The 243,793-nt window shown below is 35.3% G+C and overlaps 33 protein-coding genes, 3 long non-coding RNA genes, 7 other non-coding genes and 1 pseudogene across 65 annotated transcripts in view; 17 read left to right on the forward strand and 27 right to left on the reverse strand.

Annotated features, from left to right (window-relative positions):
- Window positions 1-1,055, reverse strand: part of LOC131009341 (uncharacterized) — an 11,548-nt gene extending 10,493 nt beyond the window's left edge. For 2 of the 5 annotated variants that reach the window (XR_009096430.1, XR_009096432.1), the window contains exon 1: window positions 851-1,055. This is a non-coding gene — a long non-coding RNA (uncharacterized LOC131009341). The other 3 variants (XR_009096429.1, XR_009096428.1, XR_009096431.1) reach the window with 2 other exon arrangements.
- Window positions 1,056-1,963: 908 nt separating this feature from the next.
- Window positions 1,964-5,884, reverse strand: LOC131009218 (BTB/POZ domain-containing protein At3g22104-like). Its single transcript, XM_057936474.1, has 3 exons — window positions 5,238-5,884; window positions 3,115-4,203; window positions 1,964-2,714 (listed from the first exon to the last, which is right to left on the reverse strand). Exons 1-3 carry the CDS (start codon window positions 5,301-5,303, stop codon window positions 2,298-2,300), a joined length of 1,572 nt encoding a protein of 523 aa, XP_057792457.1. The 5' UTR covers window positions 5,304-5,884; the 3' UTR covers window positions 1,964-2,297.
- A 7,695-nt stretch (window positions 5,885-13,579) lies between these two features.
- LOC131009190 (histone-lysine N-methyltransferase ATXR3) lies at window positions 13,580-25,024 on the forward strand. Its single transcript, XM_057936440.1, has 20 exons — window positions 13,580-13,984; window positions 14,076-16,414; window positions 16,764-16,820; window positions 16,939-18,075; window positions 18,368-18,732; window positions 18,890-19,402; window positions 19,506-19,606; window positions 20,091-21,147; window positions 21,259-21,330; window positions 21,522-21,632; window positions 22,210-22,310; window positions 22,518-22,617; window positions 22,700-22,795; window positions 22,918-23,085; window positions 23,165-23,290; window positions 23,422-23,475; window positions 23,655-23,902; window positions 23,987-24,095; window positions 24,177-24,476; window positions 24,580-25,024. Exons 2-20 carry the CDS (start codon window positions 14,218-14,220, stop codon window positions 24,754-24,756), a joined length of 7,089 nt encoding a protein of 2,362 aa, XP_057792423.1. The 5' UTR covers window positions 13,580-13,984; window positions 14,076-14,217; the 3' UTR covers window positions 24,757-25,024.
- An 831-nt stretch (window positions 25,025-25,855) lies between these two features.
- LOC131009318 (protein VASCULATURE COMPLEXITY AND CONNECTIVITY) lies at window positions 25,856-28,377 on the forward strand. Its single transcript, XM_057936617.1, has 3 exons — window positions 25,856-26,229; window positions 26,327-26,529; window positions 27,934-28,377. The coding sequence occupies exons 1-3, from the start codon at window positions 26,131-26,133 to the stop codon at window positions 28,106-28,108; spliced, it is 477 nt and encodes a 158-aa protein (XP_057792600.1). The 5' UTR covers window positions 25,856-26,130; the 3' UTR covers window positions 28,109-28,377.
- A 771-nt stretch (window positions 28,378-29,148) lies between these two features.
- Window positions 29,149-32,914, reverse strand: LOC131009208 (beta-amylase). 2 transcript variants are annotated; one of them, XM_057936462.1, is made up of 8 exons: window positions 32,579-32,914; window positions 31,683-31,748; window positions 31,171-31,577; window positions 30,950-31,106; window positions 30,583-30,846; window positions 30,268-30,477; window positions 29,932-30,171; window positions 29,149-29,474 (listed from the first exon to the last, which is right to left on the reverse strand). In XM_057936462.1, exons 1-8 carry the CDS (start codon window positions 32,765-32,767, stop codon window positions 29,280-29,282), a joined length of 1,728 nt encoding a protein of 575 aa, XP_057792445.1. In that variant the 5' UTR covers window positions 32,768-32,914; the 3' UTR covers window positions 29,149-29,279. The 2 variants fall into 2 exon arrangements, with proteins under 2 accessions (XP_057792445.1, XP_057792444.1); XM_057936461.1 differs by having other exon boundaries at window positions 30,950-31,114; window positions 32,579-32,868.
- A 990-nt stretch (window positions 32,915-33,904) lies between these two features.
- LOC131009202 (pentatricopeptide repeat-containing protein At3g12770-like) lies at window positions 33,905-36,155 on the forward strand. Its single transcript, XM_057936456.1, has one exon. The coding sequence runs from the start codon at window positions 33,997-33,999 to the stop codon at window positions 35,893-35,895; it is 1,899 nt and encodes a 632-aa protein (XP_057792439.1). The 5' UTR covers window positions 33,905-33,996; the 3' UTR covers window positions 35,896-36,155.
- Window positions 36,156-36,986: 831 nt separating this feature from the next.
- On the forward strand, window positions 36,987-37,433 carry LOC131009991 (extensin-like). Its single transcript, XM_057937385.1, has one exon. The coding sequence runs from the start codon at window positions 36,987-36,989 to the stop codon at window positions 37,431-37,433; it is 447 nt and encodes a 148-aa protein (XP_057793368.1).
- Window positions 37,434-38,933: 1,500 nt separating this feature from the next.
- LOC131009305 (uclacyanin-3-like) lies at window positions 38,934-40,452 on the reverse strand. The gene is made up of 2 exons (XM_057936603.1): window positions 40,007-40,452; window positions 38,934-39,514 (listed from the first exon to the last, which is right to left on the reverse strand). Exons 1-2 carry the CDS (start codon window positions 40,179-40,181, stop codon window positions 39,033-39,035), a joined length of 657 nt encoding a protein of 218 aa, XP_057792586.1. The 5' UTR covers window positions 40,182-40,452; the 3' UTR covers window positions 38,934-39,032.
- A 2,673-nt stretch (window positions 40,453-43,125) lies between these two features.
- LOC131009222 (uncharacterized) lies at window positions 43,126-49,144 on the reverse strand. Of its 12 annotated transcripts, none has more exons than XM_057936486.1 (7): window positions 46,810-47,033; window positions 46,278-46,357; window positions 45,210-45,284; window positions 44,981-45,120; window positions 44,330-44,879; window positions 43,494-44,030; window positions 43,126-43,395 (listed from the first exon to the last, which is right to left on the reverse strand). In XM_057936486.1, the coding sequence occupies exons 5-7, from the start codon at window positions 44,840-44,842 to the stop codon at window positions 43,285-43,287; spliced, it is 1,161 nt and encodes a 386-aa protein (XP_057792469.1). In that variant the 5' UTR covers window positions 44,843-44,879; window positions 44,981-45,120; window positions 45,210-45,284; window positions 46,278-46,357; window positions 46,810-47,033; the 3' UTR covers window positions 43,126-43,284. The 12 variants fall into 12 exon arrangements, 5 of the variants coding, with proteins under 5 accessions (XP_057792469.1, XP_057792468.1, XP_057792466.1 ...); XR_009096413.1 differs by lacking the exons at window positions 43,126-43,395; window positions 43,494-44,030 and adding exons at window positions 47,109-47,642; window positions 48,308-49,143 and having other exon boundaries at window positions 46,905-47,028; XR_009096412.1 differs by lacking the exons at window positions 43,126-43,395; window positions 43,494-44,030 and adding exons at window positions 47,109-47,642; window positions 48,308-49,143 and having other exon boundaries at window positions 46,810-47,028.
- Window positions 49,145-49,786: 642 nt separating this feature from the next.
- Window positions 49,787-63,124, reverse strand: LOC131009205 (DEAD-box ATP-dependent RNA helicase 27-like). The gene is made up of 13 exons (XM_057936459.1): window positions 62,686-63,124; window positions 62,106-62,291; window positions 61,664-61,849; window positions 61,378-61,461; window positions 61,129-61,170; window positions 60,838-60,909; window positions 60,448-60,747; window positions 51,538-51,576; window positions 51,355-51,459; window positions 51,203-51,271; window positions 50,307-50,432; window positions 50,059-50,243; window positions 49,787-49,932 (listed from the first exon to the last, which is right to left on the reverse strand). Exons 1-12 carry the CDS (start codon window positions 63,046-63,048, stop codon window positions 50,064-50,066), a joined length of 1,752 nt encoding a protein of 583 aa, XP_057792442.1. The 5' UTR covers window positions 63,049-63,124; the 3' UTR covers window positions 49,787-49,932; window positions 50,059-50,063.
- Window positions 63,125-64,231: 1,107 nt separating this feature from the next.
- On the forward strand, window positions 64,232-68,353 carry LOC131009288 (peroxisome biogenesis protein 22). The gene is made up of 8 exons (XM_057936583.1): window positions 64,232-64,662; window positions 65,957-66,193; window positions 66,276-66,323; window positions 66,918-66,974; window positions 67,060-67,161; window positions 67,339-67,404; window positions 67,790-67,891; window positions 68,100-68,353. The coding sequence occupies exons 1-8, from the start codon at window positions 64,570-64,572 to the stop codon at window positions 68,196-68,198; spliced, it is 804 nt and encodes a 267-aa protein (XP_057792566.1). The 5' UTR covers window positions 64,232-64,569; the 3' UTR covers window positions 68,199-68,353.
- A 969-nt stretch (window positions 68,354-69,322) lies between these two features.
- Window positions 69,323-73,023, forward strand: LOC131009225 (histone-lysine N-methyltransferase ATXR2). Of its 2 annotated transcripts, XM_057936488.1 has the most exons (15): window positions 69,323-69,495; window positions 69,574-69,649; window positions 69,835-69,920; window positions 70,024-70,304; window positions 70,445-70,557; window positions 70,660-70,691; window positions 70,955-71,106; window positions 71,235-71,322; window positions 71,450-71,498; window positions 71,594-71,648; window positions 71,724-71,793; window positions 71,875-71,944; window positions 72,113-72,189; window positions 72,411-72,467; window positions 72,543-73,023. In XM_057936488.1, the coding sequence occupies exons 1-15, from the start codon at window positions 69,409-69,411 to the stop codon at window positions 72,651-72,653; spliced, it is 1,404 nt and encodes a 467-aa protein (XP_057792471.1). In that variant the 5' UTR covers window positions 69,323-69,408; the 3' UTR covers window positions 72,654-73,023. The 2 variants fall into 2 exon arrangements, with proteins under 2 accessions (XP_057792471.1, XP_057792472.1); XM_057936489.1 differs by lacking the exon at window positions 69,323-69,495 and having other exon boundaries at window positions 69,780-69,920.
- LOC131009237 (zinc finger CCCH domain-containing protein 13) lies at window positions 73,014-78,923 on the reverse strand. Of its 2 annotated transcripts, none has more exons than XM_057936502.1 (11): window positions 78,637-78,923; window positions 76,591-76,704; window positions 76,456-76,486; window positions 75,504-75,639; window positions 75,309-75,365; window positions 74,739-74,836; window positions 74,552-74,623; window positions 74,241-74,443; window positions 73,822-74,015; window positions 73,462-73,674; window positions 73,014-73,319 (listed from the first exon to the last, which is right to left on the reverse strand). In XM_057936502.1, exons 1-11 carry the CDS (start codon window positions 78,752-78,754, stop codon window positions 73,248-73,250), a joined length of 1,308 nt encoding a protein of 435 aa, XP_057792485.1. In that variant the 5' UTR covers window positions 78,755-78,923; the 3' UTR covers window positions 73,014-73,247. The 2 variants fall into 2 exon arrangements, with proteins under 2 accessions (XP_057792485.1, XP_057792484.1); XM_057936501.1 differs by lacking the exon at window positions 78,637-78,923 and adding an exon at window positions 76,810-77,420.
- Window positions 78,924-80,014: 1,091 nt separating this feature from the next.
- Window positions 80,015-81,588, reverse strand: LOC131009343 (uncharacterized). The gene is made up of 2 exons (XR_009096434.1): window positions 81,450-81,588; window positions 80,015-80,194 (listed from the first exon to the last, which is right to left on the reverse strand). It is a non-coding gene; the product is annotated as an uncharacterized LOC131009343 (long non-coding RNA).
- LOC131013779 (small nucleolar RNA snoR137) lies at window positions 80,265-80,400 on the reverse strand. The gene has a single exon (XR_009097861.1). It is a non-coding gene; the product is annotated as a small nucleolar RNA snoR137 (small nucleolar RNA).
- On the reverse strand, window positions 80,642-80,762 carry LOC131013763 (small nucleolar RNA snoR80). The gene has a single exon (XR_009097846.1). It is a non-coding gene; the product is annotated as a small nucleolar RNA snoR80 (small nucleolar RNA).
- On the reverse strand, window positions 80,842-80,939 carry LOC131013755 (small nucleolar RNA Z152/R70/R12). Its single transcript, XR_009097838.1, has one exon. It is a non-coding gene; the product is annotated as a small nucleolar RNA Z152/R70/R12 (small nucleolar RNA).
- On the reverse strand, window positions 80,983-81,078 carry LOC131013753 (small nucleolar RNA R11/Z151). Its single transcript, XR_009097837.1, has one exon. It is a non-coding gene; the product is annotated as a small nucleolar RNA R11/Z151 (small nucleolar RNA).
- Window positions 81,129-81,216, reverse strand: LOC131013752 (small nucleolar RNA Z157/R69/R10). The gene has a single exon (XR_009097836.1). It is a non-coding gene; the product is annotated as a small nucleolar RNA Z157/R69/R10 (small nucleolar RNA).
- On the reverse strand, window positions 81,286-81,373 carry LOC131013751 (small nucleolar RNA Z157/R69/R10). Its single transcript, XR_009097835.1, has one exon. It is a non-coding gene; the product is annotated as a small nucleolar RNA Z157/R69/R10 (small nucleolar RNA).
- Window positions 81,589-83,044: 1,456 nt separating the features above from the next.
- On the reverse strand, window positions 83,045-85,065 carry LOC131009263 (peroxidase 3). Its single transcript, XM_057936550.1, has 4 exons — window positions 84,691-85,065; window positions 84,398-84,595; window positions 84,147-84,309; window positions 83,045-83,657 (listed from the first exon to the last, which is right to left on the reverse strand). Exons 1-4 carry the CDS (start codon window positions 84,904-84,906, stop codon window positions 83,245-83,247), a joined length of 990 nt encoding a protein of 329 aa, XP_057792533.1. The 5' UTR covers window positions 84,907-85,065; the 3' UTR covers window positions 83,045-83,244.
- A 2,832-nt stretch (window positions 85,066-87,897) lies between these two features.
- LOC131009265 (peroxidase 27-like) lies at window positions 87,898-90,643 on the reverse strand. The gene is made up of 4 exons (XM_057936552.1): window positions 90,381-90,643; window positions 89,588-89,776; window positions 89,322-89,487; window positions 87,898-88,503 (listed from the first exon to the last, which is right to left on the reverse strand). The coding sequence occupies exons 1-4, from the start codon at window positions 90,585-90,587 to the stop codon at window positions 88,094-88,096; spliced, it is 972 nt and encodes a 323-aa protein (XP_057792535.1). The 5' UTR covers window positions 90,588-90,643; the 3' UTR covers window positions 87,898-88,093.
- TRNAM-CAU (transfer RNA methionine (anticodon CAU)) lies at window positions 88,781-88,852 on the forward strand. Its single transcript has one exon. It is a non-coding gene; the product is annotated as a tRNA-Met (tRNA).
- A 2,618-nt stretch (window positions 90,644-93,261) lies between the features above and the next one.
- On the reverse strand, window positions 93,262-96,093 carry LOC131009264 (peroxidase 27-like). The gene is made up of 4 exons (XM_057936551.1): window positions 95,768-96,093; window positions 94,875-95,063; window positions 94,610-94,778; window positions 93,262-93,905 (listed from the first exon to the last, which is right to left on the reverse strand). Exons 1-4 carry the CDS (start codon window positions 95,978-95,980, stop codon window positions 93,499-93,501), a joined length of 978 nt encoding a protein of 325 aa, XP_057792534.1. The 5' UTR covers window positions 95,981-96,093; the 3' UTR covers window positions 93,262-93,498.
- Window positions 96,094-104,547: 8,454 nt separating this feature from the next.
- LOC131009333 (MYB-like transcription factor ETC3) lies at window positions 104,548-106,027 on the forward strand. Its single transcript, XM_057936639.1, has 3 exons — window positions 104,548-104,863; window positions 105,260-105,380; window positions 105,674-106,027. Exons 1-3 carry the CDS (start codon window positions 104,800-104,802, stop codon window positions 105,768-105,770), a joined length of 282 nt encoding a protein of 93 aa, XP_057792622.1. The 5' UTR covers window positions 104,548-104,799; the 3' UTR covers window positions 105,771-106,027.
- A 9,136-nt stretch (window positions 106,028-115,163) lies between these two features.
- LOC131009210 (isocitrate lyase) lies at window positions 115,164-117,813 on the forward strand. The gene is made up of 5 exons (XM_057936465.1): window positions 115,164-115,393; window positions 115,473-115,712; window positions 115,840-116,720; window positions 116,813-117,294; window positions 117,394-117,813. Exons 1-5 carry the CDS (start codon window positions 115,364-115,366, stop codon window positions 117,489-117,491), a joined length of 1,731 nt encoding a protein of 576 aa, XP_057792448.1. The 5' UTR covers window positions 115,164-115,363; the 3' UTR covers window positions 117,492-117,813.
- Window positions 117,814-118,562: 749 nt separating this feature from the next.
- Window positions 118,563-127,092, forward strand: LOC131009198 (exocyst complex component SEC3A-like). 2 transcript variants are annotated; one of them, XM_057936449.1, is made up of 25 exons: window positions 118,563-118,847; window positions 119,312-119,382; window positions 119,501-119,581; window positions 119,701-119,768; window positions 120,174-120,273; window positions 120,536-120,690; window positions 120,968-121,085; window positions 121,175-121,279; window positions 121,377-121,478; window positions 121,592-121,729; window positions 122,035-122,163; window positions 122,254-122,334; window positions 122,435-122,509; window positions 122,775-122,945; window positions 123,033-123,132; window positions 123,208-123,272; window positions 123,363-123,533; window positions 123,641-123,720; window positions 124,166-124,247; window positions 124,324-124,421; window positions 124,485-124,593; window positions 124,967-125,035; window positions 125,123-125,188; window positions 125,257-125,349; window positions 125,837-127,092. In XM_057936449.1, the coding sequence occupies exons 1-25, from the start codon at window positions 118,670-118,672 to the stop codon at window positions 125,945-125,947; spliced, it is 2,616 nt and encodes an 871-aa protein (XP_057792432.1). In that variant the 5' UTR covers window positions 118,563-118,669; the 3' UTR covers window positions 125,948-127,092. The 2 variants fall into 2 exon arrangements, with proteins under 2 accessions (XP_057792432.1, XP_057792433.1); XM_057936450.1 differs by lacking the exon at window positions 118,563-118,847 and having other exon boundaries at window positions 119,324-119,382; window positions 119,685-119,768.
- On the reverse strand, window positions 126,897-130,421 carry LOC131009253 (glucose-6-phosphate/phosphate translocator 2, chloroplastic-like). 2 transcript variants are annotated; one of them, XM_057936530.1, is made up of 5 exons: window positions 129,486-130,421; window positions 129,126-129,351; window positions 128,796-129,018; window positions 128,084-128,297; window positions 126,897-127,268 (listed from the first exon to the last, which is right to left on the reverse strand). In XM_057936530.1, exons 1-5 carry the CDS (start codon window positions 129,972-129,974, stop codon window positions 127,257-127,259), a joined length of 1,164 nt encoding a protein of 387 aa, XP_057792513.1. In that variant the 5' UTR covers window positions 129,975-130,421; the 3' UTR covers window positions 126,897-127,256. The 2 variants fall into 2 exon arrangements, with proteins under 2 accessions (XP_057792513.1, XP_057792512.1); XM_057936529.1 differs by having other exon boundaries at window positions 126,897-128,297.
- Window positions 130,422-134,003: 3,582 nt separating this feature from the next.
- LOC131009316 (uncharacterized) lies at window positions 134,004-136,063 on the reverse strand. The gene is made up of 2 exons (XM_057936615.1): window positions 135,740-136,063; window positions 134,004-134,415 (listed from the first exon to the last, which is right to left on the reverse strand). The coding sequence occupies exons 1-2, from the start codon at window positions 136,061-136,063 to the stop codon at window positions 134,242-134,244; spliced, it is 498 nt and encodes a 165-aa protein (XP_057792598.1). The 3' UTR covers window positions 134,004-134,241.
- Window positions 136,064-136,453: 390 nt separating this feature from the next.
- Window positions 136,454-137,995, forward strand: LOC131009334 (uncharacterized). The gene is made up of 3 exons (XM_057936640.1): window positions 136,454-136,588; window positions 137,380-137,459; window positions 137,759-137,995. Exons 1-3 carry the CDS (start codon window positions 136,478-136,480, stop codon window positions 137,826-137,828), a joined length of 261 nt encoding a protein of 86 aa, XP_057792623.1. The 5' UTR covers window positions 136,454-136,477; the 3' UTR covers window positions 137,829-137,995.
- A 69-nt stretch (window positions 137,996-138,064) lies between these two features.
- On the reverse strand, window positions 138,065-142,080 carry LOC131009195 (glutamate receptor 3.4-like). The gene is made up of 6 exons (XM_057936447.1): window positions 141,490-142,080; window positions 139,806-141,133; window positions 139,435-139,712; window positions 139,321-139,352; window positions 138,798-139,207; window positions 138,065-138,684 (listed from the first exon to the last, which is right to left on the reverse strand). The coding sequence occupies exons 1-6, from the start codon at window positions 141,779-141,781 to the stop codon at window positions 138,229-138,231; spliced, it is 2,796 nt and encodes a 931-aa protein (XP_057792430.1). The 5' UTR covers window positions 141,782-142,080; the 3' UTR covers window positions 138,065-138,228.
- A 2,585-nt stretch (window positions 142,081-144,665) lies between these two features.
- LOC131009346 (aconitate hydratase, cytoplasmic) lies at window positions 144,666-151,100 on the reverse strand. Of its 2 annotated transcripts, XM_057936643.1 has the most exons (20): window positions 150,503-151,100; window positions 149,851-149,955; window positions 149,447-149,607; window positions 149,262-149,354; window positions 148,967-149,152; window positions 148,620-148,781; window positions 148,346-148,490; window positions 148,121-148,263; window positions 147,958-148,014; window positions 147,788-147,867; window positions 147,628-147,703; window positions 147,217-147,402; window positions 147,069-147,136; window positions 146,874-146,992; window positions 146,622-146,743; window positions 146,292-146,390; window positions 145,730-146,209; window positions 145,541-145,639; window positions 145,211-145,453; window positions 144,666-145,127 (listed from the first exon to the last, which is right to left on the reverse strand). In XM_057936643.1, the coding sequence occupies exons 1-20, from the start codon at window positions 150,795-150,797 to the stop codon at window positions 145,059-145,061; spliced, it is 2,988 nt and encodes a 995-aa protein (XP_057792626.1). In that variant the 5' UTR covers window positions 150,798-151,100; the 3' UTR covers window positions 144,666-145,058. The 2 variants fall into 2 exon arrangements, with proteins under 2 accessions (XP_057792626.1, XP_057792625.1); XM_057936642.1 differs by having other exon boundaries at window positions 144,666-145,453.
- A 3,252-nt stretch (window positions 151,101-154,352) lies between these two features.
- Window positions 154,353-157,382, reverse strand: LOC131009348 (uncharacterized). The gene is made up of 5 exons (XM_057936644.1): window positions 157,072-157,382; window positions 156,348-156,490; window positions 156,117-156,246; window positions 155,484-155,675; window positions 154,353-154,721 (listed from the first exon to the last, which is right to left on the reverse strand). Exons 1-5 carry the CDS (start codon window positions 157,243-157,245, stop codon window positions 154,512-154,514), a joined length of 849 nt encoding a protein of 282 aa, XP_057792627.1. The 5' UTR covers window positions 157,246-157,382; the 3' UTR covers window positions 154,353-154,511.
- Window positions 157,383-158,263: 881 nt separating this feature from the next.
- On the reverse strand, window positions 158,264-159,225 carry LOC131009349 (uncharacterized). Its single transcript, XR_009096437.1, has 3 exons — window positions 158,998-159,225; window positions 158,855-158,879; window positions 158,264-158,601 (listed from the first exon to the last, which is right to left on the reverse strand). It is a non-coding gene; the product is annotated as an uncharacterized LOC131009349 (long non-coding RNA).
- Window positions 159,226-160,251: 1,026 nt separating this feature from the next.
- Window positions 160,252-183,691, reverse strand: LOC131009351 (bicyclo-germacrene synthase-like). Of its 2 annotated transcripts, XM_057936646.1 has the most exons (8): window positions 183,520-183,691; window positions 182,760-183,027; window positions 182,114-182,489; window positions 181,809-182,024; window positions 181,102-181,243; window positions 180,794-181,011; window positions 167,881-167,917; window positions 166,732-167,141 (listed from the first exon to the last, which is right to left on the reverse strand). In XM_057936646.1, exons 1-8 carry the CDS (start codon window positions 183,619-183,621, stop codon window positions 166,863-166,865), a joined length of 1,638 nt encoding a protein of 545 aa, XP_057792629.1. In that variant the 5' UTR covers window positions 183,622-183,691; the 3' UTR covers window positions 166,732-166,862. The 2 variants fall into 2 exon arrangements, with proteins under 2 accessions (XP_057792631.1, XP_057792629.1); XM_057936648.1 differs by lacking the exons at window positions 166,732-167,141; window positions 167,881-167,917; window positions 180,794-181,011 and adding exons at window positions 160,252-160,675; window positions 161,592-161,846.
- LOC131009360 (salviol synthase-like) lies at window positions 164,020-167,137 on the forward strand. Its single transcript, XM_057936654.1, has 2 exons — window positions 164,020-164,889; window positions 166,111-167,137. The coding sequence occupies exons 1-2, from the start codon at window positions 164,041-164,043 to the stop codon at window positions 166,729-166,731; spliced, it is 1,470 nt and encodes a 489-aa protein (XP_057792637.1). The 5' UTR covers window positions 164,020-164,040; the 3' UTR covers window positions 166,732-167,137.
- Window positions 183,692-188,341: 4,650 nt separating the features above from the next.
- On the reverse strand, window positions 188,342-193,311 carry LOC131009357 (bicyclo-germacrene synthase-like; annotated as a pseudogene).
- A 2,478-nt stretch (window positions 193,312-195,789) lies between these two features.
- On the forward strand, window positions 195,790-198,067 carry LOC131009355 (salviol synthase-like). Its single transcript, XM_057936652.1, has 2 exons — window positions 195,790-196,676; window positions 197,195-198,067. Exons 1-2 carry the CDS (start codon window positions 195,828-195,830, stop codon window positions 197,816-197,818), a joined length of 1,473 nt encoding a protein of 490 aa, XP_057792635.1. The 5' UTR covers window positions 195,790-195,827; the 3' UTR covers window positions 197,819-198,067.
- A 4,197-nt stretch (window positions 198,068-202,264) lies between these two features.
- On the forward strand, window positions 202,265-205,014 carry LOC131009354 (salviol synthase-like). The gene is made up of 2 exons (XM_057936651.1): window positions 202,265-203,187; window positions 204,235-205,014. The coding sequence occupies exons 1-2, from the start codon at window positions 202,339-202,341 to the stop codon at window positions 204,856-204,858; spliced, it is 1,473 nt and encodes a 490-aa protein (XP_057792634.1). The 5' UTR covers window positions 202,265-202,338; the 3' UTR covers window positions 204,859-205,014.
- Window positions 205,015-207,099: 2,085 nt separating this feature from the next.
- Window positions 207,100-209,733, forward strand: LOC131009356 (salviol synthase-like). Its single transcript, XM_057936653.1, has 2 exons — window positions 207,100-207,960; window positions 209,039-209,733. Exons 1-2 carry the CDS (start codon window positions 207,112-207,114, stop codon window positions 209,660-209,662), a joined length of 1,473 nt encoding a protein of 490 aa, XP_057792636.1. The 5' UTR covers window positions 207,100-207,111; the 3' UTR covers window positions 209,663-209,733.
- A 3,693-nt stretch (window positions 209,734-213,426) lies between these two features.
- On the forward strand, window positions 213,427-215,405 carry LOC131009353 (salviol synthase-like). The gene is made up of 2 exons (XM_057936650.1): window positions 213,427-214,335; window positions 214,629-215,405. Exons 1-2 carry the CDS (start codon window positions 213,484-213,486, stop codon window positions 215,250-215,252), a joined length of 1,476 nt encoding a protein of 491 aa, XP_057792633.1. The 5' UTR covers window positions 213,427-213,483; the 3' UTR covers window positions 215,253-215,405.
- Window positions 215,406-216,804: 1,399 nt separating this feature from the next.
- On the reverse strand, window positions 216,805-221,719 carry LOC131009352 (bicyclo-germacrene synthase-like). The gene is made up of 7 exons (XM_057936649.1): window positions 221,540-221,719; window positions 220,015-220,282; window positions 219,068-219,443; window positions 218,777-218,992; window positions 217,844-217,985; window positions 217,351-217,599; window positions 216,805-217,245 (listed from the first exon to the last, which is right to left on the reverse strand). Exons 1-7 carry the CDS (start codon window positions 221,672-221,674, stop codon window positions 216,967-216,969), a joined length of 1,665 nt encoding a protein of 554 aa, XP_057792632.1. The 5' UTR covers window positions 221,675-221,719; the 3' UTR covers window positions 216,805-216,966.
- Window positions 221,720-227,388: 5,669 nt separating this feature from the next.
- Window positions 227,389-231,103, reverse strand: LOC131009350 (bicyclo-germacrene synthase-like). Its single transcript, XM_057936645.1, has 7 exons — window positions 230,929-231,103; window positions 230,588-230,855; window positions 229,799-230,174; window positions 229,504-229,719; window positions 229,008-229,155; window positions 228,640-228,891; window positions 227,389-227,855 (listed from the first exon to the last, which is right to left on the reverse strand). The coding sequence occupies exons 1-7, from the start codon at window positions 231,049-231,051 to the stop codon at window positions 227,577-227,579; spliced, it is 1,662 nt and encodes a 553-aa protein (XP_057792628.1). The 5' UTR covers window positions 231,052-231,103; the 3' UTR covers window positions 227,389-227,576.
- Window positions 231,104-237,465: 6,362 nt separating this feature from the next.
- LOC131009361 (transcription factor MYB101-like) lies at window positions 237,466-242,570 on the forward strand. Its single transcript, XM_057936655.1, has 3 exons — window positions 237,466-237,876; window positions 238,705-239,401; window positions 241,993-242,570. The coding sequence occupies exons 1-3, from the start codon at window positions 237,577-237,579 to the stop codon at window positions 242,259-242,261; spliced, it is 1,266 nt and encodes a 421-aa protein (XP_057792638.1). The 5' UTR covers window positions 237,466-237,576; the 3' UTR covers window positions 242,262-242,570.
- Window positions 242,571-243,793: the final 1,223 nt, after the last annotated feature.

A 243,793-nucleotide genomic window follows, 5' to 3' on the forward strand; every position in this document is an offset into this window, starting at 1 on the left:
TACAAAACTCCACTGGGAACCCCAAGGGTCAATTCGGAAACTAGGGAGAGATCATAACACTCTCCAGTTGGATTTACTCCAAGACAATTCATGGTTTAGAAGATATGACTGTCTAAAGTTCAGTGCACAAAAAGAGTTCAAGTTTGGCAGATTCAAAACATAAATCGGAAAAACCACTTTAGGCTTCACCAAAAATTCTAAAACTGAACAAGTAAGTTCCCAACATGTCAGTGAATATTCAGTAGAAAGATAGGCTTGAGAATCAAAGATTTAAGTCGGCCTTTGAGACCTCAAAGTCGTAGGTTTGTTAAACCTACTGGATGGCTCAAGGAATAAGAACTAGATTTCAAAAATTTATACCGGTTGTTTTCCTTACTCAAAAATGGTGAGGCCGATTCCAAAAGAAAGATACGGGAGTCTAGAGTGACATACTCAAGTTTCAAAGATGTTCACCGATTTAAACTTGACTTATGGCCTCCCAAAGATGGTTTACCAAAAATATATTCCAGATGGGCAGTGATGTTTAAAATTTCATAAATAAAACATGAGAGCTCTAAATATTCTTAAATTTTACCATAGTATAGAAAACATATTAATCACGATACACAATTAATTTGGGAATTTTTGGGAACCGTTTGGATGGCTGGCATCGCCTTGCAATACACTGCCGGAGCAGTGTGCTTATGGCAGATTCGCTGCCTTACCTCATGCACGGTTTTTCACCCAATAAACTCTACCAAAATAATCATCCAAAATCATAAAACATATCCTCACATAATATAGCACACATATGTGTAAAAATCCATGGTCTTAAAGCATTTTCTATTGAGAAAAACCAAAGAAAACTCACCCTCGAAGCACAATCTTCACTCTAACTTTACGCCATAGGTTTCCCACGCTCTCCCTTACTTTGATACTACTCTTGGAGCTTAAAGGCTTCTATGAATTCCAACTTTGGTTGTGCAGAGAGAAGTAAGGATATAAGGGCATGACTAAAAGCTATTTTTTTTTTTACAAAGTGTAGTGGTATGAAAACAAATTAGTGGTGGTAGGGAAAAAATATTAGTGGTAGGGAAAAGAAAATATTAGTGGTGGTAGGGAAAAAGATTAGTGGTAGGGAAAAGAAAATATTAGTGGTGGTAGGGAAAAAGATTAGTGTGGTGGAGAGGTAGGTGATTGAATAAAATAAAAAGTCTTCCGGGTTGTACTATGAAAACTGTAATAATCGTTCAGTGTTTGCTTAAATAAATAGCTCGTGTAGATGCTAAATGCTTAATATAAATAAATATGCAATGCATATAAATTTAATAACTAAATTTACAAATGTTTTTGTAAATCATTTTTGTTGGAATTAAAATAAATTCATTTTCTTTATATCCGGTGTGAATCATCCTGACTTCTAAGTTCAAAATTACTCTAAATTTAGCTAGGAAAAAGCGGGGTGTTACAAATTTAATTTTGATTTTTTATATAAGTATTTGATATGGAAAACAACGTCGTGCTTAAGGACTTGAGTTTCTGATTTTTTTTTTTATAAGAATTCACATTAAATTTTTAGACCACATCAAATATGCCACATACACGCTCTGGCGAGACACATCATCTTTTGGGCGTCAAAAATAATTTTGAAGTCACAAACGTAGTTTTTTTGAAATGTTACATGCTTTTTTTACAGTTATGCTTACGTTGAGACATTTTTGTTAATTCATGCAAACATTGGAACAATAATTGATATTTACCCAAAAAATATAGAGTTTAAAAATCATGAGTAACCAAAAAAGAAAATTGTAATAAAAAACAAGCATTGATGATTTGTTTTTACCAATATCATATTTGGTGAAAAAAAATGCACATCCCGAGTTCGATACATATCACACGATAGCGGTATGGAATTCAATTCACAAAGCATACTGAACGTAGAGGAAATAAAGAATCATTATTGATCACTTAAAAAAAAACGTACTTGAACAAAAACGTAACACGACACGATAGATATGTATAAACAATAGAATAATACAGAAAGGGACATGACATTTGTGCATTCTCTGCAAGAATAAGGACTTAACCTAAATTGGGGGAATGAACCCTCCAACAAATTGCAGAGAATAAACAGATATCTGCAACACAAAACACACCCTCTTTTTCTTACACTGCCAATATACAGCCAACCTTCATTCTCTGTGAATAAACACAGAGATAAAGACAACTACATTGTTCATGCTATGTACATAGATTTATGCAAATAATATTTTAGATGCAAAAAAACCCAAAAATAAAAATGAAATCTTGATTCATTTCTATGAACAAAGCCTAGGCACAGATTTGGCACTACTATGGCTTCCCATTCTTGATTTCATCACCTTTGTCATTTGCACTTGCATTTTCCTGCACACTTTCTCCAACTCCAGCACCCTCCATTGCATGCCTTGGAGATGTGCCTTGAGCTTCTCATTCTCGTCGGTGAGGTTGAACTTCTTCGCGTAGAGCACGACCTGCTTGGACCCCTCCTCGTCTCTCCGGCTCCCGAGAGGACTGCTCGTGTCTTGGAGCAAGCCCTTTAGCTTGTTTTGCTGAGAGGCGACGGCTTGGACCGTGGATTTCGGGGGGAACTTGGCGTTGCGCGTGAGGTGGTCGAGCGCTCGTGGGGAGAGCTTCTCGTAGGTTAATCCACGGCATACTTTCGTCTTCTGCTCCTCGGACAAGCCCGAGTGCACCTGCGACGCACGTGATCAAATCATCAATCAGAACAAATAGCGACTGCGGATTTCCCTCGTCATCATGATCATCATACAAACTAACCTATTTCAAGCAATTTCACTAAATCACTTCATATCAAAGCTCAAAGAAACCGCATTTTAAATCTAGTACTCCCTCCGTCTATGATAAAACTCCGTACTTTTCCTTTTTCGGGGCCTTTTCAAAAAAAATTCCTATTCTATTTTTGGATTATACCCCATCACTTATAATATCTCATGTACCGTTATTTTTCACTTTTTCACCAATCTCAATAATAATAACACATTTTTCACCACTTTCAATACACTAATTCACTCAATTATCATGGACGGAGGAAGTATGACTATATGAGCACGATTGTTATGTAAGAATGGATACCTCGAGATACAAGTTCACCGCGTAGTACACTCCATCGCACGAGTCTCTAGCTGAGTCGGGAAGCGATATGATCAACGCCAAGAACTTGGACGGCTTCAAGTGAGGGTCCGGAGCCACTTCGGCTAGGAACAGATCCATCAAGGCCGCGACTTTCCTCAGCCGGCTCAATGGCACGCAGCAAACTCCCTTACCAAGAAAGGCCTTCAAGAATCTAAGAACAAGGTTCACATCATAGAGGCAGCTCGTCCCAACCGGAGATGGGACGAGCAAATCATCCAAGGTCGCCTGATCTAACTGTGAGCCGATCATGCTCTCCAGCTTGTCCCGGCTGCACTGCTTCAAGCTCGCGTTCAAACCAACTCTCAGCAACCCGAACAAGCTCTTGTACGACACACACCTCGCATCCAACGACTCGAGCAGGTCAACAACAGTTTCGATGATCTTGATCTTCTCATCAGCTGAGGCAGAAGCACATCTTGATTTTTGGTAGTAGAAGAGAAATCTGCTAATTATCCCATTGTCCAAATTTTTGGCCACCATCGACTTCACCAGCGTTTGGATTAGATCGGTCCCTAATCCCACGAGATCTTCAAACCACCATGTGGCTCTGAACGCGCTGCTCTTCAAGCTCTCCGTGCTCCTCGTGTCACACGACAGCCTAAAGCCAGAGCTGTCCGAAGACGAGACAGACGGGGATGGACTCGTCTCACAAGATGATGCAACCCTTCCAATCAACGAGTCCAAGCACTTGTCGAGCAATGCCAGTGAGCCGGCTCGAGGGAGCAGCTCCTGGCACTGCTTCAACGCTGCTAGAAGCTCGTGCCAGCTCCAGTAGCTAATCTCTTGCAAGGATTTCTCCGTTAGGTCGCGTAGATCGTCCATTTCCATGAAATTTGCAGCACAACTGAGATTGAAAATGTTCAGAGGGGTTATGATCACTCCCCCCTTGTTGTAGCAGAATCTTGTGATGAGCTCGAAACTCGCTGCCCCTCCCGGGAAGTCATCGAAGATCACCTTCAGACGACGTGCCACGCCTTCTGATTTTCCAACCAGTTTACTAATCTTTCCTGAATAAGAAGATATAACTCTCTACAAGAATCATACCAAAAAGGGATTTAGGCAATGTAAAATCAAGAATTTGTAACAAAAGCTAATCCAAAGATCAAGAACTGCTTAACAAAAAGGGGAATTTGGGACCAAAGGAGTAAAATGAAGTGGTCCATAACATCATTAAATGGAACATGTAATGCTACTACAAGTCTACAACAACAAACTGCAAAATCTTACAATGTTTATCAGCACTACAAACCAAGACACACACCTAAATCATAAGTTAGGACAAAGTTTTTGATGTAGAAAGATGAAATGTCATTGTAAGGCAATAAATTCTGCCAAATAAATGAGGAGAAGAGGGCATCCCCTACAAAGAAGGGAAATAAACAGTTGCAATTTGAAATGGGGGAGTTGTTGTCTAACCCCCCTTGAAAGGTGTGAAAGAATCAAAAAGTAAAGGCATCAATCAGCATTAAATATGGCAAACTAGCTAACAATAAATGAGGTGAGGAACATGCTACACAGAAATGAGAAGAATGTGATAGCTAAATTAAGTGGTTAAAACAACAACTAACCCCACATTCCAGCAAAAAATTAGTTGCAAGGCAATTAATATGGTTTTGTACGACGAAAATAAAATAAAATAAAAAGTGATTGTAATAATTGTGTAATGATGCTTTGAGGGTGCAGACACATTAAAATAATGAACTCAAATAACAGAGAATGTTTATGTCACAGTTTACATCTTTATTTCTGGAAAAAATATAACATAATGGAGAAGAACATTCGAGTACAAGAATGTTGAAATGAAGCTAAATTACACCAGCAATTAAATTTTCCCAACATAAAACAAGAGAAATCATTAAGGCAAAAAGCTAAGAACTTTATACAAGAATGTTGAAAATGAAGCTAAATCACCAATTCAAAAAAAAAAAAACCCCATAAAACAAGAGAAATCATTAAGGCAAAAAGATAAGAACTTTAGACAAGAAACTCAAAAATGGAAGCAGCCGTTTTGCCATTAACAGAAACAGAAAAAAGGGCAGTTGAAAAATGCCAATAATCTTTACCTTATTCACCACAAAAACCTCTTCGCCATTGACATCCACTTCAAGATCAAGAAAGCAATCTTCCATAGCTCAATACAAATGAAAACAAACACACACACACACACAAATAAACCCTCAAATCAAGACACCCTTTTGGAATCTACCTCAAACAAAACCAACGAAGACACAAAAAAGGGATTGAGATTTGAGGGAGGAGCAAAAAATGGTGGAAATATGGAAAGAGGAATATAAATAGACCATATTCTAAGACTGCGAAAACAGACAAGCAGATAACACCCCGTTTTCTTGGTTTTGTAAAAGAATGCTTTTTTAGTCAATTTTTAAGCTCAATGTGGTTTGATCTCAACCGACTTAGAGACAGGAGTGTGTGCGAAGCAACTGGTTTTAGTGAGGTTTTTAGCATTGAAATCTGCATATTATATGGGAATAAAACGATGAGAGATGACAAATGGAGGGCAAGATTTTGACGGAAGCGAAGCACTGGGATATATTCTCTGACATTCTTCGCGAGAAAAAGAAAAATTTGCTGCGAATTTGTGAGAAGAGAACAAGGAGGATTATGGAAAATGCAGTGTGTTGGAGCTATTTGTGTTGTTTTTATGCGGAGTTGGTTTGCGGCAAAAGAGTTTCTCTAGTTTTCTAGCTTAGGCCCACCTCTTGTTTAGAGCATCAAACACTTATGATTCTTGTTTTTTCCTATTGATTTTTCATATATTTTAATTTTTTTATTTAAGGTTGTGTTTATTTTGGTTGTATGAAAAATAATGGATAAGAAAAGATGAAAAAATATTATCTTTTTTTTAATTATATGTTTATTAGGGATGAAAATATGAAAAAATGTTGAAAAATATTTTCACACCCTACCTTATGATAATATTATCCAACATTGAAGAGAAAGAGAATGAAAAGGGGTTGCCAATAAAATATTTCACTCTGTCCAGATTTTTTATTTATTTTTAATCAAAGTAAACATATGAAAATGATGAAAAATGGGTAAAATTATCATTTTTCTCTCGTTTTCCATGAAACTAAAAACAAACAAGTTGATATCTAATTGTAAAAAAAGTAGCGAGTAGAGATGTTTGACTTGTGTGCGTGTGTTGACTTAGCGGCGGGAGGTTAATGTCCAAGATGCGAGGTTCTGAGTTCGAGTTTTCGTCGCATGGTCTTTAAATTTTCTTTATTTATTTATGAAATTTATCAAAAAAAATATCCTTTGTTTTGCATACTTGATTAATATTTTTTATTTTTATTTTTAAATATTTATTCTATTCTTATTACTGACTTTCTCTATTTCTCCCAAATTATGAAAAAAATTTGGGGGTGTGGGGCTCCAACACTCCAATTATTTTGGCAGAGATTTTATATTTTAGCACTTTTTATTAGTATTTTTACTTTTCTAAAATTAACTTTCTGCCCCCGTTTTTTACATGTAACAGTTGACTGTGGTAAAAACAATTGATGATATGCACGATGTCAAGAAAGTAAAGAAGAACATAATGAATGCATTTTCATGATTATGTAAATGGAGTTTGCAATGATGAGAGATAAAAATATTGCATGGGTGCAATACTTCAATGATTAGGAGAATGCTCAAAACATGCAAATATGCACCACCCTTCTTATTTTTCTTATTTATTTATTTTAATGAGGGTGCAAATGCTCAACCCCCAACATTCAATAATCGCAGTACTCCCTCCGTCCCGGTCCAATAGTCCAATTTCATTTGGGCACGAAGATTAAGAAACTTACTTTTTGAGTGTAAAAGTGAGTAAATGTGTGTGAGACTATTGGAGTGGGACGTCCCGAAAAGAAAAATGGGACTATTGGAGTGGGACGAAGGGAGTATAATATTTTAGTACCGTTTGCTTGTAAAATAAGAATTTACATTTTGATTTTCAAAAAAAAAAAAAATACATTTCCCCTAAAAAAAATTACATTTTGATTAGCAACCAAATTTAAATTTTAGTAAAATATGAAATTATATATATTTTCTCACGTCTCAATTTCCAAATAAAAGGCACAATGTAAGGACATGATTAGGGATTATATTTAAAAGAAGTAGAGAAATAATAATAATAAGCTTATAATGCAAATGTTATTTTTTATGAAAAATGGGAATACTACATAGTCAGTATATAATGTTGCATAAATTACTTGTAATGTCTGAATAACATTATTCAATCAATTGATAAAATTTTCGCTCTCTCCAGGATTCGAACCCATGTAAATTTTCGTTTGGAGCAAATTTTTACCATAGTTCAAATCTTGGATGGAGCGAAAATTTTATCGATTAATTGAATTTCGTTATGCAGTCATTATAAGCAGCTTAGAGCATCTGCAACGGTTACACGATAGCAGCCTACACGTGTAAGGCTGCTATCGTGTAACCGATGCAGCAAACACTTACATGAGGGCTACACGTTCTATTGTGTAGCCCTCACAACCGTTGAAAATAGGCGCGTGTTTTACATGCGCCTTTAAAAAAAATGAATATTTGAATTTTGATTTTTTTTTTTTAGGGTTTCAAAATTAATGCAATTTAAAATTGAAGTAAATTGTGTAATTTAAATTTATGAAATTAAACTTAAATGAAAAATGGAAAAATCAAAACTAAAGCTATCATGTAACCCCAATGCAGTCTCTTTACACTATGTGGTCCCCCCTCATAAAGTAAACTATCATGTAACACCAATGCGGATGCTCTTATGCAACATTGTATCCCGACTTATGCAGTATTCTTATTTCTTATGAAAGAGTATCATTTTTAGTACTAACCGAAATATATTTAGTGTTGCATAAGCTGCTTAAAATTAATGCACTCAAAAAATAAAAAAAATTGCTCCCAACAAGATGATGCATCCACCGTAGATCTTAATGATCAAATGACTGAAAATGGTTCCCCGTTCTTCTTTTATTTAGTGGTTCTTGAACCCCTATCTCTCTCTATATATATATAAACTGATACTATTATATAACTAAAGATAACTAACATAATAGAATCACGTGAAATTAATATTTGAAGTGATGGTCCCCTCAAAAAGAAAAAAAATATTTGAAGTGATGGTTGGTATTGAGATATGACCCGTCCATACATAAATTTATGTATGTTCGGATATATGATACATGAATCAATTCACTTGGAATTCCGAATACACCAATTTATACCTATAATTTATTGATCTATATTTAGAGTTTTTTTTTTTTTTTTGAGCAAGTAGAATTAGAGTTTATTAATTATAAATTAATAATTAGAGGCACCCATATTCTACACTCTACTACAGTCTTAACTAAAAAGGCCCATATATCAACAAAAACCTTTGCAGGCCCAATAGATAGAAAAGCCCATTGATGTAAAGCTATTTATAGTTATTATTGGGCTATACTGATGAATTCAAATACCAATAATTCATAGAATCATAAGTTCTCGGCCCATTGGATGTAATAAAATTTACATTATATTAATCTCAATTATATTCGTCAATTAAATCTTAGTTTTTTTGCTAAAATAATAAAAATACTTGTTTATATAATTTTTTTTATACTTTTTCTATTTTGACGCATAAAAGTTAATTTACGATCTCATATGTCATATAAGCATCATCTCATCTCAACTCTGTAAGATTAGAAGATCATCAAGAACTCGAAAGACAATATTTGACTTTTGAACGCTAAACTTTTAAGCATTATTTCGTCTGGATCCTGAAACACTATATCTGACTTTTATGCGTCAATCGTTTGAACATCATCACTATCTGATGCTTTAAATATCATAACTCACTTCTTAAACATTATTTCATTAGGAGCTTGAAAGACCAGGACTGACTTGTGAGATTATACAATTTGAAGCTTATAAGATCATAACTAACTTTTACTCCCTCCGTCCGCCAAGATTATGTAAAAATTACTATATTTGGCGTCCGCCAAGATTATGTCACTTTCCTTTTATGGCAATGGTCCCACCTTCCTTTTTAATATTTTATCCTTACTAACACTCTTTATTTACAAAAAACCCACTCAAAATTCAATCTCAACCACACATCTCATAAAGTGGTGGGACCCTTTCTCCACTACATCAAAATCATCACCAATTTTATTAAATCTCGTGCCCAAGCAATTTTACATAATTTTGGCGGACGGAGGGAGTAAACATCATTTTGTATGGAGCTTGAAAAAACATAACAGACTTATGTGCATCATCTCATTTGATGCTTAAAATACCATAAGTTCATAACAACATTTCAAGTATCATTTCGTTTGAAGTTTGAAATAATAAAACTGGCCAGTAAGCATCATCTTGTTTAAAGTTTGAAAGACCATAACTAAGTTTTGAGAATCATCTCGTCGAAGGCTTTAAAAAATTGATATGAGATTCAAATTAATTCATGTCAATTTATATGCGAATATTTATTTATCATAACTATTTTATATCCTGCGTGGCACTCTCACAATTTATTATTTGCTTCACCCTCAATTTTATACTATATGACATTTTTACATTTGTTTTCATCAATCCAACATTGAGTTTATACAAAACTTCATCAATTCATAACCTAAATAAAAGGCTCAATCTCCATGAATACATTAGCTCATCTATCTTTCTCACATTGATATTCTTTTAAATTTAATCAAGGAAAAATCTAGATAAAAAAATACTTGTAATATGTATTTCAAATAAATAGTTTTTCATTTTTTTTTTATAATTGCAATAGTTTTTTACAGTAAATTTATATTAAACTTCATAATTAAAAGTCTAAAAAAAATTGTAATTAGATTTAAATATTTGCAAACCTCAATAAAAATATATATGTTTTTAAAATAAATAGGTTCGTCAATTGAATGTTCAATTTTTTGATAAAATAATAAAAATACCCTTTTATATAAATTTTGTACGATTTTTCTGTATTGACGGATAAAAGTTAATTTAAGATTCATATGTCATATAAGCATCATCTCATCTCAACTCTATAAAACCAGAGTAGGGGTGTGCAGCGGGTCGGACCTGGACCGACCCGTCGGGTTTGTTGGACCAAAAATTTTAAAAGGAAGGACCGACCCGGACCGAAAAATGTGTGCGGGCCGACCCGGACCCGGACCCGGACCGAACCCAAGCAACGGGTCCGATTCGGTCCGGGTCCAACCCGCCGAGGCCGAAATTAGTTTTTTTTTTTTCCTATTTTCGCACTTAATTTTCATACATAAAACATAATAAATACGATACAAACACATATCAATATCATAGTTTCACCATTCGCAATCCACAATCACAACAAAAAACATAAATCAAAATCATTCATCCTTTAAGTTTTAGAAATATTTGAAATTTAATATTATCATAAATATTAAATATATAAAATAAATAATTAATTTTTAATGATATGGGTTGGTCCGGGTTCGGCGGGTTCGACCGGGTCTCGACCCGGACCGACCCGAAAAAAAAATCGATCCTAAGAATTAGACCTGACCCGGACCATACATATACAATGGGTCGGTTCGGTCCGGACCGAACCCGTCGGTCCGGGCGGGTTCGGCAGGTCCGGTTCGGATTTGTTCACCCCTAAACCAGAGGATCATCAAGAACTCAAAAAATAATATTGGACTTTTGAACGCCAAACTTTTAAGCATTATCTTGTCTGGATCCTGAAACACTAAATTTGACTTTTATGCATCAAATAGTTTGAACATCGCTATCTGATACTTTAAATATCATAACTCACTTCTAAATATTATTTTCATTAGGAACTTGAAAGACCAGGATTGACTCGTGAGGTTATACAACCTGAAGCTTATAAGATTATAACTAACTTCTAAACATAATCTTGTTTGGAGCTTGAAAAAACATAATAGGCTTATGTGCATCATCTAAAATACCATAATTGAGTTTCAAGCATCATTTCCGTTTGGAATTTAAAAGAATATAACTGGCTAGTAAGTATCATCTTGTTTGAAGTTTGAAAGACCATAACTAAATTTCAATAATCATCCCGTCCAAGGCTTAAAAAATTAATACGAGATTCAAATTATATCATATAAATTTATTTAGTATCTCAATTGGTAAATTTTCATAAAAAATCAACGTGTAATCCAACTTTTACAAATAAAAAAATTGTGCAAAATATCTTATTTTATGACAAAATTTAAATGAAGAATTATTTATTTAATCACAAGTATTTATTTTTAAAAATAAAATTAAATACTTTTTTATTTAACCAAATAAAATTGATCAATCATTCCACCAATTAAATGTGAAAATTTGGTTTGAAGAGTAAGAACATCCTTTTATATAGGTTTAATTTTGGTGAAATCACATAAAAAATCAATATGGGATGAAAAGATTTAGATAAATAAGAATGAATAAATATTAAAATGCAAAAATATGATGATGCAAAATATAAATCAATAATTGGTTGATAATTAGGATAAACCAAATATTAAAATCTTTGGAAAATTAGGATAAATAAAAATGCAAAAATATGATGATGCAACATAGGAGTATTCCACATTTTTTTATTATATATGTGATGATATTAAAGATAATTTATTTGAAATTATTTTTCATGATCAAATTAAATTGAAGAATCTATTTATTTTACATGCATCTCATCAAAAGTATCCTTTTATTTATGGTTTTTTCATGGTGAAGTTCAATTTAAGATCAATGCAAGAATGATAAAATATCAATGTGGGAACGATGATAAGCTAATATATGCATGGAGATTAAGCCTTTTTTTTAGTGCAAAAATATATATGAAATAATTTAATTTGAAATAAATGTCATATATGAGAATGTGTTAGATCAACACATTCTTACAAAACTTCATCAATTCTACACTTATTATGACCATAATGATATATCTTAGTATCATTTTCTTTATTTTATATGACGAAATTAAATTGAATAACTTATTTATTTAAAATACATTTAAGTATTATTTTATTTTATATGATCAAATTCAATGAAGAACCTATTTATTTTTAAAACATCTATTATTTATTTAGGTTTGCAAATATTGAAATCTAATTACAATTTTTTTAGAGTTTGAATTATGATGTTTAATATAAATTTAATGTGAAAAACTATTGCAACTATAAGAAATGTGAAAAACTATTTATTTGAAATACATATTATAAGTATTTCTTTATCTAGATTTTCCCATGATTAAATTTAATAGAATATCAATGTGGGAAAGCTAAATGAGCAAATGTACTCATGGAGATTGAGCCTTTTATTTAGGTAATGAATTGATGAAGTTTGGTATAAATTCAATGTGGGATGAATGAAAATAAATGTAAAAATGTCATATTGTGTAGAATGAGAATGAAGTAAATACTACATTGTGAGAGTGCCACATAGGAGAGAGAGTGATGGAAAATGCTCCAATAGCATTTATTATTTTATTAACTGTCATTTCTGATTTAAAAAGATTAATAATTTTACAAAAAGGAAACTACGAAATAAAATACTACTATATGTTTATTATGATATCCGCAATACGTATTTTAATCTCATTGACTTTTTAAAAGAAAAAAAAAATTCTCATATTCTAAAATACTATGATATTCACGAAAGACTGGTTAATCATTGCATATGCTCGCATAATAATATTGGAAATTTTATAGGATGTATGATAAATAATTAAGTAGTCCTCTCTTCTTTTTCTTTTTTATTTGAAAAAAGTACGATGTGAGGGATGCATTTAGAACACCTTCACTGGGGCTCGACTGGCCGACGAGCTGCGGAACCCCCCTTTTGAGGAGGAGCTCGCAAAAGCGAGCCGAGCGCAGAATTTAAAATCGAAAGTGTGTGCGCTTACACTATCAATAAAAAAATTTAAATGAAAAATAAATTTAAAATTTCATCCTGGTGACTCTCTAAGTAAGGACCACTTAAGAGCTCCTTAAAGGGCTGGACCCTCTCATGTAAAAATCACATGTTCTTGAAGGAGAAATACACACACACACTATATATATATATATATATATATATATATATTATATTATTTTTTTAAGTATTTATTTATTTAATTGGTTAATTATTGAAAAAACGAAAAATGAAAAAATTGGTCTTTATTCTTCATCTTATTTTTCTATTTTTTTGGGTAGAGTTATTTTTAATCTAATAGTATAAATTTTACTCTAAATTAAAATGAACGTGGATTTTAACCAAACTTTACCACATTAACCAAAAACTTTTAATTGGAGAGGCACAATCTCTAATTTAATATTTTTAAAAATAGTTTCTATAATAAATAAAACAAATTAAAAAAAATACTAAAATTAACTTAAGAAAAACCTCGAATTTATTTATTTATTTATATTACATCGGCGCCGCGGGCCAATTGCCAAAGCCCAAGCGCTCAACTTGTTTTAACAAACAAAAAAAAAAGCGCTCAAATAAAAAGAAAATACAGAGCGAAAAAAAAACAATCGATTTACAGAGATTCGTCTTCAGCTATTCTTCCTCTCATCAATCGATCCGGTGTCTGCAATTCTCTCAAATCCTTCAATTTCCGAGTCCACTCAGTCGACTCGCCTACTTCTCCGATCCCACCTCGACTCTGCTCCCGCAATTCCAACTCGTAAGTCTTCAGATTCAAAACCCTAGCCACGAACCACGATTCTCCGCCCCCAATTCATTTTCGGGATTCCGGTCTTTCCAAAGCGATTTCCGTGTTGGTGTTCTGCTGTTGTTTCAATTTGCGGGATTGTTTTCCCGTTTAATTGAAAAACCCTTCTGCATTTCCTTGGTAATTTCTTCGTGCTTGTTTCTGGATTACGGTGCGGTGAATTTGTGTTTTGTGGATTGATTGTGGTGTTGTTTTTGTTCCTTTTTCGCAGGTGGGGTTCGAGGAAGGAGGATTAGCGCGGCTGTACTACGAGGGGATAGCAGTATGAGCATTGATAGCCCCGGAGAAGAAGAGGATTAGGGTTTGGATTTAAGCGTGTTTTCTCGAGCTGAAGATTGATTTTGGGGCATTCCATGGGCGATGGCGGTGTTGCATGCGTCCCTTCACAGCATATTATGGAGAAGTTCGCAATTTGCGGGGGCAAGACCAATGGCAACACCAAGCTCAATTCCGTTTCTAAGACTTCCGTCAAGTTGGCTAAAGTGAACCAGAAGATGAAGCCGAAAAAGTACAAGGGAACCGAGTTGGGCACGAACAATTTTGGCAGTTTGAATAACAGAGAAGTTGCTGAGAAGAATGGCAGTGATGATGTTTCTAACGACAACAACAAAGATGAAGTGGAGGAGGGTGAGTTGGGGACCCTTCCCTTTGAGAATGGGGAGTTTGTTCCTGAGAAACCGTTGAGAAGGTATGAAATTAAGAGTGAGGTTGAGAAGGGTGAGTTCATCCCTGGGAAGTATCGAAAGGGTGGTGGCGAATGGGAGAAAAACGATTGGAGTTCCTCGAAAGAGGATCTGGAGAAGGGGGAGTTTGTCCCCGATAGGTGGTGCAGAAGTGATGCTGCGAACAAGGCTGGCGATTTTGGCTACTCGAAGGCTCGGAGATTTGATGCTGCTAAGGAAAAAGGATGGAAGAACGAGCGCGATTGGACGTCCCCTTCTGCTAGGGAAAGGGGATGGAGAGCTGATCGTGAATCCGATTGGTCTCCTCCTCCTGCTAGAGAAAAGGGCTGGAAAGGTGACCGTGATTGGACGTCGCCTTCATCAGGTAAGTATTCCAGTGAGAAGGAACTCGGCAGAAGTGGTGGGAGTGTTCAGAATTTGAGGAAAATCTCTTCCAGATATGAAGCTGAGAAAACCCCCAAAATCAGCTCCAAAATAACTGGTGAAGAAGGCACTTTGAAGAATGACTTCACCAATAGTAAGAGCCATGGAAGAGACTATTCCTTCGGCAACCGCTTAAAGCGGCATGGTAGTGATTTCGATAGTAATGAGCGGAAGTATCGTGTTGACTACGACGAGTATTCTGGTTCGAAAAACAGAAAGCTATCGGACGAGGGCGGCCGGCCTGGTTTCCCGTCGGATCACTACTCCGGCAGGGCTACAGAGAGACCGTACAAGACTTCTTCTTCTTCTTCGTCTCGAAATATTCCATCTGAAAGGCATCCTTCGAGATATATGGAGTCATCTAGAGCAGCCGCAGCTCATGACAGGCACAATGACAGCCCTCATCATTCTGAGCGGTCCCCACATGACCGGGCCCGCAATCATGATAACCGGGATCGCAGCCCTGCGCTACGTGGTACGCCAACCTACGACCAGTATGATCGAAGTAAGTCACCTTATGATCGTAGCCGTCACTATGATAATAGGGGCCGAAGTCCTGCTCATGTGGAACCCTCCCCTCGCAACCATGGCCGCAATCGGGATGGTAGGGATCGATCTCCAACTTTGCTGGAGAGGTCACCACGTGATCGAGGTAGGTACACTGACCACCGGGAAACAAATCGCAAAACTGGAGGTGGGGAGAAGCGCCCTGGCCATTATGGTAGCAAAGGGCAAGAAGGAAAGCATAGTCAGGTGAAGGATTCTGGTGGAAGGGAGTCACAGTTTTTGGCTAAAAAATCACCAGATGGAGGAAATGTTGATAACAGAAGTGTCTCCGCAGATAAAATTTCTGGGCCCTCGTGGGACCATGAAGAGTTACCTCAGAGTCCTTTGCTTAAAAGTGTTGAATTGTCTCAAGAAAATGGAATTTCTGAAGAAGCAGCATCAATGGAAGAAGACATGGACATCTGTAACACTCCACCTCATGTCCCGCAAGTGGCAAATGCAGTCGCAGGGAAGTGGTATTACCTGGACCACTTTGGTGTCGAACACGGGCCTTCCAAGTTGTCTGATCTCAAAACACTTCTTGAAGAGGGCTATCTTGTATCAGATCATTTGATCAAACACTTGGAAAGTGACAGGTGGGTAACTGTTGAAAAAGCGGTTTCACCGTTGGTTACTGTGAACTTCCATTCTGTTGTTCCAGACACAGTTACTCAACTTGTCTGTCCTCCTGAGGCTCCTGGTAATCTATTGGCAGATAATGGAAACGAAATATCCAGTAATGAAGAATTACCCGTCTCTTCTTCAAATCAGATAATCTGCTCTGAGGACATATTGGTCATTTCCAAGTCTGTAGAAGATTTTCATATCAATGATAGAGTTGGAGCACTCCTAGAGGGTGTCACACTAATTCCCGGCAAGGAAGTCGAGATGCTTACTGGTATGAACATATCTTATGTAGCTTGTCTCAAAAAACTGGTTTCTCCCCACATTTTTTTAAAAAATAAAATAGCTCGTGAAATGTCAGTTGGTGTTGACATGAGTCAAAGGGCTGGATTTTAATTTTTACCTCTTTCCAATCTGTGCTGAAATGCACGATTTAAATATAACAACTTTTTTCTTATAAGAAAATTTAAATTTAAAAACCTTTATTACATGTGGTATTGTATAAGGTTTCGGTTCAGTCTGTAGTCTCTGTTTTGTCTACTTGAAAGTTGAAATTTAATTATCTATTTGGTAGTTATGTTTTTCATTTGATGAATGTTCTATCTTCTATGTGTTTCTTGCAGAACTGCTGCAAATTTCATCAGAGCATGAGGACTGGGAGAGATGGTGGAAATCACAAGGTACCTTTTTATTTTATTTTTTCAATGTATGCTAAGAGTTTTTTTGATGCAGCCTATGTGGTGATCCAGAATTGTCTTGTTTGCTTGTAACTCAAGGAGTTTTGTTTGGCATTGATAGGTTTTACATGGCACCAAAAGGATGTGGATGAGCATTTTGAAGATAGTGGTTCTGAACTTCATGCTGAAGAATCAAGACCTACTGTACTTTCCTCGTTGGAAAGGGATAATGCACTGGATTATAATGATACTGGTGAAAGTTTCTTCAGCCAATGGGTGTGCAGGGGGTGTGATTGGAAGAGAAGTGATGAAACTACTCTAGATAGATCTTGGAAGAGAAAGATTGTTCTCAATGATGGCTATCCCTTATGTCAGATGCCCAAGTCTGGTTGTGAAGACCCCAGGTGGGAGCAAAAGGATGACTTATACCACCCTTCTCAGGGTCGAAGACTTGACTTGCCACCATGGGCTTTCACCTCTCCTGATGAGTTGAATGATCTCAGTGCTACAAGCAGACCTTCCCAAAATAAACCTGTCCTTCCCAGGGGGGTCAGAGGACTGATGCTTCCAGTGATTAGGATAAATGCTTGTGTGGTAAAGGACCATGGTTCATTTGTATCCGAATCCCGTGTAAAAGTTAGAAAAGAAAGATTCTCTTCAAGGTCTTCGCGCCCATATTCCACAAGTAGTGACATAAAGCAATCATCTGAAGATGGTCCCTGTAAGAGTGCCCATGAACAAGACTCACACGATTCTAGTAAGGATAGTGCACTTGTCAGTATGCCAAAGGACCGTCTTTACAAGCTTGATGAATTGAGATTGCATTTGGGAGATTGGTACTTCTTTGATGGTGCTGGACATGAACGGGGACCTCTATCATTCTCAGAGCTTCAGATAATGGCAGATCAAGGTGTCATACGGAAGCACACCAGTGTCTTCAGAAAGCAAGATAAAATTTGGGTTCCAGTGACTGTCTCATCTGAGCCTTCTGGAACTATAAAGCATGAGGAGGCTGCAACTAGTTCAACTTTGCTTTCGGAAGCAAGTGGTGGTGTATTGGATAGAGACCAGATAACAGTCAATAGATTCCACGGCCTACATCCCCAATTTATTGGATATACTCGAGGAAGGCTTCATGAATTGGTAATGAAGTCATACAAGAGCCGGGAGTTTGCAGCTGCCATTAATGAAGTTCTTGATCCTTGGATCAGTGCCAGACAGCCAAAAAAAGAGATTGAGAAACATATTTACAGTTCTGGTATTGATCTCTCTATTTTATTTGCTTTTGCACAATGTTCTATTATTTCATTATTTGGTGTACTTTTGGTAATATAAAAAAGATACTAAAATGGTCCAAGAGAAAGACCAAAAAAGTTAACTATCAACTTTCATTACTTGTTTTTGTTCTTTCTATGGTTAGTTTTTTCCGTTCTGTAGCTCTGAAACTGCATTATGGGAAAGCCCCTGACTTATCTTACTGTCATTTGCATGTATATAGCTTATGTTTATGATAACACTTTGTGAAAATTTCCTCTGAACTAATGTTGCAGATCACTTCCGTGCAAGCAAAAGAGCTAGGATAGATGGGATCGAAGAGGAGTTTGAGACGGATGAGGATGTGCTAAGCCTTCAGAACAATAATTGTGAATTTGATGAGTTATGTGCTGATGTTTCGTTCAGAAAAGGAGATGAAGTGGATTCTGAGCTAGAGAGGGGAAGCTGGGATCTGCTTGATGGCAATATTCTGGCCCGGATATTTCATTTTCTTAGAGCTGATGTTAAGTCTCTTTTTTATGCTACCTTGACGTGCAAGCATTGGCGATCGGTGGTCAAATATTACAAAGATATTTCTAAACAGATTGACTTTTGTTCTATTGGACCCAACTGCTCCGACTCCACCATCTTGAAAATAATGGTAACTTATTCTTGAATTGTGCATTTGTGGACATATTTTACTTTTGTATTTCTTTTTTCTTTACATTGGATGGAAATTTAAATGATGAGATCTTGAAGGCTCGTTATAGCTTATTAGCTTGGTATGTTGCAAGTCTGACTTATATTTTATTCTGCAGAATGATTACAAGGAAGGAAAAATAACTTCCTTAATATTACGTGGTTGTACCGGCATTACTGCTGGCATACTTGAGGAACTTCTTCAGTCATTACCTTTTTTGTCATCTATAGATATTAGAGGTTGCACCCAGTTCGAAGATTTGGTTTCAAAATTTCCTAATATTAATTGGGTCAAGAGCCGAAATGCCCATTTGAAAATCCGGAGCCTTAATCACCTAACTGATAGGAACATATCAACTTCTAATCATATGGACGAATCGAGTGGACTGAAAGAGTATTTAGAAAGTTCAGATAAGAGGGACTCTGCAAACCAGTTATTCCGGCGAAGCTTATATAAACGGTCGAAGCTCTTTGATGCCCGGAAGTCTTCATCCATCCTCTCTAGGGATGCTCAATTGAGGCGTTTGGCTATTAAGAAGGCTGGAAACGGGTTTAGGAGAATGGAGGAATATGTTGCTACAAGTTTACGAGATATCATGAATGAGAATTCCATCGAGTTTTTTGAGCCCAAGGTATTGATTACATTTTTTCTCTGGTTATTTTTCTGATTATCTATGATTTCCTGCTGGTACTTGATATGTATAGCTTGATATATAATTTTGAGATTTTCTTCAGGTTGCTGATATTGAGGGAAGAATAAGAAATGGGTATTATACCAGACGTGGATTGAACGCTATCAAAGATGACATCAGTCGTATGTGCAAGGATGCAATTAAGTAAGTCATGTTAAACATTCATTTATATTCACCTTTGCTCTGCACGACTTTGGCTTCTGGCGCGAGTCAGAGAAAATTGTGCAACAGATGAGGCAGGTCATCATATTTATTGTGTTCGCGTATGTGTAGATTGGCATAAGTGGCTCTCTAAACCCTCTTTGTATTTTAGAAATGATGGCTGATGAGGTCTTTTTGGTTTGATGCCACAGCTTAGATATACTGTCTATTTTAAGAAATACTGATAAAAATATGTGTGGCTGAAACATAAGCTATCTGTTAATAACATTTATTGGCTAAGTCTTAGCCAATAAATGTTATTACTGGATTGGTTCATGAATAGTTTATATTTGCTATGAGATTTAGTTCATGTTGGTCTCTTATGAGAAATTTAAAGGAACACTGACTGCTGTCTAAATGTTCAAGCTAATCATAATGCTTCTACTGTCTAATTGAGTCTTATTTTGAATTTGACTTGTCATTCCAGAGCTAAAACTAGGGTTGATGCTAGAGACATGAATCGCATTGTAACGTTGTTTATTCAACTAGCTACAAGTTTGGATAAAGGTTCAAAGGTAGAATATACAAGAGATGAGGTTATGAGATCCTGGAAAGATGATTCGCCTCCTGGCTTTTCATTTGCTTCCTCAAAATATAAGAAGAACCTGAACAAAGGGTCTGAAAGGAAACATTCATACAGAAGCAATGGCAGCCTGTTCATGAATGGGCTTTTGGACTCTGGAGATTGTGCTTCTGATCGAGAAATCAGAAGGCGATTATCCAAACTATACAAAAAATCTTTGGATTCAGGAAGTGATACATCTGATGACATGGATAGATCTTCCAATGCAAGTATCACAGAAAGTGAGAGTACTGCATCTGATACAGAAAGTGATTTAGAATCACCATCAGGAGGTGCTAGCAAAGAGTCTAGAGGGGACTCATTTTTCACACTTGATGATGGGCTTGATTCCTATGCTGATGAGCGTGAATGGGGTGCTCGCATGACAAAGGCTAGTCTTGTACCCCCTGTCACAAGGAAGTATGAAGTTATTGATCACTATGTCATTGTAGCGGATGAGGAGGAAGTGAGAAGAAAAATGCAGGTTTCTTTACCTGAAGACTATGACGAGAAGCTTTCTGCACAGAGAAATGGCACTGAGGAGTCTGATATGGAAATTCCTGAGGTGAAGGATTACAAACCCAGGAAATCCCTGGGGGATGAGGTCTTAGAACAGGAAGTTTACGGTATCGATCCATACACTCATAATCTTCTGCTTGATTCAATGCCGGATGAATCAGATTGGTCGCTTGTTGATAAACATCTGTTCATTGAAGAAGTTCTCCTTCGTACTCTTAACAAGCAAGTCAGGAACTTTACTGGTACTGGGAACACTCCTATGGTGTATCCTTTGAAGCCTGTATTTGAAGAGATACTGGTCACTGCTGATGAAAATGGAGACAGAAGACTCATGCGTATCTGCCAGTTTATGCTGAAGGCCATCGATAGTCGCCCAGAGGACAACTATGTTGCTTATAGAAAGGTTAGGCACACCGACTTATTTTTGTACCATAGATTGTTAATTTCTTCTTGATTGCATGTACACAAGTTCACTCTCCTAGTCCATGCCCTCTGATGGTGCTTTTCTGACCAGGGTCTTGGAGTAGTGTGCAACAAGGAGGGTGGTTTCAGTGAAGATGACTTTGTCGTTGAATTTCTGGGAGAGGTAATGCTTCATTTTAATATCTCATCCTTCTAGTGATTACTTGCAATTGATATAAGTATGGTTTTTCCTTATAGCCATGAACTTGGGCAATGAATCTTCATTTTCTCTTTGTTATGCCACTAACCTATTGTACAAGCCTTTTATTTTGCTCTTGTTCATATTTTGACGAGTTTTTCTTCTTTTGCGCATAGGTTTATCCTACTTGGAAATGGTTTGAAAAACAAGATGGTATCCGTGCTCTGCAAAAGAACAATAACGATCCTGCCCCAGAGTTCTATAACATATATCTTGAGAGGCCGAAGGTATCCTACGTTTGATTGCAAATTTTGTTATCATTTTCTCATCATATTTTGATCATGCTTCTGTTATCTCCAAATCTGCACTGTTAAAATAAGTTATCTTCTTGCTGATTGGTAACAATAGGAAATGTTGTGAATGCCCATGCAGGCTATTGGTTTGTGATTCATGCTGCATATAGCGTAACTTGTGGCAATAAAAGTGCAATAGTCCTTGTCTAAAAGAGATACTGGGTTTTAATGTCTAATGTCTTATTATGTTCTCTGGGATATATGAGAGTTGTGGAATTGTGAGCAGAAAATTTAGTTCAGGGATGAGAAGACAGTTTATAGCCTATAGGGTCTTATTTGTGTTAAGTGTTCTTTAGCTTTGTGTCCCCTTTGATGTCATAGTGCCATTTTCGGAAAAATAAAGCCTAAATATGTGAGTGGCAATCACTTTTTCCCTGCAAAGTCCAAATTGAAAAACTCAATGGAGCACTTTTTTGTGGACCTTACTTTATGGCTTGCAACATTGCATTTCTTTATCTGTCAACCCCTTGATCCATTGAATCTTGGGTTTACACTAAATCTTTGAATGCAGGGTGATGCTGATGGGTATGATTTAGTAGTTGTCGACGCAATGCACAAGGCGAACTATGCAAGTCGGATTTGTCACTCCTGCAGGCCTAATTGTGAAGCAAAGTATGTACTCGGTTGTTATACATCGTTTGGGGCAGTTAATAAGTCTTATTTTGCGATGAAAATCGTTTGTTACTTGAATGAGAAAGGGAATATTACTGTTAATAAGGAAATAAATAACTTTGTTGGTATATGTACGCTAAAACCTGTATAGTGCATTAGGATTTTATTTTTAAGGGATTATTGATATATTACTAACTGTGACAACAGGGTCACTGCTGTTGATGGTCAGTACCAGATTGGTATCTATTCTGTAAGACCAATTGCTTATGGCGAAGAGATCACGTTTGACTATAATTCTGTTACTGAGGTCAGTGAATTGCAAAGCAATGGCTGTGTATGAGATTTTACTTTTCCTTCTTACTTTGGTGGGTAACAATTGAATTCTGCAGAGTAAGGAAGAGTACGAAGCTTCAGTTTGTTTATGTGGCAACCAGGTTTGCCGTGGGAGTTATCTGAATCTGACTGGTGAAGGGGCTTTCCAAAAGGTATAAGATTTGATTAATTTCATTAAGTTGATAGCTTTTATCAATTCCTTAGGTATTTTGTTTTATTAGTTTCTGGCTATGGCTCGGGTTTCTGCATTGAACCTGATTATTTTGGATTCTAGGTGCTGAAAGAGCATCATGGATTACTTGAACGGCACCGGTTGCTGCTAGAGGCTTGTGAACTGAATTCGGTGACTGAGGAAGATTATATTGAGCTGGGTAAAGCTGGACTTGGGAGTTGTTTGCTTGGTGGGTTGCCTGATTGGCTGATTGCCTACTCAGCCCGCTTGGTATGCTTCATTCTCTTTATATTCTTGCTAAAATGAAAGGTTCCAGGCCGTGTTTTGATAATTGGATCTCTTATCTTAGGTGAGATTCATCAATTTTGAAAGGACGAAACTCCCTAATGAGATTCTTAAGCATAATATAGAGGAAAAGAAGAGATTTTTTGCTGAAGTGAACATGGAGCTTGAAAAGACTGACGCTGAAATTCAGGTATATATCCGCCAACTCTCTTTAAATTTCTCACATTTTCTTGTTTCTGCTCTGTGGTTGTTTATCTTAGCAGCTATACAAGGATATGGATTTTGATATGTGGCTCATTAATTGACTTTTAATTGTTAAAGGCGGAGGGTGTGTACAATCAAAGGCTCCAGAATTTGGCTCTTACAATCGACAAGGTACAGCTGCTTCCTTTTTTGTTAGCATGTTCCTTCTTTCCTTCTTCATTCCATGGAAGAGCCTAGAAACTATTTGATTATTAGTTATAGGAGTTGGGTGGATGGGGCTGTGAGTTTATAATGTTTTATTGGATAGATGAATGCATGAGTTTAAGAAGTTTGATGCCAAATTCGTACAGGTGAGATATGTTATGAGATGTGTTTTTGGCGACCCAAAGAATGCCCCGCCTCCACTTGAAAGGCTTAGCCCTGAAGAAGCAGTTTCATACCTCTGGAGAGGAGAAGGGTCGTTAGTGGAGGAACTTATTCAGTGCATGGCTCCTCATACAGAAGATGTTACATTGAGAGATCTCAAGGTCAAGATTAATGCTCATGATCCTTCTGGTTCTGATAATCCAGAGACGAAGCTTCGGAAGTCTCTATTATGGTAAGCATTGTGAACTGAGGCTAAGCATCTCAAGGTCGGATCACTCCCTTTTGATATATAATACAATGTATTTACCCATTTCAGGTTGAGGGATGAGGTCCGGAATCTTCCTTGTACTTATAAGAGTCGGCATGATGCTGCTGCCGATTTGATACACGTATATGCTCATACAAAGTGCTTCTTTAGGATTAGAGTGAGTAACCTCAGCACAATGGACCATTCATTTAAGTGGAGTGTCCTTTTTCTTTCTTTTGATTTAGTTTGCCTCTTGCAGGAATACAAGAGAGTAACTTCGCCACCTGTTTACATTACTCCGCTCGACCTTGGTCCAAAGTATGCTGACAAGTTGGGTTCTGGCGTTCACGAATACTGCAAAACATACGGCGAGACATATTGTTTAGGACAGCTAATTTTTTGGCACAATCAAAACGCTGAACCAGATGCCGCCCTGGCCAAAGCAGGTCGAGGCTGCTTGTCTTTACCCGATGTTGGCTCTTTCTACGCGAAAATCCAAAAGCCATCACGCCAGCGCGTCTATGGTCCAAGGATGGTGAAGTTTATGCTCTCTATCATGGTGAGTCCTGCGCGTGCCCATCTCACACGAGACACAAACATTTACTTTTTTCCATTAGTAACAATATGGTTGAATGCAAAATCTCCTGTTTCTAACCTGGCAGGAGAAGCAGCCCCAGAGACCTTGGCCGAAGGACCGGATATGGTCGTTCAAGAGCTCGTTGAAATTCGTGGGGAGTCCAACGCTGGACGCTGCGTTGCACAAGGGCTCGATCGATCGAGAGATGGTGCAGTGGTTAAGGCACAGGCCTTCTATTTACCAGGCGACGTGGGATAGGTGAAATTTTTGCAGGCAATGCTTTTTGAGGATTCGTTGGTTAAAAATGGCTGTGTAGTGTATTAGATAGTCGTGTTTTTTAGGTGCTGCGATTCCTCTTGAGGCATCATTTTGTTTGCGCTTTTAATTCTTGTGTACAGCAGCAAAGCAACACACTCTCATTTTTAGGTCTTGTAATTTGCATTCATTCTTGGGTCATAGTGTTTGCTCTTTTTATTAATGGAAAATGGCAAAAGAAAAAAAAAAAAATATAAATTGCCATTGCTTTTCTCTGTCCTTTTTTTAGTGTTTTCTTCTTTTGTTACTTAGGAGCATTTTGAATGTGAATAATGTTAGTAGAAAATTGTTATTTATCTGTTTAGTCATTTTTTGTGAGTTAAATGAAATTAAGGCAATATCTTGAAAAGTTATAAACATTCTTGTCATCAAGACTTGCCTACCTTTTTATTGAGCTAAAATCTGTAATCATTGTTTATTCATACACCAATTTTGATTTTTAACATGAATTATAAAAGTGTTAAAAAATACACTAAATTTTTTATATAAAATTTTTAATACGAATTTTATTTTCGATCAAAATAAAGCTTATTTAGCATGTCAGAATGCTGAAGTGGACAAATCAGATTGTAGTAATTTTAATAGGAATTCAAATTGTCGGATTATATTAAATTGTAAGACATTTATTTTGATTCGTATAGAGTTGCATTTATAAAGTAAATAGATTTCATGTTAAAACTACTACAAACAGGTGTATTTTTTGACACGTTTTAAAATTCATATTAAAAATCAAAATTGATCCAAATTAGTGTATTTATGCTCCAATAACCCTTTATAATTCAGCCATAAATAAGTTTTATTGATGTCGTGTCTCAATATTACTCCATTAGATTAGATTTGGCCATGTCAATATTTTCATCAATCTTTAATGTCACAATATACTCATATCATGCTAGTTTTTAAAGATAATATACTATTAAAACACGAGAATAAATTAAAGGATTTTCCCCATCATTCGATCCAAACTCCATCTGGACAAACAATTTCAAAAAAATTACTCATAGAAAAAGTTACAAAAAAGTCAAAAGTAAAAAACCCCATGCATATGCAGAGAATAACTTTAGCAAAGAATAGATGCTCAAAACTAAACACACCTTTTCTTCTTCCCATTTGAAAAGAATCCCAAGGGCTCGAAGCAAAGAATATCAAAACCATTTAACTACAAAAAAGTACTATCAAGAAATAAAGTCACCACTATCACTATGTTGACAAAAGAGGCTTTTTCAAAACACATCCACACACACTAACATATCTACCTACATTCACTCCTTTAATCCCCTCTCCAAAGCTTCTTCACCATCACTCCAAAAACTGCATAAAAATGGGGAAATTCATCGGCATTTTCGCCTGCCTCTTGATCGTTGCACTCGACGTCGTTGGTGGGATTCTTGGGATCAAAGCAGAAGCAGCTCAAAACCAGGTTATCTTGCACAAATTGAAGCTTTCTTCTAAGTTGTAGAAAATCAAGAAAACTTTTTTTTTTTTTTAGTATAATAGTAATAATTTAATGTGTTTAGGAGAAGCATTTGAGGCTGTGGATATTTGAGTGCAAGGAGCCAAGCCATGATGCATATATATTAGGGTTAGCAGCAGCAAGTCTTCTTGGAATAGCTCATGTTTTGGCTAACTTGCTTGGAGGCTGCAGTGTTTGCACTCAAGAAGAGATTGAGAAAGCCTCTCCCACCAAGCAATTGTCCATTGCATGCCTTATTTTCACTTGGTAAGTACTACTCCCTCTGTTCTACTGTAGACTTGTTTTTTTTTTGGGACGTCCTATTAGAATAGGCGCTTTTTTCATTTTGAGTAAATTTTTTTTACTTAATTGATGTGGAACAGACCACTTTTTTCCTAAAAAGTAAGTTTTTTAATCTCCGTGCCGAAAAGAAGTGAGCCTATTATAGGGAGTAACGATTTTTTCTACTATTATATATATATTTTTAATTTTACATTATTTTTCCTTGTATGAATTTTCATATATTTATGATTTTATTTCTACTTATATATATAGGGTTGAAATCCGATAGAAACTGACATTATTCTGTTATATTGCTATGTTGGTTTTGGTTGAGGTTTTTAGGCCCTTGTAGTTATATTAGACAATTCTTGAAGCTTTAGTGCTTAGGCATAAGCATTGAGTAGGGAAGTCATGTTTCTGAAAGTAATTACTCTCTTTGTCCCATTAAAGATATCTATTTTCATAAAAGACAATATTTAACTCATAAAAAAATGGTCCTACTATTTTTATTCATTTACACATTCTCCTTAATCTTGGTCTAAAAAAAAGTGAGCTATCTTTAATAAAATGAAAGGTGTACTTGTTTTCAAATGAGAAGTTCGAAAGTCATGTTTTTTAGTTATATCCATCAAATCAAACATTCCCTCATTCAATTATCCAAGAGACAGTCTTGTATAAGATAGTTAGATAAATTAAATAAAACCATCACACAAATTATGATCCAAATCTGAATACTATATAAAAACACTAGTAAATTTACGAAAATACCACTACATACGAGCTTGATCATGTGACCCTGTCTCATATAGTTCTTGACTCGTCAGACGATCTCACACAAATTTTTATCTGATCTTCTGTGATCATATTTGAAAACAATCATCTTGGCTCCAAAAGTATCAAATAGACGACCTCGTTTAAAGTAGTAGCTCGAGTGATTATAACAGGTTTGCCCAAATTCGACTCAGCATTCGCGCGAGTAAAAAAATGAGTTACTCCCTCCGTCCACCAATTAAAGGCCTAGGGGAAAAACACGGGTTTTAAGAAAAAGTGTATTTTTATTAGTTGAGTGGAGAAAGGGTCCCACTTTTTAAGAAAAAATGTATTTTTATTAGTTGAGTGGATAAAGGGTCCCACTTTTTTGTAAAGAATCTTTGACTTTTTTTGATTAAATAATGAATAAAAACTTACCAAAAATAGGTAGGCCTTGTTTTTGTGGACGTCCCAAAAAGGCAAGTAGGCCTTGAATTGGTGGACGGAGGGAGTATTATATTTAAGTGGGATTTTTATAATTTTTTATCAATTTCTTATATATATCTTCATTTTTTAAATACAAAAATATAATTTCGTCCGTCCAATTTTTTAAAATCCTAACTCCGCCCCTGCATGCAGGATCATCCTGGCCGTGGGGCTGTCGATGCTCGTGATCGGAATAATATCGAACCACAAATCGAGGGCGTCGTGCGGCTTCACGCACCACCATTTCTTGTCGATCGGCGGCATACTATGCATGGTTCACGCCCTCTTCGCCGTCGCATACTATGTTACTGCAACTTCGAACACTTGATTAATTAACTATAAACCTCTTTAATTATTTTCTTTTTCTTTTTCACTTTTCAAAAATGTTTCATCTTTTTTTGTTGTTTTTTCTTTGTAGGTCCCAAGTAATGTCTATGTCTCACTCTTTTGTCTTTTCATCCTTTTTTTTTTTCTAACTTTACCTGCTAGTTTTGTTGCTCGATTTTCTTCTCGATGAAGGTTTTGGACTTCGTGCTTGACTTTGATTGGGAATTCGTTTCTTTTTAGTGGAAATCTGCAGAATTTTTGGGGTTTTCATTTTTTTATTATTTGCTTTTACCAATACTTTTCTTCCTAATTAAATACTTCATCTGTTCACTATAATTGTATAATTGTTGTGCGGAGAAGAGGACACGAATTTTAACAAAATATTAAAAATATGTATAAAGTGGAGAAATAATCACACCCAATTAATTAATTTGTTAGGTAATCAATAAATAGTTTATGAGATGAGTTTTTATAAATTTTGCGTGTAAACTGGGTAAAATATAAGGGTGTATGTCTTAAATTAGAAAAACTATATTTATTGTGGACGGACGAAAATGAAAAAAAAATCACACTTGTCGTCTACGGAGGAAGTATGGAGTTTGATATTGTGCTTTTTTTGTTGTCCTAGATAAAGGCAATATCTATAGTAGCCAATGACATATAATAATAAGAAATTATAGTCATGTGGATAAAATTATGAAAATAGTAATTTTTTTTTTTACTTAATACCATTACAAGAAAAATTCGATGATTACATAAGAAATTTCGTATAATTCGTGTAACAATGTCATTTACACTGTTATATGAATTTATAATTTCGTATAACAATGTAAGTTACACTGCTACATGAATAATAAGAATTTTTTGTGTGCGTAAAGGTATTAATGTAAGAAATGGCTACTATTTCTACATTATTTTTCACATGGAAGAATTTTTGTGGATACTTTCTCTACGCACAAATTCTTTATTTATTAATAACACATCAATATATCATATGTTAAGTAATTTATATAATGAATACGCAGGTATTGCATATTAAAATATTTTAAATAGGAGATGAATATTTATTTAGTATAATCAAACTCATTAAATCCCATCGGGGATTCGATTATTTACAAATTACAATACAACCGTAAATTTCTCATAATTAAACTTGCACGAGCTCATGCAACTTATTTTAGTATAGAAAGGAATTTGTCCAATATATTGTCCAAAAAATCAGCCAAAGCGCCTCCCACGCTCATGTCAGTTTCGCTGTCCCATGAAATCGACTCGATTGGTTCCGTAGCTTCTAGAAGTTTCTCAATTGGAATCTTCGCCTTCGATCTCTGCAACACGGGCACATCCGTCATTTCCCGTGAGTATTCCTGTAATAAGGAGCCAGATGTATAATTAGTTCGAAACAAGAAATATAACTATTAATACGATGTCCGTCCTATTTTAGTGGGTTATCTTGTTCTTTTTCAACAGGTCACTAATTAAAATGAAAATTCAATACATAATAAACACTATTTAATATAATTCACTATTTACATTAAGTAAAACTGGTCATTCTCTCTCATGCTTGTTTGACAAATATACTCTAAAAACAATAAGTTTTTTTAAAATATTTTATTATAATCTACTCATTTTTTAACATTCATATTTGAACATTAAAGTCTATTGAAATGAGACGAGGGAAATATGTCACCGCATACGAAGCATAATATATTGTTCGCTTTGAATGTTGTTTGACTATTGGGCTCTCGGCCCAAACCACAGACGGCCCAACATTTTTTTTTTAGGTATTCTAAATAATGAAAGAAATAAGGGAAATATTCTTACCATATCCGCGTGCATTTTCTTCACAAATTGTTTGAATATTTTAAATTTTTTTGACTCAAACAATTCATCGGTCAATCGAAGGTATGTGACTCCAGCCATCTTATACTTAGGTGGACCATTTTTGTTGACACCATTTGGCCTAACATTTAGTAGGATTTGATTATAGGCCTTCCGATCATATCTTTGAAGAGCATTTTCTCCGGCCACGTCCACGTTTTCGGCCCATCCACCGCTCAATACCTGCATATAATTGATAATATCAATCAAAGACCTGAAAGACGTCTTAAAAAAATATATAAAAGTTATACTAGCATGGATTTCTAGAAATGGTTGAACCTGCTGCACAAGTTGTTCGGGGGCGGATTTAGCATTCACCGGCTGCTCCGTGTTTTTCATCTCGAGACATGTGAAGTTCAATGTACCGTAGTGTCTGGATATCATCCTGGCCACGGGACGGTAGCCATCCCTGCCTTTGACATTATAGTACCCCGATGTCAACTCGCAGGCATGGCTATCGTCCGTGTACCACCAGTGGATTCCAGAGACCTGAGAAATTAATATCAAGCACATGGAATGTGTATTGAATATCGTATCGTTATATCAGATGGCATCATAAATATACACGTGACTGAATTGTAAAAAAAAAATTACCTTGATAGCAAGCCTGACTCTGCATCCCTGGAACACCTTATTGGCCTCATCGAGGATCTGATCGCCATGTTCAATTAACTTGTTCGAATACCATGTCAAGAAAAACTTCCCTTTCACAGATAGATAAGTCCCGTTCGCACGGAAAAAGCCCGTTCTCTCGGGCGTGTCGTTGTACATGCCCGCATCGTCCGGGAGATCCCATTCCGGGTGCCCTACTTTGGCCGCGGCGGCCGCAAAGTCTTGTTTCATGTACTTGTCATAACACTGCATTGCATATAACATGTACTCCGATGTTAGAAGGGGTCAGCATTTATTACTAACTCTAACAAACGAGATCCTCTATTCCAAAATAAAATATTCCTTCCACCTGAAATTCCCCAATTCCAGGGAAAAACCATCCCTGGTCTTGGGGATATGACGGGTACCTCATCTCCCCCGCGGGACCCAATCCGACCTCAATGTCTATAATCGTCCCGGACTCCAATAACTCCGCCATCGCCTCTTTAAAACTCTGCATGAAGTCCCTGTACATCTGAACGCCTCCAAGTCAGAATCCCCACCACCAGACAACAAAACAACTAGTCGTACCTCGATCGCCGTTCGTCCCCGAAAGATGGGGAGGCTATCAACACCAAGAGAGAGGTACTCAGGGTCCCTAATGCCGGCTCTGTTGGTGTAGAAGATGTCTTCATCTTCTTCTCCGACGGCGAGGACCCATTCCGGGATCGGAATGTGGACGGCGTCGCCGATGTTGCCGCCGCACTGATGGAACGACATGATGGCCTGGATTCTGAGGCCGGATTTTTGCACAAGATCGAACAATTTCTTGTAAGAATTCCAGTCATATTGTTTGGGGCCTTTGGCCTCAATGATACCCCACCAGACGTCGACCATGACACCATGACGCCGTCGACGCCGGCGTTTCGCAGCTCCCTCAGCCGCCGCTGCATCTTTTCTTGGTCGGGAAATTCGTTTTCTCTCGTGACTACTCCCAACTATATCGATGTATAACATGAAAATGTAACCATCATTAATCGTATTTTCTTTTTCTTCGATCCGATCCATAAATAATTGCAGATTTTTATGGTGTTTAAACTTACAGGGAGCATCACGAAGAGTGGAACGTAGTTTGCTAGAGGACTGTTGCTTACGCTTTGAGATGTTTTCTGTTATATTAAAAGCAAGAGGAAAATATCAAATTAAAAAAAAAAATGTAGTGCAATTACAATACTTTTTACTTTTATTTTTTTTGCAATTATCTCAAAACCCAATATATATATATATATATATATATATATATATATATATATATATACATAGGTTTGAACTTTGAGAAATTATTCAATTATAATCACGATCACATCAAAATTATGACAACATCTCTTTTTTTACAGAAATTATACATGAAATAATGACCTATTGTCATAAAGTCAGAGTCTAATGTATTTTACACTAAAGGAGAATTTCAACGATAGTTAGCCCATCATCATTGAACCACCAATGAAGTTGGAATCGCGTCGAGAAATTGGTATTATTGATGCATTAACTTTCAGGCGTGATTTCAACTACATCGATTGTTCGATGACAATGTGCTCTATATTCATAATAATTTATCATAGTTCAGGCTATACGAAAATTAAATTAAAATCGAGGCTACAAACTAGAATTTCGAGTTATAAACTATAAATAACCCTAAAAAATTTAAAAGTGAATCATAACTTTTAGTAATTTTTTAATTTCAAACGAAGATAATAAGGAGGGAAAATCCGCAGCCACCTGCTAATGCTATTGACTAATAGCCACATTTCACTTCATCCTAAAGTTTCAACGTGGATCACTCATTCTATTATCACTCCAATCTCGTATTTTATTTCATATTCTAATCTCGTATTTCATTTCATCACGTATTTTATTTCATATTCTAATCTCGTGTTTAATTTCACCACGACATATTCTCGTATATATATAAAAAAAATCGTCGAAAAAATAAAATTACCTCCGTAGGAGCATCGATCGTGACAGCCCGAGGGGTATAAACTCTCTTAGATTTGAGGTTTTCAATCACATTTATTTTCAGCGCGAAATTCTTCTGCAAATCGGAATCAGGCAACTCTTGCAGCTGGTTGAACGCCATTTTCTTCGGCAAAAATCTCACTATTTTTGAAGCAACAACACTGGTTGCCATAATATATTATTACAGCTTAAAACAGAATATTACAAAAAGTTTTAAGGATTTTTCGATTTTTTACGATGAGATGAAGTGGTCTGCAGCTTGCATGAATTTATAGTGCAGTTGATGAAGTTTTTTTTTTTTTTTTTTTTAAGAAAAATCTGCATGTGGGATTTTAAATTTGTGGTGGAATCTGATAAATTATTGATGGAGAAGAAAAATAAAAAAGAAATTTAATTTATCGCAGAATTTTCTCGACCGTCGAAATTAAATAAATAGGTTTGTCGTTTTATTGCAGTTTTGTTGTAATGCCATAAAAGCGAAAAATTGAACTAAAATAACTTTCTAATTTCGTATCATGTCGGTAGAGATGCGGAAAAAAAGCCCGGCCCAAAACAAAAGCCCATAATGAGATAGGAGTGACGAAAATATTTTAGTGGGCCCACACTCCTATAAATCGACGGACGAAAATTAATTGAAATGATAATTCGTCTACCAACAAAAACATGATAAAAACTCTAGTGCACTCATTGGCGCACCGTGACAGATCGAATCGAAGTGAATATCATTGTTTTTTACTCGTATTCTCAAATTATTCGATTTGATATACGGGCATCTTTGAAATACTCTCTTCGTTTCGCGAACTTGATCAATTTCTTTTCATCATTAATTTTAAGGAGTTAATATTTTGTCTGTTAAGTGTGGTGGATGAAAAATTGAAAAGGTGAATAAAGTAAAAAAAAGATTGTCATAGAAGAAAAATGCTCAAATTTCGCGGAACAACTTGAAAAAGAATATTACTCAAGTTTTGCGGGACAGATGGAACAATAAATTTGATTCAAATTGATATTTTGAATTGTATTGGATTTTTTTTTTTTTGGCGGTGGTAAATTTCAAACAATAGTATTCGAGTATTAAGTTTGAAATTAGTTTGTAATCGAATTATCCGATTCGAAATTGTATTGAGAAATGTGTAAAATAACATTTTAAATAATATATGAGATTATATTCAATACATTTAACATACATTATCTAATAATTTACAATATATAATACATATACTAATATTTAAATATTTATGAATATTGAACCATATATCATAATTTTACATTATTTGTATTTAAATATTCATGAAATCCAAAAAATATTTGGATCGAGCAAAATTATTTAATTATACCTATACTGATACATAATCTCATGCCTTCCAAGATTCAAAAACACTACCTGCGTTGCTGCATTTCTTGATGTCATTCACCATCAATTCCCAACAGAAATCCTTCAAATCTCTCCATCTCCCGCTCAAGAACTTCATCTTCAATCCCACATTTTCCCGCCTCCTCTCTAGCAGCACCAGCTGCAGCACTCGCAGTCGCAATTCAATCGCCGCCGAATCTTTCTTCACGTCCCTCATCGCAAAATCAACCCGAAAGATTCATCTCTCCCAAATCCAAAACCAGTTAACCCTCCACGGATTTCATAACAACAGTTTCCTAATAACGAAATTCATCGCCCGAAGCTTCGAGCTCAAAGAAATCGACCACGCTCGCCAACTGTTCGACGAAATTCCCGACCGAAATGTCTTCCTTTGGAACGCAGTCATCAAAGGTTATTCAATGCAAAAAATGTTCGACAAAGTTATTGAAATGTATTCAGCAATGCAGAGTGCTTCTGTGGCTCCGGACGCCTTCACGTTTCCTCACGTGCTCAAAGCTTGTGGAGAATTACCTGCATTGGGCTACGGCCGGGCTCTTCATTCGCAGATTCTCAGGCATGGATTCGGCAACGACGTTTTCTTGCAAAACGGGCTTCTCTCGCTCTACGTGAAGTGTGAGGAGAGCGCGAGTGCCCGCTTGATTCTTGATTTGTTGAAGTGCAAGGATGTGGTTTCATGGACTTTGATCATCTCAGCTTATGTCCAGAAAGGGCTGCCTACGGAGGCTTTGAGGATCTTCAAGAACATGAGAGAATCGAGCGTGCAGCCGGATTGGATCGCCTCGATTAGTGCCTTGAAGGCGTATTCTGATATTGGGGATTTGGATCAAGGGAGGTGTCTCCACAGTTTGGTGATTAGAATGGGGTATGATCTGGAGCCTGACCTTCGCGTCGCGCTCACCTCCTTATACGCGAAGTGTGGTGAGGCTACGGCTGCAAGATTGCTCCTTGATGAGGCGAAATCCGAGGATGTGATGCTTTGGAACTCCATCATCTCTGGTTTGGCCAAAAGTGGCCATGCTGCCGAGGCTTTGGAGCTTTTTAGTGAGATGCTATGTCGAGATATTCGACCGGATGCTGTGACGATACAGTCCTCTGTCGTGGCCTGTTCGCAGCTGGGGTCGCTCGAGAAGGCTAAGATGATGGAGAGCTACGTGAGCGACAGTAGATATAGCCACGACGTGGTGATCAGGACGGCTTTGATTGATATGTACGCCAAGTGCGGGAGCGTGGAGATGGCTCGGAGGGTGTTCGACACCACTGCAGAGAAGGATGTGGTGGTGTGGAGCGCGATGATCACGAGCTACGCCCTGCACGGGTGGGGGAGGCACGCGCTGGCCCTGTTCCACGAGATGGTGGAGGCAGGGGAATGCCCTAATGAGGTGACGTTCCTCGGCCTCATCACGGCCTGCAGCCGCTCGGGGCTCGTGGAGGAGGGGTGGGAGGTGTTCCGGAGCATGAGGGAGGGCTACGGGGTCGAGCCGGGGCAGAGGCACTACGCGGGCGTGGTGGATATGCTGGGGAGAGCAGGGGATTTGGGGAGGGCGTGGAGGTTCATCGAGGGCATGGATGTTGAGCCGGGCGCCTCGGTGTGGGGGGCTCTGCTGAGCGCGTGCGAGGTGCATCGCGATGTGGGGTTAGGGGAGCGTGCTGCGGAGAGGCTCCTGGCGCTGGACGCGCTGGACACGGGGCGCTGCGTGGTGCTGTCGAACCTCTACGCGTCTGCTGGCCGATGGGATGGGGTGGCGAGGGTGAGGGAGGTGATGAGGTCGAGGGGGGCGTGCAAGGATTCGGGGTGTAGCGTAGTCGAGGTCAATGGCGGCGGGCGAGGCTCGTCTGAGCTTGGAGGAGACGTGCGGGAGGGTCGACTGGCCGGAGGCAGGATCAATGGAGAAGAGAGGGAGATGGTTGCCCTTGTGCAACCATTGTGAGTGGAGAAGGAAGAATGTGTGATGGTTGATGGAGATGTTATGAACAAGGGTGTGTAGCATATTTGAAGTGGAAACCATTTATGTGAAGAAGACTTTAGAATGTTTGGCTGAGCTTATAAGTTCTATCAAATAATTTATAAGTTCATTTAAAGTGTTTAGCAAAATAAGTTTTTAAAGAGGTTATAAGTTGTAAAAATAAACTTTAACAGTTTATATAAGCTCTTCAAAAACACGTTTGTCTATCCCAATTATTTCTCTAATTATCTTATAATTAATACTCATTTTCCAAAAATAATTTAATTATAATTTTTTATTTTCATCATATATATCATTCTAATTTCATCTATTTTCGATTTTTATTCTCTAACTAAAAATTCTCTTTCTAGCTTATAACATCAATTATTCAAACAATTTAATAATTTATAAGCTCTTAAGAAACTACATCTTATAAGTTTTTGAAATATCCTGCGCCCATTTTCCGGCCCCAAATTCTATAGTAATATCCTACAAGTCACGTCAAGATTTTGGGGACCGAAAAATGAATATCTAACATTTTTAATAAAATGGGCACCATTTGGTTTAAAATGATATTTACCATTAATATTAATAATAATAATAATAATAATAATAATAATAATAATAATAATAATAATAATAATATATGGTGCGACCTATAAACTGTACTCCTTTCGTCCCAACGAGTGTGAGACGTTTCTTTTGAGCATTGGATTTAAGGAGCTAGTGTTTAATGAAAAAGTAAAATGAAAAGGAGTAAATGAAAAAATAGCTTTAATTTATTCTAAAAATAAAAACGACTCAATTTCGTTCGAATAATCCGAAAAAAAATACGACTCAACGAAACGGAGGGATTAATTACGTTGCAGAGGCAAACCGACGGCAAAACTGGAAATTCTTCACGTGCACATAACATCGTCTCTTCTTCCCAAAATAAATCCGTACGAGTAGCATAATACAGCAGTTAATCACTAAGTAATATTCTAATAAATCAATTAATCAGATGAACTCACTTCATTTATTACTTGCACAATCTAAGCCAAGGTGAAATAGTTAGAGAGTAATCTTTTGCAGAAATGTGTTGTTACGTGGGAAAAGCAACCAAGATCTTCATCTTCCTGCTCACACTCTTCGCCTTCTCCACCCTTATTTTCGGCTTCGCCTTCCTCACGCGCCACCAAAAATCCGACCACGCGCCGCCGCCGGTTTTCCCCGCTCCGGCCTCCACTTACCCTATTCCAACTGTTACTCAGCCGCCGGATAATAATCACGCCACTCCTGGCGCTCCTGATTCGTCATCATCGCCGCCGCCGCCTCCACCACCGGTGGCTCCGTTTCCACCGCCGCCGCCTCGCGTAGCTTCGACCACACCACGCTCGCAGGTGGCGCCGCTCCAGCATCCGCCGCCGGTAGCTTCGGCCCCGCCGCCTCCTCCGGTAGATTTGTTCCCTCCGCCTCCGCCTCAATCGCCGCCTAGGGTTAGCGCGGCGGCTCCTCCGCCGGCATTATGTCCTGAGAAATGATTCGTAGCTGACTAGCTGTCCAGTTTCTGTTTGCTTTCCACTTTTATAATTTTGAATTTTTTGTTTATGATTTTATAAACAAAAGTTTGGATTTTGGTCTTTATCTTTTTGTTGTGGATTTTGGAATTTTGAACAATATTTGGGGATTTTGGTATAGATACAAGCTATTTTATACTATGCATGCCTTTCCCTACACATTAATTACATGGAGTATCACATGTGCGATAAATAATTACATGATCATAAATATAAAAAATAGGGTTAAGGTGCAGATCCACTCCTAAAGTAGAGGCCCCTAGAGCGTTTATCCCCTCATTCTCGACCTTGGCGCAAATACCTCCCTATAGTCCAAGAAAATGGTGCAATTAAATCCAGACTTCTAACGCCGTTAAGTGCCGTTAAACGTCTGGGTTTAATTGCACCCTCTACTTCAGGGGTGGATCTGCACTTTAGCCTTTTTTTTTTTTCAATTTCGACAACCCACCTTCGGCATCAGCTTAGCTGCCTCAGTACTCATCGGCTCCAACTTGCACCTTGCCAAGTCGCACACGTCCAATTTCTTGGTCGTCGATTGCCCACTGCCGACATGAGCAACACCACCAGCTTCTTCATCGCCCCGCACAACAGCATCGACGACCAAGAGATTGGGTGCATGCGAGCTGACAAGGTGCAAGTCGGAGCTGATGAGTACGGAGGCGGCTAAGCTGATGTCGGAGGTGGGTTGCCGAAATTGAAAAAAAAAAAAAAAAAAGATTAAGGTGCAGATCCACCCCTGAAGTAGAGGGTGCAATTAAACCCAGACGTTTAACGGCGTTAGAGGTTTGGGTTTAATTGCACCCTTTTCTTGGACTATGGGGAGGTGTTTGCGCCAGAGTCGAGAATGGGGGGATAAACACTCTAGGGGCCTCTACTTCAAGGGTGGATCTGCACCTTAACCCTAAAAAATATGTTCAACGTTAATAAAATATATCCCCAACATTGTTCAACTTTGAAGTTTAGAGTTTATATTTTAAATTGAACTTATATTTTGTTTTGAGGTTATATTTTTAATTCGGGTGCAAAATTAAATTTAGAATAATTTATATATAAATATTAATACTATTATGTTTTTTGGGATGTAATTGTACCTCCATGCATCAAGGTGGATCCTCCATTGATGACATATTTAAAAATAAAAATAAAAACAAAAATATATAAAATACATTACGAGGTATGTTTAGTAAATATCTTCGTGAGCAGCGCTCTCGTTTAGTCTATGTTATTTTAATATCTTAAAAATTGGAATTGACGTAATTTATTTATTTTCACTATAACTTCAAATAAATTAATTAATAAAAGGTTTAAACGGCTTTGATTTTTTGATTTTTATTTAATTTTAATGATCCAATACTTAAGATATTAGAATCAAGATAAATTTATAAAATAAAAAATATAATGATGATGTGGACTAAATGAGAATGGTAGTTCACATGAAATACGTAATACTCCAATATTCCCCCATATTTAAACATGAAATATGTATTGATTAAATCGATATATGAAATCAAAAATCATTACATGAGATAAAATCCGAAACATTAAACTTCATCAAATTCAATTTCAAACAATAATCAACCAAACCATCATAATTAGACCGGTAAGACTACCCATCACATCAAACTTCGCGGCCGCCGACGGAGGAGGAGGCGGCGGCGGCAACGCGGAGCCACTCGGAGGAGGAGCCGGCGCCGGCACCGCCGGAGGAGGGGGCGTCACCTTGGAGGGCTTCGGCGGCGGCGAGGGAGCCGTAGTTTTGGATGGCGGCGGTGAGGGAACGGCTGGGGTGGTGGATGGCGGCGGCGCGGCGGCGGAGGCGGGAGGCGGTGGCGAGGAGGCGGCGGCGAGGGTGGTGATCGCGAGCTTCATGCCGCTGATGCAGTGCCCGCCGGTTCCGCAGATGAAGTATCTGCTGCCGGCGGAAGTGAGGGGTATGACGGCGGCGCCGCCGGTGTGAGGCGGCTGCAGAGGGCTGCTGGCGGTGCAGGAATCGAAATCCGGCTTCGAAACTTCAGTGACGTCATGGTTTGTGGTGTACCCGAAAACTACATGCAAAAATACCAACTTATAGTTTAGCAATCTAATATCAAAGATTTGAAATCTAACATTACATATTCATTCTCGATTTTCATCACATTCGTTCATTCTCATTTGATCTTCTTTTTTTACCCAGACCGATTTATTTATATACATCTATATACTCCATCTGTCCCAACTTTTAGTATTCATATTTCCTTTTTTTATCGTCTCACTTTAATTATTTTAACACTCAACCATATAATTAAAACTCGTGCAGCTCTCAAATGGATACTAAAAATTGAGACAGATAAAGTATATGCCAAGATGAAAACTATGTAAAATCATAAACTATGTATAAATCTTAATTATATATGGACCATTACATTTTTTATGATTTACATAATTTTCATCTTCATATAATTAAATAAACCATCATAAAATGAAACCATTGCAAGAAACTTGAAAAATAAAATAAAAAGTAGATTAAACTACTACAATTAACGATGGATTTAACTCACTCAAATTATCTCCTTCCTCAAACTTAATCGCAGAAGCCCATGTTTGAAGATCTGTGGATTGATCCCATCCACCATCTGGGCTTCCAACTGTGTAATTTGCAGCCGCCGCCATTTCCATCAACACCGCCGCCATCACACCCAACCTCAAAAATGTCTTCATTAATTTCGACGACATTAATGATGATGATCTGTGATTTGGTTTTTTTTCAGACAGTTAAGGTGTTTATATGTCTGCAAGTATAAGATAACCTCTCCTCTCTTAGAACTGTGGGTTAATTTGGTAGAGATGGATATTTATTCAATTTGGTTTGTTGAGTTTGCAAAAAAAAAAAATTCTGGCAAATTTATGATTGTGTGTGTATTATTAATTAATGAAATATGAAGAGTTTGACTTTGATTTGGTAATCGTTATTGAAGATTGATTATTAGGTGTGGTATAGCTGTTTGAGTTGGTCGACTCTTGTAAAAGGCATATCATATATTTGTTGGAAGAGAGGTTTGGTATATGTAACATGCTAAAACATGGAACACCACAACCTTTAAATATCACATATACATATGTTGGATCTTTTAAAAAACTATAAATAAAAGTTTAGAAACTTCGGGGAGTGTTCGGTTTGGCGGATTAGATAAAACTTAATCTTATGATATGTTGTTCGGCTGGATGGACTCAATCCAATATTTAATCTTGAAACAGTGCAACGTAGTTACGTAGGATTAATTGTTCGGGTTGATATATAGGATTAGTCTCATGATGTCATGTTCGGTTGGGTGAATACTGTCCAATACTCAAATCTCGAAATAGTGCCACCTAGGATTAGCCTTGTCTTTTGAGTCTTGGTCTCTCTCCAAATGATAAAATTAACATTGAGCTTATTCAATCACATATAATCTTAGACAACTTGATCTCAAATAATCTCGAGTAATTAATCGAACAACGCATATATCATTCAAACCAAATAAAAGTTTATACAGATTTGACATTAAACATTTTACTTTTTTGCTATGGTGTTTTTTTTTCTTTCGGTTGTAATAGACGAGTACTCTTTTTATTCTTGCAGAATTTTTTTCCATTGAATTTTTTGTGAAGAGGTTTTAATGAGACTCGACACTTGTATTATATGCGTCGTCTCGTCTTCAAGGATTATTAGGATTTTTTTTCTTTTATCAATAAAATCGTAATTTAATAATTAATATATGAGGGGGTTGTCCGCAGGAATACAACTACTCCGAATAAAATGATGGTTCCTCTTAAGTGGCAACCAAAATCCCATGTTACTGCTACACATAATTAAATGAATTGATGCCCTCAAAAAAAGAATTGAAATACCAAATTTAAACTAATCCCTTTTCTTAAACTCTTAACTAATCAATGAACGAAAGTGACATGATAAATTGTGTAATGAGACAAAATAAATTAATTAGTACTATACAGTTTGATCAAATAGTATAGCTCAGTGACCTTTTAAGATATTATTCTCAAACTAAACTATCTACAACAAGCTTTAAATTTATATTATATTAAATAAATTTAATCGGTAAATTCTGTATCACATGACAAGAGGTTATAAGTTAATGTTCTAAAATATTATATGAAAAATAATATACAATTCTACCATTTTCAAAAATCTAGAGGGTACCACCCAATTCTAATTAAATTAAATACTAATTAATCTAAATTATACTAATCCACATTAATTCCGTAATACAAGGAAATGCTTGCAAATTGGCATTAAACGCGTTCACTGGCATTTATTTAACACTATTATATGATATTATGATATTATGATTTGCCAGCCTGGGCATGCATAACGTGCCCACCATGATGTGGCAATTGTAATTATGGTAAGATAATTTTAATTAGAGTAAGATTTATTAATTCTCTTTCCTAATTAAAATTGCCACATCAATGGTGGGCACGTTATGCTTGCCCACGGTGGGTAGGTGATCGGTTCTGTAGTTACCAAATCACATTGTATCTATTTTTTGTCTAGTTCAATGTATTTTCTTTTTTTAATTAAGGTTATTTACATTATCTTGAATTTACATAACGATTCGTTATGTATATATGATGGTATGTTTTCCTTTATTTTTTCAAACTAATCTGCGTGAAAATGAAAATATTTGATATATATATACTTATTGAGAATTAATGGTGTTATTTGTAAAGATGAAAAGTAAATTAAGTGAACATATATGCATTCCCTATTGCTCACCTAAACTAAAGCAAAATGTGATTAATGGAAAGATTCAAAGGATTAGAGACAATATGTTTCACAACACGATTAGTAACGTATGATCGAGTTACCTAATGATCTAGTTGGTGGAGTGGACGATCTCGTAATTAAAAAGATTATGGATTCAAATTTAATCAATACCTTCTGAGTCAGAGCTACAAAGAACACTTCAACTTATTTATTAAACAAGTATAAAAATCGTTGTTTGTCGATAAAATCATCGAAAATTTATAATATTCAAAGCAAATGAATATATTGTGAAAAGATTATAATTATAAGGTACTTGCATTGCTTATTGGACTCTGAAGGCCCATGTTCTGATGAATCTATTGGGCTTTAAACATTAGGTTTTAAGCCCATGTACCTTAATTGGACCTACCGATACCGAGTTAGGCCTAAACGCTATTTTCTTTTGTAGATATAATATTACCTACATTGATTATAGATAGCACCTCTAAAAATAGACTTATTAAATAATATATTTATTGTAAATTGGAAAAGTAACATCATGTGGAATAGTTAAAGCCAAAAGGCATACTAGTAAAAGGAATTTTTTTGATGCGCATGTAATTACAAAAATGTCTATAATTTGGGAATATGGGACCTAATTAATTTTCATTAACAATCTTATTAATAACCTAATGTGTTATAGTATTATTTAATTATCCTTTGTAACTAAAAGGAGAAGGAATTAGTTCTTTTTAATAGACCATTTTAATTGATACGATTCATGTAGCTAGTATTTAGAAGTATCATTTAAAAAAAAAAACAAAAAATTGGGTGTATGTAAATCGTCTACATTCAACATGCCAATTTGGTCAACTTTTTTATATTTTTTTGAGAAGAAAATTTGGTCAACTTTGAGGATTAAATAAACTCACATTAAGTCCCCCAAGAACTTAGATTTTGATCATTGAAGAAATCCAAGAAAAGTATGATTCAAGAAAATGCTGGAGATCTTTAAAAAATACAAAAAAATATTATGAACTTTGATGAAGAAAAAATATGTACCAAAAGGGAAAGAAAATTCTTAAGCCAAAATCAATGCATATGTACCAACTCTTCAAGGCCACATTCTCTAATAGCAATCTCCATCACATTCTCAGCAGCAGAAGGCAGCACATCGCAGCATTGTCTCCGCGGCGCCAGAAGCTGCACGGTGCAACACCGTTACACGAAAACACGAGCATTATATCGTATATACTACAGTTGATTAAAGAGACAAGGCCGTGAAAGGGAAATTGAAGCACCTGTTGCTGATCAAGATCAAGCTTGTGTGACATAACGATGATCTGTTCAATCTTCCTCGGAGAGAACGCATCGAATGTGCAGTTCTCGGAGGTCATCCTTCTGTAGAAGCTCCTTATCCCATCCGCTGCAGACGACAAACTGTGCAAGAAAAACACAGTAGGCCTACGGCAGGGATCAGGGTGGAGGGCTAATGTGTCGACTTCGTACAGCTCATAGATGCCGCTGCCTCCTTTCTTCCATAGCTGGTAGGTTTTTAGGGTGCGCAGCGCGTCTGGCAGGAAGAGGTGGTGCGGGAAGATTTGGACAGCATAGCCCCAAGAAACAGAGATTGTCCAAGAAAACCAACGATCATAGCACACTGTCTGCTGCACGACCCTCTGAGAATCGATGTTCACGGCTTGAAACAAGTGTTTCATTGCCTCTTTTGGTTCCATTTTGGGGAAAATCGAATCCATGGCCTCCCAGTGATGGAGAGAAACAATAGGCCTAAGTGGATGAGAGGTCAAGAATCCTAGCATACTCCCACGAATATCCATCTGTTGTTAAATTTCATGTTTCAAACTAGTTTATCAGAAGCAGCAAGAAAAAGAACACAATGATATACGTGGATCGGCCAAAATTCGAGATAATTAACAGACAGAAATGTGATAGTGTTAGTTATGTGAGCAATTGAAAGCTGATAAGAAGGTATTTACTTTGTGTGATAGCTTAGATAGATAAGTTAATAACTTTGATGAGTTAAATAATTTTGGGCTTGTTTGATCATGTAATCTTTCAAATACTCAATCATAAATTCATATGTACTGTTTATCTTAATATATCACAATGTATATACCTGATGGAATCCTGGCTCATGAGTGAGACTGATGCCGAGCTCCGCAAGGCAGGCTTGAATCCTACTGTCGCTTCCGTAGAGGTGAGGGTATCGAACCAAACACGAATCGAGCACAGAAGCCAAAACCTTGGCCAGAGGATAGCTGATAGCAAAGCCAGCTCCTCCAAAGGCCATTTCATAGGAGAAGAGCTTGTTCTGAGCAAAACTCTCCGAGTTCGTCCCAATGTAATACCACAGGCCATCATCATACTTTGAAAGAGTCTTGACAAGATTCTCAGGGAAGAAAAGTGTGTCATCATCCCCAAACACAAACCACCTCACATTGGGGTGGTTAAGGGCAACGGTCTCCAACACCACACGTGCCACGCGTATGGCTGAACGGTGGCCGTGCCTGTATGTGTAACGGAACCTCGACGTGTCCTCTGATGCACATATAGGAGGAAGAGAACCGGCATCAGCCTGATCAAGTGTTCCGTTTGGTGGCATGCCTTCCAAGAATACACAACCCCTCATCTCCTGAGGCCTCCACCAGATTCTAACGTAATCCTTCCTGCTAGGCCAGGACTTCTCATTCGAGGCAATGCCAAAAACTATGTGTTCAAGGGTAGTTGGTGATGACCACCCTTGTAAGGAACTGGACAAATGTATTACCTTCGTGCTCGGGAGGATCAAGAATGATGCAAGCAGATACATCGTGCATAGAAGTAATGAAATGATCATCAAGGTTACGAGGCGATTTGATGCTTGAGGTTTGGACGGTACTTTAGTAATCTGCATCTTTGCTTTTTCCTCTGCAAGAAATGGACAATGGAAGAGTTAAAACTGGTGTAGAATAGAACAGTCATAACTTTGAGCACCTTTTGAAGTTTAGCAGCCTTACTTGTTGACCCGGTAACCTGGGTGGGAAGTAAACAGCTTAGCTTAGGACATATTTTTCCTCAAAAATTAGTTACATCTACACATAGGAAGAAAAATGAATTAATTTTTGTTTAAAATTAGTCAAAGAATTATCTTGTCAGCAACAAAACACGTTCCAATTTTTCATAAATCTTGAAACACCTTTTCTTCACAAGATCAACCTATGTACCTAGACCTACACATGCACAAACAAAAAATTAAATAAAAAAAATATTACCACCCATTTACCTAACAAATTATGAAAATTTAGAGTAAATTACTAGGGGATAAAAACAAATCAAAGATTACTTACACCTACGTGTGTGTGTGTGTGTATATATATATATTATATTGCTACATGCATTAAGATTCAAATGATATGTTGTCTCACAAATGCAAAGAACCCAAAAAGTCAACTCCTTCATCCTAGGATCTGATATTTGACATTTGACTCACATCAACTAAAGAATTATATATTACTAAACGTGTCATACGAAAAAGGTAGGGTTGGGATTTGACAGCTTAAGATAGATTGCATTCTACTCAGGTGCTGCCAAAGGACATTTTCCAGATGCTACTCAAAGTAAACACCAACAACTAAACTAAATAAATTTCCATGTTCTGGTGAGAAATTTATTCATTATGAGACCAATGATGATAGAAACAACATCAACTCATTGGCAAGAACAGGTGCAGATAGTATACATGAAGCAGCAATGCAAGACGAGGCATATCTAATTTACAAATCAAGTAGTATTGCTACAGAACACGAATATTAGGTGAGTTCTAAGAATATCATGCAAAGCATTCCATGTCGTGCACCATCAATCTTCAGGTTCTTGGATATCAGACTTGGCCATTAGAAAGACAGGAAGCTCTATTTTTCGTTAAGCTCCCAGCAAACACAAGTGTTTCCTGACTTCTTGTGCATAATTCAAGAGATAGGAAATGAACAGGATACCAAAACTATCAGAAATGTATGCACTTCTTGCCACAAGTTTCATCAACGATTATCCAATGATTTATTGTCTCCAGATATAAAGGCAGGTACCTTCACTAAAGAATTTGAACAACTCCTGCCGATATCTGCCCTTGAAGAACTGGGTTGACCACCAAGAGAAATGCACAGGCCTAGGTCAAACAAAAGAAGACAATCAGCTTAACTAAACGAATAAAAAGAACTAACTCACTCTTCTGAAATTGCATCAACCAAAATTGTTGAATGATGGGAGCACAGCAAGAGTATCATCTAACCCCTCCATAGGTATTGACTGCCACGCAGAGTTCAAATAACTCCATGCCACAATGAGCAACGAGTTATAAAATTTTACCTAGGGTGAATTGAAGTATGAAACACTGCGGTAAAATTTTTAAGATGTTCTTTTAGGTGAAAAGACTAGCTTGACCAGAAGACAACAATAAAGTAGGAAGGAAGGAACATATATGGAATCCAAGATCAACTTTGTGCAGTCCATTACTACCATGGGGAAAGTATAGAAGACAATGAACAATTTAAACCGAGAACAAAAGAGAACTAGAATTTAACAAAGCAAGACTGTCAGAATTGAACTCCATTCATATACTTGGCAATGCAGTGTGCTTGCTTCTATGATATGATCCACACTGCCATTCCATTCATCCCATTACAAGGTTCCACATCAAAGGCTAATGCACTCACTATGCAAGATTAGTTATCCCCGCATGGCAATCAATTCAAGAATTCCACATTTTCTTATTTGGACAGTCATTGTTTCATCAGAAAATGATGAAATATCACAGCAATGACGGCGTGGTGCTTCCATCTAACACAGAACAAACACAGCATTAGAGAAAACATAAAAAATGGCCCAATTAATTAGTTCTTGATTAAAAGAAAGATTACCTGGTCAGTATTAGTGTCTCGATTGTGAGAATAAAGACTAACTGCTTTCAGTCTCTCTAGTGCTTTGATTTTAGAACAATTTCCAGAATTGTGTCTAGTGTATTCAGTCCAGATACCAGTTGTATCAGCACTAACAGTATGCAGAAAGAAGGCAACAGGTCTTTTGCATGGATCACTAGCGTAATCTCTTGTGTTGAACATATAACGGCTTGAAGATACATCTTTTCCTCTCTTCCATGGCCTAAAAGTTCTCTGAAGTGAGAGTACTTCAGGAAGAAGTTGGTTCCCTTCATACACTTGAACAGCATAACCCCATGAGATTGAAACTGTAACTGAACTAGTGTGGTCGTAGCAAACAGTCTGCTGGAAAATCCTAGCAGGATCAACACGTGAAGCTTTGGAAAGATGCTCCAAAGCATTAAGCCGGGTCCTACCAGGAAAGATTGGTTCAATAGCATCTATGTGATGCAGTGATGCAACAAGTGATAATGGATGTGCAGAAAGCAACCCAAATAAATCTCCTCGAACATCAACCTACAGAAAAAGGAAAACAGAAAATATTATCACATGATAACATATACAATCCTTTTGCTGGAAAGCTTAGCATTCATCCACATTCAAGATTTCTGCTATCCAATAGTTTATGAAGACTCACATAGAAAAAAAGGACGGTCAAATATGATAAATATCTGAAAAATATAGGACCCTGAAGAATTCGAACTGCTTACATGAATTCCAACATATTTAGAACTATTGACAGAAATAAAAGGGTGAGATCCGAGACAGATAATTGAAATGAACGGCTTTGCCTATAATCCAACTACTTAAAAATCCGAAAAAATGAAGAATCATCGAAAACCTATATCCATATAAACAATGCAAACAAGCAGCCAGCAGCAAAAAGAGTTGCATAAACATAGGTGTTGGATGGCTTCACTATGATAATAAATGTAAATGCAATACAACTCCAAGCAATCAACAGCAAACGAAATGAAAACGTACAAGTTCATTGCAAAACTCCATATCTCTGATCATCAAAAATCAGGATAACTTCAACAAAGCAACCCAAAACTATTGGGATTTAAGAATTTCATAAACTCAGTAGCAGATAACAATATCAAATTAGAATAACTCAAATACCAAAGGACTTCAATATCTATATAGAAACTGCAATGAGGAAAACAAAACTAACAGCTCACCTGATGGAACCCTTTCTCGACAGTCAACGAGACACCTAGCTCAGCTAAGCAAGCGAAAATTCGAGCATCGCTTCCGTATAAATGGCGGTACCTACCGATACATGAATCGAGAACCCTAGCCAAAACCCGAGCCAATGGCGCACTGATCGCGAATCCACCACCCCCATACGCCATGTCAAAACTAAATTTCTCATTCTGCTCATAACTCTCGGAGCTAGAGCCAACATAATACCACTTATTGTGGTCGTATTTCGACAAAATCCTCACCAAATTCCCCGTGAAAAACAAGGTATCATCGTCGCCGAAAACGTACCAACAAACGCCGGGAGCGTCTAAGGCGACGGCGTCCTTGACAATGCGAGCGATGCGGTGGCCGGCGGCTAGAGAGGCGGCGCCGGGCGGGACGATGATGGGAGGGAGGGATGGCGGGAGGGGCTGGCGTGGGGGACGGTCGAGGAAGATGAATGTAGTGTTGAGGTGAGCGATCGGGCGGTGCCAGACGCGGAGGTAGGGAGCGCGGCGGTGGAGGGAGGAAGAGGAGGAGGCGATGGAGAAGAGGATGCCGTGGAGAGAGAGCGGCGGAGGGAGAGCGGCGCGAGATTGGACGGCGGAGTGAGAGACGACGTTGGGCGGGAGGTCGAGGTGGTGGAGGTAGAGGAGCAGAGAGATGGAGAGTAAGGCGGAGACGGCGAGGAGGAAGTCTCTGATGCCAGATCGCGTGGCGGCGAACGGAATCACGGGCATTTTCCGGCGGTTTTCACACATTTACACACAGTGTCTCTTTATCTGTGAGCGAATTTTGCGGATAAAAGTTAAGAAATCTTATTAATTTAAATTAGTTGCAAAATTTAATTGATTTTTCTTACTATGATTATATGATTAAGTGACATGTGCCTTCTCTCCCAAAAAAATGATATAAAAATATAGTGCAATTCTTTTTCATTATTTTTATTTCTATTTTTTATATAATTTAATTATTTTCTAAATGTTGTCAAATAAAAACGTTAAAATACTTTATTTTCTCTCTTCGTTAAAAGTTTACAATTTTTTATTTATGTTTGTGTAAAAAAAATATTTACTTATTTATTTATTATGATGTGTAATACTCTATAATAATAATGTATAATGTTAATTTACATTATCAAATAATTTAATTTTTTAATAATTATAATTATCATTACATTTTATTCAAAATTAAAAATTTATATTTTTAAATTCAAAATTTTATTGAGGAATGGGTGTTTAATTTCAATGTTCGCCGTGCACAGCACGTATGAACGTACTAGTTTATTGAACAATGAATTGAAGTTGAATTCAATCACGAATTAAATATAAATATATTAATTAATAAATAAAAAATATTACTCGACAAAATGTATGACACTTTTACCAAAAATAATAACTTTCCTTAACATGATTTCATATATTTTTCTTAATTTTTATCCTTACAAATATTCTTTATTTACAAAAAATAAAAATAAAAAAAAATAAAACTCAAATTCAATCTCAATCACTCATCTTATATAATGGTGAGATCCTTTTTTTTTTTCACTATATAAAAATCACCATCAATTTTATTAAAATCTTTGTCCATCAAAAGTGGCATACTTTAATGTTATCTGCCGTAAACTTAAGGGACATTTGCAAAAATGCCCACATCCTTATAAAAACTTGTAAAATTGCCCACTTTCATAAACAAAAGTGGGCAATTTTACAAGTTTTTATAAGGGGGCATTTTTCCCTATTAACACTAAACTTAATATCTAACAAACTGTCGCGTGTCGTCTCCACCTCTCCTTCCGTACGGGTTGCTCCGGCTGAATCCATGCCGGCTTCCATCAGTTTTACGCGATTTCCTCCTGAACTTGGAGGCATTGCTGTTGATGTTTAAGCTCACTCTCGGGGGCGAGCTGAAGCAGAACGAAGCAGCCACATCCTGCCAAGAACCAACGTCAGTAAAAATGGTGATGGATGCTTCGGTTAGGCGACAGTCAAGTACCTCTAGATTGAGGTTATGAACATTGAAGATGTCCTTCATCTTGTGTGAATTGTACGCCAGAATGTAGGATCTGTAGGCGTCTTTGGCTGACTTGTTTAAGTAAGGATTTTGGGAGATTAACTTTGCCTGTGTAACACAAACTATGGTCACCAAATTGTGTGGTTCTCTGACCTTGTGAAAAGGCTAATTGATATATAAATTCATTTTTTGTATTTAACATGAACTTTAAACTTATTCAATTTTTGATTCGTTTTCATTTTTTCCAAATTAAAGCTGACTTGGAATGCTTGAATCTTGATGTGGACAATTCAACGCTAAGATACGACGACGTTGTTTTTGGTTAGAGGAAAATAAGCTAAAACTTAAATATGAAAGTGAACGATAAGAATTTGTCTACAAATTTCACAAATTCAGAAAGCCAATTTCGTTTTTAAGATTTGAGGACTTCAGAAAGCCAATTTCGTCATTTAAAAAGTCAAATTCAGAATATAAAAACGGGGAAAAAATCGAACCGTGAAAGATTAATTTGTATAGCGAAAAATTGTCAACGTCAAGATTCAGGCATTCCAAGTCAGTTTTAATTTGGGGAAAAAATGAAAAACGAGTCAAAATTGAATAAGTTTCCAGTTCACGTATTGTTTTTTTTGATAAATTACGTAAATAAATAAATAAATTTAAAAGCCAAGCGAAGGACCTCAGTCAGGTCTTGGGCATTAACCTCCTATCACCAAGCCAACTATATTTTAAAGTTCATGTTAAATACCAAAAGTGAGTAAAGTTCATGTATTTATAACTAGTATTCAAAGTTCATGTTAAATACCAAAAAGTGATAATGGTTCATGTATTTATACGCTAATTACCCCGTAAGAAATGATGAAATCAAACAAGAAACATACCAACATAGATTGAGCATTCACCATCTTCTTCTCATCATATTCATACGGCTCGAGTGGCACTTTTGCAGCCTGCAATCACATTATCACATTATCTCAGTTAATAACAGAAACCAATCACATTCTCTCAGAGAATAAATGATGGAATCACATACCTTAAGGTATGCAAGAAACCGTAGCTCTTGCTCAGTCAAGAAAAGCAAGGCCTTCCCTTTCGCTCCTTCCCCACGGGCTGTTCGGCCAACTCTGTGAATGTATTCCTGAAAGCATCGACAAAAATTACAGATGAAGAACAGGATACGCAGCAAACAGTTCGACAGGAGGTGTTTTCTCGTCACCTTGGGGTTGTCGGGAGGGTCATACTGCACAATCCAGTCCTAGAGAAACAATGGTGAAAAGAGATTACCACAAAGCAATGTGATGAAAGAAACAGCTCGCCTTGAGTGAAAAAAGGTGAAGGGTTGTATACTGAAAGCAAGACTTTATGCTTGTATACATTGATTCCTTAGTTCACTGTGATTCTTCTATCTGAAATATTGTTATTGCATAATCCTATTATAGTCCAATTTATCTCATACTATAGATTATATGGTGTGTTGTAGATCACAGAAGATCATATAATTGGAAAACGTTGAGATATAAATTGAGTTCACAATCGAGGCAACTATGGACGAGTTGCTGGTTTAGATTGTAGCATAAATGGATAAATAGTTTGTCTTGGCTATTTATTTATGCTAGTACCTTCGTGTATTGAACAGGATCACAGTGAGATGAATTCTTATATTCTGACTAATTAAGAATCAAGATCTCGGTGACTTAAATAGTCTTAACCTTAGTTGGATTAGTCGGTGTGAATAATATATTGACTATTGCTTTGATTTATCATGGGTGAGAGTTCTCTTGAAGCTCAATATACTCGATACTTTGGGTGATAGCAATTATTATTTGACATGCGATTATATTGCAATAAGGATCCGTGTCCTGCTAATAACAGGATGATAATATCCTCTCGAGGAACTTAATAAGTTTATCGTATTAAACCCTGCAGGTGGAATTAGTTCCAATACGATAATAAGTTTAAGTGGTAGCACTCGAGATGTCGTTTATAATTAAACGACTAATTAATTAATTAATTGATCGTCAGAGGAATTAATTAATTAATGGATATTGGATATCTTAAACACGGGGATTAATTAAGTCTAATACTAGCCCCGACTCACCTAAAGAATAAAGAGGTAATTCAATATTAATTTTCTAGTGGAATAAATTAATATTTGTGTCTCGATTTTATTCTGGGCTGAATAGGAAAATCGAGCACTGGGAGGCCAAACTTTATTCAAGCTAGTAGATCCCCGCTTGGCCCAATAAAGGCTTAACTCCATATGGGGCGTCCGTCCATCTATTTCTCACTTAAGCCTTTGGGCTTTGTTTTAGTTTAATTAGATGATGGGCTTATTATTTAGGGTTTTAATACCCAGTATAAATAATAGGTACAGCCCTAATTCTAATTTACTTGTGACTTTACGTGAGGTAAAATAGAGAGAAATCTGTGAGAACACAGAAACTGAGGCGGCGCGTTTCCCTAGGAAAAAGAGAGGACTTGAAGATCGTTGCCACCCAACGTCAAGTCTTGCCGTGGGAACAAGTTGGAAGATCAACACTGGAGTCGATCATTGCCGGATTTGCAAGTAAGATTTCATCCTCTTGGTTTAGGCACATGGTTTTTGTATGTATTCGTTTGATATCCGAAATGGGTCACGGGCACGTGAATCATATATCAAAATGTGGTTCCTTCAATTGGTATCAGAGCCGTGGTTCCAGAATTTCGGCTCTATCGGATAAATGAATAGTAAAACCATTAAGTTTTTTTTGTTTTTCCTGCTGTTGTTCTTCGTGGCTTGTTGATTCGTGGGATACGTCGGTTTGACGTTGTAATTGTTTTTCCACCACGAGAAAATCCGTGGTTAGATTAGAATTTCAATTGTAATTGTTGTTGTTCGGATGTAATCTGTAATCTGGAAAAATGCAAAACGGATCGACGATGAAGAATGGGGCTGTTTGCATATGTTGACTGTCCTCCGGGCGACCAGCGGGAGCCCGGCACCGGCAACCGTCGGGCGCCGCCGCGCCTTCGGCGGGCTCTGCTGCAACTGGAGTACAGAGGCCTGGAACACACAGAGGGATATCGCATCTGGTGAGCACAGCCGACCGCTGCAACTCCACACATCAGCGTCGAGGGCGGCGGTCGCTCCGGCGACTACCGTCTGCTCAACGTCTGTGCGACGTGTGGAGGTGGTTGGCGTGGATTGTGGCGGATCTGGTCAGACGGAGAGATGGACGCCAGCCTGCGCTCGATGGCGTCGAGGGCTGGAGTTGCTCCGGCAACCTCTGCCTGCTCGACAGCCGTGTCTAGCGCAGCAGGGCTCTGGCGGCGTTTGACGGCCGGAAATCGCAGGCGGCTGAGAGCTGGAGGTTGCTGGTGGTCAGGAGCCGACTGCGCGCGGGCGGTGGAAGCTGTGCAGCGCCGCTCTGCGGCGCGAAACCCTAGCAGATGAACAGTGCTTGCGGATCTGGGCTGATGTGCGGGCCTGAGCGCCTGGGCCGCGGCTGGGCTTTGACCGCTGGTGAAGTGCTGTTGACCGTTTGGGCCTGCGGCAGATACTGGGCCGCGCTTCATTTTTTGTTTTGGGCCGTGCCAGATCTAGGCCTGGGCGTTTTTTTCAGCCTGTTTTGGTTCCTAATCCACGCCTCTATTCAGCTTGGGCGTCCTTTGCTCAGTCTTGGGCTCTTTATGTATTTTTTCTTTTCTATTATTCAGTGTAATAGATTAGAATGGGATTCCACGAATGGGCCGCGAAGATTTTTCTTTATTGTTCTTAGCATGTCGTGGGATTTTATCACCGTTAAGGTGTTTTGAGCATGATTTTATTTGCTTTATGTGAATGTAAATGCGCATAGAATATCATGCTAGGTTCTATCACGTTTTCACTAAGCACGTTTTAATTGCAAGCGAGCATGTTTTATTACATGTGTTCTAGAAATGCATGCTTAGGTTTTCCGTGTCAACGTGATTTAACCTGTAAACCTTTTGAAGTAAAAGACTAAGCGAAAAAAATTCAATTTTTTTTTAAAATTGATATAGACCTCCACAGTTGGTTTAAGACAAAGTAAATTAATAATTGGTGTAAACGTCCACACGAACGTGGCTTGCACTCGTTATTAATTTGCAGCTTTTGTCGGTTAAACTTCTAAATTTAAAATATTTTAATCTTGTGAATAAGTGGGAGTTTTGCATGTAAACGTTCACACTATCGTGACTTGCATGTATTAATTTCTGCGTGTTATTCTGGAAAGGATTAAAATTAATTATTTTAACCTTGAGAATAGTGGGAGCTTCTCGTGTAAACGTCCACACGAACGTGGCTTGCACGGGTTAGTTTTTCATGGATTATTCTAGGAGGGGTTAAAATAAAAGATAGTCATAAAGTTGACTAAACTGTGGTCATAGCTTAGGCGTTTATTTCAAGTACAACTCCCCAACGGAGTCCCTTCTTGAAATTGCGTGGTCTAGTCAAGGTCCGTTTATTGGTCCCATTTTGTCATAAGGATAAGTTGGCAATGGAATGAGACCAAAGACTGGGTGTCTGGTCAAACGAAGAGCATGTAAACGTCCACACGAACGTGGCTTGCGTGTAATTCGATTGGGCTAACGGAGGTTTCAATAATATTGTTTTATCAAAAGGTTACAATATTATTGCTACGAATCTTTATGCAATAACGTGTTTTCTAATGTGCGCTTGTTTGTTTATATTTCAGATATGACTGTTACCCCGCTTTTGAATGTTTTATCTGCTAAGCCGCTTACTGGTCCGAATTTTTCGGAATGGAAGCGCAATCTGGGATTTGTCCTAGACGCGGAGGAGTATAAGTTTGTGCTTACTACTCCTGCTCCCGCAAACCTTAATACTCGGTCTTCCGAAGAGCAAAGGGAGGCCCATAAGCGGTGGCATAGGGCGAATAATATGGCGAAAGCTTATATTATGACCACTATGTCTTCTGCGTTGCAGCTGCAACATCAGTCGTTGGAGACTGCGGCTGCAATTATGAGGAACCTCGAGGAGCTCTTTGGGGAATCGGACCGGTCAGTCCGTTTTGAACTCATGAGGAAACTCATGTCTTCAAAGATTACGGAAGGTTCGTCTGTGCGCGAGCACGTGCTTGGAATGATTAATCATTTCAATGAGCTGGACGTGCTCGGTGGAGGAATCGAGGATGCTACTAAGGTAGACATGGTTCTCCACACTCTGCCCAAATCCTACGAAAACTTCCGACTCAATGCCGTAATGGGCAAGAAAAAGTTCACTCTAAATGAACTGCTTAATGAGTTGGTTGCGGCCGAGGGGGTCATGGGAAAGAGTCCACAGGCTTTGGCCACTGCCACAGGACCCAGTTTTCCACCGAAAGGTAGGAAGAAGAAAGGGCCCAATGGCAAGAAAGGCCAAGCAAAAGGTGGGAGCAAGAAGAAGCTAGGCCCGACCGGAGGCGTTGGCAAGCCAAAGGGGAAAGGGAAATGCTTCAAGTGTCAACAAGTAGGACATTGGAAGTCTGACTGTCCCATGATGAAGAAAGCTCAAGGTAATTCTACTGCTCTTGTAACAGAAACATACTCAGTTTCGAGATCTTCCCATCAATGGGTTGTTGACTCGGGTGCAACTGATCATGTTTGTTACACCTTGCAGGGGTTCCTGCGGACAAGGGAGCTTAGTGGAGGCGAGCTAGCACTCTCCATGGGAAATGAAGCAAGCTTACCTGTTGTTTCAATTGGAGACGTGAATTTATTGATTGATGGACATGTTTTGGTTTTGAGAGATGTACTCTATGTTCCGGGTTTTCGGAAAAACTTGATTTCTACTATTCAATTACGAAAGTATGGATATTCTGTTCTTTTAGAAGACAGTGCAGTATTCATCAAAGACGGTCAAGTTTTATTTAGAAGTGCGGCTGATTCTCTTTATACTTTTTCATGTCCATTCGATTATTCTTCATCTGCTTATACTTTGACTACAAACCAAAAGAAGAGAAAGGCTTCTTCTCAAGACAACCAAACTCTTCTTTGGCACCTAAGATTGGGTCACATCAATCTAAGGAGGATCCAAAGACTGGTTTCCGATGGTATCTTGGAGTCTCTCCAAGTAGAACCAATCCCAGTCTGCGAATCCTGCATAGAGGGAAAGATGACGACTCGGCCTTTCAAGGCCAAGGGGTATAGGGCCAAAGAAGTGTTGGAACTGGTTCATTCTGACTTGTGTGGACCCATGTCCACTCAAGCTCGTGGAGGGTACGAGTATTTTGTCACTTTCATTGACGATTACTCAAGGTACGGATACATTTACTTGTTGCGCTACAAGTCTGAATGTTTTGACAAGTTTCAAACATTCAAGGCGGAAGTAGAGAAGCGACATGGTAAAAGTATCAAGTCATTGCGATCTGACCGCGGTGGCGAATACCTCAGTAACGAGTTTAGAGCATACTTGTTAGAATCTGGGATTACATCTCAGTTGACTACACCGGGTACACCCCAACAGAATGGTGTAGCAGAGAGAAGAAATAGGACTCTTCTAGAAATGGTTCGTTCGATGATGAGTTTCGCTACTTTACCTATTTCGTTCTGGGGATATGCCTTAGAAACAGCTGGTTACATTCTTAACTTAGTGCCTTCTAAGTCGGTTGCAAAGACCCCGTCCGAGCTGTGGTCAGGGCGCAAGCCTTCTCTTAACCACATCCGGGTTTGGGGCAGTCCAGCACACGTGCTGAACAAGGATGCCGATAAGTTGAGCCCTAGAACTGAAGTAAAGCTGTTCATAGGATATCCTAGAGGAACGAAAGGGGGTTATTTTTATTGTCCTAAGGATCAGAAAGTCGTTATTAGTACTAACGCAAGATTCTTGGAAGAGGACTATGTAAATAACCACAAAAGTAGGAGCGAAATCATCCTCGGTGAGGTCAAAGACATTGGCACGACAAGTCAACCAACTCAGCCAATTGTGCAAGATGTAGTACCACAGGTCTCATCAGAAAATGCACAAGCTGTCGATACTGAATCTGCAATAGTGCCACGTCGTAGTGAGAGGGCATCAAAGGGCAAACCGCCCAATCGATATGCGTTTGTCAATGAATCTACGGATTCAGTTGATGATGGGCTTGTCGAAGAAGATCCCTGGACTTACTCAGAAGCACTAGCAGATCCAGATGCTCTTGAATGGGAAGCATGTATGGTTTCTGAATATGAATCCATAACTGCCATGGATGTATACGAGAAATGTTTGCTACCTGTTGGTCGTGAGGCCATTGGTTGCAAATGGGTATACAAACGCAAGAGAGGACCGGACGGGAAGGTTACGGCCTTCAAAGCGAGACTAGTGGCGAAGGGTTATACTCAACGACCTGGTATCGATTATGAGGAAACTTTTTCGCCAGTAGCCATGCTTAAGTCTATTCGAGCTCTCTTGGCTATGGCTGCCCATATGAACCTAGAGGTGTGGCAAATGGATGTCAAGACCGCATTCTTGAATGGGTATCTTGAGGAAGATAGAGACATCTATATGCTACAACCAGAGGGGTTCATCAAGGAAGGTGAGGAGCATCTAGTGTGGAAGCTCAAGAAGTCCATTTATGGGCTTAAGCAAGCTTCACGATCCTGGAACAAACGTTTCGATGACGTGGTCAAAACTTATGGTTTTGAGCAGTGTGTCAACGATAGTTGCGTTTATAGGGTCTGTATCGATGGGAGTCTGGTATTCCTTATACTCTATGTGGACGACACACTTCTCATTAGCGATAATGTGAATGTATTGTCTGGCATTAAGGAGTGGTTATCCCAACAGTTTCAAATGAAGGATTTGGGAGAGGCAGCATATATTCTCGGAATAAAGATTGGTCGTGACCGATCTAAGAGAATGTTGAGTTTGTCTCAAACATCCTACATTGACACTGTTTTGGCGCGGTTCAGCATGCAGAATGCCAAGAAAGGTTTTCTACCTTTTAGACATGGTGTTCCGCTATCTAAGGCAATGTGTCCCACAACGCCTGAGGAGATAGCGAGCATGAAGATAATTCCCTATGCCTCGGCTGTGGGAAGTCTCATGTATGCGATGCAGTGTACCAGGCCTGATATCTGTTTTGCCGTTGGCATTGCAGCAAGATATCAGGCGAATCCAGGTCAAGCTCATTGGACTGCTGTAAAGCACATACTCAAGTACCTTAAACGGACTAAGGAGTATGCGCTAGTTTACCAGTCCGATGATCTGACACCGGTAGGGTATGTGGACGCCGATTATCAAGGTGATAAGGACAAGAGGCGGTCTACTACTGGCTATGTGTTTAAGTTTGGGGGTGGAGCCATTGTGTGGAGAAGTGTAAAGCAGAAATGCAATTCACTATCTACCATGGAAGCTGAGTATGTAGCTGCTTGTGAAGCTGCTAAAGAGGCTGTATGGCTCAGGAACTTCCTAACTGAGATTGATGTGATTCCTAGTTTGCCGAAGTGCATCACAATTTATTGTGATAACGAGGCTGCTATTGCGAATAGCAAGGATTCAAGATGTCATCAATCCATGAAACACATTGATGGCAAGTATCATTACATTCGGTCTGTGGTCAAGCATGGTGATGTAGCTTTGATGCATATTGCGGGAGTTGATAAACTGGCTGATCCCTTCACGAAGAGTCTTCCTGGTGCGGTGTTCAACAAGCATGTTGAAGGCCTTGGAGTTCGTGGCCTCCCTATACTAAATTAAACTTTAGTATAAGTGGGAGATTTTGTAATAGCTAGAGGATATTATCAGTTTTTCAGTCACATTGTATACTAAAAGTTTGCTTTAGTATAAGTGGGAGAATTGAAGGGTTGTATACTGAAAGCAAGACTTTATGCTTGTATACATTGATTCCTTAGTTCACTGTGATTCTTCTATCTTAAATATTGTTATTGCATAATCCTATTATAGTCCAATTTATCTCATACTATAGATTATATGGTGTGTTGTAGATCACAGAAGATCATATAATTGGAAAACGTTGAGATATAAATTGAGTTCACAATCGAGGCAACTATGGACGAGTTGCTGGTTTAGATTGTAGCATAAATGGATAAATAGTTTGTCTTGGCTATTTATTTATGCTAGTACCTTCGTGTATTGAACAGGATCACAGTGAGATGAATTCTTATATTCTGACTAATTAAGAATCAAGATCTCGGTGACTTAAATAGTCTTAACCTTAGTTGGATTAGTCGGTGTGAATAATATATTGACTATTGCTTTGATTTATCATGGGTGAGAGTTCTCTTGAAGCTCAATATACTCGATACTTTGGGTGATAGCAATTATTATTTGACATGCGATTATATTGCAATAAGGATCCGTGTCCTGCTAATAACAGGATGATAATATCCTCTCGAGGAACTTAATAAGTTTATCGTATTAAACCCTGCAGGTGGAATTAGTTCCAATACGATAATAAGTTTAAGTGGTAGCACTCGAGATGTCGTTTATAATTAAACGACTAATTAATTAATTAATTGATCGTCAGAGGAATTAATTAATTAATGGATATTGGATATCTTAAACACGGGGATTAATTAAGTCTAATACTAGCCCCGACTCACCTAAAGAATAAAGAGGTAATTCAATATTAATTTTCTAGTGGAATAAATTAATATTTGTGTCTCGATTTTATTCTGGGCTGAATAGGAAAATCGAGCACTGGGAGGCCAAACTTTATTCAAGCTAGTAGATCCCCGCTTGGCCCAATAAAGGCTTAACTCCATATGGGGCGTCCGTCCATCTATTTCTCACTTAAGCCTTTGGGCTTTGTTTTAGTTTAATTAGATGATGGGCTTATTATTTAGGGTTTTAATACCCAGTATAAATAATAGGTACAGCCCTAATTCTAATTTACTTGTGACTTTACGTGAGGTAAAATAGAGAGAAATCTGTGAGAACACAGAAACTGAGGCGGCGCGTTTCCCTAGGAAAAAGAGAGGACTTGAAGATCGTTGCCACCCAACGTCAAGTCTTGCCGTGGGAACAAGTTGGAAGATCAACACTGGAGTCGATCATTGCCGGATTTGCAAGTAAGATTTCATCCTCTTGGTTTAGGCACATGGTTTTTGTATGTATTCGTTTGATATCCGAAATGGGTCACGGGCACGTGAATCATATATCAAAATGTGGTTCCTTCAAAAGGCGTACCACTGCCGGAATGTCAAGGCCGCGTGCACCAACGTCCGTGCACAACAAGATGCCCTTCTCAGCTTTGCAGAAATTGAAAAAGGTAGATGTTCTTTTCTGCTGCTTCTGCTTACCATAGATATCTTGGCAATCGATCTGAATGTATCGAAGAAGTTCTGAATGGAACTTGACAGAATTGCAGGAGGAGAAGAAAACCATGACTTTCTTGGACAGATTCTTCTTCAAGAAGGCGTGGAGAAGATTAAATCTCTGGAAGCAAGGGACAACACAATAACCTTGCTGCAGTCCTTCATTTGTGACCTACACCGTTCAAGGGCAAGTTAGTTTAGGAGGCGAACCTTGATCTTGTACAACCAACAAGAAGAGAAAGAAAACAATTCGCGCACCCACCCTCTTCCTTCCATCATCCACGTCGATATAAACTGGCTTTGTCTGAAAGGATAACCTCGCAAGATCCTCAACCTGAAAATGAGTATATGCAGTTTGTTTTTAAGTTTGTCGATGAGCAAATAAGAACTAGGACTTCCCAATCCCATTAGCTGAAAACTACCCTTTTGAGGTCCAAAGTATTGAATCATTCATTTTTAGTGCTTGATTTCTATCAAATGATTCAAATTCTTATTTCTATACCCGAAAACAACAGTTATAGAGACCTTCTCCTGCAAACAAGGATAGACGTACCTTCTTTGTTTGGGTAGCCGAGAAAAGAACCGTTTGCCTCTCCTGCACATGGTAGCATATTAGTAAAGTCGGACATGAGTTACCTTAAAGTGTATAAACCATTTATCTGCACTTCTCACCAATGCAATATATATGAAGACCGTCAAATTTATATCCCAATGGTACTTAAACAGAGTATCATCCAAACTAAGTCGGCTAAGAGACAGTAACCTCAAATAATCAACTTTAGCCCAGGTGAATGATACATACCTTAGGCAAAATTTTAATAATTTCCTTCATATCATCTTCGAAATTTTGTTCCAATAACCTATCAGCTTCATCGATCACAAGACACTGCATGTTCCAAAAATGAACATAGACGTAAGGCAACCGAAATAGACTCAACATAGAAGGAGCATATGTTTGCAACTAAAGATGAGTGATTTGTGGCATAACTTTGTCATCTGCAATAAATAGGATGCAATGCAAGAAATGGCTCATCATGAGCATTCTTCATGTATTGCAGCAAGTAATCATATCCGTAAAAGAAACATACCTTGAGGTTTTTATATATAAAACCCTTTGTTCTTCGGAGATGGTCAAGCAGTCGACCAGGGGTCGCTACTAAAAGGTTTACTCCTTTGACAATACACTCTTTTTCTCTTCTTTGTGATGCACCCCCAATTACCAATCCCAGTGTCTGCGAGTGATACTTCAGAAGCTCCTCAGCTACATCACGCGTCTGAATAATTTCATGAAAGTCAAGTGTGAGCATTCAAACTAAAGGGTCTATCTGCAACCAAGTGATGTCAATTTCTATAGATACATGATGGTAAGTTGTAACCATCAACAGGTGGAATCAACTATATAGTTAGAATCATTGCTTATACTTGAGTAAAAACAGTTGTGAAAAGAAAAGCTTAATCATAACAATTGACTACATCATATTATTAAGGTTTATGAGTGGAGCAAAATGAAACAGAAAAATGTGTGTGTACCTGCATTGCCAACTCCCTTGTTGGACAAATGACAATGACACCAGTCCCATTCCGAGGCGTAAAACGCAGATTAAACAACAATTCAACAGCTGGAACCAAAAAGGCAAGTGTTTTCCCAGAACCTGTCCTTGCAGCACCAAGAACATCTTTCCCTTCTAAAAGTGGTGGAATTGATCTAGATTGGATCTTCAATTTCATCACCCAACAAAGAAACACAGGTTATCAGCTGTCTAATTTTGTATGAGCTCTATAGAAATCTCCAGTATAAACATGAATCAATTCAATGTGATTTTGATTCAGCTTATTTTTCACTTATTACCGTAGCAACATAAAATTCTTATTCAGAATTGATCTAGCCTGGATCTTCAATTTCATCACCCAACAAAACAACACAAGCAATCAGATGTCTAATTTGTATGATCTCTATAGCTACCTCCAACATAAGACATCTATCATGTAGAAATCGTGAAACATAAAATTGGTTCAATACAATATGGATTCAGTTTAATTATTCTCTTATCATTGAGTATCAACACAATATTCTTCTTCGGAATTACCTAATAAGAAGATCGTTGATTACCTGAGTCATAAAGCTAAATTTCATATCTCTGATGGCATCCATAGAGAGCTTCGACAACGGCAGCGCTTCAAACGCTTCGCTGCTCATAATCCCCGACGGCGGATTCACCTTGAAACCACTCTCCTCTTCCACCTTTCTCTCTTCTTCTACAGCTGTCTCGATTTCCTTCTTCCTTTTCTTCTCTTTCATCTTCTCCTCCACTGCCACTTCTTCTTCCTCAACCTCTTTCTCTACTTCGTCGTCTTCGGCTTCCATCTCATCATCTTTTCGGGGTTCCGGAGTTTTGCTTTTGCCTCTATTTCTCTTACGCTTCTTCTTCGTGGAGTCCATAACTCCTTCTCCTCCAGTTTCCACACCGGCCATTTTGACGGCGGCGACGGCGGCGACGGCGGAGAAGTTCGTGGCGGCAAATTCAAAAAAATAATCGCATAGAATAATAATATTTAAAGGATTTCTGTTAGATGCCTCTATTTATTCTAATGATAATGATTTAGGGTTTCAAGATATATTTACTTCTCTTTAAAAAATAAAAATAATGTATTTAGAGCATAAATTCAATTTTAGAAATTCGAAATATATCTAAAGGTCTTCGTACTTTTCTTATGTATTTTTATTATTATTTTATGTGATCCTTCTAATTATTTTACAATTCATATTATTAAATCTTCTTTTAAAAATTTGTTAATATATTTAACTTTTCATTAACTATATTTTAAATCATCAATTATTATTATAATAGAATTGGGGGAGAGTTGGATTAGGCCTAGAACCCATAATCACAAATTTGACCAATTTGATTACATATATAAATTTAATCTACGAACCTTTTTTTTTAGAATTTTAATCTACGAACTTGATATAGTTGATTTCGAACTCATCAATTTCGATTAAAATACATAAATCCTTTATATTTTCTTTAGTGTATATAATATTATTTATTGCACACATAAATGAATTATACCTATCAATTAAGGGTATTATTTACAAAACATGAATTTTAAGGTTTACAAATGCAATAGAAGATCCAAATTGCGATTATAGTATTCGAATGAACTCAAATCTATTTGTTAATTAACTCGAATCAATATTCCAACTAACTTTCCTAAACAATCAATGTACCTAACCTAACCGCAACAATATGTGACGATAGTTTTTTTTTTTTTTTTTTTTTGAATTAGAACGATAGTTTTTTTTTTTTTAATTACGAGAACTATCCGAATATAATAATTATGCAACTCGCATTCAGGCGGAACTTCACCACCACTTAAATGGTGGAAAAATATCATCGCATGCAGACGGAAAACGCCCTATGTGTGATGCCTCAACATCAAATAATACAGTACCGCATACAGAGGAAAATATAAAATCACTTAAAGTAAAAAAATAGCATCGCATGCAGACGGAATTGAATCGAATACCTTTCACAAAAGACGATAATTGATCACAAATATTCTCATATTATGATGTTGTAAATTAACCTTTCTATGTTATTAAAGATATTATTAAAACATGGTATATAAATTTGATAGACTAAGACCATATTGATTATTGAAGGTATATTAAAACCTTATGCATAAATTTGATTGAAAATATTATCGCGAATATCACCGCAGCGAAGAGAGAGAATAATTGGGTTGAATTGAAAACGGTGGAATAAAACTTTGTATAAAGCAAAAAATTTCAAAACCCCCTTCTTCCTATCGCTTTCTTGCTCTTCCTTCCTCATCGATGTATTAATTCTTCTTCTTGTTATTTTTTTTTCTCAGTCTAAGTGTGAGAAGCTTCTTGAGCTTCAGTTTCCCAATTTCACTTGCCCGAATAAAAAATATATACAGAAATAAAAATATCATCAATTCAATTCATTCATTGTTTCTGCAAATTCCGATGGCTGAAAATTCCAAGGAAGATTTTCTGCAGTTGATCAAGCGAGTCGGGGCTTTCCTGACCGTCAAGATTTCGAATTTACTCCGCCGCCTGGTTTGTCTTGAATTTTCTCCATTTTCTTTTCGGTATTTTTTGTTTTGGCTGTTTTTCTTTTTCTTGGGGTTGTCTTCAATTTCATGCATTTTCCCCACTGTTTAGCTACTTATGTGGTTTCGGCTATGATTAGAATTTGTTTTTAGTTGTTGAGAAATGGGCTCTAGAGTTAATATGAGCGCTTCCAAGTTTTTCTTTCTATTTTTTTCCCCCTATTTTATATATAAAAAGAATTGTTTGGGTTTTGTGGATTTGGGGTGTGCAATTGGTTTATTCAGTTGAAATATTGTAGTGTGATTGTATGAAATTGTGGATGTGACATGAAATGTAATTATAGTTATAGACTTTTTCAGTTGAAGTTAGTCTTCGAATTTCAAGCTCAAATCTCTTCATTATATGTTAGTTTATTAGAAAGTAGATTGTATGTTGAAGGGACTGGAAAATTGGTTATAGATTAAACACCCTCAAAAGAGAGAATAGTTAAAGAAAATTGGTTATAAACTATTAAACGCTCTAGATCGATAATGGACTTAACAGAGATGTCATGAATTTAGTAATGCGGAATGTAGACGTAGTATGTCAAAATTATGATTGTTTATTTGAACTATTTTTCTTGGAATATAGTTGGCTGGGTATTCAGTCATGAATTTAGCATACTTAAGGAAGCCAAGAACATGAAGAGTGGTTTGGCTTGTTATTTATGCAAGAATCGAGCAAATAAGGATTTATTTTTCCTTTTCAGAACTTGGAGAATGATTAACTGTATTATATAGTTGCCATAGGATAACTGTTCCATTTCTTCTCTGTAAGAAATGTGATGTATTCACAAAGTGAAAAAAGAAGTGAACATTGTTTTGAGGTTTTGCACAGCTCTGAAGATGTGTGTGTGAGACTGCTGCAAAACTTGTTCATGTGCAAAAACACATGTGCTTGCTTCAGAGAAGAAAGGCACAGATGGCGAGGCCTCAAATGTACACAACGACTATCGCTGTGCCATTGCTGAGCTAGGGTGCTGAGGCTTTGTAGCTCTTTTAATGGTATACCCAAGAGACCAGACGACCTTTTTATGACACTGCTTCCAACTAATTAGAATTTAGAAGTAGTTGCGACAGTGATTAGTTTCTGAGCATAAGGATGACTACAGAATATGCAAGTTATATCTATTCAATATTCTGATCTTCAAGCACCTTGCCTTCATGTATCTCGATGTTGTTTTCAATATTTGACTTGTCTTTTGTAGCAATTAATTAGCTATCAATGGAAAGGATTATGAGTTTTGTTGAATTGACTGCAGGATTCACGATCTTTTGGGGCTGTAGCAGGGCTAGCGTTAGCAATAATTTTTACTTGGAGACTATTAAGAACACCTAGAGGACCACAACGAAGGCAACCTAAAAGGCAGGCATCATCAGCTAGTAGTTCTGGTGTTAGTAGTCATGCAAGTGCAAATGCCGGGTCGTCTGAGGTTTTCACTCCTCCAGAAGATCCCACAACCCAAAATGTTATTGATGAGTTCTTTCAGCCTTTGAAGGTAGATAGTTATTCACTCTGATTTTCTTTATTTTGTATTGTGTATTCGAATCTTGATTTGAACTTTTTTTGTCGAAATACAGCCAACTCTCAGCCAAATAGTGAGGCAAAGGTTGAACGAAGGAAGAAAGGTAATGTAAGAGACACTTTGTGGTCTTATTTCATATGCAAGCCATCTTCTCTTAGTAAGAGGAACATACAACTACAAATCTGTTCACAGATATTTGTGGTTTGTGTATAAGTTATAACACATTTGTTGACGTGGGCTTCCATTGTTTTATTAATTGATCAATTAGCGTCAGCAAACTGTTAGAAATAATGCTGGTAGGTTGATCAAATGTGAAGATGTATATCGTTGTTCGAAAAATGTGCTTTTGCCAGTTTGTGAAGTTCGCGCTTTTATAGTTCTAGATTAGAGGATGTCGGATAGGTCAATTGAATGTAATAGGTAATTAGGTATTGCATATAAGTACCCGTTATTGGTATTTGGGATTCTGTTTTGGGTACAATACATTTGAGAGTCAATAGAACTCCATGGTGTTTCTGCTTCTTGAGAAATACAATAAGTTACAAATGGCCTAAAGCTGTATTTGGTTACTAAGTTTCACATTTTGCAGTGATATAATGAGGCAGGATTGATGTTTTTCGTCGATGCTTCATCTTATTTTAACTGAGGCGTGAATGTCACAACAACTAAATTCTTCCTTCATAACTTTACTGTTCAGGTAACATGTCGTTTGCTTGGTGTAATCCTTGAAGAAAGCAGTCCAGAAGAGCTTCAGGTTCTTGCATTTCTTTTATTTACTTGTTATAGATAAAATCGTCTTTGAATTTCGCTCATTCTTGTGGTTTGCTAATTTCTGCCAGAAGCAAGCAACCGTCAGATCATCAGTTCTGGAGGTGCTGCTTGAGATCACGAAATTTTGCGATCTTTATCTCATGGAAAGAGTGCTGGATGACGAAAGTGAAGTAAAGCACTGTCTATCTCAGTTCATCGAATTTCTATTCAGATTTAAAATGTTATAGCGTCTCTCCATGCTAGAATGAAGCTTTGTTGTGCTATATAATTTGTTACTCTTTTGTTCTAATGTACCATTAATTTCATCAAGATTGCTGATACACTGATTCAATTTATCATTTATGCAGAAGAACGTTCTTGTAGCTTTGGAAAATGCTGGGGTTTTTACATCAAGTGGCTTAGTCAAAGATAAGGTAACGCCTACTTCTTGTACAAATCGTCCCGCCCTTTTTAGCTATACATTTTGGAGATGCCTTTTTGAATTCGTTTGTTCTCTGTGGTATGGGAAACGTTGTTAACTCGGACCTTACGAATTCATGGATATTCTGTTTTCTTAATTCTTGCTTCCTCTACCCCATCCTACCCCCCTCCCCCCTAGAAAAATAAAAATAAAAATTGGAAAACACTCGTCCTGGCTGAAGTCTTTCTACGTTTCAATTGTCATTGTCATCATATTGTAGGAGAATACTACTACGCGTTCATGTGGCTGGTCATGATTTTGAATTATCGTTTTCACACTTTTTTCCAGCTGAAATTCATGTTAAAAGTTTTTGCATGATCTAATACTTGAACCTTCAGGTTCTTTTCTGTAGCACTGAGATTGGACGGACGTCGTTTGTGAGACAACTCGAACCAGATTGGCATATAGACTCGAATCCGGAAATCACTACCCAGTTAGCTGTACGTACCTCCTTCTTCTTCTTCTTTTTATCAATATCTAAAGTACTAGTATTACTTGCATCGATATTTTAGTTGCGTTCATGCATTCTATTCGTGCACATTTGTCTACGTATCAAGACTCCGTCCCTAGCTCTAGAAGTTCCGACTCTCCCACTTTCGTATGCTCAACTATAACTGTGAAATTGACTCCCTTTAAATCATTCTCCAGAGGTTCATCAAGTCCCAACTTCACGTATCCCCCGTGCAGCTCGAACGACCCGCTGCCAACGTATTCACGACCCCGTCGTTGGAACAATTCTTTGCTTGAGTGATGATGTGCACTAGTAAGGTAAAACATAGTTTCTTGCTCATTTTTACATTTGTTGTTAGCTTTGGCTTCACCTTCAACTTCAGATTGTACCTTTCGCTCCAACTCTAGTTCATCAATGTACTTTATAAATAATGCATGAGAATTGAGAAAAAGTTGTTTTTTTTTTCTTTTCTTTTTTCCTTTTTTCTGGTTTAGTAGAAGAATATTTCTGCGTTTTGTATTCTATTATTTCAAAGCTTTGTTGCATGTGTTACCATTGTGGTGATGCAAATGAAATATGAAAAGATTATAATTGCAATTGAAAGATGAGATTGCAAAAAAGTTCAATACAAACATACGAATATTCAAAGCATTATTTAGAAAATCGAACTAGTGAGTAGTGATTATATCGATTGGATTTGTTCACAAATATTTGTATTTTTTTTGTGAGGCGGACAAATATTTGTAAATTATTTACACATAACACAATATTAATAATTTAGTGAACTCTAAAATTAGACTATTAGTAGAATCTATGTCTATTATTTTCATTACCACAATAAATGGTTGATATTATGGTTATGTCATCAAATTTTAATTTTTGCAATTATAACGTTCTAAGATTTTGCGGCGAAATCTGTCTTGATCATTGCGTTGAATCAATCACAATATTTTATATAATTAATGAAGTTACACATAACCTATTATATAAATTTACATTGAAATAACACTAATTTTTGTATTTAAAATGAAGTGTAGTATATTGATTAAAAAAATACGATTTATTTTTTCTTACAGGAATATGATTATCAATAAAAAATCTATACATGTTAAAAAAATTGTAAGCTTGCGGGCCCAATGGATTAGCTCGAAAATGAGTGAGTTAGGCCTAAGGTCGAAATATTTTAATCCAAAAAATAAAAATATCGATTAGCCCGAATCAAAATTAATCCGAAACTGAATGGATTGATCCGAAATCAAATGGGTCGGGCCCAATTGACATTTCTGGAGATGAGCTTAGTCGATAGGCATCCGTTATAATCAAAATATTTAAATATCATGTTAAAATTGTATATATGAATAAATATTAGTACTATTTAATCAAGAAAAATGCATATTATAAACGTATTTATTTTATTTTTATTTTTATTTTTTTTAATGGAGGCGCAATATAAGCGGAGTTGCAGCGACGAGCAGAAGCAGACGGAAAAGCTGTGAGAGTGTTGAAATGGAGGCTTCAAGCTGCCCAATCGACGCCCAATTTTCCGAAAAAATCTCGATTCTTCTCAGCCCTCCGCCGCTCCCACAAGTTCAGGCAAGTAAAATAATCTATAAATGCACTATTTTCCAGTAAGTTGGGGATTATTGAGAGTGAATTAGTGCTTTCCCACAGGAATACTTTGAAGAGCTTGTTTCTGAAAGGAAATGTAATGGAATCAAAGTGAAATTAGATGGAGAGCATGGAAAAGGTATTTTCCTTTTCATTGTGTTATTATGGTGTAATGTTATTTAATTGCACACACACACAAATATGTGTATATAATGTTTCAATGTGAAGTTTGGTTTTTTGTGTTTGAGTTTCTATGGGAATTTTCCTAGATTTTGATGTATGTGATGGTGGAATGGTGTGATGCTGTGGTGAAAATAACTGTAGGGGTTTATAGCGAGGTAGATTTTCGAGAAGATGACCTAATTTTGAAGGATCAAATACTTGTTGGTGCCCAACATTCATCTAATAAGGTATTGGATTATGTGAATATATTACCTCATAATCTTCTTTACTGGTGAGTTTCTCTGTGGTGACTTGATTTAATTAAAAAAAAAAAATTGTTGCTTGGGGAAGGTCAATTGTATGGTGTGTAGTTTCTGCTTCCAATTCATTGGCTCGATAGAGCTTCAAATTGGGAGGAAGTTATATTTGGAAGAGTTAGGGATCTCTGCAGATGGAGAATGTGGGTCTTCTGGTGGAATGGAATGTAGTAGTTCGTCTGAGAAAACTCGTCTGTCGCATACTACTATCCAGTCATTGATGGATGGGTGCTTGCGGCTGCCATATTCAGAGAACTTCCCTCTGCCTCCAGTTTTTCCTTGCCTGGGAGGATGCAAAGAAGCTTATTATTGCAGGTAGTTTACATACTCAGTATAAAGGTTCTTGACAAAACCATCTGATTGGAGCAGTGTGATATATGTCTTCTATCTTAGTCTTCATTTTCTTAAGATGTATATTCATCTGAGCATCAGATAATATAATTCACTTTTTGTAGCAAATCTTGTGCGCAAGCTGACTGGGACTCGTTCCACTCTTTACTCTGCATTGGGCATGGATCATCATCTCCTAATAGAGAAGCGCTTTTGAAATTCATGAAGCATGCTGATGGTAAAGCTATAGATCATGTTGGTGAAATCATAATTGCCATCCTTCTATTTATGGTTGTTTTTCTGGGTTGATTAACATGCTCCCACCATCTGCTTTCTCCAGAGACAAATGATATCTTCATCCCTGCTGCCAAGGTAATTTGCCTAATATGCAAAAATATAATTCACATAATCTCAACAAAATAAGAGAGAATGAATAGATAAGTTGTCGGCTGCCAATGTTGTGATAAAGGTCACTACGGAAACATTGTTTTTTTGTTTTCTCATTATAATATCTTCTTCACATGAGCACACAACCAGATTGTATCTGATTTAATAAGCACAAAACCAGACACATGTGAAAGTGTCTCTTTTGTTTATTTGTAATTTTTTTTATATATATTTGGTTCTTGGTGCAGGTAATTTCCTCCACCATTTTGAGATACCGAAAGTTGAAAGCAGCTCGTGTTGAACAGCAGGGGAAGCACGTTACGTCAGATCCGCACGACAATTGCATATTCCCTTTGCTATTAGAGGCTTGGAAGCCAGTGTCGATGGGATTCAAGAGAAGGTAATTCAGATAAACTTACTATATAAAATAAGCCACCGGAATCTTGAATCTGGAAACTGGGGCCTTACTGTGAGATGCAGTTAAGATAAGCCTGCATAGTTTAAAAGTTGAGTTTTTCTGGTCTGTAGGTGGTGGGACTGCATTGCTCTGCCAGACGATGTTGATTCTTGTGATGAAGTCGACTTCAGAATGCAAATAAAGGACTTAGCATTTGAGGTAATCCGTGCTTATGTGCTTTAGCGGCAATATAGAATGCTTGTTTAACCAAAAATAGAAGGGGACTTTGCTTTTCTATTCACGTGGCTAGTTAATGTAAGTTAATCACTTGTTTTCAATTGTTTAGTCGTTGCAGCTGCTGAAGGAAGCCATCTACAACAGGGAATGTGCACCGTGTATCCTACCCATTGCTGAATGATCTGCAATTTATTATTGAACACTTGTACGCACTGTGCTTTATTTCCAACTTGAAGTCCTTAACCTTTCCAAGTATTTTCCCTCGACATCTATGGTCATATTATTGGCATGTTTGAGCTGAATAACCTGTAAGTCCATCGCTATTGTTCATTAAGTCAATGAGTCAAGTGTGTCACCTAACTCACAGATATCTTATATTCCAGTGATTTGGTTGTAGCATCCCCAGTCGAGGATTACTTTTTGTACATCGATGATCTTCCTCTCTCCCAAAAGGTTTGGATGCATTTCGTGTTTCATGGCAATTAAAGCTCTGGAATCATTTTAGGCTTATTATAAAACAAAACTTCATTGCAGGAAGAAGCTGAGAAGACTACAAAACCTTTCCTTGATGCTCTTGGCGAGGACTATTCTGTTTCATGCGAAGGTATTACATCTTTGTAAATTCTAAGGGCTTGAATCCATGAATCTTTGTGGATTACAAAGATTTGATAATTTGTCTCTAATATTGATGCGGACACCTCTACTTTTTCATCATATGTTTAAAGAGAATACTTATATCTTGTGACTGACTTTTGTTCATAAATCTGCATAGGTACTGCATTTTTCCCTTTGCAGAGTTGTATGAATCATTCATGTATCCCTAATGCCAAAGCATTTAAGCGCGAAGAGGTATGTATACCAATCCCTTTAATACATTTTCTGTCATCATATCACCTCGATCCTACATCCTTGACCTCTGGATTTGATCATCATATCTTCAAAACTTGAACCATAACCGTCATATTATGTTGCAATCAAGCTTCATAAGGCTACCGTTTCTTTTGCTCATTCTCGCCAAGGCTGTATTACGTTGAACCAGATGCTTACGGAGGGTTCTTTTGTTTGATCAGGATAGGGACGGTAGAGCTACTATACTTGCTCTTCGACCTATTTCAAAGGAGGAAGAGGTATTCCTGTTCTTCATAATCATGCTTTATGAGCTAAAGATAAATGCAGTGAGCTTCAAATTCTTGTCTCTCCAGATAACTATATCGTACATCGATGAAGATCTTCCCTACGAAGAAAGGCAACTACTACTCGCTGACTACGGCTTCACATGTAAATGCCCCAGATGTGTAGAGGAAGCACCGTAAGCCAAATTAACTGGCCCTATCTCATTGAGACCGCGTCTCGAGAAATTTCGGGTGTTGTACGATTTCCAGAGACTGCCGCAGAAGCAACGGGCTGATGCAGCTCGAAATCGGGTGCTATTTGCTCAGATTAGTTTTACCTAGATTCTTTACCTTTAGTTAAGATCTCAAAATTTTCCTTTTCTTCAAGTCGTTTTGATAGATTATCTAACTTTTTATGTAGTTTGTGACCATGAAAAGATGCAGCCACTATTTGAGCGTTTGATATAGTTAGTTTATGGATAGTGTTTTTGGATAGTGTTTTTTTTGATACAGCAGAAAAAATTGATGTAGAGAAATCTCAAATGCCAATAACACCTTGAGTTATGGATAACTGCCATTTCTATAATGTCTACATATAGAAACGAAGATTTAATGAGCTATTTATATAAGTTACAAAAAGTGAATACCAACAAGACATGATATTTTCAAAGATCTTTGAATTAGGTGAAATGGGAAATGATAAAAACAGCCACCCTAATTTCTGTACAAGAATTTGAAAATGTGACAGCTCCAGATCTTACAAAATTTGGTATAATGCATACAATGGATATAGAATCAAACGATATCCACTTCGACTGTCTCCTCATCTACTCCGTCGACATCGACAGTCTCATCATCGCCTTTGTACTGCAAACAAGTCGAGTTTATCGGGGAACAAATGATTAGAAATTCAGAACTAGAAAATCCTCAAAAAGTAAACGAGCACGACATGAAGATGCGTTTTTCAAGCAGGATGTTTACATATTGCATCATATTTAGATAAAAATACCTGCATATAAGCATTCTGAGGGATAGGAGGTGGGGGCGGCAGAAATGGTAAGCGGGAGGTCTTGAATGCATCTTCCGATCCATTAGATCCGTTCGAGTGACCAACAGCAACATGAAACCTCTCATCTGTTTCAGCAACCTCGACATCTTCATCACTTGCATTTGCAGCTATACCAGTTGAGGGCAGTATAATGCCCGTCTCCGTTGCCTTGTACTGCAGAATTTCATCAAAAGCAAGAAGTATTACAACACTACTTTCCCGAGATTATACACCAAACTAGAAAAAAGTCCAGTGTACATAATTATATGGCAAATGCATCATTAGATTGTATGCATTCTATTGGGAACGAACAGAGAGCACCTTGTCAGTAGAATCGGTATCAGCGGGCAGGTATGAGCCTCTCCTGGACTTCTCTTCATTTGCTGACAGCCCACGACTATTATACATATCATCATCTGCTTCTGGTTTCTTGCTATTGCTAAAATGCTCGTGATTCCTGGATGATCGAAGAGGCTTTTCAACCCTAATTTTTCCCACCTCAGTTCTTCCCCCAACTGGAGTGATTGAACAAATTAGAAATTTGTAAGCTTGGGCTGAGAGATGCATAATGGAACCATGAACGAAGCAGTTGCTTTACAGAGAAAAAGAAGAAGTAAAAGACACATGATTTAAATAGGCTAGGACACCAATGATAGTTTAAAGTGAGATGCATTTACATTTTAAAATGCTACACGAGTTAAATAACAAAAGGCCTGTGTATACACATATAGTTTAAATACCTTGATGTGATGCCTCCTGAGCTTCGAGGGAAACACGTGACCTCTTCCTGCGTGGGGAAGAATCCAGCTGTCCCTCATTCAATGGGCTCGTAAAACCACCATTTACGTCATCACTCAAGGCTTTGATTTTTGGATCATCGTCGTTCCCTTCTCCAACATCTGAGTCAAGCTGCTCGCCCAACTTCTGAAACTGAGCCTGTGATCTGTGAAACAAAAATGCCATGCAAGTCATTACAAACTTAATTCATAGACTGAGAAACTAAGGCAATAAAGTGGAAAAAGAAAATACTATTATCAAGCCAAATGCATACCTCTTCAGTTCGTCTTGTAACCGCAAGTGACGGTTATGTGCTTTAATGAACTTCTTTATCTTTGTAGTGAACCTAGAGAAAAAAGTTCAATCCAAGTGTAATGTAAAACTGCAATAAATTTCTCTAAGATTAATCAAACTATAAGACTACAATTGGTAAGAACTTAGAAGTCATTTAGTAGCGATACCTTTTCCCCTCTTCTTTCTCTTTAGAAAGTTGCATCTCAAGTTCATGAATTTTGAAAGTTAATGAATCGGCTTCCTTAACCTTATCCTCTAGGTAAATCTGTCCAGGAAGCACAAATATATAATTTAGAATCAAAGAAGAAAGCAAATGTACTTAAAATTTGATAATACGTCTTGAGGACAGATTTTTGTAATAACCTACAACTCCAGGTGGTCATGCCAAAATGTTATGAACGAACAAAAGTAACGATGAACTTTTGAGAGCGCTAAGAGGGGTACCAGGTTCTATACAAGTGAACAATTTAGGGCAAAGATGACAATGGAACAACTAATACGACTACGATCTAGCCTGTCCATTGAGTCAGCAGCATAAACCTCACATTGAATCCTACATCTTGTATGCATTTTCTTTCCTTACATAAACATAATTGGGTTTTAGACTTGAAATGTTATTATTTTTACTGTACATGAAAAACAAAATAAAATTATTTCTTGTGAAGCAAAGCTGAAAGAGGACTGCACCACAATACCATACAGGCTTCAGCTACAACAACACAAAAGATAAAACTAACCTCTAGCTGTTGCTTGTCATCCTCCAGCAGCTTAATTTCAGAGTGTATTTCTCTCAGCTGTAGAGAAAAAAAAGAAAAAGAAAAAAAAGATGAAGATGCCAATAATGGGACAGCTAGAAGATGAAAGAAGCCCTAAACGACACAAGAAGTTTCTCGGGCACTTCTATAAAATCAGAAGATCACTATCCATCTGACCTGCGCATCAATTTGCATTTTGGCTTCAGAGGATGCCAGTCTTCTATCTTTGATTTGATCTTCAGTCCCATCCGACATCCTGCCGGAGTAATCACTATGGCCATCCAAATGCCTTCTCTTTCTTGTATTTCTGTCACTGCAATGAAGAAATATAAAGGAGGCAAATTTTAGCTTAATCTCAGACCATTCATTATTATACAAATGAATTCTGATGGATATATAATACCATAAACATGCAGCATGAAGTATAGAAAACTGATCATGTGCTATTAGTTAAAGCAGCCAAGAGTTGCAACAGTTATAATTAAAGAAAAAGCACTGATTGACAAAAGTCCATCCAGACAGTCGGTCACATAAAACAATATAAAGTTCAAGAGAGAGAACTTTAACCTTTAAATTTCATTAGGCAAACCCTCAGGTATGTTGCATAAAAACAGTACCAACAGCCAAGTCAGATCTCTTCCACCATCTTAAAAAAAATGCTCAATATCTTGGACAAGAACTAGACCAGATTTTGATCTTAGACTTTTAATGTTAAAATAAATCTTTTTTTACAAGAACTAGACCAGATTTTGATCTCCGATCTTTTAATGTAAAAATAATGAAGTCAGGAGCTAAAATGCCACAAGAGTCAAACTCTATAGTCTATATATTTCGTTATGCATGATCAAGTGTGTGGTAATTATTTAAATTTGTCACTGTGAAAGGTAGTATCTAATCACATTCATTATCAACTTTAGCACACAACCCCAGACACACTCCAACAGATTACAATAAATGGTGCACTTAGAACGTCAACAAAAAAGACGAATAAAAAATAGTGGTAGCCATCTGCACACATCATATTATCCATCCTAACAAAATAAGAACGTTCCATGTCATCGAAGCAGCCAAGTTTCATGCGAGTACGAGTATATATAGGATAAAAGCAGAAAATTTTTACTGAACCTACATCCTTTTCCCAAGAGAGCGAGGACTATCTCCTGCAAAACAGAGGAACAAAAATAAAAAAACAAACCAATTTGAAGACCATGATATACTAAGGTAATGGCAAAACAGGATCCAAATGGAAAGATGTGTCTCTTACCATGAGAGGTGTGTCTTTCTTTGGCGTCTCGTCTATCTGGTGAGCTGCGCAATGGAGAACGGATCCTGTCGAGCCTTTCTCGCAAGTCACCACCGCCCCGAAACTCCTGCTTTCCTGCAATACGGAGAAACGTCATAAAACATATAATGATCAGTTGTAATCTCACAACAGACACAACCAGGGAGCCCAAGCCAGTAATTGATAATAAGTTAAGCTTACCATTACTAGAACAAATGAGTAACATAATAATGAAAAGTTTTAGTGCCTTCTTGCAGATTCCATATGAGCCATAGAAATAAAGGCTCTTTGTGTAAAGATAGATAAAGATATACCAAGAGCTTTTACAGAATGAAAATCCTTCAAGGATCATTGAAGCAACTCAAAATATAGAAATCCTCTGCCCAGCTGTGATAATAATATAAATCAATGGTGCAGATTCTTCACATGCCTGTACAATATTAATAACTATATCCTTCCATGTGCAATACATTGGCATCATCAGTATACAGTCACCAGCCAAGAAAGCCAATAGATCCCTTCCCAGTATCTTTCAATGAGAAACCATATGTAGAAAATACCACTCTCTCCAAGAACATACACAGTGCAGAATATAATGGGATATGCATCCGCAATTTGGATGGCCCTTGACATTCGTATAGAAGTCAGATCAAGAAAATACCACATCCTCTACAAACTGCAGCAATTCCAAAGACCTATATCTGATCCCTCTTATAAAACAGCAGATTCAAGATGGACAACGATTAACCAAGAGCAGCCGAGAAAACAACACCAAAAGTAGCATTAAGATAAACCAACCAGCATAATCCATTCTGATAAGAGGTACTAGGTTAGAATGATTCATAAAATCTGAACAAGCAGTATCTTGGACAAAGATTTTTAATTCCCACTGAGATGACACAAGATCCAGGCAAGCATCATCAGTAAGCATGAACATAATGCAGGGGCAACTAGAATGCAGAACCATTCATGAAACTAAGTTGCTAACCAGTAAAAAGGCGGTATGGGCGTAAGTTGCAGAAAAATGAGTGCAAGAAATCCCTCACCCCTATAACCTCATATTCAGAGTTAACCAGGTCCATATTATGTCACCAATAGCCATCTATTATATCTAATTTTTTACACTGAAAAGAGGAAAATCCATGACTCGTGAACACACAGAGGATCATAGTGCATGTTCTCCAAGTCGGGCAGTCAAAAGTTGTGTAATACTACCAAGTATCAAATCAGGAGTAATCATTTCCTCCAAAAGAAGACATGGGAAAGGAAGTGCAGAAGTCATCATAAGTAATATAATAATCAACCTCAACAAAGGCATGAATTAGCCTGTCCATTTGGAGTCCTCATGGACCATTCACCCTTCTGTTTGGTAACAAAAACTCTCTACAAAGATGTGTCAATAAGTATACATTCACAGACAGCTTCGATATCAGGACATGTGATTATCAAAAACTTACAGTCCACGTAAAAAATGTAAATTTTGGAGTCCTAACATAAAATCTGCCTAACATAAATAGTTAAAGCTTGACAGGGAAAAAACTAACATCACTGAAGGTATATTAAAAACACAAAGATTATAGACTACACACATGGTCTCAAAGACTCCATCCATTATCCCTTGCATCCAAACAAAACAAAGAAGGGGGAAAATTCTCTCTTCATTCTCCTAACAGAAATCATCATTTCACCACCATTCCTATTTTCCAATATTTCTCAAGGAATCAATATTCACACTTTTAAGAGGTGGAGGGATTCTAAAACCAATATCACACTCTCTATAGTTATTAACTGAGTAGAAAGCAGGGCAATGAAAAAAAAATTGAGGTCATGAAATTGAAAGGGGAAAAAAAAAACGCCAACACACACACACAACTAAACAAAAACAACAGAAAATAATGTACAGTTGTATATAAGCTGCTGAAATCCTCTAATAAATAATCAATAGCTTGAAACTGAAAGCTGAGGTAAAATAGAGCGATGAAAGATGAGTTTCACTCCGAACAAGGATTGCATACAAATGATATATACCATTAAAAGAGCGGCGGAGCTCGGCGTCGCCATGGGCGAAGTTGCAGAACTGGCGAGAGCAGCGGCCCCTTTGGTACAGCAGACATAGCTTAGTCTTGTACAGTTTCCTCTCTACCATATTTTTCTCCTTAAGCTCTTCTTGAATTGAATTCCCCCTTCCAATCCAATCTGATTACCAGCGATGTTAAAAGGCAGAAACCCTAATTTTGGAAATTGGGAGCTGAAGATGAGACGGCAATGGCGATTAACTGTCACCCCACGATCAATATAAAACGAAACTAGTGAAAAAATGCACTAAATTTTTTAATAGTAGTAGTTTTTATTTAAATACCACCATTTGTCTTCTTTTTTTTAAAGCAAATCTTTTTACAAAGTCACTTTAACTTGCACTAAATTTTTTCTGCTAAAAAAAATGCACTAAATTTTTTAATATATATATTATAATAAATTAACCTATTTATTATGTATAATTTTTTTTTGAGACGACCTATTTATTAAATTTGAAAATATAATTTGCACAATGTCATGTCCCATTATTTATGGCTTACTTACTAAATTGGATTATCTCATTTTCATAAAATACAAATAATTAACTTTTAAAAAAGTATATGTTCAAAAGTTTTGAGCCATAGAATTGATCGATTATGAAAAAGCTTAGAGAGAAAATAAATTTCATTGATTTTTCTTGTGACTTTAAAAGTTAGGACTAGGAGCATCACTAAATTATTAGCTATTGACTCAAAGCGCCAATTTGAAAAACTTTTTTTTATCATTTAGTGATTTCAATATTTCTTTATTTGCCGCCCGTTCTAATTTATTTTATCTATTTTCTTCCAATTTTTTATTTGATAAATTAATAATATTAAATAAAAAAAATTAAAGATCGTGCTATAGAAGACTCGAACTTCTTAAGGTCGATTTACAGATTCTCTTTTAGGAGCAAATGAAGATCTAAGTAGTTTTATATTATTCATCACTATTGCCTCTATTGTGTTGTAACGTGTGATTTAACATTATTCGCAAAAGATAGTCCTAAATAAAAAGACAAAATTATTTGTTAAAAGTCGAATTTATCTAGATTCTCATTGTAACTGTCTTGAATAGATGTTGTGTACATAAATATTTAAAATCACAATTTTTTAGTTAATATTTAAAATTACTTGTTATGTATATATAAATAGGATACCACACCTCAGTGTAAAGGATACGTTTTATGTCCATAAAAATAAATTGATAATTTTTCCATCATAATAACCACAAATTTTACTATAAATTTAGAATTACTACAATATTTTCTTATCAACAATCATAAAGTAACATGACAATTGCCAAAACGAAGCCTCAAGACAAATACATACAAGTATACAACAATAAAAAATTTAAAGGGGAAAAGTAAACCAATTTTCATTATCGAACTTCACAGCTAATTTACATATAGTATCCATATTTATATGTAAATATACAACATAAAGAAAGTTAAAAAGCCAACACTAAACCAACGCTACAACCAAACTATCAACACAGCTGCAGATAGACCATCGTCTCTGCCCAAACAATCCTGCAAAAAAACCCAGATAGGAAATAGCAATACAGCAATAAAAGATATTTCAAATCGAAAATATAAGAAAAAATGTAGGAGGAGACAGGTAGTACGATGCCATGGAAAATAACAACATCGAACTGTTTAATACTACATATTTATCTATGCTTCGGAAACTAGAACACCCCTCACTTCAATTGAGAGAGTTCACCATATGAAGCAACAATTAAAAAAAAAGTAGTCAAAAATCAAGAATTCGATACAAAATTTGTAGAAGCCAAGCCCCCAACAGCAAACTGAGATGAATTCAAAATATGCATCGTTTTCAGCAAAGAAATAGAGGTGGGCTTAAACTACAAATCAATCTACGCTTTCCGTGACACGTTGATTGGAATGCCAATCAACGCAACGCCTATAGAAAGCAATAACAAAGAATTTATTCAAAAATTGAGATAATTTGATTGGAAATTTACGAGGTGTTTCCGGGATCTAGTGATATTGAAATCTCACCGATCAGGATAGCCACAATTAGTTATTGCGTCCGTGCCATTACAACTAGAGGAACAGATTATCCCCAAGAATTGGTAATGGACGCCAAAGTTTGAATCATATGAAACAATTTCAAACAGAAAAATGAAGAACATGGAAAGATTTTGACAAATAGATTTGCTCAGTGGAAGGAGAAGTCGTTAATTAGTAGGCTCACGGATCGGAATCCACTGCCCCAAAACACATAATTGTGCCTTAGTCTCATCATTGCAGATCTCAAGTATTGAACTGAAAAAAAAAATGAATTGATTGAGGAAAGGCTTCAGTGTGTGTAACAATCAGATCATTGATTACGAAATAATCATAACCTCACTGAAATCCGCTAAGATAATTATTTTTTTCATCATAAGCCAAAGTAAAAAACTAAATTATTAAAATGAGGATTTTTCAGGAAAAAAATTGAGAGTGTGCTCAGACAGCCAAGGGTTGTTTCGTCAAATGCAAGATCAGAAACTCTAGTCCACGAAAAATTGCATCATCACCACACACGATTTGAGAGGAGAAAACAATTGAGAAAAACAAAATTGAAGACCTAATTTTGACATTGAGATTAAACTTGAAAGTATGCTCAGACAGCCAAGGGTTGTTTCGTCAACTGCAAGATCAGAAACTCTAGTCCACGAAAAATTGCTTCATCTCCGCATACAATTTGACCGGAAAAACAAATGTAAAATAACAAATTAAGCAAACAAAATTCCAAGCATTGAAAATCAAATTAGAAAACCTTCCGTCGGATTTGGCAGATGGCGGAGGAGAGAGGCGGAGCGCGGCGATGAGGAGAGCAGCTGGAGATATCTGAATTGAAGAGACATGGAGCTGTATTTATGCTTAGAATTTGAGCTGCTGAGCTCGCTAGGGTTTTGGATGCGGAAATTGCTAGGGTTTTAAGAGAGATTTGGTAACGGAATTATGGGCCTTTTACGGGCTGCTATTTCAAACTCTGTTGGGCTGAAGGCCCGATATTGCAATCCATTACAAATTCTGGAAAAACTATTTTGTAGCCCAAATAATAATTTATTCATTTTCTTTTTATAAGGTGGGCTAGTTGTATTTTTAATAAACAAACTATACTCAAATTTTGGTCTTTAACTAAGCACTCATTTTTCTTATTAATTAATACATAAACTTTGAACTTTTTAACTAATAATTAAAACAATGTTATTTTATTTATATTTTCTATATTACTTGCGAGCAATATGATTTTTTCAGGTTGGGCAAACGATTAGAGAGCTGAGATGAAAATAATGAAGGAAGGTTTCGCCGTGTAGTCAACTTTGTTTTCAACATCCGACTGTAATACTCGCCGCTCACCACCTAAAATTTCAGCGGCCGCGTATTTTATTAAATGTGGCCAAGCCGGTTAGGATTTTAATTTCGGCCATATTTTAAGAAGTTCAAAGTTCATGTATTAATTGTTTTAAAAATTAGTATTGGTTAAATCAAAATTTGTGCATACGTTGCGTATTTACAGACAATTAACTGTTATAGTAATCACCCTTAAAGTTAAATTACTTATATGAAATCTACTGATACTGATAATTATTCTTATATATAGAGCATCATTGAGAAACCTACGAACAAATTATTATTATGTGGAGAGATGTTGAAGAAAGCTTGTTATGGAATTAAATATAATGACATTTTGTTCATACACATATATATGTGTGTGAAACAATATCTAGATCTAATTGAGTAGCACTTAGAGTGAGTTGTAAGAAAACATCTCAACCTAAATCGTACTAATGAGCTAAAGTGACTACTTTTATCGAGGAGACAGATATATCGCACATTATTTGTGAGCACTGGTAATTTTTATTAGTATTTTCTCTTAATTATATAATTTTTTTTCTCTCTTTTATACTTCCGACTGAAACATGTCGATAATATATATTGGACTATTCTCGAATTACTGTGTTTGAAATTTTGAATAAATTATGCACTTTATTAGTATAAATAATATTTATCATATCTTTTACGCTTTTTTTATTGAATAAACAGAAGTTCCAAAGGTCGTGTCATGGTGAATTTGAAGCTGAAATATTTTATTTTAAAAATTAACCGCTCTAAATCTAGACTAACACATTACACATATTTTATGCTTTTTTGTTTGTGATGTTTTTTTTTGAGAGGATGGATATACCACTAGTATTAATCGACCTTTTTTCTATATATTCATCAAACCACAATATTTAAACTGAAGAAGCCCTTGATATTAAACAACATTATTCTTTCATAAAAGTAGATGCCAAAATGGGAAAAGAAAAAGGCCCATGTGCCACAACATTCATAATACATATTCTACCATAATTAAGTTTGCAATTAATCAACAACCAACTTTCTTAATTTAAAGAAATCAAGAATCTCACTTTACATGGCACGAAGCAACATAAAACCCTAGATTTTACACATCGAACATAAATCATGGAAAATAAAATTACAAACTAATTGATCACAAAAGCTGCCGAAATATCTGACGTACGAGATAATTTTGAAAAAAGCCTTCCTCAAACACAACAAAATCAAGAATTGACAACGGCACAATGAGTTCGAATCTCGCCAACACTTCCGGTCTTAACTCCGACTCTGCCCATTTTCTCCATGGACGAGGCGAATTCTTGATAGAAATTATTGAGAGATCCATCCAAAATTTGAGTGATAAACGATTTCGTTCGTGAATCCGTCAACAATGCCGCATCGGATTGGAACAAACCTCTCCGCTTGAGCACAAGCTTATAGTAACTAAGGTCAAACGTCCGGAAACTTCCCGGGTCCATCTCGACTATAACGGTCGAGTTGATGAACTTGCACTTGTTGGCTTTCAAATTTGCAGCGTACTCGCTATCTAGGGCCGGATCCTGATCCCCGACACCCGTGAAATTGTACAAGCGAGTGTCGAAGGAGGTGCAATGGGAAATGCCAATCGTATGAGCACCTATTGTGTATATAATTAAAAAAAAAATTGTTTTAACGACGAATTTAACGATAAAAGACCATTCTAAATTAGAAGCAAGGTAATGTTACTTTCTTTATTTTATTTTTTCTTTTTTTGTTGACATATAGGAGTTCGCACTGCTTTGACATGTTAATTACTATCTTTTATAAAATTCAAATATCATTATTCTTTACCCCTATATTATGTGAAGATTGCTTAAGGAAACGGGATGATATCAACTGCAATAAATGCTATGCTTTTACCCATTGTGTAATATAAAAAATTGTGTCACGCCTAATTATTATTTTAATGAAATTTGACTGATTGACTCTATTTTCCTACATTGTGGCTTTGAATTTAACATTTCTAGACTTATAAAACTTCTGAATAATTATAGCTGCTCCAAATCATACACTATAACATTACGTTCGTTAACACGATAATTAAAATACGAGACTGAAAAACGACAAAAATCACGAAACTTCGTACCCGACAACAAGACGAGGTCCTTGAGATCGAGGCCCTTGTTAGCAAAATCGGTTTGGAGAGTGGTAAAGTTGCTAGTTGGGGCTGGAATTTGTGCCAATGCTTCCGAAGCATTTGATATCACTCCATCTCTACGCCCTGTTGGAACATTCCAGAAGGGACCTCCCTGCAAGGCGGGACATAAATCAAACTTTTAATAAGCGATCCCGAAATTACTTCTAGAAGAAGTATTATTTTTCTAATTCTATGCTCACCGTGGCCACCACGGAGTCTCTTGCGACCAACGCGATGACATCAGCGCAAGAGACTACGCCGGGGCATTCGGCCTCGAGCAGGGCCTTCACCCCGTCGATGAAGCCGAATCCCCGGAGCGTCTGGTTCGGAATCGCAACTCTCTCCGTTTGGTTCCCCGTGCTCGCAGTCGTGTTAAGCAGCACTGACGCATCACATCCCTACCAAAAAGAAAATCAATTTTAATTTTACGATCGGCCAAAAAGAAGAAAAAAAAAAAGCCATAGATGCTACATCTGATGAAATGGACACGTACCCTCACGAAGCAATCGTGGAAATGCATTCTAATAAGGGCGGCCGCAAGAGAAGGGGCATTCGGGATGTGCTTGTAGACGTAATCTTGCACGATTTTCTCGGCCTTCGGGCACGATTTCGCGTAGAAATTCGCCTCCAGATCGGCATGAGTAGCGACCGCGAGTAGCTCTAGCAGCAACAACGTCGTTGCGATTGCGAAAATGCCGAATTTCGCCATGTTTTGATGAAGTATAATTGATCTTGAGATAAGCCACCTTCGAATTTGAGATGTTTATATACTGTTTTGATTTACCAAATCCTTATGCATGGACTGATTTTATAGGCCATTTGGATTGATTAGGAAGCTATAACTAATTAGATAGGGACATATAGGCATTATTCAAGAAAATGATTGTTGTATATATATTTTATTCGAGTATTCTAACTAACATGCATTGTCATAGTTTAACTTTATGGAGTGGTTTACAGAAAATGATTTACTTTGAGTTTTCTTGATGATTCGATGGATTTGTTCAATGTGATCACAAAAGAATCAAATAATGAAATCTATATATGGTCATAATGCAAACCTTCTCCACGAAGCTCATCAAAGATAATTATTTGTTTTGTTATATATATGATTAGAAAATGGTTATGCTACAAATTCCTTTTAAAATATAAACTATGAACTCATGATCAGTTCTATATACCGAGATGTATAAAATTCGAACCCAGAACCGTAAATTCATCCAACAATTTAAAATGGCGATTCCCATCGTAGATCTTTATAATCTAAGTACTGAAAACATATAGTTCATAATTTATATTTAAAATGAGTTTTTATATCAAATATCTAGATTTTTATCATGGTTGATTTAACAGTAAATAAACCAACTTTGGCATTTTGCTAGGTAAAGTCAAGCATGAAATAGATTTTAGATACCCATTTGATGCATGACTCATTTTTTCTTTTTCTTTTTTTTTTTTTTTAATTTTTTGCATGACTCATTGGGATTAGGTAACAACATTTTGGAGCGGATTAAAAAATTCGAAAGGATAAAAAATAGTTACATATGCATGTTATTATAAAAGAATATTCAAAGATAGTTAAAGCAACATTAGGTAATTTTTTGTGTGGCTGTTGAGGCAACTTTTGTTTCAATAATGAAACCTACTTCACTTTGTGAAACCCAGCTCATACATGCATTTGTTGCAAAGAAAGAAATGAATGAGAAAATGTTGCAACTAAAAACAACAAAAATATTCCATTCGTCCATAAAAATGTTACCACATTGTGGACTGCACGAGTTTTAATAAAACATGAGTGGAGTTAATTAGTGAAGTAAATGTCTCATTTTAAATGTGAGTGAAGTTGTGTGAATCCTACTACTAGTAGTAATTTTTTATATTGACGGACCGAAAAAAAAATTATGACAAATTTTCCGTGAACACAATAATTCCCACAAATGAATATTGTAGCTGGCATTATTGACAGAAAAAATTCCAAAGAATCGACTTTAATAGGTTCTAATTGATTGAACAAAAGTAGTAATATTGTGTACTACCTAGTTTCTTTATGTCATGGAATGTGATTCTTTGTTTTAATATACACTCTTATATGTCACACACACACATACATACACACACTAGATCATAGGCGAACTTATGTGTGAAATTTTCGAAATTAATAGTTTAAAGTAGAATTATAAAAAGTGCCAAGTATAAATATTAAGAATGTAAATTTAGATATTACATAAGCTAGTGTGTTTTTTGGAAGATCATTATTGTTAATAGACCTTAATGGGCCTCGTTAAAGATGCTGGACCTTTAAGGGTTACGACTTGGGCTTGAGCCCAATAGTTTTCTAATTTTAGGATTATTATAGTATAGCATTCTTTCAAATAATAATAATAATAATAATAATAATAATAATAATAATAATAGGCAACTTTAAAAACAGTAAATTTTTTCAGAAAAAAATGTGTTGCTTGGTTACAAATCGATCCACTCGTGCGAATCTATATTATATTGAAAAAGCTAAAGTCTAATTTGATATTATTTTTTTTCCTTATTTCATAATTTTTATTAATTTTTTTATAGAAGTCCAAACTAATAATTTTAAGGGATATTTTAATTAAATAATTTATTAAATAGATCAACTTTTTCCCCACCAAATTCATCTTCAACCAATAAAGAGCTTCATTCGTGGAAAATTTCAGTTTGTTGAATATTAATTGCCGGCCTTTATTTTATTCTTCACATGCATTTCAACTTCAAATCACAATATTGCATTTGCACGTTGTGAAACTTTGATTTGTCGAAAGCAAAGATCCATTTAAATCACAATTTGATCCAATTCTCAATTTCAAAATAAGGAGATATCTCTCGTGCAGACGTCCATATAATACAAATCACTCATATATATATATATATATATATATTTTAGTAAGATACTATAAATATCTTATTAAAGTATTACTGATGTTCTATTAGAGTATGTGAGTGACCAACACAGTGAAAACGTTCACATATGAGAATTTGTGTTGCAAAATTACTTATTGAAATTATACCTAAACCTAATTATTAGGCTCTTCATTTAACGGTAACCAAAGTTGCATGTCATATAAATATTTTCGTATGGAAAAATGATTTTATTAGTATGTTAATATTAACATAAAGACTTTTCAGAAGACTCAAATTAAACAATATCGTGCTATATAATGTAAAGTTTTTAATTATGCAATTGACTTTGGATTATCGACAATTGGTAGAATTAGAATGTTTGTTTTGAACTTTAATTAATTATTTCGCCGGAGTCGAGCTATATATTAGTTAGGAACACGTGTTTCAGTAATTATACATTATTAAAAATTTGGGGGCTTCGACTTTAAGTGATTTAATTTATAATAAGTGTAATAATATGAACTGTTCAAACGTGCAAGAGTCTACACTAATGAGCTGTAGAGGTTGACATTGAATTTTTGGGGGAAACAATTTTAATTAGTTGGATTCTTAACTTAAATGTTTTATAATTAGTCGAATTTTAAAAATTTAGAAATAAATAAAACAAAACAAAAACATATGTTATAATTACAAAAAAAAAAAAAAAAAAATTGGGGGTGTTAATTTGGCAACAATTAATCTTGTTATAATTACATAATGAACAAATGCTTGTGCTTTAATTATCATTTAATTCAAATTAATTTACTTCAACAATCAACTACACATGTTGAACTTGAACACCAACTTCATTAATCACAAGGTTTATTTGCATACAAATCTTGCAAAAGAATCAATCACACCACCAAATCAATTAAATCAAGAACTCTGAAAACAAATGACCCACAATCACTAAGTAAAGATGCAATTAAAAAAACAACAACAACTTAATTAACTAAAACGAAAACATCAATTAAACTCAATGGTCAATTAATAGCAGAGCAAATCCTCCTAATTTGCCCAGCATTGCCCGTTAGAACACCAATCTTCCCCATCTTCACCATTGAAGTAGCAAAATCCTTGAAGAAACTTGAACTCCCTGCAGTGGTGGAATGTTGTTGCACATATGCATTTGTCACATTGTTGTTGAGGAGAGCTGCATCAGTCTCGAAAAGCCCTCTTCGTTGCCGGACAATCGTGAAATAATCGACGTCGAATTCCTGAGAGCTCCCGGGGTCTATCTGGATGATCGATGTCGTGTCTCCAACGGGGCATCTCCTCTTCAGAGCGGCCACGTAGTTAGGGTCCATGCTGGGGTCCGCATCGTTCCTGCCCGTGAAGTTGTAGATGCGGCTGGCGATGCTGGGGCAGTGCGAGATGCCGATTGTGTGCCCTCCTAGAGAAGATTCGGCCACTATTAGGTTAACGATCGAGTCCGATAAATTTTAGAATAAATCTATACCTATTATAAACTAGTCTTGTTTTTGAGAATTTGGTCTCGTCACTATTATATTTCTATATGTTAATTATTGAAGAGCAATCGTGTTATATAATATGCCATATTTATCAATTATTACTAATTACTAATATAAAAGTAAATGTATACGGGCAAATTTTTATTATACCTATTATATATTGTTTAATATTATTTTCGAGTACGATTTATAACATCAATCAGAGTGGCGCAGCGGAAGCGTGGTGGGCCCATAACCCACAGGTCCCAGGATCGAAACCTGGCTCTGATAGTTTGATGAGAGCAAGCTTCTAATATTTCCACTCCAATTTTTTTTTACTATTTTGAAAAAAAGGCTAATTTCGTAATTTTAATATATGTACTTATGTTGATCTATTTTGACATACTAATATACAACCTTTTTCAATATTTTGATATAAAATAGGATTATTTACGTACCTAAAATTCTTTTTTGAACAAAATGATAATTTTGTAATTTAATAGTATATGTTCTTATGTTGATACTTTTTTGAAAAAAAAATGATAATTTTGTAATTTAATGTATGTACTTATGTTGATATATTTTGATATAATATACAACTTTTTTCAATATTTTCATATAATTGTGATATAAAATAAGAGTATTTATGTCTCTAAAATTCTTCTAAGAATAATTTTGTAGTACATATTATATTTTTTAGTAATTGAAATTCTATATGATAAGGATTTGAAGGAAATAAAATCATAATAAAAAATTTTACCTGACAAAACAACAAGATCCTTCACACTCAAACCCTTTGCAGCAAATGATGAAATCAATTGACTAATATTGAAATTTGGAGGTGGCAAATTAGCAAAAGCATCATTCAAAAGTGACACAGTTCCATCTCTTCGTCCCAAGGGAACTGACCAAAATGGTCCCTTAATCTGCAAAAAAAATTAAAAATTTAAGTTGCTATGATTATAATATAAATGACTTAGAAATAAAATTAGTATTAGTGTGATTTTATATATTAAAATTAATTACTTGTAAAACTGCATCTCTAGCAACTAGAGCCAGAATATCGGCACACGATACTACTCCAGGGCACTGTTTTTCTACTTCAATTTTTACGGCATCGATTATTTGGAACCCTCGAAGACTCTGGTTCGGGAATGCATCTTTTTCTGCTGTGTTATTCGCCGTTGAGTTTATTAGTATGGATCCATCACAACCCTGTCAACAACAAAAATTAATTAATGCATTGCTATATTTGTTATATATCCTTCCTTTAACGTAATGAAGTTTCATATTTGGTTTTAAAAAAATAAATCATCATATTTTGATCATAAGTAATATATGCCAAACAATGTTTGGTTTAACTCTATTAGGTTTGGATGGAATTAAGCAAAAATCCTAGTGATGCTTGTGATAATGTTGAGAGATGTCAATCATGTTACATTCAGGGGCGAATGCAGAAAAAATCCTTGATGAAAGGTATATTTTCTACATTTAAAGTTTGAGATGGAAAAGACATTTTTTTTACGCGTTAAATTTGTGATGGGGGATATTGCACAATGATTCACATAAAACATCAATATTTGACAATTATTCATTTATATCGACTGCAATCAGTGGTGGACACAAGGGTGGGGGCTAGCACCCCTACTCTTCTGTCCACCACTGGTTGCATTGCAATCGATATAAATGAATTGATGATGCATGCCACGCAAAATAAAGGCATATACAAAACTTGTAGTACTATCACATAATTATATTAATTAATGACTTAGCAAAAGTAGAAGTTCGAGAATAGAAAAGGGGTAAAACGACAATGTACCCTGACGAAACAGTCGTGAAAGTGCATTCTCAAGAGCGCCGGCGCAAGCGATGGTGCACGAGCAATCAACTTTGCAGTTGTCCGGTTAACAATGGCTCCTAAATTAGGACACGTCTTCGAGTAGAAATTGGCTTTGAGGTTTTGTGCATTAGCCTCCAAAGAAACAAAGACTAGAAAGCAAAGCAAAATAAGCTTTGAAATTGCCATATCTATTAGTATTTATGAATGTTGTTACGCTTAATTGGTGATTAATTTGGATAGAATGATGCTCCTTATATAGTGGTTTAGTATGTTGTATGAAAACATATTTAGGGCTTGACTTTAAGAAATTTAATTCATTTTTCTCGGTGCAATTATTGTTATGCTTGGTTGGATATTTGTAATATATTTATTACATTGATTCATAAATTTGATTTTGAATACTATAGCGTTACCAACCATGCAAAATACAGCGAGTTTGTTGAATTGTTTTGTGTTTTTGACTTTGCCACTTTGCGCCAAAAATATGTTGTCGTTTTTGTTGCTAATTTTGTGTTATTTTGACTTTGCTTCTTAAAAAATATATATATATATAAATAAATATAAATATAGCAAAAGGAAGGAAACCGTATAATAATTAGCTACCAAGTGTATAAGAAAACAGAAAAAAAAAAAAAAAAAAAGAAGAAGAAGAAGAAGAAGAAGCTTTTTTAGCCATTAATATATTAAAGGAAAATTTTCTTGATCTAAAAACCTTGAATTTGCGGTTTTAGTTAATTTTATTCTAAAAAACTTACCTTTTAAAGCCAATTTATATATTTATGCAAACTTAAATAACGCTTCATTTTAGCTCTATAAAAGGATGTGCCATGTGTGGCTAACTGCTATCAAATTAATTCATTTAATTTAAAAGTAGCTCATTATTATTTTTGACATAAAAAATAGCTAAATATTCAATAGATCTTGAACTTTGAATTTGCTCCAAAAAAAAAAAAACTCAATAATTAATTTTTACCTTTATTGCGAATGAAAATGCATGCATGCTAATTATTCTTGAACTTATAATAATATATATTCTTGGTGGTCAATTGACCCTAGAATTAGGGGTAAACCTTAACTATGTTAGTTGGAATCTTTTATACTTTTTTAATTAATTAATTTAGGAAATTGGAATTAAAATATATTTCTTTAGGAATGAGCTGTGATGTAGCTTAATACTATATAGTTAAGTTGGTAATTTTTATTTTACGCACGATGCACCCACGAAAACCCACTCGATAACTAAATTAAGAAGACAACCAATGATATATCTTTTTCATGCATTGTCTTTTATTACTATTTTAATTTAATTTAGTAGAAAACAACACATTCAATAAATTAGTATATACTTGTTATAACTCTAAAAAAAAAATAGTTTTCCATCATTAAACCGTCATTAAATTTAATGGGAAATAGAACAGTACGACCAAACATATCGCGACCCTTGTCATTCCGTCGTGGATTTTGAAAATTCTGTAGTTAATCTTTTTTTGCTACGGTTTAGCTACGGAATTTTCTGTAGTTAATTTCGATTTTTTTTATAGTGTTTATTCCTTTTTTCATTCATTGAGGATGGTGCATCATCATACATGTGCATATTTTATACTCCATATGAATATAAGAAAAATTTATCATATCAATTTTTTCTATGTAGAGGTAGTTTTTGCTAAATCAAAATTCTTGGACGGTTAAAATCACTAAATAGGTTAATTTTTATAGCAAATTAATTTATAATATTTCATAGTATTTGGGACTTGGACTCATTTGAACCACTAATCCCTATATGTACACGATGAAGTTTAGTTGTCACACTTTATTTAAATAACCTCACTTTCAAATCACAATAACTTGCTTTGGCATGTTCTATATATGGGTAATAAACTAATGAAGATGACGAATATTAGTCGTGACGCAATAGTCTAAAGATATATCATGTCATTAGTTAATATATATGTTGCTTCTCTCTTAACTTTTATGAAAATGATTGTGTCAAATTTAAGGGAATTAATTAACTAGAATATACGCATTGTGCTATTGAAAATGTTGTACATTTCGTGTTTATTGTTAACACAAGATGCTTTTACTTAGCTGTCGAAGAAATATTTCCTATGTATATGATTTCGAAAAAGGAAACGTATTCAATTCGATCTTTTGATGATGTCCCCAAATTAAATACGTACATGAGATCATATGTATATTCCATATTTTTGGAGTATCACTCTTCAATTTTAAAAATGCGCCCCCTCTAGATAAATATCAGTCATAGGATTTGAAAATCCAACGTTACAAATTTATACTCATTTCTCAGCACATTTGTCCATTCCCTATATATATATATATATATATATATATATATATATATATTGATAAATCAACAATACTAAATAAAAAAATTTAAAGGTGGTGCAGATATTTTTTATTTCCACATCATCCATGTCATTTGATTATTAGTGTTGATTAATGATTAATCCATTATTAGTCGTATTAATTTTCGGTAATACTAATTAGGGCTAATTTTTGATACAATGTACAAGAAAACTGTAAAACAGAGAATTCGAAAACCAAATAGTTGTTGTCTTTATAATATTGATACCGTCTTCACATTAAGTATTTTGTTATGAATTTTTTTCTTCTTCTAAATAAAGTGTTTTATTTTAAATTTCATGGTAAAACGATGCATAACTTTCCATTTTGCTTATAACAATGATTTTTTTTTGTTTTTTACATTTTCAATTTTTCGTACAATAATTATGGATAAAAAGAGGAAAATTATCCACTTTCTTGATATGCGTATTTTGACTGTATACGAAAACAAAGGATCCAAACCAAACAATTAATTAATCAATTAATCAACACTAAAAAATTTAGAAAATGTGCAAACCAAGATCTTTATTACATTAGTCAACGGTCACAAAATATATAGCACGATGCATGCTCTACAACCCAACATAATTATTCCCAAAAAACCATACAACATTTTGAATAATCAAGAATTGCACATGCACTCCGACAATGCAACTCATTCGTGCATACAAAACATAAAAAAAATTAAATTAAATCAATTAAAAAGCACATTTTTTTTGCACCAAATTAAATTAAATTAATTAACAAAAGCACATCTTCTCCTCACCTCCCCTTGGCTCCCCGTGATCACGCCGATCTTGCCCATTTTCACCATGGATTTGGCGAAATCGTTCAAGAAAGTGGAGCCCTTGGTTCTTGCTTGGCGGAGGACGTAAGCCCTAGTCTCGTCGTCGGCGAGGAGGGCCGAGTCGGAGGTGAAGAGGCCTCTCCTCTTGGCGACGAGGGTGTAGTAGTCCTCGTCGAACGTCTTGAAGCTGCCGGGATCCATCTCCACCAGCGTCGTCTGGTCGGTGGGGGAGCACCGGGTCCTCAGCCGGGCCGCGTAGTTCGGGTCCAACGAGGGGTCGCTGTCGCCTCTACCGGTGAAGTTGTAGAGGCGGTTGGTGAAGCTCGAGCAATGGGAGGTTCCGATGGTGTGGCTTCCTGTTGCATGTGCGTATATGTGTCAAAATCGTCACTAAAACATCTTAACAACAACTTTTGTGGTCGTCGGTAAGTTGCAGCTATATCAACCGTCGCTAAAATTTACAATGACGGCGACAAAATATGGTCACTGTAAATCAAATTATTGTAACAAACGATGTAGCTTTGAGATTGTACGATCGTTCAATTTATAGATAAGGACAGACTCAGAAAATTAATTTTGCGGGTAGATAAAGTCATATTTTTTTGAAAACGAGGCATGTTAAAATAAAGAAATAAAATAAAAGGTACAAAATATATAGATATAAGGTAAAATTTATATTAGGCGTACAAAAACTTTTGGTTATAGGTCGAGATCGTTACTTTTAGAAGGGTATTTTGGTCATTCTCATTTCTTGATGCATCATCGCTATTCCAATACTTTGTATCTAATTATTTTAATTTATTATCTTATCAATATTATTAACCCAAACGAACATATGTATTACCATTGAAGCTTAAAAAATTATATACCGTCATAACTAGGAATATATCCTAGTTAGTCAATAATATTCCATCATAATAATAGCTACCAACTAAAAGAATAAAACTTAACCTAACAAGATACAATCAACCCTAGCTAGTCAATATTTATAAAATTAACTACTAAAACATATGTAGAAATTCGACATTGAATAGAAAAACAGCAAGATCAATTTTATCACCTGACAAGACAACAAGATCCATTGAGGTCAAGTTCTTAGAGGCAAAAACAGCTTTCAATTGAGTGATGTTGAAGAAAGGGGGTGGAAGATTAACCAACGTCTCGTTGGCGAGCGACACTCTCCCATCCCTTCTTCCCAACGGCACGGGCCAGAAAGCCTTAGGGTTAAGCTGCATGCAGACATATATGAAATACGAGATTGAAATACTATTTTTGAAAAGAAAATGGATAAACGAGGATTAATTGTCATTTAAATTATCGCTTACAGCTAAAGTAGCATCACGGGCAACGAGAGCCAAAATATCCGCGCAAGAAACTACGCCGGGGAATTCCTTCTCCACTGCAGTCTTCACTCTATCAATGGATCCATAGCCTCTTAGAGAGAGATTGGGGAATCCATCTTTCTCAGCTTGATTGGTTGTTGTTGAGTTTATAAGCACGGAACCATCACAACCCTACACAAATTATTGCCACATCATCATTAGGCGGAGTTAGGGGCGGATGCGGAAAAAAAAAATCCCTGGTGCTAGAGATATGCTTTTTTTGCATTTTGCGTTTGAGATTTCGAAAAGATAATTTTTTGATTTAGTGGTGGGGTAGTTGTATAATGATTCACACAAAATAATGATAATTTGATTATTTTAAAAGAACAATAATGGAAAAAAAAAAAAAAACATTTGTTTGGTGAGGGCTTAAGCCCCCTTGGCTCTTTTTGGGTCCGCCCAAGGGCGAGGGACAAACGTGGAAAAATAATTAATTAACGAGGGGAGCTAAAATTAGGGTATGAAAAAAATTTATACATAAAAAATATGGGAGGTGTTTGACCCCCTAATTAATCCACTCGTGGCGAAATAAGATAATCATATAAAATATCGATAATTTGACAAAAAAAAAATTATATAAAAAAGTTAATATCTCTTGTTTGGTGGGGGCTTAAGCCCCCGGCTCCAAAAAGGTGCCAGTAGTTGGACGAAGGGCAAACACAAAAAAAAAAAAAAAAATAGTTAACAAAGAGTTTATCTATATAAAAGAATTGGTTGGGCCCCCCTAATTAATATATCCACATGTGGGTGAAGCTGAGTGACGATCTCGTGACTGAAAATAATTAACGACTGCATGTATATTCGAACAAAGAAAAAAGAATACGATTAACGCGTACCCTAACAAAGCAGTCGTGGAAATGCATCCTGAGGAGAGGAGCTGCAAGAGTTGGCGCAACGGCCATAATTTTATCAGTTTCTTTCTTGACGATGGATTCAACCTTTGGGCATGTCTTGCTGTAGTATTTGAGAGATAGGCTTTGAGCATTGCATAGTGTGATGATGCCTAGAAAGAGAAGAGTGAGAGAGAAAAGCTTAGTTGAAGAAGCCATTGATCTTCAACTCTCTCAAACTCAAATTGTTTTAATTGGTGGTTTTCTTTGTTTGATTGGCTTGTATAGTAGTGGTAGGTACATATATATACACATTTATATACATATATGATGATGGTGTAGGGCTTAATCAACATATATAAATTTGTTGTAAATTAGTTGTCACTTGAGCTAGTGATGCCAATTGTGGATTTAAATTTTATTGATGGGATATCTTAGTTAGGGTTGACTTTGATCTTAATTTAGCTATTAAATTGGGGTTAACATGGGGTGTGTAAAGTTACCTTTTCTTGGTGTCGGCTTAATACAAACATTAAGTTATAATTAGTTGGGATTTGGTATGATTGTAACAAATAATTTGAGTCTCATTCACCTTAAATATTGAATTATTTGATATTACTATTTTAGTAAAAACTTAAATAGTACTCTTCCGTAATTATTCCTCACATTTTTAAAGGGGATTTTTTTTTTGTTAACGAATGAAGAACAATATATTAATATTTTCTTTTTACAATTATTATCAATTTATCATATGATTAAAAAAATTGTCACTTGCAACGTATATATAGTCAACGACCACTTTTGTGTTAATATATAGTATTATATAATTCTTTGATAATATAATTTTTTTATTCTCTAATTTACAACCTTTTGACACAGTGATACAACACATATACTAATAATTGGATCAGATCGATGCACTTTACTAATTTAAAGCAATTATGATTTAATTCCATTTATAATTAGTAGTAGGTTTGTGAAATAATTTAACCTATCTTATATTACAAAATAATTTAAAAGCAGGTAGATCTAGCAATATTAATTAAAGTATGTATATATGCAAAGTAATTATAATCTAATTAATTAAAGACATGTTGTCACCCTTGAAATTTATACAGTCACCGTCGTGATCCGTTGAATTAATGGAATCTTTTTAATTTCATATATGAGTAGATTAGAAAGAAAAATAAATATTATTCTAAATGTGATATAATTTGGTTCTTTTAAGGGATGACTATTATAAAAATTTCTATCTCTGAAGAAATTATTAATTAACCATCTTTCTTTATGCATACATTAATGGCTTTTTATACATAAATTTTGTATTAGATTAAATCTATTTTTTGTATTATTTATAGATTATACAAAAATTAATAGTAAATACTTAATTTTTAGTTAATTAATAAAGGAGCTTATTTATTTAAACCTCGCTTGAAAGAAAGTTTCAAAATTGGGTTTACGACATTGTGGAATATGATTAAATCAAGATTAAATCAAAATAATACTAATAACTTTTATTATAAGCAATAATATTCCGACAAATTCAACGCCATATATTCTGTGAAATAATGGGCCATCAATCCCATGTTACGACTTACGAGGCGACACACAATAATTATCCAATTTCACTATATTATTTTGCACGATCCATTTTTAATAAATAGTAATTAATTAAGACATGATTAGCAGAACCAATTACTTGCTTAGCACTCCATAATTTCAAACAAATTAACTAACTAGGTCTACCGTGATTTTAGTAACTTGATAATTAGAAACAAGATAACAATTTTTAAATAGGGTTAAGTATATTTGGAGTATAAATTTAGAGTATGATATGTATAGGCTAACCTACGAAATAAAATTTATTACTGGAATCAGACTTACAAGAGGTATCTGAATATAATCAATTATGCAACTCGCACGCAGGTGGGACCTACACCACACGCAGGCGGGAGTGTATGATACTAGATGACATAATCTTTCATCTAATTGAATTCTCCAAAATCCTCACAATCACCAAATTAAACTGTAGGAAATTTTGTGCTCATCTCGGAATCTTGAATTTGAGATTTAAAAAAATGGAAATTTCACTAAAGAATTCATTCGTTGTTTGCGTGTTTTCTTGTAGTGTATGTAAAATGATATACTCCCTCCGTCCACGAAATGAGTACCCATTTGTGGACGGCACGGGTTTTAAGAAATGTATGGAGTGTAGTGTGAATAGTTTAAGGGTCCCACTTTTTGAGTGTATTAATTAAAGAGATGTGTGGGGTACACTTGCCAAAAAAGGAAATGGGTACTCATTTCGTGGACGGACGAAAAAGGAAATATGGGTACTCATTTCGTGGACGGAGGGAGTAGTAGTTAATAATTTATTTAATTTTCAAATTATACTCAAACGGACTAACGGTGGGATAATAGAAAACTAATAGTCTTATATTCTAATATGTGAAATCTCACTAGTTATAATTAACAGCTTAACAACCTGGATCTCTATCACTGATTAGTTGTCTCGTGCTCAATCATATTTTAATTAGCATAGTCAACTAGGATAATTTAAGATAGATTAATTACTTAATGATAGCTGTTGTGACCACGTCTGTTAATTAGTTCTTTAGGAATTTATTGTACATGTGTTAGGTAATTAAATATATAAGAGATAATAACGTCTAATACACTTTACATATTTCTTATTTTATAGTACATGAATATAAACTCTGCTTCAAAATATATGAATTTTCATTATATACATTTTGATTTTGCACGCGAAGAACATTTTTAACGTTCACAACTGATCAATCTCAATCGCCCTAATTGTGTTAACCTAAATCTCTTACCCCTAATCGATATGAATGGAAAATCCACAATCCTGAACCGTGAACTACGACCTTGAATTGTAAACTCATAGCTTCCCGAGCTTTAAATGCGAAAAATAATACTTTAAATGATGATCTATAATTTTAGGAATTATTTTAGAATGAAACGACAATGTTTTCATTACTAGTCCAACTACATCATTTAGGAAGTCGTCAGTTTAAGCTACGAAGACAATTTCAACTAGTCCAACTGCATCGTTTAGGAAGAAGTAATGGGCTTAAGTGGGCCTTGGTTGTAAGAAAGGAATGGACTGCTATCATGTTTAAATTGGGCCAATTTTACATTGCTTTACCCAATAATTAATGGGCCTGATGATGTGAACCTATCATATTTTAAAGGGAAAGTTGCACAAAAAGGTCATTAATTCAAAAAACAATGCTACTTATACCCCCTCATTTTATTCACTATAACTCCCGATTAAAAAATAAATAATTATAAATTTACTATTTTATTCTATTATTCATAGCCCCACTACCACCTCCCGCGAGATCCAGACCAACGTGAGGCTTGTGCTGCCGGCGGAGATGGCGAAGCACGATGCGTCAGAGGGGACTATGGAAATAATGAAATTTAGAATTTAATTTGACTTAAAAAAATCACTTTTAATTTGGAGCTACAAATTACAGGGAAAAAAGATAAATTTATATTTTTTTAAAATTGGGTTGACTAGGGTATCTAAATATAATCAAATACACCATACAAATGTGGAAAAATAACCACACGCAAGAGTTGGGAAAATTACACCGCATGTAGGCGAGATTGAACCCAAGAATACAAAGGCGCGAAAACAAAACTAACACCTCTTACAAATACTTCATTGGCAAGCTTTGGATATTTATTTAAGACAAAATAATATTTAGAGCTAGATATTCCATACTAAATACTGGAATTGATTGTTAACTCTTAAGTGACGTTTACTTTGCATAATTGATATAAAATTGATTATTTTTAATCTAAAGAGTAGAATTTCTCTAATCTTTCAATTGGATAAGAATCAAATAAAACTAGTTTAAATTATAAAAATAATTATCAGACTTGGAATATCTCAATGTTTCAATTCTTTAAAGTAAACAAACGATTAATTTTACTATTTTTATCTATCAAAGCTAATCTTTCAATGTAAACACGACTCAAATTACTACCATCATTCACCTGTATCAATTTGCATATGTTTGAAATTCAATAATCAAATAAAATGCATAAGAACATTTTTATTTTCTTACGAATTTCCACATACGTGAAGAAACTTTTTTCTTAGAGAACAAAAGTTATGCAGTTTGGACTCATCTCCATATTCTGCCAACCGTCTTTAATTCTAAAATTTTCAGCTCAAATAAAGAAAATAAAAAAGAAGAGGCAACCAAAAAAAAAACAAGGAAATTTTTCAATTGGAAGCCACAAATCCATTCGATGCATCTGCATCTCGCAAATCCTAATCTCAATCAATTTCGTTGAAGAGACTTCCTTGTCGAATCGAGCTTCTCGGCGATCTCGGCGTCCGTATACCCCTCACCGATCAGCCTCTCCTCCAACACAAGCAGCTTCAGCTCAATCTGACGCTTCCGGTCATGCTCCGACATCTCCTTCTCAGGTTTCCAGATCTCGCCGGCTATTTCTCGTTCTCGACGCCATTCGTGGCCCTTGCTCGAATCGCCGGCGATGTTGTGGGTATGTTGCTTCGCGAGGAACTTGTTGAATTGGACGTGGCCGTTCGTTCCCGATCCGCGAGGGGTCTGCAACCCTACTCTGTTGAACATGATTGAATGCGGCACAAATTTTGAACAATCGCGAGCCCTAATTTAATCAGCGCAGAGAAAATTTCCCAAATTCAATTTCTACGGAATAAGTGAAGTAGTTGAAAACTTGCAGATTGGTAGTGTATTTATAAGGAGAATTGATGGTTGAAAAGGCGGGAAACGTTTTTGGGCTGGGCTGCATTGGCTATGTTAGGCCCAATAACATGTTTTTTTTTTTTTTTTTAATGAACTTGTATTTAGCTACAACTTACAATGCACATAAAATATTTTAATATTTTTTATAGGTTAATTGCCTGTAAATTGATGCAATTTCATTTTTTTCAGAAGTTTCCCACAATTTTTAAATTTTGCATAGTAATTCACCACCTGTAAATTTCTTCTCATTTTTTCGGTAAAAGGTAATGCAATGAACTCTAATCTATTAATTCATGATTGAGGATTCTTTTTGACTGATATTTGTAATCTTGCATGGTCTTGAAAAATAAGAAATTTGGCCGGAATTATCGTGGGAACATTAAGAAGAAATTTTTAGGTGGTGAAATCTATCAAAATTAGAAAGTCATGGGAAACATCCGAAAGAAATGAAACTTCGTGAATTTACAGGCAATTAACCATTTTTTATATGTGTAAAATTTATATTAAATCAGTTAGTTATCATATTTATAAAACATAATAAAAAATTGTAATTTTAATTGAATACATCTGAGATGGAAAAAAATTGATCAAAAATGAAAATAAAAAAATATTAAAAATAGATTTATTCAAGAAAAAAATATGAGATACGAGAGAGAATTTTGTTAAGTTTTAATCTTTAAATAAATATAACTTTTATATTTTAAATTCAATAATTACATAAAATATATTCCCTTCGTTCTACATAAGTTGACCGATTTCTTTTCGGCACGAGATTTAAGGAGCCAGTGTTTAGTGCTTTAAGTTTATTTGGTAATAAAGTGAATAATGTGAAAAAGTGACAAATTTTTTTCTGTACAACAAAACTAATCAACTTAAATGTGACAGTTCAAAAAAAATACTCCCTCCGTCCGCCAAGATTATGGCAATTTGCTTGGGCACGAGATTTAATAAAATTGGTGATGATTTTGATGTAGTGGAGAAAGGGTCCCACCACTTTATGAGATGAGTGGTTGGGATTGAATTTTGAGTGGTTTTTTTGTAAATAAAGAGTGTTAGTAAGGATAAAATATTAAAGAGGATGGTGGGACCATTACCATAAAAGGAAAGTGACATAATCTTGGCGAACGCCCAATATAGTAATTGTGACATAATCTTGGCGGACGGAGGGAGTACTATTGATCAAGTTAGTTGGGACGAGGAGAGTATTAAATTAAAGATCACTATAAAAGCTTTAAAGCTCTTGTAGTGATATTTAATTTGATATGCATAAATCAATTTCCCTTATAAAGATGTTTCATGTACATATATAGGAAGTGTTTTTAAGAAAACATGCCACGTCATTATGAAAGAATTATAATTAAGATGAGGCCTTGGTACTTTTGCTAGTATTAATTCAGCTAGTTTGTGTATTTTATTGTAATTATTACTAATGGTTGGAACATTTTTGTTGAATAGTCAATATTAGTTTATGATATAAATAATAATATTCTCACTTGAATACTTGATGACTAAATAAAGTAATGAAAAGTAAAGCATGTGCTAAAATAACGAATACTAGTATGATAGGGAAAGCAATTGATGATCAATTTATCACGGATCTCCCATGCCTAAAATAGCAGATGTGCTTCTGCAAGGGAGGTATCCATGTCTTTACATAACATAACATAACGAAAAGACAATTAATACAAACTAATTTAATTATCTAATTTGCTTTTTTAATTTAACCTAATAAATCACATAAAACATTCTCTCTCACACACACACACATAGCATATTAATTTACTTAATTAAATGAATTATATGAGCTACAGAGAAATATTTATTCTGGAAATATATTTTAATTTAATTTAGAGTTATTTATCGTAAAACACACAAAATTTCAGCGAATTCTGATTTTTCCTATGACTCAATTTTGAAATAAAATATATCAGTTTCACGATTTATTTGATTTTTCCCATGAATGTCAAAATTTTCCGAATCAATGCTGAGATGGGCGCTTGAAATGCCAAAAATGAGTGTTAGAAACTCTCTAAAATTGGATTAATTTTGCCATGCTCAATTTCCCATTGGCAATTTCTGACATTTCAGGCGTCCATCTTATGATTGATTTATGAGAATTTGACATCCATGGAAAAAAATATGACAAATTGTGAAAATTATGTATTTTATTGTAAATTTGAAAAGTCATGGCAAAGATCACATTTCAATGAAAGTTCATGTATTTTACGCCAAATAACTCTTTTATTGTTATAAATATGTCGCTCGACAATAAGCAAAAAATATATCCCCTCCCCTCCGTCCCATTATAAATGTCTCATTGCTTTTGGGGACTGAGATTAAAAATGTATAATTAGTCTTTTAATTAATTATTTGTCTAGAAAAGAAATGAGATATTTGTAATGGAACATTCTATTATGAAAAGTGAGACATTTGTAATGAAACAGAATGAACTATAATACTATCACAATTCACAAACTAACTATTTTAAATAGAAGCCTTCTAATTTTTGTGCTGCAAATAGTCATGTGTGGAGATCCACACCCTTCAAAGTGTCAATTATCATTAACAAAGTAGTTATCATGATAAAAATGACATTTACTTTTCAATTAATGTCAAGTTATTCATGATATGAAATGTATGTTTCTAATTAATGTCAAGTTTGGTTGCACTATATATATAACTACTTGACATTGATTAGAAACATACATGTCATATCATGAATAACTTGACATTAATTGAAAAGTAAATGATATATATATATATATATATATATATATATATATATATATATATATATATTCACATGAGTTGACCTTTTTGTTCATGAAATTGCTTTAAGTTATATATAGGGAGTGATTCAAGTGAGTCCATATATTTATCATGTAAAATATGAGTAATTATATCATGAAGATTTACGATGGATTCATGACTTTGCTGAATAGCTTTATGATTCGGGTACGAATCTCATAGGTGGTGAATTTTTTTTTTTTTGAAATTATAATTTTGCACAACGAATTTATAATGTTTTTATAGCAAATTCCAGAGTCGACTCATTTTATACGATAAATATAGTTTATATATATATCTTGTTATGTTATAGTGAGATTGTTATTTTTTCTGAGAAGTGAGAATATGAATAAGTCAGTATATAATATTGAATAAAGAAATATATATTGTCCAATAAAGATATTCAAAAAATTAATAAATTTTTCGTTCCCTTCATGATTCGAACCTAGGTAAAAAAATTCTCTCTCCAAGTACTATCAGTCATAGGATACATTAAATCAATATGTACAAATCAATATAAGATCTCACCATATATATATATATATATATATATATATATATATATATATATATATATAAGAGATCTCATTGGAACCATTCCGTAAATGTTAAAAAAATATTCATATTTTAATAGATCTATGCTTAGTTATACAATTAGTACAGCTGACTTTCGATATAAATATATACAAAGTCATATGCAGTAATATTTATAATAAAATCCTTCAGCTCTGCACGAAACAAGACACAAGAATTAGAATTTTTTTTTTAATTGCATTTACAATATTATTTTACTAATATTTGACTCACAAAGTAGTGAAGTACCATTTCTAATCATCCGATCCATAATATTCTGTTTGTTCTATTAATTAAGTATATGTTGTCTCTTCTTATAAAATAGTATATGTTTGCTTATGAGATTGATCAATTATTACGAAAAGATGTGATTCTCACTTGAACTTAAAAAGAATTTTGTATTTAGTGAAGGCCCCCTACAATTTTGTATGAAGCCATTAATTAATGGTAATATATATGTAAATATAAAGAATTTTAAGAGCGATAATTAGTGGAACTATATTAAAAAAAATAATAGAAATATATTTTACGAACGAACGAAAAAGTAAAATTGAAAAGATATTTTCTGGACAGAGAGAGTAAATATTTTTTTTAATGTATCTCAAAGAAGAAAGTAGTATTTTTCTAATGTTCAACTACCTATCAAACCTCAACCCCATTCCCATTTTAATCAACTACCCTTCTCCCTTATCCCTTGCCTTTTCTGTTCTTCTATTCAACTACCCTTTAAATTCTCCCAAAAAGCAGATCAGACATTCTGTTTTTATCCTAGATGTTTTGCAAGAATTTTGCACAACACATCCACAGACACTAATATTCACACACACTCACACACTACACACACGATATTTTCCATAAATATCCAAAAATATTGTCATCGTCTTCGAAATATCTCCAGAAACCCTAATTATGGCTGATGATCCGATGCAGAAGGCCGAAGCCTCCGACGATGCCGCGTCGATAAGCTCCAGAGGTGATCTCTATATACTAAACTTTCTTACTATCCTTTTTCTTTTAGGGCGCGTTTTCTTTGACGGAAAAGGGTGGAAAATATATATTTCGCCCTTTTTCCACTCTTTGTATATATTTTCTATGTTGGATAATTTTCTTCGGGCAATATGAAAAAAAAAGAAAAGAAAAACGAGCAGCGCCTTTCACTTCAATTTATGACAATATTTTTTATGAAAATTTCCACATCTTTTCATCAATCTTTTTTCTCGTGATGAATTTATAAGTAAAGAGATCACACCATATTAATGTTTTGTATGTATATATAAATGGATATATATGGCGTTGAATGGAAAAAAAAAAACGAATGAAATTAGGTTATTTTCGAATTATACGTGATATATTATCTATTTTTTTGTAGGGGAAGTATTAGATTTGGTAGCAGCTGATGAAAATCACAGCAGTGAAGAAGCCAAGAAGCTTGAGTTTTCTGAAGATGAGGAAACCCTAATAATTAGGATGTACAATTTGGTTGGAGACAGGTATTATTATTTTCCTTAATCATATATAATACTCCGTCCCACTCCAATTGGCTCACTTCTTTTGGGCACGGAGATTAAAAAAACTTACTTTTTAGTAGAAAAGTGGCGTGGTCCACACCAATTAAGTACATTGTTTTTTACTTAAAATGGAAAATGAGCTTATTGAAGTGGGGCGTCCCAAAAAAGAAAACGAGCCTATTGGAGTGGGACGTCGGAGGAAGTATATGATATTAAAATAGATTTATTTAAAGAATTGTTTAGAATTCTTTGATTAATATATAGCAATATTTTAGGTGGTCTCTGATAGCCGGAAGAATTCCTGGAAGAAGTGCTGAGGAAATTGAGAAGTACTGGAATTCCAGACATTCTACTGATCAAACAACTGATTAAATATTTGGTATATATCTTGAATTTTAATTATATCAAGTGACCAAATTATAGTCTAGGATTTTTATCACATTAATTAGTGGACTGTGATCTTTAATTATGTTAGTGGACTATAATATTTGAGTTGTCTTTTTATAGTCTACATATATGCGACCAAAACATGTTTAGGTCGTTTGATGCATGTGAAGTTACTCATTTATCTCATATGTATTAACTTTTTCTATGAATGAGACATGGCTTGTTGCATGTCGTTTGATCTATATATATTATGTTTATTAATTATAGGGATGATGATAACATGCAACAAAAGATAATAATTCTCATGATAACCAATTAATAATAATAATAATAATAATAATAATAATAATAATAATAATAATAATAATAATAATGTGTTTTGCAAATTAGTGTTGTATTATGGGTTTGATATTAGAATGTTCAAAATGTTTGGTCTGGTGGATGAGATAAATAAAATCGATATAATTGATGGATAATTAAATAATCAATCCAATTTAGACATGACAAATAATTATTGAATTGCATGATTAGAGTGCAGGCTGAGTTATCAATCATGGGCCAAATCATACAAATAAAACATTTGATTAAATTGGAATTCTATTTTATCAATCATATATGTTTTATAACTTAAACCAAACACATATTATTAGGGCTCTTAGATATGCAATATGTGATAAAGTGTGATATATTTGACTAATTAAGATGTCTTTTATTATATATCATATGTGTAAAATATAACATGTTGTTTGATATGATATATTAAGATTATACAAAGTTAATAATGATTATAAGTATGATTCATATAATGTATACCACCTACCCCTAGGTGGTATAAAATCACCTGGCCCAAATTTGTATATATAACACATTTTCACGCTTTTGATGGTTCGTTAATTGGTTTGAATAATAATTAACTACTTCAATTTATAATCATAGTCAATACATAGATAGATTTATAGATGGAATATGATAAATAAATTCATAGAGAAAATACTTAGATAAAGAATTATAAATTGCATGGAAAATAATTAGATCAAAATTGCCAATGAGGCCTAGCCCAACTCTCTTTTATAAGAAATCTTGAGTTCAATCCCACCTACGTGCGGTGTAGTTTTCCCACTTCTGTGTGGTGTAGAGCTTGCGTGCAGATTTGCTTATTTGATTATATTTAGATATCTCTTGTAATCAACTTCGTTTATTAATAAAAAAATCTTATGAATATAATTGGTCAATAATTTATGAAAATAATTAATCACTCATTATATCGTTGAAATTTTTTATCCAACACCAGGGGCGGATCTATGTAGGGACTGCACTGGGCTCCCCAAAATTTTGTCATATATATATATATATATATTAAATATATTTAGCCTAATATCTACATAGTTCAATTTTAGCCTAGTCCAACTTTCAGGAGGAAAAAAAAAATCTTTGAACATAAAAATAAAAATTAATTTTTTCTTGTAGAAGATAGATTTTTTTTAAAAAAAATATGTTGACGTAGTTTTTTATAATTATTTATTATAGTCGATGATTGAATTTTAATTCTAAATCCATTAAATTTTCTATTTACACATATAATGAATTGTACAAACTGCTCAAAAATTTTGGTTCAGGGGTTCGAGTTTAGTCCCTCTATCGACAAATCTTGGATCCGCCCCTGTCCAGCACATTATATTTGAAAGTCAAACCCTACGGATCTAGCATTTGAATTTTATTGTATTGAAATAAATTTTATAAGTATGTTTTTGGTTGTTAGTTTGCTGGTTAAAAAGTCAGGAGACAGGTGTTGGTTATAGACGTTAGTTGGTGGCGAATAAAATCCTATAACTATTAATCTAATCAAATCAAATTAATTCGATCAATCTACCACTTCCACTAGTAAAGTTATAATTAACAGTTGACCAAATTCTACCATTGACCAATATATATAAAGAAATTCCCCAAAAATCAAATCAAATTAATTCGATCAATCTACCACTTCCACTAGTAAAAAGTTATAATTAACAGTTGACCAAATTCTACCATTGACCAATATATATAAAGAAATTCCCCAAAAGAGTTACGAGTATTTGATGTCATAATTTTAAAGACACCACATGAGTTTAATAAAGCTAGCGCAATGTTAGATTACATTTGTGTGCAATCATACAAAGTGAATAAATTATATTTGAAAAATTAAATACGACGGACTATTATATGTAGTGAGATTCAAATATGCTATCTTCGTCTATTAAGAGTATATAATAATCATTTAATTTAACGTTCACAAAAGAATATACTCCCTCCGTCCCACTATAAATGATTTGTATTTTATTTTGGGACGTCCCACTGTAAGTGATCTGTTTCTATAAATGAAAATTTTTAATCCTTAAAAAAAGTATAGGCTCTACCACTTTTAACTAATTTACATCTTCTTCTTAATTCTCGTGTCGAAAAGTTTTGAGTTACTTATTATCGAACGAAGGGAGTACTAATTTTTTTTTTAACATGACTCTATTTTCTCATTTTAACCACAATCATTCATTTTTATCCACCGAAAACACATCTAGTAAGATAGTGTACTTTAATTTGGTGGATAGTATGACTTTTATACCAATCAATCTCTAGACATAGTTCGCCTAAAAATAAAATAAAATAAAATCTAGTAGACATAGTTCGAGGTTGGTATTTCAAAAATAGCCACATTTAATTTGATGAATCATGTTGTCTAAATTAATTAAATTACACAACAATCGTTTTTCTTGGAAAATAATAATTTAAAAATTAAGTAACGATTGACTCAAAATTGTAACTTTTAAATTTAGATATTAATCACTCTATTAGTATGTCAACACACATACATAATAACTTGTACTCACTTCGTTCACAAAAGAAATAATTTAATTTGTCATTTTGATCTATTCATAAAAAAATATTGTAACTTATTTTTAGTAATTATTTGTAGTTTTCTTTTTCTATGAATTATTTTTAGTAATTATGTGTACTCACTTGTGAATTCCTTTCTCTGAGTAGTTTTTTTTTTTTTTTTTTTTTCACTTTTCTTAAGTTTTGGGTAGGGATGGCAATCTACCCGCGGGTAGTGGATATCCGCGAAAACCCGAACCCATTAGGATGGGTTTGGATACCATTTGATATCCACGAATAGTTTCGTGGGTACAATTCACTATCCATTTAGTTCGTGGGTATGGGTTTGGATACTCACTATCCATACCCGCGAAACCCGTTTACCCGCGAAAAATACTCGCCAATTACCCGTCAAATATCCAAAAAAAATTCTATAAAATATGGGCTTTAAATACATATTTTGAGATTATGGGCTAGTATTTTATATTTTAAAATAGGCCCAAAGTCTAATATTGAGCACCGCAGTCGTCTCAAACCAAAGCTATTAGAAGCATTAATGTGTACTCAAAATTGGCTACGAAATCAACTCGAAGGTATGTAAATTTATAATTATAATTAATCTTTTATTTCATATATCTAATGTAAATAATTGCTTATTTCATAGGTCAAGGAAAGAATGGAAGCTTTTGGACTTGTCTTGAAGATGAAGAAGAAGAGTTTAATGAAGAGGGTTCTATTTCTACTGTCGAGCAATTATAGACATTGTTCTTTGTTGGATTTTATATTTTAGTTGATGAATTTAAACATTGTTCTTTGTGAATTTGAATTTAAACATTGTTATTTGTGGATTTGAACTATGCTATTTGTGTTGATTTTTTTTTTTCTATTAAATTTGTTGTAAATTTATATTTAAATTCTATTTCGTGGGTATCCAGCGGATAGTGGGTATCCGGCGAATAGCAGGTATCCGTCGGATAGTGGGTGACGGATACCCGTTGGATAGTGGGTTTCGCGGATACCCGACGGGTAGCGGGTATCCGCGGGTAGCGGGTTTGGATACCATTTGATATCCATGGATAGTTTCGTGGGTAGCAACCACTATCCATTTAGTTCGTGGGTATGGGTATGGATAGTCACTATCCATACCCGTCGTACTCGATTGCCATCCCTAGTTTTGGGTCTTTTTATGCTCACTAAATAAAGGACATAAATTTTCTTATTAGAACTCATATGTCACCATCTCTTAGATATCTTCTTCGCGCACCATACGTGGGTATAGGGGTGGGAAGATATGGTTTGAGTATAGGGTACCCGATTACCCGATTCGAAAAAATCGGATATCGGGTACCCTATACCCGAAAAATTTAGGGTTGAGTTCGGGATCGGGGTAGTTTAGGGTGCAAAAAATCGGGTATCGGGTATACCCGAATATCCAAAATTTTAATATATATATATATATATATATATATATATATTTTAAAATTATTTAATTAATTTAATTAAAAATAAAAGCTGAAATTAAGTTTGAATCACATCTTTCAATTTTTCAAACCCTACTCCAGTAATCCTACCCAAAATTTTAATATATATATTTTAAAATTATTTTTGATTTTTTTTATAAAAAAATAGGGTATTTTCGGGTATTAGGGTACCCCATTACTCGATTAAGCCCAAATCGGGTAATTCGGGTACCCTAATACCCGAAAATACGATTTTCACAGTTTGGTTTGAAAGATGCAATTTTGACCGAGTAATTTAGGGTACTCTATACCCGAAAAATAACAATTATTGTGAATAAATGTTTCAAAATTATTACATCTGTTTATGATAATTGTTACTTTTATTCATTAGAAATTGTACTTTTAATTATTTGGTTAACTAATTATTATAGTAAGAAAAAGTAATTATTGATATGAATAAAAGTAGTGCTTATTTTTACTCATTCGAACTTATATTTTAGTTATTTAATCAAGTAAAAATTGTCATAATAAAAAGTAACCACTGATATGGTGAAAGATAATGCTTTAAAAATACTACATTTCTTCACAATAAGGTTTATTTTTATTCATAAGAACTTTTACTTTCAGTTATTTGCTCAAGTAATTATTTTTGTACGTAAAAGTAATAACTTATGTGAAGAAAAATAATGCTTATTTTTACTCGTTAACATTTGTATTTTTAGTTATTTAGTCAAGTAAACATTGTCGTAATAAAAAGTAATAATTAATATGATGAAATGTAATGTTTCAAAAATATAACATTTTCTTTACAATAATGTCTATTTTTATTTATAATAATATTTACTTTTAGTTATTTGTTCAAGCAATTATCTTTAAAAGAAAAAGTAATTATTAATATAAAGAAAAGTAAAGTTATTTTTATTGGTTAGAATTTTTATTCTTAGCTATTTGATTAAGTAATTATTGTCGTAATAAAAAATAATTATTGTTACAATGAAATGTAGTGTTTCTAAATTATTACATTTGTTCATAATAATTTTTACTTTATTTATGAGAATCTGTACTTTTAGTTATTTGCTAACATAATTATTATTGTAAAAAAAATTATTTATATGAAAAAGATAATGTTATTTTTATTCGTGCGAAATTGTATTTTTAATAGAAAAAAAATGGAAAAAGAAAAGAAAAATAAGAAGAAGCTAAAAAGTTAAAAGCATAAAAAACGCATAAATGGCATAAGAAAAAGAAAACAAAAAGCTAAAAAGTAAAATAAAAACGCAGAAAAAGAAAACAAAAAGAAAATGTAAAATAAAATGTGAGAAGTGGGTTTTGAACACTACCATCCCGTGGATAAAAGTGACGAAGTCTTAACCATTGCACCAACATCTAATTTCAACAATTTTATAGTAAGTTATTATATTTATCTGCTTCTCGCGCCCAGCCCGCATATCCACGTCCTGACCCGTCTCATAGTATGAGGTCAATCTCATCCAAGACCAATCCATATATATATATATATATATCATTCAATCGCGTAGATAATTTAATTTGTATGATAATAATTATTTTAAACTAAGTATATATTTATTGGGAATGGAAGATTTAAAAAAATATAAAGGCATCCGGCAATAATTCACAGAGATGATCACAATCCGCAAATACTCAAACACGCAACTATTTAATATTTATATTATAATTCGGTTTAAATCATTATGCATGTGGAGACAGAATATATTATCCATAATTATTTATGTTTGTTAATTGTTTATACTCGGGTACTTAAAGGGCTATTTATAGGCGGAAGTTACGCTGCTGCGGATAACTGGAATAAATAAATATATTTACAATTATTAATGTAAAACAAGACAAAAACAAATAGAAAATGTTTTTTCCTCGAAGTGCTGAAAAGGGCATTATAATCCTCATGCTTTGATTCACGAGCCAAGCCAATAAAAAAAGAAGAGATAATAGTTTGTAAATACTATATATTGAATTTTGTTCATAATTGTTGGAACTTGTTTCCCTATATATGTTTTATTTTTCAAATTTAAAAAGTTAAAAAACCCAGTTTAAGATAAAAAGTTACACCAATTTGAAAATTTGAAATATATTTTGCACTCCCACTAAATATAACACAAAAATTAGAACTAAATAAAAAAAATGGCCTTTTTTTTTTCTTTTTCTTAAAATATAAATTTGTCTAGACACGTCTCATCCAAATCTATCCCATACCTCAGTCCAAGTGTCCAAAGACTCATGATAAGAGTTGTTTGTATGTATTAATGTATATACAAAATATATAATATTTGTATACATTTTTAATGAGTATTCACCATTTATAAAATGAACTAATACAGTAATACCTAATTAAATAGTTAACGGTTGCACATGTTTTAATGCTTGATTTCTCACCCGATTAGACTGAGATTAGATAACGAGACACTAAAAACAATATTTAAAAAATATTAAATAAAATACTTTTTATATTTAAATTTAGTTATTATTTATTAATGATATGACAGGGAGCGGTTATTCAATAAACCACCCTTATTTTAAGAATTACGAACCAGCAAAAATACATGAATTTTATGTATAACACACATGAATAAACTGTATAAAGGTATGAATTGCGGAAAATAATTTTTTGCTACATTTGGGATTCGAACTCAGGATCATGAATTTATCCAACAAGGTGATGAATCAACCGTAGATCTTGGTGATCTAAGGGCTAAAAATGGTTCCTAATTTTTATTTTAAGAAGCGTTCTTATTTTAGCCTTCCCCCTGATATGACATAGTTTAAGATGCATATATAATAGTGAATTTGACTATAATTGCTTTATAAATAAATCAATGATTTTTTTATTTTATTGTTCACGGTATCACGTTAGATCAGTATTCCACCTCATAGTTGATAGAAATTTCTTTGTCGTCTAATAAACTTGATGGATATAGTAATTTGTCTCAAGTAATTTGATTTTTCTTGAATTTTTGGCTATTCCATTTTAGTTGTATCCTAATCTAAATATCTAAAAACCAAAAGTTAATTACATCAGCCAACTAATTAATTAAATCTCCGATCCATTAAATTAAATATTGATTTTTTTTTATAAGATCGTAATTATTAATTTGCCTCAGCTCGAAGCAACCTATAATATATATATATATATATATGTATATTTAGTGAGATAGAGATTAAGAATGCAGGTGACACGTAAGCCCAATGCCAATCTATGTGTCGAAATGGGATCATAGCCACGTGGCGGTAAGGGATTGTGTAGAGTCACTTATATATCCCAAACTCTTTTATCAATAGTAATCTAATTCACGTCGCCTTGGATCATACAAAGCTTCAACGTTTGACTAAATTTTTGTTTCTTTACTTTTGTTTTAACTCGTATTTGATTTATTTATTTCTTGTTAGGAAATGATCACACCTAATTAATTAGAGAAAGTAAGAAATACTATTAAATTAGACATCTTTCTATTAAAGAATTTATGATAAAAAAAAATGTACTCTCTCCGTCCCACGAATTTTGACACGTTTGATTTCGTTACGAAAATTAGGGAGTTGTAGATTAATGTTTTAAGTGTGTAGGTAATAAAGTATAAAGTAGGAAAGAGAAGGTGATAAATTGTGTGTCAAGATTCGTGGGACGATCCAAAAAAAATTACGTGTCAAGATTCGTGGGACGGAGGGAGTACATTCTATTATTATAAATTTATTTATAATGCATGATAGATTATTTAGAATAGAGAGAAAAGCCCTAATAAACATATAATCGAATCCTAATTATCTAATTATGATTCCTCTAGGCTCATGAACTCTAATTCTAATCAAATCAGGCTTCATATTATTCTATCTATAAATTCATATTTGGATTCAAATATAAATACAATTTGCATTTTTTTTTACAAACTAGATCCAATCTCCTAATGCTTGGGAAAGGAAAAAAGAATTTCACCAAATTGGATGCAATTTTTTTTAAAAGACCAAAACTATGAACCACTCAACTATATAGACACTTTTATTTCATTCCTTAGAAAAGAACCTATGGCCATATGAGGATAAAAATTAAAATGGACTCATGCCTAGTTTTCTTAATTCACTCACTCCATCCCACTAGCTTACATTATTTTCTCACATACATTAAGAAAATTTAATTAATAGTTTTTCAAAGAAGAAAGACGAGCTATTATTAATTCATATGAGATCTGATCAATATATATTTAGAAGCCAAGGAAAAATCTCGACCTCCAAATCATTATATCATGAGAAACAACAAAATGAGCAAACTTGTGAATAGCTCTATTGAGTATTGACTTCACGACAAACATGATAGAAATCCAACCACATGCTTAGTAAAATGGACTCATGCCTAGTTTTCTTAATTAACTCACTCCACTCTGCTACTAGCTCGCATTATTTCCATAAAATTCAATTTCGGCGTCCTAAAACCCAATATGTCATTTAACATACCACACATATACACACATGTCTTAGTAAAAACGACGTCGTTTCGACATTAAGTAATTAAATTGTATTGCTGTTAAACGACGTCATATTAACATTTTTACGCAGATTAATCTTCTAATTAGGACATTATACGAATATGAAAATAAAATTATGAAAAGTTTGAACGAATTGCAAAGTTCGTAACTTAAAATATACTAATTTTTAAAACTCGTAAATAAAAGAAAAAAGTGATTAAAGTTCGTGTATTCTGGTGTAATCAGCCATAATCGCTCCGAACTTGCATGAAATTTTTGAAAAATCCAATAGTCGAGAGAATAATTAAATATTATTCGTCCCAAAGTTACATGAAATTTTGAAAGTTGCAACATTCTATTTTTAAATTTCACAATTAAAAAATAAAATAGTACTGTAATAAATTAAACACTAGAAACCGACTTCACCAGTCAGTTGCAAATTTGGACTGAAAATGTCGTGCAAACAACAGAATCGCATCACTCTCAACAAATAAACGAGCAATTCAGACCACAATTCCTCTCACGTAGACACAAACTCATCATTATAGGATACTTCTAAAACTGTAGATAAGAATTAACAATTTTTTTAATAAATGAAGTCTAAATTTTTATTGGGTTTTGCAATTTCCCTTATCTCTTCAACCGCTTATAAATGCAGCAATCAGCCTCAACAATTCCCCATCAATCCCTTCTACTTCTAGGCTTCTAGCACATAAAATTGTATAGAGCTTTAAAAGAAAACAAACAAAAAAAAAATCGAGAATTTATTCAGAGTTCTATCATGGCTGCATCTTACTCAGTCCCTTCAATGGTGAGATATTCGAATTTCTGCAAATTAAATTTTCACATATTTATCTCGTTTTGTCATTAAATTTTCTGCAAATTAACAGATTATGGAGGAGGAAGGGAGGTTCGAAACGGAAGTGGCGGAGGTGCAATCGTGGTGGAACTCGGAGCGGTTCAGGCTGACGCGCCGCCCCTACTCCGCCCGCGACGTGGTGGCGCTGCGCGGCCACCTCCGGCAGAGCTACGCCTCCAACGAGCTGGCGAAGAAGCTGTGGCGCACGCTCAAGACGCACCAAGCCGACGGCACCGCTTCTAGAACCTTCGGGTCTCTCGACCCGGTTCAGGTGACGAACCATGCAATTATCCACATACGCTTGATATCGTCACATAAATAAATTTTACTACTATATCATAAGATATTGTAATTAGTGAGATTTTAATTATAACTGAGTTGCGCTTCGTTGTCTTCAGGTAACCATGATGGCGAAGCACCTCGACACGATCTACGTGTCGGGGTGGCAGTGCTCGTCCACCCACACGAGCACGAACGAGCCGGGCCCGGACCTCGCGGACTACCCGTACGACACCGTTCCGAACAAGGTGGAGCACCTCTTCTTCGCGCAGCAGTACCACGACCGGAAGCAGCGGGAGGCGCGGATGAACATGAGCCGCGAGGAGCGGGCCCGGACCCCGTTCGTGGACTACCTCAAGCCGATCATCGCGGACGGGGACACCGGGTTCGGGGGCGCCACCGCCACCGTCAAGCTGTGCAAGCTCTTCGTGGAGCGCGGCGCCGCCGGGGTGCACATCGAGGACCAGTCCTCGGTCACCAAGAAGTGCGGCCACATGGCCGGGAAGGTGCTGGTGGCGGTGAGCGAGCACATCAACCGGCTCGTGGCGGCGCGGCTGCAGTTCGACGTGATGGGGGTGGAGACGGTGCTCGTGGCGCGGACCGACGCCGTCGCGGCGACGCTGATCCAGACCAATGTGGACACCAGGGACCACCAGTTCATCCTCGGGGCCACCAACCCGGCCCTCCGCGGGAAGGCGCTGGCCACCGTGATGTCGGAGGCGATGGCGGCCGGGAAGACGGGGCCGGAGCTGCAGGCCATTGAGGACAACTGGCTGGCGATGGCGAGGCTGAAGACGTTCTTCGACTGCGTGGTGGACGCGATCAACGCCATGAATATCGGCGAATCTGAGAAGCAGAGGAAGTTGAATGAGTGGATGAACCACTCTAGCTATGACAAGTGCCTCCCCAACGAGCAGGGCCGCGAGATTGCGGCCCGTCTCGGCTTGGGGAATCTTTTCTGGGACTGGGATCTGCCTAGGACCAGAGAAGGATTCTATAGGTATAAAGAATTAAATAAAATTTGCACAATTTTGAATGTTACATTGAAATAATTTTTTTTTAATCGTATCGTATTTTGTGTCGTGTCAACAGATTTAAGGGCTCGGTGTATGCGGCCATTGTCCGTGGCTGGGCATTTGCCCCGCACGCAGACTTGATCTGGATGGAGACATCAAGTCCAGATCTGGTTGAGTGCACGGAGTTTGCGCGTGGAGTGAAGGCGAGGCAGCCGGAAACTATGTTGGCCTACAATCTGTCGCCGTCTTTCAATTGGGACGCGTCGGGCATGACGGACGAGCAGATGGTGGACTTCATCCCGAAAATCGCCAAGCTAGGGTATTGTTGGCAGTTCATTACTCTCGCCGGTTTCCACGCCAATGCCCTAATCGTCGACACCTTCGCTAAGGATTTCGCGCGTCGGGGGATGCTAGCGTACGTCGAGAAAATCCAAAGGGAGGAGCGGAAACACGGTGTCGACACACTTGCTCATCAGAAGTGGTCTGGAGCAAACTACTACGATAGGGTGCTCCGCACCGTGCAGGGAGGGATTACCTCGACTGCGGCCATGGGAAAAGGCAATTGATATTATCCTTAATATTGTTTTACATTTCTTTCGATCGACTGTTGAGTGTTTTATAGACGATAGTTTAAATTTTATTACGTCAATTTTGCAGGAGTGACGGAGGAGCAGTTTCAGGAGACTTGGACTAGGTCCGGAGCAACGAGTGTCTCTACTGATGGCAGTGTCGTAATAGCAAAATCGAGGATGTAAGGATGCGAAATGAGACAAGGGAAAGCTCGAAGAAATACTCTCCATCGATTGTGGGATTGAATGGAATAAAATGTTTTCAATTTTGTGATATGGTTTATATTTATATTGTTGGTTAAGTGGCTTTGGCGGGCAAATATTGGGCCCTCTCTTTATTTATGTAGTGATAGTATTTGTATGCGTAATCAACATTTCCATACCATAAGGGAAAAAATATGTGTTGATTTTCTTTCATAATCTATGGTTCTTGGCTGTATTATTCTTGTATTGTAACGTTGTGAAGATCGAATTCTTCAATATTATAAGATATATTTATTTTCTTTAATTGTCAACTCTTGGATATTAGAAGAATGTGGATTTGATACAACAACAATATTTATATCAGAACTCTTGAACAATAGACAGTTATAAATAGAAAACAGGGGAAGTTGAAGAATATTTCTTTATTCACCAAAAAATTTACTATTAAGATATGGAATTCATTAGGATTTAGGAATGATAGTTGAATCCGCGCGGTATTAAATTAGTTCGATATTATTTGAGATTGAATTTAATATTTCTTCGTTCTTCACTGAAAATTTACTATCAAAATATGAAGCTCATTAAGAATGATAGATAAATTGAGTGCTAGATTAAATTAATTCAATATTATTTGAGACTGAATTGTCTTGAGAATATTTTATATTAGTTTTATGTTGGCGGAGATCAGATTTAGGAGCTATTCGATTTGTAGGATTACATAGAATTAGTTTTATAATATATATCTTGTTCAAATAGACATATACAATTCGATATTTAATATTGAGATATTGTCACATAATATTAATCACAGCTCACGAGTTTTGGCTTATCTCTATGACATAATTAATTTTGAATTATTTCGGGCTAACTCAATCTTGAGTAATTTCGGGCTACAATAATCTCGAGCAATCGAACGTCTTTGGAGACGTTCGATTGCTCGAGATTATTGTAGCCCGAAATTAAGTGAGTTTAATATACCAACATCTATGCTGTATGACTCTATAATCTAAATCTATACAAAAATAAATAAAATATTAGTAGTCTATTTTATACTAACAATTTGTAGGATCTGAGAAAATTAATTAATTTCACCGTAAGCTTAGATTCCCAACCGCAAAGCACACACCGAATCACACTATCCCAACCGCCGGAGAGAAGAGATGGCGAAATCGAGCGCCGACGACGAGGAGCTCCGCCGCGCCTGCGAGGCGGCGATCGAGGGAACCAAGCAGAACGTCGTGTTGTCGATGAGGGTGGCCAAGACAAACGTCATGTGGAACAAAGCCGGCAAATTGGGGCGCGGCAGCATGGCCAAGCCTCGCGTTCTCGCAATCTCAGGTAAAATGTTGATTTACCGATGTTTGTAATTTAATATCTGATGCTCTGTTTCCGTGTAAAAATCACGTGAAATGTGTGCGTGTGGATGATTTAGAGCTGCATTTTTGCTTTCTCACAAATTTGTTGATTTTGGGTTCTAGAATCGAGCGTGGAAATTGTGATCCTTCTGAATTTTGTGCGTTTCATCAGCTCAATTTTGAAAGCCCTCTGTTTTCAAACACAGTTTGATTGCATGATGTTAAAATGCCTTCAAACTATGTAGGCTAATTTTCTATGGAATGCGAACTGGTCTGCTTTTGATTGCGAATATATCAAAAGACAGATTCTTGAAAGCTCTTCACTCCCCAAAAACATAGAAAGTTTGGAAAGTCAAATCCAAGAAGCAGCACATAGAGCAGAAGATATCATTGAATCCTAACAGATTTTTGATTGAGTTGCTAATACTTCCTCATGATTGCCTGCAGTAAAGACAAAAGGTAAAAAGTCGAAAGCTTTTCTCCGTGTCATGAAATATTCGTCTGGAGGTGTTCTTGAGGTAAATGAGCTCGATTGTTATAGTAGCTTGATATCTCATTGGATTATGTGTTCAAGTATGAACATTTAATAATAGATCCCATGTACCTTATACTATGATGTTTTCTCGACGTATATAGGCTGACAAATTCTACAAGTTGAAGCATCTTTCGAAAGTGGAAGTTGTATCCAACGACCCGAGTGGATGTACTTTCACGCTGGTAACTCATTTCTATCTTTGTGGTAGTTTATCACCAAATATGTCGTATGACACTCTAAGAAAGTTTCTTACATTGTATGCACATTTACATTAATGATCAATAGAGATGTTTTCATGAAGGGTTTCGATAACCTAAGAAATCAAAGTGTTGCCCCGCCTCAGTGGATGATGCGCAACGTTGATGACAGGTATGCTGTGAATTCTTGCTATTAGGGAAAAATTATATGTATGCCTCCAAACTTTTTCATTTGGCTTTCGCCTCCTTGACTCTGTTTTTTTTCCTTCTATTTAATTTCATTTCAACCTTTTTCCTTTTCTACTATTAGGTAAAAATCATATGTATTATCTTATTTTATTTATTCTATTATATATGCAACTTTGACTACATTTCATGTTTTTGTTGCCATTAAAAATGCAAAAAAATGAACTCTTGATGGAAAAGCACGCAATGATCAACTCAAAGTTGAGTATGTTGTACTTATAAAAAAGATGAAATTGGGGAGGCAAAGTGGCAAAGATAATGAAGTTTAGAAGGCCACATATGATTATTGCCTTATAAATAATCTCTCTAAGATGATGATTTTGTGTTGTAGGAACCGAATTCTGCTTTCCATCTTAAATATCTGCAGGGATTCGGGTGATCTTCCTAAAGTTGTTGGCATAGACATTGTAGAGATGGCTCTTTGGGCGAAGGTGAATTTTTCATATGATCCATCTATCTCTGCACCTTAGTTTTTTAATAAGAGTTGCTAAAATTAAAAGTCTTCTTAATTCAATAATAATCAATTAATGATTTTGATTTGCATTTTTTCTATAGGATATGTATAGTGTTAACTTATACTGTATTTGTTCTCAACTTTTATGTTCATATGGTTGTGTCTATCTATTCATAATCTTAATTTGCCACCCTGTCCACACCAATATTAATTTTGTGAATGTTTTATATCTTCTATAGCAAAATACACAAGCAATTCCTAAGCCGCAACAAACAAGCTTTCAAGAAGGAGGGCTTGATCCCGTTGTCATCACGGAAACTGACATGCAAGTGACAGTCGAAAAGGAACTAGTGTCTCAAGCTGAAGAAGAGGACATGGAAGCTCTCCTAGGCACGTATGTACTTATATTTTAAAAAAAACCTCACACTTTCTTGGTGGATTTGTAGAATCTATCCAAATGGTTTGTGAAATATCCCTCATAGCAAAATTTTGGAAAGTCATATTAAGAGAAGGTTACATGAGTCAACTTGAGTTGTTGTGGATCTGTGCAATGTTGCTTTCTACACTACCAACATCAGCTTTTGTTGCATACCAATTTGTATTCATTTATAATTAAGCCCCATAATTTTTTAACTTGATGATATTGTGACCGAGAATCGGACAAAATGCAGTTATGTCATGGGTATTGGTGAAGCAGAGGCGTTTTCTGAGCGGTTGAAGCGGGAGCTTCAAGCTTTAGAAGCTGCAAATGTTCATGCAATCATGGAGAACGAGTCCTTGATACATCAAGTAGTTCTTTTCTATTTGGGAGGTGTCTGTGTATTCCAAGTAGGATTAATATCTGTATTATGCACTAATCATATTTGCTGTTTCTGCAGGTGCTGCATGGCCTTGAGGTAGCTAGTAATTGTGTGGAGGATATGGATGAATGGTTATGCATGTTCAATGTCAAACTAAGGCACATGAGAGAGGACATTGAGTCGGTATAGATCTCTAGACACTTCAATTTGATTTCATCTAAATAGTACTGTAGTTTTTAATCTACATCAATTAATTACCATCCTTGGTGGCTTTGTGCAGATTGAAACGGGTAATAACAGGCTCGAAATGCAGTCAGTGAACAACAAAGCCTTAGTTGAGGAACTCGACAAGCTTCTTGAAAAGCTGCGTATGCCTTCTGAGGTCTTTCCATTTTCTTTATGAATTTTTGTGAAAGAAACTTTATGTTGAAATCTATTTTCGTTTGTCCTACACTCGGAATTTTGGTTTTTAATTTGGTTTTTCTTAAAATGCAGTATGCGGCATGTCTAATGGGGGGATCATTTGACGAAGCAAGCATGTTTGACAACATGGAATCATGTGAGTGGCTAGGAAGTGCTTTATCGTCTCTCGAAGTGCCCAACTTGGATCCTTGCTTTGCAAAAATGAGAGCTGTATGTGGACCATATGCCTTACTTCTTCACTTATGATTTTCATCGATAGTTTTTTCTACAAACACATTGGTTATTTCCTTAAATATTCAAGGACTACAAGAGCTCCTTAAATATCTTTTTGTATATTCACTCAATATCAACAATTTTGGCATCATACAAATTTATAGAATTAAAATTTTAGAATTCATGGTTTAGAAATAAAAGGTTAATTAGACGATATTTGTATGAATTTGGTAGGCCGGCTTCATGTATTAGATATGAATATTATTTCTCTTACTAGTGATAGTGGGAAAAATTCTTTACAGGTTAGAGAGAAGCATGAAGAACTCGAAAATATGAAAAGCACATATGCTAGAAGAGCATGTGAATTCTTGAAGAAGTATTTTACGGGTTTGGTGGATTTCATGTTAAATGATAAGAACTATTTCTCTCAGGTACTGCTATGAAGACTGATTTCTAATTGACAGTGATTAGAGAGTCGTATTTCATTAATTATATTCTTTTTTTTGTGGTGATTTTAATAGGTTGGGCAACTGAAGAAACCTGATCATGCAGATCTGCGGTATAAAAGTAGGACATATGCTCGCCTTTTGCAACACCTGAAGGTGAAATGATAAGTAATGGCAACGAACTTTGTTGATGTTGTGTAATCTTTTTTGGCTCAATATTTCTGATATTCGTATATCTCTCTTTTGTAAAGAACAGGGTCTGGACAAAAATTTCTTGGTTCCTTTACGGAGAGCGTATTGTAGCTCCATGAACATGCTTCTAAAGCGGGAGGTGAGAGAATAGACGATGTTCTGAGTAATTAGTGCCATGATAATGAGTCCTTTATTTTGCCAAAAGTAACAAAAAATGTAAAAAAGAATCTACTTATGCATTATACCTTTGTATATTGTAATGCAAAACCAATATTAAAAACTTTATAAGTAAAATGAATGAACAGATGATTTCCTAGAATTAATTTGATTGCTCTACTTTTATTTTCTTGAGAGTTTAGTATTCAGCTTGTGTGTGAAGAATTGGTTTCACATCTCCATGACAGGCTCGTGAGTTTGCAATCGAGCTTCGTGCTAGTGCATTATTACCGAGGAATCCAATTGTATGGCTTGATGGTGCTTTAAATCCTAATTCAAGTACTTGCGAAGACACTTCTACTATATCTGAAGTCTACACATTAATGCTCACGGTTTTCATTCCGGTCCTTGCCGATGAGGTTACCATCAAATTATCTTGTGTTCATGCTTTCCGATTTCCTTTCCTTTCCTGACAAGTTGCATGTTCATACGTAAAATTTACTCAGTGTTCATTCTTTGCACAATTCATGTGCTTCGAACTCCCGCCTCCTGTTCCTGTCGATGATGAAAATCAAAATAGTAATGTCGCTGACAGGGGAAATGCGGGTAAAGACGATTCTGTTAACTTTTAATGTTCTTGCTTCAACTGATTGAATCAAAGTCATCCCATTGGTTTTACAGGTAAGCAAACAGTGGATATGGCGGCATTGAATGAATCGCTTCAGGATCTCCTCGATGGCTTGCAGGTATAATCGGATTCGAGTTCTGCATGGTTTACTTTAATCAATCACACCATATATATGTTTTCAATGCCTTTTGTGTTCAACCATTTTTAGGAAGAGTTCTTTGGTTTGATTGACTGGGCTTATAAGATCGATCCTCTTCGTTGTATATCTATGCACGGGACTACTGAGCGTTATCTTTCCGATAAGAAATTTGACCAAGCGGGGTTCGTGCATATTTTACTTGACGACATGGAGGGCAGAATCTCTATGTTGTTTAGTCGAGTGAGTATTGAATAAATCAGCTCAGTTTCTAAATGGCTATAAATTATATATGAATGTTTTCTGAATACTAGTTTTGATGGCATAATCTGTTATATATTGTATCGCAGTTTGTTGATGATATTTGCCACCAGATTGAAAGAAATGAGAAGAATCTTCGACAGGTGGGAGTCTTGTCATATATACCAAGGTAAAGTTGACTTATAATGTATATATTGCTTAGTAGTGTCAAACTTGGCCCGGCCCGATGGACCCGAGTACACGAATTTAGGGGTTGAGTTGAGCTAGAATGATAAAGGTCCGAAAATCACCAGGCCTAAAAAAGCTCGTCCAGAAGCCCACTGGGCTGACCAGGCTTTGGGGCCCGTCAAGTTTTTCTTAACGAAAATGGTTATCTTTTGTGAGAAATGACAATAACGAATAAACCAATAAAATTCATGAATAAATAAATGTCACACATGAATAGCCTTATTCGTGGATTTTACCATATTTATCTATTCGTGGTCACTACATTAACAAATACGGTCATTCATGTGTTTACATTGAATCTAATCTAGCTTGTATTGTGGCTTCACCATGCTTTATATTTAGTGCTCTTCTTGTAAACAAATTTATTGGATCTACCTTGTGAACAGGTTTGCTGTTCTTGCCACTCGTATGGAGCAGTACGTCCAAGGGCAGTCGAGGGATTTGGTTGATCAGGCTTACACAAAACTCGTGTGTGGTTGATCAGATAATGTTTTTTTCTTTTCCTTCTCAGTTTTTGGAGATGTTTGAACAACATAACTGGCAGGTTACCATAATGTTCGTGACGTTGGATAAAATTGCTCAAGCGGATGCAAAATATGCAGATGTTTTGCTCTTAGAAAATTATGCAGCATTTCAAAATAGGTATTATCAGCTTTTTCTCTGCTTCGTTTTTTGGTTTATGACCCTTAGTTTTACTTTCCACAGCGTTTATGAGCTGGCCAACGTTGTTCCCACTTTAGCGAAATTCTACCATCAAGCAAGTGAAGCTTACGAACAAGCTTGTTCGCGCTTTATAACTACAATCATATACTATGTAAGTGTTCTCTCCCACATTTTACATTACTTTGTTCATGAATTTTATTTCATTTAAGGTGTTCTCTATGGTTGTAAATTTATTATGAGAAAATGAGGGATACAATAAGTTTATCCCTTTAAATTCCTCATTTTTTTCCCCTGAGAATTTCGTCATTTTTCACTAAGGAGGGATAATATTATTACACCAAAAATAGAAGGATAATATTATCCGTCATTGGGGTGAAGAAGATGAATAAGAATGGGTGAAATTCTCAAAGGAAAAGAAATGAATAATTTAAAGAGATTGTTTTTTTTTTTTAACTTCCTATTCTCATGATAAATTTATAATAAAAAAGAACACATCCATACATTATTACTTTCTCAAAATGCAGCAATTTGAACGCCTTTTCAATTTCGCGCGTAAAGTAGAGGATTTGATCACCAATATCAACACAGAAGAGGTTAGTTTGCCCTTAAAAGTAGAGGATTTGATCACCACAATTTTGTGTTATATCTTTCTTGACCTAAAAGTACAACACGAACTGCAGATACCTTTCCAACTTGGGGTGTCGAAATCTGACCTCCGAAAGGTCATAAAATCAAATTTATCCGGGGTAAGTCGAGCTACTATCCTATCTCCAGGTATGGTCGATGCTTTTTCGAGACTGTTTTGTGTTTGTAGGTTGACAAGTCCGTCGCTGCAATGTACAAGAAAATGCAGAAGAATTTGACCTCCTCTGAGGAATTGCTGCCTTCATTATGGGACAAGTGCAAGGTATTTGTTTGTAGTATGGAATTTACACAATGTTTTTAACGTTGAAAAATGAGTAATTGTGCTTAAATACACCAACTTTTACCCAATTATGGTTTTTGAACTTGAACTAAAAATTCTGCCTCAAAATACACGAACATTTAGTTGTTCTGGTTATCTATTTTCGACGAAATAATTCTGTTGTGGCTAGCTGAAGTAGCGAATTGATGCCATCGTGATTTTGTTCATTGGCCGTTTAAGCCATCTAAACACTTCAGGCGTTCATCTCAGCATTAATATGAAAACAATTGACAACTGTGCGAAAAATCAGAATAATTGACAATTTGTATATTTGGAGGCAAAAGTTTCAGTTTATGTGCAAAACCAGAATTTGTGGAAAGTTCGTGTGTTTATGCACAATTACCCTTGAAAAAAATTATCTTTCACCATTCAAAATATACAAGATTTTGTTTTGTGAATGTCTAATTGATGGTGCTGAATTATTTTGCAGACTGAGTTTCTTGAAAAATACACTGTGTTTGCTCAATTAGTAGCTAAGGTATATCCAGCAGAGAACGTCCCAGGTGTCCCAGAAATGAGAGAAATATTGGCTTCCATGTAGACAAAAATTTTATTTTTTATTTCTTTTGAAAATTTTATTTGTTCTCTTTGATTTTAAAGTTTTTAGTTTTATTTATTTATTCATTCATTGTATTCGTTTGGTTGATATATATATTAAATTGTTATTACCCAACGAAAGGAAAAACACATTCATACTCTAACCTTCTAGGTGATTCGAACCTCTGATCTATTGGTTGGAGGAGAAACGTTTTACTAACAGACTGTGTCTCATCGTCTTGTTTGGTGTCGGTATATAACTTCAACTCCTTTCATCTCCAATATTGTGCACTATTATACAACAACTTTAATACTAAAATAATGTAGAATTTCAGTTTCATCTCCCGTGGTATATTCTATTATACAACAAAAATTAATATTTTAAAAAATATTTTTTAATTAATTTGTTCTTGATTAACAAGTGAAATTTATTGTAATTATTATAACAAATTCATAAAAGAAAAGAAAAGAAAATAACAAAAGAATAGTGCAACAAATAGTATCGCTCTAATAATTATTGCTACTCATAAAAATTAGGTCCTGTTTTTTTTTAAAAAAAAATTGTATTACTCAGAAAAAGGGAAAACACACTCATACCTTAGCTCTCTAGATGACTCGAACCCCCGACTTATTAGTTGAAGGAGAAGCGTCTTACCAACAAATTGCGCTTCATCGTCAGTAAAAATTAGGTCTTACCAACAGATTGCGCTTCATCATCAGTAAAAATTAGGTCCTTACTTGTGCTACCTAAATTTTAATTAAAATTAAAGTAAATAAAGTTGATCTTAATCAATCAAAGTATAGGGATCCAATTAAAAAAGATAAAATTAAAGATAAAAAAAAAGACAACTGAATTGGTAAGACGTTTTTCCTCTAATCAATAGGTCAGAGACTCGAGTCTTCACAGGGAAAATAAAAATCATTTACGTATATTTTAAAAAAACTAAAAAATATTGAGAACTAAATAATGTGTTTATTTGTAAATGAAATAACACGATACAATTCCACAATTGGAATAGATAATGAAACACCACTAATCTAATAAATAAAGAATAATTATAGATTAATCTTATTATATTTCTCATGTACATTAGTACTAAACTACCTAATATTATTTTAAAAAACGCGCGCTCAAAATCATGAACGATCGCATTTTGTCATCTCTACTAACGATTTTTCATAAACTCCAGCAGCATCATCTTCATTAATTGCGTTTAACTTTTTTTTTTTTTTTTTAAATTTTTATATATTGTTATTCGTTGTTAAATATACTTGAACATGCTTCTCTCCATCGCAAAAAAAATTCTCCTTGATCACTGCTTAGCCTGCACAACAGGATTAAAAAAATATATATTGTTAGAGTGAAATTTATTATTTCTTCCTAAAAAGTAAAGACATAATTTCTGAAAGTTATTCCTATTTTCAGTCATTTTTATGGTTAACTTTCCGATTTTTTTATTCCATTTTGCAATTTTGAGACCACTGGTAAAATTATTCAATAGTGTAACTCAACTTTCTAATTCTAACATCCTCACAATTTTAAAGTGTTGAAACGATGTCATTTTCTTGAAAATTTTCACTCAAATTGTAAAATAGGTCAAAATTGGTGATTTATTTTCTTTTAACAATTTTTTTCAGCCGTGGAATTAAATTTAGATCCATTCTTTGATATTCTATATTGGGTAGTAGATTTGGTGAGTGGGGTCAAAGTGATGGGGCAAAAGAATGACAACATGTGACAACTTGTTCACTCACATGTTACATTCAAATTAGACAAGATTTTTTGTCCTAAACTAATTAAAAAGGGGAAATTCATTTTCTAAAAAAAAAAGAAAAAAGAAAAAGAAAGCTTAGAACATATAACACACTTACTTTTTTATTTTTAATATTTATACGATATTAAAAAGCCAAGATTTCAGTTTGAAATCAATTTTAAACTCTGATTTCAAAATTGAGTGGCAATTTATTATTGTAATTAATTCTTCTTTATTTTTTTTATTTTTTCAATATTCAGCTCAAATATACTTCAATTAAAATGAATTTTTTATTATATTTATAAATATGATAATTGAATTGGTATCAATTTTATAAAAATTTAAAAACGTTTCTCGTGCATTGCACGAGGTGCAAATGCTAGTACCTGAGAATAGAGGAAAGTGCCAGAGATTGCAATGGCAGCACCAAGAGCATTGATTGGCTGAAGAGGAGTGTTGAAGATGATGATGGAGGCTACTATCACTGAAATCCTCTTCATTGTGTTGCCAATGCTAAATGTCAATGGAGATATCTCATTTAGAGACATGTATGAAACTTGATTGTATAGATGGTAAAACACACTCTGAGCCACCACCCACCTGCAGTTTTAATTTCACACCAGCCACATATTATTAGTCTTGGGACAAAAACACACACACACACACACTATATATATACATATATGTGTGACAATGAGAAGTTGACAAAGAGAAGATATTGCTATATATCTCATGACAACATCCAATCCATGCTTCAGATAGTTATATCTCTGTCCCATTATTATTGGCCTATTTTCCTTAGCTTGTTTCTATTCTGGATAATAATTTTACACTACAAACAATATGGCCCTACGTACTCTTATTCTTGTAAATACTCGTGCCTAAAAGAAGGTCAACAATAATGGGAACGGAGAGAGTAGCTTCGAAAAGGTAAAATTGAATTTTTACGGTGTACTTGCAATAGCAAATATCGCATGGATATATGAATTTGGATCCGAATCTTGACCCGTCTTAGGATAAGATGGTCTCACACAATATTCCTCGAATAATAATAGTAAAAGTTGGATTAAAAAGAGAAAAATTGAGATAATTAATTACCATATGAAATTAGGTCCAATTTGAGAGACTGCCTTTTCCCAACCAACAGCCCATAACTGAGGGCCCTCCACAGCAATAGCAAAAGGAGTGAGAATGAAAAGAGACATAATTGAGAGACAAGCATAGTAATTCATTCCTCCAACTGATTTTCCATTCATTCCTCTCTTTGAAAATATGTTCCTAAACACAAATGCCAAATTTGACAACATTGCTCCCATAAAACCTGCATTTTCAAAAATTATGGATCATTAATTATTTTACTTTCAATCTTGTATTTAACTTATTTTATTTTATTAATAAAGCATTGGGAGACACGTGTCGAGTTCTTACCGGTGAGATTGAAATTGAGCTCCGTGGCGGCGGAAAGGGCGCAGCCGCCGATAATCGGCAATAGGGAAAGGTAGACCGGCAACGAGAACGCCTCTCCGAGCATAAACCTCGACACTAGAACGGTGAAAGCAGGTTCGCCGCTCTTAATAATGTGAGTGAAAGAAACCGCGACCTTCGACATGCTGACGGTGGCAGCCACGTGGCCTATTGTGTGCGCGACAGCAACCTGCAGCGCACACAGTCGGTTATTTAAAAAAGTTTATTCCCATTTTTATAATGGGACACGAAGCGAGACACCAATTATTTAATTACTTAAAAGTTCCCACTAATAGTGGACTAAAATAAAATATTCATACTTACTGGGAAAAGAGCTTTCCAGAAATCGAGGTCCGTGTCGGGGGCCGGGGCGATCCTCGAGGCCCACGTGGCGAGCATGAGGAGGGAGCCGGCGGCGAGCGACAGCGTCGACGTCAGCCACGGGAATGGGAAGGCATTGAGCACTTTCTTGTTGTAGATGTTGAAGACCACGTTCAGCGCCCACCACGTGGCGAAGTAGGCGCCGATCTTGAGCTTCTGCGCGGCGCCCTCCCGGTCGAACTCAATGCTGATCGGGACGGGCTGCGACCGGGCCTCGTAGGCGTTGCACCGGGCCGCCCCGGCTCTCGGGGAGGAGTCCTCGGGCCCGGCCACGGAGGCGAACCCCGTGGCGGCCGAGATGTGCAACGGCTTGTGGAGGTGCACATTTCTCTTCGGATGGTACAATGTTTGGAGAGCTTGAGGTTTGGGGAGGAAAAGGGATTTCTTGAGTAGGTTTGCGGTTGTGTAGGATTGATTTGGTGAGAAAGCCATTTGTTTTTAGGTGTGTTGTAATAAACTAGTAGTAGTAATAGTAGAGATTTTTTTTTTATTTGATTTGGTGCGTTACTACTACTAGTAGAGGAGCTCGGGTGAGTTTTGGACTACAAAATGGTTAGGTATGTTTATATAGAGGGCGGCGGCCGGGGCGTCGTGGGGCCCACACGCCCGACGCGGAGGCCGGCCTCTCGGGTAGGTTAGGGTTGGGGTTTATCTACCGCCTATCAACAGGTTGGAAGAGGCAAAGGCAAGGAGGGGTGAATTTGTATGCAATTTGGTTGTAGCTTCGTTGGAAATGTCCAATTTTTGGAGGTTTGGATTTATTGTAGATTTTGATTTTGAATAACCAAGTTGGACTTGTATTGGTATGGACTTGTATTGGTATGCCTCCTTCTATGTTTACCTAATTTGGTTGGTGATAACATATGGTCTTGGAGTTTTTTCAGGTTCGACTTGAGGCTAATTGAGTAGCTGTTTTTACTTTGATGGAAAATGAAAGAAAAAGTATATTTTCACTCATTTTTCACGTCCAATTCATATGTTTACCAATGGAAAGTTTTCTCGAGCAGAATGAAATATATTTCATCGGGCAGCTTATTTTCACTATTTTTCTTTCCAATGTTGGATAATATTAACCTAGGGTGGGTATGACCGTATGAGTGTGAAAATATTTTTCCAACATTTTCTCATCTTTCTGTCTTTAGTAAACATATGCTAAAAAAAAATAGAAAAGAACAATATTTTCTTATTTTTTCTTATCCATCATTTTGTCACTGAAAATTTTACAACTACGGTATACGCACCCCTGTTATGTGTAATGAGTCTAATGACCTGAAGACTTTAAAATTTTCCGATATCAAAAATCTAACTCAGATAATAAAGAAAATGAAATCCACTTCATTTAATTTATTATTTGAGCCAGACGTTTGGCACTGGAAACTTTTGTTCGGGCTATTTTTAAACAATATCATCCCAAAATTTCAAGCTATATATATATATAAAAATTTAGATGAAGCTGTAAATTGGAAAATTCTAAAAACTCAGGTTATAAACTATAATTAACTCATTACATAAGTTTTATTTAATTTTCAAATCGGCCACCTATAGACTATAGTGCAAAATAGTGAGTCAAGCGTAATAAATACAAGGGTAAGTTATTATTTATGTAGATATATAAATATTCATATTTCTAGTTCATATTTTGAGGTAAAAAAAATGGCTGTCGAGCATTGAGTAAACTTCAAAAGCTAAAAAAAAAATTAGAAGCAACATCTGTTTTTCATGGCCTCGAAATCGTATTTTTATAAATATTTTCCACCCTAAATTATAAATTGACGATGGAGAAGAGTCGAACACATCGATCGTACAAACGAAAATAAATGACAAATTTATTGACATAAATTGTTAAGCATCACATGTTTCTTGAAAATGAAAATGGGAATAGCGACAAGTAGGAAGAGAAATCATACAAATGTGTTTTTGACTAGCAAAATAAAATTAGTTTGAAATGAAATAAAATAAAATAATATTTCTTGAATCCATTATTGAAATCTTGGGATCCAGCTTTCACGTTGCATAAATAATGGCCGTTGGAATTTTTGTCACTATATAAAGTACTCAAGATCTTTGGCTTCTCCATCGTTAATGTCGTTTTCATTATTTTCCTCGAGTTTGGTGTATTAAAAAAAAAAAAAAATCATTTCTTAAACCCTCATGTTCCATATATGTAAATCCTTATTCAATAGTTTGATTTTCTTTTTTATTAGATTTTTACTACTAAAATATCGATTAAGCATATTTGTCTATTTATTTGGATAACTAGTACATGCACATTCGTGTGATGCACGACGGACATCGAAACTAAACGACAGATTTAAATAAATAAATATAAATAATAAAAAAATACAAAATACTAATTCACATCAATTTACTCAATAAAATTTTGAATTGAAAAATGCAAATTATATATAAATTACATTTTTCAAAAACCATTAATGATATTTTCTTGATATATATATAAAAATATTGTAAATTATTAAAGCGGGACGAAGGGAGTAATATCGTAACGATGTCGAGATTTGGAACGTTGACACTTGAACATGAACAACTGTTTGATCAAACACAACTTGCAAAAGGAAAAAGAAAATATAAATAGTGTTCCAATAAAGGAAACTGCAAAATCGCTACACCTTCATTTGGCGCTTTCAATCAATTTGATACTGCGCTGAATTGTTTGTACATATGTTTCATTGATGTGACAAACGCGACTTTACAAAAAAAAAAAAAAAAACTTACGGTTATTATTCAAGAGCTCGTCAATTTTTTGTTCTTACTTTCCTTACACCATTAATTGATGCCAAAATATCTTATATATAGGGATGGAGTTAAGATTTTAAAAATAAAAAAGTAAAATTATATTTTTATATTTAAGAATAAGATTCACTACAAGAAAACATTAAATTAACTACTAAATTTGACTACGGAATTATTTCCGTAGTTAAATAATGACAGTTTACCAACGGAAATCTATTAATTTTAAAAAATTTCCGTCATGGGTGAACAATACGACCAAGCAAAACGCGACTCCTGTTATTCCGTCGTGGAATTTGAAATTTCTGTCGTTAATCTTTGTTTGCTACGGAAACTTCCGTAGTTAAATTTAAATTTTTTTTGTAGTGATTAGGCCATGCAAGAAATTTTGAATTGACGGTGGAGAAATTTCTATATCAATAAAACTAAAGCAATCATTAACTAATACTAATGCTCTTCTTATTCTAAGTAAATATTTTCCCAAAAATCTCACCACCATTTATAAGTTACTGCACGAGCGTATAAATTACTATTTGGACACAAGAACCTTAATTTAATCATGTTTTTAAAAAAGAAGAAAAAAAATTCATTTCAAAATATATAAATACCATTAAATTCAGGTGGTGAAATGTCTGATGCGACTATGTGTTTGTCTTTTTTCTTGTAGCAAATTTGCATTTGTGGTTCAAAATTTTGATGGAGCTGTGGGCTTAGTAGCTGCACCTGTTGCCAGCAACACTTGATCAAAATATTATTTTTAACTATTTTTTTATTTTTTTTAATAGCCTAAACTTTAAACTCAACCAAACTAGATATTTTTGACAAAAACTTATACAGAGTTTTTTCCTTATCACACATTCAAGGAAAAATGATAATTATTATTAATAAAGGTGACAATTGTTCCAAATAAAATTGATATGAATAAAAGCGATGATTACTATAAAGCCCCTGTTGTAAAAAATAGAGTGCACTTAATTAATAATTACTCCCTCCGTCTACGAAAATAAGACCTAAGGGAGGGTATTTAGTAAGTGGGTCCATAAATTAAAAAAAGTGTAAAAAATTAATTAAGTTAGTGAATGGAGAAAGATGCCCACAAATTAGCCAAATCATTACTAAAAATAGGTTAGAATATATTTTCATCAATTAACGAAAATGACAAATTAAGTCTTATTATCATTCCGAGCCTGGTTAAAAAAGTTACGTCCGTTTTAAATTTTGACGATGACTTCCCTTTTCTTATTAATCTTTAACCATCAAATAGTCATCAAGAAAGGAGCATCACAATCAAACATTACATCAATGAGAGAGAGAGAGAACTAGAACCATTCATATCATGTGAGAAAAAAAATAGCAACTTGATCAAATAACATCATAAATTCATGGGTTATTAGCTTGTAAATTAGAATTTTTTCTTGTCGACGTCAAAAATCAGAAAAAATGCCAAGTTCGTGTATTTGTGGGCTAAAAATAAAAGTCATGTTAAATTTCAGAAAATATAAAAAGTTCGTGTATTTACATGCTAATAACCCTAAATTCATAATCAACTAAATAGCAAACCTCATTTCTGAAAATGGTGGGAAGAAAGTCAACTTATTATTTGAAAAATTATCAGAAAACAAGATCTCAAGTCTCATGAGCATGATTCCCTACACTCCCAGCCAAAAACTGCAAAATCAAGAATCAAGAATCAAGAGGGAATCTGTTTCACAATGACTTCAAAACTAAAAACTCTCATTTCTCAAAATGGCGGGAGCAAATTCAACTTATTATTTGAAAAGATATCAGAAAACAAGATCTCAAGTCTCATGAGCATGATTCCCACACTCCCAGCCAAAAACTGCAAAATCAAGAATTAAGAATCAAGAATCAAGAGGGAATCTGTTTCACAATGCAGTGGTCAGAACTAAAAACTCTCAGCCATTTTAAAGAAGAGCACACAATCTTAATCTCAAGCCCTCTTTTTCCTCATAAGTGGTCGTCTCCCGATTGTCACGCTCTTCTCTGAGTGACCGAACAAACCACGCAGCACAGCTAAAGCCGCAAACCCCAAAAACGGCAAATACATGTTCAAGAGCTTATCAGAAGCTCGTTCGGACAGCTTCATCTCCGCTAGTATTGCAACCTGCGATCAAGTAAAATTCAGTTCAGAAACGGACATTTATTCCATCGTACTGCAGCATATACACACACGAAGCAAGATTTGCACGCACGTTCTCAAGCAAGCATGAAACGTAGCTGCTGATCGTGAATGGTAATTTAAATATCTAGTTGGAAAATGTTGGGAAATATTTTCACGCTACAACCCAAAGATAATATTATCCTACATTAGAGAGAAAATAAGTGAAAAGGAACTGCTCCAGAAAATATTCCACCCTGCCCTGAGAAAATTTTCTATCATAGTAAACATGTGAAAATGATGAAAAGAATGGTAAAAATATATATTTTCTCTCATTGAGATTTTTTAGGGTGTGTTTTACTTTCCATGACTTATAAAATACACATCACTGAGATTTCTTCAATCTCACCCTTTCACATGATATGAATCAAGTAAAATTAGCTCAAATGATAAAAATTTCAAGGGCCAAGAGATATCCTAAAATTCTGATTTAGGTTAATCTTCAAAAGCAAATGACCCCCTAAAGGTTTTATTTGACATAAAAATGCTTCAACAATTTGCCTATTTGTTGGAAGAAACAAGAAGTGTGCATAGGACTCTTTTCCCTTTTCCAAATTTAAAGATAGATCAACATTGAATAGAAATTTAGGGCCAATTAGACAACAATAACTAAGTTAATAAAGCTCCACTTCCTAAACAAAGTTGTAGCAAATCAATAAGTAATATCAACAAGAAACAGAAAACATAAATGCAGCTTATCCATTTCAGCCAACACACAATGGGAACATTTTTTCTTTGATTATACTAAGCCTTGATCAGAGCAAGAAATGCTTACAAAATCATCATGGCACAATCACATCACCAAACAACCTAAAGCAACACACATCATTCATAGCATCATAAGTCTTCATGACTTCTCATTGATAATCCTTGATCAATGGAATAAGCATATTATCTTAATCTAAGAAAATGGAAATATAAAAAAGGAGTTAATTGCCTATAAACACATTAAGGAAGCGTTTACTTTGCATGATTGATAAGATGCATAATTAAGTATTTTTATCCTTAAAAGTAGGATTTCTCTAATCTCACCATTTCAATGAGATAGAATCAAACAAAACTAGCTTAAATAAATCCTAATTTTTTTTTTCAAAATGTCATCAATCATCGTACAAAAAATTATTCTGAATATTTGTGCATTTCCAGGGACCCAACCAATAATTCTCAATTAAAACACACACACACACACACAAAGCAACACATTTTCTCTTATCCTCATTTCAGCAAATTCATTAAAAAAAGACTAAAAAAAGGATTTTTTTTTTCTTACCATGGAAGTCAATGTGGAAGCGCCATATATCAAACAGGTGGTGCTCAACCAAGGCTTCCCCGCTACAATGCCGTAGAGAGACGCGAGAGCGAGCGGCCACTGGAAAACGAGCTCCAGCCAGATAAGCCCGACGAAGAAATGCGGCTTTTCGGCGACCAAATAATCGCCGTAGTTTTGCGTGTACCAGCTCTTGAGCTCCAACAGGGACGGCGGAAAGAGGTGCTGCGGGAGGCAGGTCTGCGCGTCGAGGAGCGGCACTGCGGCGGCGATGATGAGGAAGAAGACGAAGAGAACGACGTCGACCAGATTGCAGATGGCGCCCATCTTCTTCAAGATGGATTTTAACTGAGCGCTATGAATTTTTCTCGAGTTTCGTCGATGTCGTCGAGGTTTTGATCGACAGTGAAAAGGGGATCTGAGGCCGTTGAATTCTTCTTCTTCTTCTTCTCTCTCTATTTTTTTTTCTTTATTGTTTTTGAGGAAGAAATCGTCGAATTCTTAGATCGTTGATTCGTTATAGTGTTCCAACTTCCAACTGCTATTTTCAGAAATTTGCATTATGGCCCTTCTATTTTGCGCTAATAACGTTATTAATTTTATTGTTCATTTTTGTAATATCGAAAAAGTCAAAAAACATTCAAATATAATATAATAATATTACGTGAAAAAACATTCATTTTTGTGTTTGCAAAATCCCCAATTCTCAAACCCTAGATCAGATCAATCAAGCCAGAAGAAATGAGCGAGAGGCCGGTGCCGAGAAGGCACAGTCCATGGGTTGACGAAGAGGTCTATAAACGCGAAGTGAAAGCTCACAGATGCAACGACCGCGTCGAAGATGTCATCTATGTTAGTAACCAATTCGATCAAATCGTGATTGTCAATTTTCTTTTCTTTTCACCTATAGTTTTACTGCATAATTTTGGTCCATAACTCTAGGAATATGACAATGGCGATGTTAATTTACGAAAATGCTGATGCAAATGCTAAAAAATGTGTCGTTTAATTTTGTTTAAATTTTCTTCCTTTACTTGAAATTGCATATAATGAGATGACATTGAGAAACAATTTGCTCAGGTGGAAAGTGGAAACAGCTTCTAATTTTACTGTGTGATAAGCCCTTTTAATCAGTTGTGATATTTGAGAATTTTTACTTTGAGGTAAATACAATAGAGATGATCATCTAGGAAATGTTGAATTATTATGAGAATTCGTTGTCTTAGGATAATGTAAAACTCGTTGCTTGATAGTTTTCAACTGATCAATGGAGTAGGTACTGAATTGTTGGCATTCAGCTGCTCTGTGTCACTGCATTTGTATGTGCGAAAAGGCGACTCTGCTAGAGCACGGTTTGGATCATTTTATAGAATGACAATTATCGCGCATTTGGTGTTACATGTATTATTGACATATATACTTATCTTCATTTGTGACTGTTATTTAACCTATGTTGGCTGTCTTGACATGTTGTTAAATTATGCTTGGTCATTTTAGATAAAAGATTGAAGATTCATTAATAAAATCTTTGGCAATATCTCTTCAAATGCCTAAGCCTTATCTGTTTTTGGTTCGGTGGCCGCAGCGAGCATATGAACCGTACGACTATTCATATTTTGAGCCTAGATCTTTGTGTTTCACAGGCACTATTTGAAGGCAATCCTTTCAAAACAATTCCAGCCCCTTTCAAGCTATTTTATCAATGCATGAGATCAAAACCAGGGTATGTCGTATTCAACTCCTTCGCCTCCAATATTTTTTTGGGTATCGTATTGTTCAACATTGTTTGTGCGTGCTTTCTTATTGTAAAAAATCTAAACCCTTGTCATGAAGCCTTGCTCCCTAACTTATAGTATTGATCTTGTCGTGGAGAATGCCAAATTAAGTACACTTTAATAAAGGTCTACCGAGCTTATTGTTTAGAACTCGATCAAGAATGCCACTCTTGTTGTTCAATAAAATGAATTTTTTTGTGCTTGTTTAGTTTCTAATTTACTCATATGCTGTGATCAAAATTCGCAGGGAAGAGCCTACTGATCCCTTCATCTACTTGGATCTGGATCCTCCCAAAAGAGAGGCGAAACCCGAGTAACTTGCTCGTTCTACTTTAAAATTACGATCTTGCTCATGATCATGTTATAATGTTACTGTTATAAGGAGTGATCTGCAAGCGTAGCCAGTCTTAAGTTCTTAATGTAATAAAAAAATATTACTATTTCCTCTCGAATTCAATGCTTTTCAGGAAACTATTGCAAATAATCGGTTTATTTTTTTCAATTTTGTACATAGTTGTGTCAGATTGTTCAATCCACACACACACACACACAGTGGCAGAGGATTAATTTATCTTATACTTCTTCCTTATCTGTCATAAATTCAAAAATCAGGTAAAGAATGAAGAAAAATGCCCCTGTTGCAGCATTTTCCCTCTCAAACATTTTACCTATCAATCTCCAACAATATGTCTTATTATTCACAATAGTCTCACAAAACTAGGTTATGTGTTCGGGCCTTGGCCCGTCGGAGCCTTGGCCGGCGGCGGCTTCCCTGTTCGAGTCTTCCTTCTTTTGCCTGAACATGTCTTTTATCTCCGTCTCTTTCCTATCGATGATATCCATAAGAGCCTTGAAGAGCCCACAGATACGCGATCGGCAGGTCGAACCAGCCGCAACCACAACCGGCCCTCCGTCGGTGCTCAACCTCTTGTATTGGAAACAAACCCGGCCGAAGAAGAACGCCAAAGCACCGAAGCATGCGATGGCGCAGATAAGGAACAAGCCCCAGAAGCTCTTCAACGAAAGCCTAACCTCGTCGGCTGGGTTGTCTAGGTTTGAGCATCGCTCGCGTGGGAGCCACTTATCGTGGATTCGTTGAAGTTCTCCGTTTTCCGATAGCTGGAGGATGGTAGTCGACAGGTCAACGGCCAACGGAGAATCTCTCTGAAAGGCCTGGTGAGCACGAAAGTCGAAAAGATGAAAATCAAGAATATTGAAATTTGAGACGATAGAAGGGCCTACTACGTGCACTCAGTGACGGAGCCAGGAATTTTCAAGAAACTTACGAATCCCCATCCGCTCTTGGTGAACTCCTGTCCAACGGTGGTGTACAGGCACCGCGTGTTGGACAAGAAGAGCTCGACGTAGGGGAGCTCATCGATGATGGCGGCCACCCCTCCGCCAGTCGGGCCTCGTTGCAGAGCCCTAATGTACTCGTCTTCGCTCTTCAACACCCGGAGCCTCGACTCGGCTACGTTTAGGTCATCGATGAGGTATCTATGCACAAATGATCCATCTTGGATCCCTATAGGCTCCCAACCTGAGAGCAAGCTATCAATTCCTTGAATTCTTGAACTAAGTTGCTGCACTGTGAGAATTGATGTCAAACTAGCTGTATAACTTGAATTGATAACCAACACTACATAAAGCCACAATATGAGCACCAATCTTCCAAGTGTGCTAACAGTGTTTTCTCCTGCAAAAATAGTTAAACCTGAGACCTTTGAACTCGGAAAATTCTATACTACTTCACGAGGCCGTGCCTCGCCACCACCAGATTTTCGTCGTTTACGACAAAAGAATACTTACTGTGTGAGAAAAACATGGTTGAGAAGCTGAACCTGAAACAAAACAACATAGTTTTTAGCTGCAGCCAAACATGGGATGCCTAGGAATCACCTATTAGGGTTAACGAATACCTACCAAAACACGGTCACGAGCTGCTGACTCGGAGGCCCCCGGAACTCAGCGTTCATCCGGTGTTCAAGAATCCACACGACGGTGCCCACGAAGAGGAAGAAGACCCCGGTCACACACCACATCTGCCAAGTAAACGGCTTCAGAAATGCCCACGGGCTCGATTTAACCTCCTGCATCGGAGCAACCACGACGAGGCCGGATTCCATGTAGGGCTGTGTGAAGTCCAGCAGCCTAGTTCTGTTTGTTGTGATGGTCACATCTCCAACAGCAGCATCATATCTCTGTCAAAAAACCACAACAAACTTGACTTCCTACACAATGTGGTAGTATAATTAGAGAGGGAAAAGCAGAGTGTTTGAGAGAGAGAGGCTCACATCTTGCACAACAGCATTGACAAGATTGTCAAAGGAAGGATTCCTTCTACCATCTCCAAACAAGATATATTGGTGAGGGACAGGATAAGGCAACAAAGCAACTGCAGCTTCAAACACATCAATGCAGAATCCTTTAGCCCCTAAAGGCCCTTCATCTTTAGTCACAAAGCTAGGGAAAGTCACCCGGTAAGGCACCGCGATCTGCAGAGGCTTCCCGTTGTCCGGAAACACCCATCCACGAGGCCTCTTCGCGGCCTCCCCCGGCCATATCACACCATACAGATGCTGCTGGCTTGTGTTTGATGGCTTTGTTTGTTGTGTCTCTGGAGGAACTGTCGATAGGCCCGTCTGATTCGACCAGTAGCCAAGACTGCGCGAGCCAGAGCCCCCGAAGTTGAGAACATCAAATGACGGATGGACCAGATTCTTGTCCGAATCAAACTGGACTCGACCAGCCACACCACTGAAGTTTGTCCTGAGCAGCTCCTGCAGCAGCCTCGAGCCCTCGTTGAAGACTCGTAGAGATGTGACTCTGGTGCCATTAGCCTCTTGCAGCCTCGGATCATCGGAGAAGGTGATGGTTCCACCACTAGAGAAGAACTCGTTGAGGGCTCGAGCTAGCAGCCACACTGTGTCATAAGCATAGAGCGCGTAGGAGTTGAAGCGCGCTGTCTCTTTGCCCTCGAGCCTTCTCCAACGAGATGCAAACCGTGCTTTGAGGTCAGAATCCGGAGTGTGGTGGCGAAGTGCAACCACACCTTGTATGAGCTCGAACGTCTCTGGCTCGACCTCAGAGGAATCTAGCAGAGAAGCAAGCCAATCTGTGGCTATCCAAACATAGCCATTGCTCATCATCCCAAGCTTGCTAGCTACTGAGAAGATGTTGAGGCCGGAATCCGGATTCACATGTACAACGAAAACTCGAGTCTCTAACAAGTTTGCTCCCACCAACAAGCTGTCAATCTCAGCTCTTGAAGCACCGGGGGTTAAGGCTGCCTTGTAGGAGATCTTGGCTCGTTTCTTGGCGAGTGCATCGCCTAACACAGAGATGCCGTTCCTGCCATAGTCATCGTCCACGAAGATGGCCACCACTTCGCCCCATCCAAAATACGCGATGAGATCAGCAACTGCATACATCTGGAAATGATCACTTATGGTTGTTCTGAGGAAGTAAGGGTACTGATGCTGAGCTGAGAGAGTGGGATCCGTTGCAGCAAACGACAGGAGTGGCACGTGAAGCTCGTTCGTGATGTAGGAAATCGAGTGAGCTATGCCCGAGGATTGTGGCCCGAGTGCAGCAACAATGTCTTTCCCCATAAGCTGCATAGCTGCACAAGTAAGGAGGCAATGTCAAGATTTCTGTAATTTTTTTCTTGCTTTTTTCTTAGATCAAACAACAATGAATCAAACCTGTTTCTCTTGTCCTAAGATGGGCTAATCAAGAATTTCATGCTCATAGTCATATATACTAAACTTTTGAAATATGATACAATGCTTTTAACAGAAAAAAGTTGCCATTTTTGTGCAGGATAAAATGATGGTGGCCTTCTAGGCATGCCAAAAAGCAAACTTTTTTCTCTTATAAAAACAACTTATTAATAAGGACTAAATCAGCCATTCTTAGACACAATCTTGCTAGTGAAAATGGCAAGAAACTGAATAAAAGTTTTTTTAAAAAACTCACCTTCATATGTTCCAAGAAAACCACTGCAGTTAGTATCCTGCACGATGAGATTGAGCTTCGTCCCGTTGAGAATGCTCGAATCCGAGTTCACGTCTCGAATTGCAGCAGTGAGAGCTGGCCCTGCAGACCTCCCAATGGTAGAGTTGAATGTGAACAATGCTCCAATGCTTATCACTTTTGGCCTAACAGAAGTGGCACTTGAATTTCTTGCATTGCCCTTCCCTTCCATGGCTAAGCAGAAACAAAAAATCAAGAAAACCAAAGCCCTTTTCATATATAAACAAGCCTGCATTTTTCAAGAAGTGCAGATCAAAATCTTGAAGTTACAAAAAGCTAAAAACCCACAATTTGTTGAAGTCAGAGGTTCAAGATTTTCAAACAAACATGTTAACCCAATGCTGAAAAATGCAATCTTGGAGTGAAGAAACAGAAGTTAGAAGGTTTATGATGGAGGCAGTAAGAGTGTCACTAGCCATTTCAATGAGTATATATTTAAATACAGAAAATCCCACCAAATATTTCAAAGAAAAACAGATTGTTGTCACATCCATAAACAATATTGACAGTGACAAAAGAATGTGTACACCTCAAACTTCTTAGTACAGCAAAGAACTGAACAAAACATGTATACACAACTCTGGTGCACGTGGATATATTAAATATGTTAATGTGGATTAATTATCATTAATTACATTATAAGCACTATGTATTTGTAAGTAGGCCTATAAAGGGCTGTTTAGTGTTAATGACTCTTAAAGCAAAATATTAATGAGACAAAGATGGAAGTAAGATAGCCTAAAAAAGCCTAGAAACAGTCATCTTGCAAGCTAGGGAAAGAATTATTCTTCCTTGTCTGTTTTTACTTACACAAACTAGCTGTCAAATTTTGAACTTTAACTGCTAAAAGTGAAATTTTGCTTGCTAAATACTCTCATTACAAACAGTAGTTATTGCCCAAAATGTGGGATTGCTCTATTTATGTAAGTTGCTCCTTTTGCCTCATTGAAATATAGTCTCCTTTTATTTTTTTTCATATAAATTAAGAAAATTCATTTGATGTTCTTTGAAAAATATACTCCCTTCGTCCCTCAAATAAGTTCCTCTTTTTCCTTTTTGGGACGTCCCCCAAATAAGTTCCTCTTTCTTTCTTTTCATTTTTGGACAACTACCCCACCACTAATAATACTTTATTTAATCTTACTTTTCACTTTTTCACCACTCTCAATACTACTTATAACACCTTTTCACCTTTTCACCACTCCCAATAATAATTATAACATATTTTTCTCCACTATCAATACATTTTATTATTTTTCCTTAAAATACGTGCTGTCCCCAAAGAGAAACTATTTTGGGGACGGAGGGAGTAATTTATATACAATTTTTTTTCTTCCTTATTTCACTAATATTCCCTCCGTCCTCATACAATGTATCCAATTTGTCATTTTCGTCTGTGCACATAAAATGTATTATTCAGTATATTTTTAGTAGGTTTTCCGATCACAATAAAGTGTGATCCTTACTCCACTCACAACACATTCAACTATTTTATTAAAATCCGTACCATTTAGACATGGATACTTTTTATGAGGATGAAGAGAAAATTAAATAAGATTATTTTAGTATAAATAATCCAAATCAAGAAAATAGACTATATTTTGGAACATCTTAAGATGTTGCTTGATTTGTATTTGAATAATATAAAGTCATAAACTATTGAGCAATAATTATATTTTAACAGAAGACAGAGACTGTTTGGAAAGCCAAGTTGAAGCATAATCTTTGATTATATAGTTTTTGCGTGGGGCCCATGTGTCTGGTTCGTGAAACATGTGTAATTAATTAGAAGATAAATGATAAAGAAAAGTTGACTAATGGTTTAATTTTAGATTAATTTTTTTGATTTACCATCCCAACTGTAGTTTTGTATTTTAGCATAGCTTCATCATCACATCCTAATCAAGAATCAGCATTTTGTGTAATATATAAGATTATCTTATATGTGTTCGATTACTTTAGATTAAATCGATTTAAAATTGATCTGATCCAATCCATCAAGATTAATATGATAAGATTAATTCGATGCAACATTATCCCGAGACTTAATCGAACAATATATCACGAGATTAAAAGTCATGCCTAATCTACTAAATCGAATACTTTCATCACCAAATTTCAAGATTATTTATCTCAAACACATTCATATAGTGGTTATGGACATAAAAAAATGACTAGTTAATATTGGGTTCACGTTGCCAATGAGACCTAATTCAAATGGCAAAGTTGAGGTACCTAAGTCTCGCCTGTTGCTGGTGAATTATTTGATTATATAATTATACCTCTTATAATTCTAAAAAAAAAAAAAAAACTCGATTCACGTTGTTAAATTAAATGTTGTTACTCAAAGAGAATCTAGGAGTAATGAGAAGCAACATGTTCAATTAAATGTGGAAAACTTTTTCTCAATACTTTCCTTAACATCAAATTTAAATTTACTTTGAGTTTACTTCTTAAACTCGCTTAAGCACTGCAAGTATTTTTTTTCTTTTCTTTTCTTTTCTTTTAATTTTGATTTTCTATGTTTTGTTTACATCTCTAGAAATTATGAGATTGCTCTTATGTGTTATGCACGAAATAATCATAGTATTTCATCTTGTTATTGCACTTATTCATGAGAGCATCAATCAACACTTCACAAGTGATCAACAACATTAGCTCAAAAGAGAAAAAAAAAAAAAAAAAGGTGATAGAACAACATTGTATCGTATTATAACCAGAGTTAATTGCCTATAAATTATTCCTTCCGTCTCACACAAAATACCCCTTTAAAAATGGTATAGATTTTAAAAAATGTTAGATAAAAATATATTATGAATGAACAAATGATCCCACTTTATGAAAAGTAGAGATGAAAATTAAAGAAATTGTAGTGAGATAGTGTGTAAAGATAGAAAATGACATGTTTTTATGATACGACCAAAAATGACAAAATGAGTACGTTTTTATGAGACGGTGGGAGTATTAAACTTTTCATCAAATTCTAATTTTCCCTACAAATTTTAAAATTTGACATAACAATTACCAAAATCCTAATTAGCAAAATCAGAGTATTAAATATCAACAGTTCAATAAGTTATAAGCAATTAACCCTCACAAGAAATTATCCAAGAACACCATTTCAACATAAGATTGGAAATTATAAGCTTCATTTCGAGCAAATATCATTCTAAAAAACTTTGAAATTCATCTCCACCATTTGTACTACTAATCGGGCGCCGGCGCACGGCGCCAAATGAGTTTATCCAGTGCGCACCGATAAGCACAAGCCGAATAAAAATCTAATATTTCTCCTGTTTCCATCCAAGGCCGAAATTTTATTACAAAAAAAGGAAATTACTCTTCTTGCATGGCATGGCATGGCATGGCATGGCATTGCAGTTGCTTGACCTTGAAGGAAGCAATAGAATTCTCCATCACCTTTTGACAGGATGCAAAATAATGGAAATTTTTATTCTAACATTGTATAGATTCGAGGAAATGTGGTTCATGGCTCTCATCAAAATGGCCTCTTACTGCACTATCAGCTGGCGAATTACGTACGGAAGAATACCGCCATTGTTGAAGTACTCGAGCTCGACCTGAAACACAAGTATAAGCAGGATACGACGCAGAAATTTGATCCATTAAGCAAGCGGATGATGAGTGGTTTTTTAGTTTTTACCTCGGTGTCAAAACGGACAGTGCATGTGAACTGCTTTCCATTGTCCGTGCGGACAATGATGTCTTGGCCAGGGCGGATATCGGATATTTTGCTGGGAAGGTCGATGGTGTAGCGTTCCTGACCCGTCAACCCTAATGACTCGGCATCCTCACCGGCCTTGAAGCATAGAGGGACAATGCCCATTCCTACCAGATTACTGCGATGGATCCTCTCAAAGGATTTGGCAATCACTGCTTTAACACCCTGTTGAAATGATAGAGTAACCCGAATAAGTTTGGAGTTTCGTGTTAGTGTAATGGATTATAGCAATAATCAGCATGCTTGGCTTACCAACAACATAGGGCCCTTCGCGGCCCAATCTCTGGAGCTTCCGCTACCATACTCTGCTCCGGCCAAGATAATGGTGTCCTGCCCCGCAGTCTTGTATTTCTGGAAGATTTGTTTAGGTTAATACGAGACAGAAGATGGAGTATATGTTTACGCTGGAATAGATTGAGGGGAAGGTTCGAGGAGATCTACCATTGCAGCATCAAATACGGAAAGTTTCTCTCCGGTTGGAATGTGGACTGTCTTCGGGCCAACTTCCCCTTTCAACAACTTGTTGACGAGACGGATGTTTGCAAAAGTTCCTCTTGCCATGATTTCATCATTACCACGTCGACTGCCATAGGAATTGAAGTCCTTGCGTTCAACTCCACGTTCAATGAGATATTTGGCAGCGGGACTATCCTTGTTGATGTTTCCAGCCGGTGAGATGTGATCTGTTGTGATACTGTCACCAAAGTTCAGCAAGCAGTATGCATCTTTTACACTGTGTGGGCCGGGAGGATCCATGGTCATATTCTTGAAGTACGGTGGCTCGTGAATGTAAGTCGAAGTTGGATCCCATGAGTACAGCTTGTCATTGGGAACGATTAACTGATTCCACATGGGGTTACCCTTAGTGATGGCCTCGTACGTGCTCCTGAACATTTCTGGCAATACACTCGATTGAACCGCCTAAAAGATGTTCTCCTCAAAGTCAGCGGGTTCATCATTTTAAGATCATGCAATTTAAAAGAAATACAGATATTTTGCATACCTCAGCGACTTCATGAGTTGTTGGCCAGATATCCCTAAAGTATACTTCTCTTCCATTCTTGCCTACACCAATTGGCTCTTTATCGAAATCAATATCAACCTGTCAAAGTAAGTAAACAGGCGATAATGCATTCATCCTTCGAGGATCAACATATTTTCAGCAAATTCAGATATGCCCAACTCAAATTTCACACTTATGGCACTCGTTATAAAAGGAAAACACAGGCACAAAATAGGGCATTTCTGTCGTTCATGGGACTAATACGGTATGTGTGTTTCACTTAAAAACTTTGATGATTGTACAGAATTGTAATAAGAATTAATCACTAACCGTGCCAGCAAGGGCATATGCGACAACTAGAGGAGGTGAGGCAAGATAGTTTGCTCTCGTCAAGGGATGGACACGACCTTCAAAATTACGATTTCCAGAAAGTACTGCAGCTGCAACAATATCTGGAGAACACAGCAAAAACTGAATTAATAGGACAAACTTCACAAGCATGCAACAAAACACAGACAAACTAGAGTATAGCTTCGATAATCATATTTCTCGAGATATAGGAAGACAAAGCTGTGCAATTACCATTTTCTGTTATAGCAGCACCAACTGATTCATCCAAGTCACCAGAGTTGCCGATGCAAGTTGTACAACCATATCCGACAATATTGAAGCCTTGATGATTCAAGTATTCCTGCAGCCCACTGCATCATTGAAAGCACACATTGTCTGTTGTCCGTGGCAAACTATTGGACATAACATTGAAGTCACAATCAGTACCTCTTATCTAGATATTTTTTCACCACTCCAGAGCCTGGAGCAAGGCTTGTTTTGACCCATGGTTTTACCTGATAAATTATCCGCATTAGCTTTACATGAAAACATTTGAATTCGAAAGTTCAGCTGCGTTCATGACAAAACAGCAAACCTGTAGACCCAGATCGTACGCCTTTTTTGCTACGAGACCAGCCCCAAGCATAACACTGGGGTTTGATGTGTTTGTACAACTTGTGATTGCAGCAATCACAACGCTGCCGTGCCTAAGTTCTGCAGGCTGTCCTTGGAATGAAAATTGCACCACTTTTTCCTGTGCTTCCTTGGGCACAGCAAATCCCTACATTTGCAGTTAGATAATGATTTAGTAGAATTCCAGGTAAGGAAGTACCAATCAAACATAAACATGACATAACGCTTCTCTTGAATTATTTCCAAACCAAAAAACAAGAGTACCACAAGCCCCTACTTCATTCACATCCCGCAACACTAAACCATTAGTACAGGGCCTTTTGAATGTCAAAACTAAGGTTTAATAACAATAAATTACAGGTTATATCCTCACCTTGAATCCAACCTTGCTATCAAGGCAAGAGTGCCAGTCAGCTTTCATTTCTTTCAATGTTACACGATCATGAGGCCTATCAAATAAGTAAAAGAATGGGTATCACAAACACATGCAACTAATAAAGATGAATGAACACACAGAATTCTTGGTACAAAACCTTTTTGGTCCTGAGATACATGGTTCAACATCTGACAGGTCCAGTTGCAAGTAGGATGAGTACACTCGTTCTTGTTGAGGCTGGCATTTGGAGAGAATGAAGAAGATATTCAGAAAAAACTAAAAAGTTTTCTTAAGAAACACTGTATCACAACAAGCATAAAAGTCTACCTCACTGTAATCAACGAACATATTGTTTGCACGCAAATAAGCTTCAATCATTTCCACCTAAATATTGATTCATTGGGGGTTACATGATTTGCAAACAAAAAAAAATAGTATGGGATTAGATAATTTTCATTATATTTTAGCAAATGCTGTAATATGTGCTTACAGTCTCATCGCTTCTGCCAGTTAATTTCAAGTATTGTAAGGTAACACGATCTACAGGGAAGAACCCCATAGTTGCACCATACTCTGGAGACATGTTTGCAATAGTAGCCCTGTCAGCTAGCGAAATTTCACCCACACCAGCACCTGTTCACAACAATATGACCTTAATAAGGTGATTTAATAGAGGCAAAGTGTGTGAAACATCAAGATTGAGTATTAGTATTACCATGAAATTCAACAAACTTTCCAACAACACCATGTTTTCTTAGCATTTGTGTCACTGTCAAAACCAAGTCAGTAGCAGTGACACCATCCCGTAACTTCCCTGACAACTTGAATCCAACAACTCCTGGCAACACCATGCTCATTGGCTGTCAGATAATTGCGTTAGTTACATGGTGCAAAAGCATCTTGACTTGGATCCATCAAATGTAAAAGAGATTGAACAAAGACAGGCAAGTGACTCAAAAATGAAAGATCTTCCAATTTAGAGTTCATACCTGTCCAAGCATAGCTGCCTCTGCTTCAATACCTCCAACTCCCCATCCAGCAACTCCAAGCCCATCAATCATGGTGGTATGTGAGTCGGTCCCAACAACACTATCTGGGTAAAGTAATCCATCATTATTGAAGACGACGCGTCCGAGATACTCAAGATTGACCTAAAACCATAGCATGGCATATAATAGCATCAACATAGATGATAAGGCACAAACTGATGTAGAACCTATAATTTTCAATCTGATCAATCAAAATTGCAATTTTACAAAATATAACCATACCAGAAACGTGAATCGCACTAAACAATATGATGCAAGGAAATAAAACCACTAATGTTGCTCCATACCTGGTGCACAATACCCGACCCCGGTGGAACAACAAGCATGTTTTGGAAAGCATTAGAACCCCACTTCAGAAAAGCAAATCTTTCCCTGTTTCTTTGGAACTCAAGCTCCATATTGGCTTGAACGGCATTTTCAGATCTAGCAACATCAACTTGAACTGAATGATCAATAACTAGATCTACTGGAACCTGCAATACCATCCGCACATCGAAATTAATAGTCTAGGAATGTTATTTGTGAAATTTACTAATTTCTCATTTCATAGTTCCGGAAATAAGCAGAAAATATGGAACATACCAATGGATTGATCTTGTCAGAATCACTGCCAAGCCTGTTCATAGCATCACGCATACAAGCAAGGTCGACAACAGCAGGTACACCAGTAAAATCCTAGCAATAGTGAGAAATATTTTCAAATGAAATCAGCTAAAGTGGTTCTAATGAAGGTACAAAAGTCAATATAGTTCAACCAAGACCAGTACCTGCAGAAGTACACGGGCAGGCTTGAAAGGAATCTCAACTAGCTTTGGAGAAGTTTTTTCCCAGTCAATGATCTTCTCAACATCTTCCTTAGTTACTTGGAAGCCATCACAATTACGTATCGCGGATTCGAGAAGAATTCTGATAGAGTACGGCAGCTTATCTGCAATTATATATCAGGCACACAAATCCTCATTATAAAGTTCTATATGACAAGATTTTTTACTGCAGATAAGGTTGGCAGCTACATTAGATAAAAAGTGTGGTGTTAACTGTTTGTTAGGTTATTCAAAAATTCAATAGATGTGCTTATGCAGTGAAGAGAAGTAAGTATTGGATTATTTAAGGAATAAGGGCGAGCATGTTCTAGGAGAATGGGAAGTCTCGACCAAGTAAGGAAGCTTACCTATCCTTGGATCATTTAAAGCAGGCAGACTGTAAAACTTTCCAAATTCACCACCACCAGGCTTCGGCAGACTAGTGAAAATTCCCTTGAAAGCATTCTCAGAGGCTGAAACCACATTACGAAGAGTAAGCTTACTTAATACAAGCATATAAAACTATATTTCAGAAAATTAATATTCCATTAAAAAAAGGATCAAATCATTCCATGAAACACTTTACGACCAATAAAAGTCATTGACAGAATGCTAGGAAAGGTCATTTTCTGGGCTATACTGATACGGATATGCTATACTTTTATATAACCTTCTAGCTCAAATGTGTTCAATCTTATGCCGTAGAAATGACCGAACATAACAAAACAGACAGCAATTGAACACAAAACAAAACAAAAAAATTTAAAAAAATAATGAAACCTAATTCATCCTACACTTAAATAAAAAAAATCCAACATTTCAAAGCGGATCATACACATACATAAAACCAATCAAAATTTCACGATCAAACAAGCACTCAACAGCTCCATTTCCAGCAGCAAAATACATTAACAGCAGCTACAAAATCTCAACAAAAAAAAGAAAAAAATCGCACCAGCACTCAAACACCATAACGAAACAAACAAACAAACAAAAGCAGAAAACGACTATACCACCCACCCATCGTGGCGATCTTGCGATGCAGCAGGCTGTCAGACGCCAAAGCAGCGATCCTGATCTGCGACGCGGCACTGGTGGGGGAGTTCCAACCAACGCCGTGGCTCCACCTCGCCGCCGCCGACGACAAATAGCTCAGAGATCGGAGATTCTGCTGCCCCGGCGACTGCGGGCTACCAGCGGAGGGACGCGGAGGCGCGGCTGGTTTCCTAGAGAGAGAAGAGGAGAAGGCTCTTCTGGTGGAGGAGGAGTGAGAAGCCCTCTTTAGGAGAGCCGAGGTGCCGCTGGTTATATACATGACGCCGAATTTTGAAGCGAAACTGCGTGCGCCTGTCACATCCAAACCGAAACAGAAAATCGGCGCAGGGATAAGGATCGGTATGGGGATTGAGAGGTGGAATCGAAGTGCGTGCCTGAGGATGAAGAAATGGTGAATATATATGAGGAGAAATCAGAGGAATTGACGGAGATGAGATTTTATGGGAAGAGGGTTGAATGCTTGTGGGGGGCACATGAGAGATGATGAGACGACTTTGATTTTTTCTTCGCTTTTTATATGCTTTTGTGGGAAATTTGGACACGGCCCATTCGGGAAGGGCACCACCATTTTCCATGGTCACTTGTCATTAAATTTTGAATATTACTACTATTCTCTCACAAAAAGAGAAAAAAAAAAGATTGTTGGTAGTATAATAGGTAAATAAGTTGATATATTGAGGATGATGGTGGTGTTCAATTCGAACTGTAATCGGTTGAAAGTCAATGGTTCGGGCCCAGACCGTTGACCACGGGTTGGAACCGCTCGGTCTGTACCGTTGACCACGGGTTGGTGTGTTATGGGAATGTTTATAAATTGAAATAGACTTGGTTTTTTGTTACCAGAATGATAAAAATAGAGTATTTTTTAGGGACGGGCGAAGTATATTTTTTAAAATATAAATTATGGATTGTTTTTAATCGATATATGGTAGATTCGTCATTTCACTATGTAAATTTACGATGCTAGGTTCAGGATCCATAATAAGTGAAAACTTATAATACTATGTGTCTGTAGCGAATATACTTCCTTTGTACTTAAACAATAGTACTAGAACGGCACATATTTTAATAAAAGTGACTGAATATATTGTGAATAGAGAAAAAGTCTCACATTAGGTAGGGTTAATAATGATTAATCAATTATATTGTGAAAAAAAAAGACTCATTACATGATAGAATAGATAAATAAGTTGATATTTTGAAAGTAATATATTGTGGGGTAGTAATTTAACATAAATTGTGATATAGTATAATTTAACATGTCTTATGTATTTAAGAAATCGCATATTAACATCTTTTTGTTTCGAAAATTTTAGCAATATCATATAGTAATCAATATAAATACAAGTGATCAATTGACAATTCGAATAAGTAGGAGGCATTTCAAGGTAAATTAAATTTGTAAACTGTTTCTTTCACTAACTTGACAAATACGAAACGTATCATAAATGTGAAATAAAATTATTAAGTTAGAATTAAAATCCAAATTGTAATCTTCATGATTGTCGTGTTTGTTATTTCCTTTAATTAATGAGCATTTGTATCATTGTATTTCTATTTTCTCGTGCGGAATGAATTAATGTATGTGACCACATATGGAAATTGATATAATATATTCTACATTTGTACTCGACAAATTGAAGTAGCTAACCTAGCTACAAAATTAAATTCAGTTAAAATGATGTTTTTTTTTATTTAAAAAGTACATTTATCTTTGTAATTATTTCCCGTACTTATACACTATCCTATGATCCATGCCGTCACAAGTTAATTAGAAATTAATTAGGGTTTCAACTTTTAATTAAGATTTTAAAATCCAATCCCAATTAAAATCCAATTAACCCACAATTAGAATTTCTATTAGGATTTATTAACTAGACATTCCAAATTATAATAGTGCAAATCTACTACTCCCTCCGTCCCAATATTGTTGGCCACATTTGGTTTCGGCACGGGAATTAAGGAGTTGTAGATTAGTATTTTAATTATGCATTATGTATTTCTTTATATTTCACTCTATGAACTGAACACCTAATTATTACCAATAACCAAAATAATTAATAAATAAAGCATCAAAGAATATGTTCTAGCTGGTGGGGTCGGAATGTGACATTATTATTTAGATAATGGCAACAAATAAAAAGCTATACATTTGTACTATAAATTAATACTTAAATTACCCCAACAGCTTCATAATTGACTTGCAAAATATTCTACTGCGCCTCTGACATTAGCTTTATACCCTTTAATTATTCTGGTTTAAAGAAAGAAGCTTCGCAACTTTATTTTATTAATTAATTGGCCATGATCGTTTGTTTTATTAGATTATTTTAAATTTTAGATGTAGTAATGAGAAAATTAGTTGCCTATTTTTTTCATGTTGATGACGTGTAGGCCTTTTGAATATGCGAATCGTCAATTCATTCATGTAGTAGGTTTTTGATAATTAATTAATTAATTGGGTTAATGTTAATAAGATTCTTTAATGACTAATATGATCAAAATGTCGTGTTTCCATTGAACGGTACCACTACAAATGGTCGTGATTTACTTAAACTTTAAACTAATTGGTTAAATTCAAATTTATGACTAAAAAGTTAGTACTTAATAATAGCCAGCGTCAACTTCCCATCAACTAAATCTGGTGTAAATCAAAGCTTGTCGAAATTAGAGGCAAAATTCATAAAAAGAAGATTCAAGTTGAACATCGTAACTTTGTAAATTATGACTAACAAGTTACTGCAGTCAAAATTTAACTATAATTTTTAAAAAATGCTTCATCCGTCCCACGAATCTTGAGTCATTTTTCTTTTTCTGGCATTCCACGTATCTTGAGTCATTTCCTTATATGGCAAAAAAAATTCTCTTGATTCACCTTTTCACTTTTTCACCTACCACACTTAACACACTAAAAATCATTTTCTTAATTCTCATGTCGAAAAGAATTGACTCAAGATTCGCGGGACGGAAGGAGTAATAATTAAAGGATAAAAGTGATAGAGTCCACAACTTTTTGTGAAATAAAAGGATTTCCATTTTTTGAAATGGATAATTTGTAATGAGATAGTCCAAAATGAAAAATGAATCATGTTAAATAGGTTGGAGGAAATACAAATTAAAATCATAAAGTTTTTTTGCACCCTAACAATATATTGCATAGTAAAGTTCTCTAACTTTAGACTGAAAAAATATGAAGAAGAAGAAGAGTTCATTGAGGAGGAGTTTGACTAAGTTTATTTTAGAGAGATTATAAGCTCAAATAGCTTATAAGATGTTTCAAAAGATTATAAAATAAAAAGTTTTAAGAGCTTACAAGTTATCAAAATATTTGAACAATTAAGATTACAAGTTAAATAAAGAACGATGAGTTAAAGAGAGAAAATTAGAAAGATATATGAAAATAACAAACCTAATTTTGGAGGATTTAATTTTGGAGGATTTAATATTGGAGCATATATCTACCACTTATAAATAGTTCAGAAGCTTATTTTATCAAATATTTTTCAAGTACATATAAGTTATTTATAAGCTTATAAATAACTTATAAATTGTCTCGAAGAGCTTATAAAATCAGCCAAACACCCCCTAACTTTGCTAAGTGAAGGACTAAGGAGTATTCAACAAATCAAACTCTTAAGTAAAATATTAAAGCTCGCTCAAACGAGCTAAATGGCTAATTAAACAAACTCAAACAATTTCATTTAAATTCAATTATACTTATTTACAGCTATATCCAGAAATATTTTTGTTCAACCAATGTGGAAAGGCCCACATCAACACACTTTCAAGGGACACCATAAAATCTCACAATATATTTCAAATAAAACAAGCTTTTATTTATGAAGCATAGCACAGTAAAATTGAGAATATTACACACACTCTAGGCCTCAACAAGCACAATGTAACACTCATCAGTTTACTAGCCGTGTTCCAGAACATTAGGGATCGGATTTAGAGAATACCGTTGTGATGATCAGTTCGACAAGAAACGGCCCATCCACGAGCTGAAACGGGACCAAGCCTGCTCAACTGCTGCAGCATCCTCGTCATGCATCCCCATTTTCTTCCTTCTCTGTGCCCCTTCGGGTGAGCAGTTCATGAAGGCATGGCCGATGCCGGGATAGAAGTAAACCTCATGGGGAACTCCTGATGCCTTCAGCTTCTCTTCTAGATCTTTACCAGTCTGGAGAAAAAAGGCGCACATTGAAGAAACATTCGATATTTTAAAGAGTTAATTTTAGAAAGATACTCTCTCCGTCCACAAAATATTTGCCACATTTTGGATGACACGAGTTTTAATAAAATGAGGAAAGTTGTCGTTAGTGGAGTAAGAGTCCCACTTTAAATGTGAGTAGAGATATGTGGACCCTACTAATATAAATGGAAGTGACAAATTTTTTGTGGACGGACCAAAAAGGAAATTGTGGCAAAATTTTTATAGACGAAGTAAATTTATAGAGAGAGAAAATAACGATTTCATTCCATATTCTTTGTGCATACCAAGCAAAGAAATCAACCAATGTTTGCCATTTACATCCTTATATCCATTTCATTCCATTTCCTCTTTATTTCATTCCATCGTACCAATCACCCTAATCCGTTTATTCTAACCCTAAATAACTATTAAATAAATAAAAGATAGCTAAAGCTAATAATAAATTGTATCAATGACTCATCATTCTGTCGCCGAATTTTCTATAGTTGGACATTTTTTTTGGAAAACCTTAGAGTTGGGGGTTTTTGAATAGAAAATGAAAGTTAAGAACATTTTCTGGAATTCGCTGAAAGTTGAGGACACAAATCATGAGCAACCTAATATTTTTTCACAAAAAGTTCAAAAGCTTGATTTGAAAGTTCATGAATTTTGCATAATGTAATATTTTGGAAACTTAAAAATAGGGAGGAGTGCACAATAAAAGCATTTCAAGTATATCTTGGGTGATACCTTTGGGTCCGAAAACCCGACAAAACCATCAAGTTCGCCAAAGTGGGCCTGCACCGGAGCCTTAGCCTTGGCAGGATCCGCAAGCTCTGGTGAAGGCACTCCGTAGAAAGCTACCACAGCATCAACACCAGGTACCAAAACAGAACTTGCAATAGCAAGAGCACCACCCATGCAGTATCCAGTTACACCAACCTAATTCGACAAATCTTGTTAGCATACCGCTTGAAATAGCCAACTCGAGTATATTAGTCAGAATAAAGCCCTCTTCTTATTCAAAATCACGAGGAAATTCTCATTAATTAGACTGAGCTAGTTAATTGCAAGCTATGTTCATGCATACAGGGGAGTCTTTTCGTCTCTGTCTAAGTTACGCTTCAAAAATCAAAGTCCTAATATCTTATATTCTAAAATCAATCGGTATTTTGGTACCAATGTAAATACATGCAACTGACTAATTGTTACAATTATCGTCTAATGCAGACATTCAAATTAGGAGCTATCTTTCAACTTGATAACTACAAACAGAAACTACTAGATATCAACTACAAATTCCTTCACGGTTTCCTGCTCACAAACTTACACTAGCCAGCGAGTATAGTAGAAACTGAAACAATCAGAAATTCAGCAGTGCACCTTCTTAGAACCATTTGCCTTGAGCCAGTTGACTGAGGCCTCAATATCCTTCACGGCACCTTGCCAATCGAGGCCATCCATCAAATGTTGAGCTTCCGCGACTTCCAAACCAACCTTCCCTCTGTACAAACTACATTGCACAAACAAATGATACAACACCACAAAACATCAGGCACTAGCAACAGCAAGAAAAATCAAGCTCGATTAACATGGGAATCAACTGTATCTTACTCCGGGATCAACGCCTTGTAGCCCGAACCCAACTGGGAGATCTTCTGGGCGTGATTCTTGACCTCAAAATCAACACCCCACCATTCTTGAAGCACAACAATCCCAGGAGCATTGTCTTTCCCAATCACGTAGGCATCAAATGTCTATTAGATTCATTTACCCCAACATGATTAGACTTTTAGACCCCAAAAACAAAAATAAAAACAAAAAAAATCATAAAACAGAAATAAGGCAATCGAAGAAATTGCAGTCAACAATTACTTGTTTATTGAAGCAAATGCAAGCAGGAAATGTTATCAATTTTACACACAACAGTCGTTCATGCTCAACAAAGCCCCTCTTTTACCCCAACATGATTAGACTTTAGACCCCAAAATCAAAAACAAAAACAAAACATAAAACAGAAACAAGGCAATCGAAGAAATTGCAGTCAACAATTACTTGTTTATTGATGCAAATGCAAGCAGGAAATGCTATCAATTTTACACACAACAGTCGCTCATGCTCAGCAAAACCCCTCTTATTGCAATTCAGCTCAAGAGCAAAAAATACGCCAATTATCGAAACCCCTCATACGAAGAATTTATTGAAATCCAAGCATTCTCCAATCAAAAATTGATCAAAATAGCAATTAAGACAAAACCTAGAAAAATTAAAATGGAACAACGCTCACTCCACGCGTCGAACAAGCTGAGAAGTAAACCCAAACGAGACGCAGGCTTACCCCGTTGTCCCTCTGAATCTGGACTTTCTTGAATGGTGATGAGGCAGCTGCGTCGGAGGCCATTGCACGAACCTGAGAAAGAGAACCGGAGAGAATCGCGAGGGAGAAGGTGGAAGAAGGAGTGGACTTGATTTTGTTAAAGAGGAATCTAGAACCTTGAGATATCACTCTCATGATTTCTCCAATTCAATTTCTGCAATCGGTTTACACTTGAAAAGTTCAGTGTAAGTTTTCAATTATTTTTATCTCATTAAATTGATAATTGCCACTTTTTTTTGGATAAATTACATAATTAAATAAAGAAATTTTAAAAACCGCACGATTCGAACCCAGAATCTCAGGTCTTAGGCATTAACTTCCTATCATTAGACCAACACACGCACACGATAATTGCCATTTCTAAAAAAAAAAAACATTGGTGTATTTTTAATAGGTTAATTGCATACATAAATTATTAAACTTTCAATTTTTTTTTATTTATTTTTTATTTTGCACGTGAATTTTAAAATTTATATTAAAATTATTTAATTATTAATTTTTCTAATCTTGCCATCTTGCTTGTTTTTCTGGTCAAACGTAATACTGAAGTGGCCGTATGAAATTCCACGTATCAAATATGTCGATTACTAAAATAATGTCCATTTGAACATATTAAAACCACGTCATTTGCATTTAACATTAACATTTAAATAAATTAAGACATAAATAAAGAATAAGGGTTTGAAGTTGACGAGAGAATGTAAGAGGCTTGTAGCTGACAAGAGAAAGCGAAAGGAAAAATAGCGACATGAGAGGAAGGAGATTAAAATAAGAATAAAAGAGATTTAGGACTTTGCCTATTGTAGAAAGTATGTTTGTGATGAGTTTTTGTAGAAATAATTCTTAATGTTGCAACTAGAAATTAAGCTGATTTATTAATTTTTGTTTGATCAATTGTTGTCATAAAAAAATATTACTATTATTATCATATAAAAAGCATTATACTTTTTAGTTATGTATATATAATAATACTTATTTTATACAATGTATTTTATATATTAATAATTGTAAACCACATGGGAGGTGCATATTATTATTGTAAACCATATTGCTAATTGTGATTTATAACTAAAAAATTATTAACAACTCAAAGATGTAGTCGCAATCCTAAAATAGGTGTGCAAATTTTTACCATGGAATTTTCCGAAAATACTTGAATCTTGAAAATGACCAACCCATTAAAAGAAACATAAATTTGAGATCTACAACATGGAAACAAAATGGAAAATTACATAAATCAATAGATATTATAGAAGTTGTGAAGTTGTGAAGGGGAAACTCGAGAACAAGTCAACATAATATGATGCCAGTCTCTGATATCTCTCAGTTCTCCAAATGTAGAGATTTATCCAAACTTGGCTCTTCATAATTCATATACACCATTTATTGGCACCTTTATTTTTAACCTTAATCTTCATTCCATAAAATAAAGGCAGCTCACATTCCTTTCCTTGAGTGAAATCACAGCCCATAATTAATTTTGGAATGCTACTGCAAAATATATCAGGCAAATAAAATGGAGACAATTAGTAAAATGGTAATTTTGGTGATAATGTTCATAAAAAGAAATAGTAAACATTGCATATCATAATCCCAAGTGTCAAGATCTTTTTTTTTTTTTCTTTATTTGATATTACTGCAATAATGTAGAGAAAGTGGGGGAAACTTTATAGTTATGCAACCAGTTTTTTCAGCATTCTTCTGCATTTCTTGAAGAAAAACCCAAAAAATTTCAAGATCATACCTTTTATTTTGGAAGATCCATGGAACTGTAAAAAAAATTAAAATTAAAAAACACCCAAAAAAATCAAGAAAAGAGAAAATCAGAGTAGCACTATGTCGAAGTAATATCAGCAAATAAAATATTGAATACTTAGAAATTAGTACCTTTTTAGATCTTCTTCTCTTCAACTCAAGGAAGATAGGTGCCATTTTTGGAATAACAGCTATTTGTTGAAGCTCTGTGAGCATAGGAATAATAACCAAGAAATAGTGAATTATGTTGTGTTGAGGTGCATTGAACCTGGTCAGCTTTTCCACATGTTATTGTACTTGTATGTATTTTTTGTACACAGTGATGATTTTGGGTGTTTAATTAGGTGTTTCAAACCCCACTCAGATTGTCACTTTCTGCCTTGGGATATTTTCTTTATTGGAGAATGATGAAAAGTTTGCTGTATTTTTTAGGTGACATGAGTAATGAGAATTGCTTTTATAGAAAAGTAGTGATAAGATATGATTGATAAAATATTCTAATTTAATCAAGTATTTGATTTTTATAATTGGCCTGTGATGAATAACTCGGTTTGCACTCTAATCATACAATTGTGTGATTATTTATCACTCTAAAATTGGATGGATTATTTTATCACTCTTCAATGCTATTAATCTTATCTATCACATCCATCAAACCAAACGCCTTCTAACTATAATTGAACCGTGAAGTTTTTATGTGGAAAGGATGAGAATTCCCACTAACACATTCATTTTCAAAATAAACAAAATAGGATTAATAATATTTGTGTTCCAAATTTTCAATGTTTTTTTTATAAAATGTTTTTTTATTTTCATTTTCTTTAAAAAAATACTAAATTTTCAACATTTTTCAGAAAATATTTCATTATACGAAATTCGGTGATGAAAACATGATTCATCTCGCCTGAGTTTGACGTGGATTTTTTTTTTTTAATTTTTATCCACGTAAACATCAAATGACGTCGTTTTGATGCTTATGTGAATCTTTTTTTTTTTTTAATTACGTCTCTCGTTCACCAATTTCTCCAGAATTTCATCAATGACGCATCCCAAACTTGCAACCATCTTCTTCCTAACTCTAGTGAAAAGACCGCCGTCTGCCACTGTGATGACATCGTTTCATATGGTGAGGTGGAAAAACAAATTCCACCTCAGACTCCGATGAGATGCATCATCTTTCATCACCGAGATTTCGATCGTGAAATATATATTTTATGGAAAATACTGAAAATTAAGAGTTTTTTTTTTTTTTTTTTTTGAAGCTAGAGTAAATGGATTTTGGAGATATTTTGTAGAAAACGTTAAAAGTTAGGACATAAAACACTACCCCAAAAAAATATACTTGAATTGGTTACCGGCAAAAGTCATTATAAAAATAGACGAATAAACAACTTAATGATTCAAGAATTTAATACTCCTACATAGTTCTTATTGGAAATGTTCACACTTTCTAGGCAAATTCATCAATTTGCTTTTCCAAATAAAATCAATGACACTCTGACATTGACATTATAAGTCATATATATCATCTTCAAATTGTCACAGGCTCGACAAACACCATCTCTACCCATCGTTTGGCCTTGATGGCATTGGCATAGCAATCGTCGTCTTCATAGAGAAGGTTTATAGCGCGATCGAGATTGACGACGCGTGTAAGGATCGGCATCGACGCCGGCCTCGGCTCAAGGCATTCTTGATTCGTATCTTTCCACGCATTCCTCACTTGCCGTCGTAGTTCACTACGAACTTTCTCATCCGACATGCCATATTGCTTCTTGTAACAATCAACCAACGATGTTTTCTTCTCTTACTACATGTGAAGGAAATCGAGTGATGTTAAAATCATTTATGTTATTTAATTTATAGCTCGGGTCAAAATTTTAGGTAATTGAAGGAATGACGTGACTTGCCGGAAGCTGACTTGGCAATTAAAGAAAATAATACAAACATACTTTTTTTTTATCTCCATATCAGCTCTCAGAAGTCACTGTTTCACTTAAAAGTTCAGATTTTAATCTGATGTAAAATCTGACGTTTGAGAGTTGATATGGAGATAAAAAAAAAATACTCCCTCCGTCCCAAACGAAATGTCCTATTTCTTTTCGGCACGGAGATTAAGAAACATGTATAAAGTAAATAAAGTGGGTTGGTGGAAATTATTTAAATATTAAGTATAGAGAGAGTGTAATGCTAAAAAAGGAAATATGACATTTTGTTTGGGACAGTCCAAAAAAAAAAACAGGACATTTCGTTTGGGACGGAAGGAGTAGATGTCTGTCCACGATAAATGTGGTCTTTTTTGCTATTTTTGTACGTCCACAATAAATGTACTCTTATATTTTAACCTCCATTCACACACAATATTTGCAAAAAATCCATCTCACAAAGTATATACTAATACCTAAAAATCAACTTTAGTGGATCCTATCTCCACTTTATACAATTTATACACATCTCCGTCCTCTTCTCCACACCACACTTATCGTGGACGGAGTGAGTATGATGTAATTTTTTAAATTTTTTTATACACATCGAAATTTTGACTCGAACTATAAACTGAACAACATATATGAATTCATGCAATGTTTATAATTTTTATAAATTCGACTAAAAAGTTATTATGAGATCAAAGTTCGAGCTATTTTAATAATAACTCTTTAGGATATAAGTTGATATATATCAAGTTGAATTGAGAACTATATATAAAACATTATGTTGCTACGCACCTCATCTCCAACTAAGTCATCCATCAATCGACAAATTGCTAATGATGCTCGAACGATGAGAGGTCGAGGTTCGTTTGTAATCCAATCAAAATCTTGTTTGCAAACTCGATCTTCCATGCCCATTAAACAATTAGTTGACATCATCACATAACCACTTGATATAAGTGATACCTTCATATACTCCTCCACCGTTGGAATATAGTTATTATACAACCATTTTGCCTCCTCGAAATATGCCATCGCCAAATTTTGCATCTGCACATTAATACCTTAATATAAAATTAATGGAAACAAAAAAAAATACATTATGATTATATTAATTTGAAGGGGTAATGGACCGTAAATTCCCAAACTTTACCCATTTTCTCATTTTGCACCTATACTTCAAATTCTGCATATAAATACCTAAACTTTGTTAATTATCTGATTTTGCACCTGAAGAAAAATTACTCTTAAATCACATTTGACGTGGCAATAAAATTTTTGACGTAGCATACAAATGTCTTTAAATAGTTAAACAATGTTGCTCTCAAATCTCTCTTGATATGGAAATCATCTAAAAAATATCCGATAGTATCGTCACCGTACCCCGGATTCTTCTCCATGTGAGACATTTTCACATCTGCGGAGATTTCTGCTTGCACAACTTGAGGAAAGAATAATTTCCATGTCGAGAGAGATTTGAGAGCGACGTCGTTTAACTATTTCAACTTTCAAGACATGTGTATATATGTCACGTCAAAAATTATATTGCCTTATCAATGTGGTTTGGGGGTGATTCGTCATCTGGTACGTGCAAAATCAGATAATCAATAAAGTTTAGGTATTTATGCTCAAAATTCGAAGTATGAGAGCAAAATGAGAAAGCGGGTAAAATTTGGGAATTTTTACAGGCCATTACCCCTAATTTGAAAGTGTTGTGAGTGGGTCCACTAGTGATAAAGTGTAGTAAATATAGAATATAAAAATGATAAAAGTGTTGTAAGGTGGGTCAATTAGTGGCAAATCGTAGTAAATATAGGAAAAGAAGAAGAGTAAAAAAGTACAAAAAATAGAATATAGCTTTAATTTGTGGAAAAAAATTTAAGAACAAGTAGAGCTTTAAATTGTGGACGGAGGGAGTAATAATTAGTTCAAAAATAAAGGGTCTTAATTACATTCTCTCTCCTACTTTATCACTTTATTACATTCCATCTCCTATTTTATTACTTTATATATTACCTTCTCTCTCATACTTTATACTTTATTACCTACACACTTAAAACACTAATCTACAATTTCTTAATTCTCGTGCTGAAACCAAACGTGTCAAGATTCGTGGGACGGAGGGAGTAGATGCTTGAAAGATATATAAAATTAAGTTGGACTTTTTTTAAAGTATAGAATATAAAATTAATTGATAGTGACTGTCGTGGACATAGACAATTGTCTAACCACGTACATCCTGTGTTCATAGCTTGATAGGGTGTTGTTTTTCTTGTTTTTGTGTCGCTGCTTGAACCAAGATTGGCATCTATTCTTAACAAATATAAAAATTAGTGGATCAAACTGGCGTAATTTGTTAGATTAATTTATGGGAAAAAAATGTTTAATCATTAGGAAAAAATATAGAATTGGTCTTTTGAAATTTGAATTTCTATAAATGGACAATACCAATTAACTTAATCCACATTAATAGTGATGTCTTAATAACTAATTATGTAAAAATTACTAAAAATATCCTAATATGTACATGCATTATATGTATGAATAGCACTACTCTATTTTTTAATGAATTCATGTGCCTAACTTAAGTTTACTTTTTAATGAATTAATGTGCCTATAGCTTAAGTTTACTTTTTAATGAATTAATGTGCCTAACTTAAGTTTACTTTTTAATTTGAATTAATATGCCTATTGCTTAAGTTTACTTTTTAATTATTTTAACAATTTTATTTTCACACCGGGTGAAACTGACTCCATATATTACAGAGGTCTGAGCACACGAGCATACACAAAAATTTGATTTATGACCATGCTCAAGTCTGTAAAATTCGATCAACGGGAAAATTTGAATATTGTAGTCAATGTCATCTAAAAGATCCAAGCAGCTGAAAATATGAATGTTTGATCAAATTTCAGTAGAACATGAATATGTTGCTTGTAATGCACGAATTAGTAAATGTGGTGAAATTTTCGACCCTTCATGCATGATTCAAACCTAGGTGAGTTTTGATGATCTTGACGGCGGAATGATTGATATATACCAATTCACCTTCTGCTTTGTCATTGTTGTTCATCCACAAATTCACTTCCTACTATACATAGCTCTTCAAATTCTCACATATTTACATATATTGCTACTAATGAACCTATATAAACTAACCCACTAACTATATATAATAGAGTTACTATAAATACCCTGCAGCTGAGATGAGATGATATCATATCCACATAAATAAATTTTATCATGGAGATTCTGGTGTTATGCATCTCAATAGTATTCTTGTTGTCCACCTTCATATTCTTGAAAAATGGAAGCCAAAAATCAAATGGAAAATTCCCTCCGGGCCCACGGAAGCTGCCCTTGATTGGGAACATACACAATCTGATGGGCGCGGTTCCTCACCGCGCCCTTCACCAGCTCGCCCAGAAGCTGGGGCCCATGATGGGCCTTCAGCTGGGCGAGCTCTCTGTTGTTGTCATCTCCTCCGCCGATGCTGCAAAGCAAATAATGAGCACCCACGACGTCAACTTCGCATCTCGGCCCCCGATTACAACAGTAGAGATAATCGGCTACGGGTGCACGACCATCACTTTCAGCCCCTACGGCGAGTACTGGAGGCGGCTGCGCAAGATCTGCACGCTCGAGCTTCTGAGCGCGAAACGCGTGGAGTCGTTCCGGTCACTGAGAGAGGAGGTGTTTGTTGATCTCAGCAGGAGGTTCGCATCCATGGAGGGATCGGAGATCAATTTCTCCGACGAGTTCAACTCCGCGACGTACGCCGTGATTTCGAGGGCAGTCATAGGGGATGAGAAGAAGCAGCATCTGGCTTTGCTCCATCATGTGAAAGAGATGGTGGATTTGTCGGCGGGGTTTGATATCTCGGAATTTTTCCCTTCCATCAAATTATTCAAGTTGGTGAGTAGATTGAGAAGGAGGCTTATAGTTTTACACAAAGAGATAGATGGGATACTTGAGAATGTCATCAATCAACATCGAATTGCTAATTCTGTCAACCATGAAGATCTCCTCGATGTTCTCCTCAAATATCACCAAGATGGACTTACAATGGACAACATCAAGTCTGTCGTCGGGGTTAGTGTTCTAATTGGTAAACACATAATATTAAAATGGACAACAATTAACCACAACATGTATTTAAATTAATAAATCCCACACCTTTAATTTGAACTCTGAAAATTACTCGAGCACCTCAAATCAAAGTCAACGTCTTAATCATATCACATCTTAGTGAAAAAATGAAAATTTAAAGGCTGAAAGCTATTTACAGTGTTTTGACAAAACAAATCGAAGAAATTATGGGAGACAAGTTTTCTTAAGAAAAATGTTGATGCGTCTACATATATATAAGAATATCTCTCTCTATATATATATATAATATTCATACGAAAAAAGCAACTAATTTGAATTTGTAGGTTTGATGAATCATCAACCTATTTAGACTATAGGATAGCTTACTAAATTTTTATAAAACTTACACGTAAATATTCATGCATGAGTCATGCACTTTTAAAATCTTTAAACTTAGTATATATCTCATACACATGTATATATATAGTACGTATATTTATAAATATATATTATCTTAAGAAATCAAGTTATATTTATTTACTATAGATAACAATATATATATATTAAACTCATAAATATAAATTCAGCTTTATTTTTATTTAAAAATCATCCCTTTGATAAAGAGTACGACTGAAATTACTCATAAGTTTAACAAATTTTTTTTTTGTAAAATTCGGAACTTAAAAATTTAATAATTTTCAAATAAAAATTGTAAAGAAAATAAATGGTTTTGGGCTGTGACATGATATTCATTGAAATTAACCGTGTAAAATGAGATTAATGAACAAGTTAAACAAAATCTAAGAACGACGCACAAAGAACATTCTCTCGTGGATTTGAATCCTCAAGGGGGCGTAAATTTCACCACATTAATTGAATACGGTTGTTCATGGGTTATTTTGATTTATTCAGAGTGACTTGTTCGTTACATTGATTTATTTGTAGATTTTAGGCTGTTAATGAGAACTACATTTTTTATGAAAACGTGTGAACAATACATTAATTCGCTGTTAAAATTAATGCATCCGCCGTGAAAAATTAATGCTGTGAACATCCGGTGAGATTCATATCGTTTTGTAAGAACTAAGAACCATGCACAACTAAATATATATAACACATTTTATAGATGAATTCATACATGTTTCACATAAAATTCATGGATTCATAGTTTGTATTGTAAGCTAGCCTAACCCTTGTGTGTGTCTATATATCCGTTGAAAAAAGGACATGATAGGTGCTGGAAGTGATACATCATCCACACTAATGGAATGGGTCATGTCTGAACTCCTCAAAAATCCAAGAATACTTGAAAGGGCACAACAAGAGGTGAGGAAGGTTTTCGATGAAGAGGGATACGTGGACGAGTCGCTCATTCCGCAGCTCAAGTATCTGAAGTCAGTTGTGAAGGAGACTCTGCGGATACATCCGCCCGTGCCTCTGTTACTTCCAAGATTATGCGGTGAAACATGTGAGATCGATGGATATGAAATACCAGCAGAAACCAAAATCATCGTCAACGCATGGGCAATAAACAGAGACCCTAAATATTGGGATGATCCTGACTGCTTTCAACCAGAGAGATTTATGGATAATGTGGTGGATTATAAAGGAAATCATTTCGAATATATCCCATTTGGTGCTGGAAGGAGAATATGCCCTGGCATGGCATTCGGCATGGCCAACGTTGAGCTCCCTCTGGGATTGTTTTTGTATCATTTCGATTGGAAATTAGGTGGTGGGATGAAGCCTCAAGATTTAGATATGGAAGAGGCATTTGGTGTGACAGCAAGAAGGAACAAACAACTGTGCCTTGTTCCGACTATCAAAAGACCTTTGCCTACCTAATAAATCATAGATTTAATTACTTTGTACGTTCTGTGCAAGTACTTTATTGATTCGAGAATCTAATACATATTTTTTATTGGAAAGGTTTACACATTCTAGGCAATTTTGAATAAAACTAACACTTATCGTCTTCACATTGTCACGGGCTCGACAAACATTATCTTTACCCATTCTTTGGACTTGATGGCATTGGCATAGCAATCGTCGTCTTCATAGAGAAGGTTCATACCGCGATCGAGATTGAGAATGCGCGTAAGGATCGGCATTGATGCCGGCCTTGGCTCAAGGCATTCTTGATTCGTATCCTTCCACGCGTTCCTCACTTGCTGTCGAAGTTCACCACGAACTTCCTCGTCCGACATGCCGTATTGCTTCATATAACAATCAATCAACGATGTTTTCTTCTCATACTACATGTGAAGAAAAATTTTCAACAAAGAGAACGTGTGAAAATTAAAGAGTGGAAAAAAAGGAAAAAATATATGTATTCCACTATTTTTCATCGAGAATGCATCCATAGTGGAGAAAGGATCGATCTCACCATTGTATGAAATAAGTGATACTTTTAATAAACACCAAAAATAGCAAAACTGTCGTAGTTTTCGTGGACGGACAGATCATTAAATTTCTGACTTAGCTAGAATTAACATTACTTGGATCTAATTTTGAGTTGATGTTAAATTTTGAGTCCAGCGTGGCAAAGTCAAATATTCAACGCCTCCGTGATATTTTAGAAAAAAAGTTGAAAGGCCCTTTTTAATAAGTATCTCGAAAATCGTGATATTTTTATAGAACATGTCAAAATTTAGGATAAAATTATTACAAAAAAATAGTCCTAAGTTTGATTTTGTAACGACATTTTAGTTTAAATTTACAAAAGCTATGATTATTTTCTGAATTTATCCCTATTACTCCATTATAATAGACTTTTTATCTACATCAGCTCATAAATGTCACTGTTTCACTTAAGAATTTAGATTTTAATCTGTTGTAAAATTTGACGTTTAGGAGCTTATTTTAATTGCCAAGTTAGTTTCCGGCGAGAAATGTCACCTATCAATTGGCCGGAATTTTGACTCAAATTTTTTTAAATTTAAACTATTTTTTAATAATAACTCGAGAACTATAAAATAGTATGTTGCTACGCACCTCATCTCCAACCAAGTCATCCATCAATCGACAAATTGCTATTGAAAGATATTATGGACTAGATTAAGATATATTTGATATATTCTAATACTAAGTAAGACAGTTCAAGTGTGAATTCCTTAGTCGTAATTGTTGACTCAAGTGTGAATTCCTTAGTCGTAATTGTTGACTAAGGAAGACAAGACAATTTAGAATTGTCTTCTTCGCTTATAAATAAGGGAGCTTGGTCTTACGAATCGATATATGAAAATATACGAAAAACATTAGAAGAGAAAACACCTAGAGAGTACTATGGTTTCAATCGGAGATTTCCTAGCTGTCGAAGATTGAAACATGCACTGGGAATTGTTCCTGCATCGAATCGACATACACGTGGATACCTCTAGTGGTGGATTCAATTCGCAGGAATCGAGACGCATGTTTACTACACAACGAGTAAGTTAATTTTATTGTTGTGTACGTTTGTAATCTCTACACATGAATCAATTGTAAATCTAGATCTAATCCTTGACTGTTATTTCCGCTGCGTATCATTGGATGATGTCAAGGATAACCAACAGTGGTATCAGAGCCCGGGGCTCGATTTACAATTGTGATTGTGTTCTAATTGTTTATGGGTTAAGAATATGTGATTTTAGAAATCTGAAACTGGAAATTGAAATAGCAAGTTTTGGAAATTTGGGATTAAAGAATTTCGAAACCATTTTCTGAAATTGGGCTATCTTTGCTGGGCCATTCGCCGGATCCAAGCCGACCACCTTGATGAACGAGGCGGCGACGGTGGCTCGGGGGCTCGCCGGTGAGCAGCGCCCGACCACCTGCCGCTGGTTGCGTCGCGGTGCGTCGTGGCTTCGAGCCGACGTCCGCTGCACACTTTAACAGACCCGCCAACTCGGTCTTGGAGCCCGGCGATGGTGGAGGTCTTGCGTGCTGGAGGCGGCGAATCCGGGGCTGTGAACGGCGACGAGGAGCTTCGAGCTCCTGCCGGAATGGCCGAGAAACGGTGAGGACGCAAGAGGCGTCGCACCGGTGGTGGTCTCGCGCGGCGGACCTGCGCGCTCGCGTCGAGAGCGCTGCTTCTTCCTCCGCTGAAGACGCCTCTCTCCGACGCAGCTTCGACCCGCGACCGGCGTGGACGCGCGACGTCTGATGGCGTCGTTGCTTCGCGCGCGGCGGCGGCGGGCTGACAGGCGAAAGGCGGCAGGCCGGCAGCGGGGCTCCGGGCGTGGCTGACGGGATTTGGAGGGAGGCGGCAGCTGCTGCACTTCTTCTTCAAACCCTTGCTACAGAACCGGGTATGGGCACTGGGCTGGGCGGCTGGGCCTAGTTCACTTGCTGGGCCGCGAGTCCTTGGGCCTTGGAGGCTGGGCTTATGATTTTTTTTAATGTAAAGGCCCCTTTGTGGGCTGAAACTATTAAAAAAAAAAAAATCTGTTATTAATTTAGAATTAATAATATTAATCCCAATTTCAGAATTAAGTTTATTAATTAGATTAATAAATCTTGATTACTATTATTTTAGAAATAATAATAATCATTGTGTGTTTATATTAATTTGGAATTAATATAAATTAATTAGGTTAATGAATTTTATTTAGTATTATTATTTTGAAATAATAATATTGAATGTATATTTATATTAATTTGGAATTGATATAAATTGACTAATTCATTAATTTGATTTATAAATCATGAATTATTATTATTTTTGAAATAATAATAATTGATGAGTTTTTATATTAATTTTGAATTAATATATGAAATTATTATTTTTGAAATAATAATGTTGTATTAATTTGGAATTAATACAAATTGATTAACCCATATTTTAATTGGAGAATAAAATTTTAATTGGATTAAGGAATTTTATTCGTAGAGATTCTATGCTGTTTTGTGATAAGCATGCTATTTGATTTTATGCTTATTTTAACTATAGTAGTTAGAGACCGCTTTTATGCTTGGGTAGGCGGCACCCAGTATATGTAGTCCGCGTTACTATGTATGGGTAGGCGGCACCCAATACGTGTGGTCCGCATTTCGTATGCCTGGGTAAGCGGCACCCAGTAATTGTTTTGCTATTTAATATTGGATATTAAATATAAGCAATTAATATCACATGCTAAATCCCCATTAAATATAAGTCTTTGTGTGAGCACAAAACGCGTCGTCCATCATAATTGTCTGAGCAACCCATCCTTTTCGATCAAAGAGTATTTACATAAAATTGTATGCTCTAATCTACAAGGCCAAGGCTCATTCATAGGTTGGCACCGTGTGATGGGGTTGACTTACTTAAATCATTTTGGAACGCAAAGCGACCAAGAATAATTTAAGGACGCAGATTAATTGGATTAATCAACCAAGAATTGCAAAATTGTTGTTGCAATTGGCTTAGAGGCCTACTAAGTGATATTATTGTAGTCATCAGCAAAGCAGAGGCTGCATAATATTGACTTGGATCTTGGACCACTAAGATTTATATTGATTATAAATCCGTATTTTATGTTGGGGGCATAAGATATGTTAAAATTAGTGGGAGCTAATCAAAACAAAATGCCTTGTTTGATTAGTAAAATAAATGTGACTTTTTGATTTGATTCATTTTACTGTTTTCTTTTATCTCTGTTTTATCTGCAACTGTTTTGTTATGTTTGTTGGATACGGTAAATTGACTAGGTCAAACTTTCTGGATTGACCGCGTAATTTGCGTTTGGTGCTAAGGCTAGACAGGATTGATTATGTCTTGGAGAAATCAATCCACATCATCCTTAATGTGACTTTAGAAACTTTCAAAATGTTTGACATTGAAAGTTATAAGAAACATATGGATGATGTAACTTCTGCTAAATATGTCATGATTGTGTCTATGAGTTTAGAACTGCATAAACAACGTGATCATATGTTTTCGATTGAGATGTTGATACACCTGAAGAGTGTTGATGCTTTAGAAGCTAAGACCATAAAGTATAAGATACTCATGGATCTCTTCAGGATTAATCTACATGGAGTAGACAAGGTCTCTATGAATGTCTTGAAAAAGATTGAGTTAATTGAGAGGATGGCCACGATTGGAACGAGACTATTCGATATTTGTCTCAATCAACTTAATCTTGCAGTAATGATCTGTCTCATTTGTGAACTTCATAGTGAATTCAAAATGAACAATAGGACAGTGACACTGCCATGAGTTTCATGACATGTTAAGGAACGATTTTGAATCGTCTTCCACTAAGGACAAATAAGTTCTTATGATTAATGCTTCTGCCAATTCTAACCCAAAAGGAAAGAAAAGGTAAAAGAATGATCAAAGAACTAAATTTTGTATCCTAAGGTGGAAACCAAAAGAAACAGAAGTTACCCAAAGATGAAATGCCTTTTTGTCAAGAAAAGGACACTGGAAGGAATAATGTTTGATGTTCAAAACATTGGATGTTTTGATAGCAGGATTTGGTATGTTTATCATTGAGGTGAACATGTCTACTAACAACTCATGCTCCTGGGTATTAGATACGAGTTATAATTCACACATTTGTTAAAATGTGTGTTGTCTAACTAAAACAGGAGAGTGGGACCAAGGAAATTTGACTTACGCATTTGTTTTGAGCAATAGTTGCTGCTAAATGCATAATGTCTTATGGATTTGATCTATCTCTGGGTTTGTGGACATGTTAGATTGTTATTTTGTTCTTGGAATTACGATGAATATAATTTACATTCTCGTGTTAGACATTGAAGTTTTTCTATCCATTTTACTTATAGAATTTATTCTACTTTGCTTAATGGAGATGAAAATATTTCACTTGAGAATACTTTATATTTGCTCAATGCGAACAAAATATCCCCAGTGTGTAAAATAAACCATCACAAACAATGCGAATAGTCCGACTTAACTTTGGCATGTAGGCTTGATCACTTAATGAGAAATGATTAACAAGATCGAGAAAGTTAGACTATCTCACACTTTTGACTTAAAGTCTTAAAGTGCTTGTGAAATCACATCTCAAGGTTAAAATGACCAGCGAGCCACTTTCTAGGAAAAGAATACAAGCTAAAGAAGTACTTGAGTTGATTCACATAGTGATATGTGGACCATTTCTAACTCAAGCACAAAGTGGATATTCGTACTTCACAACTTTCACAGACGATTTCTTAAGGTATAGAAATGTGTATCTTATGAAACACAAATCAGAAACTTTGAGAAATCTATGGAGTTTAAGTTAGAAGTCAAGAAACAACTTGGAGAAGTATTTAATCTCTAAGATTAGATCGAGAAAGAAATACTTAAGCCATGTGTTCGTCGATTGCTTGAAGTCATATGGAATCCATCCACAATGGACTCCTCTAGGGATACTGACAAACATGGTTTTCGTACCTCAATTCCACATGATTTGTTGTCATTTTCCTTCATGTTTTGTTTGCCAATGCGTGTTTGTACCATAATGTTTAGTTTTATGAAGATTTGATATCTTGGTGTAGTTTTGGAGTAATTTCAGGAACCATCAATGATTAATTGGAGGATTTTGAAGATATGAGATTGAAGTACGTCTCGAGAGGAATCCGTGAGCGCAAACGGCGACCAAATCCGAGTCCGGACGAGGGAGAACGGAGCAAAACGAGCGGCCTGCGCAATACGCCCAGTAGCCCGCGGTCACCACCCGCGGCCGCGGGGTGGGACCGCGGGTCAGCTGCTCCCGACTCAGGAGACACCCGCGGTCACCACCCGCGGCCGCGGGGTGGGACCGCGGGTCCCCTGACTCTCCCCCACGTTTGAGCACCACGGGCGCGGGCCATGACCGCGGGAAAAGAGCGGAGTCGCGTTTTTCAGCCCTTAAACCCCATTTTCCCCCTTTTTCTCACATTATTCATCATCCCCAACATTCAACTCACCCATTTCCATCTTCCCCAATTCATTCACACCAAACCCTAGCCTCCATTACCACATCTTTTTACCAAGATTGAAGGCATTGAAGAGGAGGGAAGATTGAAGAAAGCTCATTAATAGGATTTGTCACTTCTTACTCTCTCTTTCATTTATGTATTTCTTTGATTTTGGTTTGTTGTTTGTGAACATGTTTGGATAAAATGCCCCATTGGTTTGGGGATTAGGCTAGTTGATTATGTGATGGATTGATTATTATGCTTAATATATGTCTTGATTATTTCCTTGTTATTATCTTTTCAAGCCCTAGCTTTAATTCTTGTATGGATTGTTGGCCACTTTCTCTGCATTTCTAATTTGTGATTTGAATCGGGAGAGGATAATCACAATAGATTAGGAGCTTGAAACATATTGACTCAATAAACCGGGAGGTTGAGAGTTGGGTGAGAGTTTACCGATCATTTGTGCTCTTGGGAGTTATAGGTTAGAAGTTGACCGGGGACGGCAACTATGACCCGTAATCTACAGTTTTAGTCGTCCGGGAGGGGGCTAGAACTAGTGGGGAGATCACTCTAGATAAATAGGAATATCAAGACTAATATTGAGCTAATTGAAGTCCATTGCTAATCCATCGTTGCCTAATCCCTAAACCACCTTCATCACTTAATTAATCCACTTTATTTGATTGTTCTTATTTTGTCTTTGAATTTGTTAGTTAATCAAACCACTCACCTCCTTGTTTAGTCTAAATAGCTCTAGCATAATGACTTAAGGTAATCACTAGAATTTGACTACTAATCCTTGTGGAATACGACCTTGCTTCCCTATGTTGCAACTACACCGTATACTTGCGGCGTGGTGAAAATAATAGCGAACAAGTTTTTGGCGCCGTTGCCGGGGATTAGTTTAGTTTGATTACTTGTGATATTTTGAATCATTGTGTTTAACTACTTTAGACATTTTACTTGATTTATTTTTGTTTTCTATTTTAAGATGTTTGTTTTGACTCGTTGTTTTTGTTGGTTGGTAGGGTGATGAAAAAGAAAATTATTACACAACACCAAAAATATTAAATGGATGATGGAAGGAATGAGTTGGTTGAGCAACTCGAACTACAATTGGCGATGATGCAACTTAAGTTGCGAGTTTTAGAAGCAAAAAGAAATTGTAGGCAACCATTTATCCAAGAAGTCTTCCAACCAACACCTTCCTATGGTGATTATTATGACATGGGGTGCAATGCCATAGAGTGGCAATCGCCATTGGAGTATGAGGACCACTTCAATAGTTGGAATTATGAAAATTCTTATTCCACTCAAGAAGGCTTCCAAGGGGGAAATCGATACTATCAAGAGGAGAAATCGAATTCGAAAGACGATCTCCTACAATGCTTCTTAACTACACAAGCTTGGATAGAAAAAAGTCTAGTAAAATCGGAGGTTATGCTAGATGAGCAAAGGAGGTCTTTGGCTACCACTATGGAAAATCAAAAGCGAATTGATGATTTGTGCATGGCCATTAGCCTACGAAATGGAACCTTGTATGAGGAACCAATACCGATGCTAAGTGAAGAGCCTCAAGAAGTTGAAGAAGAGTATAAAGAAGATGAGGATCAATTCTCCAAACCCCTTGAAGTCGAGAGCCCAACTTTTCCAACGCAACCTCTACAATTCCAAAAAGATGAAGATTTCACAAGCTTTAAAGAATGCAAAGTCAAAAATTTTGTCGATCCTTACCTCGACACGAGCGATTCTATGAAGGCTTGCTTCTTTCACTTTTATTTATCTTCATCTTTTGATTTTCACTTTGATTTATCTAATAAGGAATTGCTTGAGTGTGGTGGTACTCTAGATGGTGAACGAGATTACCATGACGCCCGGGATGTCTCAAGAATTGCAAAGCCACCATATTTTTGGGTCGCGGTGGATGGAGCATGCAAATTTGATGAGAAATGGCCACCGCCTAAGCCTCCACCTTCCTTGTGAGTACGAGACAAGTAGCCATTTTCTTCTTCTTCGTCCAAATTTATTTCTCCTTTGTGTGAAATAAGTTTGGGGGGAGGGTGAAGACGGGTTACTTATCTCATTTATCCGTTGTTTATTATTATTATTATTTTTTTTTCTTGTTTAGTTACTTTAGTTTAGTTATGTTACAATAATTAGTTTTGTCTATGTTTTTGAGTTTTTCCATGTCTCTTGAGTTTGAGCTTGATTGTTGAAAAACATGAGTTGGATGAAATGTGTGTTGGGCTTATGATATGAATTTTGTTTTTGGAAAAATTGTGTGTATCACTTGTGGATTATGCATGAAAAGTTTGAACTTGTGACAAGTGAGCTAAATGTTGTACCTCCAAGAACTTGAAAAAAAAAAATGAGCTTGTGAGAATTGAGCCTTTGATTGTCATACATTTACAATCTCATTTTGTTCTTGAGTGTAAATCATTTGAGCATGTGTGTTGATCTCTAGAACTTGCCATGAGTCCTCTCTTGAAAATAAAAGTAGATGTGTTGTTAATATTGAAGTGATTTAAGGCCATCCTTGTTAGCCACTTGACTTAAATTGTGTCCAAATTCTCATGCGATCCTAGTTTACCATCTTTGTGCCTTATAGCCTTTCTTTGAATTAACCAATGATGGGTAGAACTTAGATTGTTAGTGGTTACTTTGATGAAAATGTATGAGAAATGATTGAAATTACTTGTCTAACTTTGATTGAGTGAAAATCACTAGTCCCCTATGAGCTCCAAAAGAAAAGAAAAGAAAAAGAAAAGCAAAAAGAAATGTTGAATAAAAGAAGTATAAAGGGGAGTGATTTGCCTTTTGAATCATGATCTTGATAAGTATTCATAGGGTGAAAAAGAAGAAATGTGGGGATATTGGTTATTGATTGATTTGAAAAGAACAATGGTGAGTATGACTTATTCAATTTGGGAATTATATATGAGTCACTTTGCCTATAAATACCTCACCTCACCAAAGAGCCCTCATTGCAACCTAAAGAAAAGCCCTTGTTGATCATTATTTATAACACATTGAAGTATAGAGAGTTAGGATAAATGGCAAGCTTATGGTAGATTGCATACATTGTTTCAATTTGAGTGCAAACACGCCCAATCTAAACACTTGAGAGTTGAGTGCATCATTGAAACATCCACATTTGTGAGGATTCAAGCTTGGAGGCCATAATATTGAACTCTTCATCACTTGTGATTTCTTGGAATGCATTTCTACTTGTGATACATTTTTGAAAGATTTTTGAAATTGTTGAAGCCCTTGAAATGACACCAATTCATTCTCACATGTTTGTTATCTTTTATTTCTCTTCTCTTTGTTGTTTGGGGACAAACAACGCTTTAAGTTTGGGGGCTTGACAAACATGGTTTTCGTACCTCAATTCCACATGATTTGTTGTCATTTTCCTTCATGTTTTGTTTGCCAATGCGTGTTTGTACCATAATGTTTAGTTTTATGAAGATTTGATATCTTGGTGTAGTTTTGGAGTAATTTCAGGAACCATCAATGATTAATTGGAGGATTTTGAAGATATGAGATTGAAGTACGTCTCGAGAGGAATCCGTGAGCGCAAACGGCGACCAAATCCGAGTCCGGACGAGGGAGAACGGAGCAAAACGAGCGGCCTGCGCAATACGCCCAGTAGCCCGCGGTCACCACCCGCGGCCGCGGGGTGGGACCGCGGGTCAGCTGCTCCCGACTCAGGAGACACCCGCGGTCACCACCCGCGGCCGCGGGGTGGGACCGCGGGTCCCCTGACTCTCCCCCACGTTTGAGCACCACGGGCGCGGGCCATGACCGCGGGAAAAGAGCGGAGTCGCGTTTTTCAGCCCTTAAACCCCATTTTCCCCCTTTTTCTCACATTATTCATCATCCCCAACATTCAACTCACCCATTTCCATCTTCCCCAATTCATTCACACCAAACCCTAGCCTCCATTACCACATCTTTTTACCAAGATTGAAGGCATTGAAGAGGAGGGAAGATTGAAGAAAGCTCATTAATAGGATTTGTCACTTCTTACTCTCTCTTTCATTTATGTATTTCTTTGATTTTGGTTTGTTGTTTGTGAACATGTTTGGATAAAATGCCCCATTGGTTTGGGGATTAGGCTAGTTGATTATGTGATGGATTGATTATTATGCTTAATATATGTCTTGATTATTTCCTTGTTATTATCTTTTCAAGCCCTAGCTTTAATTCTTGTATGGATTGTTGGCCACTTTCTCTGCATTTCTAATTTGTGATTTGAATCGGGAGAGGATAATCACAATAGATTAGGAGCTTGAAACATATTGACTCAATAAACCGGGAGGTTGAGAGTTGGGTGAGAGTTTACCGATCATTTGTGCTCTTGGGAGTTATAGGTTAGAAGTTGACCGGGGACGGCAACTATGACCCGTAATCTACAGTTTTAGTCGTCCGGGAGGGGGCTAGAACTAGTGGGGAGATCACTCTAGATAAATAGGAATATCAAGACTAATATTGAGCTAATTGAAGTCCATTGCTAATCCATCGTTGCCTAATCCCTAAACCACCTTCATCACTTAATTAATCCACTTTATTTGATTGTTCTTATTTTGTCTTTGAATTTGTTAGTTAATCAAACCACTCACCTCCTTGTTTAGTCTAAATAGCTCTAGCATAATGACTTAAGGTAATCACTAGAATTTGACTACTAATCCTTGTGGAATACGACCTTGCTTCCCTATGTTGCAACTACACCGTATACTTGCGGCGTGGTGAAAATAATAGCGAACAGATACCTTATCTGAGTTGGGTATCCGAAAGGAGAAATCGAACATCATTAGATATGATTCGATCCATAATGAGCTTCTCAAAACTTTCAGTGTATCTTTGGGACCATGCCTTGTTTATTATTGCTTATATTCTGAACCAAGTTCCACTTGAATTAGTTGAGTAAATATCATATGATTGTGGTATTGAAAGAAGCATAGTTTTACACATATGTGAACCTTGGGTTACACTACATATGTAGAGAAAATGCTCACTGATTAGTTACTTTGTGGGATATCCGAAGAAAACACGAGAATACTACTATTTTCTTGGAAAATATAAGTTCTCAGTTTTAGGATTGCGATGTTTCTTGAAAAGACTTGGTCTATAGAGAACAAGATCGTTATGACTTAGATCTTGACAAGATTTGAGAGCCACAAAGTCAACATTGAGGAAGAAAACTTGTTAGATGGTTTAAACAAGGATTTAGTGGGAGCTGTTCATGATCTTATTGGTACTGATGCACTACTTAGAGAGTCAGACACATCCAATAAGAGCAGTATTGAAGATTATGCAGAAATGCAAGATTCTTCAATACGGGGGGAGATGTGACATTGGATGTCGAAGATTCTTCATCATGATATAACATACCAACTTCCTCAAGTTCAGAATCACGAAGAGCCTGCATAAATGCAAAACTCAGCGTTGTACATAAGTACTAGAGAATGTTAACCAACTAAAGAATGTATCTATTGATCTAGGATCAAGATGATAAAGAATTTGGAATTGGTGATGAACTTAGAACTTATGCGAAACTATGATAGTCATAGGTTCCATGATGGTCATATATTCTTAGAAGTGGCAAAAAGCCATAAAATCTAAAATGGATTGGTTAGACCTTAACTGAGTCATCATCTGGGGTAATATCCATTTGATGCTAATGACAATGTGCAAACCTGCAAGGCGAGGTTAGTGGCAAAATGTTATATAATCACTGTGAGAGCATTGATTATGATGAAATCTTTTCACTAATTGCTAAAGTCAAGTCCATTGAGATTTTGCTTGTTGTTATGAACTAAAACAAGCTTCTAGAATATGGAACAAATATTTTGAAAAAGAAATCAAATCGTTTGATTTTGGTCAAAAGCAAAGAAAATCGTTGTGTTTATAGGAAACACAAGAATGAGAACACAATTTTCATCATCATTTATGTATGACATATTGAAAATGAAAAATATTGTACTCATGATGCAATCCATGAAAGACTAGTTGTAAATTTCCTTCATGGTGAAGGATTTGAGTAAAGCCTATTATATCCTTGGGATCAAGATCTATTGAGTTTGAGCTAATAGATTGTTAGGCTATCAAAATCCACTTACATAGGCAAGATGTTAAGGCGATACTCCATGAATAAGTTCGAAAGGACATCTACCGATGGAATATAGCATCTATTTGTAAAGAAAGGATTGTCCTTCTAATGACAATGAGATTTAACGCACAAAGGATGATCCTAACGCTAGGGCAATAGGATGGTCATGAATGTCATGATTTTCACTACACAAGGTGTAGTCTGTGTGCTTAACATCATTGACAGATTTTAAGAGATATTAGAAACAAAAGATTATGTTAATTAGATCAAGTTCCCACATAAGAGGACATAGCTAATCCTTTTGACCAGTTGTTATGCATTATGAATCATAACAAGCACTTTGAGTGTTTGGGCATTGGATATCTTTGAGACTGGCTTTAGTTAGTGGGAGTAAAAAGTAATATGTCTAGAAATAATCTGTGTTGAGACTTATTACTTGATCACATTTATGACATTTGATGTCACTAATGGCATTATGCATTTATTTGATTGAATACTTTGATTATTTGTTTTCATTCAAATTAAATGTTCCCATGAGTTTATATTGTTGCTAATTTAGTGGGAGGTTAGCAATAGAGTATAACTCTTAAAGAGCCCCAACTAAGGATCATCAAGATTGGGATATTGATGATATGTTATAAGTTGGCATGCGATCTGTATCACATTCTTAGAGAATATAGTTGTTCCCACGACTATGAGATATTAGATACTCGTGATAGATGCATGGATACTTTAGAGAGTATTGGCATACCCAACCAATATATCATTTGTTTTGGTGTCTATGATTATTGGTGTGTGGAGTTTGTGACAGTCCTTTGACTTGAGGGCAATGCTTATCTTACTTATTGAATGGTATACTTTGACCAAGTACAATGCTTGCACTCCAACCAAAGGGGTAGATACGGCTTGTGTTGGGTATATCGGGATATAAGGGAAGGTGGTAGTTGTGCCAAGATAGGATTCATTCCTCGATTTACATTTCGAGAAGAACACTCAGTTTCTCTATATTACTTGACCGTTAAGTCACTGGCCAGTGCAATTGATATGTTCGAACTTTAAAAGTTGAACATGATCGATGGAGGTCATTTAATAAAGATGAGATAAATTGATAGAGCTATTAGAAAGACACAATGGCAAATTCTAGGCTCTATCGAGTGGTTCGTGAATGAAAGGATGTTACTATATCTTCGCATAAAGGTTTTGTTTACAGAATCCACGTAAACGTTCTTCATATATCGAGTTCGCTACACAACGCAGTCTAGGAGTTTTGTGTAGACTTTAATTTGATTATCGACGATAATGGAGGCCTATTGGGTCACACTTTATGTGTATTGTTGATTCGCTCAAGAGTGCAAAGTTAGTGCTTGGTGTTTAATCTAATGCTAGTCCAAGTGGGAGATTGAAAGATATTATGGACTAGATTAGGATATATTTGATATATTCTAATACTAAGTAAGACAGTTCAAGTGTGAATTCCTTAGTCGTAATTGTTGACTCAAGTGTGAATTCCTTAGTCGTAATTGTTGACTAAGGAAGACAAGACAATTTAGAATTGTCTTCTTCGCTTATAAATAAGGGAGCTTGGTCTTACGAATCGATATATGAAAATATACGAAAAACATTAGAAGAGAAAACACCTAGAGAGTACTATGGTTTCAATCGGAGATTTCCTAGCTGTCGAAGATTGAAACATGCACTGGGAATTGTTCCTGCATCGAATCGACATACACGTGGATACCTCTAGTGGTGGATTCAATTCGCAGGAATCGAGACGCATGTTTACTACACAACGAGTAAGTTAATTTTATTGTTGTGTACGTTTGTAATCTCTACACATGAATCAATTGTAAATCTAGATCTAATCCTTGACTGTTATTTCCGCTGCGTATCATTGGATGATGTCAAGGATAACCAACAGCTATTGCTGCTTGAACGATGAGAGGTCGAGGTTCATTTGTAATCCAATCAAGATCTTGTTTGCAAACTTGATCTCCCATGCCCATTAAACAGTTAGTAGACAACATCACGTAACCACTTGATACTAATGCTACCTTCATATACTCCTCCACCGTTGGTATATAGTTGTTATACATCCATTTTGCCTCCTCGAAATATGCCATCACACAATTTTGCATCTGCACATTATAGATCTTAATATAAAATCAATGAAAAAAAAAATCAACAACAATAACTATATGATAATATGAATTTGAATGAATGGGTACGTCTCGAATCCCATATTGGATGCGGTATGACTCTCCCGTTTTTTCCAATTCATCTTCAATTTCTTTATAAGTTTCGATAAGACTTCTGTAGAACATTTGGATGTACGGTGGCGAATCCTCCAAGGTCGCATTCACATCCCAACTGTCGCGTTAAAGAAAAAAGACGTATTCAGATCAAATATATTCAGAAATTAATGGTGATAATAGGCAGAGTCAGAGGATTTTTTAGGACAATAACTTAGGTTGATTTGGAAATTAGGACAATAACTTTCGAATTTGTAAAAATAGGATACTAATTAATAAGCGTTGCACCCGCATGACATTTATGGGCCAATTATTGAATTTTGGAACTTTTCTGCACGATCCAAGCACATGACAACCCGCACGGAGGGGTTGATTATGTGGCAAACACGTCATTTTTACGGCTCCAAATAGGATGTCATGTGCTTGGTCCATGCGGGAAAGTCTGAAAATTCGATAATAGGCCGAGAAATGTCCTGCGGGTGCAGCACTTATTAATTAGTGTCCTATTTTTACAAGTCCGAAAGTTATTGTCCTAATTTCCAAATCAACCTAAGTTATTGTCCTAAAAAACCCTCTTACTCTTTATGGTAAAGTGACAATAGCGGCTAGTATTTTTCTTTCGTTAAGCAAAATGACTAAAGTAGTAGATTAGGAAAATTAATAATTCGAAATTGATAGCCAACCTTTCAACAGCGTCAGTTAGAATCTGCAATTCATGTAGCGTCGCATATTCGTAGGTGTCATCAAAAATGGAACCCATACTTATACATTTAAGTAAAAAAATTCTTGCTTTAGCATAGCATGGCTCAAAGTAGACTCCCACCATCCACATGTACAATTCTGCAATCCTATCTCTTGCATAAGGCATTTTATTCTCCACGTCCAATTTCTTCCACCACCTTAATTAAATCACATTTCATCGACACATAAATATATATATTAGAAAATTAATTAGATTGAAAAACATAGTATATAGTATGTAATTAACCTTGTAGCATCACTCAGCTCTCTCTGGTGCATCTTCTGCACAATATTGAAATCCAATTTCGCAAAATTCAGTAGTGTCTCATTACGCGACTCGTCTTCCTCGTATGCAGCTATGAACCTTCTGGCACCCAATCTTGTGAGACTCCTGCGATTTGGCGTCTTCAGAGCTTCCTTGACAAGTTTAGAGAGAGAAGCACTGGTGATCTTGTGGCGTGAAGCATGAAGATGAGATGAACAGAACTCTATTGCTCTGTCGAGAATTTCTTCTCCGTGTGTCCCAAGATGCGCCGCCTCGTATAGGTTCAACAAATCTCCGACGTTGTTTTGCAACGACGCCGCATAATTTCCTTCACTGTCAGTGTATTTGCAGAACACATCTGTATGTTGGAGTCAAGTAAGCCAATTAGTAATCATCTTAGGAGGCGTTTACTTTAAAGGATTAGCTTTGACAGATAAAAATAGTAAGACTAATCCCTTGTTTACTTTGATGGATTGAAACTTTTGGATATCCGAAGGCCCTTGATTATTTCTATCATGCAAACTAAATGCCCCTTTAGGGTAAACATTTCATGCAGGGGGCTAGGGTGGGCTGAAGCACCCCCAAAAGGATTATAAAAGGTGGTTGAGTTCAGTTGTAGGAATCTTACCAGATGAGACATTGTAACCTTGTTGTCTAAGCAAACGAAAACGAAGAGCCACACTGCTGAGATTGAGATCATCCTTGTCTTTGCTATTTTCATGAATATTTTGCAAGGATTCCTCAATTTCTTTTTGAAAATGATATTCCACACCGAGGCGCTGGATCGCATCGATGAGTTCCATTTTATACGTTGAATCATTTGGAGTTTGAGCTAACAAATTTCTGACCTTTTCTTTCTGCTTTGCGAGTTCTTCTTGCTCAGCATCTGAGATTTTCTGTGCATGCATTATCACGCAAAAAACATTGGAATTAGGAAGAAAATAAATGACATTTTCTTTTAGAATGACAACTTTAAATAGAACCCTAGGGGAAGAGCTAGGCTACAAACCTCTTTTTAAATACAAACTACGAACTCATGAACTCTATGTGAAATATGTATCAATAATTCACGGAATGGGATTCAAATCCAAGTGATGAAACTATAGATCTTCATGATCTAAGGGATGAGATGGCCGATTCCTACTTTATATTTTAATCGTAGATTCCTTAATAGTGTACAACGTATAAATACAAAGAACGCATAATATATACTGAACACACATGTGCATATGTAAATTCAAATGTGCATAGACAGATCCACATCTTTTGTGAGAACTGAGAGCTATGAATATAAATACATAAAATACATGAACAAGAGATGATCATATCGTGTGAATAATTATAATACATAAAATACATTAATATAAACATATTATAGATATACATACCGTATTATCTGAATTATATGCAAGAAAATAGTCTCCCCAAATGGATGGATGATATTTAGCCGATTTACGACGTTCATCTAAACTCTTGACATACTCATCCATCTTGCAGTATATATTCTTGTGTGTGTGTGTGTGTGTGAAATGTATTGAAAGATGGTTGCTGTTTCATTTGAAGAAATCTGGTGGTATTCATAGGCCTTTAATGGCATTGCACTATTGAGCTTTCACCTTTTTTCAAGTGCTTATTTTTGTAGTGTTGGTTTGTTTAAGCTCGAGCGCGCCGCCCTTTCTTTGTTTATTTACTTATAATTAAGTAGGGGGTTTAAAGCTTTAATTATTTTAATTGGCCGGTTTGTTTTGTGGTTTACCTAGCTAGCTGTAGTTTTGTAGCGTTCTTGCTTGGCACGGCTCGAGATTCGTTTAATGATGATTTTTAATATATAAACATATATACATATAGAGAGAGAGATAAAGTTTATGTTGATAATGTTAAATATTGTGAGCATTGAGAATGTCTGCGAACAAGTCAATAATTTCTTCAAATAAATCAATATAACACATTAATAGGCCTTCTCGTTTGAATTCGAATCCTGGAGGGAGCGAAATTTTCACCTAGAGCCGGATGTCAATCGGGCCAATCCATCAAGTTTCGGGCTAGCCTTATCGGGTTATTCGGATGCTGGCTAATCGGGTTGAAAATTTTTCGGGTTAAAAATTTCCAATCCTAACCCTCAACGTTCTGGTTTTAGATTAGCCCTTCGGGTTAAAAAAAATATTTTTTTAAAAAATAACTAATATATTTTTATTGATAATATTATATTTGTAATAAACAGATATATGCATAAATAAGTAACTTTTCAGCATCGATTTACATAATACTCCCTCCGTCTCACAAAAACATGAACGTTTTTCCATTTTGGGGTGTCTCACAAAAACATGAACCTTTCCATTTTAGTACATCATGGCCGCCACTACTTTTCCTTAATTAATTCATTATTCTCACAATACCTTTTAAAGTGGGACCCATTTTCTACTTACTTTAACTCTCAACTATAACATTTCTTAAAACCCGTGCATTTCTCTTTGTTCATGTTTTTGTGAAACGGAGGGAGTAGTAATTAATTAATTATAATATGCAACTTTTAGATATATAAAGATGTAATATTTTTATTAAATAATTATCATTTTTTAATTTTTACATCTAAATATTTTATATTATAAATATTAGCGAACATATAGATGTTGGAATATATGAATATATAATGGAGAATTTATTTAATTGGTAGGAGGAAATTTAGAGAAATTGGTTGTGGACGTGTGTGCTTAGGAATTTGAGTGGGAGGATTGTAGTTTACTAACACAATCTTTCTTTAATTCACTTCATTCTTTCTTCCCACTTTTTTATTACATTCCAATCATGGTTACATATTTATAGTGGTGAGTAGATGATTCCTACATTCTCTAGAATATTCTCAACTATTATTTTTCTTCATTCTCAACTATTCTAGATATTTCTACAAATTTCTTCTAATTTCTTTTATTCTTTCTTTTCCTCTAATTCTAGAATATTCTTTACAAATCAAGTTTATTACTTTATTCTAACACTCCCCCTTAAACTTGATTTGTCATTCTGAGCAAAACTCTGAAGTTGGCGAAATCCTTTCACAACGTGCCTTACTTTATATCTTTCAACTTCACCTTTGGAATTCTTCTTAACCTTATGCACCCACTTGACTCCAATGGCCTTGTGCCTTTCCGGTAGTGTCACGAGCTCACACGTATCATTCTTGTTTATAACTTTGATCTCTTCGTCCATTGCAACTCGCCAATTTTCACTATTTGCTGCTTCAGGTTCATAATCAGCAGATAGGCAAAACAAGGTGAGATCTTCTAACCTTTCAGTGTCTTCATATATCTCATCCAAATTCCTTGCTCGTGGTGTGACTCTTTCATTTAAGAAAGATGGTGGCGAGTCTTCAGTGACTGGCACTGGTGAAGCTGGTGGAGTCACTGGCTCTTGTTGGACTTCTCCAACTTGCTGGGATGTAGGTGAAGTCACCGCTGGAGCTGAAATCCCAGACTCCTTCTTCGTCGAACTCCACGTCTCGACTTATCACAGTTTTCTTGGTATTTGGATTATATAACTTATAGCCTTTAGAGTTAGAGTCATACCCGATAAAAATGAATGCTTCACTTTTATCATCGAGCTTCTTCCTTCTCTCAACTGGTACATGTACGTAGGCTTTGCTTCCAAATACCTTTAGGTGGGAAATTCCTGGCTTTCTCCCGCTCCAGGCTTCTTGTGGAGTCATTCCCCACACGCTCCTTGTCGGCGATCGGTTGGATAGGTACACCGCGCACGCCACTGCTTCTGCCCAGAATTCTTTAGGCAGATTCTTCGTCTTTAGCATGCTCCTCGTCATCTCCATGATTGTTCTGTTTTTTCTTTCCGCCACTCCGTTCTGTTGGGGGGGATCTCGGAACAGTCAGGGGTCGCCGAATTCCATTTGCTTCGCAAAATTCTAAAAACTCCTTGGATGTGAATTCTCCCCCTCGATCGGACCTCAGGGCCTTGATTTGTTGTCCGCTCTCCTTCTCGACGACAGCTTTGAATTTCTTGAATGCATCAAATACTTCTGACTTCTGCTTCAAGAAATATACCCACGTTTTTCTAGAAAAATCATCAATGAAGAGCAGAAAATAATTATTTTTACCGAGGGAGCTTGGCTTGATTGGCCCGCACACATCAGCGTGAATTAACTCCAGTGGCTTTTGAGCTCTTGAGCTTGACTCCTTTGGGAATGGCTTTCTGAACTGCTTCCCGAGTAGACAACCTTCGCAGAGTTGATCGGGATGCTTGATGGATGGTAAACCTCTCACCATCTCCTTCTTTGACAGCAACTCCAAATCGCCAAAATTTAAGTGCCCAAACCGAAGATGCCACAACCAAGACTTATCTTGGTAACACGCTTTCAGGCATTTTGCCATGTCATTTCGAATATTCAATAAGAACATTCTATTTTTAGACATTGGCAATAAGATTATTTTTGCCATCTCTTATTGAAAGGTTATAATCTCTCATATGAATATCATAACCTTTCTCTAAGAGTTGTCCCAAACTCAAGATATTATTTTTCATATTGGGCACGTAATAAACGTTGGAAATAAATTCATGATTTCCATTCTTCAAGCGAATTAAAATTTTCCCTTTCCCTTTAACTGGAATTTTAGATTCATCACCAAAGGAGACGTTGCCACTTACCGACTCATCGAGCTCCACGAACATGTTTCTCTTCCCGCACATGTGATTGCTAGCACCAGTGTCAAGGTACCACGTGTCATCTTGTCTTCCAGCTTCTCCTTTATATGCCAGAAGCACACTACCAATTTCTTGACTTGTATTCTCGGCATAATTGGCCCTTTCTTCAATCCTTACTTTTTCACTTCTGCACTCGGAAGCATAATGCCCAAATTTATGGCAATTATAACACTTTATCGAAGACTTATCGTACCTCGACTGCGGGTTGCTCCTCCCCCGACCATTTGTAAACTCCTTTCTTTCACTACTGTTGACGAAGCCTCCTCGTCCTCGTCCACGTCCACGACCTCTTCCTCGATCTTGACCTTGACCACGGCCTCTCCCGAATTGTCCATGGCCATTGCTCGGACCTTCTTTTTTCTCTTTCGGGCTTACTTGCAACTTTAAAAGTTGCTCTGAAATTTCTTGCTTCTTCTTTTGCTTCTCCTCATATGCTTGCAGCGACCCCAACAAGAGATCGATTGTCATCTCCTCCAAATTTTTAGTTTCTTCAATCGTCACCACAATGTGCTCAAACTTTGGGGTTAGTGAGCGCAATATTTTCTCCATAATTCTTACATCCTCCAATTTTTCACCATTTCTTTTCATTTGATTAGAAATCGCCAAGACTCTTGAAAAATAATCCGAAATCGATTCGGACTCTTTCATATGCAAAGATTCAAACTCTCCTCTTAAAGTTTGAAGTCGTACCTTTTTTACTTGCTCCGCTCCTTTGCACGCGTTCTGGAGCTTCTCCCACGCTTCCTTGGCGGTACTCGCATTCGAGATCTTCTCGAAATCGTCGTCCCCCAGCGCTTGATAAATGAGACAGAGAGCCTTCTTGTCTCTCTTTCTCGCGTCTCGCAATCTATCCTTTTGTTGTTGGGATAGTGCGGCCTCGTCCTGCGGCTCCTCATAGCCGTTCTCCACGATCTCCCAAACGTCGTGGGCTCCCAATAGCGCCTTCATCTTGATGCTCCAATTGTCGAAGTTGCTCTTGTTGAGCATGGGGACTTGAAACGATTGTAGGTTGGCCATTCCACAGGTAGGATTTTATGGCTCTGATACCACTTTGTTGGAATATATGAATATAAAATGGAGAATTTATTTAATTGGTAGGAGGAAATTTAGAGAAATTGGTTGTGGACGTGTGTGCTTAGGAATTTGAGTGGGAGGATTGTAGTTTACTAACACAATCTTTCTTTAATTCACTTCATTCTTTCTTCCCTCTTTTTTATTACATTCCAATCATGGTTACATATTTATAGTGGTGAGTAGATGATTCCTACATTCTCTAGAATATTCTCAACTATTATTTTTCTTCATTCTCAACTATTCTAGATATTTCTACAAATTTCTTCTAATTTCTTTTATTCTTTCTTTTCCTCTAATTCTAGAATATTCTTTACAAATCAAGTTTATTACTTTATTCTAACAATAGATTGTTCTTTCAGATTGAGTTGGAAAACTTATTAATTTATTAGAAATTATATAAAAATAGACGAATAAACAACTTATTGATTCGAGGATCTAATACATAATTTTTATTGGAAAGGTTTACACATTCTAGGCAAATTCATCGATTTGGGTTTTTGAATAAAACTAACACTTATCGTCTTTGAATTGTCAAGGGCTCGACAAACACCATCTCTACCCATTCTTTGGACTTGATGGCATTGGCATAGCAATCGTCTTCTTCATAGAGAAGGTTCATAACGCGATCGAGATTAACAATGCGTGTAAGGATCGGCAGCATCGACGCCGGCGTCGGCTCAAGGCATTCTTGATTCGTATCCTTCCACGCATTCCTCACTTGCCGTCGAAGCTCACTACGAACTTCCTCATCCGACATGCCATATTGCTTCATGTAACAATCAATCAACGATGTTTTCTTCTCATACTACATGTGAAGGAAATCAATTTAGGTCACAACCATTACTTATATGGGTTATTATCAACTTAGTCCAAAAATTTGATACTTTTTACAAAAACTAGCAGAAAGAACGTACGTTATACGTGTAATTAATGTTATTTGAATTGATAATCTACTATTTAAAAAAATCTATTAATTTATTACTTTTATTAGATAATTTATTGGATGGATATATTTATTTATAAGCATTATCAATAGTTATAGATATAAAGTATTCTTTATAGATTTGGGTGACAAATAAATGTATATCAAAATACATTTATATTTTATAAATATAATAATAACTATATAATAGGGGTAAAATAGGCAATCCACAAGTTATGTCTTAGACAGCCTTAGGCTCGTTTTCTATTAGTATAGGTAATTCGACCTATTGAGATATGCAAAAAGTTGAAAGGTCACTTTTTTTATATAATTATCTCGAAAATCGTGATATTTTTATAAAATACGTGGATAAAGTTATCATTAAACAATAGTCCGAACTTTGATTTTGTGGTGACTTTTTAGTTTATAGCCTGAACTTTATCTTTATTGTTCAATTTATAGTTCTAGCCCAACTGCGAATTGGCGTGGCTCGCCAAAAGCTGACTTGATAATTAATAAAAACAAAAAGAAAAACATACTTTTTTTAAAAAAAAATCTCTGCATCATCTTTCAAACGTTACCGTTTCACTTAAGAGTTCAAATTTTAATTTGATGTAAAATTTGACGTTTGAAAGCTGATGCGAAAATTAAAAAAAATATGATGTATTTCTTTCCAAGACAACTTTCGATGTATTACGTTGCCTCTCAATTAGCCGGAATTTTGATTCGAATTATAAATTGAACAATAGAGATAAGTTCACGCTATATATAACAATAAAACGCACCTCATTACCAACTAAGTCATCCATCAATCGACAAATTTCTAATGATGCTCGAACGATGAGAGGTCGAGGTTCGTTTGTAATCCAATCAAAATCTTGTTTGCAAACTTGATCTCCCATGCCCATTAAACAATTAGATGACAACATTATGTAACCACTTGATACAAGTGATACCTTCATATACTCCTCCACCGTTGGAATATAGTTATTATACAACCATTTTGCCTCCTCGAAATATGCCATTGCCAAATTTTGCATCTGCACATTAATATCTTAACATAAAATTAATGGAAACAAAAAATAAAAAACAAAAAATTAAGATAATATTAATTTGAATGCATGAGTACGTCTCGAATTCCATATTTGACGCGGTAGGCCTCTCCCGTTTTCTCCAATTCATCTTCTATTTCTTTATAAGTTTCAATAAGACTTCTGTAGCACATTTGGATGTATGGCAGCGAATCATCCAAGGTCGCATTCACATCCCAACTGTGACGCTCCCAAAAAAAAGAAAAAAGGACGTAACTCAGATTATTTGGGTTCATTAATTCAAAGTTAGGATACATAATTTTTTAAATTCCAATTTTAGTGATAAATATTACTACTTACACTTCATAATATAATAACAATTTTTATTTTAATAAAAAACAATTATAAAAAAATAAAATTAAGAGTGTTATTACACGGTGGTACACACTACATTTTGAGACAGAGGATCTCATCTGATATATTTTGGGGGCCCTATTTTTGGGGGCTATATGCGGTCTACCACCCTACGCAATGCCCAAAACCGCCCCTGACTTCTATCGGGGGCTTTTTTGCTAATAGTGTTTTAATATAGAGGCTACTATCTTCTTTTCTTAATCAAAATGACAGAAGTAGAAAATTAGGTGAAATTAATTCGAAATTGATAACCAACCTTTCAATAGCATCAGTTAGAATCTGCAATTCATGAAGCGTCGCATATTCGTATGTGTCATCAAGAATTGAACCCATACTTATGCATTTGAGTAATATTCTTCTTGCTTTAGCATAGCATGGCTCAAAGTAGACTCCCACCATCCACAAATACAATTCCGCAATCCTATCTCTTGCATAAGGCATTTTATTAGCCACATCCAATTTCATCCACCACCTTACAAAATCAGATCACAACCCATAAATGAATGGGTGAAAATAGTATATATATATATATATGTCCATTTTAAAAGAGAAAACATAAAAAAACACAAACCTTTTAAAATATATATATATATATATATATATATATATATATATATATATATATATTAATTATACCTATTTAGAACTTTTTTATTCTTATGTGTCGAGCATTAGTGTATTTTCTACTAATACTCAAGTGCTTGACTGTGATCGAGCATTAGTGCATTTTCTGCAAATGCTCGACTGCTCTGCTGGGCCCGTAGTAGTTGAGCATGTCAAGAATTAATGCATTTATTGTCAATACTCGAGGTTGAGCATGTCGAGCAAAGTTTGCAATTCGAGTAATATAAAACAATGAGATGAAGCTATATATATTTTTAGTAAATGTAAATTTGGACTAAACATCACCATAATATGTTACCTTGTAGCATCACTCAGCTCTCTCTGGTGCATCTTCTGCACTAGTTTGAAATCCAATTTCGCAAAATTCAGTAGTGTCTCATTATGCGACTCATCTTCTTCGTACACAACTATGAAGTTTTCGGCAGCCAATCTTGTGAGACTCCTGCAATTTGGTATCTTCAAAGCTTCGTTAACACGTTTAGAGAGAGAAGCATTGGTTAAGTGGTGCACTGCTGTTTGAAGATGGGAGGAACAAAACTCTATTGCTCTGTCAAGAATTTCTTCTCCATGTGTCCCAAGATGCGCCGCCTCGTATAAATTCAACAAACCTTCAACGTTGTTTTGCAGCGACGCCGCATAATTTCCTTCGCTGTCAGTGAATTTGCGGAACACATCTGTTGAAGTTTAAAGCTTCTAATTAGTAATCATCGCGTTTGCTTTTGAGGATTAGCTTTGATAGATAAAAATAGTACGGTTAATCCCTTGTTTACTTAGTAGATTGAAACATTGGGATATTATTTCTATAATTTAAACTAGTTTTGCTTGATTCCTATCTCACTGAAAGGACGTGAGATTGGAGAAATCATACTCTTGTGGATAAAAATACTCAATCACGCAAAGTAAATATTTTCTTAGGGTTAAACATTTCAGGCAGAGAATAGGGTGGGCTGAAGCCCCCCCAAAAGACTACGGAACACATCTGTTGAAGTTTAAAGCTTCTAATTAGTAATCAGTGCGTTTACTTTTGAGGATTAGCTTTGATAGATAAAAATAGTATGGTTAATCCATTGTTTACTTAGTAGATTGAAACATTGGGATATTATTTCTATAATTTAAACTAGTTTTGCTTGATTCCTATCTCACTGAAAGGATGTGAGATTGGAGAAATCATACTCTTGTGGATAAAAATACTCAATCACGAAAAGTAAATATTTTCTTAGGGTTAAACATTTCAGGCAGAGAATAGGGTGGGCTGAAGCCCCCCCCCAAAAACTATAAAAGATGGTTCAGAATCTTTCCAGATTGGACATTGTAACCTTGTTGTCTAAGTAAACGAAAACGAAGAGCCACACTGCTGAGATTGAGATCATCCTTTTCTTTGCTATTTTCATGAATATATTGCAATGATTCCTTTATTTCCTTTTCAAAATGATATTCCACACCAAGGCGTTGGATCGCATCGATGAGCTCCATTTTATACGTTGAATCATTTGGAGTTTGAACTACCAATTTTCGGACTTTTTCTTTCTGTTTTGCGAGTTCTTCTTGCTGAGCATCATAGATTTTCTGCACAAAGCTCATTATTATAGATATATATATATATATGTATAATGGATTGTCAAAAGATGGAATTAGATGGTTTTTTAGGATAGTAACTTAGAGCATCCACATTGGAGAGCCCATACAGGCTCTTAAAAGTGGTCTCCACCATTTAAGAGCCTTTTCCTCGTAGTGGGATGGGCTCTCTGCACTAGGCCGAGCCTGGTGTGCACCGGCGTGCGAGCCCCAGTGTGGATGCTCTTATAGACTGATTTGGAAAATAGGACAAAAAATTTCGAATTTGTAAAAGTAGGACATTAATTAATAGGTAATGTACCGCTATCATAATTCTTGGCCCATTTTAAAAGTTTCCAGCTCACTTAAAACTAAAATGTGCCGAAGACTAAATTTTTGAGCGTACAAAAATAGGACGCTAATTAAAATGGGGCGAGAATTGTATTGCTGATACATTAGTTATTAATTATTGTCCTACTTTTGCAAGTTCGAAATTTTTTGTCCTATTTTCCAAATCAGTCTAAGTTACTATCCTAAAAAATCATCAGACTCTCAAAAGATGCATGACCATACATAAAATAATCTTTGCATTATTTGTATACACATAATGATATAAATGCATAAGTACCAACCTAATCTTATCCTATATATACATATCATATAAATACATACCGTATTATCTGAATTATATGCTAGAAAATAGTCTCCCCAAATGGATGGATGATATTTGGCCGATTTACGACGTTCATCTAAATTCTTGACATACTCATTCTTTGCAGAAACGACTGATGATGAATTTATTTCCATCTTGCAGTAGTATATATGCTTGTGTATGTGAAATGTGTTGAAAAAGATGGTTAGTGTTTCATTTGAAGAAATCTAGTGGTATTTATAGGCCTTTACATTATTGGTTACACAAAAATAACAATAATTACTTCAATGGATTGGGATTAGGAATCCTATCCTCAATAAGATGGATTTTGAAAACGGTAGATTTGAAAATATTTATTAAATAATTTTCTTAAGCAATAAGTTTCAGGCTATTTTTGGATGGCAACTATTTTCATATAGTTAAAATCAGAAATAATTAAAAATTCAAATATTTATACGCAGAATCTTTATTAAAGGTTAAAACTAGAATATGTCCAAAGTTCGTTGGTTTAGAAGCAGAATCTTTTGTTAGAGGTCATAATTAGAATATACCAAAAGTTCGTGATTTTACAAGTCATCAACCTTTAAAATAACCATGTCCTTTTGCGATTCAATGTGATATTGCTATTCAAAGCGAGCTCTATTTGTCTAACAGAAATATAAGATAAAAATATGTATCTATACATATAATATTTTTTTTCATATTATAAATACCTTTAATTGATTTCTATGAAAGTACTTTAACTAGTTAATTTCCTTTAGAATAGCTTTTATAAAAAAGAGTTTCTATTTTTGAGATATTCATTAATAGGTGTAAAATTGTTATAAACTGTTGAAATAGAAATTTTATTAAAAGGAAAAAAGAAAAGATCCATCTAGAGGCAAAATAAAATCAAGCGAAACTACCTGCAAGAAACCACGGATAACCGAAAAATAAACAAACCAAGACTATGAGAAAATATTTATTGGGTCATCCTCGTCCAAAGACTCTCCGTCATCCATCATATCTCTCCATCTTTTAGAAGCCACCGCCGACATAGATAGAGCTGCGTTGGAAGAAGAATGAATCACAAAATTTTGCAGAATTGCAATCATGCACGTCGATTTTTGTGTTTCAAATTTTCTATTGTCGAGATTTCTTTTAATAAATTAATAAGTAAATAAAAAAAATTTAAAGATCGCACCACAGTGGACTTGAACCCATAATCTTTGATTTTGGGTATTAACCACCTATTTCTATGCCAACAAAAATTTTACACGCCGCCAGAGAATTTGCAATTGACAGGCATCTATAGTCGTGTTTTCTTAGTTGTAGCTTAAGTTTAATTTTTAATGAATTAATGTGCCTAACTTAAGTTTACTTTTTAATGAATTATTGTGCTTAATTAATTTCATTGAATAAGGAATCGCCGCCATATAATTATTTTGTAGACCAAAATTCTTCGCACCAGGCATAGCCGCCATATAATTATTTGTATACCAAAATTCTACGCACAATTATCATCAATTCTAATTTAATGTTGTAGATATTTTGTGTGGATTTCTTGAATTTTTATGTTTAGTATTGAGTACAAACAAATCATATGAACTTTCCTCCGTCTATGAAAGAACTTCTCAGGGGAGTGACACATATTTTAAGAAAGAGATTATTCAGTGTATTGAAAATGAAGAAAAAAATATTGAGTATATTGGGAGCGGTGAAAAAGTGTTGTATATATATTGGAAATGTTGTAATATTTCCAGATAAATACCTTCATAAAGTTGGCCATCGACTCTTTGATACTCTTAAGTTTAGGCAATTCTTAACAAGATAACATTTGGTATTATAAAAAGAAATATATATATATATATATATATATATATATATAGGAATTGGTTCAATTGAGATTTATAGTATATATTTTGAGATTTTGAGATAAATGAACATATAAGTACATTTTGATGAACTTGTCAATTAATTTGTATGAACGCGCGTTGGTCTAGGGTTCAAACCCTACAAGTGGCGTGTTTTTTAAATAAATTAAATAGATTCATATGTTCATCAGTTATATTGATTATGTTCAAAGAATTTATTGATATGTTCATTTATCTCAAAATCTCAAAATATTTAAAATCTCAATATAAGCTAACCCTATATATATATATATATATATATATATATCTCACCGAAATTAATTCACATGGGTTAGGATCGGGTGAGAACTGCATATTTTTGTGAGAACGGAGAACCATGAACAAATACATAAAATATAGGAGTATTAATAAAAGACGATAAGATCTGAACATCTTTGTGCATGTGTTTCTGACGTTTTATGCATTATAAAGAAAAAACACATGAACAAAGATATTCGTATTTGTTCATGTATTTTATGTATTTGTTCATGGTTCTCCGTTTTCACAAAAAGATGCGGTTCTCACCTGATCCTTACTTAATTCACATTACAAAAATTTCTCCCTGATATTTACTAAATCAATACCACACTATTTGATTGGCTCCTCCTACATGCCATGGATTTTTAACATTTAATTTGTAGTATTCCTTCCATCCCGAATTCACCTCCTAATTTGTCATTTTCGTTCATCCACGAATTCATTCTTACATATTTACATATACTACTACTAATGAACCTATATAAACTAACTATATATAATAGAGTTGCTATAAATACCCTGCAGCAGATCTGAGATATATGATTTCCACACATACATAAATTTTATCATGGAGATTCTGGTGTTATGCATCTCATTAGTATTCTTGCTGTCCACTTTCATATTCTTGAAAAATGGAAGCCAAAAATCAAATGGAAAATTCCCTCCTGGGCCGCGAAAGCTGCCCTTGATCGGAAACATACACAATCTGAAGGGCGCGGTTCCCCACCGCGCCCTTCACCGGCTTGCCCAGAAGTTTGGGCCCACGATGGGCCTTCAGCTGGGCGAGGTCTCTGCTGTTGTCATCTCCTCCCCCGATGTTGCGAAGCAAGTGATGAAAACTCACGACGTCAACTTCGCATCTCGGCCCCCGATTACAACAGCAGAGATCATCAGTTACGGGTGCACGAGCATCACTTTCAGCCCCTACGGCGAGTACTGGAGGCAGCTGCGCAAGATCTGCACGATGGAGCTTCTGAGCGCGAAACGCGTGGAGTCGTTCCGGTCACTGAGAGAGGAGGTGTTTGCTGATCTCAGCAGGAGGTTCGCATCCATGGAGGGATCGGAGATCAATTTCTCCGAGGAGTTCTGCACGGCGAATTACGCTGTGATTTCGAGGGCAGCCATAGGGAATGAGACGAAGCAGCATGCGGCTTTGCTCCATAATGTGAAGCAGATAGCGGATTTGTCGGCGGGGTTTGATATTGCGGAATTGTTCCCTTCCATCAAAGTATTCAAGTTGGTGAGTAGATTGAGGAGGAGGGTTATGGTTGTACACAAAGAGATAGATGGGATACTTGAGAATGTCATCAATCAACATCGAATTGCTAATTCTGTCAACCATGAAGATCTCCTCGATGTTCTTCTCAAATATCACCAAGATGGACTTACAAAGGACAACATCAAGTCTGTCATTGTGGTTAGTATTTACCCTCGTGCAATGCACGTGAAACGTTTTTATATTTTATATATGTATGTAAAAATGGATAACTTTAAATGAATATATATATTTGAGCTGAATATAGAAAAAGTAAACAAAATAAAGTAGAGAGAAGAGAGAGAAATTTCTTAAAAAAATGAAAATACTAAAGACATTCAAAACAAAAGAGAAGAGAAGAGAGATAAATTTCTTAAGAATCATGAGTTCGTAACTTATATTTTAAAAGGGTTATATATATAGAAAGAGAAACGATCCACTAAAAATTAATTTGGAATATCAGATATTCAAATTCTATGATTGATGTGTTCATTGAAATTAACTGTGTGAAATGAGATTAGCGAATAAGTTAATAAAATCTAAGAACCATATATGCACAACTATATAACATATTTTGTCGACGAATTCATACATATTTCACAAAAAAATTATGGATTCATAGTTTGTATTGTAAAAAGAGTTTGTAGCCTAACCCTTCGATGTATATATCCGTTGGAAAGGACATGATAGGTGCAGGAAGTGAGACATCATCCACACTAATGGAATGGGTCATGTCTGAACTCCTCAAAAATCCAACAATACATGAAAGGGCACAACAAGAGGTGAGGAAGGTTTTTGATGAAGAAGGTTACGTGGACGAGTCGCGCATTCCGCAGCTCAAGTATCTGAAGTCAGTTGTGAAGGAGACTCTGCGGATGCATCCGCCGGTGCCTCTGTTACTTCCAAGATTATGCGGTGAAACATGTAAGATCGATGGATATGAAATACCAGCAGAAACCAAAATCATCGTCAACGCATGGGCAATCAACAGAGACCCTAAATATTGGGAAGATCCTGACTGCTTTCAACCAGAGAGATTTATGGATAATGTGGTGGATTACAAAGGAAATCATTTCGAATATATCCCATTTGGTGCTGGAAGGAGAATATGCCCTGGCATAACATTCGGCATGGCCAACGTTGAGCTCCCACTCGCAATGTTTTTGTATCATTTCGATTGGAAATTAGGTGGTGGAATGAACCCTCAAGATTTAGATATGGAAGAGGCATTTGGTGTGACCGCAAGGAGGAACAAACAACTGTACCTTGTTCCAAGCATCGGAAGACCTTTGCCTACCAAATAAGTCGAACCTCATCCCCTAATTAAGACACATCTACAATAAATTATGAAGCCTACTATGGCTTATTCTTCATTATATATCTTATTTTGATTTTCTACATAAAAAGATGAAAATTTCAATTCGCTCCTCATAGAATTCGAACCCATGTGCTGCATACATTCATCAAGATGATGAGTCTATCGGAGAATGGTCGTATATTGTGAGAATGAGAATTGATATGAATAAGTCAGTACGGCTATTCATACATTACAACCCATGTTTTGTAACGACGCCACATAATTTCCTTCACTGTCAGTGTATTTGTTGAACACATCTGTTGAAGTTTAAAAGATTCTAATTAGTAATCATCTTAGGGTACAGGGGCGCTAGGGTGGGCTGAAGCCCCCCAAAACTATAAAAGGTGGTTAAGTTCAGCTGTAAGAATCTTACCAGTCTACCAGATGGGACATTGTAACCTTGTTGTCTAAGCAAACGGAAACGAAGAGCCACGATGCAGAGATCATCGTTATCGTTGCTATTTTGCTGCTTGAAATTGTCATGAATATATTGCAAGGATTCCTTGTGAGTTCCATTTTATACGGTGAATCATTTGGAGTTAGAACTAACAATTTTCTAACCTTTCCTTTTCTGCTATGTGAGTTCTTGTTCACCATCAGAGATTTTCTGTGCATGCATTATTACGCAAAAAATATTATAATTAAGAATATAAGAGCATACGCAGTGGGGACCCGATAGGGGGCACTCGAGTCACCCCCGAGATCGGGTCGCCCACTGCAGCCTTGGGTGCCTCGATCATGACCTGATAGAACGGGGCAGCCCCGATACACTTTATATATACACGCGCCTAATTTAAAAAAAATAAAAATAAAAAAAATCCAAATTTTGGCTTCATAGCCGTTGCCCCATTTTTTATTTTTGCTCCCTCCCAACTGCTTCATGGTCGTTCCCCCCCCCCCCCCCCTTTATTTTTTCTTTCTATAAATACCTATCTATTTCTTTTTCAAACACACACAAAAAAAATGAATTGTTTGCATCATTTTCCACAACATGATTGTGGAGAACGAAGGTGATAGAGCTGCCCATTGGAGAGATGACAATGCAGGACACAGGGCGTTTAGCAGTGACTCGACAGAGAGTGCTCGAGCAATCCCGGTTTGTTTCGAGGAATACGTGCAAAGAGATGCACTTCTCTGAGATAGGCAGATGCATGCTATGCTCCAACATGATTTGATGGAGCAACGTTTGGGCACGTTTCAGACCTCTGGGGCCGGGATAATTATTTTAGGATATATTTTTAAATTTTTAAGATTTATGTACTTTTTTATGTAATTTTTAGGATTTTAAAATTAATGCAATTTAAATTTGAAGTAAATAGTGTTATTTAAATTTCTGCAATTAAAATTAAATGAAAAATACAATAATCAAAACTAAAATGATCAGGTCAGCTATCATGTCATCTCACTGCAGCCTCTTTAACCCAATGTGGACCCTCCTCTATCAGGTCACCCCCACTGTGGATGTTCTAATAGATTACACTAATTTTCAAAATGTCAATAGATTAGCTCTATTTATATCTTCCCTCCGTTCAATAAGAATGAATCACTTGATGGAGGCATGTTTTAAGAAAATGCATGATAGATAATGTATTGAGTGAAGAAAGGTCCCACCATGTAGAAATGAGTGGTTGTGATTGAATTGAGTGTTTGATCATGTAGAGAAGAGTGGTTGTGATTAAAAAGAGAAAGTAAGATCATGTCACAAAATAGACGTGATACATTCTCGTGGGACAGATGAAAATAGAAAAAAACAATACTTTCTTATGGGATGGAGGGAGAATGTATACCATTTTATCTGAATCATATTGTAGGAAATAGTCGCCCCATATGGTTCGATGAAATTTAGCGGATTTACGAATTTTATTTAAATTCTCCACATAATTCTTCTTGATTGCTGCAGGAACGACTGATGAAACTATTTCCATCTTGTTTGTGTGTGAAATGTGTTTAGAAGAGTGATGAGTTGAAAGATTGTTGATGCTTCATGTGAAGAAATCTAGAGGTATTTATTTATTGGCCTTTGTTTGTCTAGATTGTGTTTGTACCATCACGACGTAACAAAGAAGAAATGTATGCATAAATATGAGGGATGAAAAAAGTAAATATTTAGCCAACACTATTGAAAATTTTCCATTGCTAAGCTTAATTAGTGAGACAACTAGACTTTTAATGAAGAGACAATGGTCTACGCTACCTCATTAATTAGAATAGAGTTGGCTAAAAGGACAATGAGAACTAATTCTGCTGTAAAAATTAATTAGAGCTTTAAACGATCGTCAAAAAAAAAAAAAGGCTTTCAAACACCTTATAAATTTCAAATAATCTATACTAATATAAGAAATCGCTTGAGCACAAAATATAAATTGCTTATTATATCCCTATTACATATTTAATTTTAAGGGTAATTATGTAAATTAATACATTATATATTTAGAATAATATATTAATTAATTAGATATTAAAATAATATAAAAAATATATTAATTTATTACATTACATTATCCAAACTCTATTTGATATATATCTTTAACTCTTTTTAGAATATCCTATAGAATCTAACTACTTAATTAGATAGATGAAAATACCAGTAAATCACTATTATATAAATAATGGAGTATATAAATGTTATCCTACCTTGATATGTAGATTTCTTAAACTGATCTAGGACGAGAGAAATTTATTAGTTTATAGGGCCTATTAATTTGTTGGATATTATTTTAAAGAAGTTTTATTATAGTTGTAGAATTAAATAGACAAAATTGCTAATTTTAAAAAGGGTTAATTGCCGCTAAATCCACATACTTTTTGGTTTTCGGGGGTTTTCCCCATAACCGAAAAAATTTACTTTAAAATACACGAATTGAAAAATTGATAGGGAATTTCCCCGCATTCGTTTTCCGGCCACCGCCGAAATGACTCAGATCTAATGTGTCGAAATTAAGTCCAAGTGCTAAGTTTAAAATATGACATGGACGCCACATAAGCTAAATTTTCCATATGTGCAATTTCTCAGAATCTGCCCTAATTTCCATCTCACGCGATATTCCTTGCCCCACGATCCCTCCGCCGCCTTCCAAATCTTCGCCAATTCTAGCTTGTTCCGAAAATCACTGCAGCTCCGCTCCTCCTCCTCCTCCAAAATCGACCTCTTCAAGGACCTCTCCACGGTCCGCTACCAGCCCGGCCCAGAGCCCGTCTATGGCTTCTACGTCGCCATCGTCGACTCCGAGCTCGGCCTCATACTCTGCGACAAGGATCATGAGTTCGCGGACAAAAAGGTGGGAAAATTCGCGCTGGTTCTGCGGGGGGCAGTTCTGCGACGGCGGCGGGGCGCACGACATCTCGATTCGGTGCGGCGGCGAGAGATGCACAAATGGAAAATTGTAATTGTTTTCCTTAGGGTTTTCTGATTTTAGGAGAATTGCACAGATGGAAAGTTTATCTTACGTATCCATGTCATGTTTTAAACTTAACACTTGGACTAAATTTCGACACATTGGATCTGAGTAATTTCGACAGTGGCCGGAAAACGAATGCACAGGAAATTCCCTATCAATATTTCCATTCGTGTATTTTAAAGTAAAAATTTTTAGTCATGAGAAAAAACCCAAAAACCAAACAGTATGTGAATTTAGCGACAATTAACCATTTTAAAAATTAATATAATAGATATTATATCTATACTTTTTTCTTTTATTAAATAAAATCACAAGTACAACATACGCTTTTGCTGGTAGTAATTATAAAAAAATCCCTAAAGCTTTAAAAGAAAACACAACATATAGTTTTTGAGTACAGGTTGGTGGACCGACCTACCCTCAAATCCACCCTTACCTATAGACTATAGTGCATCATTAAAAGTTTGCTTTTAACTTTTAGCAAATTTCAGTTTATAGCCTCAATTTTGATTTATCTTTTTAACTTTGAAAATTATTTAATTATAGCCACAATCGAACCAAACTTATGATAATAGCTCTTCGTTGCCGAAATTATATATACGTGAGACAATAATCGATTGTCACGAAATCAGAGCCTCATGATCGTCATCAATGGTGGTCGTTGCAAAGCGTAAAACTGCAGACGCGATTCCGACTACACCTCCGAAGACGATATGCTACTATCGCTAAAAATCTTTTTTGGTGTAGAATACATTAGGTTCTAGTTTCATGGCAATAAATCAACACTGCAGGTGTAATTACGATAAAAAAAAAAAGGCTATAATTATCAGAGCGTTGGTGTAATTATGGCTATAATTACATAATTTCTCAAAATTCAGGTTATACAAATTAAATATAAATTAAAGTTCAAGACTATTAAATGAAATTTATTTTAAGTTCAGGCTATATATATATAACTACAACTAACCCTATCGAAATTAAAAATAAACGTAGCTATATACAATCGAGCTGCTATAATTAAATACACTGCAGCTGAGCTGAGATTATACCCACATACCTAAATTTTATCATGGAGATTCTGGTGTTATGCATCTCAATAGTATTCTTGCTGTCCACTTTCATATTCTTTAAAAATGGAAGCCAAAAATCAAATGGAAAATTCCCTCCGGGGCCGCGAAAGCTGCCCTTGATCGGAAACATACACAATATGACGGGCGCGGTTCCTCACCGCGCCCTTCACACGCTTGCCCAGAAGTTCGGGCCCATGATGGGCCTTCAGCTGGGCGAAGTCTCTGCTGTTGTCATCTCCTCCGCCGATGCTGCAAAGCAAGTGATGAAAACTCACGACCTCAACTTCGCATCTCGGCCCCCGATTTCAGCAGCAGAGATCGTCGGCTACGGCTACACGAGCATCACTTTCAGCCCCTACGGCGAGTACTGGAGGCAGCTGCGCAAGATCTGCACGCTGGAGCTTCTGAGCGCGAAACGCGTGGAGTCGTTCCGGTCACTGAGAGAGGAGGTGTTTGTTGATCTCAGCAGGAGGTTCGCATCCATGGAGGGATCGGAGATCAATTTCTCCGAGGAGATCAACACGGCGACTTACGCCGTGATTTCGAGGGCGGTCATAGGGGATGAGAAGCAGCAGCATGTGGCTTTGCTCCCTAATGTGAAACAGGTGATGGATTTGTCGGCGGAGTTTGATATTGCGGATTTGTTCCCTTCCATCAAATTATTCAAGTTGGTGAGTGGATTGAGGAAGAAGCTTATGGTTTTACACAAGAAGATAGATGGGATACTTGAGATTGTCGTCAATCAACATAGAAATGCTAATTCTGTCAACCATGAAGATCTTCTCGATGTTCTCCTCAAATATCACCAAGATGGACTTACAATTGACAACATCAAGTGTCTCATCCTGGTTAGTGTTCTAGCTAATTTGTTTATTTAGTTAGTACACTACTTTGGCTAGCTAGCTAATTAAAATTAATGAATCTGCAGTTAAAATTAATTAGTATTCATCTAGCAAGATGATGCATCTATGTAGTAAATTTTGACGATCGAGGGGTTGGAAATAGTTATTCGTTCTCATTTTATTATATAACGATTCTTATTTAAACCTCTCCCAACAGTGATATTCATATCTTTTCGTGAAAATTAAGAATTATGCACAACTAATTATAACATATTTTCTCGCCGTGCATACATATTTCACATAAAATTAATGGGTTATAGTTTATATTTTAAGAAGAGTTTGTAACCTAACCCTTCGGTATATATATATATATATATATATATATATATATATATATATATATATATATATCTGTTAAAAAGGACATTATAGGTACTAGACATCATCCACACTGAAGAATCGGTCCAAGAGAATTACATATGAACAAATCTATGAAATCCACGAACATGAAGCTTATTTTAAAGAGAGCTTATTGGAGCTTATAAGATGTTTCAAGAGCTTATAAGATGTAATTTTTAAGAGCTTATAAGTTGTCAAAGTGTTTGGATAATTGAGCTTATAAGCTAGAGAGAAATTTTTTGCTAGATAGAGACAATCGAAGAAAAATGAACTTGGATTGATATATGATGAAAATAATAAATTATAGTTGAAAAATATTGTAAAATAATTGTTGCATATGAGATTATAAAAAAATAAATTGAGGTAGAGGAACTTATTTTTTGGGAAGCTTATAAGCTCTTGCAGTTTATTTTTGGATTTTATAAGCTTATTTTGCCAAACACTTTGAAGGAGTTTATAAGCTCCTAAACACAGCTTATAAATTGTTTTGAGGAGCTTATAAGTTCAGCCAAACACCCTCTAAATAAGTTGAATGTTGATGTTCGTGGATGAATTTTATTGATTTATTCATGTATTTTATCATTTCTGATCACATTTATCAATTATTATTAGATTCATTTTCTCTCTATATTTATATATTTAATCCGTTGAAAGGACATGATTGTTGGTGGAAGTGAGACATCGTCCACACTGATGGAATGGGCCATGTCTGAACTCCTCAAAAATCCAACAATACTTGAAAGGGCACAACAAGAGGTGAGGAAGGTTTTTGACGAAGAGGGATACGTGGACGAGTCGCGCATTCCGCAGCTCAAGTATCTGAAGTCTGTTGTGAAGGAGACTCTGCGGATACATCCTCCACTGCCTCTGTTACTTCCAAGATTATGCGGAAAAACATGTGAGATCGATGGATATGAAATACCTGCACAAACACAAATCATCGTCAACGCATGGGCAATCAACAGAGACCCTAAATATTGGGAAGATCCCGACTGCTTTGAACCAGAGAGATTTATGGATAATGTGGTGGATTATAAAGGAAATCATTTCGAATATATCCCATTTGGTGCTGGAAGGAGAATATGCCCTGGCATGACATTCGGCATGGCCAATGTTGAGCTCCCACTCGCAATGTTTTTGTATCATTTCGATTGGAAATTAGGTGGTGGGATGAAGCCTCAAGATTTAGATATGGAAGAGACATTTGGTGTGACAGCTGCAAGGAAGAAACAGCTGTGTCTTGTACCGAGTATAGGAAGATCTTTGCCTACCAAATAAGTTAAACCTACATCTACAATAAATTATGACTCCATATATAGATATCTTATTTTGATGTTCTACGTAAATTATTCAAATGATGTAATAAGTTGATGTATACTCCCTTCGTATTCCAAATAACTTCTAAGAGGGATGAGGCACGCGTTTTAAGGTAAAGTTATTGAGTGTATTGGATATGGTGAAAAAGTATTATAATTAGTATTGGAAATAGTGAAAATATATTTTAATTAGTATTGAAGGCGGTGAAGAGGTGAAAAGTAAGAATAAATGCATATCAGATCCTTTGTCCATAATTTATTGTGTACCACCATATTCCATTCTCAATTTATAAATTTTAAGGGTATTTGGCCTATAAATACCCGAACTTTTTACATTTTCTAGTTTTGCACCTCAACTTCAAAATTTATCTATAAATACCCGAACTTTGTATTTCTTCTAATTTTGCACCTGATGATTTTTTACCGCTAAATCGTTAATGAGATGGCAGCCAGATTGAGAGGGAAGTTTGAAGTTCATAACGAAACAGATAAATTTGTTGTCAATATGAGATTTAGAACATGTAATTGTAAATTTGGGATGTCAATCCGACTGCCATTTTAGCAACAATTTGGGGGGTTAAAATTCGTAGGGTGCAAAATAAAAAAAAAAATACAAAGTTTGGGTGTTTATAGGCAGATTTTAAAGTTGGGGTGCAATACTAGAAAATGGAAAAAGTTCGAGTATTTACAAGCCAATACCCTTAAATTTTAATTACTTTTTCTTCATCAATATATTAATTTTTTTAAGATCGTTTAAAGATCTAATTAATTGTTACTGCAGAATTAGTTCTTATTGTCCTTAATTTTAGCAGTGTACTCAAATTTTCTAATTTTGTATTTTATTTTCTTATATGAAATGAGCTAGAATAGACCATTGTCTCTTTATTAAAAGTCTAGTTGAGTCACCAAACATAGATAATGGAAAATTTAAGTTGAGTTGGCTAAAAATATACTTAATCCGCCCTATAAGAGTGTGTATGATTATTGATGACATAAATTTTAATAAATATTAAGTGAGTGTGTTATTAGTGAAAGAAGGGACCCACTTTTATTTGTGGAAGAAAATGTCTCTAAAAAAAGGAATGTGCACACTCTTGCGGGACATACTATAAATTTAAAATGACAAAAAGTGTATACTCTTGTGTGATGGAAGGAGTATATATTAAAAACTAAAAGCCTAGTTGAATTACTATATATTTAGATGGTAGAAATTTTTTGATAGAGTGGGCTAAAAATATATTGAAAACTAATAGTGTAGGACAAAGCACAACAAATTAGGTTATAGGAGGGAACAACTAAGTGATGAAGTGCCCTCCCCTAATGTTAGCTATGTGAATAAAATAAAATAAAATATAGAAAATTTGAGTAGAGTTGGCTAAAAGGACAATGAGAACTAATTTTGCAGTTCTTAAAGAAAAACAGTTTTCAAACACCCTATAAATTTAAAATAATCTACACTAATATAAGAAATTGTTTGAGCACAAAATATAGATTGTATATTATATTTCTATTATATATTTAGTTTTAAGGATAATTATGCAAATCAAAACACTATATATTTAGCATAATATATTAGTAATTCATTAAATATTAAAATAATACAAAATATATATTAATTAATTAATTACATTATCTTATCCAAACTTTATTTGATATTTTTCTTAAAATTGCTAGAGGTATCTATTAATCACATTACCTTATCCAAACTCTATTTGATATATATCTAGAAAAGTACTTAATTAGATTAATGAAAATAAAAGTATATCATTGTTTTTTTTTGGCAAATAAAGAGTATTTTATTACCAAAGCACTAGAGCCTAATTTATTCTATAGTAAAGGTACTGATTTTCAACAATAGGTAACCCATCGTAATTGATGGTGGTCGTTGCACTAACTTGCAGACGTGATTCCGACTACACCTATTGTTCGAAGACGATATGCTATCTACTACTAGAATACATTAGGTTCTAGTTTCATGGCAATTAATCATCATTGTAGATATAAAGAATAGGCTACTATATCATAGGGTTGGTGTAATTGTAGCCATATATAACTAAATAATTACTCAAAGTTCACTATACAATTTATTGAAAGTTCAGGCTATAAACTACAATTAACATAAGCAACTTAAAAATAAATGTAGCTATATATAATAGAGTTTCTATATATACCCTGCAGCTGAGCTGAGATGATATCCACATACATAAATTTTATCATGGAGATTCTTGTGTTATGCATCTCAGTATTATTCTTGTTATCCACTTTCATATTCTTAAAAACCAGAAGCCAAAAATCAAATGGAAAATTCCCTCCGGGGCCATGGAAGCTTCCCTTCATCGGAAACATACACAATCTAAAGGGCGCGGTTCCTCACCGCGCCCTTCACCAGCTCGCCCAGAAGTTCGGGCCCATGATGGGCCTTCAGCTGGGCGAGGTCTCTGCGGTTGTCATCTCCTCCGCCGATGCTGCAAAGCAAGTGATGAAAACTCACGACCTCAACTTCGCATCTCGGCCCCCGATTACAGCAGCAGAGATCATCGGCTACGGGTGCACGACCATCGCTTTCAGCCCCTACGGCGAGTACTGGAGGCAGCTGCGCAAGATCTGCACGATGGAGCTTCTGAGCGCGAAACGCGTGGAGTCGTTCCGGTCACTGAGAGAGGAGGTGTTTGCTGATCTTAGCCGGAGGTTCGCATCCATGGAGGGATCGGAGATCAATTTCTCCGAGGAATTGAGCTCGGCAACTTACGCTGTGACTGCGAGGGCAGCCATAGGGGATGAGAAGAAGCAGCATGTGGCTTTGCTCCCCAATCTGAAAGAGGTGGTGAATTTGTCGGCGGGGTTCGATATTTCGGAATTTTTCCCTTCCATCAAATTATTCAAGTTGGTGAGCAGATTGAGAAGGAGGCTTATGGTTTTACATAAAGAGATAGATGGGATACTTGAGAATGTTATCCATCAACATAGAATTGCCAATTCTGTCAACCATGAAGATCTCCTCGATGTTCTCCTCAAATATCACCAAGATGAACTTACAATGGACAACATCAAGTCTGTCATCCTGGTTAGTGTTTTAAATTCTTTAATTAAATTAGTACACTCATTTGGCTAGCTAGCTAATTAATTTAATATATATATAGGATTGAATTATAGTGAGAATGACTATTTTTGTGAAAAAATGATAAATCTATGAATAAGCTGCTTGTAATGCACGAATAGTCGTAATTCAGGTAATATAGTGAAATTTTCGCCAAGTATTCGAACTCAGGTTTGAATAAATATGAGTCATAGATTAATTATATATTTATTCGTTATTCTCATTTCACAACATGATTTGAATAAATATGAGTCATATAATTTGAATTTCTAATGTAAATTTTATTGACATATACTTAAAAATTATCCACAAATTTTTACCCGTAAGTTCGAGTTTTTGAGCTACAATTCACAACCAATAATATTTTAGCCGTGAATTTAAGTTTTAAAGTTGTGAATTCCAATTTAATGTTTGAATTCACATCGAAGACTGTTTTTATTGTGAATTCAATTTTTTAAACTCGAATTCACAATCAATACTACTGATACAGTTGTGAATTCAAGAACAATAACAGCAAAAACTTACCTCAATTTCTGCCCCAATTAAAGAACTCCTCAAATATACAATTCTCATCTATATTTTTGTTCTAAATAGCCTATAAAACTTGATCCTCTTCATTCCACAAATTCACAAAGAACCGAGTTACTTCTTAGCACTATGCACCGGCACTAATCTGATTCTTAATATGAGAGAGAGAGAGAGAGAGAGGCCTTGCCAGGGTGCTCTGTTTCGGGTGATTTCACCATTTAACAATATGAAATTAGTAATATGAAAGCAAACAATTGGATGAATTCATAGTCGTTAGTTTGAATCCCATAGGTAGCGAAAAATATATTTTTCGCAATTCAGACATTTACACAGAGAATTCATAGGTGTTCCACATAAAAATTCATACATTTTAATTAGTTTATAGTTTATATGTTAAGAAGTGTTTATACCATAGCCCTCCCCTTGACTCTATATATAGAAGGGATCAATAGAGAAGCTAAATATTTGTATTTAAAAAAGAGTTTGTAGCCTAACTCTCACGTGTATTGTTGAAAAGGACATGATAGGTGCTGGGAGTGATACATCATCCACACTAATGGAATGGGCCATGTCTGAACTCCTCAAAAATCCAAGAATACTTGAAAGGGCACAACAAGAGGTGAGGAAGGTTTTCGATGAAGAGGGATACGTGAACGAGTCGCGCATTCCGCAGCTCAAGTATTTGAAGTTAGTTGTGAAGGAGACTCTGCGGATGCATCCGCCGGTGCCTCTGTTACTTCCAAGATTATGCCGCGAAACATGTGAGATTGATGGATACGAAATACCCGCAGAAACCAAAATCATCGTCAATGCATGGGCTGTCAACAGAGACCCTAAATATTGGGAAGATCCCGACTGCTTTCAACCAGAGAGATTTATGGAAAATCTGGTTGATTACAAGGGAAATCATTTCGAATATATCCCATTTGGAGCTGGAAGGAGAATATGCCCTGGCATAACATTCGGCATGGCCAACGTTGAGCTCCCACTCGCAATGTTTTTGTATCATTTCGATTGGAAATTAGGTGGTGGGATGAAGCATCAAGATTTAGATATGGAAGAGGTATTTGGTGTGACAGCTAGAAGGAGCAAACAACTGTGTATTGTTCCGAGTATAGGAAGACCTTTGCCTACCAAATAAGGCAAAGCTCATCTCCTAATTAAGACACATTCATGTACAATAAATTATACTCTCTTCGTCCACAAAATGAGTACTCATATTTTCCTTTTTGGCAAGTGTACCCCACACATCTCTTTAATTAATACACTAAAAAAATGGGATCCTTAAACTATTCACATTGTACTCCATACATTTCTTAAAACAAGTGCCGTCCACAAATGGATACTCATTGTGAAGACGATATATATGCTACTATCGCTGAAAATCTTTTTTTTTTTTTTTTGTAGAATACATTAGGTTCTAGTTTCATGGCAATTAATCAACACTGCAGGTGTAATTACGATAAAAAAAAAAGGCTAGTATCATATTTAGTGTTGTAATTGTGGCTATAATTACATAATTTCTCAAAGTTCATGCTATACAAAAAATAAATTACTAAAAACTAAAAGCCTAGTTGAATTACTATATATTTAGATGGTAGAAATTTTTTGATAGAGTGGGCTAAAATATATTGAAAACTAATAGTGTAGGACAAAGCACAACAAATTAGGTGATAGGAGGGAACAACTAAGCGATGAAGTGCCCTCCCCTAATGTTAGCTATGAAAATAAAATAAAATAAAAAATAGAAAATTTGAGTAGAGTTGGCTAAAAGGACAATGAGAACTAATTTAATTTGCAGTTCTTAATGAAAAACAGTTTTCAAACACCCTATAAATTTAAAATAATCTACACTAATATAAGAAATTGCTTGAGCACAAAATATAGATTGTATATTATATTTCTATTATATATTTAATTTTAAGGATAATTATGCAAATCAAAACACTATATATTTAGTATAATATATTTGTAATTCATTAAATGTTAAAATAATACAAAAATTATATTAATTAATTAATTACATTATCTTATCCAAACTTTGTTTGATATTTTTTCTAAAATTGCTAGAGGTATCTATTAATTACATTACCTTATCCAAACTCTATTTGATATATATCTAGAAAAGTACATAATTAGATTAATGAAAATAAAAGTATATCACTACTTTTTTTTTGGTAAATAAAGAATATTTTATTACCAAAGCAGAGAGTCGCAAAACATTACAAGCAAACAAACAATACAACTACCAATCCAAATCTAATTATCCAAATACCTCATTACTGTCCTGTTACTTGCACCCACTGTACCTATGTGAATTTGGCATTGCCTTACTACTTTCTCCATAGAGCAAACACTATCACCAAATTTCCTCTCATTTCTTTCTTTCCATATGCAATACACAGCAATAGATAACAATTGCTTCCCAGATAATAAAAGGAATTGATTTCACTATTATATAAATCATATATAAATGTTAGAGTCGGAGGGTTTTTCAGGACAATAACTTAGGTTGATTTGGAAATTAGGACAATAACTTTCGAACTTGTAAAAATAGGACAATAATTAATAAGCATTGTACCCGCAGGACATTTCTGGGCCAATTATCGAATTTTGAGACTTTTCCGCACAAACTGCTAGTAATTATAAAAATTCCTTAAAGCCTTAAAATAAATCCCTAAAGTTATTATGTAAGCTCATATTAAACGAACAATATTTGCCCTTTAAAAAAAGACATTTATTTTTATATTTAATACAAAATCAATTGTTTTAACTAAGAAAACACAACATATTTTGTTACAATTAATCATATATAGTATTACATCTTTTAAAGCTAATCGAGTACAGGTGGGTTGGACCGACCTACCCTGAAATGATAAATCCACCCTTACCTATAGTGCATCATTAAAAGTTTGCTTTTAACTTTTAGCAAATTTCAGTTTATAGCCTCTATTTTGATTTATCTTTTTATGTGGCCAGAACTTTGAAAAATTATTTAAGTATAGCCACAATCGGACCAACCTATACTTGAAACAATAATTGATTGATCACGAAACCAGAGCCTAATAATCGTCTTCGATGGTGGTTGTTGCAAAGCGTTAAACTGCAGATGCAATTCCGACTACACCTCCGAAGACGATATGCTACTATCGCTGATTTTTTTTTTTTTTTTTAATGTAGAATACATTAGGTTCTAGTTTTATGGCAATTAATCAACAATGCAGGTGTAATTACGATAAAAAAAAAAAAATAGGCTATTATCAGAGTGTTGTAATTGTGGTTATAATTACATAATTTCTCAAAGTTCATGCTATGCAAAAAATAAATTAAAGTTCAAGACTATTAAATGAAATTTATTTTAAGTTCAGGCTATAACTACAACTAACCCTATCGAAATTAAAAATAAACGTAGCTATATACAATCGAGTTGCTGTAATTAAATACCCTGCAGCTGAGCTGAGATGATATCCACATATATAAAATTTATCATGGAGATTCTGGTGTTATGCATCTCAATAGTATTCTTGCTGTCCACTTTCATATTCTTGAAAAATGGAAGCCAAAAATCAAAGGGAAAATTCCCTCCGGGGCCGCGAAAGCTGCCCTTGATCGGAAACATACACAACATGATGGGCGCGGTTCCTCACCCTTATCGGCATTAACATCAACGACGACTTTCTTAGCTGCTGATTGAAGGATTAGCTTTGATATATAAAAATAGTAAGTCTAATCTCTTATTTATTTTGATGGATTGAAATTTTGGGATTATCTCAAAGCCCTTGACAACTCTATCATTTAAACTAACTTCACTTGATTCTTATCTCATTAAAATGTACATGCCCCCACAGAGAAAATTTATTTTATGAGATGGTTTGGTTTAGCTTGACTTTTTTTATGATGCCATATTTAGAATAAAATTATGATTTTCTTAAATATACATATAACTTATTTATATATGTAAGAGAAATTTTGACTACTTAGTTTTCAGTCAATTTATATTTGAAATTTGGGTTAAGTGCATGTAATATCACTGACTTTGATCGAAATCCAAATCTAGCACGAACTTAAAGAATTCATTTTTATATATTAACTTTAGTTCATGTTTAACTTTTGCACCGATTTTTGTTTTCCCCAAATTCGATCTTACGTCATTGACGTGGGACCGCCGGCGCAAGCTTGACTATTTTTCAGCCGACGAGTAAAATTCAGTGTTTTGCCACCCGTCATTTGGAAGACACATCATTGTCACGTGATTTTTTTAATATATATAGGGAGGGCACTGCATCACTTAGCTCTGCCTAACTATCACCTAATTTGTTGTGCTTTGCCCTGCACTATTAGTTTTCAATATATTTTTAGCCCACTCTACTAAATTTTTTCCACCATGTATAAGACGATATACTACCTAACACTACATTAGGTTCTAGTTTCATAGCAATTGACCATCATTGTAGGTGTAATTACAATAAAGAATGGATATATACTATCATAATGGTGGTGTAATTGTGGCAATAATTAAATAATTTCTCAAATGTCAGGTTATACAAAAAATAAATTAAAGTTCAGACTATAAAATGAAAGTTATTAAACTTTCCGGCCATAAACTACAACTAACCCTGTCGAAATTAAAAATAATTAAATGTAGCTATATATATATATATATATACTCCCTCCGTCCCAGCTTTTAGTATCCAACTTTCCTTTTTTGGTCGTCCCACATTTTAGTATCCATTTCTATTTTTGGTAAAAGTAGGTGGTGTCCTTACTCCACTTTAATTATTTTAACTCTCACATAAAATGTGGGACCCTTATTCCACTCACAACGCATCAATCACTTTATTAAAACCCGTGCCGTTATCAACTGGATACCAAAAGCCGGGACGGATGGAGTATTATAGAGTTGCTATAAATACCCTGTAGCTGAGATGAGATGATATCATATCCACATAAATAAATTTTATCATGGAGATTCTTCAGGTGTTATGCATCTCAATATTATTCTTGTTGTCCACTCTCATATTCTTGAAAAACGGAAGCCAAGAATCAAAGGGAAAATTCCCTCCCGGGCCGCGAAAGCTGCCCGTGATCGGAAACATACTTGATCTGAAGGGTGCGGTTCCTCACCGCACCCTTCACCAGCTCGCCCAGAAGTTCGGGCCCATAATGGGCCTTCAGCTGGGCGAGCTCTCTGTCGTTGTTATCTCCTCCGCAGATGCTGCAAAGCAAATAATGAAAACTCACGACGTCAACTTCGCATCTCGGCCCCCGATTATGGCAGCAGAGATAATCAGCTACGGGTGCACGAGCATCACTTTCAGCCCCTATGGCGAGTACTGGAGGCAGCTGCGCAAGATCTGCACGCTCGAGCTTCTGAGCGCGAAACGCGTGGAGTCGTTCCGGTCGCTGAGAGAGGAGGTGTTTGTTGATCTCAGCAGGAGGTTCGCATCCATGGAGGGATCGGAGGTGAATTTCTCCAAGGAGTTTGGCACGGCGACTTACGCAGTGATCGGGATGGCGGCGGTAGGGGACGAGAAGCAGCAGCATGCGTCTTTGCACCATAATGTGGAGGAGATGTCGGATTTGTCGGCGGGTTTCGATGTTGCGGAATTGTTCCCTTCCATCAAATTGCTCAAGTTGGTGAGTAGATTGAGGAGGAGGGTTATGGTTTTACACAAAGAGATAGATGAGACGCTTGAGAATGTTATCCATCAACATAGAATTGCCAATTCTGTCAACCATGAAGATCTCCTCGATGTTCTTCTCAAATATCACCAAGATGGACTTACAATTGACAACATCAAGTCTGTGATTGTGGTTAGTGTTCTAGCTAATTTCTTTATTAAATTAGTACACTACTTTGGCTAGCTAGCTAATTAAAATTAAGGTATCTGAAGAAGAAGAAGAAAAAAAAAATCGCTCCCTTCAGAATTCAAACTCAGGTCGTTCTCATTTTATATAATGGTTCTTATTTGAACCTCTGCTATAGGAACTCACATATTTTTGTGAAAACTAAGAACCGTGCACAGATAAATATAACACATTTTTGGCCACTTCCATTCTTATTGGATTCATTCTCACTCTATACATATATTTAATCTGTTAAAAAGGATATGATAGGTGGTGGAAGTGAAACATCATCCACACTGATGGAATGGACTATGTCTGAACTCCTCAAAAATCCAACAACACTTGAAAGGGCACAACAAGAGGTGAGGGAGGTTTTTGATGAAAAGGGATACGTGGAAGAGTCGTGCATTCCGCAGCTCAAGTATCTGAAGTCTGCTATGAAGGAGACTCTGCGGATGCATCCGCCCGTGCCTCTGTTACTTCCAAGATTATGCCGCGAAACATGTGAGATCGATGGATATGAAATACCAGCAGAAACCAAAATCATCGTCAACGCATGGGCAATCAACAGAGACCCTAAATATTGGGAAGATCCTGACTGCTTTCAACCAGAGAGATTTATGGATAATGTGGTGGATTACAAAGGAAATCATTTCGAATATATCCCATTTGGTGCTGGAAGGAGAATATGCCCTGGCATGGGATTTGGCATGGCCAATGTTGAGCTCCCTCTGGCAATGTTTTTGTATCATTTCGATTGGAAGTTAGGTGGAGGGATGAAGCCTCAAGATTTAGATATGAAAGAGGTATTTGGCGTGGCAACTAGAAGGAACAAACAACTGTGCCTTGTTCCGATTATGCGAAGACCTTTGCCTACCAAATAAGTCGATGAGCTCCTAGTTAAGACACATCTACAATAAATTATGAGGCCTACTATGATGACTTATGCTTTATAGATATCTTATTTTGATATTCTATGTAAACTATTCAAATAAAGTAATAAATTATGAGGCCTACTATGGCTTATGCTACGTAGATATATATCCGAGTTTGATGTTCTACGTGAAAAAGATGAATTTTCAATTCGCTCCTCGTAGAATTCGAACTCGGGTGCTGCATTCATCTATCAAGATGATGCGTCCATCGGAGATATTGAAGTCCCGTCCTATTTTTATATTAGTTCACTACTTTGGCTAGCTAGCAAATTAAAATCAAGGTATACGTGGTTAAAATTAATGCATCGAAAAAAAAAATCCTCCCTTTAGAATTCAAACTCAGGACTGAAAATAGTTCTTCATTCTCATTTTATTTAATAATTCTTAAATAGCATACCTATTATAAAATAGCTTTATACATTTTCTCCCTCTATACCTATTATAAAATAGCTTTATTTTACAAAATTGGATTTGCCTATTATATCCCTCATGTATATTTAAATAAAATTAAAATGTAACATAATTATAAAAATTAAATTATAAGTTAATTATATTAGTGGTGTGCATGGGTCGGTTCGGTTGACCGACCAACCGCAAATTAACAAACTGAACCAACCAACCGACCGACCGAAATTTCAAATATAAATTGATTGAAAACTGAACCGTCAAAATTTCTCTTAAATATAATATAGATATATAAGTTATATATAATTTTAATTAATTAAACATCACATAATTATGTCGTCATATTTATTTTTTAGGTTTCATCTTTACATAATTAATTTTAATTCCAAGAGTACTAGCAAAATTAAACTTCTAATAAAAAATTATTAAGTAATCATTTGTATTATAATTCTGAATTATAAAATTTACATAATAAAGAATAGTAACTTATGTGATGAAGAGTCCTAATGGATACTACTACTTAAAATAATTATTCATATATAAAAGATAAATCATATACTATGTTTTTAAATTTATTATATGTATAATATATTAAATTACAAAATTGACCTTAAATAATCCAAGCTATGTTATAACCATTATTAAATTAAGGCTTTATTAAAAGCAAAAGAAACAGAAAAAAGGAAACCTAGACAACAGTAAATAGACAACAGACATCGAAAACGTCATCTATATGTCAATAGATGACGGATTGTAGGTAGTGCGTTGTCTATGAGCGTGAAATTAGACGACACTTAACCAAACGCGTTGTCTAATAGAGGTATAGATTACAGATTCCCGAGCCGTGTTGTCTATATAAGGGCGGTCATGAACGACGCGCTCGAAAACTGTCGTCTATTCTATAATGCATTGTTCATCAGTATATATGTCTTATTCATTACCAATTTTTTAAATTTTATTTTTCATCAGTATATACATCTTATTCATCAGATATACGTCTTGTTCATTAATATTATATGTCTTATTCATTGTCCTCATGTTACACGAAAAATAGGAGCGCGCCCCTATATATAATTAATTAAGAACTTTAATAAGAAAAATAAGTAGATTTCTATAGTTTCATTACATGCGGCAATTATAAGCACGTGGATACAACAACAAAAGATGCTGCACAATGATATAATAGAGGATACCGAGTTGATAAAGATTTCAAGGCCTAAGACAGGTTTCATTAATCTATCATATATAAGCACCATCTTCAAACTGTCACGGGCTCAACCAGCACCATCTTTACCAATTCTTTGGATTTGATGGGATTGGCATAGCAATCGTCGTCTGCATAGAGAAGGTTTATGACGCGACCAAGATTGAAAACGCGCATAAGGATTGGCATCGATGCCGGTCTTGGATCAAGGCATTCTTGATTCATATCCTTCCACGCCTTCTTCACTTGTTGCCGGAGTTCATCACAAGCTTCATCCTTTGTCATGCCATATTGCTTCATGTAACAATCCACTGACGAAGTTTTTTGCTCATACTACATGTGTAGGAAACGAGTCACACATCATAAATATTTCTATTACTTCATGTTGTTAAAATTAAGGATTTTAGGATTTAGGGTTTAGCTAGCTAGGGTTCTTACCTCGTCTCCGACTAAGTCGTCCATTAATCGACAAATTGCTGATGATGCTAGAACTATAAGAGGTTCGTTTACAATCCAATCGAAATCTTCTTTGCTCACTTGATCTCCCATACCCACTAAAGAAGTTGTTGACATTGTCATGTAACCACAAGATACAATGGACACCTTCATATACTCTTCTACACTTGGAATATAGTCATTATACAACCATTTTGCCTCTTCAAAATATGCCATCACCGATTTTTTCATCTGCAAATTATTTTATATGATATAAATAACAAATAATAGCATAATTGTTTTGGTAAATGATTGTTGCTTATAAGATTATGGAAAAAAAAATAAGTCAGAGTTGAAAATTTTATTTTTTTAGGAGATTATAAGTTGTTTAAGAGCTAATTTTGCCAAATGCTTTTCAACAGATTATAAGTTCCTAAACTTGCTTATAAGTTGTTTCAACTAAGCACGCTGTAATTTAACGTGGTAGATTGAATACATCTTGTATCGCATATTGGACGCGGTATGATTCTCCCATTTTCTCCATTTCATCCTCTATTTCAATATAAGTTTCAATTAGGCTTCTGTAGCACATTTGGATGTATGGTGGTGAATCCTCCAAAGTCGCGTTAGCATCCCAACTGAAGCACTCCAGAAATAGAAGGTACGTTAGATCGATTATATCAGGTTATAATAATTTATTGTTAAGGCTGCGTTAACTTTAATGGATAAATTTGTCTATGGAAAATGATGAATAACAAAAATTTATTCTTTAAAATATCTCTTTTCTTTTCTAATATTTGACACAAAAGAGATGCTGACCATTTTTCCTTCCTTATTTTTACTTCAAGGATGGATAATATTATTCACTCATAAGAGATGTTTACCATTTTTCCTTCCATACTATGAGGGTGCATTCTCTTTGATTGTAAAATTATCATGGAAAAATGAGGGATAATCAAAATTTCACCATTTAAATTGCATTCCTTTCTTTTCCCTCATTTCTTACTTGACCCTTATTTATTACTCATTTTCACTACAAAGGAGGGATAATATTATCACACCATTTTTGGAGGGATAATATTATCCCTCATTTGTAGTGTAAAAGAGGAATAAATAACAGTCAAGTAGGAAATAAGGGAAAAGATTGGAAGGATTTAAAGGGTGAAATTTTGTTTATCCCTCATTTTTCCATGATAAATTTATAATCAAAGAGAACACACCCTGAGTAGATAATATTATCCATCCTTGAAGTAAAAATAAGGAATGAAAATGGTAAACATCTCTTTTGTTTGTCAAATGTTAGAAAAGAGGACATTTCAAGGCATAAATTTTTGTTATCCTTCATTTTTCATGGATAAACTTATCTATCAAAATAAACGCAACGTAAGTAGGGAAAGCAAAAAGGAACTGGAAATTAATATCATCAAACCGTTGAATAGCGTCAGTTAGAATCTGCAATTCATGTAGTGTTGCATATTCGTAGGTGTCATCAATAATGGAAGCCATACTTATGCATTTAAGCAAAATTCCTCTTGCTTTAGCATAACATGGCTCAAAGTAGACTCCCACCATCCACAAGAACATTTCTGCAAGTCTGTCTCTTGCATAAGGCATTTTATTCGCCACGTCCAATTTCTTCCACCACCTTAAATCACATTTCATCAAGTTATATTAGAAAATTAATTAAATTGAATAACATAGTATATAGAATGTAAGTAACCTTGTAGCATCACTCAGCTCTCTCTGGTGCATCTTCTGCACAATATTGAAATCTAATTTCGCAAAATTCAGCAGTGTCTCATTACGCGACTCGTCTTCCTCGTATGCAGCTATGAACCTTCTGGCACCCAATCTTATGAGACTCCTGCGATTTGGCGTTCTCAGAGCTTCCTTGACAAGTTTAGAGAGAGAAGCACTGGTGATGTTGTGGAGTGAAGCATGAAGATGAGAGGAACAGAACTCTATTGCTCTGTCGAGAATTTCTTCTCCTTGTGTCCCAAGATGCGCCGCCTCGTATAAGCTCAACAAACCTTCGACGTTGTTTTGCAACGACGCCGCATAATTTCCTTCACTGTCAGTGAATTTGCGGAACACATCTGTTGAAGTTTAAAAGCTTCTAATTAGTAAATGGGGTAATGGCGTAATGCCCTATAAATACTTGAACTTTTTTCATTTTCTGATTTTGCACCCCAACTTAAAAATCTGCCTATAAATACTTAAACTTTGTATTCTTTCTGATTTTGCACCCGGCGAATTTTTACCCTTAAATCGTTGCTGACATGGCAATCAGATTGAGAAGGAAGTTGGAAGTGCATGATGAAAAAGATAAGTTTGTTGTCAATATGGATCTAGAACATGTAATTGTAGGGTTTGGGATGTCAATCCGATTGCCACGTCAACAACGATTTGGGGGTAAAACTGCGATGGGTGCAAAATCAAAAAGAATACAAGTTCATGTATTTATAGGCAAATTTTTAAGTTAGGGTGCAAAACTAAAAAATAGGAAAAGTTCAAGTATTTACATGCCAATATCCCTTAGTAAATTACCTTAGCTAGGGAACACATTTCAGGCAGGCAGGAGGGGACTAGGGTGGGCTGAAGCCCCCCCAACCCCCCCAAAAGGACTATAAAAGATTTTTTGAGTTGAGTTGTAGGAATCTTAATTACCAGATGGGACATTGTAACCTTGTTGTCTAAGCAAACGAAAACGAAGAGCCACACTGCTGAGATTGAGATCATCCTTGTCTTTGCTATTTTCATGAATATTTTGCAAGGATTCCTCAATTTCTTTTTGAAAATGATATTCCACACCGAGGCGCTGGATTGCATCGATGAGTTCCATTTTATACGTTGAATCATTTGGAGTTTGAGCTAACAAATTTCTGACCTTTTCTTTCTGCTTTGCGAGCTCTTCTTGTTCAGCATCAGTGATTTTCTGACCATTATCACCAAAAAAAGACATTATTAGAATCAACAATATAATTAACGGTAAATTTAATTAATTTTTTTTAAGATGGCAACTAGCTATATATGTAGAGAGAGAAAGGTTCAATTGAGAAATTAAATATTTTGAAAAATTGCGAAACGTTGAACACATCAATAATTTTAATGAACATGTCGATGATTTTGATGAACAAACATATTTGTTGGAAATCTCACACTCCATAATTCAAACCTCAAACCAAAATATTTGTTCAATAAAATTATGGGTTAATAGCCGCTAAATCCTTCAACTATTTTCATTTTCGTGTTTTGCATCGTTCTCAAAAATTCTGCCTCAGTATATCACAACTAATTAAGGAGTCGCGATTTGCATCATGCGAAATTTTCCGGCAAAATTGAAGATGACTTGGCAGCCGGACTAATCTACGTGGCATAGAATTCCGATAGGCAAAACGCTTACGTTTCTTTGAAATTATTAGTCACAAAACGACGTCGTTTTGTTGAATTAGGGTTCTGGGGTTGGAATTGGGAACATAGAGATAGATGAGAGGGAGGAAGCGGCGTCTCCGTCGTGGCCGGGGAAGGAGACGGTGCTGCGTAGGGCTGCGTCAACCCAGATCGGAGGGAGGAGAACAGAGAGATAGATGAGATCTGCTGAATTAGGGTTCCGGCCGACGAGCAGCGACTTTACCAGCGGAGCTTGAGAGAGAGGTGGCAGCGGCGCACGGTGAAGTGGGATTGGATTGGGAAATGAAGAGACGGATATGCCCACGGATGAGGGTCTGTGAGATGGGAACGAGGGCGGCGGCCTTCCGAGCGGCGGGCAGCAACTTCGCTGGTGGAGCTTGAGAGAGAGGTGGGCGGAACTTGAAAACGACGTCGTTTCGCTACACGTCATTAAAAAATAATAATAATAATAATAATAATAATAATAATAATAACAGGTAATTGCCATGTAGATGATAATCACCCTTGTCAGCAAATAAAATGCCACGTAGATTAAGTTATGTTGCCGGAAAATTTCGCCGGATGCAAATCGCGACAGGAGGATTAGTTGTGATATACTGAGGCAGAATTTCTGAAATCGATGCAAAACGCGAAAATGAAAATAGTTACAGGATTTAGCGGCTATTAACCCTAAAATTATTGACATGTTCATCAAAATTATTAATTTGTTCAACGTTTCGCAATTTCGCAAAATATTTAATTTCTCAATGGAACCTAACCCTATATATACATATATGCATACCGTTTTATCCGAATCATATCTTAGAAAATAGTCGCCCCAAATGGATGGATGAAATTTCGCTGATTTACGAATTTCTTCTAAATTCTTCACATAATTCTTGTTCATTGCAGGAACGGCTGATAAAACTATTTGCATCTTCTAATTAAGTGTGTGTGTGTGTGTGTGTGAAATATGGTTGGTGTTTCATTTGAAGAAATTAAGAGGTATTTATCGGCGTAATTAGTTGGTCCATGCTCTACTAAATTTTTTTAACACTCTAAACTTATCGATCCAAAAATACAACATTTTGCATGTGCCTAATTTTATATGAGTCCCCACTTCCATCTCTACTTAATTTAGAACCTTGGGATCCTCTCTCCTCTTGAGAACTAGTATATCACGTTTATCATATATTAGCAAAGATAACGTGCATTTCCACATAAAAAAAATATTTTAATAAATATTTTTTTTTATAAACGTAAATTTATAGTATTTCATTTCATTTAATAGTAATATTTATCATTTTAATATATTTTTTAAACTAACTAGTGGTAATTTTTTTAACGTATAATGTCATAATACTCACAAAATTGAAAAACAAATAATCAATATTTAGTATAAAAAATTAATTTTAATTAATCAAGGATCATCTAATTTTGTCATCATTGAAAAAAAAAACACGTCCAAAAGGAAAAAATATTCCACTATGGTCAGAGGAATTTTTCCTCATAGTAAACATCTAAAAATGGTAAAAAATTGATGAAAATATATTGTTTTCTCTCATTTTCCATAAAAGTAAATGCACCCTAAATTTAAAACTATTTTCGCAGTATCAATTTCATCATGAATTATCGAAAAAATCAATTATGTCTTCCATCCATTTTATGGCTGCAAAAAATTAACATGGCTTACCAAAACTATGTATTTATGATTATTCATACCTTTAACTTATATGGCACAAAAAATATTATTTCGTGTCATGTAAGTCAAAAAAAGAAGTAATTTTAACAGAAAATAAAATCGAAGTAATTGTAAATTTCGATACAGCCCCACGGCCTCCGTCGAGAGTAGAGAAGAATTAAAAGAAAATTAGTTGAAAGATCGTTTAATTGAGGAGAACAATTAAATTTGAATGTTAGACTTAATTTGCTTATAGATTGAAGTTTTTTACCGTTTAAATGTCTCCTTGATAACAAAAATATATAGATTATTTACTTTATGTTAGGGGGTTAAAACTTAAAAGGCTCGATTTAAGTTTTTTTTTTTTGAAAATGAAAAGAGGTATCTAAAATATATAGATTTTACTTTATGTCAATTGTCAGGGGTTATTCTGCTAATTTCTGGGGATTTTTGGTCCCGCCCTATTATTATTTCATTGTTTCTTTCCCCAACTCTAATTAAAGTAGTTTTTTTTTTCTTTAACAAACACCTAATTAAGGGGTGAGGGGTTAGGCAGACCCTCAATCTCTAAATAAAAACTCAACCAGTATCTCATACATGACGATGTCCAAAAGTGACAGCACCCAGTAGAAACCACATGAAAAAAAATAAATCAAACAATACAAAACCATACAAAATTGTAGCTAAAAAGTGACTATACCAGAGTTCAAAAGAGATAACAATAGGAAAAACGAACTAAAAATCAAACCAAAGCAAACTAACAATCAACATGAGATTTAAATCTAAAATTAAGATAGCCAAGAAAGTTTTCACTGTTTATCAGAGTACTATTGGCTAAAATTTCTAGCCATATAGCTGGACGGACCCACAATAGTCCGGCCCATTAAGCCTGAGCAGCCATACAAAGGAGCAGTACATTAGGACTGAGCAGCATTCTATAATAAATTAAAAATCGAGTCGAAATATAAATTCGATTTGGTTACTTAAATTTTTATGTTCAACTACGGCCATCTGTGCGATGCACGGCGAAATAAAAATTAAATAATGTCTTAAATAAATAAATATTAAACAAAATCAAAATATAAATAAATTTAAAATATGGTTTAAACATAAAATATCAATTACTCAATAAAAATTAATATACACATTATTATAATAGATTGTTCCACATAATGATAAATAAATAGATATTTTTATAGACATATATCAATAAAAAAATTAAAATTTTAACAAAGGGAAATAAAATAAAATATTTTAAAATTTTAATAGCATATTCGTTTTAAATTCGTTTTTTTGATGATTTTTATACCATGTTAAAGATCTTGTATGAACTTAAACTTAAGATGCATATTGAACATTTCTTCATAAATCAAATTTGACGATATTTCGAAAAGAATTAAAATTATATGGAAAAAAAAGACATAAAAAAATAATGAAAAAACTGATGAGAGAAGAAAGAGAAAAAATAGAGGGAGAAAATGGAGTGAGAAAATTTTTCTTTTATATATATAGATTAGTATTTGTATCCCATGCAATTCACGAAAAATATTTTTATAATTCTATATTTATGTCAAATTAATATTAATTTAATTATGATAGTTATAAATATAATAAAAAAATATTTTTAACTGAATATGTTTCATCTTAATATTGAAAAAGAAATAAAGTAATCGAATCAATCAATGCTCACCCTTGACTAGAGGCTCAGAGGCCCAGGCCCAGGCCCAACATAATTTAATTTCTTTTAGTACAATTATTAAAGAGGTATCCAAATATGACCCGGCCCAATTCTGTCCAATGGGCTTTGCAATTTAACCCCTCGACCAGCATCTAGAAGTCCAACATCTTCCCTCAAAAAAGAAAAAGAAAAAAAAGAAGTCCAACATCGATTTTTTATTATTATTATTTTAAAAATCATGTCTTTTATTGTTATTTTTCATGTATGTTTTTAGGGTAAATATCATTTTAAGTCTTAGTTTATTTTTTACTATCGAAAATATGCTTTAAAATCTTGAACTATCGATTTTGTATCAATTGTACCATCCATTAATTTTTCGGCTTCGAAAAATTGACGTGGCTTGTCAGATAACACATTATATGTAGAATTATTTGTGTTTTTTTTAAAACTTATATGGTACAGAATAACATCATTTTGTGCCTTACTAATAGAAAATTCTGGAAGAATAATTGCGATTTTTTCAATTAGTAAGAGGTAAAACGACGTCGTTTTAGGACATCATTGATAGTGCAAAAATAATTAGGGGCTTAAAGTAATACTCTCTCGTCTCAATTCAATAGGCAACAAGGCATTGCCACATATATTAAGAAACAAATCGTTTATAATAAAATAGGAGGGAGAAGATAACTTTTTTGAGGTTATATTTGTCAAAAAAATCGGAAATAGAAATGAAAATATTTTTTTAAGTGAAAAAAGAGATAATTATGCACGAGTCACAATAACATTTATTACATGTAACTAGTTATGTGAAGATGCTTGTTATATATTGATTTTCTATTCTATGAAGTGACCTATTGAAATGAGACGTTCAAATAAGAAAGCGCGACGTATTGAATTGGGATTGAGTAAGTATTTATTATCCCAGCTTTATTTTTATTCATCTCTATCAAGCATTTCATCAAACACTTTCTCGGTTACAACAATTTGACTAAGAATCGAAGCCTTCATACCTGGAAATGGATGAGGAATTGAAGGCAAGATAAATTAGTACGATTTCGTTGTCAACTTGGCCCTCTCAACAAATAATATTAGATTACATTAGGCTAGAGTTCAAAAAATTCATCTTAGCTTAATTATATATGTAAATAAATTCCAATTAATATGGAAACTAGCCAATCAAATTATTATGAACTGAAAAATTTGTTTGTGGATTAATACTCGTTACCTTAATTAGTAATCGTGCTAAACGAAATCATAGCGGAAGCCAAGAGGAGGAAGAAGGGGATTACAATGTTTAAAATCGATTTCGCAAAAGCATATGATTCAGTGGAGTGGGATTTCCTTGATACCATGATGGAGAAAATGAACTTTAGCCCGAAGTGGAGAAGATGGATCTCTGGATGCCTTGAGTCGGCCTCAGCAAACGTGTTAGTCAACGGCAGCCCCTCGGGCGATTTTCAACTTGAAAGAGGGCTCAGGCAAGGTGATCCACTTTCACCTTTCCTCTTTCTTTTAGTGGCGGAAGGGTAACACCTGCTAGTGGAAAGAGCTGTTCACAAAGGACTCTTGGAGCCGGTCCCTATCGGAGATGGTGGAATTCGAATCTCTCACTTGCAGTACGCTGATGACACGATGTTTGTTGCTACAGAGAGGGGAGAGAACGCATGGACTTTTAAGAGTATTCTCAAATTGTTTGAATTGCTAACGGGTCTTAAGGTCAATTTTGACAAAAGCATGTTGGTGGGAATCGGAATGGAGGATTCCATTCGCGATGAGATGGCGATGATTCTGGATTGTCTGGTGGGAAAAACACCAATCAACTATCTCGGCATTAAGATTGGGACGTGTTTTTCCCGATCAGTTGATTGGAACTACTTGGTGGAAAAAATCAGGAGGAGAATTGGAAAATGGCAAAACCGGAAAAGTTCTTTTGCAGGGAGAGTAACTCTTCTTCGATCGGTCCTTTCTTCAATCCCGATTTACCAACTTTCCTTCGCGCTTATAAATAAATGCGTGTTGTCAAAAATTCGAGCTCTTTTGTGTAACTTTTTATGGGGGGGGAGGGCTGGTGGATAGAAAGATACGTTGGGTCCAATGGACAGAATTGTGTAGGGATCTTGGACAAGGGGGGCTGGGAATTAAAGACTTGGAGAGGTTCAACAAGGCGCTCATGGCCAAATGGCTCTGGCGCTTCCTTACAGAAAGTGAATCCCTTTGGGCTCGGGTTGTTAGAGAATGTGGGGGGGAGATCGAGTGGGATGGAAGTGGTTTCAAACCAAAAAGGAATGGGGCGATGAGGTCGGGGTGGTGGAAGAGGGTGCTGGAGTTAAGTCGGGGAGAAAATGGGAGGTGGTTTAGAGAAAACGTGACTGTCCGGATCGGGGAAGGTGACAGGCTCTTGTTTTGGCATCAGTGCTGGGTGGGGGAAATGAGTCTTAGGGAGATGTTTCCTAGGCTATTCAGACTTAGCAATAATCAGGGAGGTCTCATTAAAGATTTGGGAGGATGGGTTGAGGGGAGCTGGGTGTGGAATCTTGGATGGACTCGAGAGCTGAGGGGGAGAGAACAAGACCAGTTGCTTAATCTTACTTCCTTGATTCAAAATTTTACTTTCACTGCAGGAATACAAGACGGGTGGAGGTGGTTGCTGACCCGAAAGGAAATTTCTCGGTCAAATCGGCATATAGAACCCTCTGTCAAGCAACAGATTCAGGAAGAAACAGACGCAACGTGCCAGAGTTTCTCTTAATTTGGAAAGCACCAGTTCCATTCAAGGCAAAAACCACCGTCTGGAGATTACTCAGAGGAAGAATGGCAACCTGTGATAACCTACTGAGAAGACAAGCCATCACACAAAATTCAGAGTCTGATTGCGTGCTTTGTAAGGAGCAGACTGAATCCTCCGAACACTTGTTCTTCCTCTGCCCACCAACTTCAGAAATTTGGTATGATCTTCTACTTTGGCTTGGTAAACAATCGGTCCTTCAATCTAAAGTGAAGGAGCATCTGCTTCCTTTCACAACCTTGGGGAAAAATCAGATACATCTCTATTATTATGTATCTGGATTTTCTCAGTTTGGTGTATTTTGAAAGAAAGAAATGAATGTAAGTTTAATCAAGGAGCCTGGAAAAAGGAGAAATTGCTGGCGGAAATTAAATCCAGAGTGTGGGGGTGGAAAATGGCGTATAATATGCAGTCAAACATTAGAACTTGGTTTACTGATGAAAAGCTGTTAGAGTAATCTTGGCAATAATAATTTTTTTTTCTTTCCTGATAAAAAAAAAAGAATAATAAATAATAAAAATAATTTTCAACGTTCATAATCAAAATACAGTATATTTTTACACAACGGGTGTAATATATAGAGAATCCCACATACTCATATACCATAAATTCAAGGCCTAGGCAATAGGTAGCTCCTTTAATCTTTTATTGAAATGCAGCTAATTAATTTATTAATTCCACCAAGATTCATATCTTCAAATTGTGAGGGGCTCAACAAGCACTGCCTTTACCCATTCTTTGCATTTGCTGGGATCCGAATAGCAATCTGCGTCTGAATAGAGGAGATGCACGACGCGAGCAAGATTGACAACGCGCGTAAGGACTGGCATCGATGCTAGTGTTGGCTCAAGGCATTCTTGATTCATATCTTTCCATGCATTCTTCACTTGTTGTTTGAGTTGAGCTCGAGCTTCCTCCTCCGACACACCATATTGTCTCATGTAACAGAGAGCTGATGAGGGTTTTTGCTCATACTAGGTGTGGAGGAAGATGTAAATTGTTAAAGACAAACTAAATAATATTATTATGCAGCATGTAATGAGTATATATTATTTTTCTTTAAAACTACAATAATTTTTGAGTCAATTCATGTCTAGAAAAGGAATGTATAACCATTCAAAATTTTGGCTAGATCAATACATTCAACTAATATAAATATAATAAGTTGATTTTGAACTAATATTCAGAATGTTAAGAGATTTTTAAAAATAAAGCACTTAGAATTTTATTGTCAAAAATGATGAATTCAACAAAATGATGAATGAATCACTTGTATATCCTTATAATCTAAGAACTAAAATAATCTTAATATTGAAAATAATTCTATTTTACATACTCCCTACGTCCATAAAAAATAGTCTAAAAAGGGGATGACACGAGTTTTAAATGAAAATGGTTAGTGTATTGTGAGTAGGGATGTGCATTCGGATTTTTGCCTGATCTGATCCGATCCGATCTGAAAATCCAAAATTTTCCTAAAATTCAATCCGATACGAACCATAATTGTGAGTGGAGATGGTCCCCCGCATACGCAGGCCTACCACGTTTTTCTCTTGCAGCGTTTTCGCCGGACGTATTAATAATGATAATTAATTGTATTGTAAGAGTCCACCATGCATGTGATAGAAAGTTTTCAAAAATAGAAAGAAACTAATTTTTGTGGACATCACAAAATGACAAAAAGACACTAATTTTCTATGTACAAAGAAAGAAATATATATTTGAACTCATTCGAACCACTCACTATATATCACATACCTCATCTCCAACTAAGTCATCCATTAATCGAGCAATTAATGATGATGCTCGAACAATTAGAGGTTCGTTTATAATCCAATCGAAATCTTTTTTGCTAACTTCATCTCCCATACCCACCAAAGAAGTTGTTGATGTCATCATGTAACCAGCACTTACGAGGGCTACCTTCATATACTCTTCTAGTGTTGGAATATAATTATTATTATACAACCATTTCGCCTCCTCAAAATATGCCTTCACGAGTTTTTTCATCTGCAAAATAATTTTAATAAAATAAAATAAAAATTTGAGTATAAACTTTATAAGACATATAATTATTTATTTATTCATAGCTCGTAATTAATGAGATAAACTTATTGAATATGTACGTCTTGAATTGCATATTGGATGCGGTATGATTCTCCGGTTCTCTCTATAGCTATTTCATCTTCTATTTCACTGTAAATTTCGATAAGACTTTTGTAGCACATTTGAACAAACGGTGGCGAATCCTTCAAGGTTGCGTTAACATCCCATCTGTTAAACGCTCGTTGAAAAAAGAAAAAAGAATTAAAAAACATTTTTTAGAGTTTAAAATCATTTAAGGCCATTATCTTAAGACGATTTGTAAAAATAGGCTAATATTTTTTGGACTTGCAAACATAAGCTAATTATTCTAAATTTCGGCATCTGTGAGCCACATTTGAACCCAATCAGACTACTTTAGGCCACAAAAATGTGGCCCAAGAACACCAAAAATTAAAATAATTTGCCTATTTTTACAAACCGCCCTGAGATATTAGACTTAAATAATTTTAAGCCTATTTTTTAGGTAGAGTTTATCAGAAATTGAGAGTAAAAGAAGGATTAAAATTAAACCAAAACCTTTCAATAGCGTCTGTTAGAATTCGTAGTTCATGTAAAGACCCATATTCGTAGGTGTCATCAATAATGGAACCCATACTTATACATTTAAGCAAAATTCTTCTTGCTTTAGCATAGCATGGCTCAAAGTAGACTCCCACCATCCACAAATACAATTCTGCAATTCTATCTCTTGCATAAGGCATTTTATTCGCCACGTCAAATTTCTTCCACCACCTTATAAAATCACATTCCATCAAGTATACATTAGAAAATTAATTAGATTGAATAACATAGTATATAGTATGTAATTAACCTTGTAGCATCACTCAGCTCTCTCTGGTGCATCTTCTGCACAATATTGAAATCCAATTTCGCAAAATTCAGTAGCGTCTCATTACGCGACTCGTCTTCCTCGTATGCAGCTATGAACCTTCTGGCACCCAATCTTGTGAGACTCATGCGATTTGGCGTCTTCAGAGCTTCCTTGACAAGTTTAGAGAGAGAAGCACTGGTGATCTTGTGGAGTGAAGCATGAAGATGAGATGAACAGAACTCTATTGCTCTGTCGAGAATTTCTTCTCCATGTGTCCCAAGATGCGCCGCCTCGTATAAATTCAATAAGCCTTCAACATTGTTTTCCAACGACGCCGTATAATTTCCTTCACTGTCAGTGAATTTGCGGAACACATCTGTTGAAGTTTAAAAGGTTCTAATTAGTAATCATCTTAGGGCACAGGGGTTCTAGGGTGGGCTGAAGCCCCCCCAAGAATTATCAGCTTAATGCATGAGTCTAATATCCATAGGGGGTGTTTACTTTGCATGCATAATTAAATATTTTTCAATCCCACCCTTTCAATGGGATATAAATCAAGCAAAACTAGTTTTAAAAATTGAAATAATCAAAGGTCTTACGAAATCCCAAAGTTCCTATACATCCAAGTAAACAAGGGATTAGTATTACTATTTTTATCTATTAAGGCTAATCCTCAAAAGTGAATCCTCCTCGTCTTGGATACAGGCAGTGGGGTTTGGGGTGGGCCGAAGCCCCCCCCTCCCCATAAGACTATAAAAGGTGGTTTGAGTTCAGTTGTAGGAATCTTACCAGATGGGACATTGTAACCTTGTTGTCTAAGCAAACGAAAACGAAGAGCCACACTGCTGAGATTGAGATCATCCTTTTCTTTGCTATTTTCATGAATATATTGCAAGGATCCCTTAATTTCTTTTTCAAAATGATATTCCACACCGAGGCGCTGGATCGTGTCGATGAGTTCCATTTTATACGTTGAATCATTTGGAGTTTGATCCAACAATTTTCTGACCTTTTCTTTCTGCTTTGCGAGTTCTTCTTGTTCAGCATCAGCGATTTTCTACACAAATATTATGCATTATATACGAGAATTAAGAATTAAGAATATTAATTAGAATTAAGAATATATGTACCGTGTTATCTGAATTATACACGAGAAAGTAGTCACCCCAAACGGATGGATGGCATTTCGCAGATTTACGAATTTCATCTAAACTCTTCACATTCTTCTTCATTGCTTGTGAACATATTTCCATCTTACAGTCTGTTTCTAAGTGTGTGTGTGTGAGAGAGAGAGAGAGAGAGTGTGTTGGTGTTTCATTTGAAGAAAATTGGAGGTATTTATATATGGAAAATCGCAAATGGGATCCCCTGTCTCACTATTTATTGTATATCATCGTGTATCACTCTTAATTTGTTATAATTTTTAATTATATTTTTTCAATTTTAATTTATTATGCTTTAATATAATAAAAAGATAATTAACAAGGGTTCACTCATCCAATTAGGGTTTATAATTATTATTATTTTTTCTTTGAATTAATAATTTATTATTTGGGTTTATTAATTCAAAGTTAGGGTATATATATATATATATATATATATATATTTAATTTTAATTTTTACTGATAAATATTAATTAGAGTTCATAATATAATAATATTTTTTATTTTTATAAAAAACAATTATAAAATAGATAAATTAAGAGTGGTACACGATGGTACACACTAAATAATGAGACAGAGGATCCCATCCGGGACAATCGACGCTTCACTAATAGGTCAAAAGAATTGTGTTGAAAGTTCAAATTAATTACTCCATTCGACTAATTTCTGGGATTTTTGGTCCTGCGCAATTACTTCTCATTGTTCTTAGCCCGCTCTAATTTTGGACCGTCATAATAGGTACTTATGTAAATTAAAACATGAAATAAAACACTTCAAATTTTCCATGTACATATGTTGTCATAATTAAATGTGCATGTAAAATAAAATGTGAAACAAAACATAAAATTGGTGCGGATGAATGGAATAATATTTTACCTTTTACTCCCTCCGTCCCGCGAAGCTTGAGCAATTTCTTTTCGGCACGAGTTTTAGTATTTTGTGTGTTTAAGTGTGATAGATGAACCTTTCAAAAAAACAAGTGTAATAGATGAAAAAGTAAAAAAGGTGAATAAAGGAAAAAACTTTTGCCATTTAAGGAAAGTGTTCAAGCTTCGCGGGACAATCCGAAAAAGAATACTGCTCAAGCTTCGCGGGACAGAGGGAGTATAAAATAGATGTGCCTTTTATAAAAAAAAATAATAATTGAAAATCAATTTGAAATATATTTTTTATAATTTAAACGACATTATAATCCTACTAATGATTATTATTTATTTTTTATTAATTTAATTGAAAAAAAAATTGGATCCCCTGAATCGAAAGTCTGACTCTGCTACTAACTATTTCCCTTCCCCAAAGTCAAAAATTAAAATAAAATAAAATAAAATAAACTTAGCCAAATACTCAATGGCGTGATGATTCACTTAACTTTCCTATTTAGCTAAAATATGATACGTACGAAGTTGGAAGTATGTATATTAATTATTGGGACACTACATATTTAATATTAATTTGATTAATGTGGTATATCTAGTTGACTATTTGTACCCGGAAACTTATGTAGGTTGATAGTTTTGGGACCTAAATTTTTTATTAATTTAGAGAAAAAGTAATACTAATATATTACTAGTAATTTGTTATAATTTATAGAGTGTTTTCTTAAAATATGCATGCCTTCATTACTTCTTTTTTGCTCGGCTGAAATAGATAGTGGCGTTTACTTTGGATGATTGGTTTTGCTAGATAAAAAATTTAAGATTATTTGATGGATTGAAACTTTGGATATCCCAAGACCCTTGATTATTTCTATTTGTTTGATTTTTATTCCATTGAAATGGTGGAATTGGAGAAATTTACTAATTGATGATTTTTGAACTAGATAATTTATTAATTTTAAAAAAATTATTAATTTATCGAATATTATTTTAAAGATGTTTTATTATATTTGCTAGAAATTAATTAGTCTCCACAAATCGTTCTTCTATGAAATTTTGCCTATCAACGAATTTAATTGCACTATTAATTTTCATTATTTTTTACCTAACTCAACTGAATTTTCCACCCCCACTCTTAGGTTTAGTAATTGTACGTACTAATTATTTAAATTACTTGTAATATAATTGTTATATGTACAGGCTACATGAAAGCATGATGGTATCTTTTTAGCAGAGTAAATATTATTTTAAATCTCAAACTATTTTCGCAATATCAATTATATCTTGAACTATTGAAAATATATATTTTAAATTATGAGCTATTGATTATGTATCCATCGTGCCATCCGACTATTTTTTGGCTCCGAAAAGTTGACGTTGCTTGTATTTGGAATTATTCATATTTTAACTTACATGGTACAAATTTTTAAATGATGAACTGTTGATTGTATCGATCAACCGGGCCATCCGTCTATTTTTAGAAAAATTTAAATTTTTAAATAACGTTTTGTGCCATGTAAGTTAGAAAAAAAAAAGACAGGTAACATTTTGTGCCACGTAAGATAGAAAAAATCTTGATCGTCCGGTTCATACGATCAACAGTTTATGATTTAAAAAGATATTTTCGATGGTTCATATATAATTGATAATGCGAAAATAATTTAAGATTTATATAAAGCAAGTATATAGTTTGTGTTTGTGTTGGCCAAGTAGTAAGGGGTTAATGCCTAAGGCCAAAGGTACGTGTTAGGTTCGAGTCCCCAGTGGCGCAGCATTTAAATTTATTTATTTAATACTGTTAATTAAAAAAAAAAGCGATATTTAGCTTTCATGTGGTTTAATTTTATTTTCTAGTCTAGAAAGGGACTCTTGGAGAAAAAGTAGTCTATCAACATTTTGAAATTCGCCCGCTTGTTAATGGGCCAGATCAGTCGTCTCGATAAAAACTCGTTTGCTTCAAACAAACAAACAACATCAACAACAAAAAAAAAAAAAAACGACGATAATGGGCTAACAATAATGGGACGGAGGGAGTATAACATAAGGTTAGTTATCGCCTTCGGATCCTCCTTCGTCTCCTTCAGTGCATCAGCCAACCCTTGTTGAATCAACATTACATAGCATTGTCCCCTTGGGATGGCCTAGTGGTTGGGGTGGTTGTCTGTTGTCCAAGAGGTCACAGGTTCGAGTACTCTCGGCCACAATAACCACTAGGTGGGGTGTGTGTGTGGTTTGTATTATTTATAATGTAATTTCATCAAAAAAAAAAAAACATTACATAGCATCAGGAGCGGATCTATGTAAGCCCAATATTTTCTCCTATATATATTCCTAACATCTCTATAATCCAGCCCATAGCCCAGCCCAAACCTAAAAAAAATAAACTTCCCAACATATAGAATTAAGGTGAGTCAATACACAGGTTCTTGAGCAAAATCAGTAGGGCACGAATTCTTATCATTGTATTCGTTTTTGATGATTTTTATAAAGGGAAATTAAATAAAATATTTTAAAATTTTAATAGCATATTCGTTTTAAATTCGTTTTTGATGATTTTTATACCATGTTAAAGATCTTGTATGTACTTAAACTTAAGATGCACATTGAATATTTCTTCATAAATCAAATTTGACGATATTTCGAAAAGAATTAAAATTATATGGAAAAAAAGACATAAAAAATAATGAAAAAACTGATGAGAGAAGAAAGAGAAAAAATAGAGGGAGAAAATGGAGTGAGAAAACTCCTCTTTTTTTTTTTTGATCGGGCAAAGTCATGTTAGATGTTAGTAATTAGTTCCCCATCCACTCCAAGAACCACCTTATCTCTCCATTCACCAAGATCCACCTTATATCTCTAATCTCCAATTCAATCTCCAATTCGCTCCCAAGAGGGATCGAACCCGGGTCACTTCACTTAAGTGAGGACCCGGTGGCCAGTGGGGAAAACTCCTCTTTTATATATATAAATTAGTATTTGTATCCCATGCAATTCACGAAAAATATTTTTATAATTCTGTATTTATATCAAATTAATATTAATTTGATTATGATATTTATAAATATAATAAAAAAATATTTTTAACTGAATATGTTTTATCTTAATATTGAAAAAGAAATACAATAATCGAATCGATCAATGCTCACCCTTGACTAGAGGCTCAGAGGCCCAGGCCCAGGCCCAGGCCCAGCATAATTTAATTTCTTTTAGTACAATTATTAAAGAGGTATCCAAATATGACCCGACCCAATTCTGTCCAATGGGCTTTGCAATTTAACCCTCGACCAGCATCTAGAAGTCCAACATCTTCCCTCAAAAAAGAAAAAGAAAAAAAAGAAGTCCAACATCGAATTTTTTTTTCTAAAATCATGTCTTTTTTATTGTTATTTTCATGTATGTTTTTAGGATAAATATCATTTTAAGTCTTAGTTTATTTTTTACTATTGAAAATATGCTTTAAAATCTTGAACTATCGATTTTGTATCAATTGTACCATCCATTAATTTTTTGCTTTGAAAAATTGACGTGGCTTGTCAGATACCACATTATATGTAGAATTATTTGTTTTTTTTTTTTTTTTACTTATATGGTACAGAATAACATCATTTTGTGCCTTACTAAAAGAAAATTTTGGAAGAATAATTGCAATTTTTTCAATTACTAAGAGGTAAAACGACGTCGTTTTAGGACATCATTGATAGTGCAAAAATAATTAGGGGCTTAAAGTAATACTCCCTCGTCTCAATTCAATAGGCAACAAGGCATTGACACATATAGTAAGAAACAAATCGTTTATAATAAAATAGGAGGGAGAAGATAACTTTTTCGAGGTTATATTTGTAAAAAAAAATAAGAAATAGAAATGAAAATATTTTTTTTTAAGTGAAAAAAGAGATAATTATGCACGAGTTACAATAACATTTATTACATATAACGAGTTATGTGAAGATGCTTGTTATATATTGATTTTCTATTCTATGAAGTGGCCTATTAAAATGAGACGTTCAAATAAGAAAGCGCGACGTATTGAATTGGGACTGGGTAAGTATTTATTATCCCAGCTTTATTTTTAATCATCTCTATCAAGCATTTCCTCAAACACTTTCTCGGTTACAACAATTTGACTAAGAATCGAAGCCTTCATACCTGGAAATGGATGAGGAATTGAAGGCAAGATAAATTAATACGATTTCGTTGTTAACTTCTCAACAAATAATAATAGATTACATTAGGCTAGAGTTCAAAAAATTCATCTTAGCTTAATTATATATGTAAATAAATTCCAATTAATATGGAAGCTAGCCAATCAAATTATTATGAACGGAAAAATTTGTTTGTGGATTAATACTTTTCTAATTAATTTAATAGAACAAATTAATTAAACTTCAAGAGAAAAATGCTACATGTATATATTTTGTTGATTAGGCGGTGTCCATCAAATTCAAATTGACAGGTATATATTCACAATTAAATATTTCGAAACAATAGCATATATAAAACTTGAAATCGAATCTTGACAATATACAATATAAGGTAAGTAACTAAATATCAAGTGCAATCCATGTGAAAATATTAAGGATTAATAGAATCTCGTACTAAAATACATTGAATACCGTGACGAAGAACTGTCGCAATTTGAGGTGGGAAAACCTTGTTCATGAAAAACATGCAAACACAAATGACATGTGATTTTAGAGTAAGAGGCTGTTTGGCTAAACTTATTATAGAAAGCTAATTATAGAATGTACGTTAAAGAATGAAAACACTAGTTAGAGTAAGAAATTCGAACAAAAATAAAATTAGAAGGATATATGATAGATTTAACAAATCACAGTAAGATTGTACACGCTTTAATCAAAATGATTGCATCATATTCTCTCTGTTTACAAGAAATAATTCTAGAAAGAAAAGGCATAAGTTTTAATAAAAATAGTTAAGTACTGTATTATGAGTGGAGAATTAAGGGGTTCCAGTTAAAAAGTAATGTTAATCACGATTGTATTGTGAGTGGAGAAAAAGGTCCACCATGTGATAGGAAGATTTCAAAAATGAAAAGAGATTAATTTTTGTAGATATCCCAAAATTGCAAAAATTGACTTTGTGGACAGAGGGAGTATAAGATTATGAAAAAAATAAATCAGGGTTGGGAAACTTATTTTTTGGGGACTTTATAAGCAATCAGAGTTTATTTTTCACATTCATAAACTATTTATAAGCTTATTTTACCAAACATTACTCAAGAGCTTATAAGCTCAGCCAAACACTACTCTCTTGCTTATAAGCTTATTTATAATTGCCTAAACCAATGTCAAATTTTATGTAACAACGTCAATTATTTGGCTAGTCATATCACTAGTAAATTTGACGAAAATCCTAGTGAAATTAATTAAGTCAATAATTCAGTAATTACTACACCAAACACTAAAGTTTGTAAAATTCAGTAATTTATAGGTAACTAACACTTGATTTAAGGATTGGTTTTATTTTTGCTTTTGAGGGAACTAAACAAGGGTTGATTTTGTAATTCCAAAATGAATAAATAAAATAAAATTGTAAACGGAGGAGCATTCAACAAGGGGCCGAAGTATAAGGTTTCACCTATAAATTGTCACCCCTCACACTCTCACCCAGCCCCCATTTTTCCCTACTCAAGTTTGGTCCCACAACCTCTCTCTCTCTCATCTTTCTCTCTCTCTCTCTCTCTCTGCAATCTTTGCACCTTCATTCATCAATTTGATACATGGCGCCTGATGTTTGCGAAGGTTTAAGGAATTCTAGCAGGCATGCGCTGAAGAAGGGGCCGTGGACGACGTCGGAGGACTTGCTGCTGCTGGAATACGTGAAGAAGCACGGCGAGGGCAACTGGAACGCAGTTCAGAGGAATTCTGGGCTCATGCGATGCGGCAAGAGCTGCCGCCTCCGCTGGGCCAACCATTTGAGGCCCCATCTCAAGAAAGGCGCCTTCTCCGTTGACGAGGAAAACCTCATCGTCGAGCTCCATGCCAAAATGGGCAACAAATGGGCTCGCATGGCCTCTCAGGTCCCTCTCTCTCTCTCTCTCTCTATATATATATATATATATATATATATATGTGTGTGTGTGTGTGTTTGGGTGAAAACCAATCCTTTTTATCTGTCGAAGTTCAATTGATAAAACGTTTTTAGAGAAAGGAAAAAGAAAATGTTTCTCAAGTGTTTCTTGTTTGGGAGTTGTATTGATTTTTTTTCTTTTTGGTATTTGGAAGTTTACATGTGTGTATTTGTATGAAACCCACACAGCAGCTTCTTTCTGATCAATCCTTTTTATTTGTCGAAGCACAGTTCAATTGATAAAATGTTTTCAATAAAAGAAAAAAAAAATCTTTCTCAAGTGTTTCTTGTTTGGGAGTTGTATTGATTTTTTTTTCTTTTTGGTATTTGGAACTTTACATGTGTGTGAAACCCACTTCTTTCTTTTGGAGTTGCATAAAGTAGCTTCTGATTAAAAAAAAAAAAGAAAAAATAAAATTGGTCTGTCAAAGTGGAGTTTAAATTTTTTTTGTCCGTCAAAACACAGTTCAATTGATAAAGCGCTTTTAAAGGAAGAATAAAAAAAAAATCTTTATTTCTTGTTTGGAAGTTGTATTGTTTTTGTTTTTTTTTGGAAGTTTATGTGTGTGTGTATTTGTGTTAAAATACTTCTTTCTTTTGAGAGATTTAAGAATTGCATACAATATCTTCCTCAAGGTTTCTTGTTTGGGAGTTGTATTGATTTTTTATTATTATTATTATTATTATTATTATTATTATTATTATTATTATTTTGTGTTTTTTGGAGTTATAATCTTTTGATTTAATTATTTTCTTCAAAATTTATTTTTGAAATCAGCTTCCGGGAAGAACAGACAACGAGATCAAGAACTACTGGAACACGAGGCTGAAGCGGCGGCAGCGCGCGGGGCTGCCGATCTACCCTCACGAGATCATCGCGGAGCAAGGGCAGCAGCACCGCCGCAACAATCCGCCGCAGCCTTCTCTCACCTCTCTCCACCGCCGGAATCCGAATCCGCTAATCACATTTGCTTCACCGATGATCGCCTCTTCGGAGATCAATCGCAGCGGTCCTCATCTCTACGCCAACAATCACCAGCTGAAGCTCTACCACGACGGCATCAATGGCGGCCTCACGCTGTCGCTGGACGCCTCGAATTCGCTGATGTCTTCATCGACTTTCCTCAATCAAGGGTTAGTAGTGAATCAATTGCCGATCAATTCGCTCGTTCATCAATACAATTCGCTCAATCCAGTCAGCTACGGATTGGGGGCTCTAGGGCTGCCTTCAATCCAATCGGCGGCGGTACTGACTCCGGCGGCTTCGTCTAGCGATTTTGTGGCGGCGGCATCGAGCGACGGCGCTGAGGATTTTGAGGTGGAGAGGAGGAGTAGATCGAGCGGAATGCTGGAGGATTTATTTGGGGAATCTCAAGCTTTGGCGTATCGTGGGAAAGGAGGTGGAAATTTGCATGAAGAAGGAGCAGATTTTGGTGTCAGCCATGGCGGTTCAAGCTCGCATGAAAGCTATGAAGGTATAATAAACTCCTTTTTATCAACACTTGTTTGATTCAAGCTATGGAGATGAATTTTGTTTTCTTTTTAGTTTTTGATTAATGGGATTTAGGAATGTTAATCTAGCTCGAAATCTGTGGGTTAGTTCGAATATACTGACTCTTTGGGAGGGTTAAGATTGAAAATTTAGCCTTATAAAATTCTAGCCTAAATAGCCCGATAATTCGATAGGGTTAGTCTAAAGATAACCTGACCTCTATATGACTGACCTGAAAATAATGTTTGTTTGGTATTTACTGATTTCATCGAAGTAAAAAGAATTTTTATAACAAGAATTTTTTTTTTCAAAGGTTTGTGAAATGTATGTATTTTTATTCGGATTCGAAAATCATACTCTATCATTTTACTTTTCGTTGTTTTTAATTTAATACTTAACATAAAAATCTAGGTATAAAAATTTGAAAATTTATTTAAGAAAAATGTGGGTATGCCTGTCCCTCTATGTCGATTAAATGTCACTTATTTATAATTGTATTTGTTTGTTACAAATTATAAATTATTAAGTGAAATATTTTTTATATATAAATTTTGGAGCTTGATTAACCTCATGAACAAGCCTGAAACCCAAAAAATTAAGGTTAAAGTTGAGAATTTATAGTCCCAAAAAATTCCAACTTGCATAGCTCACAATCCGTATAATCCGCAACTTGATAAGATTAGTCTGAAATCTAATGAGTTGGTCTAATTAATATTCCTAATGAGATTGTCAACTTAGCTATTTCTTGAAAAAAAAAAATCTTACGGCTTAGAAAATATGAGATCCTTTATCCACAACCCTTTCTTAAAGCTTTTATTAGTTAATGTTTGTGTTATCCTAATTAGGGTTTATAATTATTTTTGAGTTTTTAATTTTTAGTTGATGATTTATATACATATATATAGTTCCATTTTTTTTATTGATAAAATGTCGATTAAAGGTTGATTCATTATCTTGTAGATTATTTTTTTTTTATTTCAATACTAAAACATATTTTTTAGTATAGTATATGAGTGAGACACTAAACAATGGAACAAATTATTTGTTCACGATGGAGCTTCGTTGGTTGCGGATGGGATCCTCTGTCTCATTATTTAGTGTGTACCACTCTTAATTTATCTATTTTATAATTATTTTTTATAAAAATAAAAATATTATTATATTATAAACTCTAATTAATATTTATGACTAGAAATTGAAATTTAAAAAAAATTATATACCCTAATTTTGAATTAATGAACCCAAATAATCCATTATTAATTTAAATAAATATAAAAAAATATTCATAAATCCTAATTGGATGAGTGAACCCTTGTTAATTATCTATTTATTATGTTAAAGCATAATAAATTAAAATTAAAAAAAATATAATTAAAAATTATATAATAAATTAAGAGTGGTATATGGTGGTACACACTAAATTGTGGGACAGAGGATCCCACGTGCATTGCGGGGTATAAGGCCGGAAATTATGAAATATATTTGGGCTTTAATTATATATTGGTCAATGCAAATAAATGAGAGATACAAGTGTCAATGTATTTAAATGAATTTTTCCAAATATAGCATCCGTAAAATCATCGTTCATGTCAAGAGAATGTCAATTAATGAGTTGTGGGCGGCTTTGCTTTCTGACAAACTCGACCCCATTCTAATACGTCACGGATAATCTTTATATTTAATTGAAAACTTTAATTGGATAATCTTATATTTAATTGAAAACTTTAATTTAGGGTAAAGGTCGTGGTCTATTAATCTATTCATACGATTCAAATTTATTAAAATTTATTATGAAAATCAAGTTATTTTGTTGACAGGGGTGATTGTCCTAGACCTCTTGAGTATTTACATTTCAAGAATTTACATTTCTAACTTGGAGTGACACCATTATATAGTACCTCTGTTCATCAAGAATATACTAATTTGATTTCGACACGAATTCTAGTAAAATACTTAGTTGGTAAATGTACTTTTAGGGTCCTTTCAATTACTAAGAGATTAATCAAAACTAAATGGGCCCAAGATTATCTAAGATAAATTTTGTCACACGGAGAGGTCAAGACTCATTAGCAATGACTAATCTTACGCGACATAATTGTCACGAGACTAAGTCACGAGTTGAGTCCATCTAACCAAACAATATATCATAACTTATCATGAAATTAAATCTTATTTAATCCATTGAACCTAACACCTCCTTAGTGGATAAAGGATCCTATCATGTAGAAATGAATTATTGTGGTTGAATTGAGTGTGTTGTTATTAGAAATTAATGAATGTTGCGATTAAAAGGAGAAAGTAAGAGAATCCAAAAAAGAAAAATAGTATTTATTTTTTATTTTTGGACTGAGTTAGATAGCATGTTATATTGTTTCTTATTACATATAATGAAATTTGAATTAGTATCATTTCATCTCATTATTCAATTCAATTTACCTTTTTCTTTTAGTGATTCGTATCGACTGCTTATTGAGTAGGTAGCTCGACCTAGAATTTATTGATTAAATTCATCCTATGTTATTTTTCATACATTAATTGTTACTAGTGATATTCATAACGTATCATTTGGCACAGGCGTGGAAGCAAAGGCTCCCAAAGACACGACTCAGATGGATGACGAACTGATGAACCTTCTAGACAATTTCCCGTTGTCCGTCCCAATCCCGGATTGGGACGGAGAAGATGGAAGCGAATCGCCAAGTTTGAACGATGGTACAAGCAACACGATGCATAGTCAACCCATTGCTTCAGAGTACAACCCGGTTGCAGACTCACTTGAGTCACCAAATCAAGATTGGCACTTTGGTTCTTGCCTTTGGAATAACATGCCTAGCATTTACTAATATGATTTCATCGACGCTACCAAATGCATCAATCTTCAAGAATTGAGAATATATATACAAAGGCAAAAGATTGAAAGATTAATTATCTTATAAATATGTGTTTATATGTTAAATGAATTTGAAGAGTGCGTAGTTTCAAATATTGTTGTGTGTTGGTTCATGAAGAGTACTTCTTTCTTTATGGGATTTAAGGCATATTGTGTAATATTAGAATTAATGGACCACTTGAATTGTTGTAATCCAACAAACTAGCATGATTTTGCTTATTTTGGTAGTGAGTGTATTTTGATTTTGTGTTTCTTTTATAAATGTTGTGGTACTAAATATGAGATTTAATGTTACATCTAATGTTTTATTATTATCACCACATGAGATCATCTATCTTATTTTTTGTGTCACATTTTCAACTTTTTTATAATTTATAATTTTAATTTATTATATTTTGTTAAGCTATGGTTCACTAATTAGTTTTTACATTTATTTTAGAACTTTTGATTAAATATTTATAAAATAGTGAAATTAATAGTGAAGCATGATGGGACACAATAAACTATGGGACAGAGGATTTCCTTTGTTAATTTTTTTAGACCGATTTCATCTGTTATTATCAATGCTTACTTATGTACATATCGAATATAATATATTAAATTGAATAAGAGTGGTAGAGTTCATAATTTTTCAAGAATTAAATATTGTCTTTTATGAAAATGAGTCATTTTTAGTAAAACGATCCAAAATGAAAAACGATTTATCTTTAATAGGACGAATGAAGTATTACTTTATCCATTAAAATTCTCTCCTTTAATATTTTCTTGAGAGAAAATATAATATTCGTCGCATAATAAATTATTGTAAATATAACTGGTGGCGCTCCAATAGAAGCATAAATTTGAAACAAGAGATAATAAATATGAATCGTGTAAGTGTGTAATGATATAATAATAAAAAATTATTATTATTTTTATATTTTAATCTACATGATACATGATTATAATGTCCTATTACTATATATGTTTTTGGCTAAAATAGGTGTTGCCTCTTTGAAACAAATGATATATTAATGTGTGTGTGTGTGGAGCTATGTTGCATAGGTACGGGGGTGCGGATGCGGGGACGATACGATTCGAGTACGGGGATACGGGTTTTTAAAAATTATAGGGTGCGACTCGGCAAAGATACATCTAATTATTAAAATTTTATGATATATAATGCTTATAAAATATATACAATTTAAATTTTCTTAAATTAATTATATGTAATTTACATTTTATTTTACCCAAAAGTTAAGCATTTTCAATTATATAAGTTAATTGAGCAACAATATAACGATTCAAATATTATTATAAAATTATCAAAATAACCTTGTGTAGGCCTTTCGTGCACGAGATACGTGAATTTCGCATATGGAATTTGCGAATCCGGTTTATTTTTATAAATTGTTTTAAAAGATACGCCACGTGGCGAATCGGGTGCGAATCCGAGAGAATCGCACCCTAAAAGAATCCGATTCGCCGTACATGTTAATTTTTGAA

This window comes from Salvia miltiorrhiza, chromosome 2 (genome assembly GCF_028751815.1).
Source record: "Salvia miltiorrhiza cultivar Shanhuang (shh) chromosome 2, IMPLAD_Smil_shh, whole genome shotgun sequence".
Lineage (NCBI taxonomy): Eukaryota > Viridiplantae > Streptophyta > Magnoliopsida > Lamiales > Lamiaceae > Salvia > Salvia miltiorrhiza.

Excerpts from the sequence above, each read along its gene's own strand:
- LOC131009218 (XM_057936474.1), bottom strand. The coding sequence starts at position 5,303 with ATGGAAGATTGCTTTCTTGATCTTGAAGTGGATGTCAATGGCGAAGAG. Across the intron at positions 4,204-5,237 it reads AGGTTTTTGTGGTGAATAAG|AGAGTTATATCTTCTTATTC; the intron begins GTAAAGATTATT and ends TGATTCTTGTAG. Across the intron at positions 2,715-3,114 it reads CGGTGAACTTGTATCTCGAG|GTGCACTCGGGCTTGTCCGA; the intron begins GTATCCATTCTT and ends CGTGCGTCGCAG.
- LOC131009190 (XM_057936440.1), top strand. The coding sequence starts at position 14,218 with ATGGGCGATGGCGGTGTTGCATGCGTCCCTTCACAGCATATTATGGAG. Across the intron at positions 21,633-22,209 it reads TATATCTTGAGAGGCCGAAG|GGTGATGCTGATGGGTATGA; the intron begins GTATCCTACGTT and ends CTTTGAATGCAG. Across the intron at positions 23,476-23,654 it reads TGGCTCTTACAATCGACAAG|GTGAGATATGTTATGAGATG; the intron begins GTACAGCTGCTT and ends AAATTCGTACAG.
- LOC131009318 (XM_057936617.1), top strand. The coding sequence starts at position 26,131 with ATGGGGAAATTCATCGGCATTTTCGCCTGCCTCTTGATCGTTGCACTC. Across the intron at positions 26,230-26,326 it reads CAGAAGCAGCTCAAAACCAG|GAGAAGCATTTGAGGCTGTG; the intron begins GTTATCTTGCAC and ends TAATGTGTTTAG. Across the intron at positions 26,530-27,933 it reads GCATGCCTTATTTTCACTTG|GATCATCCTGGCCGTGGGGC; the intron begins GTAAGTACTACT and ends CCCTGCATGCAG.
- LOC131009208 (XM_057936462.1), bottom strand. The coding sequence starts at position 32,767 with ATGGCAACCAGTGTTGTTGCTTCAAAAATAGTGAGATTTTTGCCGAAG. Across the intron at positions 31,107-31,170 it reads GGGGACGAACGGCGATCGAG|GGACTTCATGCAGAGTTTTA; the intron begins GTACGACTAGTT and ends TCAGATGTACAG. Across the intron at positions 30,172-30,267 it reads CCGAACAACTTGTGCAGCAG|GTATTGAGCGGTGGATGGGC; the intron begins GTTCAACCATTT and ends AATTATATGCAG.
- LOC131009202 (XM_057936456.1), top strand. The coding sequence starts at position 33,997 with ATGTCATTCACCATCAATTCCCAACAGAAATCCTTCAAATCTCTCCAT.
- LOC131009991 (XM_057937385.1), top strand. The coding sequence starts at position 36,987 with ATGTGTTGTTACGTGGGAAAAGCAACCAAGATCTTCATCTTCCTGCTC.
- LOC131009305 (XM_057936603.1), bottom strand. The coding sequence starts at position 40,181 with ATGTCGTCGAAATTAATGAAGACATTTTTGAGGTTGGGTGTGATGGCG. Across the intron at positions 39,515-40,006 it reads TGAGGAAGGAGATAATTTGA|TTTTCGGGTACACCACAAAC; the intron begins GTGAGTTAAATC and ends TTTTGCATGTAG.
- LOC131009222 (XM_057936483.1), bottom strand. The coding sequence starts at position 45,106 with ATGCAGATTACTAAAGTACCGTCCAAACCTCAAGCATCAAATCGCCTC. Across the intron at positions 44,031-44,329 it reads ATGAGCCAGGATTCCATCAG|ATGGATATTCGTGGGAGTAT; the intron begins GTATATACATTG and ends ATTTAACAACAG. Across the intron at positions 43,396-43,493 it reads TTGATCTTGATCAGCAACAG|CTTCTGGCGCCGCGGAGACA; the intron begins GTGCTTCAATTT and ends TGCACCGTGCAG.
- LOC131009205 (XM_057936459.1), bottom strand. The coding sequence starts at position 63,048 with ATGGCCGGTGTGGAAACTGGAGGAGAAGGAGTTATGGACTCCACGAAG. Across the intron at positions 62,292-62,685 it reads AATTTAGCTTTATGACTCAG|ATCCAATCTAGATCAATTCC; the intron begins GTAATCAACGAT and ends ATGAAATTGAAG. Across the intron at positions 50,244-50,306 it reads TTCATAACCTCAATCTAGAG|GATGTGGCTGCTTCGTTCTG; the intron begins GTACTTGACTGT and ends GGTTCTTGGCAG.
- LOC131009288 (XM_057936583.1), top strand. The coding sequence starts at position 64,570 with ATGGCTGAAAATTCCAAGGAAGATTTTCTGCAGTTGATCAAGCGAGTC. Across the intron at positions 66,975-67,059 it reads GCAGTCCAGAAGAGCTTCAG|AAGCAAGCAACCGTCAGATC; the intron begins GTTCTTGCATTT and ends AATTTCTGCCAG. Across the intron at positions 67,892-68,099 it reads AAATCACTACCCAGTTAGCT|AGGTTCATCAAGTCCCAACT; the intron begins GTACGTACCTCC and ends ATCATTCTCCAG.
- LOC131009225 (XM_057936488.1), top strand. The coding sequence starts at position 69,409 with ATGGAGGCTTCAAGCTGCCCAATCGACGCCCAATTTTCCGAAAAAATC. Across the intron at positions 69,650-69,834 it reads AGATGGAGAGCATGGAAAAG|GGGTTTATAGCGAGGTAGAT; the intron begins GTATTTTCCTTT and ends AAATAACTGTAG. Across the intron at positions 70,558-70,659 it reads ATTCATGAAGCATGCTGATG|AGACAAATGATATCTTCATC; the intron begins GTAAAGCTATAG and ends TGCTTTCTCCAG.
- LOC131009237 (XM_057936501.1), bottom strand. The coding sequence starts at position 76,960 with ATGATCCTTGAAGGATTTTCATTCTGTAAAAGCTCTTGGTATATCTTT. Across the intron at positions 76,487-76,590 it reads AGAAAGACACACCTCTCATG|GAGATAGTCCTCGCTCTCTT; the intron begins GTAAGAGACACA and ends TCTGTTTTGCAG. Across the intron at positions 74,624-74,738 it reads GAGAAAGAAGAGGGGAAAAG|GTTCACTACAAAGATAAAGA; the intron begins GTATCGCTACTA and ends TTTTTTCTCTAG.
- LOC131009263 (XM_057936550.1), bottom strand. The coding sequence starts at position 84,906 with ATGGCGAAATTCGGCATTTTCGCAATCGCAACGACGTTGTTGCTGCTA. Across the intron at positions 84,596-84,690 it reads TCCACGATTGCTTCGTGAGG|GGATGTGATGCGTCAGTGCT; the intron begins GTACGTGTCCAT and ends TCTTTTTGGTAG. Across the intron at positions 84,310-84,397 it reads GAGACTCCGTGGTGGCCACG|GGAGGTCCCTTCTGGAATGT; the intron begins GTGAGCATAGAA and ends CCCGCCTTGCAG.
- LOC131009265 (XM_057936552.1), bottom strand. The coding sequence starts at position 90,587 with ATGGCAATTTCAAAGCTTATTTTGCTTTGCTTTCTAGTCTTTGTTTCT. Across the intron at positions 89,488-89,587 it reads CTAGAGATGCAGTTTTACAA|ATTAAGGGACCATTTTGGTC; the intron begins GTAATTAATTTT and ends TTTTTTTTGCAG. Across the intron at positions 88,504-89,321 it reads GGATCTTGTTGTTTTGTCAG|GAGGGCACACAATCGGCATC; the intron begins GTAAAATTTTTT and ends AATCTTCTCTAG.
- LOC131009264 (XM_057936551.1), bottom strand. The coding sequence starts at position 95,980 with ATGGCTTCTTCAACTAAGCTTTTCTCTCTCACTCTTCTCTTTCTAGGC. Across the intron at positions 95,064-95,767 it reads TCCACGACTGCTTTGTTAGG|GGTTGTGATGGTTCCGTGCT; the intron begins GTACGCGTTAAT and ends TAATTTGTGTAG. Across the intron at positions 93,906-94,609 it reads GGATCTTGTTGTCTTGTCAG|GAAGCCACACCATCGGAACC; the intron begins GTGATAAAATTG and ends CACATGCAACAG.
- LOC131009333 (XM_057936639.1), top strand. The coding sequence starts at position 104,800 with ATGGCTGATGATCCGATGCAGAAGGCCGAAGCCTCCGACGATGCCGCG. Across the intron at positions 104,864-105,259 it reads CGCGTCGATAAGCTCCAGAG|GGGAAGTATTAGATTTGGTA; the intron begins GTGATCTCTATA and ends ATTTTTTTGTAG. Across the intron at positions 105,381-105,673 it reads TACAATTTGGTTGGAGACAG|GTGGTCTCTGATAGCCGGAA; the intron begins GTATTATTATTT and ends GCAATATTTTAG.
- LOC131009210 (XM_057936465.1), top strand. The coding sequence starts at position 115,364 with ATGGCTGCATCTTACTCAGTCCCTTCAATG. Across the intron at positions 115,394-115,472 it reads CTTACTCAGTCCCTTCAATG|ATTATGGAGGAGGAAGGGAG; the intron begins GTGAGATATTCG and ends GCAAATTAACAG. Across the intron at positions 117,295-117,393 it reads GACTGCGGCCATGGGAAAAG|GAGTGACGGAGGAGCAGTTT; the intron begins GCAATTGATATT and ends TCAATTTTGCAG.
- LOC131009198 (XM_057936449.1), top strand. The coding sequence starts at position 118,670 with ATGGCGAAATCGAGCGCCGACGACGAGGAGCTCCGCCGCGCCTGCGAG. Across the intron at positions 122,335-122,434 it reads GCCTTTTGCAACACCTGAAG|GGTCTGGACAAAAATTTCTT; the intron begins GTGAAATGATAA and ends TGTAAAGAACAG. Across the intron at positions 124,248-124,323 it reads ATCAGGCTTACACAAAACTC|GTTACCATAATGTTCGTGAC; the intron begins GTGTGTGGTTGA and ends CATAACTGGCAG.
- LOC131009253 (XM_057936529.1), bottom strand. The coding sequence starts at position 129,974 with ATGGCTTTCTCACCAAATCAATCCTACACAACCGCAAACCTACTCAAG. Across the intron at positions 129,019-129,125 it reads GCTCAATTTCAATCTCACCG|GTTTTATGGGAGCAATGTTG; the intron begins GTAAGAACTCGA and ends TTGAAAATGCAG. Across the intron at positions 128,298-128,795 it reads ATTGGACCTAATTTCATATG|GTGGGTGGTGGCTCAGAGTG; the intron begins GTAATTAATTAT and ends TTAAAACTGCAG.
- LOC131009316 (XM_057936615.1), bottom strand. The coding sequence starts at position 136,063 with ATGGGCGCCATCTGCAATCTGGTCGACGTCGTTCTCTTCGTCTTCTTC. Across the intron at positions 134,416-135,739 it reads CTTCCACATTGACTTCCATG|GTTGCAATACTAGCGGAGAT; the intron begins GTAAGAAAAAAA and ends ACTTGATCGCAG.
- LOC131009334 (XM_057936640.1), top strand. The coding sequence starts at position 136,478 with ATGAGCGAGAGGCCGGTGCCGAGAAGGCACAGTCCATGGGTTGACGAA. Across the intron at positions 136,589-137,379 it reads GCGTCGAAGATGTCATCTAT|GCACTATTTGAAGGCAATCC; the intron begins GTTAGTAACCAA and ends TGTGTTTCACAG. Across the intron at positions 137,460-137,758 it reads TGCATGAGATCAAAACCAGG|GGAAGAGCCTACTGATCCCT; the intron begins GTATGTCGTATT and ends CAAAATTCGCAG.
- LOC131009195 (XM_057936447.1), bottom strand. The coding sequence starts at position 141,781 with ATGCAGGCTTGTTTATATATGAAAAGGGCTTTGGTTTTCTTGATTTTT. Across the intron at positions 139,713-139,805 it reads TCAATGCTGTTGTGCAAGAT|AGATATGATGCTGCTGTTGG; the intron begins GTGAGCCTCTCT and ends GTTTTTTGACAG. Across the intron at positions 138,685-138,797 it reads CCAAGAGCGGATGGGGATTC|GCCTTTCAGAGAGATTCTCC; the intron begins GTAAGTTTCTTG and ends CGTGCTCACCAG.
- LOC131009346 (XM_057936642.1), bottom strand. The coding sequence starts at position 150,797 with ATGTATATAACCAGCGGCACCTCGGCTCTCCTAAAGAGGGCTTCTCAC. Across the intron at positions 147,137-147,216 it reads CGTACGATCTGGGTCTACAG|GTAAAACCATGGGTCAAAAC; the intron begins GTTTGCTGTTTT and ends ATAATTTATCAG. Across the intron at positions 146,993-147,068 it reads AAAAAATATCTAGATAAGAG|TGGGCTGCAGGAATACTTGA; the intron begins GTACTGATTGTG and ends TCAATGATGCAG.
- LOC131009348 (XM_057936644.1), bottom strand. The coding sequence starts at position 157,245 with ATGAGAGTGATATCTCAAGGTTCTAGATTCCTCTTTAACAAAATCAAG. Across the intron at positions 156,491-157,071 it reads AGATTCAGAGGGACAACGGG|ACATTTGATGCCTACGTGAT; the intron begins GTAAGCCTGCGT and ends TGAATCTAATAG. Across the intron at positions 156,247-156,347 it reads TACAAGGCGTTGATCCCGGA|TTTGTACAGAGGGAAGGTTG; the intron begins GTAAGATACAGT and ends TGTGCAATGTAG.
- LOC131009360 (XM_057936654.1), top strand. The coding sequence starts at position 164,041 with ATGGAGATTCTGGTGTTATGCATCTCAATAGTATTCTTGTTGTCCACC. Across the intron at positions 164,890-166,110 it reads ACATCAAGTCTGTCGTCGGG|GACATGATAGGTGCTGGAAG; the intron begins GTTAGTGTTCTA and ends CGTTGAAAAAAG.
- LOC131009351 (XM_057936646.1), bottom strand. The coding sequence starts at position 183,621 with ATGGATGAGTATGTCAAGAGTTTAGATGAACGTCGTAAATCGGCTAAA. Across the intron at positions 181,012-181,101 it reads TCCAATATGGGATTCGAGAC|ATGCAAAATTGTGTGATGGC; the intron begins GTACCCATTCAT and ends TATAATGTGCAG. Across the intron at positions 167,918-180,793 it reads ATCGTTCAAGCAGCAATAGC|AATTTGTCGATTGATGGATG; the intron begins TGTTGGTTATCC and ends TCTTTCAATAGC.
- LOC131009355 (XM_057936652.1), top strand. The coding sequence starts at position 195,828 with ATGGAGATTCTGGTGTTATGCATCTCATTAGTATTCTTGCTGTCCACT. Across the intron at positions 196,677-197,194 it reads ACATCAAGTCTGTCATTGTG|GACATGATAGGTGCAGGAAG; the intron begins GTTAGTATTTAC and ends TCCGTTGGAAAG.
- LOC131009354 (XM_057936651.1), top strand. The coding sequence starts at position 202,339 with ATGGAGATTCTGGTGTTATGCATCTCAATAGTATTCTTGCTGTCCACT. Across the intron at positions 203,188-204,234 it reads ACATCAAGTGTCTCATCCTG|GACATGATTGTTGGTGGAAG; the intron begins GTTAGTGTTCTA and ends ATCCGTTGAAAG.
- LOC131009356 (XM_057936653.1), top strand. The coding sequence starts at position 207,112 with ATGGAGATTCTTGTGTTATGCATCTCAGTATTATTCTTGTTATCCACT. Across the intron at positions 207,961-209,038 it reads ACATCAAGTCTGTCATCCTG|GACATGATAGGTGCTGGGAG; the intron begins GTTAGTGTTTTA and ends ATTGTTGAAAAG.
- LOC131009353 (XM_057936650.1), top strand. The coding sequence starts at position 213,484 with ATGGAGATTCTTCAGGTGTTATGCATCTCAATATTATTCTTGTTGTCC. Across the intron at positions 214,336-214,628 it reads ACATCAAGTCTGTGATTGTG|GATATGATAGGTGGTGGAAG; the intron begins GTTAGTGTTCTA and ends TCTGTTAAAAAG.
- LOC131009352 (XM_057936649.1), bottom strand. The coding sequence starts at position 221,674 with ATGCAAATAGTTTTATCAGCCGTTCCTGCAATGAACAAGAATTATGTG. Across the intron at positions 219,444-220,014 it reads AGGTTACAATGTCCCATCTG|ATGTGTTCCGCAAATTCACT; the intron begins GTAATTAAGATT and ends AAACTTCAACAG. Across the intron at positions 218,993-219,067 it reads GAGCTGAGTGATGCTACAAG|GTGGTGGAAGAAATTGGACG; the intron begins GTTACTTACATT and ends ATGTGATTTAAG.
- LOC131009350 (XM_057936645.1), bottom strand. The coding sequence starts at position 231,051 with ATGGAAATATGTTCACAAGCAATGAAGAAGAATGTGAAGAGTTTAGAT. Across the intron at positions 230,856-230,928 it reads TGTATAATTCAGATAACACG|AAAATCGCTGATGCTGAACA; the intron begins GTACATATATTC and ends ATATTTGTGTAG. Across the intron at positions 229,720-229,798 it reads GAGCTGAGTGATGCTACAAG|GTGGTGGAAGAAATTTGACG; the intron begins GTTAATTACATA and ends TGATTTTATAAG.
- LOC131009361 (XM_057936655.1), top strand. The coding sequence starts at position 237,577 with ATGGCGCCTGATGTTTGCGAAGGTTTAAGGAATTCTAGCAGGCATGCG. Across the intron at positions 237,877-238,704 it reads GGGCTCGCATGGCCTCTCAG|CTTCCGGGAAGAACAGACAA; the intron begins GTCCCTCTCTCT and ends TTTTGAAATCAG. Across the intron at positions 239,402-241,992 it reads CTCGCATGAAAGCTATGAAG|GCGTGGAAGCAAAGGCTCCC; the intron begins GTATAATAAACT and ends CATTTGGCACAG.